Raw genomic sequence first — 288,358 nt, forward strand, 5'->3', positions numbered from 1 at the left:
GATAGAAAGAAAGAGAAGGAGAGAAATAGCGAGAAAGAAAGGGCATAAAAACAGAAAAAGATAGAAAGACGGAGAAAGAAACAGGCACAGAAAAAGAGATAGAAAAAACAGAGCAAGACAGAAAGAGAAAGAGAGAGGAAGCGAGAAATGGAGAGAAAGAAAGAAAGGCAAGAAAGAGAAGTAAAGATAGAAAAAGCGAGAGAGAGAAAGAAAGAAACAGAAATAAACAGACAAAAAAGAGATAGAAGAAGCAGAGAGAAAGAAAGAGAAATAAGGAAGGCCACCAGCTCCCCATTTCCTTCAGGCTTGGCGCCACTAGTGCGAAGCTGCCTTCACTTTATTTATTTATTTATTTATTTATTTATTTATTTATTTATTTATTTATTACATAGCTTGCATCCACAACCGCATTTTATGGCCTATGCCCGCCGTGGTCTAGCTTAGCGGCAATGGCGTTTCGCGGCTATAATGACGCGGTTTCGACTCATGGCCATGGCAGCCGCATTTAGGTGGTGACAAAGTGTGCGCCCGCGTACTTAGAATTAAGTGCACGTTAAAAAACATCGGGTGGTCAAAATGTATCCGGAGTCCCCCACTGCGGCGTGCCTCATAATCATATCGTGGTCCTGGCCCGTAAAACTTCAGTTTTCTTGTTTCTTTTTTTTTTCTTTTTTTTACCTACGCTTCAACGCATGCAGTTGCACCTGTTTATCGAAACGATCAAAAATCCCATGTAATGTGTCATCGGCATTCGTTATCAGATAAAACTTGGGTCGCCGCCTGCACAAAAAGTGTTCACTGTCTTTTCGTTGCAGTGCTTTAGAAGTCACGTTGCAGCCATGGTGGCAAGGTCGAAAATGTGAAAAGTAGCGAAAAAAATCTCGAAAAGTTGTCAACCTTGGCCAGAGGCGTAGCCAAGAAAGGGGCCACATTACGAAGAAACGTTGCATCTGCTTCATTGTGTTACTGTAAGGACGTCTTCACAGTTAAAGCTACTTTCAGTAAATTTTAGAGCACACACGCACACACAAAAGCATTATGGAACGTGTATAAATCACTAAAGGAAACAGCGCTTTGATTAAAATATTATATTACTAGATATTTAAATATCTAGTAACCTCTTCAGTCCCAGTGACCCCAATTGGGACCATTGCTTCGAGCAAGCGTAGCTAATTCTGAAGCAAATAATATTTACCTTCAACTCGAATTTCTCGTGCGGAGAGCATTACTTTACTAAAGTTAATCGAGATGGCCCTCCATGTCAAGCATCTGTGACGCACGGCGGGTTTGAAAATGGCGTTTCCCAGGAAACGTCAACTTCTACGTACTCGCAATTTTTTCTGTGGTTTGTTTTTATCCGGTGTGTGTGACAGCAATACTGAAGGGTCTTCAGTGAAGTTATAACCAATTTTTATGCATAATCTGTGTTGTAAATTGCAGTTAACAGCTGAAGAACTTAGTGAAATAAATTTTAGACAATTAAATTTAATTCGTAAAATTAATTTAATTTCGCCAGTTTTTTTCATTGTTCATCCGAAATAAATTTTTTCCCGGTTTCTTCTACTCTCAAGAGCAAAATAACGATATTTGAAATAAATTGACCTGGAATTTCCTTCTTGGGACTGAAGAGGGTAATACAGTAAAACCTCGGTGATACGATCACGGCTCGTACGAATTTCGGGGTGATACGAATTTTTCTGTGGTCCCGGCCAAGGCCTATTAGCCTGCAATGTATTGGAGTACGGTTGTTGCGAACCGCTTTGCACCCCGCGACGTTTGATACGAACGTACGCTAGCGCACAGTTACGACCAGGTGCTGCCCACACTGTCGCGGGAGATGCGGCACTCACGCGCGGGCGCGGGCATGCGCGCTGCGCGATCATCAACGGTGCGTCGTTGCCTCCGAAACAATGCGCGCGAACCTTAGAGGCCTTCAGGCGCCTTCGCGTTTATATTACAAATTACGTTGACGTCACGCATTTTCTTCCCCGTCGCGTTGACGCGTGCTCGAGGCAGTAGCGTCTTTGTACTGTGTTAACACGTGCCTGCCACGTCGATGCAAGCCATGTCCCCGCAATCAGACGTTCTATGAAACAAGACTGAAACTTGAGCTGCGAGTCCGTCATGAAGTCCCATGAAAGGTGGACGAAGACCCCAAGAGACAAAGCGGACGGTCTTGGCAAAGGAGCTTGGCTTCTATCTATCGTGTACAAAGCGCTTCTTAGGTCACTTTCGCCGCAATACTCTGGTGTCATGCAGAAAAGCGTAGTAATATTAGGAAGGGGCTACTAGCGGTCACGGGGCACAACACATCTGGTCCATTAACATGGGCGTCCGGAGGGGGGTGCAAGGGGGGGCAGCTGCCCCTCCCTGCAATTTCGGATAATATTTTTCTATGCGGTAGCAATGGGCTACACAGCATGATTATATTGAAAATCAGTTCTGCGGAACCCCGCAAGGTGGCGGAAGGGTTGAGAAAGGGAAAATAGACAACCACCCATTTGTAGCGCGAAGCCACAAGGATTAGCACACTCAGGTCCCGGCCTTCTCTATTTCCAACCACTTTCGCACGTTGCACACTATTGATTAATCTTGCAGGTGATGTCACGGCAGTGAAAGCTGTCAGTGCTGGATCTCCCCCCCCCCCCCTCTTGCACCCCCCTGCAATAAGTTCTGCGGACGCCCTTGTCCATTAATTACACACGCGCGCATGCACCGTATATTTACGAGTACAAGTATGATCGTTGAAGTCTAAAAACTTTACTGGCAATCATTCAGATCTGTTCATGATGTCGCTGCGGCCCTGAGAAACACTAAATCAAAACGTATGCCAAGTTTCTTTTGTCGCGTACTAATTTTCCATGTTTTCTGGTGATACGAATTTCGGATGATACGAATATTTTTGGTAACCCCGCGAGATTCGTATCACCGAGGTTTTACTGTATAACAAAAATAAATATAATATAAGTAATATAAGTAATACAAATAAGTGGAATATAATGTAGGTAATATAAGATGTTAAATATCTCGTAGTGTAACCTATTTGTGTGTGGTAATTAACACACACGAAAAAATTATCACAGAATGTAGTTCAGGTTTAGATGAGTTCATTTGAGTAATCATTCCTGGAGGGATACAAATGATGAAGCTGGTATTAAGTTCCTCAGTCGCAGTCCGATCTTCATCCTTAGAATCGACACTGGGAGACCATTAGACCTTCTGTGTCTAAGGCCAGTTTTGGCGAAGGTTGTCACTGAGAAAACTCGCTTGGCCTCTTGAGTTTGATCTTGGCAGGACGAGCAGCGTTATTGCTTCGTCTGCAATTATGTGCCACGGGTTTCTGTCGGACGAATCTTCGTAGTTGTGTATCTTCGTCCAGAAATCTACGACCGGTTCACACGCGGTGATCCCTTCCGCTTGTAGACGCCGTAGGTCCAATTCCAGCTGGAGCTGCCCACATAAAAGCTTTTGGTCCTTCGGACGAAATGAAAGCGCCCGCATTGGATTGACGATGACGGTGGACATGCTTGAAACGATTTGAAATGCCGAGGTTGTTCGGTGGCCTAAATATTTGCTGAAGTTCCTGCATAATATGAGCTAGACATACTACTATTAGGTTTTTACGATATGCGAGGTGTTTCAAAAGCAGCCAAAAAGTACCCAAGTAGCCAAGGCAAAACTTTTCCCGCCAACAGCCTGAAAAGGTAGCCGATTTGGCGCACAGTAGCCAAATCTGGCAACCCTGGTTGCAGGTTAGCATTTTTGATCGAGTGCCATTGATCAGAGCAGCTAGGTGTATTTTACACTGAACGTTTTCTACTATATAATTTTAAAAAATAGCACAAAGGGAGCACCACCATGCTTGTATGCTGTCTGCGAAGGTCACTATTCAAGTCTGATTGACTGATTTAACGATAAACCTTGAATGTATTTCTGTTCACCGAAAAATATGCATTTTTGCGATCAGCCCTCATCGGTATATGTCCGGCTCTAGCTGTATAAAACGAATCCATAACCTTGTGAAGAGCAGTACAGTGCACCATGGCTACTGTCCCATCGCGGTCAGTATTCGGAAGGCAACGAATGAACCTGACTTTGATGCGGATGGGTGAGCAAATAAGTTATGTGCACCGATTTGTGAAAATTTGTACTGGGTAGTATTTGACTTCTTTGTGCCCGCATGCAGAATAAGGCTGCTGTATAGTCTTTCGATGCTGTCGGCTACTCGTAGTTTGAATGTGCTGTCGTGCACGATCTTCCTGCGCCACCTCGCTGCGACTACTCCTTCTTTTATATGGTCGCATCATATACTGGAAGCTCTTTAGCATGCACTCGCCGAGGTGTCGGCGTAGGACGCCGATAAAAATCACGGCCGGCAACCACCGCGCAAGCGCTTATCTCGAAGGTCACGCTTTCGGAGCTTATCTATTAAATTCGCAAGCTCTCTTTGTCAGCGACACCGGGCCCTCGATTGCTCGTCACACAATGCGAGGGCCCACAGACCTCCTAACGGGGTCACAATCGAGAACAGTATGAACGACAACGTGTCTTTCATCCTTCCATGCTGTTAACACGTCCTTAAAGGAGGTAACTAACGAGACTCCTTAGGCTCCCCCGTTTGCGCAACACCCGCTTGAGAACGCGTAGAGATTAACTACATGTTGTGTTAGAAGTCGCTCAAGCGGTACAGTTGTCGGTCGAGCTTGCTAAGTTGGAACAGTATTAACCAACCCACCAACGCCACTAGCGCACATGTGATAGTTATCCATTCTCAAACTTGGAACTAGAGCCGTGCACGGGCCTCATTTTCGAGCCCGAGCCCGGCTAGGACTCGCTGAATGCGTCGAATCCCGCCCGAGCCCGCCCGACCCGACGCTAAAGAGCTGTGAGCCCGCCCGGCGCAGCGTACAAAAACAAAAGCCCGAACCCGGCCCGGGGCAGCCCGACATTATGAAGGTTTCCTGCGGAGACAATTAAGATATCGTTTTCCGATAATGTGGCATTTTATTCAACATATCAAAGCGAAACATAAACGCAGGACAGATTATAAGTTGTCGTGTAAAAATTACAAGCTGTCCAATTATTCGGGCTTCAGTGAAGTGTGCGCTCCAGCATCACATATCCCGCCGAACTGAAGTTCTGTTCGCTGCTAGCACTGGTAGCCGGAATCGCCAATATCTTTTTCGCAAGCATAGCAAGCTTGGAATATTTAGACTGCTTGTTCTTCCAGAAGTTTAGTACCTACCTCATATACAGGACAGGAGGATCATTCCATGGAAAGATAATCACAAAGCCCATCTTGTGTGACTTCACCTTCTCCCTTTGCGTTTAAAGTGGCTAAAGGAAAGGAGAACCGATAAAGGGGGCCCGGGGCGGTCGCGGAGAAGGCACTGCGTGCTGAAAAATAATTCCGGCACAACGTCTATATTTTGGGCTTGATTCGGGCTTTGCACCTGTCTCGGTCCGCCCGATAAAAAACAACGTAGCCCGAGCCCGGGCCGGGCCCGAGATTAGAAGACGTCGGCCTACCCGAGCCCGGCCCGCAGGTCGGGCTTTCGGGCTACCCGGAGCCCTTGCACACCTCTGTTTGGAACCTTTCAGAACGCGTTGCTACGGTTTCAAATACCAAGTGGACTCCGCCGAAGAGAGGCTCTCTGCTATGCCGGTTATGGCTGAGTGGTTTTCACAAAGCCATTTTCGCCGGCAACGTTCTTTGCGACGTCTGCGGTACCGAGGAGACTTTGCAGCACATCTGCGACTGTCCTCGCTACGCTGTGCAGAGACGATCACTCGCAACTGCTCTCGCTCTCCTTGGAAACAGAGAGAGAGGTAAATGAAAGGCAGGGAGGTTAACCAGGTTGTACCCGGTTTGCTACCCTACACGGGGGAAGGGGAGAAAAAGAATATAGGAAGCAAGGAGCAAAGAGAGAACAAGGACGATGTCGCTAGCAACTATTCTCCAGTGTCATCCCGAAAAGTCATCGAAGATTCAAGCAACAAAGGCATTGTTAAAATTTGTAAGCACGACAGACTTGCACGAGCGGCTGTAGACTCGTAATGATGCCGTATACCGCACAAGACTGCTGCTAGCTCTGCTCTGTGACGCTATGTGTGTGTGTGTGTGTGTGTGTTTGGTTGCTCCCCCTCTCTTTCTTTGCTCTTTTACAGCGAAAGCTGTTATGAGATCATTTCACCGGCCGTTTTTGGCGCCGTAGTTGTCCGCCGCCGCCGCCGCCGCCGCCGCCGGTGTCCGTAACCAGTATCGCTCGAAATAAGAAAAAAAACTAAATAAGAAAAAAATTCCAGGATGGAACGAGGTTCGAACCTGGGCCCTCTGCGTGGGAGCCCAGTATTCAAACCTCTGAGCCATGCCGGTGCTTGAAACTGCTTTGCAAGAAGGTCCTATACAGGCTTCATGTCGGGAAGGAACCACATTAGCACATGCAATATAGCCTGGTAGAAGAGTAAAGTAAGCACCAAGCATCGCACAACGCGAATTCTGTAACCAGGCGTCACACAATGCGAATTGCGCAACGAGTAGGTTGTTGAATGCTTCCAACCCATTACAGAGGACTCTGCCCATAATTCTTCATCGTCATCAGGCACAGCATCAACAAAGTGCGCATAATGCCTTACATGGGTTTAGCAGGTACCAACGCTCTACGTAGAATGACGAAAAATGGCACAGTGCCTGTTGCCCTACTTCTCAAAAATTACAATTATTTATAGCGTAGTGGGTTCCTCGCAAGTGCACTTGGATTGGTTGCCAAGGAAGCCCATAAGCGCATGATACACTTCCTCTGGGTCTCAGTAAAATTACAATGATTTATAGCGTAGTGGGTTCCTCGCAAGGGCACTTGTATTGGTTGCCAAGGAAGCCCATAAGCATATGATACATTTCCTCGGGGTCTCAGTAAAGTTCTTCGCTCCCCCCCCCCCCCCGTCTCTTTCCCACGTCAACGTATGTTATACAGCATGACGGGAGAGGGAAATAGCGACCGGGCGTCACCCAATGCAAATTACATAACTGGTGGGCCGTTTAAAGATTCCAACCCATTACAAAGGGCTGAGCCATAATTCTTCATCGTCATCAGTCGTCGCGTGAACAAAGTGCACATAATGCCTTACAGACGTGTAGCTGGTGCCTCACTTCTCCGCAGAATGACGAATAATGGCTTAGTAGGTGCTTCCAAACTTCACAAAAATTGTGATTTATGGCGTAGTGGGTACCTTTCTAGTGTACTTGTATTGTAGCCCCAAGAGAGATTAACGGGCTCTAGAAACGCCGCTCTTCCAGCTTTCGCTGTGACTGTGCTACGGTTTTAGCGCAGGCCTGGCGTTTTTTCAATCTCCCCCATCCCATTCCCCTGTGCAGGGTAGCATACCGGTTGTGCTAAACTGGTTAGCATCCCTCCCTTTCCTCTCTCTCCTCTCTTCCTTCTTTCAGACAGCCTTCCTCTATCAACATCTCATTTATACGCACAACTGCGGAGGCAAACGTACTCCACTGTCTGTGATCCAGCAAATAAAAAAAAAAGCCTATATCAAAATGAGTGTGTTCGCTTTAGCCTTTGGAACTGTAACAGGTCACCGATTGCATACTCGCGTTGTGCAGTTTCCGTGTAGCTGGCTTTCCTCAGCCCCTATCCATCAGCTAATATATGTTCCCAGCTGCGCAATCATGAATGAGACCACATTCCGACAGACGTCATGGATATTGCTGATTTATATTTTGTGAAGTCCATAACATTTGTGCGCATAATTAAAAGCTCTTTGATCTCATTGCTTTTCTTTTCTTCCATTCTCCTCTGTGATGCAGTATCACCGTAGAGGTCAACAACTGTTTTCACTCGTTTTACCGCACTCGCAGCAACGCGGTGCGGTAAAATTTCTTGAATAAATTGCCATTGAGTTTCTGTGGGCGTTGGTCTAACTTTCCAAGAAATTCAAGCCTAAAGACATAGTCCACACAACTCATTCTGTCAGTCAGTAGTTGTGCGCTTCGAATTATCGGTTAATTTGCTCTCGTCATTCTCTCTTCTCGTGTACCAGTTACACTGAAATATCCTTAATACTATCTTCACGGGAATCGGAAAATTAAACGCATCATTCGAGAATACTATTTTCAACGAAATCTCCAAATACCATGCAAATAGGCACACTCGGTGACAAACTCGATCGCAAAGTTTAGCGTGGCTTGGAGTGATAACGCTCCGCATAACACACTATGCCGAGCAATATCACTCAGCGCCACACGAACAACAGCCATTCACCTTTATTGAGCAACATTGAAATAGTTTGACAGTTTGCGATGAACTTCTTTTTTCAATGTCTATAAAACAATTCGTCTGGAAGTTCAACAAAAAGAAGCTGCCGTTGCCCTTTTCAGGTTAGCTTTTAGGATGAGACCCCGACGAGTGACTGTCGCTGCGAGCACAAAATGTACACTGAAGTATAAAGCTGAGAGTTTCATAAATACCAGCGAAATAATGCTTTTGCTGTCGTATTACTTAATATCAGGCGAAAACGCGATCGAATCGACCGTGTGAAAATACATAGCTTCTCCGCAAAGCCTCGTGCCCTTTCCGTCGTAGGCGCCTCTCAGATGTCTGATCACGCAAAATCTCGCTTGCTGTTTTGCGTGGTCAGGCGTCTCGTATATTACTTGGTTTTTCTGCCTGGTTGTGTCGTCTTCATTGAAATTTGTCGTGTGTCTAATCACGTAACAAAAAAAGTGGTAAAAAAATGTGCACCGAAAGGCACCAGCCGTCACTGGGAGCATAGTGCGTGCAAGCGAAACAAAGGGTTTCAAATCGTGCATGTATCTGCGTCTTGATAGCGCTCGCTTGTCAGTGTACTACACTGGATGAGCAAGGGCATACGTACTGCACGTCAGTGTCACCGTATGCATAGGTGACCTAAACTTATCTCAATTAGTTCTTCTAGAGGCAATTATTTTTGTGAATAGGCTTTAGTTTCTTCAACTGCGGGGGTTTTCTTTTCTAAGGCCGCCATCCTAGTTTCCTCTGTCGCTTCGTGTTACTTTCAAGTAGATGCCACTTTTTCCTTTTCATGAACGGCATGTAGTTTCTATGGACAACTCTTCGCATTACGAAGTGAGCTTTTGCAAGGGTATACCCTACGTGAGCAGGTACACGTAGACTATAGGAGGCGTGTACGCTACGCCGGCACGAGCGATGCGCGAAGCGTCGCGAGTACGAACAGAAAAAAAAAAACATTAAAGAGCCGGTGGAAACTCGACGCGGGCGGTGGCGTTTTAATGATTTACACAAGCGCGTACGCACGCGCGCGCGCAGGTCTAGAGCGCGGTAGCCCCCCCCCCCCCTCGCCGACCAAGCGTGAATCCTCGGAGATTCCTCGCCGGCGTGTCGTCACTCGGGCTGTCAGACAGATCGGCAGTTTCTCTTTTTTCCTAGACAGTCTGTTTGCTGCGCTGAGCGCATATCCGCCTTTTGCTGCGCCCACACGGTCCACGCAGAGCTCGCTCTCGTGTGTGCGCACCGTTGAGCCCTGAGCGGAAGACACTCAACGGAGCGTTGTCTGCCGCTACTGCTTGCCCAGGTTCTCACGACGCCGGCAGAGTTTCGCAGCTCCGATTATTTCAAAGTCAAATTCTCCTTCCGGACTCGCATGAAGCCTGGAATATGGAGTAGCATGCGAAGAGTGTACAAGTTCGCGAGTTAACGTAAGCGTGATTTGAACACGAGAGAGAGACAGAAAAAAAAAACAAAAAAAAAAACAATAAAGAGATACGATTGAACTGGACGTCGACATTGTAGCGAAGACGATAACGCTAGCGAATAATCGTCACCAACGCTTGGCTCGGGATCGTCGCTTCGTGCTCGGACGCCGTGGACTGTTCGCGAGCAGTCGTCGACTTAACTGCTCCGAACTCACAGCATGTAAACGTCTGTCGATAGTTTAGACGCCCGCATGTTTTACGGCACATGATTGCGCTTTTCAACTAAACTTAGTGAAACAGGTTAACTGAGCATTCACTGACCGAGGTGCCTCTTAAAAAAGTTCTCACGCGCGTTGGGAAAACACGCCCGAATAATTTGCTTTCAACGCACGAACATTTATGTAGTTTAGGCTAGAAAGGTATAATTTATTAAAGCTTAACTTGAATTCATTTTAACTGCGCTTGTCCTGGGTTTGACTTACGCAGTGAAGCGTCGGAGAATCAAAATCAGTTTCGAGCGCGCTTGTTCCTGCTTTTTTTCATATACTGAACTTATTCTGCGCCTAAAACCCTTTCTGGAAAGTATAATTGCTCAGAGGAAAAAGAGCATTAACGTTTAACAAAGCGCATGTGCGCCGCATTCAGAGTTTCAATATAGACAAGAACGGTCACATCGCCAGATGCTTTCCTTTTCTTTGTTGTTTGGTCCTTTATACCTATTTTATGTGTCTTGATAGTCATGTACCCATTTTGTTCGTCACAAAAACAAAACTAGGTTTAATGAACATATTGATGACGGCATTACAGGAATAATGTGCACAATCAGCTTCTGCCTCGACAAGCCCCCCACCCCTCCCACCCCTTATAAATTATTTATCTTACGATGTATACAGTTTTCGCTCGTAACAGTCCTTTGTATAACCAATAATATTGTCCTGTATTTCGTCTCTGAAATGGCACTCGAATGATTGTCATGAGGATATGCTATGGTGCTTTCCTTTTTTTTTTCTTCCCCTGGGTGTCATATAAATGTAACGACAAAATGTAACTTATAATTCGCTACCACAATCATTGGTAATGCTTCAGGATGACGGTGTTTCTGTTGTCATGGTGACGAAGGATAATCACTACGTGACGGCAGTGGAACATGTCCCGCCTTCGTGTGCACCGTCGAGCAGGCGATGTAGAAACGTGCAAAATTAGGTCATTTCATGAACTTGCTACAGGATCAACAAAATTTTAAAATGAATATGAAAAGATCCCTTTTAACGTTGGGTATCCATAGAGCGACAAAATTTTCTTAGAAAGAGAAAGTGAGACAAACATGCATGGTCAATACATAACTAACCATGATGACGGAAGCTTGCAAGCTGGGCGTGAATGGAGATGAAAAGTATAATAAGGTTATGCTTCCCAAGGTTCCTCGCGAAGCGGATTGCGCACGCCTGCTTGCGAATAATTCTTGAAAAATAAAAGCAAAATATGCCTGGTCCGATTGTAATAATGCGGGCTATATGTAACAAAAATTTAGGCGTTATAAAGCGTAATAAATTGAGTTTTTGCTTTTTTCAGAGGTTTCGAATATAGATAAGCAACATGCACAAAACGCAACACGAAAAAATGCGCAAGAAACCAAGGCGCGGAGTGGTAGAGAAAGAAACGTATCGAATAAACCAATGCAAGAAATATAGGACATCACCACGTTGCTTAATTGGCTGCTTTCGGAGCGCTTATCGCAGGCGGATTGCCGCTGCACAGCAAGCGTTCGCCGGCTCCTTATCACTCGTGTGCAGCGGGACGAAACTGATAAGCACGAGATCCGCAGTATGAGTAGGCGGAAAGCTGTGTTGCAACGGCCTGGCAAACATCCTTCTGTCTTTCAGTACGGCAAAAATCGGTCACTGAACATGTCATCTCTATTGAACTTGAATACGGCGTAAGCATGCTAAGCTTTCATTCTGTGCTGATCACTCAACTTCGGGTGTACAGTTCGTACTCAGCACAAGTTCTAACAGAACCGTGCTCGAGTCAAATTTTTTTTCGTTTCGACAGTTTTCTACTTCCCGATGCCGCTACACGAAGTCACGCTCATCTCGTATCATACGAAAGGGTATGCCTCAATATTATGACATCTCGGTGGCACCATTGTAAAGAGCTTCGACCGTTTGTTTTCTAAGACAAGTTGTACGACAGCCGCAAATCTCTGTTTACACTTCGTCGTGAAATTTCAGATTAATATTTCCACCACACAGAACATCAACAAAGAGTCAAGGTAGTCAAGGCTCGTAAATCGTGTCGCTTTCGGAAGGAACAGCCCGTTGACAGCGTCATAAGGGAAGTTTACTTTGTCCACGAGCAGACCTAGAGAATTTTAGTTTCTCAGCAGAGGCGCGACAGGGACGGGCTTTTCCGGACGGTGTTTCTCCGCATCCCTGTTGCGCCAGCGGCAGTCGGCCCGGCCCCCAGTAACACGAGGGTGGCGCAATTACGGACCAGCGCCAAGACTAGAGCCACGCTAACTGGACTCGGACTCCGGCCGGACCGGGATCGATAGCAGGGGCGCTGCTGGTCTCGGCGGACAAGGCGCCAAAAGTGGCGGAGGCACGCGAACGCGCACCGAAGGCAGCAGTGTCGTGATCGCTGCATCTGGGAGAGGCCAACGTTGGAGGCAACGGCCGCGTACGCACCCGGCACAGAATAGTTAACACTGTCGCCCATCTGAGCGGCTAAAATAAACCGCGCTCGCAGAGCCATTCATAGCAAGTGCTGCGCTGGTAGACGCGCGCGCGCTCAACTCCAGTTCCGCGCGGTGCAAGCGTCACCATCAGATCGAGCCTCCCTCTCTGGGAACGGCGAAAGGCACATTTAAGCACTCTCGTCTTGGGAGGCCCCAGCTTGACCATCGCATCCACAAGCTCCGGTCAAGAGGAGGCATCCCGAGCCACCCAACCGTCCGAACGGCAGAACAGAATGTGTCTTCACTGCAGCGCACCGCCGCGTTCCGTGCAGCACAACTAGCAGCGCGGCGCGGGCGTTGTTCACAGTTGTCTTTCTTTTTTCACTCCTCCCGCGAGCAGCGCTGTGCGGCGCAGCCAAGACAGTCTGCTTCGTAGCATCTCACCTGGAACGGGGCTTCTTTCACTCCGAGCAGCCTTCGGTCATCCGAAAATGACGCCGATGCTGATTCTCAACGAGCTTCTCTGCTTTTTTTAACCGCGAAAACTAGGTCGTTTGTTAGGCAGAGCCCACCCGAGCGATATCCCGCCTCCCGGCGCGCCAGTGGCTGACGATCGTGGGGCCGACGCTTGCTAGCGTCGCCGCTGGATGGCGGCAGGTGTCACACGACACAGTAAAGCCCCTGGTGGCGGCGGGGCGGCGGTCGCCGCTCGCGTCGAGCCGAGCGGGATGTTGTCTGGCGTGGGGTTCGCACCAGTTCGCGCAGCAGGCAGCGTACGAGCACGGCGCAGGGTTTCAGACAGCGTTGGGCTCCAGAAAACAAAAATAAGGAATCGAGAAGCGGAACTTTTGCTGCTTTCGCCGCCGTGTTGAGGTTTAGCTCGGTTTATGTTTCAAGCGTCAAAACGGCGCGCTATTTCGGCGTCCCGCGCACGTGTCCTGTTGCTTTGACTTGATCCTCCTCCTTGCTCGCTCCTCTCGCTCTCCCGCTCTTCTCCAGTGCGCTTCATAAGCCCTGGATGGAGTTCAAAAGTTTTGTAACGAGAAATAAATCTGGCGTACGCTCGCGAATCCCTGATTCAGTATAGCGCTTGGCAAAGGCGCTACAATCAACGCTTATGAGGTCCAATGATGGGTGAATTGTGAGCGTCAAAAGATTGCGGTCAATCTCTTTGCGACTCCGTTGTGAGTTTGTACGAGTAGGTAGATTAACTGAACGCACAGAGTATCAAAGGCGGAGGAGGGGCCCACTTTCTGGATTAAAGATATGTGATAACAATTACAGCATTTGTTTACCACGCGAACTTGCCTGCAAGACATGGCCACGGTTTTGCAGCGACGACCATTTCCCGATTTCGGGGAAGGGGGGCTCAACCACAGCACCACCAGCTCAAAAGAATCTAGATTTCTTTGTCTTTCAGTTTTCCGCAAGGTCCAACGTTATACACGAAGAAGATCCGTGATTTAACCAGACGAATATTCGTTTTTAGGCTGGCGTATTTGTCTTTTACTGTATTTGAAAGGGGCCCATTGCGATCTCTTTCATAACAGTCTATTCTTCGCTACGTTTTTTTTAGAGACACTTTCTGCGTCTATTGTGTATCCTAGGAAAGCGCAGTGTTCTACGACATCTATTACTTCGTTATTTATGTGAAGGCTGTGCTTATATGCTTCACGATGCCCTCTCTCCCTCGAAGATCAGTGCTTTTTAACACGAAAGTGTTTAATGCCGGCTCCAGCGAGACTATACTGACATCATTTTCGTCATGGATGTGACGAAACGCACACGAACAGATGACAAAGAGAAACGGCAGAAATTGTTTTGTTAATTTGGATGACCTGGGAGTCGAACTTACAGCCTCTCGATGCGCGACGATGGGAGTCGGGCGCTTTAACCACTACGCCACGGACGCTCACGCATGAGCCTTTACAAACGCGCCTTATATATTTCACATCTCCCTTTTGCAGTGACGTTGTTGGCGTGGGGCGGTGCCGCCGTCTTGGAAAGGTGAATTGAAGTACTGCATCTGACACTAACGAGCGCCGACAGGACGGGCTTCGGTAGTCTCAGCGCTAGGGCGCATCGATGCCAGCGTTCCTTCGTTCAACGCTGGCATAGAGACGCCCTACTCAGCGCCGCGGAGGCTAGCTCCCCGATTCCCACACCATTTCGTTTCAATAGAGTTTGAGTGAGTACTTTGTTGCAGTGCGACACGCTAGCGGGCAGCGGGACGCCTTCGCGCGTTCACGGCTCAATCTACGAGCTCTGCCTCTCGCGTTCCTGAAGCACTGTGTGGTAGTGTATGCATGAGAAGTGTAGGTTACCCAATTACTGGAGAGCGCACACTTTGCCGTTTCTCTCCTCAAATGACGACGCTTTCCATGAGCGCATATCGAGTACTATGGGATTATGCGCTTGCTGATGCCATCTTTGCGCGGGATTCACCGTACGCTGTGTCCGGGTTTATGTTAACAACTTTAGCTACCACAAAGGTTTAATCTTGATCATTGACGTTATTCGTCGGGGTGAAGATGTGCAACCAGGCGTCAGCGTAGGTGCGTCCACATTAAACGGCGCTATAGCCGTCAAACACCTGCAGACATTGTGCAAGCTCTCGTTTATCAATGTACGTACAACGAACCATTGAACTACTTATGTAAAGGCACGTTTCACTTTCGTGTTATGCCGATTATTAATGAGGGAGGGATCAACCATGTTTTTTTTACAATTTCTTAGCTTCACTAAAAGGTCATATGTGAGCCTATTATAATAATAGTAGTAGTAGTAGTAGTAGTAATAATAATAATAATAATAATAATAATAATAATAATAATATAATAATAATAATAATAATAATAATAATATCTGGGGTTTAACGTCCCAAAACCACGATTGTGATTATGAGAGGCTCCGGAAATTTCGACCATCTGGGGTTCTTTAACGTGCACTTAAATCTAAGTACACGGGCCTCAAACATTTTCGCCTCCATCGAAAATGCAGCCGCCGCGGCCGGGATTCGATCCCGCGACCTTCATGTGTGAGCCTCCACGTTCCGATATCAAAGATGAGTACTTTTTTTTTTCCTCTTGCTTCTTCCTGCAGCCTTTTCGCCGACTCTGGCCGGAACAAACCCGGAAACGGGAATTCAAAATGTACCCGTATATTCGTGTATGCACACTGTTTGCGGCGGCATCAGTTCGCGATACTTGTCTTGGCTGAAACATAGATTTTCCAAATCTTCCATGGAGCAGCGAAATTACGTTTTCCTCGTAAGAAGAAATTACATCAGCTCTGTTCGCATTCGCTTATTTCACGTCCGCGCACGAGTAGAAATTTCCTCGATATAGCCCGACCTGGTTCCTCAAAGTGCAAATGTTAGCGACGTTCATATTGGACAATAAATATGTAGCTACACTATAGGGGCGCACAAGAGCGCCGACTCGTGACTGCAAACATCTTGGGTGATGAATACATGGGCACAGAACAAATCGAAACTATAAGAATTTTTAAAGATGAAAATCGCACAAGCGCTATAGAGTCATTCTAAAAGTGGTAAACCAGTACGTGGCATCAAAACTTAAGGTATTGATTTTCTATTCTGGCTAGATTTAGGTGCCATAGTTTAAGTGCGGAGCACTTTAGGTGGCCGGGTTGTCGCATGCTGTCGTATGCTGTCATCGTATGCTGTCGTAGCTTAGCGTAACTCAGGCAAAACCACGAATAGCACAGCCATCTGTAGCATATTGAGCGCGCGCTCGCGCCAAGGAGAAGTCTTCTTCCTCTTGTTCTTCGAGCGCCTTGATGATGATAAGCGCGGAGCAATTTAGGGGCCCGGCAAAACCACGAATAAAAATAGCAAAAACAGAGGAAGCAAGCGAGAAATAGAAGGAGAGAAAAAGAAAGGGAAGAAAAATAGAAAGAGCAAGAAAGAGAAATCCTAAGAGAAACAGAGAAGGCTGCCCAGCTCCGCACTTCCTTCAGGCTCGGCACCACTAGTGCTAAGCTGCCTTCATTTTTTTTTATTTATCCGTAATCCCGTGTTGCGCACGTAGCTTTCAGCTTCAACGAGATTTCCTATTCCTTATATTGTTTTTTTTCACGAATGCACTTGTAGTTGTGGGTCGCCCGCATGTGTACCTTACTTAATCCTCGTCTGATTTAGTGTTGTTTTGTCCACTATGAAAGTTCTCTGACCAGCTAAAGTTTCCCTGTCACTAGCGAACCTTTCCGACAGATTTCAGAGCAACACTATTCATAAGTAAGCTGTTGGTGCAATTATGCAAAGCGTATATAACGTGTCATGCGAATGTGAGAAACGTTTGCGATTGTATACGCAAATACCGGGTATATCGGCGTCCTTTTATTTCTCCGTGAACTGCACCAAGTCGTTGCTTTTTCTGTACTTATTGCGTAGTAATTATGTAATAATGGCAGTAGACTCTTCGCAACGAAAGTGACAACGCTATACCAACCTCAGTAAAATATTTACCTACCTTGCCTTGTGTATGTTCGTCAGTTGTGCTTTCGCCTCTAAGCAACTTAGTGCAAAGGCGAAGCTGAACCCGCAGGCAACGTTCTTCTGAATGGACATATCTGTACACGCGACACAGGGGCGTAGCCAGGGGAGAGTTGGGGATGGAGGCTCAACCCCCCCCCCCCCCCCCGAAAATTTTCAGTTTTGCTTGCGTATATATACACGCACACATACAAACGCACGCACGAACATACATAAAGCATGGTTGAATCCCCCCCCCCCCCCCCCGAAAAGAATTTCTGGCCACGCCCCTGACGCGACAGTAGTGCTTTTAGCGCTGGTGATTTTATATTTAACGAAGAAGTACATTTATTCACTCGATATCTCTTTTTTCCTCAGGTACAGACATTCTAATGCCCTTGTATTTGTTCTTCGCCCACGCATGCAAACAGGGACCAAGCTGCTGGTTACTCTTGCGTTACTTTTCAGAAGTAGTGTATCTCGGTTCGAAAGTTTCCGTGTCTTTACGCACTTTCTCTCTCTCCAATCATATCGAGAATTGTTCCTTGTCTCTTTGGCGTTTTTGAGCGTCGCAAACGGGAATTCCTGATGGGGAGTGCTGCGATAAATATCGCAGCAAACGTGCCTAGGCAACAGTCTCGCAAATGCGCACTCGCACACACACGCACCCATGCCCGCAAATATGACACAAATATGTTCAACACCACTGCTCATCGGCCGTTTCTTTTCGCGAATTCAGGTCCGTGGATCGACCGGTAGACTTCGACGTTTGCGCTTCCACCAGGGTAAGGCACGTGCACGTGGCTGTACGAGTCGACGTGCGCCTCGTCTTCGTAGGGGCCGTGCGTGTCGTATAGATGCAGGTTCTCCCCACTGGAGGCCAGCTGACTCTTGAGCTTCTTGAGCAGGCTGCAGTTCTTAAGCATCTTGATCTTGCGGAATTTGCGCTGCTTCTTGGACAGGCGCTCGATGACGTACGTGGGCCGGATGACCTCTCTGATGACCTGCACCTGGCGGGCCGGCTCGTGTAGAGGCGCGACCGCGGTAAGTGGTTGCACGAGCGCAGTGGGCACTGGGGCAGCCGCGGGAAGCACGGCTGGTGCAGGTGGTGGTGGTGGCGGCGGCGGAGGGGCCACTTGTACCAGCCTGGTATGATGGTGCAAGACGTAACTGATCTTGGGAGGCAGTTCTTCCAGCTTGGTCGGCACCACGGCTTGTTGCACCAGCCGGGGCTGCAGGGGGACTGTGGTCACTGCGGGCCTCGGCTCCGGCACCACAAACAGCGGCTGCACGGCTGGCGGCGGAGGTGGTGGGGGTGGCGCGGCCACCGCCGGTAGGGCCGCGGGGGGTGGTGCCTGCACTAGCAGCGAACGCGGCGGCTGTGCTGCCACCAGGCCTGACACGAAGAAAGGATGGTGGTGGTGCGTGACCACGGCCGGCGGCGGCGCTAGTCTGGTGGGCACCAGCACCTGCGGCGGTGCCACCAACCGTGGCTGAATCACCGGCTGCACCAGTACCGGTGAGGGCGGCGGTGGTGGTGGTTGTCTGGGCGCTGTCTGGATGACCACCGTCGAGTGGATGGGCGGGGGCAGGGGCCGCGGCTGCACCAGCAGAGGCTGCACCAGAGGCCTCGGGGCCACCAGAGGCGCGGGCAGCACGAACGGCCTGTGCGCTATCGTGGTGTGCACGAATGCCGGCACCGCGTGCAACGTTGGCTGAAGATGATGCTTGAGGGCGAGTAGCTTGTGGCTGCTCGCCCTGGCCACCAGCAGGGCGACCACCAGGCACTCGATAACGCCCTGCAAATAGTACGGATGCGCGCGCACGCTGAGTGAAGGCTTTGGCCGATGAGCAGGACCTGGGAATCGCGGGGGTATTGGGGCGTGCGCCTTGTCGCTGCGAATCTGAATTTCTCTTGTCCCGTTCCAACAACCCATTTTACATTTAGAGCACGGCTTTTTTTCTGTCTCTGCGCTTAACATAATTGTGGATGACGAAACTAAAAGTGTGCTGTCTGAAAACTTGTGCATGTTGCTCCTCGTCTGTTGCGCTGTTCTTACATTCATTAAAAGCGTGTTACACATTTGTTATCACCTAGTTTCTCAGTGTTACCGTAATGAGAGACGAGATATGCCGAGGCGCCGCATCTTCTGCTGGCCTCGCCTATTCGTCCCCACATGCTTCATTATTCCAGATTGCAAATCCTCTCTCCCAATAGCCTCTTGCCACGAGCCGCATCCACTTTTATCCTTTTCCTTGAGCTCCCTCTCCTTTCTCTGTTCTAAATCCCTATATACCACTGCGGTAAAGTGTCCACCAGCGTGAGATAGTTACGTCGGTCTTCTTATTTTGTAGCCCCCCCTCATCTTCCTGCGCTCACACTGTAACAAACGTGAGACACCACAATGCATCGATGTAAAATGAGTTCGAAACAAAAAGATTCTGTCTTTCTTTTTGTGTGCCTGGTTTACAGACAGCTGTGATACGAGAATTGATAGCACGAAATCGCTCCGTGTATTGCTACATTGATCGAGGTTTGGGGCCAGATAGAGGCCCGGAAGCAGCGAATAGAACATGCCAATTATAAACTGTAGAAATACACATGCGCTCGTTCACTTGACGCATTTAGTTTATGTTTAACAGTTTGGTCGTAGCCGCTATGACTGAGAATGCATGACGGTTGGGAGAAGGAGCTATAGTGTTGCCAAACAACGTGCGCTCTTAAAAAGAATTGATAGTTCTGCCTAAGAGGCAAAGCGTTGATATCGATTTCGATGCATTAGACAATCACACATCGTAAGGTTGGTAGATTTTTCTCTACATATTGCAGCAAACATTCCTTTATTAATTATAATTACAAGCACAGACAAGCATGAACATATCTCACTCAGAAACCGCAAAACCAACTGTAACAATACTGGCGTGATGGACAGCGCAAACAGAAGTGAGCAAACGTGTCGCGTAGCTCACTTCGCTTTAACACTTATCCAAAACATTGAGATAACGTCAAGTCCAACATTTAGAAGCACGAAAAGACTGCGTTCGCAAGGCGACTAGCCAGCTCGGCTCGTTGTGCCTTTGCACTCGCCACAGATTTCCTGCGATACAGGCCGCGTGGGCCGCCTTTTCTGGGCGGAGCTCTAGAGGAATAGTGGATTGAGGCTGTAGGAAAAAATGCAAACTTATTCAACCCAAGCACGGCGCAACATCTTAGGTTGAAGAAGGGGAGTTGAACGATAGAGGATGGAGGTACGGCCACCTCCTCGGAACCAGTGACACTGCCGCAGCAGTGGTCGAAGAGCATCCGCCTCCAATGCGGGAGGTACTGGGCTTGATTCGCAGTGCCACCCACCAGTTTTTCTGATGACGGGAGGGGCACCATGACCTCGCGCTCGGTGGTGTAGGTAATCATCTTTCTGATGGAGGGAGAGGTACCACGACCTGGCGCTCGGTAGTGTGGGTACTTATCTTTCTGATGGAGGGAGAGGTACTACAACCTCACGCCACGCTCGGTAGTGTGGGTACTCATCTCGAGAAGGTGACCTCTCCTTTCCACGCTCTTTCATTCCCATTCTATCACAACACTATCACAACACTTCATTGTGCTTCTTTATGAATTGTATAAATAAGCGCCTTAACCTCAAACCACTATCAACAACACGACCGAGAATCAGGTCAGGGTACCTCTCTCCCGTTCGAAAAACTGCTGGGTGCCCGGCGGCACTGGGAATTGCACCCTGCACCTGCTTCATGGGAGGCGGATGCTCAACCACTTCGCCACCGCTGCTGTAGAGCACGAAAAGCCACCGGCAGCACATGCTTACCTGCGCCCCCGCAACGTGCGTTATCGGACTCAGAATCACTGATTAACGGTAGTTGTCAGCCTGCTCTCTCCCTATTTCCTCTGTGTCCTTGCGTATGTATATCCAATAATAATAATAATAATAATAATAATAATAATAATAATAATAATAATAATAATAATAATAATAATAATAATAATAATAATAATGACAGTCTGAGCCTCCAAAACCAGAGTAATGAAAAGTCTTCGTCAGGGCCACTGTTCACCTCTATCGAGTGCTCAGGATGCCTTAATTTTCAGTCCTTCTTTTGATGCATCGAGAGCACTAATTCCTTTCGTGCGTATGTGTATAGACTGAGGCATTAAGTGTGTCACTGTAAGGAAACCGAAGCACATCTAAAGTTGGTCTTTTCAGACCAAACCTTGAATCTTAATCCGGAAAGTCACAAGATACAATGCCTATACAAACTACAAAAAAAAAAAAAAATCCTTCATGTCTCCATATAAATAAAATTTCTACGTCACTTTTCCAGTTTCAACTAGCATTTAGCATGGCGAATACGTCGTTCGCATTATGAACATTCTCGATTGCTCAAAAACTGTGTGCCAGGACACATAGAGTGCATTTTGCGGGGTCATGGTTATTAATTTTCCTGCGAACATAACGGAGCACTAATTACCTGCATGCGATCATGCTGAAGCTGGTAGGCACACAGCCGAAGCCAGTGACTGGTCCTACAAGCCTCATCACGATTTGAAGCTCGCGATTTTCACCGCACTAAAGAGTGAACGATTGGGGGGCTCTTAAAATCAGTTCGTCGTGTCACTCTGTTGGAAGGAGTTATTTCTGCCGTCGACTGTTGTACTGCGCGAGGAAAAGAAAGGAACTAGAGGAATGAGATGCATAAAGACTTTGATTACTCTTTAATTGATCAGGTACGCATGCGCCTAAATACACCCAATATTCAATCAACTACAAAATTCCCGTTAGTATAAAACGAAGGGGACGAGCTAACTATGGAGAAGCGGGCGCTGCCTTCTGAGGCGCGCTCCCGCTGCATGCGGCACCCACCTTGATCAGCATCCCTCAACCACCACGAAGCGCACACAAGCGACACTCTCCTAGCTGAGCCAGCCGCCTCGCCTTATGTAGACTGCGGCCTGGGCTGGGCCCAGCCTCAAAGTTTTTTCAGGGCAAATCGCTCGGCGGAAGAGATCGAAGTCACTCGCGCGATTGACCCATTCGCGACCTCGAAATCCCCCCAGAGACGTTTCCCTCCCGTCTCCGTCATTTTTTTTCTCTTTTAATCCTCGTTATTTTTCCATCGGTCTTTTTTTTTTTCTTTCCCGTATCCTCGAGGCCGCGTATCGCGCGCGAGACCCTAGCGAAAGTAGCGGCGCATTTAAAACTGGTGTGCGGCGGGCGAAGGAGGACGAGCGCTCTGTCGTCGAATACCGTGGCGCCAGCCGACTGTGTCGATGTCAATGACTCGCGGTGTGATGAACGAGGTTGCGTGCCTGCCGACGGTGTATAACCCCCCACGACTTCGTCGCGCGGCGCTTTCAAGTGCCATATATTTTTCGTCGCGTTCGGGTTCGGAGTGACTTATACGCGCGGTAACCTGCGCTGACAAGTGCGGAAAGCGCCGAGGGATCACTTAGCGAAGGAGGATGTCACCTTCCGCAAACCGCGTAACCGGCAGTTACCTCACGTAAACATGCAGAGTCTTGCCTGTATATATATAACAGGCGAGACGTATATACGAGAACGACGGAGAAGTAAACGGGAGACATTGAAGCCGCGAACGAATGGTGACTCTTCTCGGGCTGTAGACGCTTCTGTGCCGCCTGTGACTTGGCGTGGCCTTCACGAATGCATGCCTACCTAATCACCTAATCGTTTTGGATCAGAATGACCAACAATGGTACATGCAGTAATTGTAGCTGCGAGGAAACGGTTGCCCACTTCTGTATGAGTGTCAGCATTTCAGTGCGCCCAGAAAACAGCTTTCGAATGCGTTACACGGAATGGACAATCGCCTTTTGACGGAGGAAAGGGAATTGGGGCACTGGCCGAGTCTGTCCTCAGCACAGAAGGTGTTGAAAGTGTTCTTGCTCTGTTTTACGGAACCCCTGTCTTAATTCTCCTTTCCTTTTTTCTTTATTTTTTTCTGTCTCCTTTCTATTCTCTTTTATTCCCCTTAATCCCTTTCCCCAGCGCAGGACAGCGAGCCGGTCTATAAAAACTGGCTAACCCTCTTTGTCTTTTCCTCTCTTTCCACGTATCTCCTCCTCTCCCTGGACTGTATCTTGTGTAGTGCTTGTAGGGCGACAAAAAAAAAAATTTTTTTAATGCGGAAGTGGTGTTGTGAAGTGTGAACACAGTACAATCAGTGTCGCGAGTGGTGCCTTACAGTTCACTAGCAATCGTCAAAATAATTAATATCCGGGGTTTTACGCTCCAAAACCACGATATGATTACGAGGCACGCCGTAGTGAAGGGCTAAGGAAGTTTCGACCACCGGGGCTTCTTTAACGTGCGCCTAAACCTATGCAAGTATACGCGGGCGTCTAACAGTTCGCCTCCATCGGAATACGGCCACAGCAGCCGGGATCGAACCCGCGGTTTAAATTTCGGCCTGGGTCAGCAGCAGAGCACCGTAACCATTGTACCACCGCGGTGGCTGCAATCGTCAAAACGATCGTGCAGACTTGACCGGCTTTGCTTGAACGGAATTATCATTGCCCCTGTGAGCTCTTCCAGTTGTCTATTAGTTCGCCCTCGATGGTGCTGCGATTCCATAGCCTCCTGGTTAGCTTACATGGTAAAATGAATAAATGCATTGGTTACCAGTTCGGAACCAGGACAAACTTGTCAAATGGATTTTTTTTTTTTTTGCTAGGAAGTTTGTAAAACACATTTTTCTTGACGAAAAGCCACCAGAGCAAGGTTTTGATACAGCAGAATAATTAAAACTGAGATTTACGCAAAATACAAACTCATAAGAACCGTCAGTCGCGCTAAAGTGAGCACACACAGCATGGCTCATTTTGGCCCGTTATATCTCGTGAACAAAGCAAATGGGGACATATGATATTAAAACCGTGTGTTCCTGACATAAGCGCTGTTCGATAAAAAATTTTCATCCAGATTGAGACCGGTGTTTATTTTATTTTATTTTTAAAAATGAACTTTTATGAAAAAACTCGCTTCTTTAACAATTTTTTTTGAGCTGCACGCGGAAAAATTATCTTCCGTATAAATTTTGTAAAGGCTCTTTTCTATATTTGACACTGGTTTCAAGTTTCTGTTTGACATAGGAAAGGCGCCAAAGCGCCTCAAACTTTGCACACTTTTTTTGAGTTCGGCCGTGTTTGCTATTTTTTCACATTTTCTTCCTTTTGAGGACGGTATAAAAAAGGCATAGATGTAATTCACAGTAATGCGTATTAAAACCAGCAAAAGAAAATTTTTCGACACATCATTTATAGTTCGCGTTAAATTCGGCCGTGAAATCCGGAAACATTGCAGTGAGCAAAAACAGGAGGCCCGCGCCGCCACCGTCATATGTCTTTTTCTTTTTTTTTTTTTGGCGCGCTGGAAGCGTTTCTTGGAAATAAAATTTTCGGTTCCGTGCACTTTTAATGTGCCCACATAACATATAAAAGAACCCAAGCAAAATAAAAATATCGTCCGCACAGGCATGTTCGATCTCTCGTGGAATCACCCTGTACTAGATTTTCTTCGCGTCTCTACGCAAGCGGCAGACCCTCTTTTTTTTTTAAATCTCTGTGCACGATATCCAGAACATCCTTTGGAACTCTCTTAATCTACTTCAACGGCGCGATTGCCGTTGTGATGTTGTACCTACGTTATAACTTTATACGTGCTCAAGGTTAAATTTACCTTAATGTGCTCACATTTATGCGGGCATCTAAGGCTGCGTGCAAAATGAATATGTATGCTTTCTTCGGTGTGTATACAGTGACAACACTTGAGAGCTCGAAAATTAATTTGCTGCTTTAGTCTTTTACGTTGCTCGTTCATACTCAGCTCCGCCGTCTCTGTACATGATGATGATGATGATGATGATGATGATGATGATGATCCTGGGATGATTGGCAGGGGGATCGGCCAAGAGTCGGGCGGATCATATAGTCTGAAATTTTTAAGTGCTATTGCGAAGCAAAACTAAAATTTAGCTAGCTCAGCTCCACTGCAGATCGAATTCGTGCACCCGCTGCATGAAATGCACTAAATATCGGAGCTGGACGAGGTAAGCGTGCTCAATATTGGCGCAAAATTTTGACCTTGGTAAATCGTGCAGGGTACGTTGAGCCCGTGAAAATCGTTGTTATAAAGAGCACAAGCCATTAACAGCAGCACGGAAAAATAAACAAGGGCTGCGAAGCAATGGGACACAGACAAGCGCTGTCTTCCAACTAAACATTTTTCACGCACTTGCGCTGTCTCGCTTTTTTGTCATTACTTATAAATCATTTAAGCCAAGGAAAGCATACATATGGGACATTGTTGTTTTTAACTGTACTGCAGTAATTACGACATGAATGTAAATCAATTAAAGTGCACGAAAAAGCATCCCGTTCCGTCGATGGGGCCCGAACCCACAACCTTCGAGCGCGAAGGTTGTGGGTTCGGGCCCCACCGCAATGCAGTGGTGTTAACTTGTAACGAACCTGTTGTATGTCTTCTCTCGCTCTGCTTTTTTTGTTACTTCGTGGATTATTTACTTGCATGTGATAACGAAAACTCTATGTTGTATGTCCGATATATCCGAGGGCCAAGAAGCAGCCGGCGCCACATTTGTGCGCCAACACACTATCATATCAATAAAAAAATAAAGAACACCGGAGTCCTGATATCTGAGGCAGCCTTAATTGGTTCGTCAGCTGCTGCGCGCGCACGAATGTATTGCAGAATCGACGCAATACTCGAGGAGCGCGCGATCAGGCATGACAGGCTGGACATGCTCCAATAGGCGAAGAGCGTTCGAACGCGGACGATGGGAACGCAGGAATGTTGTACGCAGAAAGCCGGCCGTGCATGAAGATATCGACTCACGCTGCGCAGTGCCTCTTTGAGGCTGGAGAGACGCATCGATGTCACTTGCGTTTTGAGCGCGCTCTATGATGAAGCCAGTGGCGTAACCTTGAAGAACTCATGTTGTCGTTTTTTCTTTCTTTATTTTCCTCGTCCTAGCGCATAGGAATCCAATGCTTTTCCTTCGCTATATCCGATGTTTATAAAAAGACCTTTGTTCTTCCTTTAAGATTATAATAAATAAATAGATAAATAGTACGGCCGCCACGGCGTCGCTTTATTCTGAACAACAACAGGCGACACTAAGATTGATCTTATAGGCAAGATTCACAGACATGATACCCACGTTCTTTCTTCTTTTTTTATTAAGGCGATAGCCTTATATTTCTCATGTGAAGATATATATATATATATATATATATATATATATATATATATATATATATAGTTGAAGGAGTGGTTGCCTTTGGTTGCTGTATAACTATAAGTATGAGAGGTGGCACTTCAAGAAAACTTTATTTATTACGTCGACGTTTTCGGTCAGAGCCTGACCTTTCTCAAGACTTGAGAAAAGGTTCTGACCGAAACGTCGACGTAATAAATGAAGTTTTCTTGAAGTGCCACCTCTCATGCTTATATATATATATATATATATATATATATATATATATATATATATATATATATATATATATATATATATAAAAGGTAAGCGCCGTTTCCCAATATTTAAATATTTACTCGTCCAGATAACGATTTATTTTTGCAGCGCCATTTGTTAATTCTTCGCGAAGGCGCTGAAGTTATTGTTCTGGCTTAGCCGCTCAGTAGTCGTCTGCTCGTCGGGGAATACGAACGGCAATGTCTGCGAAAATCGTTGCTCCCGTCTGTTGTGAAGTGCGAGCTGCAATTCGATTTTTGCATGCAAAAGGATCACCAGCTTCTTAAATCTATGGGGAGTTGTGGCTAGTTTATAGACCTAAAATGATGAGTGAAGGAAAAGTCAGAAAATGTTGTAGAGACTTCACAAATGGCCGCACAAATGTGCACGACGAAGAGTAGGGTGGCAGGCCCAGAATCCAGACCAATGAAACTGTTCAACAAGTGGACCGGGAATTGCGATTATATCGACGACTGACAGCTAGTGGTCTGTCGAATGAATTCCCTCTTGTGGGCCGCACTAAAGTTCGCGTGATTGCAACTGAAAAGCTTGGATGTCACAAAGTGTGTGCAAGGTGGGTACCAAAAATGCTTACCGACCAACTCAAAGAGCAAAGAATTCCCAGGCGGCGAGATTCTACGCAGAGGGACTAAAGAAATCGGTGCAGCGGTACGGAAAGTGCTTAGAAGTTAACGGTGGTTATGTAGAAAAGTGAAGTAGGTTTGTACTAAAGTAACCCTGCGAATAAAAACTTTTACAAACAAATATTTAAGTTTTTTGGACCAAACCGTTCTTGCTTTTTCAGTAACCCCAATATATATATATATATATATATATATATATATATATATATATATATATATATATATATATATATATATATCCGCGCTTTCACTTCGTCTTGACTGCGCTCGCGCGACATAAAGTGCATGGTAAAATAGCCACACCGGATGGCGTTCGCCTTAGGCGAACGCATAAGGGGCCCTGTTAACTTGCCCTATAGTTGACCTCCAATGTGCACCGAGCAAGTGAAATGTGACGTGTGAAACAAAAATTACATATATCTGGTTTAGATAAACATTAAAAAAATTATGGCAGCTTCGCACTAATGGTGCCAAACCTGAAGGAAGAGTGGGTGGCCCTCCTTGTTTCTCTTTATTTTTTTTTCTTTATTTCTCTTTCTCTATGTTTCTTGCATCTCGTTTTTGTACCTCTTCCCTTCTATTTCTTTCTTTCTTTCTCTTTCTTTCTCGTCCTGTCTTACTTTCTCCTTTTTCTCCTTTTTTCGTGTGTTTCTATATCTTTCTGTGTCTTTCTATCTTTTTATGTCTTTATTCCCTTTTTTTCTCTATATATTTTTCTCTTTCTCTGTCTTTCCCTCTCTTTATGTCTTTACTCCCTTTATTTCTCTCCATTTTTCTCTTCCTCTTTCTTTCTTTGTCTCTTTATGTCTTTATTCGCTTTGTTCCTCTCTATTTTCCCCCTTCCTCTTTCTTTCTCTGTCTTTCTATCTCTTTATGTCTCTAGTCCCTTTATTTCTCTCTATTTTTCTCTTCATCTTTTTTTTCTACTGTTTTCTCTATCTCTCCTTTTCACTTGTTCGTTTTCATTTGACACTGGCACCTGCTGTACACGGTAGTGGGGCTTGCCCAATTCCTGTGGCGTATATCCACCTGAGGAGTTTTGCACGACGGAGCACAAGTTGGTTGGTTGGTTGGACCTTGTCAACCTGGCGCAACCCACTGTGGGGGATGCACAAGTTACCGATAGCTTAAACAGCTTCATGTAAAGAGAATGAAGAGGGCGCGTGCCGGTTCATGGTGATGATAATAGTCTTTTACGACGGAGCACGAGTTACCGACAGCCTAAAGAGCTTCGCTGTTAAAAGAGGTATATTTTGAAGGTGTATACCCCGCGGTGTTCACGAACAGTGACGTGTTCGTTGAGGTCTGGTGGGGTCTCTATTTTTCTTACTACCGGATAGGGCCCTGACCCCTGCGCAGTTGATGTATATGTACGGACATGAAAAACCAATATTTTTGTGTGAATGTCGCTGTTAAAAAGTCCACTTTGCAAAACACCAAGGAGGTGCACAAAAGCGCCTCCCTGTCACAAGACCGTTAGCACCCTAATGTTGCCCGGGCAGGCCCCTTACTCCAACAATGATTGTGTAATCGGGACAATGCGCCAGCGTTGGTGCGAGTGCTGCCCTTCATATGCTGAACTGCGTCGTGGCGTTGGAGAGCTAGAACCCAACAGGCCAGCTTTGCTCTCTGGTACGTGCTGCTTTTGGGGAACGAGAGCTGTCCTCCACCCCTCTCATCCACCACCCCCCCTCCCCCCCCGTCAGCAGCAATGAGCGTCGTCGTCGTCTCTTTTTCGACGAAGGAGAAAGACGTCGCAGGATTTCGTCGTGTACCTCTCGTGTCACGTGGATCTCGCGCTGTGTTTTCGCTCCGCTGTGCGATAGCAGATGCTCATTGCTCGCTTATTCTTCGAAGCGGACGACCCGTCGACTTCGTGACAGTGGCTGCCAGCACTTCCGTTGACCTGCATGCGTGATTGGGGCGAGCGATCATCCGTCTGCTAGCCACTCGGGTGCCATTCGGCCGCTGCCTCGATTTTCAGGCTGTTGTGCTCAGCGCTTGTAAGCGGAGGCGGAAGCCGCCGCTATAATAGTGAAGAGCGAGTCCTGGAAGGTTGCCGCGCCTCCTCCACCGGCCGTGGGAAACGACGCCGCTCTGGACGTGTACCCGATCGACTACTCAGAGTCGACGCCTTCGCATCTGCCTCCGCGGTCACTCGATGCGGCCACTTGATGCGGCCCGTACCCGTGGCCTGAGCCGCAGCCGACGCACCATGTCTTCGTGGCGCAAGAAGATACGCGTCAAGTGTAACTACTCAAGGTCGACGCCTTCGCATCTGCCTCCGCGGCCACTCGATGCGGCCCGTACCCGAGGCCTGAGCCGCAGCCGATGCACCATGTCATCTTGGCGCAAGAAGATGCGCGTCAAGTGGAACAACTCAAGGTCGACGGCTTCGCATCTGCTTCCGCTGCCACTCGATGCGGCCCGCGCCCGAGGCCTGAGTCACAGCCGACGCGCCATGTCTTCGTGGCGCAAGAAGATGCGCGTCATGTGTGACTACTCAAGGTCGACGCCTTCGCATCTGCCTCCGCTGCCACTTTATGCGGCCCGTGACCGAGGCCTGAGCCGCAGCCGACGCACCATGTCTTCGTGGCGCAAGAAGATGCGCGTCCAGTGTGACTACTCAAGGTCGACGCCTTCGCATCTGCCTCCGCTGCCACTCGATGCGGCCCGCGCCCGAGGCCTGAGTCACAGCCGACGCGCCATGTCTTCGTGGCGCAAGAAGATGCGCGTCATGTGTGACTACTCAAGGTCGACGCCTTCGCATCTGCCTCCGCTGCCACTTTATGCGGCCCGTGACCGAGGCCTGAGCCGCAGCCGACGCTCTATGTATTCGTGGCGCAAGAAGGTGCGCGTCATGTGTGACTACTCAAGGTCGACGCCTTCGCATCTGCCTCCGCTGCCACTCGATGCGGCCCGTGCCCGAGGCCTGAGCCACAGCCGACGCACCATGTCTTCGTGGCGCAAGATACGCGTCAAGTGGAACTTCTCAAGGTCGACGCCTTCGCATCTGCCTCCGCTGCCACTTGATGCGGCCCGTGCCCGAGGCCTGAGCCGCAGCCGACGCACCATGTCTTCGTGGCGCAAGAAGATGCGCGTCAAGGGGAACCGCAACTTGGACGGAGGTCGGTCGCCGAGCAACACCGTCGGTGGCAAGGATCCACCGCAGCTGGGCCTCTTCGAGCGCCGGGGATCTCTGCGCAAGCCCTTAGCCCCGGACGCGACCAAAGAGGAGCCCTTCAAAAGGAGCTGGTCGTTTCGCATCGGCGGCGGCGGCTTCAAAACCAAGGATGTGTCGCCCGGTGGCAACGACAGCAGCGCTTTCCTGCGCATGTTCCGTTTCGGCGAGGACAAGAAGAAAGGCAGCCACCAGGAACCCGGCAGGAGACGCATGTCGGACGCCGCGGTGACCAAGGCGGCGCGCAAGGAGGAACTGTCGCAGTGCCCTGCATGTCAGCGAGTCGCCCGAAGCAAAACGTCACCAGGAGGTCACTCTCGTCATGCGGGCGCACACGTTGCCGCTCTTTCTGGCGGCAGGTCGCTCTCGTCATGCGGGCGCACACGTTGCCGCTCTTTCTGGCGGCTGCCCCCGGTGGCAGCGAATGGCGGCGACACCAACGCTATCAGGGGCCTCATCTATGGCGATCTCAAGGCAGAGGTGAACGGTGACCTTATTAGAATACCGCGTACCAAGTCTTCTAGGAACCACGAGTCGCGCAGTGGCAAGGTCTCCGACGCGGTGCTTCCCCACTTCCTGTCTCCTGGTCACAACCTCTGCGGCGGTGATCCCGAGCGAGAGAACGAGAAGCGGGCACTGAAAAAGCTGCTGTTTAAACGGAACGTGCCCTGCGACGGATGTGTTGAGCGAAAACGCCGACGGAGGCCACTCCGTCGCCTTCGTGTCCGACGGGTCGGAGGCCATGTCCGCCGATTGTGGCCCAACGTCGGCCGATAGCGTGCAGGTAGACTCTGGAGTGGCGAGCGGCGCTGAGAGCAGCAACGAAGGCAAGTTTCTCGTTGCCCATTCGGACACCGAACGCGATAAAGCGCCAAACACAGCTAGCGAACCATGCGAACACGAAATCTCGCTCTCGGAACAAGACGGTGAACCTGCGTCAGACGTCACCGTCGTTGTCGAAGTCAACGAGTGCTACCAGAACGACGGCGACCAGACTGAACAAGTACCCTGCATTGAGAATGATCGAGATGACACACAACCACTTGCGGATACTGAAGACAGATCTCATGTTTGTGCAGAGAGTCACGACGGCGCCTTCGAAATGTGTCCACTCGAGTCAAACGTGGACGCGAATGAACCGGTCGCTAACGAAGACGCCGAGGCGACCGATTTCGAACGAAGCCGACAAAGACACAATTCGGCATCAACCGGTTCGAACTGCGAAGCTCGAATTTGTCGCCGCTGAGGATCGCTAGGCCCGAGCAGCAGCGGCGAACGAGTCGCGAGACTGTCTCTCCCATGGGAGATGCATCTCCGACGTTTCCGACGACTTCCCGGCCGACGAGAAGGCCAGCTTCATCTTCCTCAAGCCAGACCGCGCCGGCGAGTCCATCCTGTAGACTGCGCCAGTAAATTTTGTACGACATGGGGAAATTCGGAGGGTTCTTTTTAGCGAAGGAAGGCTGGGCCCGTTACTTTGCGATGGGAATCGCCGCCAGCTTCATAGAGCAGCTCCAGCAGAAGACGCCGTCAAACCGATGGACGTTTAAGACACAAACTTTATGTACAGGAATATTTACATACAAATGGCAGCAGAATGATGACCCACAGTGGGGCTTCAATGTGGAAAGCGGCATTTACGTGCGCGTGGAGGAAGCATCGTCAGATGCATCCTGTCGCAAGAGCCGCCTCTGTTTGCTAAAAACGGAGATGAACTTGCACCGTGTTATAGCTTGGCATGCCAATTCTGCATCCTGTATTTTCATTCGATTGGTGCTCTGTGACACTGTAGCCCTTACACCATTAAACCTCACTAATTTTCATTCGAACTGCAGTATTCAAAACACACTGTGTATGTGGGTTTTTCGTATAGTTCGGCATCGACAACCGAAAATGCACCAGACAGAAAAAAAAAAAAATCGGCAGATGCCACGCCTTGTTTTGGTTTTGAGCCAAGCGTTAGGAAGTGGATCGAAGTGTTTTTGTAAGCGTAGCAGTAGTGTGCACATCGTGGGCTTAACAGGAACGTCGACTACACTGGCGTTTAAAGGGTAACTTATGGTCTGACGTAACGTCAGAACTCACGTTAGAGCACAGACGTCAGTATTATAGAAACGAAGTCCACGTTAAGGTGCAATGATGTGAATCTCATACTTAACTTTCGTTAGCGTATTCCTCCGAGGTCGAGCAACGTTTGAATATAGCTGGCTGAATCATAGGAATACAAATGTAATGTTTATTAGACTGCTGTAAAAGCGGAATGAGCACTGGAACTGTCATGAAGCCTGTATGATACGAGTAAATATGTAATGTTTATTGCTTTGTTATAAAATTAGATAGCCAGCACTGCAACCGCTATTGACGTTGCACTGACATCACGCCTGTATATCGATGCAAGCCATGAAACAGTCTTTAAACTACGCGCGCCCTCCCAGCGGACAACGGCGCCTTCGCCGCACGCGATCGGATCGCGTGAGATTGTGACCAGGAAAGAGAGGAAGAAGAAGTGAGGAGCCGCTCGATCAAGAGGGAGAACGCTTCTTGTTTTTGACAAGTTAGCCCTCACGCGGCCGTTTCGCTAGATTGATATACACCAAAATTGGTATTGTGCGATGTGACTTTATGAAGAACATGAATAACAGGTGGTAGCACGAAAACCATGACATCCATGACATGTATGTCATGATTTACATGCCACGCTCATGGTGCATTCGCGTCCGTTTCGCTTGCGTGATATACACCAAAATTGGTGTTACGTGACACGACTATATGACGAACATAACTGACACGTGGTAACATGAAAATCATGACATGCAAGTCATGTACGACCTGATTTGCATGCCACGCTCATGATGCGCTAGCGGCAGTTTCGGTAGATTGATATACACCAAATTTGGTATTGCGCGATGTGACTGTATGAAGAACATTAATGACAGTTGGTAAGATGAAAACCATGACATGCATGTCATATATGTCATGATTTACATGCCACGCTCATGGTGCATTCGCGTCCGTTTCGCTTGCGTGATATACACCAAAATTGGTGTTACGCGGCACGACTGTATGACGAACGTAAGTGAGACGTGGTAACATAAAAATCATGACATGCAAGTCATGTACGACCTGATTTACATGCCACGCTCATGCTGCGCTAGCGGCAGTTTCAGTAGATTGATATACACCAAAATTGGTATTGCGCGATGTGACTGTATGAAGAACATGAATGACAGTTGGTAAGATGAAAACCATGACATGCATGTCATGTATGTCATGATTTAATTGCCACGCTCATGATGCATTCGCGGCCGCTTCGTTAGCTCGATGTACACCAAAATTGCTATTGCGCGAAGCGACTGTACGACGACGGTAAATGAGACGTGGTAACATGAAAATTATGACATGCACGACATGATTTACATGTCATGCTCATGACGCACTCGTGCCGTTTCGCTTGCTTGACACACCAAAATTGGTATTGCGCGACGCGCCTGCATGACGAACGTAAATGAGAGGTGGTAACATGGAAATCATGACATGCAGGTTATGTATGTCATGATTACATGCCGCGCTCATTATGCGTCCCCGGCCGTTTCGCTAGCTTGGTATACACCAAAATTGGTATTGCGCGACGCCACTGTATGACGAACGTAAATGAAAGGTGGTAACATGATGATCATGACATGCATGAAATGTACGTCATGATTTACATGCCATGCTCATGGCGCACTCGTGGCCGTTTCGCTAGATTGATATGCGCCAAAATTGGTATTGCGCGATGTGACTGTATGAAGAACATGAATAACAGGTGGTAACATGAAAACTATGACATGCATGCCGTGTATGTCATGACTTACATGCCACGCTCATGGTGCATTCGCAGCCGTTTCGATAGCTTGATATACACCAAAACTGGTATTGCGCGATGTGACTGTGTGATGAACATTAGCGAGAGGTGGTAACATGAAAAACCATAATATTCATGTCATGTATGGCATGATTTACATGCTCTCTTCATGGTGCACTCGCGGCCATTTTGCTCCTTTGATATACACCAAAATTGGTATTGCGCGATGTGACTGTATGACGAACATAAATGAGAGGTCTTAACATGCGAATCATGTTATGCATGTCATGTACGGTATGATTTACATGCCACTGTCATGGTGCGTTTCCGGCCGTTTTTCTTTCTTTATTTTCCTCGTCCTAGCGCATAGGAATCCAGTGCTTTTCCTTCGCTATATCCGATGTTTATAAAAAGACCTTTGTTATTCCTTTAAGATTATAATAAATAAATAGATAAATAGTACGGCTGCCACGGCGTCGCTTTATTCTGAACAACAACACGCGACACTAAGATAGATCTTATAGGCAAGATTCACAGACATGATACCCACGTTCTTTCTTCTGTTTTTATTAAGGCGATAGCCTTATATTTCTCATGTGAATATATATATATATGTATATATATATATATATATATATATATATATATATATATATATATATATATATATAGTTGAAGGAGTGGTTGCCTTTGGTTGCTGTATAACTATAAGTATGAGAGGTGGCACTTCAAGAAAACTTCATTTATTACGTCGACGTTTTCGGTCAGAGTCCGACCTTTCTCGGTCAGAGCCTGACCTTTCTCAAGACTTGAGAAAGGTCACGCTCTGACCGAAACGTCGACGTAGTAAATGAAGTTTTCTTGAAGTGCCACCTCTCATACTTATATATATATATATATATATATATATATATATATATATATATATATATATATATATATATATAAGGTAAGCGCCGTTTCCTAATATTTAAATATTTACTCGTCCATATAAAGATTTATTTTTACAGCGTCATTTGTTAATTCTTCGCGAAGGCGCTGAAGTTATTGTTCTGGCTTAGCCGCTCAGTAGTCGTCTGCTCGTCGGGGAATACGAACGGCAATGTCTGCGAAAATCGTTGCTCCCGTCTGTTGTGAAGTGCGAGCTGCAATTCGATTTTTGCATGCAAAAGGATCATCAGCTTCTTAAATTTATGGGGAGTTGTGGCTAGTTTATAGACCTAAAACGATGAGTGAAGGAAAAGTCAGAAAATGTTGTAGAGACTTCACAAATGGCCGCACAAATGTGCACGACGAAGAGTAGGGTGGCAGGCCCAGAATCCAGACCAATGAAACTGTGCAACAAGTGGACCGGGAATTGCGATTATATCGACGACTGACAGCTAGTGGTCTGTCGAATGAATTTCCTCTTGTGGGCCGCACTAAAATTTCCGTGATTGCAACTGAAAAGCTTGGATGTCACAAAGTGTGTGCAAGGTGGGTACCAAAAATGCTTACCGACCAACTCAAAGAGCAAAGAATTCCCAGGCGGCGAGATTCTACGCAGAGGGACTAAAGAAATCGGTGCAGCGGCACGGAAAGTGCTTAGAAGTTAACGGTGGTTATGTAGAAAAGTGAAGTAGGTTTGTACTAATGTAACCCCGCGAATAAAAACTTTTACAAACAAATATTTAAGTTTTTTGGACCTAACGGTTCTTGCTTTTTCAATAACCGTAGTATATATATATATATATATATATATATATATATATATATATATATATATATATATATAATATATATATCCGCGCTTTCACTTCGTCTTGACTGCGCTCGCGCGATATAAAGTGCATGGTAAAATAGCCACACCGGATAGTTGACCTCCAATGTGCACTGAGCAAGTGAAATGTGACGTGTGAAACAAAAATTACATATATCTGTTTTAGATAAACATTAAAAAAATTATGGCAGCTTCGCACTAATGGTGCCAAACCTGAAGGAAGAGTGGGTGGCCCTCCTTGTTTCTCTTTATTATTTTTTCTTTATTTCTCTTTCTCTATGTTTCTTGCATCTCGTTTTTGTACCTGTTCCCTTCTATTTCTTTCTTTCTTTCTCTTTCTCGCTCTTTCTTTGGCATCTTTGTCTCTCTCTCTTTCTTTCTTTCTTTCTCTTTCTTTCTCGTCCTGTCTTACTTTCTCCTTTTTCTCCTTTTTTCGTGTGTTTCTATATCTTTCTGTCTTTCTCTCTCTTTATGTCTTTACTCCCTTTATTTCTCTCCATTTTTCTCTTCCTCTTTCTTTCTTTGTCTCTTTATGTCTTTATTCGCTTTGTTTCTCTCTATTTTCCCCCTTCCTCTTTCTTTCTCTGTCTTTCTATCTCTTTATGTCTCTAGTCCCTTTATTTCTCTCTATTTTTCTCTTCATCTTTTTTTTCTACTGTTTTCTCTATCTCTCCTTTTCACTTGTTCGTTTTCATTTGACACTGGCACCTGCTGTACACGGTAGTGGGGCTTGCCCAATTCCTGTGGCGTATATCCACCTGAGGAGTTTTGCACGACGGAACACAAGTTGGCTGGTTGGTTGGTTGGACCTTGTCAACCTGGCGCAACCCACTGTGGGGGATGCACAAGTTACCGATAGCTTAAACAGCTTCATGTAAAGAGAATGAAGAGGGCGCGTGCCGGTTCATGGTGATGATAATAGTCTTTTACGACGGAGCACGAGTTACCGACAGCCTAAAGAGCTTCGCTGTTAAAAGAGGTATATTTTGAAGGTGTATACCCCGCGGTGTTCACGAACAGTGACGTGTTCGTTGAGGTCTGGTGGGGTCTCTATTTTTCTTACTACCGGATAGGGCCCCGACCCCTGCACAGTTTATGTATATGTACGGACATGAAAAACCAATATTTTTGTGTGAATGTCGCTGTTAAAAAGTCCACTTCGCAAAACACCAAGGAGGTGCACAAAAGCGCCTCCCTGTCACAAGACCGTTAGCACCCTAATGTTGCCCGGGCAGGCCCCTTACTCCAACAATGATTGTGTAATCGGGACAATGCGCCAGCGTTGGTGCGAGTGCTGCCCTTCATATGCTGAACTGCGTCGTGGTGTTGGAGAGCTAGAACCCAACAGGCCAGCTTTGCTCTCTGGTACGTGCTGCTTTTGGGGAACGAGAGCTGTCCTCCACCCCTCTCATCCACCCCCCCCCCTCCCCCCCGTCAGCAGCAACGAGCGTCGTCGTCGTCTCTTTTTCGACGAAGGAGAAAGACGTCGCAGAATTTCGTCGTGTACCTCTCGTGCCACGTGGATCTCGCGCTGTGTTTTCGCTCCGCTGTGCGATAGCAGATGCTCATTGCTCGCTTATTCTTCGAAGCGGACGACCCGTCGACTTCGTGACAGTGGCTGCCAGCACTTCCGTTGACCTGCATGCCTGATTGGGGCGAGCGATCATCCGTCTGCTAGCCACTCGGGTGCCACTCGGCCGCTGCCTCGATTTTCAGGCTGTTGTGCTCAGCGCTTGTAAGCGGAGGCGGAAGCCGCCGCTATAATAGTGAAGAGCGACTCCTGGAAGGTTGCCGCGCCTCCTCCACCGGCCGTGGGAAACGACGCCGCTCTGGACGTGTACCCGATCGACTACTCAGAGTCGACGCCTTCGCATCTGCCTCCGCGGTCACTCGATGCGGCCACTTGATGCGGCCCGTACCCGTGGCCTGAGCCGCAGCCGACGCACCATGTCTTCGTGGCGCAAGAAGATACGCGTCAAGTGTAACTACTCAAGGTCGACGCCTTCGCATCTGCCTCCGCGGCCACTCGATGCGGCCCGTACCCGAGGCCTGAGCCGCAGCCGATGCACCATGTCATCTTGGCGCAAGAAGATGCGCGTCAAGTGGAACAACTCAAGGTCGACGGCTTCGCATCTGCTTCCGCTGCCACTCGATGCGGCCCGTGCCCGAGGCCTGAGCCGCAGCCGACGCACCATGTCTTCGTGGCGCAAGAAGATGCGCGTCCAGTGTGACTACTCAAGGTCGACGCCTTCGCATCTGCCTCCGCTGCCACTCGATGCGGCCCGCGCCCGAGGCCTGAGTCACAGCCGACGCACCATGTCTTCGTGGCGCAAGAAGATGCGCGTCATGTGTGACTACTCAAGGTCGACGCCTTCGCATCTGCCTCCGCTGCCACTTTATGCGGCCCGTGACCGAGGCCTGAGCCGCAGCCGACGCACCATGTCTTCGTGGCGCAAGAAGATGCGCGTCATGTGTGACTACTCAAGGTCGACGCCTTCGCATCTGCCTCCGCGGCCGCTCGATGCTGCCCGTACCCAAGACCTGAGCCGCAGCCGATGCACCATGTCATCTTGGCGCAAGAAGATGCGCGTCAAGTGGAACAACTCAAGGTCGACTGCTTCGCATCTGCTTCCGCTGCCACTCGATGCGGCCCGTGCCCGAGGCCTGAGCCGCAGCCGACGCACCATGTCTTCGTGGCGCAAGAAGATGCGCGTCCAGTGTGACTACTCAAGGTCGACGCCTTCGCATCTGCCTCCGCTGCCACTCGATGCGGCCCGCGCCCGAGGCCTGAGTCACAGCCGACGCGCCATGTCTTCGTGGCGCAAGAAGATGCGCGTCATGTGTGACTACTCAAGGTCGACGCCTTCGCATCTGCCTCCGCTGCCACTTTATGCGGCCCGTGACCGAGGCCTGAGCCGCAGCCGACGCTCTATGTATTCGTGGCGCAAGAAGGTGCGCGTCATGTGTGACTACTCAAGGTCGACGCCTTCGCATCTGCCTCCGCTGCCACTCGATGCGGCCCGTGCCCGAGGCCTGAGCCACAGCCGACGCACCATGTCTTCGTGGCGCAAGATACGCGTCAAGTGGAACTTCTCAAGGTCGACGCCTTCGCATCTGCCTCCGCTGCCACTTGATGCGGCCCGTGCCCGAGGCCTGAGCCGCAGCCGACGCACCATGTCTTCGTGGCGCAAGAAGATGCGCGTCAAGGGGAACCGCAACTTGGACGGAGGTCGGTCGCCGAGCAACACCGTCGGTGGCAAGGATCCACCGCAGCTGGGCCTCTTCGAGCGCCGGGGATCTCTGCGCAAGCCCTTAGCCCCGGACGCGACCAAAGAGGAGCCCTTCAAAAGGAGCTGGTCGTTTCGCATCGGCGGCGGCGGCTTCAAAACCAAGGATGTGTCGCCCGGTGGCAACGACAGCAGCGCTTTCCTGCGCATGTTCCGTTTCGGCGAGGACAAGAAGAAAGGCAGCCACCAGGAACCCGGCAGGAGACGCATGTCGGACGCCGCGGTGACCAAGGCGGCGCGCAAGGAGGAACTGTCGCAGTGCCCTGCATGTCAGCGAGTCGCCCGAAGCAAAACGTCACCAGGAGGTCACTCTCGTCATGCGGGCGCACACGTTGCCGCTCTTTCTGGCGGCAGGTCGCTCTCGTCATGCGGGCGCACACGTTGCCGCTCTTTCTGGCGGCTGCCCCCGGTGGCAGCGAATGGCGGCGACACCAACGCTATCAGGGGCCTCATCTATGGCGATCTCAAGGCAGAGGTGAACGGTGACCTTATTAGAATACCGCGTACCAAGTCTTCTAGGAACCACGAGTCGCGCAGTGGCAAGGTCTCCGACGCGGTGCTTCCCCACTTCCTGTCTCCTGGTCACAACCTCTGCGGCGGTGATCCCGAGCGAGAGAACGAGAAGCGGGCACTGAAAAAGCTGCTGTTTAAACGGAACGTGCCCTGCGACGGATGTGTTGAGCGAAAACGCCGACGGAGGCCACTCCGTCGCCTTCGTGTCCGACGGGTCGGAGGCCATGTCCGCCGATTGTGGCCCAACGTCGGCCGATAGCGTGCAGGTAGACTCTGGAGTGGCGAGCGGCGCTGAGAGCAGCAACGAAGGCAAGTTTCTCGTTGCCCATTCGGACACCGAACGCGATAAAGCGCCAAACACAGCTAGCGAACCATGCGAACACGAAATCTCGCTCTCGGAACAAGACGGTGAACCTGCGTCAGACGTCACCGTCGTTGTCGAAGTCAACGAGTGCTACCAGAACGACGGCGACCAGACTGAACAAGTACCCTGCATTGAGAATGATCGAGATGACACACAACCACTTGCGGATACTGAAGACAGATCTCATGTTTGTGCAGAGAGTCACGACGGCGCCTTCGAAATGTGTCCACTCGAGTCAAACGTGGACGCGAATGAACCGGTCGCTAACGAAGACGCCGAGGCGACCGATTTCGAACGAAGCCGACAAAGACACAATTCGGCATCAACCGGTTCGAACTGCGAAGCTCGAATTTGTCGCCGCTGAGGATCGCTAGGCCCGAGCAGCAGCGGCGAACGAGTCGCGAGACTGTCTCTCCCATGGGAGATGCATCTCCGACGTTTCCGACGACTTCCCGGCCGACGAGAAGGCCAGCTTCATCTTCCTCAAGCCAGACCGCGCCGGCGAGTCTATCCTGTAGACTGCGCCAGTAAATTTTGTACGACATGGGGAAATTCGGAGGGTTCTTTTTAGCGAAGGAAGGCTGGGCCCGTTACTTTGCGATGGGAATCGCCGCCAGCTTCATAGAGCAGCTCCAGCAGAAGACGCCGTCAAACCGATGGACGTTTAAGACACAAACTTTATGTACAGGAATATTTACATACAAATGGCAGCAGAATGATGACCCACAGTGGGGCTTCAATGTGGAAAGCGGCATTTACGTGCGCGTGGAGGAAGCATCGTCAGATGCATCCTGTCGCAAGAGCCGCCTCTGTTTGCTAAAAACGGAGATGAACTTGCACCGTGTTATAGCTTGGCATGCCGATTCTGCATCCTGTATTTTCATTCGATTGGTGCTCTGTGACACTGTAGCCCTTACACCATTAAACCTCACTAATTTTCATTCGAACTGCAGTATTCAAAACACACTGTGTATGTGGGTTTTTCGTATAGTTCGGCATCGACAACCGAAAATGCACCAGACAGAAAAAAAAAGATCGGCAGATGCCACGCCTTGTTTTGGTTTTGAGCCAAACGTTAGGAGGTGGATCGAAGTGTTTTTGTAAGCGTAGCAGTAGTGTGCACATCGTGGGCTTAACAGGAACGTCGACTACACTGGCGTTTAAAGGGTAACTTATGGTCTGACGTAACGTCAGAACTCACGTTAGAGCACAGACGTCAGTATTATAGAAACGAAGTCCACGTTAAGGTGCAATGATGTGAATGAGCGTATTCCTCCGAGGTCGAGCAACGTTTGAATATAGCTGGCTGAATCATAGGAATACAAATGTAATGTTTATTAGACTGCTGTAAAAGCGGAATCAGCACTGGAACTGTCATGAAGCCTGTATGATACGAGTAAATATGTAATGTATATTGCTTTGTTATAAAATTAGATAGCCAGCACTGCAACCGCTATTGACGTTGCACTGACATCACGCCTGTATATCGATGCAAGCCATGAAACAGTCTTTAAACTACGCGCGCCCTCCCAGCGGACAACGGCGCCTTCGCCGCACGCGATCGGATCGCGTGAGATTGTGACCAGGAAAGAGAGGAAGAAGAAGTGAGGAGCCGCTCGATCAAGAGGGAGAACGCTTCTTGTTTTTGACAAGTTAGCCCTCAATAAATAGTTCTAACAAGACTACCTGAATTGTTCGTTACAATTCTGGTGGAGCTGCTGGGTATGATCTCAAGCCCTGTTCGAGTTAGAGACGGAAGCCCTGAGCCACGCCGACTGGGACCCAACGATCTCACGCCTGTCCACCAGCGCACCAGCCGTCGTCTGCGTGGTGAGCCACCCGAATTTCCTCTTTTGCGGGAGCCTGCTAAGGAACCACCGGCTGTCTGCGGCGGCAATACCGAAATGACATCCCCAGTCGCCGCAACCCACGTCATCGTTGATCAGCCGCGGACGCCCGAGCCTTTCCATGGCGATACGTATGAAGACGCCGAGGATTGGTTTGAAGGATTTGAGCGCGTCGCCGACTACAATGGATGGGCTGAAGACCGCAAGCTGCGCCGCGTTTATTTCGCGTTGCAAGACAGTGCACGAACATGGTTTGAAAACCATGAAGGAGCTTTCCGGTCATGGGACGATTTCCGGCGGGAGCTGCTGACCACGTTCCCGAGCACGGACCGCCGGGAAGAGCTGAGGCCGCTCTGCAAGCGAGAAGCCAGCGGAACAACGAAAGTGTGGCAATGTACGTCGAAGATATGTCCCGCTTGTTTCGCCGCGCTGACCCGAGCATGAGCGAGGACAAAAAGCTTCGGCATCTGATGCGCGGTGTGAAGCAGGATCTCTTTGCCGGTTTGGTGCGGAGCCCTCCACGTACCGTCGCGGAATTCCGCTGCGAGGCGACAACTATGGAAAAGACACTCCATCAGCGAGCAAGGCTCTATAACCGAGAAGTAAACGCCGCATCTGTGGAAGGGGTGTCCGCAGTATTCGGGAACAGCATCGATGTCTTGCGAGAGCTCGTACGATCTGTAGTTCGAGAAGAGCTCCAGAGGCAGCAGCTAAACAGCAACCCAACTACAATCTCCTCGTTGGCAGAAGTGGTTCGCGAAGAAGTTAGGCAAGCAGTCCGTGAGCAGCAGCCCCAAGCACAGCCTCAAGCGTCGTTACCGGTGCAGCCAGCGATCTCGTATGCCGAGGTACTCAGAGGAACACCTGGACGTACCTTCGTCACGGCAAGTACACATCTACCCGAACCTCGGTTCACGCCACCCCCACCTGAGATGAGAGTCCGGAAGGCTGACATATGGCGCACTCCCGATCGAATCCCGCTTTGCTATCACTGCGGCGAAGCTGGCCACCTGTACCGGATGTGCGAATACCGCCGAGCGGGACTTCGGGGTTTCTCCGTAAACGCTCCTTGCCCAAGAAACGGAGAACGCCCTTTTGCGATCCAGGAGTACTTGTCGACGCGTCAAAGCCTTCACACCTCACAACAGCATCAGCCTCGCTCACCACTGAGGTATAGATCACCAAGCCCGCGTCCATCTTCAAGTTCCCCAAGGCGACGTTCCCAAAGCCCGCTTCGGGAAAACTAAAATCGGCGACCTGTGGAGGTAAGGCCGCTCCCGACACAACAGAACCTCCAGCGCTGATTTCGGAATATGACGACGGACACGAGCACGGGTGCAGAAACAGTAACGTTGCTTCCGATTTGTGTGTGCTTATAGACGGCTGTGAAATTACTGCTTTAGTGGACACAGGTGCAGACAATTCAGTTATGAGTAGAGAACTTGCCAGAAAACTGAAAAAAGTGCTTGGACAGGACCGCAAGTGCGAACGGCAGGAGGACACCTGATCGACCCAGCCGGCAAGTGTACTTCTAGAATTGGAATACGTGGCTTCACGTACGTCGCCAGCTTCATTGTCCTGTCGGAATGCTCAAGGGATTTAATTATTGGAATGGACTTTTTGCAGGCGAACGGTGCAGTTATAAATTTACAGGAAGCGTCCGTGTCCTTCTCCACGAAGCGCGCCATTGCGACATTCGAATGTGAAGAGCAATACGACGCGCTCCAGATTGTGGATGACGACGTAACGGTACCCCCAAGATCCAGTGTAGCTGTCACCGTAAGAAGCAACGTATTCAGCGACTATGAAGGTATGGCGGACAGCAACACTAGGCTTCTCCTCGAAAAAGGGATCTGTGTGGCACGAGGTCTTGTTCGGCTGCGTAATGGGTGCACGAATGTCTTTTTGACTAATTTCGGAAACGAGGTGCAGCACATGGCGAAGGGAACCGTCATCGCCCGCCTGAACGATTACGTTGAGATTACAGATTTGGGCTCTTCTGATATGGCACCGCTCAATTCTGACAACGTAAACTGCATGCTCGCATCCATCAGCATCGACACAACCTTATCACCGGACCAGAAGAGGCAAATCGAGAGCCTTGTACGAGAATTCGCCTCCTGTTTCTCAACGTCATCAAAAGTCCAGAGGACATCTATCGCCAAACACCGCATCATAGTTGAGGACTCAGTGAGGCCTATTTGCCAGCACCCCTACCGAGTGTCACCAAGAGAGAGAGAGAGATCATCAGAAGCCAGGTTGAAGAAATGCTTCGAGACGACGTCATACAACCGTCAGCCAGCCCGTGGGCGTCGCCTGTGGTGCTAGTAAAGAAGAAGGACCACACTCTGTGCTTTTGCGTAGATTACAGAAAGTCGAACGTCGTCATGAAGCGGGATGTCTATCCGCTCCCAAGGATCGATGACACTCTTGACAGATTACGGGATGCGAAATTCTTTTCCTCTTTGGACCTCAAGAGTGGATACTGGCAGATAGAGGTGGACGAAAGAGACCGCGAGAAAACAGCGTTCGTCACTCCAGATGGGCTGTACGAGTTCAAGGTACTCCCGTTCGGCCTTTGTTCCGCACCTGCCACGTTTCAGCGGATGATGGACACTGTACTATCCGGGTTAAAATGGCAGACCTGTCTCGTTTATCTCGACGACGTTGTAATCTTTTCAACCACCTTCGATCAGCATGTGGAACGACTGCGAACTGTTCTCAAGGCCATTAGTTCAGCAGGGCTAACGATAAAGCCACAAAAGTGCCATTTTGGTTTCCGCGAACTCCTTTTCCTGGGCCATGTGGTTAGTTCTGAAGGCATCCGCCCTGACCATGAGAAGACTGCAGCAGTAGGCAAGTTCCCAAGACCCACGGGTAAAAAGGCTGTCAGGCGGTTTTTAGGGCTTTGTGCCTATTACAGACGCTTCGTAAAAAATTTTTCCAAGATTGCCGATCCGCTAACACGTCTGACAAAAGAAGATGTGGCTTTCGTCTGGACGAGTGAGCAAGATACTGCATTCCATGAACTACGACAGCGGCTTCAAAACGACCCGGTTCTTGCACACTTTGATGACGAAGCGGAGACAGACATGCACACGGACGCAAATAACTTGGGACTCGGTGCCGTCCTCGTTCAGTGGCAAAACGGAGAGGAGCGAGTGATTGCTTACGCTAGCCGCACTCTTTCGAAGGCGGAAACTAACTATTCGGTGACAGAAAAAGAATGTCTCGCGGTTATTTGGGCCATAGGAAAATTCCGACCATACCTATACGGTAGACCATTTCGAGCAGTGAGCGACCATCACTCTCTGTGCTGGCTCGCGAATCTCAAGGACCCGTCTGGGCGACTTGCAAGATGGAGCCTGAGGCTGCAGGAGTACGACATAACCGTAGTATACAAGTCTGGCCGCAAGCACAGTGACGCTGACTGCTTGTCACGAGCACCTGTCGGATCTGCGCCTGCGGAAGATGCAGATGACTGTCCGTTTCTTGGAGCCGTCACCACATCAGAAATGGCTCAACATCAGCAGTCTGACGATGATTTACTTCTGCTCATCAGGTATCTGCAAGGACACCCTGTCCGTGTTCCACGAGTTTTCACACGGGGATTGTCATCTTATGTGATGAGAAATAACGTCCTGTACAAGAGGAATTTTGAGCACAGCACCGAGAAATTCCTACTTGTCATCCCTTCGAACTTGCGATCGGAAATCTTGGAAGCCTGTCACGATGACCCCTCATCAGGACACCTCGGAGTGAGTCGAACATTTGCTCGCATTCGTGCCAAATACTACTGGCCAAAATTACTGCATTCGGTACAGCATTATGTCAGAACTTGTCGGGATTGCCAACGGCGCAAGGCGCCTCCACTAAAACCGGCCGGCCTCCTTCACCCAAAAGAACCCCCAGAGGCCCCGTTCGAACAAGTAGGAATGGATCTGCTTGGTCCATTTCCGACATCATCATTAGGAAAAAGATGGATTATAGTAGCGACAGATTACTTAACCCGATATGCCGAGACAGCCTCTTTGATCAGGGGGACAGCCATCGAAGTAGCAGAATTCTTCGTCATTTCCATAGTACTACGACATGGTGCCCCTAAAGTTGTTATTACAGACCGAGGAACTGCATTTACAGCCGATTTGACGCAGTCCATAATGAAGCTTACCCACACCTGCCACAGGAAAACGAATGGGCTGACCGAGCGTCTCAACAGAACGCTGACCGATATGTTGTCAATTTACGTAGACTTGGAACACCGTACATGGGACAGGATACTGCCGTATGCCACATTCGCTTATAATACCGCATTGCAAGAGACTACCCAAGTGACGCCCTTCCAGCTTGTTTATGGCCGAACAGTCACCACGCCTCTGGATGCAATGCTGTCCGTAAACGACAATGCTGAACACAAACTCGACATCAGCGATTTTACCCAGAGGGCTGAAGAAGCACGTCAGCTGGCACGACACCGCATTCGACAACAGCAGCGCATCGATGCGGACCGATACAACTTGCGGCGAAGAGAAGTCGAGTATGCACCAGGTGACAGAGTATGGATATGGACTCCCGTACGAACCCCTGGCCTCTCCGAAAAGCTTCTTCGTCGTTATTTCGGTCCTTACCGAGTGCTCCTCCTAATTAGCCCCTTGAGATACGAGGTTACGCCAGAAGGACAAGGGAGTTCATCAAGGTGCCGACGTCACACAGAAACTGTACATGTGGTCAGAATGAAGCCATATTACGACCGGCAGTGAACATTCTCTACTTTGTGCCGAATACCACTATCACCGACGCAGATAACGGCTAACACCGTGTCAACACCCTCGCCGCCATACGCATCGGGACGATGCGTTTGGAGGGGGAATAATGATGCAAGCCATGAAACAGTCTTTAAACTACGCGTGCCCTCCCAGCGGACAACGGCGCCTTCGCCGCACGCGATCGGATCGCGTGAGATTGTGACCAGGAAAGAGAGGAAGAAGAAGTGAGGAGCCGCTCGATCAAGAGGGAGAACGCTTCTTGTTTTTGACAAGTTAGCCCTCAATAAATAGTTCTCACAAGACTACCTGAATTGTTCGTTACAATATGGTCATCTTCCAAAGCAGCTTCAAGACCTGGCGTGGCTATGGTATATGCCTGACTGCCACGCAGAATTCCTGCTCAGCAGTGTTGCGGAGTTGCCATTCCGGAATCGGAATGACTCCGAAATCATTCCACATTTCCGCGACCCCGGAATTGAATGGGAATGGAATCGGGACAACGCTCGGAGGAATGGAATGGGAATGGAATTAAGCGCCTTTTGCACGGAATGGAATGGCAGTGGAATTACGTCTTTTTCCGAAAATAGAGCACGTTTTCGTCTACGCGCTGTTTTTCAAACTTCCAACATTATTAAGTCAGAACCTCGAATTTAACAATTTAACAAGACATTGCATGCCTGCGCACAGGCAAACACAGAAAGTTCTCCTCACCCCATCCATGCTTGCGAGGCGACAAGCGTGAATGATGACGAGCAGTGCGGCCCAGTGTTCCGTATTCGATGCAAAGGCACACGGTGCCCGAGCGGTGCACTGTTCGAACTAATACCAGCAGAGATAGAGGGTTTTGTTCCCCATTAACCAAATCTTAGTTTTCTCCATATTCACGACCGCTCCAGAGGCGTGGCAAAACTGCTTGGTCTTCTTGAACACTACTTTTGTCAGCACAAAAATGAGCTATATCGTCATTTTAGCATTAACACATTTAAGCTTAAACACACTAAAGGCAAATAACAACTTATGTCAAGCTCAATGTATGACAACTTCTAAAACGGCAATATTATCAACAGCAGTGCCCTACTTGCCGAGAAATTAAGCTAGGTGTATCACACGATGAGCGCCACAAGTGGGACATTTTCGAAGTGATCCCAATGACGTATGAGAGTCTGCCTACAATAAATCACTAGTAATGAAACTAGCAGCAATAAAAAAAGAACCTTCCGTGCATCAAAAGACGTAATAAAATGTTGTTTGTTCGTTTCCGTTTGATTCATGGAATAAAGAACCTCTGTGGCGTTGCCATGGGGAACGGCGCGCGTGGTTCAAAGGTTCCGTTTTCGCCGAACTGCGCTTCGCCCAGCGCCCTGCTTCGCTCACGTGGTCGCGTCTCAGAGGTAGTTTCGGGATCGCGTACTGCCGCGTGTGTTTTGCGCGCTCGTGAATGTCGCTCTGACAGAAAGTTCGACAAAATGCCGCATGCATGTGATGTTGCCGAATGCCCGAATGGTGCACAACGCCAGTGCTGCAGCAAAGAAACCGATGATTCTTTTCACTGGGTGCCGCGGAATGAACCCTCTCGCTGAATTGGAGCCCAGCGTCGCGAGCCAATGTCTCGTTGTCAAGTTCTCCGTCCACATCCATTGCGGCGATTGCGGCAAGCTTCGATGGCTTCGATAGCCGTTGTTGCTGCTGTGGGTCCCGCTACATTCGCTCTGCTGCTACTAGTGTCGGCGGCTGCGCAGTAAAGGCGGGCAACGTTGGGCACGGCAGCAGTGACGTATGAAAGTCTGATTTCAGGCGGGTGATTTGAAGTGCGCTAACGCGATGAGAACCACTAAAACGTGATTTTATTTCAAAATAAGCATTTCCTTGGCATAAAACTCAGTTAACGAAATGACTACGAGAGGACCAAAACGAAGGCGGGTAGATATTCATTGCCATAGGGCCTTTCGTTTGCCAAAAATAGTCAGCGCCTTGAAAAGGAAATAAAATGATTCAGAGCACTAGGCTGATTAACATAAGAGGTGTCCCAAATAATGGGGTGTGTTTAGAAATAGTGGTGAATAATTAAGTAGCACTACGAGGTTTCTGGATCGCTATTTCAACAATCAACGTCGACTTAATATTTGCCTTTAGTGTCCCTTTAAACAATATTAAAACATCACCATTCGTTCAAACATGCGGACCATGCAAATACTATAGCTAGCGGGAGAACTACCCCTATGGGAATTAGTATACTGTATGAGATATGTCACCAAGCTACTATCCCTCGACCTTGGTAACGTGTTTTGCGTACTTTTGCAGTTCTTAATGCATTTGATGACATCAGCTATATGGGGCGTTCATTCTTAGCACACTAAAGCTATCAAGATGCCTTTCCTAGGTTGAGGAATTACACGAATGGAATTGAACTGCCCGGTCATTCCCGGAGTGGGAATGGGCTAAGTTTTTTTCATTCAGAGGAATTGAAAAGAATGGAATTGCGGCAAGTTCTAATTCCCCGGAATGGAATTGGAATGGAATGGAGGCGCCCATTTCGCAACACTGCTGCTCAGATCCTGATTTTTGTTCTTTGCATCCGCCGGGTCAACGCTGCCGATATCGGCTTTTGTTAACGCTCTCGCATTTAAGTTACCAATGCCTGTTCTCGCCGTTCCTATAGATATAAATTGTCAATCACCTGTGGCGCATACCCGCATACCGCGGCCCGTGGTATACGGGTATGTGCCACACGTGTCTGGAGGAAAGGGTTTGACGACGTACGCGACGGGATTTTCACGTTATTCATGTCATGACCAGACAGTCATATTCGTCAAATCCTCTTACCCTCCTATACCAGTTTTGGTCTAGTTAAGGATGCAATCACGAGAGCATCCAGACGTGGGCAGCTAGATAGATAGATAGATTCGTAGATAGAAACGCTCAAAGTGCCTTAGTTTCACTAAGAAATGCTCTGCATAAAAAAAAAATTGACAGAAGCCGTAGATAACGTGCCAAGGAAGATATGTAACTCTATGCACCGCACCATGCAAAAGCACCGCGAAAAATTGCCGCGCCACCTGTACGCACCGCCGCAAATCGAGGACGCCGTATACATACCGGACTGATATGTGCCGTATTTCCTTCGCTTTTGTCCGCGTCGCGCTCCGCTATATAGTATATTAAATGCGAAGAACTTCTTAGCGAACCCAATGCACTTTGAGCGTTTCTATCTATCTATCTATCTATCTATCTATCTATCTATCTATCTATCTATCTATCTATCTATCTATCTATCTATCTATCTATCTATCTATCTATCTATCTATCTATCTTACTTAAAGTGACCATATTCCGCAGACTGCAAAACGGTACGGGGGGGGGGGGGGGTCGGAATGACCGAGGGAAGAACATGTCATGTAGCTCAAACAGGAAATTCCACTTTTACAGCGCAGCTGTTTTAGGCGTAGAGTAAGTCCGCTTAGCGTGCGCAAAAATTCGGGCGTGTATGCGCGACAGAAATTAGTCAAGCCCCACTACCAAATACAGCAGGAGCGAGTGAAAGCGAAGACATTAGAGGGAGAGGGCGAAGCGAAAGGTCATGGAGAAGGCTGGGGAAGGAGGTTGGAGCCTGGGGTGGGAGAGAGTAAAGCCTAATAAAACGAGGAGTGCTAAGGACTCGGGAAGAAGGATAGAGGCGAGCGTTAAACTGGCCCTGCAACACTTTTACAAGTAGCTATCGAATGCCTTCACTAAAGGAGTTTATTCCCTCACGAATGGACCGCCGCAAAAATTTTTAGAATCCGTCAAGTACGAGCGGAGTTAGAGATTTGTCGCACGCTGTAATTGCTTTCTCTCTCCTCTCGTCCCGGCGAACGAGCTGAAAGCTAAGCAGGGAGCGATGGCACGGCTGTAAGAAGTTACGTCACGCGCGTGTCATGACTAGAGGCCGGATTTTTAGGCATTAAAAATGCTCGTTTTAGGCGCCAAAAATAGGCGGGCAAAACAACGGTTTAGCCTTCTAAAATCGTAAATGTAGGCACAATAAATTTGACCTAAGTGCAAATAATTTCAAACGAAGACGTGCGCGACCTCTATCTACGACAGGAAAACAAAAATGTCGCTGCTTAAAAGGCGCCAAAAGTTTAACACAGCCGTGCAACTGTGCTTTGTCCCTCGTGGTTCGTAGAACAGGGTCTCCCCCCGTGTCCTGCACGGTGAGTCGAGTGTTCACTGTCGGACCAACACACTCTTGGGTGTCTTTTCGGCAATACTGAGAAGGGCCGAGCAGGAGCAGATAGCCTTTCGCTAAAAGGCCAGAAGGGAGAGATTCCTTCTATTGGCCGGGTCGAATCGCGTAGAGCCAATTTCTCTTCTGTCAGTGAACCACTGGAGTAGCCGGGGGGGGGGGGGGGGGTTGACCCCTTTTCTCCGAAACTTTCCAGTTTTGCATGTATTCAAACGCAGGCTCGAACATACATAAAGTATTAACAAACAAAACAAAAGCCGCGTGCACATGACATTTTCTTTCTTTATTTGCTCTTCACTCTCCTTTCCGCTGACGGCTATATGCGGTCTCGCATTCTCCAATTTCTCGCGTCATATCAGTGCGGCGGCGAATGCTTGCCGGCGTGTCCCGCTTCACTGCTGCTAGCGGTTGTTTCCGGCAGTTGGTTGAACTATAGAGGACATAGGTTGAACCCCATACAGTTCGTACCGTTGATGTTGCGCGGTAACATGAATAACGAGCTGAAACTGCACCCGGGAGCGAAACGTGAGGCTAAATAGTACTCATATAAGCGCCAATTTCGAAAATAGGCATTTATAGGCATTTGTAAGCATTTAGGGACAAACGCCAAAATAGGCATTTAAAGGCACTTATAGACATTTATAGGCATTTATAGCGCAATGAAAGCCCTTCTTAACCTCTAATTCATGCTCATATATCAAAGTGGCGCGATAGGAGCGTAATGAGCTTCGCCACGGTGGTCTAGTGGTTATGGCGCTCGACTGCTGACCCGAAGTTTGAGGCCTGTGTACTTAGATTTAGGTGCACGTTAAAGAACCCCAGGTGGTCGAAATTTCCGGAGCCCTCCACTACCTCTTCTCTCATAATCATATCGTGGTTTTGGGACGTTAAACCCCAGATATTATTATGATTGGGAGCATAAGGAACAAAATAGGCATTTGCCGAGACCAAAACAGGCGGCGGCGGCGCACAGGTCCATACAGGCAAACGCTTTCCTAAGCAGGCATCTAATACAGTTGTAAACACAATGAACATTTTCAGGCCTCCTCGTCATTTCAACTTGGCTTACATTGATAGCGACCTTGGCTTATACATTGATAGCGACCTTTCCTGGAATAGTCATCTTGCCTACGTTTGCAAAAGACTTCGCGCTGTGTCTTGTCTACTATATAATATAAGATACTACATGCCGTTTTCAGTACGTAAAATGATAACACAGGCTTTAGGCTACAGTATACTGCGTTATGGAATAACCATTTACGGGCACTGTGCTGTCCGATGGCATAATAGATTAAACAGAATATTACGTTCGATCTTAAAAAATATTTCTTATGACTTGAACATGAACTCAGAGAGAGACATTTTCAAAGTGCTCTTAATGCCGAACTTCAATGATCTCTTAATTCAAACGGTTGTTTTAAAACATTTCTGGTCCAAAGAATTCCTGGTTCCATATGTCACTTCCCGTTCTCTAAGGCCCAAAGTCCGTTACTGGAGACCGCGGTGTTCCACAAGGTATGGAACTAGAATACGAGCCCATTATGTTCCAACTTATTTCAATGCGCTACCCCCCAGCATTTTCGCATAAAAACAAAATACAAATTAAAGAAACTGCTACGGCGTATCTGTCGATAATTTTAATGCATGTCATGTCTGGTGTTATCTCATATGTACTCATTTGCAAGCATGCTACTGAACAGTCATCTAGTGTGGTACCTTGCTTAAGAAACTTTCGCTGTATTTATGTTTTTTGTTCACTCTCAATTTCTGTAATTGTTATATATTGCTAATAACTGTCGATTGTATGCCCTGTTGCTTCTAATCTAATGTGCACGTTGTTTTTTTGTTTTTTTCCTATCATCGCTCTTATGCCATGTACTACAACCTTGTAACGCCTTCGGTTTGTTTCGCTGTCTGCCAGGCTCTGCCACTCAAGCCACCAATTGGCTTTGGCAGGCCTAGCCACATGTACTGCTTTATTTGAAGAAATAAAGGCATTATTATTATTATTATTATTATTAACTCAAGTTTACAATATTGAAACATTGAAAGTAATCAGACGAAATCTGCGACCCCACCCCACACCTCCTTATATATTTGGGGCAGGAGCCTTGCCCTCTTCCCTCCCTTTACTGCGCACGCCTAAGAGTCGATGTCGATACAATATCGGGCAGTGTTCGATTGTACTGACTTAAATAATAGCTTACATGGTCGCTTTAAGAAATTCAACTTATTGAGAGAACATTAATACCTGACGACGCTTTTTTTCACGTATACACGAGCCCACGCTTATCATATTGACGTGGCATTGGTTGTCTCTGCATCGAATAAACTTCAGTTGTTACAGACGGCATGATGCGAAAAGTCATCACAAAATGATTTATGCGTATCATCAGCCCTATGTTCTTGAAAGGTGAATCATAGGCGACTGCAAATAACTCTCGCGAGCAAATAAGAGCAGCCAATTTGGTCTAATTTGAGGGACATTATAATAGCGGATCCTTGTGACCTTTATATCAACGCCCCAAGACTTGAAGTGTGCCGGAGTTTGAAAAATGCCAACATCATACTAAGCGATAAAAATAGAGGCACGAACAATGTGAATATAGTTAAAAAGCTAGTATTAGCTTGTTTTGGGTATTGTGTAAAATATTCTCCAAGGGATATTTTTCAACGTACATGTCACGTTTGGCATATTTCTCTTTGTTCAAATCTTGCACGCTAGTCGGCAACTTGCCGCCTGTTCCTAAAGTGGAAAGGGTAAGACCATTGCATTCTACCAGTGCTAATATAAGGGGCAGAAACTTGGATGATAACAAAGAAACGAGAATAAGTTAACGACCACGCAGTGTGCGATGGGATGGAAAATGATAGGCGTAACATTATGCGATACGAAGAGAGCAGAATGGATCATAGAACAAACAGGTTCAGCTGATATACTTGATTTGATACAATTAAGAGAAATAACAATAATAATAATTTATGGGGTTTCACATGCCAAAAGCACGGTATGATAATAAGGCATGCCGTAGTGGAGGGCTCCGGAAATTTGGGCCATACTGGTGTTCTTTAAAGTCCACTGACATCGCACAGTAGCCTCCATCGAAATGCGACCACCGCGGCCGTGATCGAACCCGAGTGAATGAATTAAAAGATGACGAGAAGAGAATAGGGGACAGTTGCAACTGTTTCTCATCTAGAGGACATCTCAAGAGCAGTGTACAGGGGTACAGGTACTGAGGTCGTGTAGGAACAACAGAATAGAAAGGAAAGCAGAGAGCCGATAGTAGAACCCGACAAGGTCGACTCATCCAAGCACGTGAGAGAAAACTAAAATAAAGCCTGATGGGAGGCAGAAGCTTGGCAGTGAAGAGAGGGTGGGTGCACGATGGGTGGCTCTGACCCTGTAGTCGTTGCCTATGGCATACATCACCATTTATACGGAGCTACCGTGCAGTGCATAGGCGTGCGCACAGGGGGGCAGGGGGGCGGCCGCCCCCCTATAATCACATAAGAGGGGGGGGGGGGGCATGAAATCTGCCCCATACATCGACCTAGTAGGGTGGGGGGCGCTGCGATGAAGCTTTGCCCCCCCCCCCCTTGATGGGGAACCCTGCGCACGCCTATGGAGCTACGCATATTTATTTCTTGTAGACTTATTTTACTGCATCGCTGTAATAATTGTTTGCACATTAGGGGAAGCCAAGAAGAACTATTTCGCCTTTGGCTATACTTTGGCGAAGTACGCTGGATGGCTTCAAGTTTGCCATGTTGAAAATTTTCGGATGTGTTTTCTTTGTGGTTAAATTCATGCTCAAAATGACTCTTAAAAGCGCAGACATGCTGAAAAAATACGTCTGATAGATGTCTTGATATAAGCCAATAACTATGTAGCTAAGTTCCAAGGAAATTTGCGATACTAAATTTCCTGACATATCTTTTCGGGCGGCATGTAAGGTTGGAGGAGTGGGCCCCTCCTTCAATTTTCATCAGCGCGTTTTTGGTTATCTTTTTGGCGTATCTGTCTCTAATCGTTTCAATCGCGCCAATTCAGAGGAAGTAGTTTTCAAAATGTTTCGGTTTCGGTTTTACTTAATCGTCGAACAACCGCAGACCAGTGAGATTACATCCTGCGTGCGTATTTTTGTCTTATTTGTTTTATCTCGCCCACCCCATGGACAGGAACACGTAAAACGCCACGGTGGCCCATTTTAATGACGACAGCCCCATCAACGTCGATACCAACATGGCGTCCTTCATGTGTGCGTACATGTGGATGTCCGCGTAACATAGGTAACATAGGCTCGCGTGCTTGAGGCAGAGGGTACCTGTAATCTCTGTGTTTCTGCACGTGTGTGCTGTTTGTTTATGTATACGCGATTAGTTGCTCGCAATAATGGCTGCAGTTACATCGCCTGCGCTCTTTCTTGGAAAGTGCGTTTCATCAGCTGTAAAGAAGTCTGTTCGAGTTGTTGTTACCCGGTTCGAGCTAGACACTTTTCTGATGGCGGTAAGCATGCGTCCCTTAAAGGCTGTTTTCGGATTCTGTGTGGTGCTAATGTCTATATCATTAACGTATTTCAGCATTATAAAAAGAGGACAGAGTACGAAGCGTTGGATGCCAACGAGGAGTGTGAACCTGGTGACTGGGTCCTCGTCAAGGTGAGAAGCCGAGACTGATTTGATTTGATTTTCATGCATGTTGCTACGGCTTCTCCCGTTTGGGCGTCTCTAGCAATGTTGAACAAGATACCATTGAAAATTCGTCATATATGTGCAATTCAAGAGGTCACGCAGTGCGTGCGACAACTTCGACGCTGCTTCCGTCGGGTGTTTAACCAGCATATAGTGGGCACGTTAGGCAGGTTGGTGAGGATGCATGACGTAAATTAACGAGCGCATGAAAGACAGGGCAGAAGAAGATGCTGCATGACGGGACAAGCGCTGAACTTCGAATCAAGTTTATTTGCAAGCACACGCAAAGTCTGATCACAGTGTTCCCTCGCAGTCAAAAAAATAAAAAAATCACGACAAGCCGCCGCAAAGTCAATAAAATATGACATTATCTACGTCATCTGCATGATAAAGATCTCTTGCCCCTTTATTTTATGCATCAGTTATTTTGCGCTGAAGAAACTGTTTAAATTGTTCAATTTGCCTGCCGAAATCATTATGGTAAGGTTTAGTCGAGCAAATGCCAACAGTTCGTGTTTTAAAAGGCGTGGTGTATATATATATGCCTTCATGTACCGTATATTTTTCTTTTCTTTTTTTTTCGCTTGTGCAGGAATTACCAGAACGCCTCAGCCTGAGGATTGCCCACAAAGTGGAAAAAATTGTCTACAAGGACGGCAACATGATTGATCCTATAACTGGCCAGAAATGCATTTTCACGGATTTTGTGAAAGATGTTGACAAGGAAAGTGAACTTTTCGGTTTGAGCCCACCATACAAGGCAAAAGCTTTTCCCGATGCTCCGGAAGTGAAAGAAATATCGGATAAATAAGGTGCTGATGGCTCTAGACTTTTGTTCTCGGAGCAGTATTGTAGATACGCCAATAAATTCTGTAGATATGAGAGATGAAGATACTTTACGTGTTTTTTGTTTCTGCACACTACATTTTCAAAAGAGAGTGCTGCTTGAAATGCACGAGTACATTAGCAGTTGTTAGTGCTTCATATTTTCATTCTTCCTGTAAATTCTGGAGTTATGCTGTCGAAAGCTTGCTGGCTCAGTGTGTACAGAAACGTTCCGAACGGTTGCGTACTACCATCTTTATGCTCATGCAGTTCCCCGAGACTATAAAAAAGCTAGCTCATGCTTTGAAGTGACTTGCTGAAGGCTTGATGAAGGAAGGGAATTTTGGAGAGCTCGCTTCTTTGTTTGACACAACCTTAATGAAAGTCGGCAGATAATGACGCCAAGGAAGGTATAGGGGACGTTAATTGTACTGTTTTAAGTGTATTGTAACAATTGTAATATAGATGTGAAGAAAGTAAAGTGGACGAAAAGACAACTTGCCGCTGGCAGGGACCGAACCTGGTGTCAAGTGTTGATTTGGGCCATGTCCTCTAATGCATTGAATAAGGAGGGGAATTGTGTACTCAAGAACTCCCACACAAACCTTTTCAAAATGTTGTACGTATTCAACAAAGATAAGTTTTTTCACAAAACACTGTCATGGATGAAAAGGCAGATATTTGACATCGTGTTATGCTAATTAAAGGGGGCCTTTCTAAGTTGTCATCGCATGATCTTGCTATTGGATTCAGTTACTTCACAAATTTCCTGCCACTGAAATTTCCTACATCCGTCAAGTATAAGTGGAGTTATCACACTAAGTGAGTCATAACTCCACTTATCATTTTGTCCTCGTGAGTGCACTGGAATGCGGCTTCCAAGATTGTCCGCCAGCATGCGCTTGCTAGCTCTGAACTTGGGAGGGCATTGCAAAGAAGAGAGCAAGCGATTTTTGGCTATTTTTAACACAGAACTGTAAGTTCACTGCTGCATACGGTGTTTTAATTGGCTCGCATGTTCACAGGGTCACAAATCGGTGCGAATCTGTTTACAGATTGGCACCGATTTCTGACTATGGTCAAAAGTGCTGCAGACGCCATTAAGAAACTTACCTTAGCGAAAAATTTTGAAGCACAAGCACAAAGGGCAGCATCACACTTTTTACTGCAATAAATTTTCACATTTTGTGTGCTGCACCTAAATTTTGCTGTTTTTCAGAGAAATCCCACAGCCAAATAGCTGTGCCTGTTTGGATGGGCTCGTTACCATGTGCTCCGCACTTGGCTTTCTAGAAATGCAAAGTGGCACCATCTAGAAAAGAAGCAACTTGCCATTGTTCATTGTGTTTATTTTAGACAGTAGCACATGTTCTTAGTTAATGAAAAATTTATCATTTCAATCGTGTTTTTAAATGCAGCAAGATTTGTGTCTGGAGACACACAGCCCTCCATTAGATGGTCAACTTGGTGACGTGCATCTACACACATGCTCTCCATTTAAATTTAAACTATTTTGTTCTTGATCCCTTGGCACTGGACGGTGAAATGTTTTCATAATACATGTGGTCGCGGTGGTTCGACGGTCATATTCTCTCAAAAACATATTTGCCAGACAAATTTCCGTCGCACGCTATGCAGCTCTCCCCTGATGTTTTCACTTGTGGCTATTGGAACAGGTCTGGAAAGGAAGCCACACTTCGTTTCTAGGCTTTAAAATTGAAATAAATTACTTTTAAGGCGTCTGTTCTGTCAAGATTTGTCGCAGCATTTTTTGCAAGCATGCAAAGCTCATGCTGTAGTCGGAATTACCATCCTAATTTTGGTGTCTACACTCGTAAGAGGTTAAATGACAACTGCAGTAATCTCTCGCTTTGGCCTAATTTGTTACGACATATTAGTAATGTATATGTATATATATAAATATATATTGTGAAAAACTTCGTACTACAATATAGGAAAAAAAATATATATTTATTTTATCCTGACAGTTTTCGCTGGCGGTACAGCCTTCTTCGGAGGATGTAATTGAAATGACACAGCCATGGCCCAACCCGCTGCACAAGGGCCGCTCACCCAATTTGTATGTAAATGGATATGTATATATATACATACATACATACCCATGTGTGTATGTATATACATACATACATACATACACACACACACACATACATACAGGGTGTTTCAACTATCACGCAGCATGATTTAAAGGGATACTAAAGAGCAAAACGATTTTTCTCGTCTTAGTAAACTACTCTTCCACTATACCAAAAACACCACGCTTGCTGCAAGGTGACGCTTAGTAAGCGAGAAATCGCGCAAAAAGAAAATGTGGGTGGCGACGCCACCTTGAAGTTTCCGCACCATTCGCCATGACGTCGCATATTTTGACGGCGCCTACTAGGGCCTATGTAGTTCATAAATGGTAAAAATGAAGTACACTGTCCTCTGAGGGAGCCATGTAGTTAACATACCAAGTTAGAGGAAATTTTGTTGAGCCAATGGCTCCAAAACACAAGAAATACACTTTGAAATCTGTGACGTCATGCGTGGAGATTTTGGCGCGAAATTTAAAAATGAAATCTTGTACTTCATTCTCTCCTTTATGAATACACCTATGATGGTGAAATTAACGACATTATAGTTCTCAAAGTACAATTTATCAATCTAAACCGATTCATTGTTTCCCTTTAGTGTCCCTTTAAGAAAGGAGGAATGGTGTTATGCGAAGCAAACCTACTGCATATTGTTCCCAGTACACTGGAGTAGCCGCTACTAGTTTTTTTGTTAATGAAACTTAATTAATTAGTCAATGCAAAACTCTAAGTACTTGCCTAATTATCAAAATGTCAATGAGGCATATGTAGGCATGTTCAAATGACATCTAACTGCTATTTTCAACAACGTAGTAATTGCATGCTCATCTTTTCCGGCTGATAAAGAAAGCCCGCGAAATGTGAAAAATGACGCATGATTACGCTCCCACCTGCAAAAGAAAGCAGCGCCCTCAAAGCTGACTGCAAGCAACCACTTTGCCTGTTCTTAGTTGGCAGAGACAGTGTTCTGCACTTTTAAAAGGGTACAGGCCATGCGTCAACATTATGTGTTGCAATTTCAGGGATTCCTTCTGCTCAATTGTATGCCACTATCATTATCCATATCTCACAGTTGACTATTCTTATTGATAACGTGGCCATAGCACTGTTCCAATCACGGCTGACTCCGCAAGACCAAAGCGGCGCGTATCTTTGGCCGTATAGTAGCATTTAGGGCAAAATACTTTTTTCCTGACTTGCTGCCTCGCAGTGAGCCTGAGGGCGCTGCTTCCTGATGTGCACTGCAGTCCAGTCACTTTTCAGATTTGGTGAGCTTCTCTATCAACCGGAAAAAATGAGCACGCAATTAGTATGTTTTTAAAAATACGGCAGTTAGATTACATTCGAACATGCCTGCATAAGCCTCATTGATATTTTGACAATTACTTGAGTACTTGTCGAGTTACAAATATAATTATTACTAATTAATCAAACCTCAACGAAAAAAATTAGTAGTGGCCAGTCCAGTCTAATGGGAACAATATGGTCTGCATTGCGTAACGGCGATCCTTAAATTGTGCTGCATGATAGCTGAGACACCCTGTGTGTTTGTGTGTGTGTACACACAAACACACACGGTGCCCCAGCTGTATCTAGCCAGCGTTCAAAAATATGCTGATGCACTCTATGATGAGGCGGTGAAATGCATGTTGCTGACTATTGCATGGAGTAAGTCACACAATTTCTTTTCTGCTTAATTGCCTAATTAAGCATGCCTAATTAACTAACTTGTGACACAATGAAGCTGGCCAGAAAAGTCTAATGGCATACCTGCCAAGTTTGGAGAAACGGAATCCGGGAGATCTACTCAACGGGGGGGGGGGGGGGGGGGGGTACTGCGATAGCAATTATATGGACACTGTCAGCGGGATTTTGTGGTCGCCGCTGATCTGTACAGAGTCCAAACCGATAACATCGCTTACGCATCGTCTGTTTCACGTGCGAGTAAAAAAGCGCGCTAGCGCTAGGGACGAACGCGGTTGAAGCAGAGATGAAACGACCCTGCCGTCACCGTCGCACGAAGGGCACATGCGATAACATCGCTCAGCGTGCGAGGCCTGTCGTCGCTTGCTTACCAGTTATTTCGTCGGGCAAGGGACCATAAGGGGCGGCGTTGAGACGGGGATGGTCGCAAGCACTGGCGAACACGCTATCTCGACAGACATCGGTAACGGCTACTTTAAGTGGAGAGCCCAGCACAGTGCTGGGCTCTCCACTTAAAGCAGTAGTAATCGACACAAAATTTTGAAGGCGAGACAACTTGTGGGATAGATTTGTGTGTACACAAACGCATCATCTACGAAATATTAACGGCTGATATAACCTATAACACATTTAGGATCAATTTTTAAATTGCGTGTAGCGCATCTGTACGCGAAACGTCCCACCTCGCGTCACCGTGACGCACGGGGCGCGCAATGCACTGGACGCGCGGGGCAAAACTGGATTTCCGGGAGATTTTCCTATGACCCGTACAACCGGGAGAAACGTTCAAAATCCGGGAGTCTCCCGGGTAATCCGGGAGACTTGGCAGGTATGTAATGGGGAAGTTCTAGATCGGTTCGCAAAATGTCTCATTAGACAGTTTCTAAATTTATGTCTATTATAAGTATTAGTGTTTTTCTGCTTGCTACAGATGCCAGCGAAATGCAAAAGATGCCACATGACATGCCCGCTTGCGCGTCATGATTGCAGTTCTCCCTAACATTCCGCATACAAATGATATGCTTCGCTTGCAACGGTTCATGACAGCGATGAGCAGATGCAGTGGTTATCACTTGTGTTGCCGCTAGCAAAACATGCGTCATCGCACAGCCACTGCCACTGTCCTGTTGAGGCAGCACATCTGGAAATGCTATGGTAGTTTGCATACGGAACGTTAGGTAGCACTGCAATCACGGCGCGCATAGGCGCTCAAGTGGGCATGTCATGTGGAATTTTTTTGTATTTTGCAGGCATCTGTATAAGCAGAAAAACACTAATACTTAATAGATACAAGGTTAGAAACTGTCTAATCGGATGTTTTGCAAACCGATCTACAACCTTTTCATTGGAATGTTTCGCCCTGGTTCATTACTTCAAAAGTAAGATAAAATGTCTAATTAGCGATTAAGACTAAAACAAAATATATTGGTCGACTTTCTCCATGCAATAGGCGTGAACATGCATTTGGTCGCGTCGTCATGTTTTTAAACTCTGGCTAGAGATAGCCGGGGCACCCTGTGTGTGTGTGCGTGCACGCGCATACTGTGAGCCAGGTCTTACCTTGACACTTATTCTAGTGTGTCAGGAAGATGAGTGAACATAATGCTTACAATATTTTTCCCATGCCCGTCGGAAGACATGACAACTGTTGTAATGCGATAGTTCACTGGAGAAGTTTGACGCAAAACAGTGTAGGGGCCCAATAAAATGGGATTGAAACTTTTACAGCGAAAGCTGCTATGAGATCACAACAACGGCCGTTTTTGGCGCCGTGGTTGTCCGGCGCAGCCGCCGGTGTCTGCAATTGCTATCGCGCAAAATAAAAAAGAATATCTAGGATGGAACAGGATTCGAACCTGGGTCCTCTGTGTAGGAGCCCAGTATTCTACCACAGAGCCATGCCGGTGCTTGAAACTCCTTTGCAAGAAGACCCTATACATATAGGCTTCATTTTGGAAAGGAACCCCATTAACATATGTAATGTAGCGTGGTAGAAGAGTAAAATAACATCCAGGTGTCAGACAATACAAATCGCACGAGTGGGTTGTTGAATGCTTCCAACCCATTACAATGGGCTCTGCCATAATTCTTCATCGTCATCAGGCACAGTATCAAAAAAGTGCACATAATGCCTTACAGGTGTTTAGCGGGTACCACAGTTCCCCGCAGAATGACGAAAAATGGCATAGTGGCTGCTTCCCTACTTCACAAAAATTATCATGAATTATAGCATAGGGGGTACCTCGCAGGTGCACTTGTATTGGTTGCCGCCCCCGTGATCCATTTCCTCAGGGTCTCAATAAAGTTCTTTCCCTCTCTCTTTCTCACGTTAATGTATGTTATATAGCGTGGTGGGTGAGTGAAATAACGAACGGGCGTCAAACAATGCGAATTACGTAACTAGTGGGTCATTTAAACCTTCCAACCCATTACAAAGGCCTCAGCCATAATTCTACATTATCATCAGCCGTCGCATCAACAAAGCGCACATAATGCCTTACCGATGTGTAGCCGGCACCTCGCTTCTCCACAGAATGACGAATAACGCCGTAATGGGTACCTTGCTAGGGTACTTGTATTAGTAGCCCCAAGAGAGTTTACAACAGGCTCTAGAAATGCCACTCTTCCAGCTTTCGCTGTGACTGCACTGCGCTTTCCGCACAGGCCTGGCATTTTTTTTGCTTAGCCCAGGAACTCAACTGGGGTCCTGAGCAACACCATCACCAGGACGGAACAAAATTACATGATGGGATTCATCATAGTGACTTTTTCAGTTCTGTTTACCTGCCTGTGTGTTCAGGTGAGCACGTCGACGACACTTGATGAAGCGCAAAGTGAACACTTTGTACACAGATGCCACTAAGCGCATGCTAACAACCAAGAAAGACCTCGAGAAGAGAGTGCAATTGACGGATATGAATGAGGTAGAATGACGAGCAGCCCGGAGTTTGTAGTGCACAAAAGTCACAAACAGCAGAATTACATCCCAGTTGGTGTGGTCAGCATTGATATACACTGATATCAGACAGTGTGCGAGAGAAGTGCTCTGTGAGGTCATTTGTCAGGTTATGATGGTTGGAAGTTGCCTTACAGATGGCGTTTGACACGTGGAGAATGTCAATGAAAAGTTTAAAAGAAATGTCTTGCTGTGGTCGGTCAAGAGGACACATGAGGCATTGAGACTCAAAAGGGTGGCTTCCCCAAGGAGGTGGCAACCTCCGTGGCTGCCTTTAGCACAGCTGTTTTTGCGTACCATGTGAGGTGGTCTATTGCTGCAACTCCCCATTGCGTACCGCTAACTGATATGAGTAGCAGTTTATACACGTTGACACCAATGATGGCAAAAGGAGCTTAAGAACATGAGACAGGTTCGAGCATCCCAGATGGAGGTGAGGTCAGTTGTTGCCGGCACTGGCAGAGCATGCATGAAGGCACATATTTGCTATGCTGGTTGCAAAGCAAGGCCAAAACTAGTGGCCGTGAATGCGATGAGCAGTTGAGTAGTTCGCTGACTTCTTGAACCAGGACATAAACTTAAATTTCATTGCTGCCTTCTTGTCACATCACCATGTCCATTCAATTGTTGGTTTAATCGCCTCCTTCACAAGCAAAGGTATCTAAAAGATCCGATGAAATCAGCTGTCGTTCTGCCAAGAGCAAGCTTCAGGTTACACTAATGTGTTTTATTGGCAGCAGCTTATATATGTATGCATATTCAAGATTTGGCTGACTAGCGGCAGTGGCATGTTCCCACTCTCAGCAAGCTTGCGTGCATGATTGCAGAGCACATATGCAGAGGAAAGCTTGTGTTGCTGTAAAGTTGGCAATTAAATTCGCACAGTATGACAATGAAGCGAACTTGGGCGTGTTGGTTGTAAGTCAGCGCTGTGCGTGTTCCCTTCCTGTGTCCCCTGTGTTTACTCGCGCTGTATGGTTCTTCATTATGACAATGGACCACCTGTTGTTCAAACTCTTTTCTCTTATAGGGTCTTTCATAATTGTTTTGTAGACTGCTGCGCTACTAATAGATCAACGTATGGTAACAAAAGTAAAAAAAAAGAAGAAGAAAAAGAAACGGCCAATTACTGAACGTAGTATTGCTAGCAGTGTAAGCTAAACTTACGTTACGCACCCTGCATTAACTTGGCAACTTTTATTTTCAGTTTCCTCACTGCAAAAGTTCACATCAGACATGTAACATAAATGCAAAACAAATGACCATCGCAAAATTTACTCCACAAGTAGCCATGAGGCAGGAAACCAATGGGTGGCAATTTTGACATGACAGTGCGTTGCACTTGAATGTTTGCATGCCATTTGCATTCTTTCATATAGGCTTACCAATGCTGAAGAATATAAAGCGTGCATTGTTGTAAGGGTACGAATGTGGCCATTGCAACGACTGCACAAAGCAACTTGCTTGTTCTAGGATTGCCTGGCGTGTGTATATGGGGTTAACTGGCTTCGAAGATATTGATGTAGAGACGGATTGAAGGGTGTGTACCATTTAGCACATGGGGGTGGTGGGGAAGATGTAGGTTATGCAACGATTGTGCAAGTGATGAGCCTGAAGTACAAAATGTGAGGTAATGACTCGGGGTTTCCACGAGCCTTGCCACATTTTTGGTGTAAATATTCTGAATGGCAGCAGAGAGAGCTAAGAGTTACGTGATTTTTTCTACACCTGGTGCAAGCAGCAAAGCTTCTCCCAGGTTTCAGATCAAAAGTAACTTTGCTGCAGCCAGTGCCCATGCTTTTCCTTATGAGGTTGGTTTGTTGGTGCATGTACTAACAATGGTGTGGCTGCGTTGGGCAATAGCTAAGATTTGCGAATTTTAAGCTTACTCCTATGTGCGGAATAAAAAGTGGGCAGCTACTGTGAAACAGAACGGTCATGTTGCCCACACTTTCTATATGCAAGAGAGAAACATAGAGGCACGCAAGAGAGTATGTCCAGTAAAAGCAAAGCACTTTTCTAACTTCAGTGATCAACAGTGCCTCCTGCTCTATGACAGTATCACCCTTTCAAAGCTTACTTTTGCACTTCTCTCCTAGATTAAAATGATGCACATCATACTGTCTTGCTTGGTTGGAGAGTTCAAGGAAAGATGTGCAAACTGCATGTGCAACCAATTGGAGTGAACAACATATCTTGTCACATATATATATATATATATATATATATATATATATACCGGGTGTCCCAGCTATCTTTAGCCAAGGGTTAAAAAATACAATATTAGAGGCAGGCGAATGAAACCAGTTGCAAATTGCTGACAGTCACCTTGCGCACTACAGACAATTCTTTGTTTGGTAATTAACTAATTTGTTAATTAGGTTTATTGAATTAAATTGCTAAATATTGACTGTAGGAAAGAAATGCGGCTTGCAACGTTCGAGAGCGTCTTCAGAAATTCCAATTTCATTATTTGCGATAAAGAAAGTTTCACATATAGCATTTTTTCCAAGCTGCAAGGAAAGCCCGCGAAATACAAAAACAACCACGTGACTAGCGCATTCGCCCGCAGCGAGAATGCTGCCCTCAGCCATGGTTTGAGCGAATGAAACCAGCTGCGGCTGCGACACGGCAGCTCCGTTGCAGCGGTATAGGCTGATAAGTTGACGGTGGTTTCTTGGCCCGCGCTCGCTACAACTTGCACCGTCACGCGCGCCAACTGGCTGACGCGGGCCAAAAAAACCACCGTGGACTTATCGGCCTACCGCTGCAACGGAGCCGGCGAGTTACGGCCGCAGCTGATTTCGTTCTCTCATACCATGCTGAGGGCAGCATTCTCGCGGCGGGCGAATGCGCTAGTCACGTGGTTCTTGTTGTATTTCGCGGGCTTTCTTTGCAGCTTGGAAAAAATGGTATACGTGAGACTTTCTGTATCACAAATAATAGAATTGGGGTTTCTGAAGATGCTCTCGAACGTTGCAAGCCGCATTTCTTGCCTACAGACAATATCTAGCAATTTAATTAAATAATCCTAATTAACAAATTAGTTAATTACCAAACAAAGAATTGTCTGTAGTGCGCAAGGTGACTGTCAGCAATTTGCAACTGATTTGATTCGCCTGCCTCTAATATTGTATTTTTTAACCCTTGGCTAAAGATAGCTGGGACACCCGGTATATATATATATGGCGTGGTCAATGAAGAATGTACATTTCAGGCGGGATCGAAATTTTAAATATTAATGCGACAGCGTTAAAGAGCTCATTCCGCAGAAATTCTGGCGTCGGTGGTGGTGAGTGAAAAATCAGGGTTGTCCATGAGTGAAAAGTCGAGAAAGATGCAAATAAAATAAATGATAAAAATCTTTGGTTTGAGTGAGAATCGAACCCAGGCCTTCTGTGTGGCAAGCAGGTGCTCTATCTACCACAGAGCCACACCATTGCTTGAAATTGCTACGGAAAAAAATCTAGATGAATGTCATGTGTAGTGGGAGGAGTCTCCTTAACACATGTGATATTGCATGGCAGAAGCGTAGAATCTTTCCACTACTGACGGTGCTCCACTACTGACCCGCTGGTCGCACGATCGAATCCCGGCCACGGCAGCCGCATTTACGATGGAGGCAAAAATGCTTGAGGCCCATGTACTAAGATTTAAGTACACGTTAAAGAACCCCAGGTTGTCGAAATTTCTGGAGCCCTCCACTACGGCGACTCTCATAATCATGTTGTGGTTTTGGGACATTAAACCCCAACAATTATTATTAAACATGTTAACTGTGCAACGAGCAGCTGTTTTAAAGGCCCACCCATTACAAAGCGATCAGACATATCTAATCACCACCATCAGCAAAAGCACCAACAAAATGAGCAGCTGCTGCGTAGGTTCACATGTTGCTTAAGGACGCATAGTGGGCCCTTCGCTGACTCACAGAAGGATGAATTATGGCGTAGTGGGCACCTCGCAACTGTACTTGCAGTAAGCATTTTAGGGTAGCTTGAAACGGCCAATGTTTCATGCACAGACATTCGTTTCCTTGCGGCATGGTTGAGGCATCCACCAAGAACTGAAGACAGGCTAGCAATTGATGCGTATGGGGCCCGATTATGCTATCGCATCCTATACTTTAAGGTGAAGCTCATGCGTCCTCCAAGTTTTTCTAGTGTCAGTGTAGTCATGACTGTAGGGACACAGCCACAGTCCATATTAAGTGAAGAGCAAATGCAAACATACACTTGTAATGCAGTGCAGGGTTCCATTATAGAAGATGCACAAAAAAGAATTGGCAAAATATGTGAGCCCATACTTTTTTCATCTGTGGTTATCATGATAAAATCACTAAAGTACTTCTAGGCATAGGATTATATTTACAAATGGCACTGTCAGCTGAGTCAGCATTCAAGCACAGGAAAATGCTGCTCGGTTTATTTTATTTGTCGCCTATCTTATGGGCTGCAGCTGTGTGGTATTCAGCTATATTCAGCATAATGTAGGTAATTATCGCACAGTGAGGTTTTATTCAAAGCAGCGCATGTCTTCAAATACAGTTGGCTGAACTTCGAAGGTGTAGAACATTAAAGCAGTTCAAGAACAACATTTCAAAAGCTGACAAAACAAACGGTTTTTGTTAAGTTAGATTGTGTTCACATACACGGAAAAGTAGGCTAGCTGTCATCAGGCTCCAGGTTGATGTTGTTTCCAAACTTGTTGTATAGCTGAGACTTCAGTTCAGCCATGATGCCCTTAATGATGCGAGTCTCCTCTTCAAGAACTTTGCTCCGTGCTTTGTTCTGCTCCTTTGCTCGTTCAATCATTTGTTGGGTTTCCTCGGAGTCCAGGCTGACAAATACGTCTCCCAGCTGATATGTGATTCTCGCTAAGGAACTTTAATGCACATAAGTTCAAGAAAATTTGCAAATACTTAAGTATTTCTTTTTTGTATTTCAGAAATAGCATATCAAAGTACGTTCTAAGCTATGCCGTAGACACTTACCAGTTATGAAGCCCGCAGAAACAGTACTGCATGCAAACACACAGCTCGCAACTCTTGCTCTGTCGAGCACTTACACACAAACTGCTGTCGGAACAAACCATCAAGACAGGCTTGGAAACGTAAGCAGCGTAAGTGCCGTGGGTTCATTTTCTTAATTAGGCACTGCCAAGCACTGTCCAAAATATCGGGAACAGGCAGAAAGTGCTAGGCTGGAGCTTTCTCTGGGAAAGTTTGTTGAACGGACTGTCAATTACGAGAAATGAAGTTTATGTTTTGTAATCCGACAGTCATCGCAGTGGAAGCCTGCAAATCCAGAAAAAGAAATAGCTAGGTGTGCTACAATAAGGTGATAAAGGAGCTGGGCATTTTCCACACAAGAATGTTGCATGCACAATGGTGAGCAAAAAAACTGCCTGCACTCCTGCTCTCTGAAAACTACCGTTCAACAAATCATCCTGTGAGCACTTTCCATGTGATGTCGTTTTCTCTCAATTAACCGTTCTGTGAGATATGAAGGCTGCCCAACTTATCTATGCCAAAAGAAAACATTATGACTCACTTCTTGTGATTCTACAACAAGCTTGCTGCTGTACAGAATGACAGCAATCATTGAGAAAGAAACTGAAGAACACATGCAATGAAGAAAAGTCTGGTGCACATTTTTGGCCTCGTCTCATAGAAACGTAAAGGGACCGCTAGTGAAGCAGTTTTGGAGAAGGCAATGAAAAAGCTCCTGTTTTTCAATGTTCCAACACAAAAATAAACTGTGCAGCACAGCCCACAACAGTTCTTCTCTGCCAGGCACCACATTTGTGTTCCAACCACAAGAAACAAATCACCACGTCCTTTTTTGGTGTGACAAATTTTTGAGCCATCTTTTCTCACACAGCGGTGACTAAAGAAACAGCTACGCCACATGGCAATTCTTTTTTTTTTTAATGGGAGCACATAAATTTTTACTCAACCTCATTATTACTATTTTCACTTTTACAGTGCAACTAACTGCTGCTCCACAAAGACGTGTCAATATGGCTAATTTATTGCCAACAAGAACCACCATAATATTTTAGCATTGTATACACATAAATTCAACAAAAATTTCAGAAAGATTAAAGACATCACACACACAAAGAAAAGGTTACACTCGTTTACGCTCTTCCAGCGCTCCTTCGAAGCTTTACAAATAACTGTCTAAAAGAATTTTAAATTAAATTCCACTGCTTGCATTAAAAGGGCCAACAATTGGGCTATTACTTCTAAACATCATCAGCAAAAACCAGCATATTTTGTGGAGCAAGAAAACCAAAAATACTGAGGCAGCAAGCACCAAACAAGTGACAAATGTAGTTAAGGATATGGTATGTGGGCATCATCTTCAGCCATCATAATTTCATCTGCAGCATCTTCTAAGTTGCGCAACTCCTTCTGCATGAGTGAAAAAAGACAAGTGGTAAATGTTCACAATATATTTGTAGCCTGCAATACAGAAAGTGAGACATTTCTGATTTGCCAAACGCAGGAGGCTGCCACAAATAATGCACGAGTTAATTGTCTTCCAGGCTATCCAAAGTGCTAATTTCAATGAGCACATAGCCATCATAGGCAAGACAGCAGTGTAAGTGTGACACCATGGAGCTGGCACACATAAATATAATGAATGTACTGACGCCCATTCATGCTACATTCCGACATTTTGTTCGGTCAATTTCACTGAAAAGCTCTCCGGCAAGCAAGACGATAACGAGACTAACGTCTCTTCAAATATCATTAAAAATTTCTGTTTATGGCACTATCACTTAACCACACTGTCATGGGAAGCTGTATTCAGCAGACCATGAAATTCAAGATTGCCAGTGCAGCTACATAGCAATGCTTCCAGCAAATCCCAAATGTGGAAGATTTGTGCAGTCCCTGCTGTCACAATCTTCCCTTAAACCTAGCATAACACAAAGTAACTGAAGGTTTCTAGACATCCAGTTTTCTTCAGTGTTTATCTTTAGTGTCCCATTAAGTTGTCCTGCACTGTGCACAATCACTAATCCAGGAACCCTTGTTCTGCAGTGAAGTGCTACACTTTTTTTTTCTCAAAAACATGAAGGTGCATCAACAAACGTTTTGCACCAAAATGCAAAATGTGGTGCGCAGCAATAGTGCTATCACCTTTGGTGCAGGTTGAAGAAAGTGTCCATCCCCACTGCATAGCACATACAGTCACGTACAAATGAAATATGAACAAGAAATTTGAAGGCAGAATAGGTTTTGCGAGTGTCAGCTTGAGATCACTGTCTTGGACTGCAGACAGTGTGGTTGCCAAAGATGGTTTAAAGCCTCAAACTAAGCATGCAAACTGAAATCATGCTGAAATTAAGCGTACTGGTGGAAACATGAACCAAAGAATGCGTTTTAACTAACCCTAACTTGTTCGTATTTCACATGTCTATGACTGTACAGTCTCAAAGCCCCATTTGTGATGATATATTACATACACTTTAAGTTCAGCCAAAAGCATGAGATGCATTTTCATGCATGTTTTTAAGAGTTTCCTAGTAAATGGCATCACTGAAAGTGGCATACAGCAAGGCAAGTGAGAGACCTTGGATATTTTCATAGTGTTTGAGGCATATTATCAATGGGCAGGACAGAAGGGCTGAGCCATAGTGAGTGTGTGTCTCGAGATGCTGTTTGGTCTGTTCATCTTACTTTGTGCAATCGTAACATAATGTAATCGGGCGGGCTTCACTGCAGACAAGTGAGCTCGCCACTGTCCCCCAAGGCCAGTTCGAAAGCACTCGCATACGAAGAAGCTTGGACTCTCACATTCACCATACTAGTATATTCAGCACACTCGCACCACAATGAATTTCACTTTGAAATACAAAGCTAGCAACGAAAAAAAAAAAAAAAAAGTGTGCTCTCAACTTTACTCTTCAACAGCTCCTTGTGTTATCTGACATAACATACACACACGTGCAAGACCATGCATACAATCTGGAAGAAGTGCGGAGCATCGCGGGAACTCAAACCACTTTCAGGCGTGCATGAAAAACAAGAAGTGCTGGACGAGCTGGTCTCAACATCAGTCTTTTTTTTTTGCAAGTATTTGCTTGACAAGCTCAGGTCGGTAATGCGCTAATGGTGTTGCATGTTCCCAGGCTGATAATGCAAGGGCAATGATGCAGCCATACCTCTAGATGTTTCATCTCTTCTGTTGCATCTTCAAGCCTGGCATTTTGCCTGGCAAAATTGTTGATCATCTCCTGGTCTTCAGTCGTGACTTGTACATCGCCCTCCTGAAAACGAAGCTCATTAATTTGCTTCTCGTGCCTTAGTCACACAAAACATATGATCGCGGTATGCCTATTTGCAGCTACAGCTGCAGGTCACATCATGCAATCGGAAATGCAAGCTAACATTCTAAAATTTGCGGCCCACAATTCGCTCGGCACAACGACAGCAGTGAAATCCGGCACGCCGACTTGGAACGAACGTCCGTCCAGCAGATCCACTGCATGATCATATGTTCGACTGGTAGATTTCACTAAAATATGCCTTGAATGTATCAGTTTCATTCACGATTTTGATTAAACCGAGCGGCCTGGAAGCCTCTGTTTGATTCTTTTTTTTTCTTTTCCGAATGGCTGCATCTTGGAGAGAGTGGGCGGGTATGACACATGTGCCGGTACTGCGCGCTGATAAATGAAAACGTTAGTATTTTAAATTTTTATGACGAGGGATAGTGTGCGAGAGTTGGGAGGGGGGTGGTGGAGCTTGGGCTTTTTTCAACCGAAGCTGTGCACGCGATAAAAAAGAAACGAATGATGCATCAGCCACACCCGGCAACTACAGTATCGAGATGACCTGCACACAATCCCACGCGAAACAAGGCCACATTACAAGTTTTAACGCATGAATACGGTTAGTGAATGTACGTTGGAAATTAGACACTGCTGTGATCTCTAGTTTGGCTTAGACGAAAGTTATAGCGGTGTCACACGGTCTTTTGGTCGCGATCGTGCCTGATCCGGATCGAATTTCTTTATCGCGATTGGAACCTTTACGCAAGCTGCAGAAAGGAGCCGATCCCGGTTGAAAAATTTGATCCCGATCGGGCTTAATCGCGATCAGCAGTGCACCATGTGACACCGGTATTACTAAAAATTGAACAAATGTCAGAGTAGTTGGTGCACGCGGATCAGTTTTTGTTCCTCGACGCCCATGAACAAAACTGTAGCCACAAACGCAACGAGAACAGCCAATTAGAAATGCCTAAACATTTTCCCTGCGTGAGTGACCCTCGGGCACCATAATAACGGCATTAGTTGCAAAATTGCTACTCTTCTCAACTCACAGCCTGCTTCCTCAACGACGCGGCCATCTTGAAACACTTTTTTTGTGGGCGCCGCCTAGATTAGGTTGATTTTTAGAATGTGAACTGAGTAATAATTTAACAAGGCGCATGTAATTATGCGGTAAGTTAATAGAAGTGATAACTAAGGAAATAGTTTTCTTGAAACGTTCGTTATACTGATGAGAAGTTCTTAAAAACTTCGACAGATGACGCCAGCAACGCGCGCGTTTTGTGCGTGTCTCATTTTTTTGATGCCCGCATTACTTGTGTAAAAATTATTGGTAAAGGAGAAAGCGTAACTAAAGTTGCAGTTTATTATGGTTATGTTCGTTTTCAATTAGTATTGAACTAACGTGGCAGAACGAAAGGTTTTCTTTTCAGTTCTTCGTTACTTTATGTTTAGCGTTTGCCCTATCTGGCAGCGGATGGATACAGATTTCAGTAAATCTCTACGCCGCAGTTTCGGCACATAAGTTTGTCATGGGTTTACAGCTACTTGTGGCACAAAAGTCTGTGTTTGAAGCTTGTGTTCGTATTGTTCAAGCAAGAAACACAACGACGATACATTGCGGACTATTTTTGGGCACGTAGGAAACGCGTCTCTGTGCATGAAGCTTTTGTTGTGACGTCATACCCGGCGGTGTTCCGCTGGTTGCGCTCGTATGCGGCCGACGGAGAGACGCAACGAAGAAGAATGGTGAAAGTTAGTGCCCTGCCTTTTGGCAGGTGTGCATGTGGAAGCATGTAAGCTTGCAGTGCTCCGTTTTGTTTATAGCAGCTGTGTGGCGGCGGTATCCACCGAGATCACAACTTCCTCATTTTTTTGTCGTGGCGGACGAGTAAAGTGGCCAACGGACGAGCGAGGCAACAATGTACGACGACGAGCTGGCGAGCGACGCGACTCGGATACTGCAAGATCTGAGTCTCTTCGAAGTGCCGTCCAGGGACCATTTGACGGCGGCGACGCCGAAGCGTACGGACACTTCGGCTGGCGAGGACTTCGAGAAGAAGCGAGAAATATACGCTAATCTGAACAGTAAGTCTTACCCGGACTTTGCACTGGCGGCCGATCACGACTATGGACGCATTCTCTCTCGGGCGGCTACCTCTGCGGGCAGCTACGCTTCGGCGGACGTGCTTGGTAGCCCCCGACGGTATCTTCCCTCCAGCAGGCGTGCTTTGGGTGCAATCGAGAGCCTAGCCGACGGCAAAGACCTCCAGGTATACGCCAGGATTGACCGCGCTAGCGTAATTACCGCCTCTAAGTTCGCGACGCCCAAAGCACCTTGCACCGAAGCAGCTAGCGGAGTGCCGCCGCCCGACTATGCACGGTGGGCTGCTTGCAAAACACGATTGCCGGATAGCGCTCATTCAAGTCCGCGCAGCAGTGTCAGTTCGTCGAGCCGCGACTCTCAGCACTCGAACAGTTCCGCCGGCGCTGCGCCCATCTACGAGAACGTGGCGGCCCTGCAGAGCCCGCGGTCGTCGCTCAGTTCTCAGGACTCGAAGCCACCGAGCCCGCGGGCCAGCCACTGCGAACCGCCGCCGTATCCACACGCAAAACCCCCTCCCGAATATCCCATCTACGCCAACCTGGATGGTTCGTCGCTGCAGCGCAACGGACTGGTCAGGCCGTGTGCTCAGAAGCCGTCATCGTACGCATCGAGCGTGCGATATTCGACGACCGGCAGCAGCAACAGCCTGTCTTGCTCGTACCCGATCGGCAGGCAGCAGCAGCAGCAGGTTCTTCGCAGCCAGCCGTGCGATGCTGGACTCGCAGCGCGCAGCCCCCAGTCCGCCTGTCCGCAAGTGCCGCCGCAGGCGCTCCCGCCGCCGCCCCCTTACCCGGGCTACAAGCCCAACACGCTCAACACCAAGACGCTGCTGCCGTACAACGTGACCCCTCCGCGGCCCAAGGGTCCCACGGAGGCCGAGAAGAAGATCGAGGCCCTCATGCGCCAGATCGAAGACGAGCTCGAGCAAAACCCGCCGGAGGGAGAGTTCTTCGGTGAGTGGCCCTTTCATTTCACCGCATGGACGGCGCGTGCCTACTGACTTCAGGACCTCGGTTGTCATTGGGCATGCCATCCACCGAGGCAGCAGACAATGTGCTTGTTTGCCAGCACATCGTCTTCTGTTTTTGTGCTGTTCATACGTAAGCCTACTTCTCCCATCACATACACAAATTTTTCTCTGATAAAAAAAAAATTGACCCTTTCCATAAATTACAAAGTTAATCTTGCTGACTATGCTTTCTTTAGAAAGGCATTTACCCCCCTCAGCACACTTGTGAGAGGCTTTCTCACATTTCTCTCCAAATGAATTGACGTTACCTGCATGGAGTTAATGCTGGGGAATTCTTTAGCTTTTATGCTTTTGAGTATTCTTCACCGGCAGGTGTTCATGAAACACTACTTGAAATGCCAGTCGTGCATTATAGGGTACTCACACTGCACTTGCTGCAAATAGGCAGTTTGCAGGAATGTTCTGGCACAGCTGTTGTGGCTTGGCTTTTTATTATTACCTGCACATTGCTGTCTATTCTGAAAGACTTGGGGTGCTTCATTCAAACGGATGTCTAATTATGAGAGGTCTGCACTACTTACTTGCACTAGTCATGTTCTAGCTAATCCATTTTTTCTTGATTCATGAGCATACACCTAATAAAAATTGTATAGTTCAATGCACATTTTCCTTTACGACATTACCGATGCTTTGTCGATGTAAATTGCAGTTCTGGCAAGATTTGTTTATGCAGCGGTTACCCATTACAGACTGTCAGTTAAGTCTCGGATGCACATTCAGTTCACAAAAACTGCTACACTTCTAACCTGTTTTTCTCGTAAAACTACTATAAAAATAAGCAGCATTGTGATGCAGTCAAAGCCAGTACTATCTGCTTCTGTGATTGTTGTAACGAAGGTGAGGTACGAGTAATTCGATACGATTCAAGCCTGGCATTTAACACTCAGCGGATTCAAAACAGCACCTCACACGCATAGCACACTCTATTGGGAGGCTGTGATAAGTTTAAGCTTAGCGTGCATGCTTACATGAACTGCAAGATGCAATAAACGAGAAGAGGCGAAGGATTTTCCATCATGCAGGCTGCCTGCTTCACACCAATGCTCCAGTTCACACGGCGGGTGTTGCGAAGGCTGAAGTGAAGGGCTATGGTGTCGAGGAGATAGCTCACCCGCCCTATGGCCCAGACCTGCTACCCAATGACTACTGCCTATTTTCAAAGCCAAAGAAAATCTTTGAGGCAGAAAAATATGCTGCTGGTGATGAAGTGAAGAATGCAGTCAGCAGACATTTTAAAGATAAAAGTCTAGGCTATTTTTTGAAGGGCATACAAATTTTAGTTCAGAGGTGTGAAAAATGCATCGAAGTAAAGGGAGATTATATTGAAAATTGACGGTGGTTCGTTTCTATCACATTGAAAAGCCGGTAATGCCTTAAACTTGTGGAATTACCCTCGTACATACCTCTGCACAGTAGGTTAAACTTTATTACAAAACACCCAACTATATATTTTCTTTTGTGCCATAATATTTATAGCAAATGCTTCACACTCGGGGAAACAAGGATGAGAAGTACTTACGTTGCATTGCTGGTGTTTCGCCTGGCAGACTGAGCAAGTGAATAGCTTTTGTTTTTTCCTCCTATTTGTTTCGGTATAAATTCACCTTTTTTAATGAGTTGCAACACTGCTTTCTGTGCTAGCAGAATTTATCATTCGGCATACTTGTTGCAATTGCCTAAGTGTATGCATGAAACATTTACAAAAATACTCACTTTTATTGGTGCTTAAATGAGTGTATGCATCATCTTGCTGTGAATATAGTTTATTATGCTCACACTCATTCTGAAATGATGGGAACTACATTTTTACATGATCTTCAGTGGCTTGTATAACTACCAGCTTATTCAATTAGAAGTATACCAGGCAGGAGGTGATTTATTTAACACCTTACCAGCACATCAGAAAGTACACAAAGTAGCGTGACCACCCGTCCCACAACTCGTGGGACTGTCCCGCAATGTGGGATATTGTCCGGCGTCCCTAAGAAGATGCGAATATCTTTAAAAATGTCCATCATTTCACATTTCATTATTAATATTCGGCAGCACCGTGCGTTCAGCTGAATCTGTTCACCCTGTTTGAGGATGCGTTAGCTGCAAGCACTCCAAGCATCCGAAAAAGTCTGCTAGCCTCATGGTTCACGGCGGCAATGATTGCTTGTGGCTTCAATAATGTATGACAAGTGGTGTCGAGTAGCTCCCAGGCTCTTAATCAGTAACGTGTGAAAACTAAGCCTCAGCTGTTTAGTGAGGGACTATTTTTTGATTTGACATACTTTTATGTAGATATTAATAACTGCTTCTTCTTAGTGCTTCTCATATTACAGTGATGTATAAAATTGATTTGTTTACGCATATATGTATTTGAACTTTAACTGGTATCAGTTACTCTATTTCCCTGCTTCAGAGATGACAAAATGTTGCAAGAGAACATTACTCACCAGAATTTAAAAAATAAATTATTGCATTTAATTTTCTCCTCATGCTGTGTCAATACTCCCCCCCTCCCCCTTGAGTCATTGTGTCCTGCATGCTAGTAGGATGGTGGTCACCCTAACACATAAGGAAGATGCTTGCAGGGCTGCAAGCCCCTCTGTGTGTGTGTGTGCGTGCGTGTGTGTGTGTGTGTGTGTGTGTGTGTGTGTGTGTGTGTGTGTGTGTGTGTGTGTGTGTGTGTGTGTGTGTGTGTGTGTGTGTGTATATATATATATATATATATATATATATATATATATATATATATATATATATATATACACACACACAAGGGCATCCGCAGAACTTATTGCAGGGGGGTGCAGGGGGGGGGGAGATCCAGCACTGACAGCTTTCACTGCCGCGACATGACGTACAAGATTAATAGGTAGTGTGCAACGTGCAAAATTGGTTGGAAATAGAGAAGGCCGGGACCTGAGTGCGCTAATCAAGCTGTGTAGCTCATTGCTACCGCATAGAAACATATTATCCGAAATTCCAGGGAGGAGCAGCTGCCCCCCCTTGCACCCCCCTCCGGACGCCCATGTATATATATATATATATATAGACACACACACACACATGGAGCAGAAGTCAGTGTACAGTTATTTCCAATCCTGTACAGTTAGTGAATATAATTAGCGAAATTAGTTTTGTGACACTTCCTTAGTTTGTTGATAAACAGACAGGAATATTGTCTGTGGACACTTAAATTGCAGTTGTTGTAGGCTGCATTGAGTTGCGAGAGTGATTGTGTCATTAGATGCTGCTGGCACGTTTTTGTAGTGGACGGCCATCCTCTCTTGTTCCAAAGTTTCACTGCACATCTGCATTACACATTCGCTAGCATTGGCATTTTAAAGTATCACAGTTGTGGCATAAAAGTAACCCGAAACTTGTGTAGTAAGAGGCGATGTCTGCTTTGCACTGGTGAAAAAGATAGCAAGTATGTATAATCTTTGTAATGTGAGGGAATTGAAATTAGACTTGGTTTGTGATTTATGGTGTATGTCAGGCACATGTATGACATTTCTTTGTCTAATCCCGTCTCTACGTACTTCGGCATCCACTCGGCACCTTTACTTTTTAATATACATATAGTTACAAATAGATACAAATGTATTCCACCATGAGTACACTGAATGCTTATCTAATGTTGTTTATGAAATTCCGTTACCATGTGGCCGGTCGTATATTGGTCAAACCGGTCGCTGCTTGAATGGTTTGACAATGACGAGGGTGAATAAAAACAGTAAATAAATAAAGCATTGCATTAGAAACATGGATGGACATTTTTTTTTATCTTTAGCGGCTCTCCCGCCGCCATCTTGAATTTCGGACCGAGCAAGCGCCTCCCCTCCAAATCTGGTCAGATTATCCTTCACTGCGGGGGGGGGGGGGGGGGGGGGGGGGGGACGTGCGGCGGCGCTTGCTCGGCATTTTACGGTACTAAAAGTGGCGACTTAAAATTTCGAGAAAGCTCCGAGCACTGCGTCCAGCGATATGGACTGGCTGCATCCATCGCATGTGACGGAACTCTGTGTGCTTGTTGACGCCGTGCGCTCACACTCGCACCGCTCGCACGCCTGCCGGGAAATCGGTGGATGGCCGATAACGGCCCGGCCTTGGGGGGCGAAATTCCGTGGCGGCATGTTTGCAATTCTTTCCACATTGCATATTGGCGTCATGTCGCCTGTTCGGAATCGTTTTGCGCCCCAAACGGCATTGTTTCACTCGTTGCACTGGAATGCGCAAACGCCACGCGGATCGGTTTAATTTACCAGCTTTCAGGATGTGTTGGCCCGTCTGAAAAGGAAACGCAATTTTCATTGCATGACGCAACGCAGAAGTCTCAGTAACCGACACGCGTGCCTTTCCTTGTGCTTATAGTGCTTATAATTTAGTAGAGAGTTTCGGTACTGGGTACCCAAGCTCTTGCGTTCTTTTGTACTTTCGGTCGTCTGGCGAACAAAAGAACGCAGGGAAAGTACAAAATAATTCAAGGGGCTCCTGGCGCTTAGGGTCCCCGGCGCTAAAATTTCTTATAGCGTTTTAGTGTCGGGAACCCCAAGCGACTTGCGTACGACTTCCATTCCTTCTCCTTGGGTGCGCCTGTGATTACAAAGGAACGCAAGAGCGTGCGTACGCAAGCGGCTTGTGGTATCCGGCACTAAAACTCTCTAATGTCTGCTGAAACCCGCTTTTAGCCGAGCCGAGGTTTATCCCTCGGCTGTGTCCTTCGTATCGGGCAGCGTAACAGGTAGAAGCCGAATAAGGCCTAAAGATGCACTGCAGGACAGAGCGCAGGACCTAGCGCTCTGGCCTGTGCCCTTATTCCGTGTCGCCAGGGGCGTAGCCAGAAATTTTTTTCGGGGGGTTTCAACCACACTTTATGTATGTTCGTGCGTGCGTTTGCATGTGTGCGTGCATATATACGCAAGCAAAACTGAAAAATTTCGGGGGGGGTTTGAACCCCCCCAACCCCCCCCTTGGCTACGCCCCTGCGTGTCGCGGTGACCATATAATCAGATATGATCAGATGTACCAACCTGCCGTAATGAACATGCGGCGCGACCTCTGCTAACAAAATGGAACTTGACTGGCCGTCCATGACGTCTTTGGCAGGGATGAACTTGCGAACTGTTTCGTTGCCTTGACAGCGTTCCTCGAACTGTGGCGTGAGTGTCTGAACCAAGAACCGCGCATTTGATGGTCTTGTTGTATGCCTCTCTGGTTAACACAGTGACAGGAAACCGTACAAATTGGCATATTTTCGTATACTCTAACTTTTTCGAAGAAATTGAGCGAGTAGCTCGAGATGTTCGACGCGAGTTCTTTCAGCACCTTTTTGTGTGTGATGTGTGCAGGGGCGTAGTCACATATTTTTTTTTTTTGGGGGGGGGGGGGTGATGTTCGTTTGTGTGTTGATACGTGTGCGTGTATATACACATATTCAAAATGTGGAAATTTCTGGGCGGAGATGAACAACACCCCCCTCTCTCTGATACGCCACTGGATGTGCGTGCGTGCGTGCGTGCGTGCGTGCGTGTGTGTGTGTGTGTGTGTGTGTGTGTGTGTGTGTGTGTGTGTGTGTGTGTGTGTGTGTGTGTGTGTGTGTGCACTCTAAGACAAAATCGAGTATTTGGGGAGTATTTCTGCCACACAACAATAATCGTCATCTGGCTTGGTCGCGTTTCCTTTCTTGAAAACCCAGCTCTCGTCACTTTCCTGTCAAGAATGCTATGTCACGCTGATAACGCGCGCGCCGTTCGTGACCGGAAAGTGCCGCGACCGCGGTGATAATGCGAGGAAAGCACGCGAGGTGGATAACGATTGTTGTTGTGTGGCAGAAACACTCCCAAAATACTCGATTTTGTCTTAGTGTGTGTGTGTGTGTGTGTGTGTGTGTGTGTGGTGTGTGTGTGTGTGTGTGTACCGTAAAATCCCGAGCAGGGGCCCCTACCCGAGTATACGCCCCCCCTCCTTTTTTCGATAGATTAAAATATGCGCCAATGACAAAGCAAGCGTCGCCCCATGCTCCCGCCTTGTTTACTGTTTCATTCACTGTTTTGGAAACAGCGAATGCATGCGTACTCAATAAAACATATCATTAGAAGCACGCGTGTGCGTTTTTTTATTCTTAGGGGCTATTCCGCCGCCATCTTGAATTTTGATCCGCAACGGAGCAAGCCCCCCCCCCCCCCCCCCCAATCTCCAAATCTTGTCGGATCTTCTCTTTCACTGTAAGGGGGGGGGGGGGGGGGCTCGCTCGGGGTTTCACGGTGTTCACTCACCACGTGCGTCCCATGATTCGCGCATTTGCCTCCTAACGTTTGTCCGTCCTCGTGGAGGAAGGTTTACGTCGTTATGGGCGTTGGCCATGTTTGAGGTCCGTGCTATAGTATTCGCGGCGAGATCGACCTATAGGTGGCAGCACCGTCACCCCGCTAGTGTGGATACTGGTTTCGTGTGGTGTGTGTAGAAGTGCACGGGGCTTCTGTTTTCACGTCGTGATTTTGTGTTCCGTACCCGCAGAAAGCTCTTCGTTATCGATGGTGAGGTTTTGTTCGGTGCCACAATGCCGCTCATACTGCACAGAGCCAGGGATAAGCTTCCATTTTTATCCCACCGACGCGGAACGTCGCCGACTGTGGCTCGTTAGGTTTCGACGGCAAGACGCCTTCCAAGTACGCGATGGTGTGCAGCAAGCACTTCGACGACGGTGCATTCAAGCGTTCGCAGACGAGAAAGAATGGTGAGCAGTCAGCGATAACTTCGCTAATGTGTGCATGTATATGCTTGTTGCTGCTGTGCACTACGAGCGCGAAGACGGTCGCAGTAAGCGAACGCTCGGGGAAGCTTCCCTGTGCTTTGATTTTCGTACACTTCCGCAGGAAAATTAAGCGTGAATCAATCGAGAAAGAAGAAAATTAATTCATGGAATTTATCCTTTGTCATTCATGTACCGTCTGCGCTGTGAATGCAAAGTTTGTTCGCGCTCGGCTATGAGTCTGTTTAAACGAAAGTCCCTGAGCCCTTTTGTAGTGCGCGCATGTTCCATTGTGTTTACACGGCCGCGAGAACAGTTCTCAGTGTTCCGCAGGGCAAGTACGTGCACCGAAACGTGGCAAGTGTGTATGCATGATCTGGTGCATAGTAAAGGGTATCGTTTTATATGAGCCCTCACTCGCCACGTAAGCGATGAAAATGCGCGAGCGAGTTTATCGCCACTGCTGATCTTGATGAATATATTTTTCTCGCTCGCATTGAGGCCTGAAGCACTAATTCCGACACCGAACTTGCCAAAGCGCAAATTTGACAGGCATAAGCTGCCTGTCTTTATATACATTTCGCCACAAGTTATAATTGCGCAAGGCAACTCAGTTTTGCGATTTCCGTGTCATACCATTTTCTGTTCTGTTTAGGGGACAATTTAAGTACCGAAGTGTCAGACGTGACTTGACAGATATATTTCTCTGCAGTGAGACCAGGACTGTACACAACTAAAGCTCGTCGCGTAACCCATAAACGACAATCCCGAAGTTATACACCTAACCACAACGTGCAAGTGCGTGAGAGCCTTTTTTTTTTTTAACCACCGAGCCGCTAAAAGGCTATATTCACATGAGATTTAATACTTCTCATCTTTAGGACAACGTCGAGTGCACTTTGCAATGCGCTTGAACCACAGAGCGGAACCTACACTGATATGACTCTCGTGAACGGACGGTACGACGACCGCGCACAGCACTCTCGACAAGTGCACTCACTGATCTTATTACAGTACATATACAGCCGATCAAGGCCAAATGCTTCTTTACATCTTGTTAGGCATACGTACGAGCGGTTAAAGTTGCACCAACGCAACGCAACGGAACAAACCGCCTTTTGGGGCCCTGCATGACGTACGCGCACATGCAAATACAACGCGGCTAGCAGACGACGCATGGAGCAATCCACACTAGGCGCGCTTCAGCCAGTAGCCGCCAGGGGTGCGCGCAGGTTGACAGTGACGTCTAACGGGCAGCAACCAAGCGCTTTTCATTGTATCACTATTCATGGCGCGTGTTCCACGCGTCATGCGTTTCACGTCATACGACCGTTACCTATGCGTGCGGCGCAAGAAGGCGCCAGTACTTCGAGAGGTTTGAAGACGTCGACCCCTGAGCGATTACGGCGATACCAATGTGGTTTGCTACTTGAGACTGTTGCCGCGTGACGTAACCGACAAGGATTACCTCCAGTCTATCACGAGATTCGCGACGTGAGAAGAGGCGCGCAAGGATTCATCTAGTGAGTGTGCGCACTGACTATGCATATATCAAACAGCTGCCACATCATCCTAGGTATATCGGTCTGCGTGAAGTATTGTTGAGGCTTGCGTGAGTGCGGGGTTATTTTGCATGCAACCATTTCCTCGCAAGGATGACCGTCGGCCATCTGTTTTGTCGCGTTCCCAGTGTCTGTCTGTTATGCACGGACAACCGAGGCAAACACTGCTGCTTCGACATACACATTCGACTCGCCGTCAGTCGCGCCACTCGGGGAAATTTGGTCACATCCACGGTTGCCTAACGCAATCCTTGTAAAAAAAAGTCGATAGGTGTTGTAAAACACGCCACTTTCGTTTCAGCGGGCGGGAGATTTCACCGAGAGCGTGTAATCTGTAGAGATGCACAGGCAGTCTACTCGTTCTGTGCCATTCTGCTTCGCTTGGGGCAGTGATATCTTTCAGTCTTTTGCATTGGTTCGGGACGACTTTCGAAGAGAAGCTGACTTTAGCAACACCTTTGCCACCGGACTTCTCCGTAGTTCGTTATACCAAAACACCACGCAGTTCACCGTTGTAAATCACCGCTGCGCTGCTTTCCGGACCACACACAACGCAACGAAACACCTTAGCAACGGCCGCACGGCCTCTCCACGATGCCAGGGTAAGGTGCGCAACGACGCTTGCGGCACCTGGGAGCGCTGCCAGTTTACAACCGTCTTTATCCTTACAGACTTTAGCATGCGTAATTCGCGGGAACAGTGTACAGCCGTGTTCAAGGAAGCAGTCTCAGAAAATCTGTAAATGAAAGCCTCGATGTAGGCAAATAAGAAAGCCCAGCTTCAATGCGTTCGTAAGCCACGGCCTACGGAGACCGCTTTCGTTGTCTCGTACCGTGTTTGGGAAGAAGCTTCGACGAAGGGTGAGGAGTGAGGCTGACGAAGACAGCGGCCAAGGGGCTGAGATCCCGACATCAGGAACTGTTAAAGGGACACTAAAGGCAAATAACAATTTATGTCAGAGTGAAAGCCCAATGTATGACAACTTCTAAAACGGCAATATTATCAACAGCAGTGCCCTACTTACCGAAAAATTAAGCTAAATGTATCACATGATGAGCGCCACGAGTGGGACATTTTCGAAGTGATCCCGATGACGTAGGGAAGTCGGCCTACAATAAATCACTAGTAATCAAACTAGCAGCAGTAAAAAAAGAACATTCCGAGCATCAAAAGACGTAATAAAATGCTGTTTGTTCGTTTCCGCTTGATTCATGGAAAACAAAACCTCCGTGGCGTTGCCATGGGGAACGGCGTGCGTGGTTCAAAGGTTCCGTTTTCGCCGAGCTGTGCCTCGCCCGTCTCAGTGGTAGTTTCGGGATCGCGTACTGCCGTGCGTGTTTTGCGCGCTCGTGAAAGTCGCTCTGACAGGAAGTTCGACAAAATGCCGCATGCGTGTGATATTGCCGGATGCCCGAATGGTGCACAACGCCAGCGCTGCAGCAAGGAAACCGGTGTGTCTTTTCACTGGGTGCCGCGGAATGAACCCTTACGCTTGAAGTGGCTTAGTGTCATGCCATTGCGCCAGTGTGCTAAACAGTCAAAACCTCTGCGTGTGTGCTCGCTGCACTTTCGTACTGAGGATTACGAGACCAACCGCAACTTGGTGACGGCTTTGAATCTGCCCATCTGAGCAAGTCTTTGCCGCAGCGCCGTTGTTGCTACTGTGGGTCCCGCTACTTCCGCTCGGCTGCTACTAGTGTCGGCGGCCGCGCAGTAAAAGCGGGCAACGTTGGGCACGGCAGCAGTGACGTATGAGAGTCGTATTTTCAGGCGGGAGATTTGAAGCGCGCTAACGCGATGCGGACCACTAAAAACGTGATTTTATTTCAAAATAAGCACTTCCTTGGCACAAAAGCAGCGCTACGAGGTTTCTGGACCGCTATTTCAACAATCAACGTCGACTTAATATTTGCCTTTAGTGTCCCTTTAAGCTCGTGAAGACAGCAGAAAACGAGCATGTGAGGATGTGAGTAGTAGTTATTGAGGTGTTATTTGTCGGGGATAACATTTCTGATGCCTAGAGAGGGCTTCGAACTTTGTGCACGGAAGTGAAACTGTGTCGCGCTAAGTAATTTTTACGCAATTAGTGCTTTGAGTTATTACTACGAAACATGTTGTGTTTATTAATCTGGAGGTGCCGGTCTTCCATGACTATGATTGTTTATTCATTTTTGTTTCAATTCGCATTACTTTTGGCCATGACGAAATATCGCAAAATTCTGCATGATTAACGTTTTTTTTTTTTTTTTTTAGAAAAAGCACGCATATTTTCGTGAAAAATATATTCACGTTGCAGGCTTTATAAATTTACATACCGAACGCTAAAAATACTGCGGGAAGGAATAAAGCAGAAACGTTGTGACGAAGTTCGGAAAAATAGCGTTTTGACCCATATTGCTGCTTCACATTCGCCATGTAGCGGTCCGAGTAAAGGTAGGACCTGTGCATCGCTATGTAGTATACTTTGTTGGTAATATATGCAGGAAGAGTGAAAACAGTAATTTTTGTTTTAAGCGAGAGAAAAAAACCAGCTGAACAACCATAAGATTGTGCGAAGTCTCACTTTGCTTCGCCTTCACTGCGTAGCACGCCAGCGAAGGTTTCCTGCGGGCTCCTTTTCGCAGCGACTAATGCAAGTCATACAACTCCTTGTCACTGATTTATGTAATGTTGACTTAAGTAAATATCATAGTCATGGAACACCGGCGCCTTCAGATTATTAAGAAGAATGTTTCGTAGTAATGCCTCAAAGCAGTAATTCTGCATTTTTTTTTTTTTGTGCGACACAGTTTCAGTTCCTTGCGTAAAGTTTGAAGCGCCCTCTATAATGGCATCCCAATTTTTTTTTCCTGAAAAATACCGCCTCAATAACTACTTATCACATCCACATATACTAGCATGTTTTTTTTTTTTTTTTTCAGCGTGATTAGAGATGTTCGAAAAACCACCGGGACCACTTGATATGTAATAGTCACTTTTCTTTGGTCTATAAAAATTTGTGCATGCTGTATAGTGGACGAGCCCTTGAGGATCTTGAATCAAGCATTAGAACGGGTCCGCAGCCCTTTGGTTGGATTTGAACACCCCATGCTAACAGCGGAGCATAAATGCTGCCGATAACATGGCACGATCTCGATTGCTATCCTTTAGCGGCTGAGGCATCTGAGCCGACGAGCGCTTGGCAGTGGTTGCCCCAAAGCGATGGTGACAAAGAAATGTATCCGCGCGCCTTGTGAATAATGATAATAATAAATCCCTGAATTAGAACACCGCGCACTGTGAGCCTCTTCTGCGTCTCTAGTTACTTCCGCGTTCATTTGTAATATGATGTCGATGTTAATTGAAGTATACGACCAAAACGCGGCCTCGCACGCACGTGCGTCTTTTTATGTGAAATTGGCGCGATGAAAGCACCTACCCGAAATCATGCATATTGTTTTGCATTCCAAGTGCCACAATGTGACCAATGAGAGGCGCCGTAGTGGGGTGCAATGGGTTAATTCTGACCATTTTGGTTTCCACCTGTACTCTAAAGTGCCTCGGTACGATTGCATGCATCGAGGTACCTGTAACTTCCATTATATCACTGCGCCAGAAGCGTCGTATACGGGTGCATACGAAGTTATTTTCCTTTGAGCTGCATCCTGGAGCCTTGGCTTGGATCATGTCGAATGCCACAATAGGAGAAGGCTGTTCGTTCTTGAAGAAGTGGTTATTTGACAGCCACTTCGATCTATATATCGAAGGAAAATCATTTAATTCGCGTCCTCGGATTCATAACGGTGAATTTGCGTGCGGCTAACGTCCGTGAGGATCAGCGTTAGCACTCCGTCAGCGAAACTGCTGTCGGCTGCGTGCACCATGTCTCTGGTGTATGAAAAATATTTCCCAACTAGCTCGTTCTTTATACTCCGGGCCTCAATTCACGCGTTAAGTCGAGTGTCCCATTCGCGAATGGCAACGAAACTTCGTGATAGCTGACCTTTGGATAAAACGCACTGCAGCCTTAGGTAAAAAGCCCGGCTTGTCCGCTCCGATCGCGTGCAGGCAATGAGCCAGCAAGCGTTAGCTGGGCGCGCGTTTTCTTTGTTCCTTGCATCCCGAAGCGCGCGTAAGACAGCTCGTCTGGACAGCTGAATGACGCTGGCAGTAAGGTCGCGGCGCAGCTCCCTTCCGTTATTCTGTAGTCATTGTGGCGCAAGGGGCGTGCACCAGCCCGCGAAGCCATGGCCGTCCGCTAGGGCTCCTTTTGGAGTCGCTGCGATTGTTTTTCGTCGCGGTCTCTTGTCGCTCACTTGCTGTGCGTGCCACAGCGGTGCCCCTTCTCATTCGCCCGCGCCCTCGTTGCCCGCGTGCTCTCGTAGAGAGACAACAACGGCTTTCCTCGAAGAGATCGCTGAAAGCGGGCATGTGAAGTGACTCGGCTTTCGTTTCCTTGTGTGCGCCAACCTGTTCTGGGCGTTAATTTTCACAAGTAGGAGCGGGCTTTGCGTTGTTCATTGACAATTACTCTGCGCGGACTAAAGCAATCTTATGGGAGGGAAAGCAATAGAAACTTCCCAGTATCCAGCAGCCATTTTATTTTCGTAACTTGGTTACTGCGAGCGGTATTTATGAGTCCACTCTAAAGATGCTCCCACTTGATCTCGAGATCCCTCCTCCGCGATATTCTCCGCGGGTTCCAATGCCACCTGAAGTACTCTTCGGAGCCCCTCGACAACCGCAGCGTCGTGCAGAATGCGTATACTGTCCACAACGCTGTTCATTGTCAGGAGGAAAAGACGCCTGCTCATAAAGCCCTACGGGGCGGCTGTTAATTAGTTCGTCTTTAATTATAGCGGAATGCTGTTGCTTCCTCTTCCCTCCTCCTCTTGTACGGAACAACGCCGGCGGATGAACGGAAGAGCGGAGCACGCCTGCGTTTCAGCGCAGTAGACCCCACCCGCTTCCCCTTCTTGCGTTATAAGGAAGCTGCACGAGTCATGGTTTATGACATGAAGCTAGCGAATAAAAGCACTCGGTGTTTGTGAGCAACCGTTGCCAGCAGAGACGTAGCTTTCCTATTTTACAGAAGAAAGGGGGGGGGGGGGTCACATGCGCACTGCCGGCGTCTGTATGCATTATCTGCTCGCTTTGAGAAAAGAGGACGCGTTGTAGTGATTAGAAGGCTGGGTTTTGAGGCTGTAGGTCGTGTGTTCGAACCAGGCATGGTTGCTCGGATATCTGACATACATAGAGTATATAGCCAAAGGAACTTGTAGATTCTTTTTGTTATGCTTAATTTCATTGTTACGTGGCCGTGATTGAACGAACATGTAACGAACCAACAGGGTCGACCTATCAATCCAAGCTCTTTACTGTTGTTCGTAGATTGAAAGTATTACTACTACTAATAATAATAGTAATAATAACGAGAAGCCGGGATTGGGAGCGAGGCTGGAGGCGGGGGGGGGGGGGGGGGGGGGACAGAAAGGGATCAAAGCTGGAATGCCTCCATTTTTGTAACTGAGTACATACGCTCAAGCCTTTTTGGTTTTTAAACATTTGTGAAGAGGCGCCGCTATGACGGAAGTAGCGCGGATGTGCCCCCTCTCTATACTGAGTTATCCTTAGTTTTCTATGAGTTAACAGTGCCCCACCCAATCAAAAATTCGAGCAGAGATATATTCTTCCGCGTCCAGCCCGGTTCTCTCCTCCTTTCAACAGTACTAGAAGAATGCATTCATGGTCGAGAATCTAGTAATCGTGTTGCGGTTTACTCCTGCCGCTTACGGACTGAGAAAATCTAGTTGAGAGTTCCGTTAGTTCATACGGTCGTGCTTCTAAAAAGACAGCGTGTGCCCACTGGGCTTATAATAAATGTTAGCCTTGAAGATCGGTTTTCGCATTTAGTTGCTCAGATGTTGTACCGGAGCACAGTGGCGTAGCCAGGGGGGGGGGGGGGGGGGGCACACCGGGCCCGTGCCCCCCCCCCCCGTTTTTTTTTTTTTTGCTATTGCATACTGAGCCCAAAATGACACTTGACCACATCTGCCTGCCCGGCCCCCACTACAAATCGAGGAGGTGCCCCCCCCCCCCCCCCCCCCGAAAAAAATTTCTGCCTACGCCCCTGCCGGAGCATAGCGGGGAGCTTGCTACACCGTCCATCTATATCCTTCGTGGTTTTCAGGAGAAAAAAAGAAAGCCTTTTCACGCTAGTCAACCTCGTGCTCATTTTTGTGATGGTTTCCATGGTCTTGGAGAATGAAACAATTACTTCATTTGTGTAATGCGCTCTAGTTTACGATTTGTGGAAGCCAACGGTCTGAAAAGATCATCCATGGCAACCCAGAAAAGCGGGAAACGTTTACGGCATCGCTGTTTTCTTCTGCGAAAGCATACGTTATGGGTGCAAGGTTGCGCTTATATATGTGTTGAAGGGTACTGCATGCTCTTATCGGGCCGGAATGCAGCTTTAGCAACATCGTCAACGCTGTAGCGAGATGGGAATAAAAAGGAGCTCAACGTGTCGATTCAATCTGCAGACGGCAGTGTCGTCTTGCAGGCGAAAAGGGAGTCCACGATGTGTGTTTCGCTTCCGTGGCCTCGCGAGGGGGCGAAGTAGGCGACGTCACCTCTTGGCAGAGCGATCGGCCACTTTATTTCCCTCGTTTACCGACGAGCGTGGTATTCGCTGGAGTCCTAGCTCAGAACAGTTCGCGATCAAGCTCCTCTCAAAGAGGAATGCTTGCCTTCTTCCCTAGTTTGTCAGGGTAAAGGTCATGTTGCAGACGCACTACACTGCGGAACGTCTGTCTATAAGCAGAGCTGGCAAGGCAGTAACTTTTCTCAGTGCTACTGCCGGTCGCCGCTGTCGTACTAAATACGGCCCGATTCCAGGTTGTAAAATCCAATGGTCCGTAGCGCCTCAACGTGCCGTTCAACAAGGATGTGTTCGCGGTGTAGTACTGGTCATTCGGTCTACCTACCCTGTGCCAACATAACGGCGGTTGCAATTGTGTTTGCACTGTTGCTCGTTTCGGAGTTCGCTCTTCCCGGACAGCGCATGCGATACGCCTCGTCAAGCAGTCCGATTCGTTGAGCAAGTTGCGTCCTTCGAGAGCTCACATGCCGGGCATGCATTTTCGATTGCATTCCTTTATTGAGTGCCCGTCGGAGCACCGACCCTGTTCGGAAGTGCGGGAAGGCCCGGCACGCACCGTCTGTCGTGCTCGCTGATGAGCGACGGCACCTGTCACATACCGACCGCGAGATTTACGGCTGAATTTGCTCTTCCGTTTGGAAATTTTGCAACGGGATGTGCGCACTTTTTGCATGCCGGTGAAAATAGTGTGGGACAGTTGTAATTATCAGACTTTCTTTTTTTTCTCACTAGGCAGCAGCGTGTACTGGCTGCTGTGCAGCCACGTAGCTAGGATATTTTTCCGGGGGGGGGGGGGGGGGGGGCAAGGCCTAATTGTTCGAAAGAAAGTCTTTCCATGGCAAAAACAAAAAAAAAAGTTGCCTGGGAATATAGAAGGCTGGAAAAATTTCGGGGAGGGGGGGGGGCGCCCCCCCCCCCCCCCTTGCCTACGTGCCTGCTGCTGTGCATGATCGAACACCTCATGGAGGGTGGTGGTTGAGGCACGAGACTTAGAACCTAAAAGCAAACGAGGTGCAGGGACGAAAACTGACAAGTTCGCAGAATAAGCGGTTGCTTACTCACACGTGTGCGTGTTCTTTAAGGGATTAACCCTCGTTTCCTCCAATAAATGCGTTCACCAAAGGGATTGACGGTGCGTTTTTCACGATGTGTCGGTGCCGTATTGTAACGTGTTTTCATTTACTTGCATTCCGTTTGACTATGAACTAAACAAGCAAATGGATCGAGGGGCCATTTTCTTGTTTTAAAGGAACACTAAAGTGAAACAGTGAATATGTTTAGATTGATCAATTGTACTGTGATGTGTGTTAACGTTACACATTGACGACCATCGTAGGTTCATTAATGGAGAAGGAAATCGAGACGAAAGCTTCACGCCCAAATCTTTCCACGTGACGTCACGGATTTCAAAGTGTATTTTTCGTATTTTTGAGACATTGGCTCAACGAAATTCCCTGTAACTTGGTATGATAAGCCTCTGGACCCCTCAGAAGACAATGCACTTCATTCTTACCGATTAGGAACTACGTAGGCGCCCTATCAGACGCCGTAAAAATCTATGATGTCACGGTAATTGGTGCTGAAATTTGAGTGTGGCGTCGCCACCCGCATTTTCTTTTTGCGCGTTTTTTCGCTTATCAAGCGTTTTCTCGCGGCAAGCGGGGTGATTTTGGAATTGTTAAAGAGTAATTTCCCAATATTGTCACGTGGTCGTGACGTCGAAGAAGGCAGCAGTCAGCACGTCCGAGATGAAACTCTTTATTTGTCCGAACTTGTGGCCGAGAAACTGAAAGCAATACACTGATAGCGGCGAACAGAGCTTCGACCGTCGATCAACTGACAAGCGGTCAAGTGCGTCGGCTTTTATACAGGTGCTATCGAACTTTCCAGCGATGTCGCTGGTGGCGGCGTTATCTCTCGATAAAGCTGGAACATTCGCGTGCGGCGCGAAATCTTAACAAAACGATCTACTACAATCGAGAAGCTTCTCGAACACTGCTTCGCGGACAGCCTCGAGCGTTGATAACCGTCCTTGCTGGTCAAACCCAAAAAACAAGAAGTGGGCGTGGCATTGCCCGCCTCTGAAAAAAGCATCGTCCCGATGCTTGTGAAAGAACAAAGAAGAGAAAAGAAGAAAAAAAAAAACAAGTGCATACATAAATAACTTACAATAACAAAGGTAAAAGTAGAGTCCCTAGGTATGCCCTAGGTTCGCTAACGTGCAAAAAATGGCTTAAGGCGCACGACATGGACGACTTCAGGTCGTGCGCGTCGTCGCTGGGAGTTCGTAATGCCGTCCGGGATGACCTCGTAGTCAAGATCGCCGAGACGTCGAAGAACCTTGTATGGTCCGAAGTATCGCCGAAGGAGTTTTTCGCTAAGCCCACGTCGGCGTATCGGCGTCCAGACCCAGACACGGTCGCCGGGCTGGTATTCCACGAAGCGTCGTCGAAGATTGTAGCGACGGCTGTCGATGTGCTGCTGGGTCTTGATGCGCAGGCGGGCGAGCTGTCTAGCTTCTTCGGCACGTTGTAATTAAGCGGCGGCGTCGAGGTTTTCTTCGTCGGTGACGTTCGGTAGCATGGCGTCGAGCGTCGTCGCCGGGCTCCTTCCGTAGACCAACTTGTACGGCGTCATCTGCATCGTTTCTTGGACGGCCGTGTTGTAAGCGAAGGTCACGCACGGAAGGATGGCGTCCCACGTCTTGTGCTCAACGTCGACGTACATGGCCAGCATGTCGGCGATGGTCTTATTTGGACGCTCGGCGAGGCCATTGGTCTGCGGTTGGTAGGCAGTGGTGCGGCGGTGGCTCGTCTCGCTGTATTTTAAGATCGCCTGAGTTAGGTCCGCAGTAAAGGCGGTACCTCTGTCTGATGAGGACCTCTGGGGCGCCATGACGCAAGACGATGTCCTCCACGAAGAACTTGGCTACCTCGGCGGCACTGCCTTTGGGCAAGGCCTTTGTCTCGGCGTAGCGGGTGGGTAGTCAGTTGCTACGACGATCCACTTGTTGCCGGAAGTCGACGTCGGGAACGGCCCCAGTAGGTCCATCCCGATTTGCTGGAACGGCCGGTGAGGTGGTTCGATTGGCTGCAGAAGTCCCGCGGGCCTGATTGGCTGCAGAAGTCCCGCGGGCCTAGTCGGCGGTGTCTTCCGTCGCTGGCAATCTCGGCAAGTCCTAACGTAGTGGGCGACGTCGGCAGCAAGGCGTGGCCAGTAGTACTTTTCCTGTATTCTGGCGAGCGTGCGGGAAACACCGAGGTGCCCAGCCGTCGGGACCTGCAGGACCTCTGGTCGCAATGATGAGGGCACGACAAGAAGGTAGTCGGTTCGAAGTGGCGAAAAGTTCTTCATGAGAACGCCGTTCCGTAAGAAAAACGACGGCAGTGCTCGCTTGAATACCTTCGGAACAACGGCGGTTTCGCACTCGAGGAACTCCATAAGGCCCCCCAGTTCCGCGTCGGCTCGTTGCCTTTCGGCGAAGTCGTCGGCACTTATAGTTCCGAGGAAGCAGTCGTCGTCGTCCTCTTGCGGCGGCGCGTCGACGGGGGCTCGGGACAGACAGTCGGCGTCAGGCAGTGGCGACTCGCTCGTACGTCTCCAGCCAGCTCTCCGGGTCTTCAAACGACGATCCACGGAAAGTCGGTGGCTCCCTTGGCTGTTGCATCACTACCGTTGTAGGTGGCAGGGGGTCTGTCATCGTCTCGGCGGTCGATGTGACGGTCTTCGGCTGCCTGGCGTTTTCGGGAAGGAGCCCGTACTCTGGTTGTAGTCCCTTCTGCCGGCGGCTGGTTCGAGGATCCGGGTTGTCCTTAGAGTCGTCTTCTTCGCGGCTTGGGCTTGGGTCAGCGCTCCGCGGTGGCGTCCGGATCATGAAGCAGCACCTCCACCAGATGTCACGTGGTCGTGACCTCGAAGAAGGCAGCAGTCAGCACGTCCGAGATGAAACTCTTTATTTGGTCGAACTTGTGGCCGAGAAACTGAAAGCAATACACTGATAGCGGCGAACAGAGCTTCGACCGTCGATCATCTGACAAGCGGTCAAGTGCGTCGGCTTTTATACAGGTGCTATCGAACTTTCCAGCGATATCGCTGGTGGCGGCGTTATCTCTCGATAAAGCTGGAACATTCGCGTGCGGCACGAAATCTTAACAAAACGATCTACTACAATCGAGAAGCTTCTCGAACACTGCTTCGCGGACAGCCTCGAGCGTTGATAACCGTCCTTGCTGGTCAAACCCAAAAAACAAGAAGTGGGCGTGGCAATATGATAAAGAGCTTTTCTCTCTCTAGTGTCCCTTTAGACACCATATGAAGCCAAGGAAAGCACAATTTGTAGTTTTAATTGAAGTGTAGAAAGTATGAGATAAAGGGAAAATGAATTAAAGCGGGCGAAAAAAGGACAATGAATTAAAGCGGGCGAAAAAAGGACGGGTGTTTAAAATTCATTCGCGAGCGAGGGCCCTGTCAATACATATAAATAAATGCACGTTCTTGTGCTTGTTGGGCCGTGCCCTCCATGAATCGCGCAATTCGCTGTCTGGCCGCACGAGCGTCAAGTAGAGTGCCTCGATCCCCTCCTCGCCCGGGTACTCTATAGCGTCAAGCTGCATATAGGCACTGCGCCGTACTCCCTATTGGGCTGCAGAAATTAGGTGCCTTTTTCCTTCTCCTTTCGAACCACTACCACCACCACCATGCCGCCTACTTCTCTGTCAAAGATAACTTTGAAGAACTTTGAAGATAGCTTTGGTAAAACTTTGTTCGCAACAGAAAATTATGAGTTCTCGAACCACTCGCCGTATCAAGCCTTTCTTTTGTCTTTTTTCGGGCATCATTATCTGATAGTGACCAACACACATCAGTTATGCGGCGCGACCCTTATCAGTGTAGTGGTTGCCTCCGTCAAAGTTAGAATAATTCATCGTCTTTCTTGTGGGTATTAAGGGGGATTAAATCAGTGGACAGATTGGCATTAATTCCTCCGTCAGAACTCCCCTTTGTGATGTTCGTGCGTGCGTTTGTGTGCGCGCATACCACCCGCCACTGAGCGGTTGGTAGAAAGAACGCGAATTCTTGCGGGCGGCCATCGCCGTGCAAGGAATCGCGCGACCCTCCGTCCGTAGGGATCGTTCCAGCGGCCGATGTGTAGCAGTTTCCTCGCGTTGGCGGCGGGCGTTTCTCTGGTAGCGCTGGAGCAGGTCTAGCGAGTTTCACTCGTCGTACCAGAGTGGCTCCCTCTGCCGCGCCGCCGCTCTTTGTTTCTCCGCGAAACGACGACGGATTGTAGCGAGAACTGACGAGGAGCCCGGCCGAGCGCAATCGTGACTTCCGCATTGTAGGACGCTCTGCTTTCAGCAGCGGTGGAGGATGCGTCGAATCGAATTGGCGCGGTTTCGCGTTCCACAGAGCGCTCCTTTTGGTCTCTGTACACCGCAGCATGGACACTTCGGTGCGCCTGTCGAAACTACGCGGCACTGGCACGCAGCCCGTTGCGACCAGGAATCGAGCTCGTGTGGGACTCGCGATGAGTGGCAAAAATGTCCCCGAACGCCAGCGAGGCCTGATTACGTGCGCTTTCAGATCTGTCCTTATGTCGTTCACGGAGCTAGAAGGAGTGGGGTATTTTTATTTTAATTAGCGGCGTGTAAGGGGTCGTCGAGAGATCGTCGGTGGGTTTGCCTTCGACTGCTGAATTTCCTGCGGATACATAACTTGCAACTACGTCACACCGCGGAACTCTGGGATACGATTTCGTGGCATGCGCCGCCATTACCGAGCACATAGCAGCAGACGACACCGACTCAAGCTGTGCGGCTCTCGCATTTCCTGTCAACGCTGCACATCGCAACGGCGATTTGTGCGATATTTGGCTGCTGCACGAGAAGTGTTAATCAATAATAATAGTAAAAAAAGACCAGGCGCGGGGACGTACTGTTTGCCAAACGCGATCACAAACCCGTGCGACCGCACGAAAGAGCTGTCCGAGAAGCGGAGCACAGGGCTTATGCGCGCGTAAACAGGAAGGACCTCAGACGTTGCACAACGTTTGTGTGTGCGGGTGTCACTTCATAACAGGCAAGTTATGCTTCCAAATCTCCTCACCTCTTCACCGAGTGTATCACCACGGAGTTATGCGCGAGGTCAATTTTTGTCGAAACGTGAAGCACCGAATTGAACACAGCGATCGCGCCTTGGTTTTCGGGACGCCCTCTTAGCTCTTCGTTGAAACGAACCCCGACTGGGCGCCAAACATGTTATTGGGTCATGGTTTTATGCAGCAACCAGCGACGAAATCTGTGCAGTTTGAGCGCCGCAAAATGCAGGCGGAGAAGAGCGCCGCTGTAGGTGACTGGTGCGAAGTTGTTTCAACCATTACGTGCGACACCACTGACGACACTGCAGGCTGCATAATGTCCTGACTGATTCTCGTTCGTCATACGCGCAAGGCAAACGATCAAAACACGCGCACTAAGCTGAACGATCCGCGCACGAACGTAAACACAGCGCGGTCACTGAGACTTATGTGCTCGGTGATGGCGGACGGAAGACCGGAAGTGACGTCACTTGCAAGTTATGTAAAGAGCCCTCCATGCTTGTCTCTCAAAAAGACTTGCAAAAAAACAAGAAAAACAAACAAAAACGTATCCTGCAAACACACATCGGTCTACAAGTGGCTCGTGGACGCTTGCGATGGCATCCGTGCGCTCAGAAAAGGCGTAGTATTACTGAATTCGCCGCACCGGCCAGGTGCGGACCGTGAACGCATGCGCACGAATACGTACACACAGCGCTCAGTTGGCGTTGGCTGCACCTGTGAGCCGTGGTGTCGAGTTTGTCCTTCGTCAGCGAACTACCGAGACTAAAGTCCGTAGACATAACAACACGGCGTCGGTTGCGGTGGCGCGGCGCACTTTGCTCAGCCTGCTGCAGCTCCTCAGCGCTGTCGCTTTCCTTTTTCGCAAAGCAGTGCGTCCCCGTCTTGCGCCTGCTTCCACGCTGAACTGGATGCGACAGCGCGAGCATTTCTGCGTCTCGGGTTAAGCGTGGCGTCGTTTTGTGTCATCGCTGCGACGTGCCACTGCTGCGGGCACGTAGCTAGCGCGGCGCTTTGATAACAGAGGCCTTCCTGAGTAGTGCATGGGTCGCTCCACTCTTCGAAAGTTCTTTGAACGGCCTATCTCTCCGGCGACACGTAGTGCAGCCTTGTCGTGATCGCGCGTGCCCCCCTTTCTTTTTTTTTTCTTTTTTTTTACCCTCTATTCCCTTCCCATGCTCAGAGGCGCAGGTCGATGGCCAGCTTAAGCTAGGCATTGCTGCAGCTACTCCCTCATTGGGAACCCAAGCTCAAGTTTGTGCACGGCGCTCGCGCGGCCGAGCACTACGTTACTGGGGGTAGACGCTGACGGCGAAGGCGGTTTGTCGCCCGATTTGGCAGCGGCGACGGCAAGGACACTTGCGCGCATGCGCTCCTAATTCGTCCCGGAGCACTGCTAGTCAGCAATGCTTATACCCTTGTTACACAGACAGCCTAAACCTCGGTTAGTGTAACCGCGGTTCGCTTATGTTACACGGTATGCGAAACCGCGGTTATGCCGCTAACCGCGGTTGTACCAAACCGAGCTTGGCGACCTCGGTTTGGCAGTTAACCGAGAAAATGGCGGCCTCCATGGAGGACGTGTGCACGCCGGCGAGCTTTCGTGAAAAACGAATTGGACTGCAAGAACCACGGAAAGCCTGATTAGGCTTTGGGAAAACAATTTGTATCAGCTGCGGAGCACCTCAAGGAATGCGAAAGTGGACGCGGCAAAAACAGCCGAGTGGAATGCCGGACTGCCGCCAGACGCAGAGCCATTCACGCCAAAGCAAGTCCGCTTTAACCGAGGACGCTTGTGCGCTGTGTAACATCGGCGAACCGCGGTTGGTGCTAATCGTGGTTCAACGCGGTGAACCGTGGTTGGTCGTAACTGCGGTTAGCTTGCCTGTGTAACAAGGGTATTACATTGTGACGCACCACAGATGCAATTCGAGAGCTCTGCGCGTGCGCGGAAGCGGCAGTGTTGTGGCGAAAGACGCGCCCTGGATAGCGCCGCTCAACGTTGCTTTGGAAGCCTATGGCTTACGATTATTCTCAAATAGTAGCACCGAGGAATGTTGCCGATAAGGTGCCGTTTGCGAACTTTAGGGCGGGGGGCGATTGAAAAATTCTGGCGCGTTTGGAGCAAGCGTCGGGTCGCTTTCACCGGAGTATCAAAGGGCTCCGCTTCCACGCGCAACTTTAACCGGCCACCTCTCATAACAGCTCCGCTAAAACCAGTGTGTAAATCAGCCATTAAGCGGATCGTATGGTCTTCGAGAACGCTTGCGCGTTGGTGCGCATTTAAAACTTGGGGAGTCCCAGGCTGAACGCGTCCAGCAACGTTGCGTTGCTCCGTTTTTTCGCACAGCCTGCTGGTTGCCATTGCAAGAGGTCTTGCCACATGCGTAATTTATCGCAGTAACAAAGACAGCAGCAAGAGGCGGACGGAAGCGTATGGGTGGCCTGCACTTCCTCGGCCATGCCGCCGTTTTGCGCTGCCGTTATCCTCATTCGCCATCCCCGCAGGCGTCCAGAGCAACGGCTTTTCATTACGCTCCCCGAGCGGCATTCAAACGCTGCCGGTCACGCTTGCCGACGAGTATGACCAACCGGCCCTTGCATCTACGTAATACCGGACGGCGGTCGCACAGCACCGACGTCCGGTAATGCGGGACAACTGTACAGCCTCGCCGGGGCCAAATAGCGCGCGTCCGAGCTGTCGCGGACGCGCCGACGCCGCCGTGGCGGATTTGGGTCACGGACTCTCGCCGGGGGCTTCTGCCGTCGACTCCTCTCTCGCCGGGCGCGCGACCCGTCGCCGAAGAAAGGGAAAATCGCGCGACCCCCCCCCCCCCCTCCTCCCCCCACCCCGCAGACTCAGGAATTCCTCTGCCGCGCGGAATGTCTTGTGTGGCGTTGCTGTTACTTAGTTTGCCAGGTAGCTTATTTCTCCCCCCGCCTTCGCCGCAGTGCGTCTTTGCTGGAAGTGCGTTTTCTCTGGGTGCCGCGTTCCTTGTCGTCGACGTCCTATACGCTTGCGCAACCGTGTTCCGAAGCGCAAACGAGGAAATGGAAAGGCCTCGGCGGCGGGCGCTTCCATCGCCGCCGCGTCTAGCGAAGCCGTGTTTTTGTGTCGCCGTTGTCTTTTCCGGCAGACAGCTCATTGAGGCCCGGAGAGACAAACGACGCGCGCCTTCGAGCCGCTGCCACGCAAAGGACAAGCACTGCAAGTTGTTCCCGGAACTCGCCGCCGGTGTTTACCTTGCAGACCGCGGCTCGTTATCGAAACTTGTGTGGCCGGCTATCTCCGCACCACCACTCAGTAGCGTCGTGCCGCTGTCGCAGTAATCTGGAGCGTCTTTTGTTATCGCCCCTCGTGGTCGACCCATCGAGTAGAGTCGCTCCCAGTGGGGGAACGCGTCGTGACACGTTTTGCATTCCGCGGATGCTCTTTTTTTTCTTCCCTCCATAGCTGACCCACGGCACTTGTGATGTTGGACATTTTTTCACAAAGTGGAGCTGCCCCTGTTGCAGCCGCGTAATAATTTTCTGTCGTTTAGGTGTAAACACGTGCGCAATGATGTGTTATGGTCCCTCACTTTGACGAAGTGAGCTTTGGTAGTGCTGGAAAGCTGACTTGCAATCGTCCATGTGTCTGTACAAAAAAAAAAAAAAATAGCACGTTTCGTCATGAGGTCAGCGGATGAATAATGTCAGGGTAGAGCATATTTACTCTGCTGAAATGTCAGCCGAGAAGTTGGGGACGGATGCAAGCGCGTTCTGTGTTGCAGCAATAGGGCACTCGCCTGTCGTGAGATACGGCTGTGCTAGCTGCGTCTTCCGCTCCACTTCCTTCCTTGCTCGTTTGACGTCACTGTTCTTCGTGTGAGATACGCAAGACGTGTTTGTCGCGTTTTAACGAGCTTCAGTGCGAAAGCACCCTTGTTCAGATATTTGCTTACACGCCAAACCGAACAGCTCTTAACCACTCCTAGGACCTCCAAACTTGGTATCTCTAATAAAGAATGTTGCTTTGGAATGCAGATCCCTGCGTGTGTTCGCCTTAGGACTTCGTGGTGAAGCAGCGCAATGAAACACGGCAGGAAGCACGCGGGACAAACGCTTAGGAACCGAGACATGGCAGGCCTGACATCGCTGAGTTACAACCATATTAGGAGGGCGAGTTTCTTGAGAGATTGTGGCTGAGACAGCGGTTCGCACAAGTTTTGCTTTACTGTTTGGCTTAAGTGGGTACGAACGATTACATACAGTAGAATGCTCAGCGAGGAATCGAGTGGTTACGCATGGTATGGACAACGTTGTGTGGAGACGCACTCGCGTACCTGGGAGAAATCTGAGATTCGATCGGTCTCTGGGACTTGACCCATCCCATAGTCGCCCGTCTATCACTGAAAGAAACGTCTGCCGATGGTCCTCCGTGTTCTGGTGACCGTTCCGCCGTGAACCACCGGGTGACGGAATGTGCTGCCCTTATCGCGTACCATCCCGCACGAGCGTCAGTGGCGGCCGTGTTTCGTGTCTCAACCCTCCTGCCCTTTCCTCGGTCATCCGAGTGTGCGCCTCCACAGACAGGTTCGAAGCCGTTCGCGTGGGTGTGCGGCATCAGCTGCCACTTTAAAGCCTCAAGCCGCTTCATGAATGCGCACTCCGTACCGCACAAGTACCGCATCCCTTATCGCGCACGCCGTGGGCGGACGGTGTCGCCGCCGTTGCTGCCCACGGCCCGGCCTCGCCCTGCGTCTCGCGGCCGTCGCTCCTTACCGCGGGCTCGTATACGGCCACGACCGCATGCCGACCTGTTCGGTACCTGCTCACTGCGTCTGTGCTTCTTCGTAATGTAATGTTCTGCCGCGAGGTCGAGCTCTCACTCTTTCATGACAGGAAAATTTACGCGCCGCCGCTGACCCCTGCTGCAGTTGCGTCTGGAATAACCTGATGTTGTCTGTTCGAGCTCTGTGACGATGACGCTTTTGCTAATTCACAAGCAGGCGCGGGGTTTGCACGGCCCACCAAGACAGACCGGAGCGTTGACTCCTGCGTGGTCGCATTCCCGATCAATTACTTTCGCCGGCGAAGGCGGCAGGCAGCACCCTGATTCGTGTACTCCATCCGCTAGAGAGTGTCACCGTGCCAACAACGAGATAACACTCACTACGAGTAGTTTGAGCCAATGCTCGTCGCTTCTTTGAGCAGTTACTCTGCACCTTATGTAAGGGAGTATCCTCAGGTGTGATCAGTAAATAATGCAGACCCAGATTACGCACTGATGCCATTGTGTCGATCTGAACTGTTCACACTCGCGGACACAACAGCTGTAACTGTTTGCGACGATAAAACGTTTACATCCTTATAGTATACGTAAGTGCATCGCATGAACTGCCCTTGCTTGTTTCATTATTATTATTATTATTATTATTATTATTATTATTATTATTATTATTATTATTATTATTATTATTATTATTATTATTATTATTTGCATTGAATCTTCTTCTTCTGTGATTATTGAGGGAAAGGAAAAAGGCACCTAATTTCTGTCTGCTTTCAGGCGACACGGCGCAGTGCCTTGTAGGGGTGGGGCTAAGGAGGGAATGAAAGAAAAGTAGGAAAAAAATAGAGAAGTGATAGGGCCATCCATCCAACGAAGAGAGAAGAGGACAGGAAAGATGGGGGAGACGATCACGGGAGTTCAGGGACGGGGCCACGAAACACAGCCAGAGGCACGGTGCACAACATCGACGAAGCGGCGGAGGCCCCGGCGATGAGCGGCGCACGGCATAGCGGGCGAGGCGACCGTCACGGGGCGCCGATCAGCGAGAGGTACGAGGAGTAATCCAGGACATCACGGCCGGCACGTCCGTCTTGCTTGAAATCCAGCGAGCGAATCCTCTTGCATTGAATCGCTTTTTCAATAGCACTTTGTGCACATTTGAGAGCGTCATCCCCCTAGAGGAGAAGCGTACAGAAGTTACTACATATCCTAATTGTTCCGTTCGTTTGCTAAGCAGCTCGTTAAAGGGACAATAAAGGCAAATATTAAGTCGACATTGATTGTTGAATTAGCGTTCCAGAAGCCTCGTAGTGCTTGTTTCGTGCCAAGGAAATGCTTATTGTGAAAGTAAATCACGTTTTAGTGGTCCGCATGGCGATAGCGCACTTCAAATCACCCGCCTGAACGGGCCTTCTGACGTTGCAGTTGCCGTGCCCAACGTTGCCCGCCTTTACTGCCCGGTCGCCCACGCTACGGTTTCTTGTGCAACAGCGGTCATCAACCTTGCCAAGACGCAGCCGCGGGCCACTCCGAAACTGTATAGTTCACTGTAACGGAGCTCAGCTTGGCCAGCAGCAGCAGCAGAAGAGTATCGACAGTGCAAAAATAGCGAGAGCCAAGCACACGCGGCAGTACGCGATACCGAAACTACCACTGAGACGCGCAGCTCGGCGAAAACGGAACTTTTGAGCCCTTCGCGCCGTTCCCCATGTCAACGCCAAGGGGTTCTTTTTTCCATGAAGCAAACAGAAACGAACGTGCAGCATTTTATTACGTCTTGTGATGCACGGGGGTTATTTTTTTTAGCACAACTCGGGATCATTTCCTAAATATCCCACTCGTGGCGCACGTCGTGTCCTACATTTACCTTAATTTCTCGATTGCTAGATCACTGCTGTGGATACTATTGACGTTTTAAACGTTTTCACACATTGACCTTTCACTCTGACAAATTATTTGCCTTTAGTGTCCCTTTAAAGTGCTTGCCATTGCGAAGTCACGTTAGCGCTCTAGCTACGGTAAAAACTATCCCGTGGTGGAAATGAATACTGCTTTTTGTGTATGTGTTTGCCGAATTAAAGCCACTGCACACGTCTCCAGTTGTCGAAAGTGCACTCGGCGGTCGTTGTAGGGCTGAGATAATTGTTATTTCACACCCTACACATTCAACGTTTCATGCATAGATATACTGTATTAAAAATAAGAAGAAAATAGTGAATGTGGTTGTCAGACGGCGATGTATAGAGAACACCATGCGCGTGTCAGATCTGTATAAATGGTCATCTGATTGTCGTTTGCTCGAAGTTAGTTCACTCTATAGGTCATTCAGACAGTTAACTGCGGCTAGTGAGAGCCAATGCGTGCTGATACTTTTCTCGCGTTCTTGGCATCGTTCACTTCGCTCATGTGTATTTTTGTATGCACGTGATTGGTCGCTATCTTCGCTAAGCCCTGTGCTAGCGATACCTCTTCGTTTATAACTCGGACAACGACGATGTACTCTTTCTTTGATTATATGTTCGAAAAGTACGGTTACAGAAAACGCTTCTAAAAGAAGAAGAGTGTAGGCAGAGTAGCATATAGATGTGTACTGATCTTCGTGAACCTGATGTATGTGTGTTTTTCTTTTTTTTTTCGTGTATTGCTGTAGAAACTGGCCAGTCATAAGGCTGGTTAGTTGTAACTGGCCAGTTATGGTGTTGAAAGAGTCCCAAGGACGCCCTGCTTTATTCCATCATGTGTGAGCACCTCACACTGTGCGAATACGATGAACAATGCTGTTTTCATATGACGCAGTGCTTTTGAGTGATGACCGTGCCTTTCACTGACAGGTATCTCCGAGCTTGCGTAGAGTCACAGTTTGCTTTCTAGTTTGACAGCAGGCGTTGTTGGTACGACGACAGTTGGCAGTAGGACTAGACGAGGGGCAAGGAACAACAGAATGACACGTCCTGTCGCTGTGGAGCACCTTGTCTGTCGTCGTGTCCTTCGTCGAGGTTTTGGTCAAGGTGTGGCGCCAACCAGCTCATTTATGTATTTCCAACGTGGCCGGCAGTTCTTTTTTTTTTTTTTTTTTTTGCACAGGGTGGCACGTTGTAGTTGTTGAAGCAACAATCTCGAATGAGGCTGGCCTGAACACTGATAGAATATAGAAGGTGTGGGGCCACTGCTGCGCTTTCGTCACTTCGTCCTCCCAGTTGACAACGTTTCACGCGATATGTAAGTAAAGTAAATAAATACGAAGTAGCTGTTGCCGTGCCATGGGCGCCCAATGCCGTGGCGCGTGTGCTCGTGAAGCGTGTTTCCCTAGCGGAAGAGAGAAAACGGGGTGTGCGGGCGGAATGCCTCTTGGAGCGTCGTGTTTGCATTTCCCGGCAGCAGCTCGCGGTTCTTCGGGCACGCTCGCGTTATTTGTCTGGCACACTGCTCCCCTGGGCGTGCCATCTTTGTTTTGACGTCGTACCGTCTCCACGGCGGGCATCCGTGGCGGACGTTTATTTCTGGCCTGCCGGGAGGCGGCGTCGTTGGGCGGGCGTCTGGGGCCCTGGCTGAGGTTCGGGCCTCCAGAGTAGAGAGACGCGAGCAGGCTCGAGGCTGGCGGAGCCCGCGGTACACGGCCCAGCGCGTCGGCGGCGGGCGACGTCCTCCGGCGTGTGCCCGCCATTCTGGTTATGGATGCTGTTGCTGCCGAAGCCGGCGATGCCCCGGTCGTCACTCCGTTGGCCGAAGCGGTGGTCGTGGCGCCAGGTAAAGGAAAACCCGTCTTCGGCTGAACCGCTGCCGCCGTGTGTTCTCGCCGCAACGTTCGTCGCCTTGTTCCCAGGCGTTGCTCGCCATTGTTCGCTGGTCGAAGCGTCGGCAGCGCCGTGTTCGAGAGCCGGTGGCGGCAGATTGCAGTTGGCAGGCGTTTGCACTGCTGCTTCGTCGATTTTGCTACGCTGCCCACGTACTTTATTTTTTTTTTCAGAACGTCGGGAGCATCCGTACTCTGGCGCCTTTCTTAGGGGGGCCCTTTTACTACGCGTGCACGTGTGCATGATGACTTTCTTTGTTTTAGTGGTCAGAAACCGTATGAATGCTGTGTCCCGTAAGCTCATATGTCGCTGCTTACATCTGTCAGCTTTTGGCCACTAGAAGTTGCACCGAGCATGTGTTTTTATTAGGCTTCGTGATGCCATTTTCTCGTGAAACGCTGTCGCATCGGTTGTCTTAAGAGTTGCGATTCCTGTTTTCTTGTTTTGAAAAGTATGCCTGAAATAGCGGCACGAAATAGCAGCGCTGGAAACGCTGCTGATGAATTAGCTCACTGTTGTCGGCATTGGTCGCCATTGCCGCTGCTGCATGCTACGAATGTGAAACTGCAGGCGTGTGCTTTCCGACTGCGTGGGCCGCTAGCTGTCGTTCGCTTCGAATTTTGATTTTCTCCGTGGGTCCCTTCGAAACGCAATCCCGAGCTCGCATGTCACGACGTGATCGTGCCTGCGCCTTCCACGACACAGAGCGATGAGGATCACAGCGTGGTTCTGCGTGTAAATTTAAGCCGGGGATTCCTGCGACTGGAGTGGCGGCGGCGGACGGTTTGTGCGACGACCTTCGCGGGCACGTTGTCGGGAGCCACCGCGAAGCGTTCGCCTGGCTGCAGTGCCCGTGTCGCATGCCGAGCACTCGCGTCCTGGCTTTCAGCCATATGCGCTGTAGCCGCCGCGGGAACGGCGGTCGCGTTGCCTGTCTGCCTTTACGTTTCATTATCCTCCCGCTCGTTTGTACATGTGCAGTTCGCGCTTGTCATGGAGCTTGTATACCTCACTTGACGAAATGCCTTTTGGCTCTTTTCTTTTATACCAGTTTGCTCGCTTGTTTTCGATTGCGTGCGTGTTTGTCACCCTGGGTTGCTTTGTTGACGTTTTATTTCTCATTATTCCCCCTCCCTTTCTCATTTCGTTTGTTCACGAATCACTTTGTGAATGAAGGCACGGTAGGTTTTCAAACCACTGTTTCATCTCTCGCTTCATTAATCACCCTGTCGCTACTTAGGATCCGCTCCTCTTTGTGCTGTATCGTTTTCTTTTCATATTTCGCCAAGTAAGGATATTGAACAGCTCAACAGTGAGCGTACACCGTGTTTTTGCTTGCTGAAGCCAACGTAGTCGTCAGTGCCTTTGTCGTAGTAGCAGCGGACACCGGATCGCAACTTGCAGGTGTGTGCCATTGGGAAGACCACACTGGTGGCACACAGCTGTAGGTGAATGCGGACATATATGAAATCTGATCTCTGCGCCGGTCGCCGTGCTTTTCCGGTACTCGTATCGCAGACTGAGCTCGTGAACAGGAGTAATGAAAAACGGGCTTCACGGTGGTGTTAGGTGTTTATGTTTGGGGTAATTGCAGGCGCCTAGTTAAGAAATTTTCCGCTCAGACCTTGTCGTTGGGTCGCTGGAAACGCTGGGCTCACTAGTGAACACTTGCTTGGGTGCTGCGAATGGGTGCGTTTATTTAATCCGTATCCTGTAGCATCCGGTAATCCAACAGAGGACGCGATCGGTAAAAGGGGGATGAGAGTGAGAGAGAGAGAGAGAAAGCATGTTTTCTACAGTCACACCCGCATATAACAAATTGTTGCTGTGTATATATATATATGCGATCCCTTCAGATTCAAAATATCGGGGTTCGACTTATCTGCTATGTTTTTAGACAGCGTAGCTACGTCATTAGTAGCACAGATCAAATTGTAGCATCTCGTTGCTCAAAGTTCAGAAATAAGGTACATCAAATAAGTTTGAAAACTTATTTTTTATATACATCAGTGCAGGGGCAAAGAAAGCAAGATAAACGAGCGCAGTGGACCGTGCGTGAGGAAGGGATGTCGTCTGTCCGCTGTTTATCACGTCCTGTCCACGGCGTTGTTTTTCTCGTCATTGTAAAAGAAGCGTCGTTGCAGTGCCTTGTTTGTCGTCGCGGCTCTGATACGTGCGCGGCTCGAAGGCAATTTTTTTTTTCCGCTTGGTTAAAAAGTCATTAGAGAGTTTTATTGCTGGGTTCCCGCGGGCTTGGGGGCGCGCGGGCCCTTGCGCTCTTTTGTATTCTCCGTGGATGCGGCTGGGAGTACAAAGGAACGCAAGAGCGTGCGTACGCAGGTGGCTTGGGGTCCCCAGCACTAAAACTCTCTATTATCAACTATGGTCGCTGAAATTGAAGCATGGCTCTTACATGTAACATATGCCAAACACTAAAGAAACCGCGTACTTGTTGGAGTGACGGATTTGTGGGCATCTTTAGAAATTGCCCCCGAATAACGCTTGTTTTTCATTTCATGTTTACTTTAAAGGCCAATGGCGGCATTACGCATATGTTTATTATACATTAGTTGGAAATCGCGGAGTGTAAGTACAGTATTAGATACTGCACACATGCAAAATATGCGCCCTTGTGGATGCCTGAACCGGGGGGGGGGGGGGGGGGGGAGCACCACGCCCACTTCACTTGCCCGTGTGCTCCCATGCGTGCAAGTATTTTGCCGCACACTGAATTGTCGGGAGTGTTTTGGGGAGGCGTACAAATATTTTCCTTTCGTCTGAGACAAACTTCTTTATAAGTGGGGACAGAGCATCGAGATGCTGATGCCTTAAAATAAGATTCGTTGAGTCGCTCTTGATGTCGGCGTCGGTGGTACGGTGGCTTTTCTAAGATTGCTTTAGTATAACGTTACCGCCGCTGTACCGATACCGTTAGCGCCATTTTGAGGTTCCATCTACGCGTCCAATGTAAATTTAGCACGCGCTCGTAGTTCGCGGTAACGCACTATTAAAATTTAAACCCTTATCCTCTTAATTTCCGTGCTGCACTTCTCAAAACGAAATTCAAACGAAACTAATGAAGTCGTTCATTAGTGCTTGAATTCGTTTTTAAAGTGAAGCTTTATTTACTTCTGCCCTCCACTTTGCGGGTTGTCTTGCCAAGTAGACAGCTTGGATCTCTGGGTCCGGCTTCGTTTCGGGGCATCGTTCCCTTCAGCAGTGACACGATGCCCTTGCAACCCTCGAAGAATAGTGCTCTCGGCACGTCGTATCACCGATTACGAACGCTAGTATTTTTGACGATGCTCAACGTAATAGAAAGTGTGCGATTGTGTCAAGTCTTAAACGTAGGTCGCCTCCCTAATGGGAACAGTTGCGCGGTTGCGTTATACATGGTCACTCAGTTCGCATCACATTTCTTCTGAAATTCAAGACAGCGCGGCGAGACGAAGATAGATAAAAGACAAGCGCTTCTTCCTACCTTATCGGTCTTGCTGCGTTATCTCGCAGTTCGGAAGTCATGCAACACCAACGAGTCTGGCGCCGCACACTGCTGCATTTCTCGGGCTTCTTGTTCTCCCTCTTTTTTAGCGAACATTCCCGTCATTAACGCACGCACATGTATGGAGGAAAACTTCGCTTAACACCGATTCTCACATAATCGTTGCATCCGTCGATGTGTAGCCCTTTATTATTTGTTCATTGCGAACAGTGTGGCTTCTCCGCGCATTCTTGTTTCCTGCATCACATCAGGCTGAATGTGACGTCTTAAGGTTTGCTATTTCCCTGTATTTATTAAAGCTGTTGCACGTGCAGCCTTTCTGCGACTTGTAACGGTAAGAGGCGCGCAAACTGAGTCGGCAAAGCTGCCTTCAGAATTTGTGCCATTACCGGAAGCCGCAAAAATTGACATCGTTTTGAGAAGTAATCATTTGTGAATCGGCGCTTGCGTCGTCGTCCACCGTTTTCAGAGGAGTTCCGAACGATTGTTACAACGTGAAGTCCCCTAACGAATTCCAATGTATGCTTAAATGCGCGGTTTCACATTCTAATAGCATACTTTCATTTAACCTTGTGCTTCTTTCGAATGGGTCTGCAGTAATGGCGAGGAATGGTTCATCACGTATTGTAGGCCTGCAAGCAACAGATGGCCGCTGATGTGCGTCGTGCGTTTTGAACCTCGCTGCCACGTGTTCAGGAGGAGTGCAGGAGAAAACATCTCCCCGGAGAAGGCTGTCGCTGCCTGTTTCCGTGTCTCCCTTTTGAAACCGTGGCTCCCAGCCTGTCCGGTGCCGGCGACGGCCGGGTGCCGTGGAGCGTTCCTCTGGGCGGAGTGGTGTGTCCATCGCGGAGGGGAAGGCGCGACCGCCGTCGTCTCCCCGGACCGCCCGGGGTCAGCCACCTCGGCGAGGAGGGAGAGGGCGCCACTGGCCAGCACGCATGCGCGGCCGCCCCGCGCGCTTGTCTTCTGGCCACCTATCCGGCCCCGGCAGTGTACGATTCAAACGTGCGCTCGTGATCTTGGCCCTTGGTGGGCAGCTAGCGCAAAGGGGGTGGGGATGAGCTTGAATCGCGGGCAAGGAGGAACCCCTCTCTGCGCGGCAACAACGCCGCGGGCTCCGAGCAACAGACAAAAAGCATCTCCCCCCCCCCCTCCCCATATTTTGATGGCATTCATCCTTACCCTCACCGCGGCCAAGTGAAAAGTCGCTTGGAAGAAAACAACACGCCAACGCTTAAAGAGCACCAACCCCTGACGGAGTGTGACGAGGATTAAGCGCAAAACAACGAGCTCATTAAAGGCCCCGGAATGCCGTGAGGGGCTCACTTCACAGCATGTGGAACGCTGAGTGAATCGCGAGATATGCTTCATTGTGTAGTATTCTGGGTACTGCTGCCCCCCTGACTGGGGTTTAAGCGCGTAGCGAAATTTAACGTGTTGGTGCGTGCTCACGTTTGTCGCTGCTACGGATGCGTTCGTTTCGGCTGACTTTGTTCCGGCGCGGCATTCCTCTGCGTGCGGGGTGCAGTGACACTGCTTGCGCCGTCGAGCCTGCGTTACTCGCGTTGCATGCATTCCCGGGGGGCGTTATGCGGCCGCCGCGAAACACGTGCGTCGAGCATTCCGTTTCTCCCTTGCCCCGCTTCTACTGAACAGGAGGACTTGGTGTGACGATGGCTCCCGCCCCCGCAAAGTATAATTTTACATCGGATGCTCGGCGATGGCTTTTACCCTCATAAGACGGAGCGGCGCACCTTTTGTCGGCCACTCGCTTGCGCTGTCGCTTTGTCGTCAGCCCGCTGTCATTCGTCACGCATGCCTTCGTTCGTGCGGCCCGACTCTCAAAAAATGTATTTCACTAAGAACATGCAGCCCCCTTGCGCATGTAGCACGCTGGGGCCGGACTAGTTGCGAGCACTGAAAACGGTCAACCTGGGCTAAACCATTTTTTTCCCCTTTAAGAGTCAGACCGTCAAGTCGTGTTGAGTTTTTGATCTCTACGTCGTAGCTCGACCCACTGGCGTAAAAATCGACTCGGATACACTGACGGGAGTTATAGAAATGTCGGCTGTCGCTTCGCTCACCCGTCCATCCTTCCATCGCGCGTGCACCTTCTTTTTCTTTCTGCACTCGAAGGAGTCACCCATTGCTGTCGACCTTTGGCCGTTGTCTGCGCGACCTCGTTTGATGGGCCCCGCGATCGTCCTAATCGTGCCCCGTTTCACAGTGGTGATGTCGGCATGCGCTGGCGCACGGGGCGCCGTGAAGCTCCGTCCATTGTTCGCTGCCGAGTGCCACTTGTGTTGGCTCTGCGCGCCGGACGGTTCCTTCGTCCCAACCATAAGCTATAAAACCAGTGGCGCGCTTTGTGCGCGAACTGAAGCAAAATATAGGATACCTTCCATATTCAGCTCGGCAGCCTCAAACTTAGCTACGCAGCTGAGATAACCAAAGTGTATTTTTCTTTACTTTAATCCGTGGGATAATTTTCTTCCTGAACTACGCAAAAAGCTGGAAGTTGTGTAGTCGTTGGTGTTTCTCTTCTCGACAAGGGGTGCCTGCTACCGTGTTTTCACATCCGGCACTGTGTAGTGCATAGCTTACCTTGTTTTACGTGCGGTTTCGTAAGGCTGTAGTTTGCATTTAGAAGTAGACGTCGGAAAACGCGTCTGATGGGTAGTCGTATCGCCATTTGTTACCATCTGCGAGACATTTCGCGTTGGTTGCGCGATATAACTTGACATAGGTTACGTTTGCCTTATTCATTTAACTTCCCTTCGTCAACTACGTGTTCTCCACGTCGACCACAAGAACAGCCTCCATTGAAACAACGTCCAAGTTTCGTACTTGTATTCTGTGACTCGTTTCGTGGAACGTTAGCACAGCGGCAACAAAAGTCTCCGTTTCCCACCGGCGTCAACCGAAGTGGTGTCAACGTGTCGTACTTTCGCAGTGCGGGAAAACAGCATTCAACAGATCGACAAGATTAGTGCACGACAAATAGCTCAAAAGTTGCGTGAACTTAGCAGAGAAGAGAATTACCTGGTCGCATCACCCTTGAAACGGGCGTAAAACAAAAGTTTCGCGAATACACTTTTTAAACCCCATATAATATACCGAAGCGGTAGTCATTACACGGTTTTATTTTTCACTAAACATGTCATTAGTTCAGTCTTTGTGTCAGGTAGGGTTTCATTCGAACGAAAGCCATCATATATGGATGATGTAATATGTTTGCTGTAGCCGTGAAGTCGTGTTTGCAAAATTCATGGCCCATAGGCTGTGCACCATCAAGAAGGAATGAAAGGGCGCGAGCAACGGGGACATCGGCTCATTTTGCGTTCTATCGTTGCTCTTGTTTTGTCTGTCCCGCAGCGCGCATGCTTATCTCTGCGTTCGCAGTCGAGTGACATCACTTCCGGACTAACGTCCGCTTATGCTGCTGGCGATGTAAATAGCCTGACCGCGATTCGCGTATAGCCCGCAGCGCTGGAGAATATGCCGACCCTATGCAGCTGCAGTGAAACAGCCGCTGTAGTACGTGGCATTAATTCGCTTGCGCGGTTCGCATTTGTTCAGGGACAGCCGCCGACATCTAGACATCATAAATGGTCGCATTGTAAAATCGTCTCGTGTTTTCTAGAGCGCATTGCACGATGACTCAGCGTACACACCCGGCGCCTTCTTCGTAAGCGTGCACTGAAACGGGAACGAGTCAGCGTTTACAATGCTATTCCGTGTGGCCGAATTCGCCGTTGCGTATGCATTTCGGTTGGTGTAATCTTGGACGTTGTATGCGCGTGTTCAAGCTCGCGGGAGGTTGCGGTGGTCTAGGCGAACTCCGGCGCTGGGTGGCGTTGACATTCGACGTGGAGGCCGGCTGTGTGCGTTCTGTCACGATGGTAGAGGCGACGTCACGAGCGCGTACTTTGAGCCTCGTTTGTTCGCGTCTTTCGCTTGACCAGCAGCCGTGCAAGCGTCGGAGGTCAACGTCTGCCATCGTGGCTGCAATATGGAAAGCGGCCTCGCGCTGCGGCCTGCTCACGCCCATTGTTCCATTGCGTGGCGGAGAGAGTGCGCAGTATAGAGACCCCCGCCGCTTTGGCAGGAAGCCGGACATTCGCGCGCGCGCTGTGACCAAAGGCGGGCAGAAACGCGGCAACTGTCGCTGACTGCCCCAGCGGTGGCGTGAGAAAGGATTCTCCCACACCTCCATTTCCTCCGCCCGGTTTTCCGCGGAGCTACACTTTATACCATGGCATCCTCGACCGTTAGTTGTCGATGCTGCCGCCGAGTCGCTGCCGTCTTTTCTGTCACGCGTAAGCACAGCGCGACACGCTTACGGAAATGCCTGCGATGGGAGCCACCGGCCGGGGGGCGGGGAGTTTGTTCGATGCCCTAGTTTTCGTCTTTCTCTGTTTTTAACCACCGTAGCGTACTTTCCGCGGTACGGTGGATCGCAGTGTACTACGGGAGGAAATTGCCCTCGGCTTTGTTGGCACTCCGCAGCGGTTTTTTTTCTTTTTTTTTTTTTTTTCAAAATGCTTTTGCATTCTGGAAGCTTAAAGGGGAACTCCGGATCGAGGTGTGCCAGCCTTTCGAAGCTTGACAGTGACGATGTCAGTGATATTTTGAACGCGGAAGAATCGCCGTTTTTGTTTTGACCCGCCGCCGCGCTAAGTGAGGTAGGAAAGTCGTAGGATACAGACGTCACAAACACGGGGTGGCCTTTTAAAATTCAATTTCAGAAAAACGAATTGACTTGTATCCGTATCGCTTGGCACATATCATCATAGCACCGAAAATAGCGTAATTGAACATCTTATTGAGATCAGTGAACATGAAAAAATCGTCATTTCCTCTTTATGAAAGCGGGAAGAGGAACGTAAAGCAGGTGTTGCGGCTCCAGGACGACTCGTCTTTTTTTTTTCTTTTTTTTTTCGGCAATGTTGATCTTTGTATCTGGGAAGCACTCAACTCACGGAGACGTACTTTGCTCGGTGTGGAAAAAGCACGCCATGTTTTCGCGAAAGCCCCAAAAGATCGGGAGGACCTTTGCTTGGACTTTCCTTCTTTTGCGCCCCTCGCGCGTCTGTGTACTGCCAGCAGCGCAGAGTGTTTCGTGTGCTCGGGCATATCGGCCCCAGGGGCGAATCCTTGACATTGCTGTATTTAAAACTGCTTTCTCAGCTGATAAAAGCCGGCAGCTGCCCCCTTTCCGGCGGTCGCTTTCTCCCGCCGGGCGCCAGCTGCGAAGGCGCGCGCGCTTCCTCGGCGGGCGAGGGCGTCCGGGGTTCGGGCAGACGCGGAAGAGGCCAGGTATGCGGCCTTGGACGGCGGCGCATTCTCGGCTGCAGCTGGCCCCCGCTGCGTGGCCCCTCCGCGCGCCGCCGGGGGTGCAGCTGCTGCCCCTCCGGCCGGTCGGACGTCCCGGACCGTCGTCCGGCAGAACCGGGGGGAATCCTTTCGCGCACAGTGTGTCCCCCTGCCCACGTGCACACTGCAGCACCCATTTCACGCGAGCTTACATCGAGACGAGTAGCGGTCGCTGCGGCTCAAGGCTGCTGCCAACTTCGACACGTCGTGGCCGGAAAAACACGACAGCACTAAGCAACCGTGTAGCGCATAGCAGGCCTGTGCAGCAGGCGTCGTTTGCGACAGCGCGATTGTACGCTACGGTCTGGAATGAAAAACACCGCGGTTCTGATTGCGCGTTAACGGTGGTGCCATTTGGCTCTGTGGATCGTGGTGTGCGGACGAGACCTCCTCTTTATTTTTATTGTTTTAGCCTACGTGCGCTCCCGGCTGTATGTTTGTATGTTTATTTTCTTTAGACGGTCGGCTTCCCTCACCCGATGTGTCGGCACCAATGAGAGGGGCTGTTCCTCTGTAGCGTAGGTCATCGCAGAATGCAGAACGCTGTAGCTAGCGCTTGTAGCGATATTTTGGATTCCTATCTGCAGTGTTTGACAGCGCAGTCGGCGATACGCTGCCCGCAGCTTGTTTTGTGGGCGCGTAATCTTCCTCCTTGTCGTTCCTTCGTCCGTTTTAGATGAAGAGAAATCCGAAAACGAGCATGTTTCACCACTTCAGTGCATTATATGGTTGCGTCTTAAAAAACATCGAGTCCTTCGATCCATTCCCTCTCGTTCATTTCAAAGCGAGGGTCTGGACCCCAGCAACTTTCATGCCTTTAGGTAGAATGCGAGGGTTTATTTGGTCAGCTGCCAGCTCTTAAAACGAGATTACGTGCCCCTGTTTTTTCTTGCGTTTTTTTTTTTTTTTGTTTGCGTGTGTGTGTGTCTCAGTAGCGCGTCGCAGTCACTAGTCACGTGCTACATGACGCCATCCAGCAAAAATAAGGTTCCACATTCGCTGCCGTGACAGCTAGCGGTGCTGGCTGAATCACGGCTAGGTCAGCTAGTATACCCCCCAGGTATTCGATAATTGCGCCACTAGCGCCAATTTGTCCCCTGGTGTTTGGTAGGCCAAACTGTGAAACTAAAAAACAATACAAAAAATTGCTGATGCTGCTATGGCAACGCCTTTGTTGATGAGAGATGAGGAAACGCCGAGCTGCTTGTCGTCTGCTATGCGCTCGACGAGCGCACGCCTGCCTTGTGAGCCGCAAACGGAAACCAACACCGCTTGCATTTTTTTTTTTTCAGGTTGTACTGCTGCTGCGTATATTGTTTTCGACAGCTTGCTAATTTCTCGGACTCTCAGGACGTGCACAAAACATTTGTTTGGAAATATTTCTAAGTTGAATGCGCGCGAGCCAGCAAGCCTTGAAGTTTGACAATTTTTTTTTTTTTTTTGAGCAAGAAAAAGGAGTCGTCGGAAAATGTGGTTTATTCACTGTTTTTATTAGCAGCGTATTGCAAACGATAAAACTCAATACATGCCACAATAGCACAGAGCTGTGCATCTCGTACAGTAAATACAAATGTTGGCATTCTGCATCGGTTACACAAACATAAGAGAATTCTTTACACAATTCGTCGTATATAAATGATAGCTGCAGGAGTCACAACGTTCATTGGCTGTACACAATACAATTCTCCAGAAACGACGGCTCATAGTAACACGTTCGTGAATAATGAACTGATCACCCAGTGCAGATGACCAGCACATTGAGCCCAGCACTACCAGCTCCTCTTTTCTTTTTCTATGAAAGTTGCTAGTCGAAACAACCGTCTATAGCAAGCGAATTTCCTACATAACTCCGCTTGTGCTAATGTACCGTTACATACTGAGTAAATTCTATTTACATTTTAACACTTTGACTTTATCTCTCGATACAACGCGTAAAGCCTTGTTCAAAGCTGTAGCATTACTAACAGGGCTTTATATTACAGAATTCTACACCAGTATATTGCACTTATTCCTCGCAATTTGTAATGCACATATCTATCACAATTTAGGCATGAGTATCACCAATCCTACAACATCAAACAAAAAAATGTCACCCTGCAGACAGAGTTTTCCATCGAGAAGTAGTAAGTGCATGAAGAAGTATAGGCAAGTGTCGATGGTTAATCATCAATGGAAATTGAGCTAGGACAGAGTGATGCACAAAGGTATTACGGAACGCGCACCTTGGGGACATGGAGAAATGTTCACAAAAGTAATTCAGATTGACTGCATTTAATGAATCAGCCTGGGTGCATAGCTCAGAACGGGTCTATTCTGGCCGGTTTTCAAGACATATGCTCTAATATGCCTGAATCATATAAAGTATACTTCCTTTTATAGAGCTCCTAAGCCCAGCTTCGTGCGTCATGTTGGAAACATACACTGTAAGCAAAAAAGAGCCGAGATGGGAGTAAATGGACTTGTCCTCTAGCGCACGCCCCGATGGGGGTTTTATATACTCCGTCCAGGGGAGTAAAAAATTTACCCCCCTTAAGGACGGAGGTTTTGGATGGACTGAGGGGAGTATTTGTTTACATCCATAGGGGAGCATTTCCAGGTAAGTGTGGGAGTAAATTTTTATAACCATCGAAAAAAAAATGCTTTTCGCTGTCGCACCTTGCGCTAGAGAATCTTTAATTAAATTAGCATCGAAACACGTAAACTCGATCACACGTACACAAACATGCACACAACATTCGCAAAGTAATACAACTTGACTCACACTGACAACCGCTCGCCATCCACGCTTCACAACCATACTTTGGTCACCGAGTATATATAGGCACCACATCTTGACCTCCAATGTAGCTCAGATGGGACACTTCTTTTCCGTGTAATTAAGCAACAAACGTTCATGGCGTACGTGTAAATTTGCGGTGGGCTTATAGATACCACTGAGGCACACCTACCTTTTACTATAAACCCGCCTATAATTCAACGCCTTTTTAATTAGCGAATTTTGATTATCAGCTGGCACTCTGTCGCATGGGAGGTATCCGCCTTAGCAGTACTGTGCGTGAGTCTGTAAAATGCACATAATCGTACACGAACCACGAGCGGCCGTGCCCGAACGCTTCAGCGGCACACATTCACGAGCAACACCGGCGAAGAAACGCGTCGCCCCGCCGGTATACCGCGTTGTGGCCGACGGCGTCGCTAGGCCTCTCCCAGGAGTACGGCACGGCTATACGATGAACGACAGCTCGCGATCAGAAAATGCTTGCTGCTGTACAGTTTTCGTCGCCGTTATTTTACACACACACTGCCGCCATCCGAGTCCGCTTTCCGCGTTAGGCTACGGAGCGATGCACTTACAACGAACGAGACGGCTCGTAGTCGCGGTTCCTGTTGCTCGCAGTGCATCGGCGGCCGCATGTTGGTTCAATCTGTCTCGTATCGGCGCTCGCCTTCTCGCTAGACGTTTGACAGCGGTGGTTGCATGGCGCAAAAGAGACAATTTAAACTTATTCATTCCAGCAGCTTTTATTTTCTGTGAAACATATTCTTTGCTTCACCGGCGGTCGGTGCGAGCTCGTAGAACTCACCACGGCAACCGGTGTGGCGGTGCGAGATCGCTACGCCGCCGGCTTGGTACCGACGACGTAGCGAAGCCTTCTTACCGCTTAGAAGTTGCAGCCGGTGAAACATCGGTTCGGTGCCACTCCGAGAAGCAAGCGTTGCCGGTGGTCGGGGCGAGCGCGTCGCCGGCGCAGCTCTCACACCGGCCGCCGGCCGGCTTGATGCCGACAACGTAGCGAAGCCTACTTCTTACTGCTTCGAAGTTGTAGCCGCGGGTGAAACTCCAGAAACAACCCGCTGACGATCGCAGCAGCTTACTTTTGTTACCGGTGAAATTATTCTTCGCACTTCTTCGTAACTCGGCACGCTGAAGCGAGGTATCCGTGGCGTGTCAAAGGCTTGCACTCGTGTGCATGGGCATTGCCGCTTTACGGGAGAATAAACACGGGACAGCCAGCTCGATGTGTTCGCGGTTCAGTGGAGAAAATAGTCCTACACACCAACCGGCCGTTGCAAATCCTCGCTGCACTGATAGTTTCGTTGTCTGTCGACAAATGCTCACACGGCGACCCACACAAGGCAGTGGAGCTTCACACCGGTGTGCTAAACAGATGCCCGTACACACACGCACATTCACACACGTCACGGCCAAAAATTGTTTTTAAAACTCCCATAGGGAGTTTCTAACCACGTGATCTAAAACTCCGTGGGGAGTTTAACAAGGTCATGTCGTTCATAAACTCCCTCATTAAGCAAGGGGCGTTTTACGACGACATGTGCCGACTTCACTCCGCTACCACGGAGTAAATGATTGGGGCATGGGGGTTTTAGGGGCTCATATGCTGGAAAAGCTCCCATCTCGGCTAATTTTTGTTTACAGTGTAGGACAAATCTGAGCTGTACTATTACTTTAGTAATTGGCTGAAGGTAATTTGTCATTTGATTTTCGAAGACGCCTTAACAAACCAGTGAAAGCCCCTCAAGTTTGCTGGTACACTTGCTTGTGGCACAGCGTGCTTTCTTGACTTACTAAAATATTTCCGGCTTTTCGAGAAGGAGCTTCTTCCTCCTCATTTAAAATGAAAGTATTCATGGCAAGAATGCCGAGTAGTATTAGTACTTGTGCAACTTCGCCGCATCAAGTTCGAGGTCTCAAAATTCGCGTATCGCAGCAGTGAGCGCAACCACGTGAGCTATGAATATCTGCATAAAGACCTTGCACGCCCAGACATCGATATGCGGTAAAGTGTCTTGTAAAGATAGCCTACTCAGGAGACTGCCCAAAGAACCGCTGAACTTACAAAAATAATAAGCTCTTAGTAAGACAATTTTTCCTAATTTTGAAGCTTCTGAAGCTTTCTTTTTGAAGCGGACTTTCTCTCACGCCGTTCTTTGAGGGCCCGATTTATGTCATTTATGTGCAGCATAAGCCGTGCATAGCAAAACTGCCGCAGAAGGTCCAAGCGGCACTTTTCAGAGCAAAATATTTCTTTGGGCAGACTGCTGTTTAGCTTATCTTTCAGCACAGTAGTTACGCTGCACATATGCGCGACCACGCCTATGTGTTCCACAAAACATTTCTCCGTGTCCTTCACTGCCTCGAAAAAAACAACAGGAGGCAGCGTCGAATTGGCAAAAAGACCGCCTTCCTTACCATGAGACTGAAGCATGGCTAAGGTTTGGTGGGAACCTGAGAATGCCGGATCACCACTCCTTAGGAATGGCTCACAGGTGCAATCTGCTGGCCTATTCTCAAGAAATCGCTGCGCGATGCCGCCCGCAAAGCAGTACAAGGCATTCTCCTCCGTGATGTCAAGGAGGTCTTCACCCGAGGTCTCGCTTGGGAAAAGCGTTTCTGTTACCACAGCCTGCTGAGTTTGAGGCTCACCTAAGGACAACCGTGCAAGTAGGTGCGAATCGACAACTTCGCAATTCCCGCGCGACGACAGGTTTGACAGTTTCCCAACGAAAACGTGCAGCGATAAATTGAAACACATTTGGATGTTCATTGCAGCCATGCTTCTGCCTCAAAGTGCCGAATAGATTCTCCAGCGAGTCTTGCTGCAGTCAGGAGGCAAGTTAACATTTTTATGAAGGTCTTCCCACAGCATAAGGACAGCCTGTATGGTGACTAGCCAGCCACGGATGGTGTGCGGCTGCCTAGGGCTGTCAAATCTCCAGCACGATATCCATTTGATTGCCTCTTGTAAAAACGCCAGGTGCTCTGAGGTGGCACTTAGAGCATAATTCATTTTGCCAGGAGTACTGGCAGTGGCAGTTTTGCTATTGAGGCAATGAAATAGCTTGTCCATCTGTTCTATGAAATCTGCAGTAGATTTGGCAGTCGCAGGTAGCTTGCCAAGAGCAATCATGACTGACATAGCTACTGACACGGACTCGCTCAGGACTTGCGCCGCGAACTTCACCTTCATGCTGTTGAAGGGCCTCCTGTAGATATGATCCAATGTTAATTTTCTCGCCAGTTTTACTCTAAGTGGGTCAGAGCACTCGTACAGTTCACAAATGTAGCTCCAGTCCACAATTTCGGTGCCAATGAAAAGCTTGTGAGGGGCTCGAAGGTTATTTCTTGTGCACTTCAATAAGTGTGGAGTGTCGAAGAAGAAATAAACTTTGTGTCCGTTCACTTCAAAATACGGATTTTGCGGTGTGACTGCCAATTCATCGAATAATTTAATATTACTTGACCCCTGATCGCACACCACTGCTTTGACATACAGCTCGCATTCTGCAAGCTGCGCTATTAAGGCCAGTAGCAGTCTCTGGATCTTTTCCGCACGCAGAGCAGTTTTGGCAACAGCGAACGCCACTGGCATCACCCACGATCGCGAGATTCCAGAAAGGAGCGCTACAAACGCTACATTTGCCACCGCTGTTCTCTCTGAGCCATCATCTGAAAATCCAATGACTACGTCATGTTTTGTGTCATACTGTAAATATGGTCTCACTGACATTTCGTCAAATGCAATTATGCATGCCCGATCTTCTACTGGCCAACTTTTTGCTGCATCTTTAAGAATGTCCAATACATTAGAAATAATTCCGGGTGTAATTGGAATTTCAGATAACCACCTTCGAAGGGACCTCGGCGATGGCAAAGCCAACACTTTAGCAGTTGGCGGTATGAACTTGGCCCATGAAAATACATATTCAAGGCGAATTCCTTCACCTCTCGAGACCACCTCCTTCCCTTCCTCTTGCGACAATGGAGTGCCACTTGGCTACCCAAGAGTTGGTATAACTCAGGGCTCATATGAAGCTTTAGCTTCTCTAGTGCTTCCCGTGTAGAAATTTTTCGGCGGCTTTTTATCCTAGCTGACTTCCGATACCTTTGCGCATCAATCTTTAGTCGCTTGATGACGGCTGCGGTCTTTGGTGAATACACCTTTCTCTTTGGGCCTCGGTGAGATGGTGTGGAAGCTGTAAAGAGAAATGCATACAATATAACTTGTCTCTGGGTCAGCATAGGTACACAAAGCGAGCACAGCGTCCTCTCTATAAGCAAGTGTAAGGTACTTTGGTAGCCCCGCCACGGTGGTCTAGTGGTTATGGCGCTCGACTGCTGACCCGAAGGTCGCGGGATCGAATCCCGGCTGCGGCGGCTGCATTTCGATGAAGGCGAAAATGATTGAGGCTCGTGTGCTTAGATTTAGGTGCACGTTAAAGAACCCCAGGTGGTCGAAATTTCCGGAGCCCTTCACTACGGCGTCTCTCATAATCATATCTTGGTTTTGGGACGTTAAACCCTAGATATTATTATTAAGGTACTTTGGTAAAGGGGATTTCGTTGGCGACAGATGAAGACTAAAGATCATCGCTCCATAATATTGATGCATATATAATAAAAGTCTTTGACATACATAATTCCTAATTTGTGAGCGGTTCAGGTACCTCTAAGAATTTTACGCTTAATTAGATAGATAGTTGTGGTTATCAAAACCAGTGTTCATATTAACAGCGCTTCATGATATGGCATCTTACATGAATGATAGCATGAGATGTTAAGCGTTGGCAGATATCATATTTTCATTCGTTGTTTGCTCGGACTTCTCTTCATATATTCGAGCTATGACATGTGGAACATGTAATGTCGTTGCAAATCAGTTAAGGGCGAGACAGACGGTACGATTTTCCATGCGATCCGACGGCCGACGCGGCGGCGGGGGAGAGGGAATGGTGGATGTACGATGCTATGAAAGGTCACCATTCCGGTTTCCCCTCCGCCGTGTCGTACGTCGAATCGCATGAAAAATCGTACCGTCTGTCTCGCCCTTTATGCGGAATCCCGCAAGGTGGCAAAATAGTTAAGAAGAAAGAGAGAATAGACAACCACATGATTGTGGCACGAAACTGCAACTAAGAAGCTTTCTTTCTGAGAAATCCGTATGAGATTCCTTTGGGCTGTGTGCCACAATCGAGTGTTTGTCTATTTTCCATTTTTACCATGTAATGTCGTTGCATACAACACTCTATAAAAAAAAAGGTCGAGTAAAAAGGGCGTCTTTTTTTCCCACAATAATAATCGTCATCCGGCATGCTCGAGTTTCCTTTCTTGAAAACTCTGTGCTGCCCACCTTCCTATCAAGAATGTTATGTCACGCTGATAGCACGCGTACCGTTCGTGACCAGGAGGTGCCGTGCGCGCGGGATAATGCGAGGAAAGGAACGCAAGATAGATGACAATTATCGTTGTCGGACAAAACAACGACATTTTTACTCGACTTTTTCTTAGAGTGAACTTTGTCACGCAAATAATTTCCTAATATTCCTCGTTAAAAAAGAAGGACCCACTGTGCTCAGTTAAAAAGATTGAAATGACCAAACAATATTAACACGTAAACAAGCAAGCGTTAGCAAAACGTGTGTTCTTACTTGGTTTATCCTGGCCAGATGTTTCCGGGCACGGCGCACACTCATCCGCACGTCCACACGTGGAAAGGCCAGATGTCCAGGCATTGGGGATTCGGGGTGAACCGGGGTCTGGCTGCAATCTATAAACAGAAATAACGTCGAGCGCAGGGCATTTATATCTGTTGACACAACTATCTATGGTTCGGGGCCACAGCACACAAACAACCATTAAAGCGCCCCTTCCTTAATGCCCAAAATCAACAAGCCGGCCTGTGCATACCTGCAATCTGGGCGGTGCTCTTTTGGCGAGGGTGTTCTTGAGCCGCAGCAGCTGTGGCTTCTGCCAGGGAGGGTGCTTGAAGATAGGGATTGTACATTAAGGGGGTAGCATGAATTACAATGTAAAGGACACACCTTGAACTCATGCGTAAATATGGAACGTTAATTATGCATCAGGCGATAAGGTGCACGAAAACGAATTACAAAAGCACACGTATTCGCCACCGCTAATAAATTGTTTTTATTACCTTCGTCGATCGGGGATCCCACTTCCACTGTAACAGTGGGAACAGCCGTCCACAAGAGCCGTGTTTTGGCAGGATTTGCGAAGGCACTTTCGGCGAAGTGGTCCGAGCAGAGGCGGTAGCCATTGTACATTTGCTCCTGTGTAAGTCCCTCGAGGTCTGCCCTTTTGATGTAATTCCGCCATACGTCACACCTAGAAAATGAAGCAAATGACAACATGTATATCAATAAACAACATGTAAAAGCGACACAAATATAGAGAGTGCGAAAAAGGGCGAAAACAATGTTTCACAGGTTCAAAAGCGAAGCGCTGCTCAGCCTCAGCGCAGGTAACGCGAACTTCTTGTAACACGGAATGCAAGCAGTCACTGCTACGTAAATAAATTTGGGGGTTCTTTCTTAAACATTGAAATGTGGTAATATCACTAGAAGCAACTGGTCGTCGGAATGCTCTAAAGCCAAACCAGTTCGTCGAAGAAGCACATTCCGCAAACATACTTTGCAAAATTTCTTCTCGAAGAAAAGAATATTACGAGTTACCGCTTACAAAACCGATACTGAAGCGAAATTTCCCTTCTGCGCGTCAGCTGGCATCAATCGGCTCACGAGAAACTGTCCACAAGTAGCTTTACATGCTTACAACATTACTGACAAATGCGCAGTGCCAAAAAAAAAAAAAAAAGGAGGTTCACTGTAAAGCAACAACAGAAATTCTTCGGTTCGCCCTGTAGCTGTTTTGATAAGGATAGCGCTTGATTCTTCGTACCGAACAAAAAGTGCATGTGCTTACCTGTCGTCCGCTGGGAAGCGGAAAAATTTCGCTGCGCTATTTCTTCCAGAGTTTTTGCACCACAATGCAGCGCAGCACGCCTTGTGTCCTTTTCCTACTTTCCTCGACATTTTGAGCGCGTTCACACTCACAAACGCCGAAAATTTTACCTTCAAGGCATTCTCAAAAATTTCACACGTGCACAGTGAAAACGGCAGGAGCAGACGAACGGAATGTCATCAGAAGAGATAAGAGCGAAAGCGCCGCCCGTCGGCGCAACGAACGCAGCGTCTGGATAAATATATAGGTTGTTAAAAAAAGAAAATAGCCAAGAACACATTTTATTTCTACACATAATTGCATAGCTTTACATTATTGATGCGTAGGTTGGAAAGAAAAGGCCACACATACAAAAGTTGCTGAATTTTTGCTTCCTACCAAAACAATGGCGGACGCTTAATTTTGAATACCGAAACTAGTCGAAGTGTCCGGCCCCCGGCTGAATCTCCCGTTGTTGAACATATGAAAATACTTAAGTGGACCAGAGAACGGCCGCTGCTGGTAGTGCATCGCACGCGTAAATGCAAAAGTTGTGGCTTCAGTCACCACTGGCGGCAAGGTGTTTTTAGAGCGATGGATCTACTCCTCCAGGTACAAACGCAGAAAACACCCTGTTCCGCGAATCTGACCTTCACGCTCAGCCAAGGTCACTTCAGCGTCTCTGAGTTGCGTCAGCGCTGCAAAAAATTCTTTCCACATTGCCCGCGAGATACCGCAAAGTTTTCGCCGATAGGTTCGCGCCGACATTTCTCCAGCGTATTAGCGCGTTGAACACGTGCTTCGTTCCACGCGCATCGCGTGTCGTCGCAACGCCGCCCAAAGAGCCTCGGCAAAACGTTGGTCGCACCGAAGAAAAATCACGCACGCAGCGTGTCCGCTAGCAGGAACAACGTGCAGCTGCACGTGAGACATTATGGGTTTGCAGTTTGTACGTATACTTTTTTACGTTACCGTGTTGCCGGATTAGCTGTATTCACACGACGGACGAAATCGCGATTCGAGCCTGCGGATTGCCTACTAAGTACGTCACCATACGTAAGCCGTTCCCGCTTCGGTCCGCGCGGAGTGATTCGTGAAACGACGGAGGCCCAAATCGCAGTTGGGATCCTCGGGGAGCAATGCCGAAATCTTCGCTTGTAGCATGAATTCTCGCCTGTCGTGTGAATTCTGGCTGCGGAGAGATCCGAATCACGTTACATGTCACGTGACTGATTCCGCCCGCGATCACGTCCGTCGTGTGAATACAACTATACCGGATGGAATCTGCGCATGCGCGGGCCTTTACGGGAACATACGCTACTCACATTTGTGACCATAACTCGCGTATTCACATTTGTTCGTGGCTACTCGCGATATCCGCTTTTCGGAGACTCCAGCCGCCGAGTCAAAATAATAAGCCGACGTACGAACGCCAGTTACGACCACGTCGTTTGATCTGGATTACCGAAGCTAGAGTGACCTAGAATACTGAAACCGTAAACGTGAGAGGCCTGAAGCCCCTGAGAGGGCGGTTAGGTGGTGCCATCCAGCGGGGCCGAGATGTACCAGGCAAGCACATAATTGTTCTTGTAGAAACGTGGTGCATTCTACCTCTGGTGTAAATGTCTTGCAGCGGCGTGATTACAAATGAGTTGCCTTTTAAATCCGTTTTCCCTCAAAAACACGAGGTGAAAACAAACGTGTCCATGACTGTGGTTGCACGAAGCGTCACAAGATGTCGGCACCATCGTTCGGTAACCCGGTATTCCTACACCCCTTTGCGTATACCGGGATGCCGTACACGTTAAAAACCTCTATTGCGATTTTGTCGCAGTGGTGATTGAATCTTATCCAAATTAAATATAGTTTGAATGCAGTTATTAGGGACTTATAGCTTGTACATATACTTTACCTTACCGTGTTACCGGATATCGGACGGAATCTGCGCATGCGCGAACCTTTACGGGGCGTAAACGTTTACGGAACGTAAACTACTCGCCGGATAGGCTTTACGTTTACGGCCCTATCTCGCAAATCCACCTTCGTTCGTGGCTACTCGCGGTATCCGCTTTGCGGAGACTCAAGCCGCCGAGTCAAAATAAGCCGAAGTGCGAGCGTCACTTACGATCACCTTGTGTCAGCCGGATTACCGAGGCTAGAGCGACCTAGAATACCGAATCCGTAAACGTGAGAGGCCTAAAGCCCCTGACATGCAGGGCTGGGCAAAGATACTTTCAAATTGTATCGCGATACGATACAAGATACTCAGGCCAGAAGTATTTGAGATGCAGATACAAGATACCACAACGCCGATTGTATCCGATACGATACATTCCAATTGTATCTTAAGATACTTCGATACATTCGGAAACTTGTTATTATACCGGGTGTCCCAGCTATCTTTAGCCAAGGGTTAAAAAATACAATATTAGAGGCAGGCGAGTAAAATCAGTTGCAAATTGCTGACAGCCACCTTGCGCGCTACAGACAATTTTTTGTTTTGTAATTAACTAATTTGTTAATTAGGATGATTTAACTAATTTGCTAAATATTGACTTTAGGCAAGAAATCCTGCTTGAAAAGTTCGAGAGCGTCCTCAAAAACCCCAATTGCATTATTTGCGATAAAGAAAGTCTCACGTATACCATTTTTTCCAAGCTGTAAAGAAAGCCCGCGAAATACAAAAAGAACCACGTGACTAGCGCGCTCGCGCGCCGCGAGAATGCTGCCCTCAGCCGAGGTTTGAGCGAACGAAATCACCTGCGGCCGAGACTCGCCGGCTCCGTTGCAGTGGTAGGCCTATAAGTGGGCGGTGGTTTCTTGGCCCGTTGCCAGCCAGCTGCGCGCGTGACGGTGCAAGTTGTAGTGAGCGCGGGCCAAGAAACCACCTTTAACTTATCGGCCTACCGCTGCAACGGAGACGCCGAGTCGCGGCCGCAGCTGATTTCGTTCGCTCAAACCACGGCTGAGGGCAGCATCCTCGCGGCGCGCGAGCGCGCTAGTCACGTGGTTCTTTTTGTATTTCGCGGGCTTTCTTTGCAGCTTGGAAAAAATGGTATACGTGAGACTTTCTTTATCGCAAATGATGCGATTGGGGTTTCTGAAGACGCTCTCGAACTTCGCAAGCAGCATTTCTTGCCTAAAGTCAATATCTAGCAATTTAGTTAAATCGTCCTAATTAATAAATTAGTTAATTACAAAACAAAAAAATGTCCTAGTGCGCAAGGTGGCTGTCAGCAATTTGCAAGTCATTTCACTCGCCTGCCTCTAATATTGTATTTTTTAACCCTTGGCTAAAGATAGCTGGGACACCCTGTATATACAGGGTGACCCAGCTATCACGCAGCACGATCTAAAAAAAGAGGAACGGCGTTACGCAAATCAAACTTACAGCATATTGTTCCTAGTACACTAGAGTAGCCACTGCTATTTTTTTCGTTAATGGGGTTTAGTTAATTAGTCATAATTATATTTCTAACTCGACAAGTACTCGCCTAATTGTCAAAATTTCAATGAGGCGTATGTAGGCATGTTCAAATGGCATCTAACTGCACTACTTTCAACAATGCACTAATTGCGCGCTCATTTTTTTCCGGCTGATAAAGAAATCCCGTTAAATATGAAAAATAACACGTGACTACGCTCCCACCCGCAAAGGAAACCAGCGCCCTCAAATAAGCTTACTGCAAACAACCGCTTTGCCTGTTGCCTGTTGCGAAAGACAGCGTTCCGCATTTTGGCAAGGGTACAGGTCGGGCGCCAGCGATATGCGTGCAATTTCGCTGGGATTCAATCCGTTCGATGGTACGCCGCAATCATCCATATCTCACGGCCGACTATTCTCATTGATAACGCGGCAGGTGTTCTGATTACGGCCTGACTCTGTAAAACCAAGCGGTGCGTTTCTAGGCCGGGGAGTGACAGATAGGGCGATGCGTTTTTTTTTCTTTCTGCATTTTTTCCTTGATGCTGTCTACCTCATAGGGAGCCTGTTTGAGGGCGCTTGTTCCCGACGCGCGCAACACTCTAGTCACGTGTCACTTTTCATATTTCGCGGGCTTTCTTGATCAAGCGGAAAAAATGAGCGCGCAATTAGCACGTTGTTGAAAGTAGCGCAGTTAGATGCCATTTGAACATGCCTACATACGCCTCATTGACATTTTGACAATTAGGCGAGTACTTGTCGAGTTAGAAATATAATTATGACTAATTAATTAAACCTCATTAACGAAAAAAATAGCAGTGGCTACTCTAGTGTACTAGGAACAATATGCTGTAGGTTTGATTCGTGTAACGGCGTTCCTCTTTTTTTAAATCGTGCTGCGTGATAGCTGGGACACCCTGTACATCTGTATATACGGTAATGTAGCACTAAACGCCGATGCAGAAAATGTTCGCTTGAAAGTTTAATAACTGCGACCAATTTTGTTTCATTTGAATTAAATGTCTGTTAGTATCTCCAATTCGTATTTCTTGCTGAAGGTATATTACTTTTGTTCCGAAACAACTTATTGGGGTTGCTTTAGCTGCTTACCGTGACAGCTCTTTGTACACTTCGCTAAAAACGGTTTTTGCTTGACGCTTTTGTAATTGGGTGGAGTCTATGCTCTGCTTGCTGACCAGCTAGCGGGCTGCCATCTTCAATAAGATGCCTCGGCACAATGGTGCAAATACAGTTAAGTTCTACCTTGCCCGTAAAGGTATGACGGTTTTCGCAATACCCGATCACCGGACAGATGTACAGTGAGAACGCGGGTAGCGACATTCTTTGCGACGCATCTTGTTTACGTAGATGACATAAAACTGCAATTACTTTTATATTCTACTTATCTGCTGCCTTAAAGCGTTCGTTAGCGACGTACTCAGTAATGCGCGATTTTATGAGGGGACATCTGCAGCCCAGAAAACATGTCAGACGTGTTCTATAGTTGCATGAAGTGCCGGAGGACACCGCCGCTATTCACACTTTATTGCCACTTATGTTCTCGTTACCTGGTGATTAGTAACAGTAAAAATATTCAGAGAAGACTAAGAAAGAAAAACAAATATACCTAAGTAAAGTAAAACGCGGTTCTTTGTCAAACACAGAGAATAAGTATCGGAACACGATACAGGCGGCACTCCTAAGAGCTAATCATAATTGTTGAATTTAACGTGCCACAGAACCACTATATAATGACAGACGCCATAGTGGAGGGCATCGAATTGCTGCCGCCGCGACCTACGGGTTAGCAGTTAAGCACCACCGGCGCACCAGAGGCGGCTAACCCCTAATAGCCATGACAATTAGGCATTTAGGGCAAGACCACAGAAAATTCAGTGCCTATGTAAAATAGCGTAAACCGACTCGTTGAGACGCTCATTAGAAAAACGTAGCATTTTGTATAACAATGTTTCTCCAATTCCTTTGCTAACATCTTTCAGATGGCTCCTATAATAACTTACGTTATCGTGAAAAAATTTCCCTATTTTACTAAGCAGTAAGCAGAAGTTTTGTTACTGTATGCTCCAAGCACGCGCAGATTATTATACATATGTTCTCGTCGCCTTGACATAACAGTAAACTTGAGTAGAATATAGGTCTGTAAACAGCAGCAGAAATAATGCAGACAGCTAAAAGTAAGAATAAGGAAGAGAGCTTACGTTGCCAGCACATTAAAGACATATTGCCGTAAGAGACCAGAAAAAAAGCAATGCAAAGAGATAGGGGACGCATGCGATGAAAAAGCACAGCTTAGAAAGAACTTAATTGTGCTAACAATCCAATTATGATTTTGAAAACGCATTGAATAAAAGACAAGGAGACGTACGCCAAGATAGCTTCTGTTAAGTGAATCCAGCATCGGTACCGGTGGTGCTATAGCTGTTAGAGTCTTATTTGCATATAAGTCAGTCTCATTGCATCTAAGTCAAACTTGCATCGACGAAGTCGTTCAAATCGCCGATGTGTGAAAGCCACGAGACGCAAAGCAACCCCTTTTCTTGCATTCTTCAGACTTCGTAACGACGCACAACGCAAGATAAACTTCGATTACGACACTACAGCGGCATCACAATTTGTGCAAAAGACACCGCACGCATTGGCGTACGCGGCACAGGATAGTAGCTATGAGCCAAGCGTCATAGCACTGACACAATTAAAAAGAAAAAAAAAAAGAAACCCTGAAAACAAAATGTCGTCTGGGCGTATATGTTCGCGCGTTTGTCAGGACGACGCGAGCGCCACCACGTGATTCTGTCCCTCAATAGAGACGCTCAGAGCTCATCACCTGCCCTTGCCGGAAAACTCTGACGGAAAGATAAAATAATGTCATTGTCTTTAGTTTTAATCTGGTGGCTTAGTGGGAGCAGTATCAGCTTCAGAAGCGGAGTTCAACCAACGTTTATTGTTTCGCACCGCGGTGTTGCGATCGCAGTATCTTGTATCTTAAGATACACGATACAATCTTCAATGTATCGGAAATACAGATACTGATACAAATCTTGCGAGACGTATCGCGATACAGATACAATATACCCAAAGAGTATCTAAGATAGTATCGAAGATACATGTATCTTCGATACTGCCCAGCACTGCTGACATGCTGGATAGGTGGCGCCATCTAGCGGGGCCTAGGTGAACCAGGAAAGCACAAAATTGTTATTGCATAAACATCGGGCATTCTACTTCCAGTGTAAATGCCTTGCAGCGGCATAATTACGAATGAGTTGCCCTTTTAATCATTTTTCCCTCAAAAACACTGAGCGAAAACAAACGTGTCCATGACTGTTGTTGCACGAAGCGTCACAAGATGTCGACACCATTGTCCGGTAACCCGGTATTGCTACACCCCTTTGCGTGTACCGGGATATTGCACACGCTAAAAAACTCTATTATGATTTTGCCGCAGCGGTAATTCAATATTATCTAAAATAAATGTAGTTTATATGCAGTTATCACCATTTAGTGCTTTGCGCAAACGTAAAGGTATACGTTTGCGTACGTACGTAAACGTTTACATATGGCGAGCTAAAACTTTTCTAAAACATGCGTTCCGGTAACACGGTAAACGCAATCCGGTATTCCGGTAGCACGGTGACGTAAAAAAAGTATACGTGCAAGCTAAAAGCCTTTATTTTGGTCAAACTGCGCGGTGGGACGGGATACGGAGAAAGAAGTGAGACAAACTGCGCTTGTTTGTCTCACTTCTTTCTTCGTTTCCCGTCCCATAGCGCAGTTTAACCAAAACGAATACTTACCAACTTGCCCAACTTTCCACACTGCTTACGTGAGACATGCTGCAGCTCAACGCCGGAACCTTGTCGACAGGATCCCACAGTTCGGCAGCACAAAGTCTCGTCCTTGCTTATTAAATCTGTGCAGACCAATGATCTCGTCCTTTGCCAAAGCAAAGCAAGCAAAACCAGGCTATCGCTCGACAAACATTGTTTCACCGCGTTCAACCACGGCAGATTTTTTCGGCCACTTTCATGTCCCTTTATTTCATAGTTGCTTCATTATCTGTTGTCTTCATATAGTTGTGTCTAATAACAGCAACAAACAAACGGGGCCCATCGATCCATTCCCCTTCTTTCGTTCAGTGTAGCGCGCTTTGTATAGACCACATTTTTCATTCCTTGTACGTGGCGGCCATTTTCGGTGGCCGGGAGCTGCGGGTCGGGTTGAACGAACGGCCCGTACTTGTCGTATGCTTACCGCAAGTGTCCCCTCGCCATCAGCTGTGACGTAACCAAACCACGCAGTCACTGTGCTGGCCGCGCCGGCAGGTGATAACTGGGATCAGTATTATATATGCTTGCTCTAAACGCGGGTTCGAAAGCAAAAGTGTCTGGGCCCGTATTCACGGAAGCGTACGAGGGGCGTTCAATAAAGATTTCCCCTGACTGACTTCCATTTATTGGAGGATGCTGAAACTGGGCATGCGTAATGACATAAGTCACTGTAGGTCACGTGCCAATTTGCAACTCTAAACTAATAACGGTCTTTTTTTTACATGTGCTGAAGTGGTGTGAGGGGTGATAATGGATGCAGTGGAATACAGAGCAGCCGTCAAGTTCCCGTACTTGAAAGGCCGCACTCCAAGGGAGACGTTCGATGAGATAAAAGAAGTTTATGGGGAGGATTCCCCATCATATGATGTAGTGAATAACTGGCATCACCAAATCAAATACGGTCTGATTTCCGTGGAAGCGGCTCCGATTGCAGGGCGACCCCACTACGCTGTCGATGAACACACCATCCAGCAAGTGGAGACCGCCATTTTGGAAAATCGCCGCGTTAGCGTTCGAGACCTAGCCCAATGTGTCAAGATTAGTGTGGGGTCCATGGAAAAAATCATTCAGGACCACCTTCATATGCGTAAGGTATCCGATCGCTGGGTTCGCCGGCTGCTCACACCTTTCCAAAAGCAGGAACGAGTCGAATGCTTCCAGGCTCTTTTGACCATGTGCCATGGAAACTAGCAGGACTTTTTCAACAGACTGATTACACAGGATGAATGCTGGGTCCATCACTATGATCCGGAGACTAAAGTCCAGTCGATGCAATGGAAGCACTTGGACTCACCGCCTCCAAAGAAGGCACGCACCCAGCCCTTGGCGGGCAAGGTCATGCTCACAGTCTTTTGGGACCAGCACGGTGTTGTCTTGGTGGATTTCCTAGCAAATGGTGCCACGAATACTGGGGCATACTATGCTTCACTGCTGCAGAAATTGCGAGAGACCATCAAAAACAAGAGACGTGGCATGCTCACCAAAGGCGTCCGCCTTCTGCGAGACAATACCCCAGTTCACAACTGACATGTTGCCCAGACGGAAGCACGCCCCTGCGGCTTTGAAATTCTACCGCATTCCCCTTATTCACCCGACCTCGCACCATCGGACTTCCACCTCGTGCCAACATTGAAGTCATATTTGAAGAGCATGCATTTTCCAGATGATGAGACTCTGATTTCTGATGTCACAACGTGGCTTTTGCAGCAATCTGTCGACTCCTACAAGCGAGGTGTTTATAGTTGCATAAAAAGATGGGGGAAGTATGTGCCCCTGGGTGTCACCTATGTAGAGAAGGACTAATAAATCTGCAAAGTTTCGTTGCTCTCCTTCCCCAGGAAGTGGGTCAGGGGAAATCTTTATTGAACGCCCCTCGTATTACGCTGAAAATGTTCGTAAGAAAATATTTTGGCCAGTCTTGACGATGGACGCGGGGTAGCCTATTTGCACCTAAATAGCTCGGAGTGATGACCTGAGCAGAGACGTCACATGTGATACCACGGTCGTACAATATGAGTGAAAGGAAGGTTCTGCCTGGCGTTGCATAAGCACCGCTGTTCTGCCAGTGTCAGTGGTTGGCCCTTGTCCCCGGGGGGCCAGTAACGATACGCCGGTTCTCACTGTTTTGCCAGCATCACTACTGCCAGGGTCGACAGCGACGTGTCGCTCTACCAATGACGCCACGCGGGACGTTGCTCCTCAGATCACGTGACCACGAACTGTTGTGGTGCAAATAGGTGCTCCCGATGGACATCTATCATTCAAGAAACCGGCGGGCCAATGGGAAAGAACGCTTAGTAAGAGAAGTTTTGTGAATTCGGCCCCTATAGATTATGCTGAACGGCTATAGAATTATCCGCGCGGAATATATATATATATATATATATATATATATATATATATATATATATATATATATATATATATATATTTTTTTTTTTTTTTTGATGACTGAACAACCTTTGAGGACGAGATGCTTCGGTGATGTTAGTGGTATCATTTTCGAAGAGCTGTCACGTAGCTCTAAGGAATATTGGTCGCAATACCTGTGGTGAAAAGCTGACATCGGTGTTCTTAGTGGGAATCGAAAAGCATGGGAAAAGCACAATTCCAAATGTTGTTGCAGTTCATTTAAAAGCCAAGCTAATATGGTCAGCGTCCTGTTATTTTTTTTTAAATCGAGCCTTTCAGTTTCAACGCAGCTTCGCGAAAGATTTTCGATGCGTCCAGTACAATGAAAGGTATATGTGATGTACACGCTGCACTAGCTCTTAGATTTGTCTGCGGCATTTGATGATGTTTCATGTCACGTGACTTGTGCGCTCAGTTCGTTTACAACCTGCGACCACAAGATCGGCGGAGAGTTATTTCTACTACTTTTACCGGTCTCTTCAATCGTGTTCATTTTCAAATAACACGACCTCATGGTTTGCCTCGCCCTATTAAACCCTTGTTAAGAACTAACCTTATCTCTATAACACACTAACTTTGCAGCCACATTTAACGCCCGCAAGTGCTTTTTTTTCCCTACTAACACTACATTTATTGGTTGCAACAGTTTGCTAGCAAGTTTTGCAGTCTCCGCTACCGTTCATTCGTTTGTAAAAGATATGCATGTCATATTCTCTTTTCTTCAGGAAAGAACTGGTATGACCTATTCTTGTTTTATATTGTTTTGATTGGTCATAAATATAAAGTGTCTTGTTCATGTATCCACCCCTGCTTGGTTCTTTATGAACCTGCAGTATGCAAAAAGGAAGTACGTGGCGTTTTTTTTTTTTTAAAGAACACATTTAATTGAAGACGGTCAGAGTGTCAAAAATAAAATATTAATGAAAGGCGGAAACATGCTTGGAGATTCAGTATGATGCATGGGCGCCATACTGTAGCACGAGTGCAGTACAAATTTACCCGGAATTGGAACTCGTGTTCGAAAAGCGTAATGAGTGCACTTGCGCTCGTTGAAATTATCAAATATAATCTCAACACTCAAATGTAAATAGAACGCGACACAATAGGTTTCGTCCGTTTCCATGTGTGGCACCTTCTAACTTGAAAGAACGCGAGCTTGGGCATGTTGGTAATCCATCTTAACACCTATAGCGCACAGAAGGGACATGAACACAAAGACACAACGTGGACGCGTCCACGTTGTATCTTTGTGTTCCTGTCCCTTTTGTGCGATAGAGGTGTTAAGACATTCTGACTGTATGTCAGCGTATAAACTCCCCATCAGCTCTCGTCGTGCAAGCACTGCATCCGCTGGTGCGACTCAAACAGTGCCGTCTATGTAGCGGACGAGCTGCTATCAGGTGCTTTCAGCGTGGGTTTACCGTAGGGCAGCTGTAGCGCGTGTGGAGCAGCAAAGCACCGAAGCAGCAGCGTCAACAGCTGATCGAGGCGCGTCGCAGCTGGCAGCCGTCACGCTCTTCAGTTGCGGCGGAGGTGTGGTGGCTCGGATTCTCAGCGCCGCAACCGTGAGAAGGTGTATGACCCGCTGAGGACGAATGATCGGTCGGTGTGCTGCGTGCATTCTCTTGCGCAAGGCTGCGAGCGCGACGAGGCTCCCCGTTACCGGCGGTTAGAGCTCTGCGACGTGTCCGGGCGTAGCCGCGCTTGTCAAGACGCCAACTGGGCCTGTTGCTCTGTTTGTGAGCTCCCGATCGTGCGTCGCGTCAATTCCGTTGTGACACTTCGCATCGACTACAGATACGTAGAGCTCTGCGCCCTACGCCGCAGTCTCTGGTTCTCGGCCAGAGATTTCTATGTCCTTAATATCAGGCCTTTAAAATCATGTATTTAAAAGGGTACTGACAGAAAAATTTTGGCCTCGCGTTTTTTTGCTGCAATGTGTTGCTGGGGGCCTGTTAATCATAACACGGCACATCGTTTGCTGCAGCGCGCGACAGATAATTAATTACAGGCTCCTCATTACCGACCAGTGTCAGTTTCGGTTTCAAAAACGACAAGCCTCCGGGTGCAACTATCACCACCTAGCGGCTGCAGCGCTCGATCACGTCAGCACACAGAAGTGTGACGCACTTCCGCGCTGTTCGCGTCGTCTCCTCGCATTCGCACGCTTGCCGCACGTGCTGCGCGATGTCGTCGCCATCATCGTCCTCGTTGTCGTCATCCTCCTCATCGTCGTCTCTTGGCGACAATTTTCTTGAGACATCAACAGCGCAGCGGTGAGCGTGTCAAAACAGAAATGGCGGCTACGCCGTCATCATAACTTGTTGTACCGGCTACAACGGTTACGTAGGGGAAGTAGGAGGGTCACCTCGGGTCACCTCCGAGGGTGTCAATGCAACAGGTGCGGCCTATAATGCTGGATCGCGCACGTGAACTTCAATATTCATATAAAATACCTTGCAAGTTTTATTCGCTGTCGATATTTTGCAGGTGGTTGCAGTATCTCAGTAACCTACGATTCGCTGATGACATTGCATTGATGAGTAACGCGGGAGACGAATTACAGCTCATGATTACTGAACTGGATACGGAAAGTAGAAGAGTAGGTCTGAAAATTAATATGCATAAAACTAAAGTAATGTGGAACAATCTTGGCAGAGAACAGCGCTTTGCGATAGGTGGCGAGACACTGGAAGTTGTAAAGGAGTACGTCTACTTAGGACAGGTAGTAACCGCGGAGCCGAACCATGAGAGTGAAATAACTAGAAGAATAAGGATGGGTTGGGGCTCATTCGGCAAGCATTATCAAATCATGAATGGTAATCTACCACTATCCCTCAAGAGGAAGGTATATAACTGCTGCATCTTACCGGTACTTACCTACGGAGCAGAAACCTGGAGACTTACAAAGAGGGTTCAACTTAAATTGAGGACGACGCAACGAGCGATGGAAAGGAAAATGATAGGTGTAACCTTAAGAGACAGGAAGAGAGCAGAGTGGGTCAGGGAACAAACGGGGGTTAAGGACATCATAGTTGAAATCAAGAAGAAGAAATGGATATGGGCCGGGCACGTAGCACGTCGGCAGGATAACCGGTGGTCATTAAGGGTAACTGACTGGATTCCAAGAGATGGCAAACGCGTGAGGGGGAGACAGAAAATTAGGTGGGTAGATGAGATTAAGAAGTTTGCAGGTATAACGTGGCAGCAGAAAGCACAGGACCGGGTTGATTGGCGGAACATGGGAGAGGCCTTTGCCCTGCAGTGGGTGTAGACAGGCTGATGATGATGATGACACGCACGTACACGGAAATCGATCCAGCAGGCTATCTCGGCAGCGAAATTTTGTGTCAGTACCCCTTTAATATATTTAATGTTGCCTATTGCGAATCCCATCTGTCGTGAGTAATTAACGCCATTGGTTCTCCTCGGCGCTGTGTCGTAGGCATACAGATTGTGGGAGCTGCGCGGCAGTACATGGACTATATTCTGTTACGGTGAGAGATGTTTATTTTACAAGGCGGGATGATGGATGGTCGCGGAAGGCTTAGCCCAGAATCCAACTCCACTTCTTCCTTCTTCTCTTTCACCCTTCGTCGAAAGTCCAGTATCAGTTCCCCCGTTGCAGACGATGCCCACCGGGCGAGTCAATCAGTGTCGCGCGTGATATGGCTTCAAACGGGCGACATGCACGACGTCATTTCTTCTGGAGCGACGGCCGGTTGATGTGAGCCGTGAGACGACATACGTAACGTCGCTAAGGCGCGACAAAACGACGAAGGGACCTGTGTAGCGGGCCAGAAACTTTTGATACAAGCCACGCTTGCGGTATGGTGTCCACAGCCACACCATATCTCCTTCACTGTACGAGACATGTCGATGTCGCTTATAGTAGCGGGCCTTCGAACGGTCTTGGGATGCGAAAGTCCGGAGACGTGCGATGCGCCTTGCTTCCTCTGCGTGACAGAGGGTCTCTGCAAGAGGTGGCGTTTCCTGATCCGAAAACGGGAGAATGGTGTCAAGAGTAGTGCGTGGCGGGCGAATGTAGAGAAGGTAAAACGGGCTAAAGCCGGTGGTCTCATGCAGCGCAGTGTTGTAAGCGTAAGTCATAAAAGGTAAAATAGCGTCCCAGTTCTTGTGCTTGGAGTCAACGTACATAGCAAGCATGTTAACGAGCGTCCTGTTGACGCGCTCAGTCAGTCCGTTGGTCTGAGGATGGTACGAAGTGGCGTGACGAAACTGGGAAGCAGACCGGCGGAGGATCTCTTCTATGACGTCGGCGACGAACTGACGGCCACGGTCACTGATAATCGCGCGAGGCGACCCATGCCGGAGGATGATGTAGCGTAGCACACTCTAAGCCAAAAGAGAGCAACGGGGGTATAGGGGTTCCTCCTTTGAGGGAGCAAGTGCTTTGCCACTCCCATTACTCTCCTAAAAGGAGCAACGGCAAGGGGACGAACCGTTGCTCTCCTTGAGGACCAACTGTTACTCCTTTCTGATGCTCCTCAAGGGAGCAACGGATGCTCCTTCCCGTTACTCCTTAGTTTCTTCTTGGGCCGAAAAAAAATTCGTTTTTGATTGACTTCTAGAGCACATTGAGGTTTATACACATATTTGTTTGGATGTACAAATGATACACAGACATCTCGTTCAGAAAGAAATTTCAGAAAATTTGCAACAAACACACAGGATTCGAACTCGCGAGCACTTAATCACCATGCGCGCACGCTAACCACTGCGCCACCAAACGCTACGGCGCCCTTTGAAAGGAAACGGGGTTATGTAGGTACCGACGGATCGTTGCGCGTTCTGACATGTTAGTGAAATGAGTATAGGCGTGCAGAACCAGTGGTGATGTTCGAAAGAGAATAGAAGGTAACAATGTATACATCTGAAAACGTCAAGGCAATGAGTCTCTCGCGAAAACACAGGCTTTGCCGTGCTCCCTTTGCGCTAGCTAAAAGGCCAGTTTTTTTCTTTTTTGCCCGGAGGTGTGTTTTCTTCTTCTTTATTATCATTGTTATTATTAATATCAATATTAATAATATTAATTTTTGCGGAATAGTCGCCTCTTCTTTGAAAAGACAACACCGCCCGAGCTGATAACGTCCGTTTGCTCTGAGATTAAACACAAATTCAAACTACCGGACCCGATTGCGATAACTGTCCTCCCGTCAAAATCACCCAGTGACAAGGTAGAGATGAGGGGGTAGGGGAAGCAGCGGCGTTAGCTCGCTGTCAGTCTCGTTGTCAGCATAAAACCGCAAATGTAAAGTCTATCAACTGTGTACTTCTCTCAACCGCTCTTTTGTCGCGAAGTATACACGGAGTCTCGCGAAGCTTCGCATTTTATTGCCACACTCTCAGGCTACATATTTATGCCAAATGTTATACGCAAACACGCCATTTGACTTGCGACGACAACAGCTTCAGGTGCTGGCGTTCTAGTGCAACCATGCCTTTTATTAGGCGCTTTCTGCTTGCTTTTAGCTTTACGTTACCGTGTTACGAGTTGCCGGAACGAATCTGCGCATACGCGGGCCTTTACGGAACGTGAACTACTCTCCGGATTGGCTTTACGTTTACGGACCTATCTTGAAAATCCACATTCGTTCGCGGCTACTCGCGATACCCGCTTTGCCGAGGCTCCAGCCGCCGAGTAAAAATAAGCCGAAGTGCGAGTGGTAATTGCGATCACTTTGTTTCAGCGGCTAGAGTCACTAGAGTGACCTAGAATTAGAATACCGAAGCGGTAAAAACGTGAGAGGCCTTGACATAAATACCCCGACAGGCTGGATAGGTGACGCCATCTAGCGGGAACAAGATGAAGCAGGCAAGCAAAAAATTGTTATTTCAGAAACGTCGTGCGTTCCACTTCTGGTATAAATGCCTTGCCGCGGCATTATTACGAATGAGTTACCTTTTCAATCATTTTTTCCTCTAAAACACTAGGTGAAAACAAACGTGTCCACGGCTATGGTTGCACGAAGCGTCACAAGATGGCGACACCATCGTCGCATAACCCGGTATTCTTCGCTAGAAACCCCTCGAGATATTTCTGCAGCGGTTATACAATCTTATATAAATTAAATATAATTTAAATGCCGTTATCATCAACGTTTCATGGTTTATTCAAACGTAAAGGTATCCGTTTACGTACGGGGAGGTAAAACCTTTCTAAAACATGTGTTGCGGTAACACGGTAACATTAAAAAGTTTACGTACAAGCCAAATGTCCCTATTAGCGTGCGTATCTCTCTGTTCAGTTTACAAAAACTAGTTTCCTTATGCCAGCCCGCAAGAAAATGGGGCCCATGCATCGACCGATACAGGGTGCGTCCTGCAGGAGAGCAGCGGTTGCGCGCCGAGAGAAACTGTTGCCGTTCGTCCTTCTGTTGCTCCCTTCCAACCTAACCCTAAACGCTTACTCCCCCAACTTGAGCCATGTCAGCCATCTTGTTCCAGTTGGTCTTTTTGGGGAGTAACAGTTGGTCTTTAGGACTAAAACCGGCAGTTACTCTCGCTTTTTCCATTTTTGGCTTAGAGTGCATGAAGTCCGAAACGTGATCGGCCGTTGCGGCAGAGATGGCTGCGGTTTCAGCATAACGAGTGAGGTGGTCAACACAGATTATAATCCAGCGGTTCCCAGTGATCGATCGCGGAAAAGGGCCCATCAAGTCAATACCGACGACCTCAAAGGGGAAACATGGGGAGGCGGTATGGGATGGAGAAGTCCCGGCGGCGCACTAGTTGGACGTTTGTATCGTTGGCAATGCTCACAACTCGCGACGTATTTAGCTGTATCTTGACGCATGCGTGGCCAGTAAAAACGTTCCAGTGTGCGGCGATAGGTCCTGGCAAATCCCATATGTCCGGATGTTGGGTCGTCGTGCATAGCTCGCAGCACGTTGGGTCGCAAAGCCTTTGGGACAACCAAAAGTAGGCGGGCCCCCTGTGCAGCAAAATTTCGCTTGTAAAGAATGTCATCCCGTATAACGAAAGGGGACTGATGCGGCTTATTGGTGGCAGATGAGAGAAAAGGAGCCAGACTATGGTCTTTGCGTTGTTCAGCATGGAAGGTGGCCAAATTTGGAAACGGCGAATCAAGAGCTGCCAGACAGTCGTCTAAATTGTCGGCGTCACATTCAGTCGTGGGAAGGGGAAGTCGCGACAGGCAGTCAGCGTCCGCGTGACGGCGGCCACTCTTGAAGCACACATCAAAGTCATATTCTTGCAAACGTAGGGCCCAACGTCCAAGACGGCCGGAAGGATCACGGAGACCAGTGAGCCAACAGAGTGAGTGGTGGTCTGTGACGATAGCGAATCGGCGGCCATAGATGTACGGGCGAAACTTGTGCACGGCAAAGACGACCGCCAGGCATTCTTGCTCTGTAACGGTGTAATTGCGCTCAGCTTTACTCAAACAACGGCTTGCGTAGGCAATGACATGTTCGACAGCTCCGTGACGCTGAATTAAGACTGCGCCGATACCAATTCCACTGGCGTCACTGTGCACCTCAGTTGGGGCTGATGCGCCAAAATGGCGAAGTATAGGCCCGGAAGTGAGTAGAAACTTCAGCTGAGAAAACGATGACTCGCATTCTTTCGTCCACTGGTAAGGCACGGCTATAAATTGAAATAACAAGCTCAATAGTCTAAATACGTTGGGCTTTGTGTAAACATAAGGAAGTTCTATACGCTTGAAAAAAAAGTTGCAGATCCCGTAATGTCAATAAAGGACGCCGTTTATTTTCATTTTCTGTCGTCCTCGTGTTATATACGTCCGTTGGAAAACGTCAATAAAGAAAGCAGCGCGCAAACGACCGGAACTATACGAGTGAATTCCATCGTCCAAGGTCATTGCTTGCGCACGGAGGGCTGCTGTACTTTTATATAAATGTGTGTGAGAAAGCACGCACGTGTGACGGATGTTATTTGTTGTTGTTTTACCCGCGTGCTCGTGTGAGTGCCGCCTCGACGTGCTTTAACGCCGAAATAGAGGGGGGGGGGGTATTGTTGTCAACTGCGGCGGTTTAGTTTATTTAATCGTTCTATTTTTCGATTTCTTTCTACGTGTAAGAAAGAGTACGGCTTTCGTCAACCTCGTGTGACGTGAAAGCGTGACGCGACTTGCGTAGTTTTGTGCGCGCAGGCAAGACAGTAGTTTGTCACTCAATGTCGCCGTAAACGGAGAAGATGCAAAACAGATGACCACCGTATTACGGTACGGAATAGTACAGAAATGTGTCAGGCGCTAAAAATGATATACTCTAGGTTTAACGTTTACCGTACGGTGGTCGGCAGGGCTATTTAGATAAAAAGGGAAGATATTAAAAATCTCGGATGGGGGGGGGGTGGTATCTTCATATAAATTTCTCAACCGTATAGCCGCGCAATGGAAATAAGCAGGGAAATTTCGGACGTTCCTATGTCTGTTACTTCGCTTCGTGCGAAAAAAAAAAAAAGATCCCTGTCACGCTTGCTCAACTTGGCAGATTTGACGGTGCACCTTCGCGTGCTTAGGGCGGTCGTTTCGTCCTTGGAAAAGTTACCGATGTTAGTGTATTGCTTGCTTAAGAAGCCAATGTAAGGTAATATTCGTTTATTGAGAAAATAACAAAACTGGCCCACCTATGGGAAACGCTGCGGAATGGGCATATATAATAATAATGTCTGGGGTTTTACGGCCCAAAGCCACGATATGATTACGAGGCACGCCGTAGTGGAAGGCTCCAGAAATTTCGACCATCTGCTGCCCTTTAACGTGCGCTGACATCGCACAACAAGGGCCTCTAGCATTTCGCCTCCACCAAAATGCGACCGCCGCGGGAAATGGTGTACGTACGTCGTGAGGAGCCGGTGCGCGAATATCAATGAAGCTTGCGGCTACCTACATAGTATATTTGAACCTATGCGCGCAAGTCAATAATGCCCTGCAGCGGCGGATAAACTCTGCGGTAGTCCCAACGCGATTCCTTGTATAATTGCTACTCTTGTCATTAAGGTTTTCTTTCTCATACTTTCTTTCTCAGCGATTAATTGCGTGCGTTGCATTCTTTCGTTGTTGTTTTGCCGATTAACTGCTTATGCGTAGCGCTTCCCGATAGTACGTTTGCTGCAGGTGGCTACCTTCCCTGCGGCATTAAAAAAAAAAAAAATCTTCGCCGCTTCTCGGGCTGGGCTTTGGTTTAACTCGTGCGTTGATGCTTCTCACGTCCACCTCTGAAGAAGTGTTCGCGAGAGCTCGAATGGCTTCCTGGTACGACAGCGGCCGTTACTTTTATTATTATTGTTTTCTTCTATACGCGCAGGACGCGCTCAAGGCCGACGCTGGTTAGGAAGCGTGACGTTCCTCTGCCAGTATACTAGTATATGCGCTTCACCGCGGCATGTGACACGCAGCGCGCGGAGGTTCTCCACCGTCGTATCGGCGGCCTTACTAACGTTTATAGTATCTATAAACGTTGATCCTTACGGCCCTGAGCTGCCGTTTTCGGTTGCTGTCGGAACTCTCCAAATTTGTTGGGCGTGGTCCTTCGGCCGTCCAGCTGCTACGTCGCGTGCTTTGCCCGCTTAGATATCGCGGTATGAATGCAACGGAATGAGAGGCAGCACGGGAACGTGAGAAGGATATGCGTACATTGATATTCTACGCATGCGTGATGCTGCTTGGTGCAGTGGCGGACCTAAGATGGTTGGCAGTATGAATATTTCTTGCGTCTGAATGCGGTGGAGTGGCGCTCTACAATGGACGGTGCTCTTATTGTTGTTGTTGTTGACTGTGTGAGACATAACTGTCGCTAGGGGGTCGCAGGCTAAAACACAGACAGGAAGGAAAACAGTCACGACGACAGCACGGGCGATGTTTGTTTTTCTTCGTGCGTGTTTTGGTGTGTGGCCTTTTAGCGATAATTACGTCTCGCAGCAAGTAGCAACTAGGCCAAGAACAAGTAGTTCTTGCGAAACTAGACAGTGCTTCCGGTGCTGGCACCTGCGATGATACTACACGTATGCTTGCGAGTTGTGTTTTCATGTTTGCAGTGTTATTGTTTATCCTTTTAACGTATCGGTCCCCGCGGTAGCTCGTAGTTCGTGCTAAATATGCCTACCTTTACATCCTTATTAAAGTAACGAAAAAAAAAAAGACAGAGGTCTTGCGCATACATATAGACGCGAAGCACAGCGCCACATGTCATGCAAACATGAACAAATCTCTTGAGGGACAGAAGTGCAAAGAATTAGGCTAAAGTACGCCTATTTAGCCTGTTATTTCAACCACTCGATTGTTTTAAAGCTGTTCGAACAAAATAACACTTTAGATATTAAAGAAATGCGCGTACTCATAACGTGTTTTTATGCGCTGGAAGTTACGTAGTGAAATGAATTGTTGCAAATGGAAAATGCTGTGTAACCCGACCTCCTCCATATAAATGTTGGGAGGCTAGCACTCTATACCTACCATTGGACATAAGGAACAGTAAAAAGAGTCTGCAACGTACTTTGTTATCGAATCCGAGCCACATAAGAAAATTCGTGTTTTAGCACGCGATACATGCCCATGGTTCCAATTGTGACTGAACAATCGGAGCGCCAGATTTCGTTCTAGTAATTTTAGTATAACATTCTAAATGCGACGGAGCAAACGGTGCGATAGGTTATGTGACCACGTGCTGTGTCTTTGTAGTCAAGTTAATGGCGAAAAAATGGTTCAGATATATGTAAGGAGCCATCGAAGAGCGCACGAAAAGCCGTTGCTCGTTCTTTTAGCGTAACGTTTCAATGAGTTCTGATCACCCGTAACTCTTAATGTGAAATAATTGTACTCGAGTGCCGACCGTATTTTCTCTTCAGTCATTTGAGGCAAAGTGTTCCACGACCATTCCACGACATCGGCGAGTTGAAAGTGGCGGCGAAGAAGCAAGCACGAATGGTTGCCAGAAATAGTTTTCGAAAGCTTACCCGGCATTTAATTGCAGTTAAGAGTTGCATGCTGTGGTTTGGAAGAAAGCTGTTTTAGTTGTCGATAAAACTGTGTTTATTTTTTTCGTTGCTGACTGCACAGTAACTGTGAACCGCGAAGGAAGTTCATATGACGTGGCGCAATATCGTGTGTTCACGGCTATATGTATACTGGTATATGGGCTTCTCAGTGAGCTCACTTATGGCGTAATGATGCCTCGGTTAGTGGCAGGTGTGAACCGAGGAAACACTGAGAGCAACCCGAGCGGACACTCAGGGGCGGTGTCGTACACGGTCCTTCGCAATCCCGCTGCGAACCTAACGACAGCACGCATGCATGACGTCATTTGGTTTTTGTCGGGGCTACCCGAGTGCGCCTCCTTCTTGCGCAGCTGCCGACCTATTCGTCATCCTGATATATATATATATTATATATATATATATATATATATATATATATATATATATATATATATATATAATATGAATCCCCCCCCCCCCCCCCCGAAAAGATTTCTGGCTACGCTACTGCTGCCGTGGTAGCTTAGAAGATAAGGCACCGCGCGAGGACGCGGGTTTGTTTCCCAACCACGGCGGCCGCATTTTTTGAAGGCGAAATGCAAGAATACCCGTGAACTTGGTTTTAGGAGCACGTTAAAGAACTCCGGGTTGTCAAAATTAATCCGGATAGCTCGACTTCGGCGTGCCTCATAATCATATGGTGGTTTTGGCAAGTGAAACCCGAGAAATTATTGTCACTGTGGAAACAAATTATGGTTTTCGTAAAGCAGAGCCAAGCTGCCGCTGCGCGTGCGCGGTTGGCTCCTGACAGGTTCGTAACGCTCGCTGTCGAGCAGCGGTAACGGCTTGCTCAAACGGTAGGTCCCACCTAGTGTTTATACGCCGTTGCGTTGTGTTACGCGTTGCTTCACTCTGAAGTCAGAGGGGATTACGTTCGTCGCATCGCGAAATTCTTGCCATGGCAGACCTCGTAACTTGTTTCCGTCTTCACAGCAAGGGTGACCGCTGGGCACGGCAAGGACCTTGCGGCTGGCACGAACGTCCAGACTGTGTTAATTTCGCTGGGAATACCGCTGAAGTTCCTTTAAGACCTACGTGTATTTGTTGTAAAGGGATTTCCCGCTTTCATGAATTGCAAAAAATAAAAGTAAGGGCACCACTGCATACAAACGAGCCCAAGTGCTCACCGTCCTTGTTAGCGACCACTCGTATCTCTTGACGCACCCGCAGCTCCTTGATCTTTTTCCCTACCGCTGTTCGTAAACACATCGTTCATATGGAACCGCTTGCGCCTTTACTACTGATTGCCACTGTTTACGGCTACTTGAGGCATCCGATGTGTGCTTGCGACGATGTTTGGTTGTAAGGACACTGACGTCGGATCCGTAGATGGTCGTCATGAATGTAGCCAGGATTTTATGGCGAATGGCGTCCGGCTTCCTTATATATGTGCGTTTGTGTTTCTGTGTGTGCGTAAAGTTTTGAAGAAACATAACCGCATGATTCCCCCCCCCCCCCCCTCGCTTCGTCTATGGCCTATGATGCTTGTGTATGATGCATGCGAATGCTGCTCCAAAGCGTTGTGCGTTTCGTGAGACATCTCTTTCGCAGCTTGCCGCGTTGTCAGTTCACGTCTTTGATGGGAGGAGCATTTCGCAAGGCTTCGTCGTCTTCGGCACGAGGAGCTTCCTCTGAGACCGGTCAGTACACGGAGGCCAATTAGCAAACTGGTCTTGCGAGACTGCCTTGGTCTTGCGCGTTCAGTTAAGGGTAGTCGAGTGTAGCAGTGAGATAATTTAGGCATTAGGAGTGTGTGGCGTTTGAAATGGCGGCTCTTCAGCAAGCTATATTAAAATAGTATACAGCGACACGATGCGTGCTCTATGCGTGCAGCTTTGGACTACGAAGCTATGGCCTCTTACTCTCTTCTGTGTTGCTCTTCAAACCCGCGCATCATTTCGAAACGGAAGTCGTGGGATCTACGAGTCGTGTGGATTGGTTAGTGTATAAGTTAGCCGCTCCATCATTAAGTCACTAGGCCAACTGATTGGCGTCACAGGCCTCGCCACGGTGGTCTTGTGGTTATGGTGCTCGAATGCTGACCCGCAGGTCGCGGGATCGAATCGCGGCTGCGGCGGCCACATTTTCGATGGATGCGAAAATTCTTGAGACCCGTGTGCTTAGATTTAGGTGCATGATAAAGAACCCCAGGTGTTCGATAAACAATTATTGTTATTATTTGTTGGCGTCACAGTCTTTACGCTTCTTCGTTTGCTTTAGCACAGTCGTAGCCAGGAGGAGGAGGAGGAAGGAAAGGCAGGAAGGTTAACCAGAAGCGCGTCCGGTTTGCTATCCTGCGCTGGGGGAAGGGGATTGAAGGATGAAAAGACAGAGAGATAGAAAGAAGGGAACATACAAAAAAGATACACGTGAGCTTAAACTACATTGCTGCGTTCGATAGTACTAGACGCAAGACCCCAGGCGTATCACGTTCCACTTTAAATCGTTGAGTACTGAGGACTTGCAAGTACTGGACATAGAACATCCAGTACCTGTTGTACGGACTCAACGTATGGCGATTTCAGCCTGCCGACGAACACGCGAAGTGTATCTAACAGTGATTGAAGCACTATGAGGATTGATTTGTCTTCTTCTGGCAACTTGTCAGTCGGAGATTCAGGGTTCACTCTTGCAGATGTGCACTGTGAATCTTCATGTCGCTGCGACTTCGGCAACGGAGGCCAAGCTGCGCGCGCCCCGCGCATTGCCTGTGGTGATGCAGGCCGGCGGCGAGACGCCGAACGAAAGCGTGCGAAGCGAGCCGAGCACCCCGAAGCCGATCTGGCGCGGGGACGCGCGATGCGCGAGCGAGCACGGGCCCGCTCGTGAGGGTGGGGTGGTGGGATGTCCAACACTATATATATATATATATATATATATATATATATATATATATATATATATATATATATATATATATATATATATATATATATATGTGTGTGTGTGTGTGTGTGTGTGTGTGTGTGTGCGCTACATCGACGCCATGCCCCAGTCGCCCTCCAGCCTTGGTCGGAGGCACCCCTGCGCGGCCTCGGCGGAAGCGCACTGCCTGTCGGCGCGCTGGATTTGCAGATACAAACCGAAGCCGGGAACAAGTTCCTTGCCGCCGTTCCTGTCTTCGAGGACTTGCACGCTGACATGGTTTTGGGAGCTGACTACCTCATGTCTGGTGAAGTTCAGCTCATCATAGATGGCGGCCGAGTAAAGCTCCGCTCCTTCACTCCGAGCTTTTTCTCGGCCCCAAGTTCCCAAGTTGAAATACCGCAGCCACAGATGTCCATCAGCGACAGCACCCTCAGTGACCAGCTGCTGGCACATCTGCCGACCCCACGGCAGTCATTGGCCGAGTGTGTCGCGAGTGCTTCCCTCAAGAACCCCATAACTACCGACCCACTGTCTGCCGCGGATGGGAGCTGTGAGACGTACAAGCTCGATGGTGCAGCTCGGGCCCCCACTACCATGCCCTCCCTCCGTAACCAAGACCGTCAAAAAGACTGTACGGATGGTGTACCTGTGCCCTACAGCACCTTCACAGCAAGCTTCGCGCAAGGCCCCGCGGCAGATACAGACACCGACACAGGCCACAAGGTGGGCTTCGCGGTCGAGAACTCAATCGTCTCGTCGTGACCCACCTCACTACGTTCCTTACCCGAGTCCATGACCGCCTCCAAGCCACAAAAATCGATTATGGGGGTCCCAAGCTCATCATCACTTGGGCACGTGGAGGCGCCGGTTTATTTTGCGACGACGCCAGTTCTACCTCAGCAAACAAAATACGAAGGACAAGGCACCCCTCCCATGTTTATCCACCATCGAGAGGACTGCGCTGGCGCTCCTGGTCCAACGCAGACGAAGCGGCACCAGCAGGTGCCAGCTTCTGTCGTGTCTGAGACGCTACCGGTGAAGGAACTCGAAGAGCGTATAACAACCATCACCGCTCACGCGACCAATCAAGCTGGCGTAATAATAGACCTGCCAATATCGCCCAAGTTTACCGGTGGTTTGCATGCTGACCTCCGCTTTCCTGAAAAAGGTAGCCCTGCGACATTCGACATACCGGCAGACATAAACTCGGCCTCACAGCTAAAGCCTGCCGAGGATTTCACAGTTGCTGAGGTCATCTTTCCTAATCCTGTGGTTTCGCAGCCGGCCACCATACAGTCTCAAGGACCTCCTACAATGCGTTCAGAACTGCGACAAGACAGTCGTCGCAGGCACCTTCGACCCTCTCTGAAGGGTCGCAGGCACCTTCGGCCCTCAATGAAAGTTCAGTGCAGCCCGCTAGCGCTACCTCCTGCAGAACACAACGCCAGGTCGCAGCGTGGCCGAGACCTGCAGCCACAACGAGACAGCCAATGTCGCCCACCAGAGTGTTCGGCAGCCCAGCAAGGCAGGTTGGGGCGGCCACCCAGACACAGCCAATCCCGCCCGCCTGAGACGTTTACGATTACGGTGCGACGACCATCACGACATAGCCAATGGCGTCCACCTGAACCATCAGCGCCTGACTTCCAGAGCAAGTCACAGCGAGGCCGTGACCGGCCTCCGCGAGGCAGCCAATTCCGCCCGCCAGAGGCATCAGTATACTACGGATGGTGGCCCAGGACCTCTGAATGTTTCCATCTGCGAGGAGAGGACCACCGCCATAAAGGGGCGATTTTTGGCAGGACTCCATGCTCGCAGCGTGGCCGAGTGTAGTGAAGAAGAGCGACGCTCGGGCACGGGCGCATGCTAGGCTAGAGAAGCAGAGGAAGGCGAAGACAGATGATAGAACAGCCGGCCCAGGAACGGGTGCTGTCTCTGTGTCTCGTTCGTTACAATATATATATATATATATATATATATATATATATATATATATATATATATATATATATGTGTGTGTGTGTGTGTGTGTGTGTGTGTGTGTGTGTGTGTGTGTGTGTGTGTGTGTGTGTGTGTGTGTGTGTGTGAAAGAAAACTAGTCACAGTGAAAAACATAGCATTTATTCTGAGAAAAACATGACAACATAAATGTTATGTTTTAAGTGCGAATGCACTTTATAAGCGACCCTGTGTCCGCCGTCCCATAGCAACGGCGCGAGCAGAGGAGAGGAGCGTCTGTAGCAACGGCGCAGCGACGTCACGCCCCACGTCACTGCGCGCGCTCCGCCCTCCGCTCCGTGGCTGCGCGCGCCCCGCGCATTGCCTGTGGTGATGCAGGCCGGCGGCGAGACGCCGAACGAAAGCGTGCGAAGCGAGCCGAGCACCCCGAAGCCGATCTGGCGCGGGGACGCGCGATGCGCGAGCGAGCACGGGCCCTCGAATTCGATTGGCCGGACGCGCGCTTCAAGCGAGACTTCCTGGACCGCAGCTTCGGATATAGCTGCGCGGTGTGCGATCGACTGTGGTTCGACAACAACCTGAGCCCCATCTCGGGCGTGCGCAACGCCGCCAACAAGTTGAACGCGTTGCGGGTTCTTTGGAACGAGTTCGGAAGACAGATCATCATCATCAGTGAAAGTGCTTTGCACTTAAAAACGGCCAGACCTCCGTGGGTCGGCTGGCGCGTGCTCTCTCGCTGCCGTCTCCTTCGCTCGGCTCTGCAGTTTAGTCGTGCGCGCCGCCTCATAGCATCAGCCCGTGCTTCGCACTTCCTCATACTCCCCTTCGGGGAAATGCGGGGTTTTTTTTTTTCACTGTGACTAGTTTTCTTTCATATAATTAAACCAATAGCCAGGAACATTCTTTCGAAACCATATATATATATATATATTATAACAAGTATGGTGGGCTAAAAATGGAAAACTTGGTCATTTCTTGGCCGTTCATTCCTAGTGGGCTCCCCCGTAGGGTGATGCGTGAACACGAGCTCATCACGTGTCATCGCAATGAAAGTGTCATTCTGAAGCTGCTTGTTTGTCGTTAGAGTGACAGTGCAAGCATCTAGTAGTTTCCGATCCTCGCATTGTTGCATGGCATAGAGTTTCCTGCCACGGTAATCGCCGCTTTAATCGCTGTGATTTCCGTGGCTGCATGAGATCATTATACCGGTGTCACACGGTCACTTTTAGATCGCGATCGGGCTTGATGCGGGTCGAATTTCTTGGTCGTGATTGGCGCATTTACGCAAGCTGCAGAAGGGAGCCAGTCACTGTTGAGAAATTCAATCTCGATCGGGCTTAATCGCGATCGCCATTGCACCGCGTGACACCGGTATTATTTTTCTCGCTGGTAGACTCGCTTGAAGCTTCGAATAGATAATGCTGCGCGTTGTACGGAATATTAAACGCCCCCCGTGGTGAGCCCGAATCGAGTGGTCTCTTCGTGGGCAAGGAGGAGGGGGCCTCTCGGATCGTTGTGATCTTGTTCGACCGCCGGAAATCGCTCGTTTGGGCGTTTTCCAACTTTGCCGCGAGGTCGGCCGCTGGATGTGGGCGCAGTCGCATGTCGCCGAGCCACAATAGCGAGCGCCGTTCTCTCCGCTGGCGCCTTTCGACGACATCCAGACGGGAGTGGAGAATAAAAGAGGGGGGGGGGGTCTCTCTTTTTTTTTTTTTTTGCTAATAGAAGAACAGGAGCCGAATGGCTGGCGCAGCACTGTTGTGCATGCTCCGTGTAGGCGAAAGGGTGAGCTGGCAGCCCAACCGGCGCAGGTTACGAAGCGCTTACGGTGCACAGAATCCCGTTCCCACCCTATTCGCTGTAACTTTAGATTCATTTCCGTCGCCTCCGTTGTGAACGGGTTTGCCATTCCCAGAACGTAGATATTTTTGCCTGGGGCATTTTGTCTTTGTACTTTTGCCTTAGTTTCTTTAATATTCGCCGACAAGCCTCTCGTAAACGGGTGAGGTGAGTGTTCACATAAGAAAACTAATGCTATCCGCGCACGCACGCACGCACGTATATATATATATATATATATATATCCTGTTCATTCATGCCTGAAGCGCGGCGAATTCGAACTCATGCACTGCTGCGTGCCTGTAGGCGTGAGCCGGCGCCAAAGGAACATGCCGCAGCGGTGGGGCGCCGTTCTGTTCAGTTGTTCTGTTCACAAGAGGCTGCTGCTCGTCGGGAGCTCCGAGGATTGTGGCTCCGGAGCCCTTCTTGCTTGGCTGGCGGTGTGCATTACCGTGCGCGGGGCCGTCACACGCGAATGGGTTCTTCAGCCGCGGCTTGTTAGCCCAAGGGGGAAGAATACTCGGCTCTGCCGTGGGTGTGTGTGTGTACGCGCGCGCGCTTCTGAAGAAACAGGTAGGCGAGCCGATCGCCTTGGGTCGCTGTGGCGGCAGCGGTGGTGGTGGTGGTTGGTTTGTGTACGCGCCTGCAGCCAGGGACACTGACTCATACGGCTGCTTGAGTCACGCACTGTGCATGTGTGTGCTCTGGCGATCTTCCTCCTCGCGTTTCGGTTTTTTTGTACGTTGTTGAAGTACAGCGCTATTTAGCTTTTTTTTTTCTTTCCTTCTTTACTTTCCCGCATTATTGTCGGTGGCGCGACTTCTGGTGCGCCCATAGAAGCGCGCGCGGCAACGCCACGCGAGTGATAACGGGAGTGCCGCGCCCCAGCGTTGGCGACAACTATATATTTATATCGAACAAGGGAGGAGCGCGGTGATGCTTGCTTGGGAATTGCCGCATGCGTCAGTACTGTGTTGTTTTGTTTGGCTTTGTTTGCGCGCGCTCAGGAAACGTAGCCTATGTTTTCAGATTTGCGATTCGGACGAATAAAAATTGCTTAAAAGGCTCAGCATTCATGTTTCGACGCAGAAAGCTGGGCTGCTTTAACTTTTTCTTTTTTTTTCATTGTTGCTGTGCTTGTGCATTTGCTGCAATCTGTGCGGTCTACAGAAGTGGTATTCCGAACGTAATTTGCGAGGTTTGGAATATATTTGGACGGTTGAAGTATTCACCTAAACTATACTTTAAGAGCTTGATTGCGAAAAGAGCATCTGAAGATCACTTTTCAATTTTTTTTTAAGTTTCTTTCCATAATTACTGTGTACTTGCTGTAACTTCAAAGTACTTTCCGGTATTTTTGTAGCTGTGACGCAGTAAAAGTTTTGGAAGTTGTCAAGTTCAATCTCGTAATGCAGCCTGTTTTTAAAAATTAGTGATTAACCAGGTGCGCTTATAATCCACGACGTCGCGGCAGGTTGGTACGGGTGCGTTAAACAAACCCGCAGTATTTCTTCTTAGCGGCCTTTCAAAGAGCATCCAAGCAGACGACGCGTGCGCCAAGTGGTTAGCGGATGTGACGTAAGTCTTAGCACGTCGCCTCCTCGCCGCGCCTTCGCCATACGTCGCTTTCCGCAGAGCGGTATCGGCTGCGTTTGTTTTGGTTCCTGTCTCACAACTTTTGCTGGCTTTTCATGACGCATCCGCTCCTACTTCACGCGTAAAATGTTTCATGGATGTGCGCTACTTGCTTGTCGTCCTGCTATATGCACTCTTTTCGAGGCAGCTGTTATCTATATTTGGAAGTCACGTGCTCATTTTAAAAAATCGCCATTTTCAGTACCTAATTACAGTCGCGATTTTTGTCGTCGTCGTCGTCGTTGTTGTTGTTGTTGTTGTCGTCGTCGTCGTCGTCGTCGTCGTCGTCGTCGCCGCCGCCGCCGCCGCCGCCGCCGCCGCCGCCGTTGTTGTTGTTACGCTTAGAAGGGCAGCAGCAGCTTGCATGCTGCGTTGTTATGTGATGATTACACGGTGCCTGGATCATTAACCTAGTTTACTCATGACATTTGAGGCATACTGTATATTAGCGAAGTGTAAGCGTCAGTTCTGAAGAAAGGTCATTTTCAGCTTGCACTTACTGTGTAATAGTATGCGCAGTTTCGCTCGCTCGCCCTCGCTCTGTACTGGATTTGTTATATCTATAAGAAAAAGCACATTTCCATAGATGAAAATAATACAAACTCAGCATTTCTGTAAATGTCTGTAGTTTCCATATATCACACACCAGTTGCCTACACACTGTAGCCTGTCAAGTCGAGAATGCAGTAAAAAATAGAGCAAACCATGCTGGGAATGCAGTCACAATGAAATCCTGCCATATTGTTACATTCATTGCTGCAGCCTGATTGCACTTTTTTCACAACCTGAGCAGTGACCAGTCAAGTAGTGATGTATCTCAAGACGGAAATAGCATTGATATCAAAACTAAGACAGAACAGCTGTCCACATCACTTGACAAAGTAAAAGCTCAAACTTAATTGCACTTGCATTGCTGACTTGAAATTACCATTTTCATTCATTTTCTATTAGAACACTTTTCACATATAAGGTGGTGCAAATAATTAGTGTGGTTTTGGTCCAATAGGTCCAAAGTGAGGTAATGTTCTCTCAAAGCTTGAAACACGAGCATCAGCTCTGTTATTTTGCTCATCTTTGTCAGACTGTTTCATCTTTCTGTCACTTTAAATACAGTTTGTAAGCCAACACATTGTAAGCTTAGCAGTAAGTTTACCCACCCCATTGGATTTTCTACAAATTTTCATTGGTTCTCTTTTCTCTCTCTAATGCTTCCCAGTAGACTTATTGGCATCTTCTGCTCTCTCTTTCTTCTTATTCTTTGAGATTCCTTTCTCGTCCTTTCCCTAATTCTTCTTACTGCCTCCCTCTTGACACAGGCAGGTATATTGCTCCTTTCGGAGGCAATCTCCAGCTTGTGTGTGAGCCATATTGTTTCTGTTTTTCACTTACAGTAAAAATAATTATCTTCATTCTTTTCAGGTATCTGCCATACATGTGGTGAAAAGGTGACGGGTGCTGGCCAGGCCTGTCAAGCAATGGGCAACCTCTACCACACCAACTGCTTCATTTGCTGTTCATGTGGTAAGGAAGCTGTTTCACAGAGCATTGTATCCCAGTACTGGCACTAGTGATGCAGAACTATTGGTAGATCGACTATCGATAGCATCGATAGTTTTTTTTTTTTTAACTATCAATAGTCTACAGAAGCTATCAATAGTATTACTGATAGTGTAATCGAAAGTACCATCGGTGGTATTACTACCAATAATGCTATCGACAGTGCTGTGAATAATTATGCTGTGGTTGGCCCTCGATATTGCCAAGCATTTGCGATAGCCTATACTATCAGCAATACTCAGTTCGTTTAAATTATGAGCAATTTTTTTACAAAAGAAATAAATTATTTACACAGTTAGAATGCCGCAATATGTCCATCAATAAATTCATATTCAAATGTAACCAGTTACACCTTACAATTAACAAACTGAGTTCTTGATATTCTTGTTTTGAAATCTAAAATTGCAATAAAAATTTGAAGCCTCGCAGTTCGGCCACATGTAACGGCTTCCTTTCCACTACTGCTGGTCAGTTTACATTAATTATCTAGTGTCAGCCAAGCATTCTATTGAAAGAACACAAGCATGTCAACTTTCTTGCTCTTCAGCCTGCTCCACCATATATACCATGCACTCTAGGAATTGATTTTATGCCGCAATGAGTTCACGCAGTTGATTTTATGGTGTCGATAGTACTGTTGAATTTACTATTGATAGCACGATCAATAGTTCTTTTTTTCCATCGATAGTTCGATAGTGACTTAACTATCGATAGTATCAATAGTGCCATCGACAGTTCTGCATTACTAACTGGCACGCTTGACTTATAATGAGAAAATACTGTGACAGCGACGTCCTTGTTGTCCCTTGTTTTAAGTTCTGCTGCTTAAACCAATGTTACTGTAACTTTGGCATTGCTTGCAATGTCTAATACACATTGCAATGTCTAATACACAGATTTACACTTTCAATGTCTAATACACAGATTCCACTGAAAGTGTGGAATGCATGTGCGCTACATGCTATGTGCCACATAGTGTGACACAAGAGCAGGTTTCATTCAAAGATTCCTTACACATTTCTTAATTGTCTCACTTTGTTCAATTGGGGGGTGCTTATATGTATGTATAGGTGGGAGAGGTTGTATTTCCGTATGTATTGCTCGTCATAAGCCAAGAGCTCACACTGTTCCTTGAGTGCTTCCCAGCTTTAAGCACTGTTCTCGTGTAAAAATGTAATGTATTTCTGTCTGGCGGTACGAGATAATGCTTCAAATTAAAGATGTATTAGATATAATATTTCGTAAAATATGCATGCCCTTACATTAGAAACATTAGAAATGTGGTACAAATCTTTTATGTATATCATTCATTCTGTTGGACAGTCTGCACATGTGCACTGCTAAACAGTGCAACTGAGCTTTGTGTACATTTTTTTTATTTTCTAGTAATTAGTATTAAATATTCACGTGTACTCTGCCAGTCAGTACCCTCCAATGGATAACTTTTACTGGCCAGATTCATGTGAGGGCCACACTTTTTTTTATTTTTCTTCAATTTTGACAAGGTGTACTCTTACATGGGACAAGGCCATTTGGTCTAAATTTTCCATTTGCAATAATCCTGCGTGATTTCACACGACCACAGAATCAAATGCTCTCCCTTTCACACTGCATCTATGCATTCACAGAGGCCTTGCAATTGACCACTCATCTTTGCTATCAGTGCCACTGCTGCTTACATGCAATTCACCAGCACTCTTGTGGACTAAATTATCTTCAATGCCAGGTATCAGAGATCGCGGCTTTTAACTAGGTGGTAACAACAGTCACATAGAATTGGGCAACTGGAATATTTTCCTACATTGAATTACATGAATTGGAATTTGTTTTTCTTGATTGTTGTTCTCAGTGCATTTTTTTTTTTCCACATTTTGGGCTGCTGAGTTGGGCGTGCAGCTCTTATGCGAGTCTATATGGTATTTCTTTCACTCCATGACATCATAATAGGAGCAACAACACTGGTTTCAGTGCTCTCTTTCTTCCTTTTTTTTCTTTTTTTCTTTTTCGCTTAAAATTATCTTTGGACTTCCATGAGAAAATCAGGATGGGATAAAAAACAACTTCTCTAATGTGGTGAGGAAGCCACTTAAGTTTATCTTAGCAAATATTAGACTTGTTGAAAATTTTTGCTTTGTTCGAATTTCCCTAGCAAGAGAACACTGCCTTATAAATGCAGCTGCATTGTGTGGATTTGACTTTTATGTTCATTTACTAACTTAATGTTTCTAAGCAGAGGTTGAAATCTTTATTTGCAGGGCGTGCTCTGAGAGGCAAGGCATTCTATAATGTACATGGCAAGGTATACTGTGAAGAAGACTACCTGGTGTGTATCTTTTTTTTCTTGTCCATTATAACTTTGTTAATTGTGGGAATCTGCGTGGCCACAATTCTGAGGAATGGATTGCTGAGCAAATTTTTTCAGCTTTTCTGGTAGCCCCCTCATGGTTATCAACTACTGTTACTGCTTAAGTATGCATGAAACTTTCATAAGAGCATTGAAAGCGTTCTGAAAACTATGTGATTTGCAGTACCTGATCTGTGCATGCGTTTCAGTATGTAATGTTGCATGTGTACTCAACACACATTCTGCTTTCACATATACAGTAGAATCTTGTTTAACGAAAATCCTGCAAACAGATGTACAGAGTGTCATTTGGTCGGTTTCGCACTTTGGTTATACAAGACAACATTCATTAATTGGAACCAAAATTTTCTTGACTCTCTATCAGTGGTGTAAATCCAGTTAAGTCACAAGGGGGGACATACTTCTTGCCATAGTGGCCATTTTGTTTTTATTTATATAAATATTAAAGTCATGCTTTGAAATAAAATTTTTAAAAGCGAGCATGGGTTCCCAGCTCATGTAATTGCATTGTTCTATTGAGTATTCTCCGAAAGCGGTCAAGCGGCAGTTGCTATTTCAATAGTCTCACATAGCTGAAGGGTATTGAATACAGGCCTACACACACTACAAAATAAAAAGGCATTAACAAAAAAGTTGATTGCACTATACTTAACTCTCAAGCAATTCAAATATATGGCGCTTGAAAACAAGGGGGGTCAGGACCCCCCTGACCCCCCCTTCCCCTCTTGATTTATGCCGTAGCCCTCTTTAAATGGAATCACTGAAGCAAGTTCTAAAGAATTTTTTTTTTTTTCAGAAAGAGGTAGGATCTGAAGATATGTTTTGCAGCATCTGCTTTCTCTACCAAAAGCCACCTTTAACGGCAATCGAAAAGACTCAAACCAAAACTGGATAGTCTTGTAGTACAGTGAAACCTCTGTGATACAAATCTCACAGGACCACCAAAAATATTCGTATCATCCGAAATTCGTATCACCAGAAAGCATGAAAAATTTGCATGCGACAAAAGAAAGCTGGCGTACATTTTCATTTATTGTTTTTCAGGGTCGCAGCAACATCTGGAAGAACCCTGAATGATTGTCAGTGAAGTTTTTAGATGTCTGCAATCATACGAGCACTCGTAAATATACGGCCAGTACACACGTATTTAATTAATGAACCAGGTGCGATGTGACCCGCGAAAGCAGTAGCCGCTTCCAAATTTTAGTATGCATTTTTGTATGCGGTCATCCTCCCATAAAGTGGACGGGAGGATGACCGCCGCCGTAGCTCATTGGTAGAGCATCGGACACGTTATTCGAAGGTCGCAGGTTCGGTCCCTGCCGGCGGCAAGTTATCTTTTCGTCCACTTTACTTTCTTCACATTTATATTCTAAATACTACAGATAACACCCCCTATACTTTCCTTGGCGTTATTGTCTGTTAGTTCTCATTAGTATGCATTTTTGCATCACACCGAAGTACTGCAGCGAAAGTAAAAAAACAAGCGCTTTGACGCGATAGATCAAGGCCACAAAATTACAGAACCACGGTCCTGTGTTATGATTTTGTTATCACGGTGATGTTGAGGATGTTTTTTGGGAGATTTACGGCCGTGCCCGCACAAGTGCGACCTCAACCGTTGCGCATGTTGACGTTGTGAGGCCTGACTCCTTCGCCAAGACCGTCCTCGCCTTCTTTCGGTCCTCGTCCACCTTCCATAGGATGTCTGATGCACGAGGCAGGCACGAGGCAGGCATACAACGACAGCAACCCGCGTCGGCGCGTTAGAAAAAAAAAGCATGGCGCTAATGTCCTCTGTAATCAAAACGCGAAGGCACACGCAGGCACATAACAGCTTCAAAGATTCGTGCACACAATCTCGGAGGCCGTGACGCGTCTCTTATTATGACCGTAAGAAAAGTGTTTTTCTTCACCGTGATTCCGACGATTTGGTGGTGCGACGCGCATGCCCACGCTTGCGTTCCGGCACTTGCACGTGCTTGGCACGTCTTCCGCGACCGCGCAGACAGCACCTGTTCATACCTGGGCGGTAGCGTACGTTCGTATCAAACGTCGCTGGGTGAAAATCGGTTCGCAACAAACGTACTCCATTACATTGCAGGCCAATGGGCCCTGGCCGGGACCAACGAAAAGTTCGTATCACCTCGAAATTCGTATGAGCTGTGATCGTATCACCGAGGTTTCACTGTAAATAGCATGCACAGGCCTGTATGGCTTCGTGGCACCGCCACTCACCCCCATAGGTCAAAATAAGGAGAGCCGAAATTTTCGATAGCTTGCAGTGAACCATTCTGTAATTTGGACTTGCCTTGCACGATCATCTGTTAATCAGCCATCAACTTAAGCAGTAAGAGCTATGTTTTATACTTTGTCGGTGCCTTGTTGAAATAGAAACTATTGAAGCCTGGTAAAAATCTAGCCACTACATTTACTTCGTTGTTTTTAGTATACCTTAACAGCGTTAAGAGGGTGAATGACATGTAGTGCTGCACCCTTTGTACATCTTTCTTGATAAATGGAGCTCCTCTGTACCTGAATATATTTTTCTGGTCTCCTGGGGCTCTGTCCAAGACTCTGCTGTATTAGGAATCTGCAAAAACATTCTTTTCAGGCATGCAATAATGGGAAACCTTATTTCCCAAATGGTTCTTTTACAGTTTTTTTTTTTCATGCATTTCAAGGCCCCATAATTTTGTTGCTCTGAGGCACTATATAATACATCTTGTACATGATTACTTTCGCACATCTGTTGAAGTGAGGTCCTTGCTTCAAACATACATTGTCTTCATACAGCTGTATGATTCCACCTGTTGCATTAACATTGTGCTTGATCCTGCATGAGCGTCAATAAATGGTCCTGTGCATACCATAGAATTTTCTGTAAAAACTGAAAAACAGCTGCTGTGCACACGAGTCTAGCATGCTGGTGTTTTTGCCGCACAACATGGCAGCAGTTGTCTTAGTGTTGTGTTGCAGACTGCAATTGACCTCTGAAAGCACCTTATCGTGACCTCATAAGCGCAATAAGCCAAACACTTAGCTGAAGAACTATATATGAATATAGTATTTTACATTAGTCTGATGCAGTGCACACTTACATTGATTAAAATGAATTTCACTCATTGCTGAAAGCTTGGCTGTTTATGTTCCACTCAGTAAAACTTAAATTTCTTTGTTCCCTTGCCTCTTTTACAGTACTCTGGCTTTCAACAGACTGCAGAGAAATGTGCTGTTTGTGGACACTTGATTATGGAAATGGTAAGGACGCTATTGAGCATGTACCAGCAGGAATAAAGCTTTAACTTGGAAGAAGAATGCATGTCTTTTGTTTGATAAGCTGTTGTATGAAAGGGTCGAGCTCTTTTTCTCTGAAATTTCTGTTAAAAGCATTGGTATTCCGTTATACATAAATGTGAAATTTTGTTGCAGATTCTGCAAGCAATGGGAAAGTCTTACCATCCTGGCTGTTTTCGCTGTTGCATATGCAATGAATGCTTGGACGGGGTTCCGTTCACAATTGACATGGACAACAAGATATATTGTGTCAACGATTACCACAAGTCAGTTTCCACGTTCTTTTTAGCTGTGTTCTTCGGCATTTTATGGCATCTTTTAGCAGTGCAACTGGTTTGGCTAATAGCTTTTGCATTGAAATGTTTGAAGCTCACGCTAGTTGGTATTCTACAGTATAGTTGGTTTTGTGCTACACCACTCCTCATACTATTTCATAATTTGTGCAAACATTTACTAGGCATTACAAACATTTACTAGGCATGCAGAAACAAAGAGACATGAAAAGTCCTCATGTATTCTTGTTTCTGTTCACACGAAATGATCTTGTCTAAGGAATTAAATGGAAAGTGGGCTTTAGCTACTGCTGTGAAAGTATGCACTTTTCTAAAAATATTAAGTTGTTTTGTCACATCGCATTTATAAAACTGTCGCTTGAATAAGTAAGTCTTACTGGCCATGGAAGAGCATTGTTTTACTACTTTGTTCTCCAAAGCTTCTGTAATCGATCTTGGTGCCGTATCATTTTAGCAGTGATTCATGCTTGTACTATTTTATTCTATAACTCTGAGTACTGTGAGCCATCATACATACACAAATAGTAGTACCGGCTCTGGTATGTGATTTCTGCAAAAAGAAACTTCATGTTAGCACCAGCTTCACTCAAAAGAAAGCCTGATCACTGTAGAAAGCCAATTTCACTGAAAGCCTGTGCCTGATCACCGTATTCAGTATTATCATACATAGTATCAGTTTTCATAGGGCCATATTCCAGAATATTAGTGATTTAAAGTTATATGAGGTGCTTGTAGGTATGGATGTTATGTCGCTTGTATTTTTTTCTTTCTTTAAATACAGAAGACTCTTTGGACAGTGTTACACTTGCATATTGGCAGACTATGAACACAGAGACAAGAGCACATGGTGCCTTTAAAAGCATGTATAGCTGATACACCCATGTAGAGGCACACATTACTGTAATTCATAATGATGATAAGAGTGCTGCATTTCTTTCCATATAAGCTGTATGACAGCAGATAGCAAACAATGGGCTTCAGAGACAGTGTGAAAGAATGAAGCCACTGCAGCAGTATTCAATAAAGTACATCAATAAAGAACTAGATATATATATAACAGTATGCTTCCTAAAGCTTTTGTAAAGTGGCACAGAAACTATTATAATAACAGCTAGGAAATGTTACTTATTTTTGGACATTGTTGCCATGAGTATACGAGGAAATTGTTTCACCACATGCAGTTAGGGACCCTACGATATTATGTAGTACGTAGATCATTTGCCTTTATCTGCAGCTTTAGAGGTCCCTGCATTTCTTTTCCTTCCCAACATAAGCAATGATATTACGGCAGACATGATGACCCACAAACTTCAGCAATTGGAAGATTGTTTCATGACCCAGAATTAGTCTCTTGGGAAAGCTCGCAAACACATGCACACCCTCTCTTCCAGAGATATGTAATGAGTAAGCAGCAGTTGTTAATCCCACTTGTCCTGTCACTGCTTCTTTGACTTTACTCTTGATTTATTTTACTCTTGGACAGCTTTGTGCAGTGCAAACCTCGAAGTGTTACCATTAGAACACTGCAGGAAAATGAAAAGGTCTCTTAGATAGGCAGCTCGTTGCTGTTGCCATTGTGCCATCTGATAGGAACCAACAAGTTGACAGGCAGAGGAGAAAGTAAACTTTTCACTTCTTGTATCTTTACACATAGGTTAATTTCAAACGTTTGTTACAAATATGCCCCCTCAAAGACATTCGTTTAAAGAGCCAGTAAACAGGCTCCTACTTTTTTTACACCTCCCAAACAAGCTCGTCAGTTCGTGCAGAAGGCCGCAGCGATCACGTTTTGCGAATATCACAGTGCTGCGTGCAACTCAGGTGCTCCATTTCAGTAAACAGTTGACGTGCTCTTTTCCAGTCCTCTTTGCCAGCGAAGTGACGTAATGTTAGCCATGGGAAACTTTATGCAGCGCCGAGTCGATTTGTTCTCTGCACTACAAAACGGCGCCTTGGCCTTGCTGTAATGCAGTTTTGGCCGTGCAGTTGTCGCGTGCATTTACCTCGCCAGTGCTTCGCCTCCTTCGCACCGCAGTTCCTCACTGCACCGCTCTCACATGAGTGACACATGGAGGAAGCCTTACTCGGTTGTTGGGTGCGCACTGATGACATATGTCTTGTTACGTTACCGAAATGGACGTAGTCACGACAACGGGCTACGCCTAACCCTCTTCGCAGCGGAAAAGGGTGGGAAGGATGAGCGAGAAATTGGAACCAGCCGAAGCGGGTTGTTCTGTATTCTCTAACTTCCTTATTACAGCACTTATTCACATAATTCTTGTGGCAGCATGTTCACATTGTAAAAGTATGCAGTTATCCCTTCATCACAAATTTTGGACCGCAGGGTTGTTTACTGGCCCTTTAAGCATGTTGCTCAGGTTTCAAGAAAAGACGTCTTAAAAACGAGCTGTTGCAAACTTGTGATGATTGTCACTTAGGTGACATGTACGTATGTATTCACTCCTGCAGTACCTATTTCTATGGTTTAACTTCTTTTCATTTTTCCAGAATGTTTGCACCGAAGTGTGCGGCTTGTGGGAAGGCAATTACACCTGTGGAGGTGAGCTGTTCATTTGCTATTTGCCTTAAAGCACTATTTTCACTCGTGATATTATTCATTTCTACAGGGAACAGATGAAACTGTTCGGGTTGTTTCGATGGACAAGGATTTTCATGTGGACTGCTATGTTTGTGAGGTAATGTAAATTTTTATGGACATTTTACTCCATCTCCGTTTATGTTCATGTAACATTTAAAAATGCTTGTGCTATAGTTTGCATGAGGAGAAAGGGCAAGCTTCAGTATTATTTTTCTGCTAATAAAGCATACTCTTCAGGCCTCTCACTTCTAGTGGTGCCTCCGAACTTTCTCAAATGCAAATTTGAATGCAATGGTGGCACTCGTAGGTGTGCACAAGGTTCTTCGTTAGGGGGCCAAGGTTCACCGCAGTCCACCCCCTGTTACACAAATGAAAATGAAGCGATGACGTGCTGCTCACAATGGTCTGCCTTTGGTCGCCGAATTTCTGGGGTTAAAGGTGGGAAGTACACAGTTCTTGGAATGCAACATCAGAGGTGCTTGGTCGCCATTATCAAAATCCTGGATGGCCATATCTCCCCCCTGTGCACATGCCTATGATGGCACTTATTGCATGCTGTAGGAGTTGAGCCTTCTCTATGTAACTACTAGGTCATCAGACCGCTTATTAAAGTGACAAATTTTTATGCGTTGGTGGCATCATGCGTTCTCATTGCCCCTCTCTATAGCAGTGAACTTAAATCGAGTTATCAAATGTTCTGATTGACGTAATGAGCTTTTGCATGAATGACCCTGCCTGGTTTTGTGTTCTTACATTTCATACAGGCTAATAGGTATTATTTTTTTCAGAGCTAGCTATAGGAAAGAACTCTGTTTAAAAATCGTACAAGTGGTGCTGAAGCTATGATATTTGTGTGATTGGCACTAAAGTTATTAATAAGACATCATTGTTCTTTGCGAAGCTTGCTGCTGTTGAAGAGCTGCGTGTGGTGTTTCAGGCCCCACCGTGGTGGTCTGGTGGTTATGGTGCTTAGCTGCTGACCCGAAGGTCACGGAATCGAATCCCGGCCGCGGTGGCCGCATTTCAATGGAGGCGGGATACTGGAGGCCCATGTACTTAGTTTAGGTGCACTTTAAAGAGCCCCAGGTGGTTGAAATTTCCGGAGCCCTCCACTACGACGTCCCTCATAATCATATCGTGGTTTTGGGGCATAAAACCCCAACGATTATTATTATTATCTTTGCGGTCAGAAAGAAGGTTGGATACTTCCCACTCCAAAATAGATATACTGTTTTGTCATGTGTCTCCCTGTGTGAACACCCTTCCAGTAGATGTCCCCCTGGTCTAAAAGCTTTTGAAGTTGCCATAAGACAGCACTGCCTTCGGAATCAGTCCAAGTCATTGAAAGAAAATATTGTCAAGGGCTTAGCCAGAATGTTTTTCCTTATTATTATTGCGGGTGAGAGGTGGGAGGGTTCCGATTTCCCATTTATGTATGTTTGTGGCTGTTTGTATGTGTGCACGTATATATGTGCGTGCGCAGACACATACACCCTTTCTGGCTACGCCAACACACGGAACATTTCTTTGCAGGAGTATAAACAATCATTCATTGTGCCATCATACTAACACCACTATTGTCTTCTTGCTGCTTTTGTGGCCCACATGCTGGCGTTATACAAACAACTGTGTTAAAGAGCCTGTGTCGTAGGTATTTCGGTGTCGGCGTCGGCACTGTTGTCCATGAACGAAAAATCGTTATGGATGCAAATAATAAAAATCATGGGCTGGCTTGAATCGAACCCAAGCCTTCTGCGTGGCAATGAGGTGTTCTACCACAGAGCCGTGCTAGTGGAAACTGTTTCGGAAAAAAGCCCTATACAGGCATCACGAAGTGCAAAGAGTTGTGTTTACACATGCATTATTGCGTGGCAGAAGCATAGAATTGCACCATGGTGCCATGCCATGTGAATTGTGCAACGAGTGGGTGGTTTAAAGGCCCACCCATTACAAATTGCTCAGGCATAATTAATCATCAGGAGCAGCAATAGCACCAACAAAGTGTGCAGCTGCATAGGTGCACATATTGCCTTACGGACGTGCAGTGGGTACTTTGCTAATTTGCAAAGGGATGAATTACGGCATAGTTGGCACTTTGCAACTGTACTTGCATCTTGCATGCAAAAAGAATGTTATGTGGACAGGCGTTCCTTTCCTTGCGGCATGGTAAAGGTGTCTACTGAGCAGTGAAGCCTGGCAAGCGAATGACAAGTCTATGCGGACGGCGCTTGTTCACACCATCGGGTTCTACTCTTTGAGGCAAAGCTCTAGCATCCTCCAAGTTTTTGGTCTATCTAGTAATACCTTTCGGAATCCCAAACACTGCAGGATAGCTGGCGCTCAGTGAAATACCTAGCATAAAATTGATTTCCATAGTGCATGGAATCTGCATAGTGAACTACTTTATTTCGCACCTTTGTTTGGTCCTTTGTAGATTTTGAAGTCTACATAATTTGACGTGCAAGATCACACTGTAGTGCTTATTTACTGCTCAAATATTCCCTAGTTGCATTCTAAGTGTAGTGTTGTTTACTGGCATTTCAGGAGTGCAGCCTGCAGCTGACAGATGAGCGGGATAAGCGTTGCTACCCACTGGACGGCCACTTGCTGTGCCAGGGTTGTCATGTGCGGAGGCTGCAGGCACAGGGCTCTGCTGCTCGAGGGGAGCCACCACCTCAGGTGAATAGCTAACGTGGAGTCCCAGATGAAGTCATTAACCTGTAAGACGTGCAAAATACAAACCTTGTGCCTCTTAAAACCACCACCAGCAGGTCAAAGGTTTAAGGTCACTTAATGCCAGTTCTGCCATCACAACTTTTTGACATTTCAGTATCATCTGACACATGTCCCAAGATTGTGGCACCAGAGAAACTGTCATATCTCAGTCTGATGGAAATGAAACTTTATTTCTTAAATAAGAAATAGCATGTTTAGTTTGATGCAGAAAGTCTTGAAAGGATTGCGTGAGTGAATGCACAGTAGCGAAATGCCTTGAAGGAGCACTGACATCAAATTTACGCATGTCAACATTTTTGCATCAACCAGTAGTTATCGACCCTCTAGTTATGATTCGTGATTAAAAAAAATGCAGCGAAGGTACGAAAAATTATCTGTTATATTGATTATTGTGATCAGTACCTAGCATGATTCAAAATGGGTGGCAAGCCCGCCAATTTGTAGCGCTGGCAGCCCTGCCTCGCGGTCACCTCCAGACCATGCCCAATTGACCATGGCCACAGAAGGAAGTGACGTGAGGTTCAGCTGACATTTAGCCTGCTAGGCGCACACGTGCGGTCATGTCGTTGTCACCAGCATCGCCATCAGCAGCATCGACAAGTTATGAAGACAATGTTCCTGAATTGGGAATCGATGCGATTCTTCGCAAATCATATTCGCTTTGACCCTTCGCAAGGCAGCAATTCAGAAACTGATGCCGTTCCAAGCAGCGACGAGAAGGCGCCCGGGGACGCACACTTGGGCTACACTCGCTGGTAGATCGCAATTAGTAGCTGTAATAGATAATTTTAGCATTAGGAGTTTGCGGAATATCGAGTTATCAGATGATGATATGCACATCTGGTGACGCTTTGCACAACCACAATGATAGATACGTACGTTTCTTTGTTTTTGCTGATTGTCCGTGACAAAAAGGGTTTAACAAAGCAACACATTCAGAATTACATTGCTGCCGCGAATGTACACACAGATGTAGAATACGCTAGGTTTGTACAATAACAATTCTATGCTTGTCAGGTTCTTCTTTGCACCGCTAGATGGCGCCACCTATCTGGCCCTTCACGTTTACGGCTACGGTAATCCGGTATCAGCAGACGACAAATCACTCGAAGCGGCATGAGGATCAGGCATGAGGAGTGACGACAGCCACATGGCATGACAGGGTTTCCAGGCGTCGGCGTCGGCGCCACGCTAAGAACACTCAGATTGCAGCCGTCATTGTTACTAGCGCACCGTCACTCAAGATGGTATGTGCCACACCGAACACATCACAGTAATGCCGATGTCACAGGATGCTGAATGCCCCGTGGAGCTTTCGTACGCTGTTTGCCCTCAAAATAAAATAACTTCCAGGTGATGGACGTCATTAAAATATGGTCAAAAATACTTATGCATACCGAGCAATCGAATGAAGGGCACATCTCGAGCTTGAAGTTTTATGTCAGTGCCCCTTTAAGCCCAGTAAATCCACAGTGATGTCTCATAAATATGTATGCCTTACCTGCTGCCAAGTAACCTTTATTTTTCACTAGTTTTGAACCATGTGTCAATATCTACTGTGCACAAGCAGCCTTGTGCCCATTGCTCAGCTTTTATATGTGCTCTTTTTCTTTTTATAACTCCATCGATGAGTTTTTTTCTTTTTCATTTTTTCAATTGTACGATTTTCGACACTCCTTAAACTTGACATCCTGAATAAAAAATACACCCCCTACAGTAACTATAGTAACTTTATCTTTTACATGCAACAAACCTCATCAAGTTCAGTGCAAAATTTGCTGAGAATAATGATTTCTCCATTGCCATGTATTTAGATGGAAGCCCCCAGCTGAAACTTCCTCTTAAAATGTCATCTGGCAGTCCCTAGAGAGCTCTGTTACCAGGTTTGGGCATTTAAACAGACAAACATATCGAATAAGACTGTCCGAAGAGTACTATGCCGGTGTATGCTCCGGAAACATCTCAAAATTTAAACAAAAGCCATTGCTTTCGTCTTGTAAGAAGAGAGACTCTCCACGACAGCAAGGTGCCACTGGTGCTGCTTCAGCAGCTTAGAAAGTGTAAGCATCAACGCAAAAGGCTGACAGATTTTCATGAATGCGCATTATAAAAGCACCAAGCAGCAAGAAGGTAGAGGAAACAAGAATGAGACAGGGGTCATGACATCTCTTATATGGTACTGTGCACACACACGAAACACTGGACGAGAGAATAAGGATGCAGCATTCTCGTCCCGTGTCTCGTGTTTGCACTGAGTACCATAATGAATGATTTGTTCCAACTTGCCCAACTCGCAACTTTGTCGACTCATGACATCTCTTGGGTGCCCAGTTCCACTATGGGAGCAAGTGGGGAAGGAATGTCCCTTCTGCCACAGATGGCATCTCCTCATTATTAACATGCTTCTGTGCATTACACTGCTATGTTGCAGTGAAGCTTACAAGAGCAAATCAGTCATTATGGAGTGCAAACAAGACCATTGATGTACAACCCATCCGTACTTTGAAACACACAACTTGCTCATTTTTTCTCCGTGGGATGTACTAACTCCCTTTATATTTAATGCCTCGTTTCATGGCATTGGCCAGAACAGTGCCGTTTCATAGACATGAATATGAGAAGTTCCTCCTCAAAACAAGCAAGTTACAGAAACCAAAAGTGGTTTAAATTTGACGGTAATGTGAAGCATATCTAAATTTCTTTCAGTTTAAAAGAACTTCCATTCAGAATTGGTCAATTACCAGTTGAAAAGCTCACTAAAAAAATTAGTTTTGAAGAAACAAGCGAGTGAAATCGTGGACCTGCTTGAATCAAAGCAAGCCAGATCCACTTTTAAACTATGCACATGCTCCGTGAACACCTTGTAACCAGGACAACCAGCATAGCCACCTCCAGTGCTCCTGTTGTGGCTTAATGGCAGCTTTTGTCATCCTACAAAGGACGGTACGAAGGAATAAACATTTGTCTGGTTAATTATCTCGCACTGCATTTCCTTCCGCCCCACCTTCCATCTAGCTCGATGCCGTGCCTGCATATGTGCTGCAACAATTTGCATGATGCTTCACCTACTTTATAGTGCACTATCAGAATTCAGCATTGTGCTTAGGCATTCCAAGTTACATTACCAGTGAAGGCCTCTGCATTTTTTGACATTACCAGTGAAGGCCTCGCATTTTTTTTGTGGTCATGAATAACCTGTTGGCTGAAATTTCCACTATTGTGTGCTAAGGCTTAAAGAACTGAACTGTGGTCACAAAATTATCCAGAGCCTTTTGCTTGGCAGATCTTATAGCCCCTGTATTATCTTCAAAATTTAATTTAATCATATAAACAACTCGGCATCATTTTCATTGGTTACAATAGATAAGGAGGTGGTTTAGGAGTTAAACTAAAAACAATACCCAAGTATGCAAGTTTGATATGGAAAAACAGAGAGAGAGAGAGAGAGAAAGCGCTTTAATTGCACCTGTCAGAGAGTATCGGTGATAGAACTTGTGACTACTTCAGCACACAATGGTGGCATGTTGTCATTATTTAGGCACTTTTACCGTTAATGTCATTGTAAATAAAAAAAAAATGATGGGTGCTAGAGTTTAAGGTACAGCTGTAGAGATGGTGATGGATACAGACCTTTCTAGTCTGAATGTTTTTGGTCAACTGTAAAAACATAAACAACTTTTTTATCACGTACATCTGTGCACAGAGATGTTAATGCATGATGAGACTCGTATTAGGTTGTCTTGTACATAACGCCACTTACAATACAAGACTTGTTTTCATAATATTGCCTTTTAGCAACGCAGCAGTTCTGCTACCATCCACTCAACTGGAAAACTTCTGCATGTTGTGAAAAATTAGTCAGATGTTTGTAAATGTCCAATCATTCAACAGTTCTCTTCCCCCAAAAATTGTTCATTGGTCCAGGACTTGACAATAATCTTGCGCCCGGCTCAGTCACAGCTGTTATTGGTTTGTACCGGTCACCGTTGGCACCTATGTTTGTCCACTCCTGCGGATACAGAACGGTGCAAGAACCGCAACTGTGATGCCAACATTGTCGCCTGTTCTCAAAACCAAGTGACCACACATGGAGTATTTGTGCCCACACCTGGTTTTTCTCTTTAGCTTAACAGTCTATATCAGTGCAGAATGCATATAATGTGAGGGTTGAGTCCCTTTGGCATCACTTTATCTCAATTGACATCTTTTGGAGGTGATGACACCCACAGAAGTGGCCCTTGCAAATCTCTTGGCAGCAGAGACTTTTCCTGCAGCCAGGCATGTTCTTCTCCTCATCATAACACTTTGAACAGAGGGAATGCAGAGAAACGGCGTATTGTGAGCTGTTTGGCTGCTCTTCAAGTTGAATACGAGCTGTTGTTGTAGCATCACTTCCATTGACGGCGTTTGGACCTCACATGTTGGCTACTCATGTACCCACTCATTCTCAAGACCACAGAGCACCGTTTACGTCAGCTCGGTGGTTTACGTTTGTGACATTCAGATGTAAACAGCCAGAGGCCCATTGTTCGTGTATTGCTTTGGCCTTGATATTGCTGTCAATTTTGTTCTCCTCTTGCTAGTGATATGGAAAAATTCTTGACTGTTATTTTTGAACTGGGAAGTACTATGCATGCAGTACATGCCCTTTGCTATGCTTAATACTTTTGAATAATGCAAATATATTTTATATACAGATAAACCTCGATATAACGAGCTTCAATACAGTTACAACTCAATCTAACAAAACCCCGATTTTGTGAAGTTCCTGATCTCATGAAGAAATTTTACGTTCCCCGGCAGATGTCCATAGGGTTGAATGTTGTCATCAACCCCAATTAACGAACTTGGCCACCAAACCTGAAATAATGAAATTTTTCCTGAAGTAGCTGTGTAAAAAAAAGCGGTGTTTTCCTTCTAATTTTGGCACAGATGGGTTTTTCTTCAAGCATCTGCCCTAATGCTGTTGCATCACAGCGTCTAAGCGCCCTAGCTTTATTTTGACAAGGCTGCACATCGCACCCATGCACGGAACAACAGACCCGATAGACGGTAGCGCTCTTCTGACCAAATGGCACCAAGGGCAGCGGTGGTCGCTTTTGTAATGCCTCAGTTTGTGCAACAGATAGCACTGATCATCTCCTCACAACTTTCTCGCTCAACCTGCTCGAACAACCACTGCATTCATTCACCGTGCCTCTGCATTTCGGTAGCCTGTCATAGCTTCACTAGTCCGTCTGCCTGGCCTCCATCGCCTCAACATGGAGCCCCCCATGTCCAGGCAACATGAGAGGCCCCATGTTCGCACTGCCCTTGGGCTGGCCTCACGGTTTTTTCATATGCTCAGGCGTGGGTTCTCGGCAAAAACAATGCCGTGGTAGTTTTTTAGGTGTCCCTACGTTATAATTTTAGATATTGAAGAACCGAAAAATCCCTTTCTCGATGTTTCGAACTTCCAGACTCAAATAATTCTAGCGTGGTCATCACTTCATTAAATTGAGTCTCAGCTGTATAATGAAATTCTTAATATACTGAAGGAAAGAAGATTACTTTTAAGGGCTCGTTTTTCTTTGTTAGACATAATATTAATGAGAACTAACAGACAGTAATGCCAAGGAAAGTATAGGGGATGTCATTTGTAATAATTGGGATATAAATGTGAAGAAAGTAAAGTGGACGAAAAGATAACTTACCACCGGCAGGGACCGAACCTGCGACCTTCGAATAATGCGTCTGATGCTCTCGGACGCGTTATTCGAAAGTCGCAGGTTCGGTCCCTGCCGGTGGCAACTTATCTTTTCGTCCGCTTTACTTTCTTCAGATTTATATCCCAATTATTACAAATAACATCTCCTATATTTTCCTTGGCATTACTGTCTGTTAGTTCACATTAATATTAATATACTGAAGTATTTCACCTTTCAGAACTTCATATCCATAGAACACCATGTATTTTGGACCTTAAAGTAACGAAGCGTGTTTATCTGTAATTTCAATATGAAGAAATGTCAGTGCTGCCACAGAGGAAGGCTGAGACTATAAATTGGAAGTTCTTCTGTGGTTACTGGTCATATGGTTGAGTGATTCTGGTTGTCACCTTGCTTTTATGTGATTTTAGACAGCAGCTCTTTTGTTTTTGTGGCGTGTGACGGTTATCGACGTTGCACGTTCATTGAAGCGAGTGGAAAGCAAGTGGTTTGTTTCAGTGAACACGATAGCGTTGGCATCACACAACTCCAGGCAACACCCAATGTTTGATTAAAAGTCGCAGCGGCAGAACAGGCATAGCTCCACTTATTCCATTTTGCCACAGTGCGTTTGGCTTGCGTTTCTTTCGGGTTCACACATGACATTTGGCCACTGTGAAGAGGTCTTTGCCAATGCAGCATCAAGCCGCGAGAAAATATTTTTCATGATAAAAAATTAGTTTTTTGTACTGCTGTATTGTTCAATCATTCTCCCGGCACTTTCCATGCAAAAAAGAAGCCTTTTGCAACTATACTTTGCTTGAAAAGGCCGAATTTCAATTTAGCGAAGTTTCAGTATAACAAAGCAAATTGAGATTTTATCAACTTGGTTATATTGAGGTTTAACTGTATATAAAATGTATTGCTCATTTCAATTGATAATGCTTCTTTAACCAGCGATGCCAGTTTGTGAAGCTTTTTTTTTTTTATGGTGAATGAACTCTATGCGTTTTATTGGAGCCCTTGAGAATATGCACTTATGTTCTGAAGTTTGAGTTGTAAGCAGAAGTATGATAAGAATGATTGTTAAACTTGAATGACGCTTTCTCGTTTGTTTCTATTATTTTCTTTTAGGGGGCACAAGCACAGATTGTATGGAATGGAGCACAGCTACATTAGGCCTTGGTATATTTCTCTCTCAGGTAAGCAGTCATAGTAGCTCTTTTATTCTTTATGCACATACTACAGTGAAATCTCGGTATAACGAACTTCAGGGGACCGCGGAAAAATGTTCGTTATTCTGAAAGGTCGTTATAGTGAAAGCCCAAAGATTTACCATAACAATAGAATTTCAGTAACGCAAACGTCCTACCTTTGCAACGGTACGTCCTTGAACTCGTTTCTCACAACAATGCACACGTGAACGTCAGACAAGGCACGTTTATTTGAAATAGTCCGTGATCGTTTTTTTGACGGGTGCAGCACAAACTCTGCGTCACGAACGATTCTAGACCGTCCGCATTTTTATCCGCCGCTTCGGTCGCTGTTCCGCTTTTTTCTATGAATATGCGGAGTTTCCTCAAGTAGTCCAACGCATCTGTGGCCGACACGGACTCGTCGCGATCTTCGGGTGCTACCGTGACATCGTCGTCCATGTCATCGCTGCAATCCTTTAAGGCCCAACTGCATGCACGCGAGTTTTGAGCGACGGCCGACAGGATTTGCTGTCGCGGAGGGCCATCCATCGCCGTCGCTTGTCGCAGGGGTGCAATCGCGAAACGATGCTATTTGCGATTCCACACGGCTGGCTGATCGCGCTGATAACGCGGACGGACCGTCGTTCTGACCACTGGCCAAGCGCGAAAAGCACGAAAGGCATTGGAATCTGAAATAGAATCGTTCCGCGATAGCATCCCAGGTTTCTGGAAAGCCAGAAAACACCGCTTGTCGCCCGGAAGTGAGCATAACGATATCCAACAACATGGCAGCATCTCTGACCCTTGCTTCGGTTGCAATTTGCTCGTGATGCTTCCAATCGGCGCGTACTTCAAGGAATGCAAGTTATAAACTACCTTATTTACAGCCCCATCTCACGCGGAGAGCGAGGCAGCGGCCGTATTTTGTCGTTATTTATGATCGACGGTTCGTTTTGATGTTTCGGTGGTAGCTTGCTGCAGTGGTGGTAGCTTGCTGCAATGTCAACATCGTCGTCGTGTGAGGTAGCCCTTCTCCCTGCGAAGCAACGACGTGAGGCGCTGCGGCTTTTCTTAAACGTTCTATGACTGCAAGAGGAAACGTTGTCGAATTGCGCCTCGTGGACTAACCCCAACATAACGCAGTTTGCAAAGTGCGACGTAGCGTAGGCAGCGTACGCTTCCGGGCGCCCCATGGGATCACAGCAGATACTACTGCCGCGGTTAAACATAAGATTGCGAAAAAAGGAAGTCCCGAAACGCTTTTATGGCATCTTTATCTCAAACAAGACAATAATAAATTTGGCATGTTGTCATTCATCTACTCTCTAATTCTTTTTCGTAATTTGCCTGCGTGAGCGCAATAGTTTTCAATCGAGCAGCGCGACGGAGCCCGTTTGTCGCAGTCGCCTTCGCTCGAAAGTCGCGTGCTATGCATGCGGTTGGGCCTTTACAAAACCTGATGCGTTGTCGCCTCCGCAACGAAGGGGGAAAAAAAAAAAGTTCTCCGCCCGCGTCTTTCTCACTGATCTCCACTCAGTGGTCTTTCTCCTCCCGTGCCATCTCAGGTTTTAGCGGGAGGGCGTCCGCTCTTCGCGCTGCGTCGTCTGCTACCTTACAGCTCCGACTGCCATGACCGATACACTGAAATCTAAGAATCCTCGCATTTCGGGATATAAGTTCGTAGTACTGAGGCGTTGTTAAGATTACACGGGAATTAAATAACGATCGTTATTCTGAAATGTTCGTTAATCTGAAGTTCGTAGTAGTGAAATATTTTTACATTGAAACTATAAGCAGTCGGCACGGGATTTCTTAAAAGTTCGTTAATTTGAAATGTTCGTTAATGTGGTGTTCGTTGTAACGAGATTTGACTGTATACTACTTGTTGCAGTTTTCAATACATATCTTTGAATCCATAAAACAGAACATTATTTCTATTATAAGTCTAGTAGCTTTGGTGGTAAAGCAGTTATTACTGGCTAGGTAAGCTTAGAGTGCTGATTAGATTTCTACAAAGTAAATGGTAAACGTAGTTTTGCCTGTGTTCACTGTAGGCTATTACTTAGTACTTTCTTACTTCATGTTGTTACCTAATACGTCTTAGAAAAATTGGTTATAGCTATGATTTTTATATCTGCAGTGTATGCCAGGTGTTGCATTAATATTCAGGGTGATCAGCAACCATTGGAATGGTTTCTGATCACCCTAGAATCTTGTTCTTCACAATAAGTCTGAGTGCGCACCGTCTACAGCATTGACATGAATATAAATCCGTGGTGAGTGACATCTGTAGCATCCCCACAGATGTCTTGCTCTTAAAGGGCCCCTCACTAGGTCACAGAAATTTTAGTCAAGAAATTTTAGTTAGACACTGGAAGTTGTTGTGTGCTCAGTTAAGAGCATTATGCCACAAGAATTTTTCAAATCAGTTCATTACGAGCTGAGAAAAGCAATATCTTGAAGCTGCGCAAAACCATCATGCGAGAACGCGAGCTTGAAGCCACTCGCCCCGTGTAGCCTTCGCAGGCCAAATCCCTTTCCTGCCCTCTTCGGCATCGGAGCCAGAGGATCACATGACGCATACGCATGAACACGTCATGCACACGCAAGGTCACGTGCACATGACTTGCCCGAGCCAGCCCGGGCCTTCGAGCACGCAAGCGGTGTTGTCGTTTTCTGTCGGCATTCTCTGTGGTCTACTGCCAGTTTCTGCGGGATGGATCTCTCGGTGCGCGCACGTTTGGAGAGGCTGGCATGGATCATGGATCCTTACTGTGACAGACCGCGTCGCATTGCTGGAACTGCTGTCAGAGACAGTGCACCGAAAACGTCTCAAGCGTTGTTAGAGCTTGTGCTTGCACGACGCAGGAATGGGGAGAACACGAATGCATGCAAAACAGAAGCATATTAGTCTCGCATCTCGCTGTGACTCAAAGTAAAAAAATAATAAAAAATATGCACACATTCCGCTTGCGTGTTTTATTATTTCTCTCAACTTTCATTCATCGATTCAAGCAGCAGACTACACAAATTACACATGTCGCCTCGAATAATTCTCGCAGTGTCACGTGCTGCTGTGGGCAACGTCAGAGATCCAATGTCTATGTAGAAGAGCCACGTCAAAGCACAGATAACTGCGTAGGGCCATTCCTTGTTGTGCGTCATCCCCTCCATCTTGGGGCACGCGCCCACGAGACAAAGGGCAGGCGGCGTTCAGCTTGAAATTTGACCTATTTCCGTGATGCATAGCGTTGAAATTTTTGGCAGACATGATCGTGAACGTGCAGCGTATGCATTGCACTCATCAGCTCAAAATGCTCAAACCTGGTGAGGGGCCCTTTAAAATTTATCGCAGACAAAGAAAAGCAAGTAATGCATGTAAACCTAGTATGAAAGTATTACTAAACTGCAAAATGCGAAATTTAAGCCCAAAGGAGCCATTAGAAGTGTTGTCTGTTTGTTGGTACATTTAGTGTTTCTTTGCCACTTGGTATGTTGCTAGTATATTGTCATTATGTCAAATTGTTCATTGTTAAACTCTGTACAATTGCTGTGGTATGTTGTTTCGAGGTTTGTAATTACTACATTCAAGAAGAAATTTCAATTGATCAAAAACCCTCGCCCAGCTGCTGTTTGCATTAATCAGTTTAAGAGAATCAAAGTCGTTACAGTCTGCTTCATTCCCCCTCCTGGCATACTTGTGAATACAAGCAGTGCACAAAGGTACTTAACTGTAATGTAGGCCTCTATATGTGTAATGCAAGCTCGTGAAATGTCACGGGCAGCGGTCGCTCCAGCAGCAACTGTGAACTTTTATTTTAAGGGTGCGGTTGCGGTCACCATCGCTGGCGCGCATGCTATCTCGCTATCTCGGCAGCCATCATCAGACAACTCGTATAACCCTTCTATGTGCTGAGCTCTCAACGCTCACGCAGAGACTGTGCTGTCCGTGGAGCAGCCGTATTTTCTTACACCATCGTTTTGTAGAGTTGCGTGAGATTGTATCCAAAAGCGTTAGCTGCCAGCCTCACTTCGTATCACATTATAATTTGTTGCTACTGCATTCATTGCTTCACCCTTGTGGTGAAACTGTGACCTTTTTGTGCTTGTAAAAATTTATTGCAATCTCTTACTCACGAAATCACAATTTCTACTGTTCTAATTAATCTTCTTTATTGGTGTAACCTGAAAGTCTACCTCCACCCTTACTATTTATTTCAGGGCTGGTCCTTAAGAGGAACAAAGAAAAACAAAAAAACACAAGAGTTGCCTGAAGATGGAGGGCACCCTTTTTTTTGCAGCAAGCAGTGCCAATTCAACATTCAACTCTTCGAGAAACGTTTTTATACATATATATATATATATATAATGTATATGCATAGCACTTCTTCTTTTTTTTATCTCAGTGAATGAAAGGTTTGTTGGAGAGACTCGCAAGGACACCTTGTTTAAATGACCAGTGTGCTGGTTGCCAGCAGCAGAGGGATGCATACATGTGCTAGGTGGCATGGCTGGAGCATGTACATAGCACTTGCACATAAAGAACAGTGGGCATGGTGCATAAAATGGTATACTGTAATATGCTGGGGGTCCAAAGTGACAGCAGCCACTGTCACGCCTGCAGCCCATTTTTTCTGTCTTCTTCTTCTTCTCCGGTGTACTTTTTCTTTCTTTTTTTTTTTTATCCCAAGAAAGGAGCTCTAGAGCACACACAATTCACTGGCCTACAGGCAATATTTTCTGCACACCTGAAGTATCTGGCTGGGTGAATGATAATCAAGTCACATGCAGTTCAGAGCAACTTGAATGCAGCTGCTAGAGTGTGAATATTGTGTTGTCTGTACTTACCTTTTATATTGCATATGCAGTGACTGTCACTTCACTGCCAAAATTTAGATAGCCGTTTTTGTAGCACTTCTGGAAAGTGCATTATTATCTTGGAGATCTTGCGGTCACCTTCCAGTACTTTGGACATCAAACTTTCTTAGATGAGTCTTTTCTTTCTTAGCACTTTTAGCAAGCATTACCTGCGTTCAGCGCTTGTTAGAAGCGCTTGCATGCATTAGGAGTGCCGGTGTGCACTTAAAACCGCGAGGAATTCAGCAGACTGTACTACTGGCTCCCTAGGCAAAAACTGCGAAGACAACAACCTGTAGTGATGATGAAGACGTTTCCTGGCCCCTAGGTAAAGTTTATAAACAAGATTGTTAGCGCCAGTGATAGTGTTGTCGCATATGTGCCGCTCACTGACAATGACGTGTAGTTATTGTAAAGCCGTATTGAAGTAGTCGGGCGGATGACGGTCTACTTCAAGTAATAAAAAAAGGATTTGGATTCATTCATTTTGCTGTTGTTTGTGAATTAAACCGTTCAGATAATATGATCAAAACTTGCTTCTCCATGGTGTCGAATTGATGACAGTAGACTGAGAAATTTAATCAATTCTTACATCCTGCTCCTTATTTTTTATCTTTCTAGATGTGTGTATGCAGGCTTCATAAAGGGGGGAGGGGGTGCTTTTAATCTCCTTTGGCAGCTGTGCTCAAGTTACACACACAACATTTGTTTGTTCATACAGTTACACTTTGTAGTTTTAAGGGACTTTATAAAGCAGCTTTTCATTCGTTATGGTACTGCTCGTCAGCCTGTGCAAGACAGGGTAAATTGGAGGTCATTGAGAGAGGCCTTTGTCCTGCAGTGGACATAGATGATTATGTTTTTTTATATATATTCTTCCTAAGGGGGCCCTGAAACACCTCTCCAAGTGACCATGCAATGACCTCATTAGTGGAGTATGCTGCCTTTCGAATCTTCTAATCCTTCAAGTATAAGTAGATGTAGAGGTTGCTATTGGACCAAGGCACTGCTTTCTCATTTGGTGTCCCTCAGCAAGCTGGAATCTGCACAGGAAGGATGGCAAGGCCGTATCCAAAAGTTCCATTGATGCCTGCCTTGGCCATGGGCATTTTCTCCTTTCTTTCTTTTGAAAGTGCAGACATTTATACTTTTCCGTCATTCAACTCAAAATTAGCAATGATAGTATTACTGAGAATGCACTTGCAATAAAAAAAATCCACCATTACCAATTGGGCCTTTCTGTTCCCATTTTCTCCATTGCTGCTGATGGTGTTGCTAAGGGGCAAGCAAGCAAGCAATTTTGTACTGTTTATGACAGGATATAGTAAATTCCCTGCCACACACAGTGCAGTAATATTTGGTTCACATGTCAGCCCTTGATGATGATGATCGCGAAATTTACACTCAAAATTTACGCAGCCACAAAATTTGCACACAGCAGAAAAAAGGCCGCCAAGCCAATTGAATGTAGTACCTCTGGGTTTCTGTACGACATGGTATGCAGCCTGCCTATCCAGATTTCCTCTGCCTTATCAAGCCTTCTGGCTGTTTTGGTAATGTGTGTCGATATAGGTTAGGATGTTGTAGTATTTCTGTGTACAATGTTTGGGATGTTGGCTGTTCGTAAACAGTAGGGGCATCTTTAAGAAAAAGGGAGAGCTGGGGAAGAAATGTTTGGGCTTGTCCACCTCCTACTGTCCCTTGGTGTCCTGGGGGGACCCATAGCAGTTGTTTCCATGCTGCCTTCTTTTTGGATTGTATGAGGATTTCATTGGCAAGGGGTGCTCTTTGGCCTTTCATGTCGTTTCTATGCACTCCTTGGGAATCTGTAAGGATGAAAATTGAGTTGGAGTGCACAGCAGCGAAGGCAACAGCTGCCTTTTCCGTGGTTAGTGTATCTTCATCGCACAGCGAGATGCTGTCCACCACATGATTTTAATGTACCACTGCCACAGTATGGACGCTATATACCTGACTTGCAACTTCCACAAAGAATGCCCCATCTGTTTGCGAATAGTGGTCATTTCTGGATTTTGACCATGCAGATCTTCTGGCATGATGGTGTTTGGAATGCATGTTTCATGCATCCAGAACACCATCACTTTGATAACTTGTTGAAAACGTGTTTCAAGGTCCTTTTAGCTGCTTTCATCAAGCATGCGAAGCCTATAATAGCTACATTTTTCGTTAAATTGTGTTGCAGGAGCACATGCAATGGCTTTGTACTCGCAGACATCCACGTGCATTTCACTTATCCTGCCAGCATTTTTTTTTATTCTCTTTATTGTACAACTTTCAACAATTATTTCAATGAGCAGCTTGTCATCCGTCATCATATTTTTATTACGTTTTGTATGCGCATGCAGTTGCTTGTGCTCTGATTTATATTGGTAAACTGTCTCATGCAAGAGAAGGGAAATTTGTAGAGGTGGATGTTACAATAAAAGCAACTGTGCTCTGTCTTATGCATTCTTGGTGCCAACCTGCAGTCTGCTAATGTCTGAATTTATAATGTGCCATTAGAATACTCTATGGCTTAAAATTTATGAACAAGTTGTGCAGAAATGCCATTGGCCTTTGATGAAGCATTCTTAGTGTTTCGACACAGCAACTTTTTTAAGCATTCCATGCAACTTAAGTGTGTAGAAAAACCAGTGTAACGCTTAAAAAAGTTACATTCTATAGAAGGCTGTCATCTGCTTCCACTAGATACTAGTTTCTTGTCTTACACGATCTACAACAGTTTAAATGTGATGTATCTTGATCAAAATAAGGGCCTGCAGATTATTGCACATTCGCAAAACTACATCATGCACCTTACTATCTCATTTTCACTTGAATTGCCTTGTGGTCTAAGATTGCTACACTTGGAGACACTATTATGTTGTGTAGGAACCAAGTTTTTCTATTTTGGGCATACACATATAAAAACTTGGCCACATTTCATCTGTGCGCTTGTTTTATGTTTAGCATGTGTAGTTTGTGGGAATGATTTTTTTTGTTGCTATCTTTGATAGATGTAGAAGTTACTGGAGGTTTGTGTTTAGAAAAGTGCTTGCTTTGGTTGTCTTGTGGGGATTGCATCACTTTGTTGTGCCCGGAATCCCGTGTTTAAGTGTGTGTGACCTTTCGGCTGATGTTGATGCACTTAGTGCACTCATCAACGGTATGGTAGGAGTTGCAGTAATATGGCTGTTTACATTTCATGCTAACCATGCCACATGTGTAGTTTGCCACTTCAAATTTTTCTGTGAATTGTCTGACAGTGCAAGTGCCTGAAGGTCTTGCAATTGCACACTGCTAGTGAATTGGCCGCACCAACATTAAAAGCTAAGCATGTCAACTTCAGACTTTTTGAAATACGTAGTCTTTTATGAGCAATCACAGCATTGCAGATGTGGGGTTTTACTTCTCAGCACAATGTGGTACTTTTATTTAAGAGCATACATAGCATAATGGCGTGGACAGTATCCAAAGTGATATCCCATTAGTACACTTGGTTTTGCCTTTCTGCAAATGTTATTCATTCTGCTGATCATTGTTTTGATGGCCAAAAAAATATACTATACATCTTAGCTAGGGTGAACTTCTGACCTAGTACGTTAAATATATATTCTCATTGTTTAGCGCAGAAACGTATGAAAAAAGAAAGGATGCACACAAGCACTAAACGGCGCTTTTGTTTGTTCGTGTTTGTCCCAATCTTCATAAGTTTCTGCGCTAGCCACTGAGAATATAAGTACATGTTGGAGGGCTGTGTTCTCCGTAAATTTGGCAGTCACTGTAAAGTTGGCATTCATATCTTTGCATGTGAATCTTACTGTATAAGTGCTGTGGCAATTAGCTTCATAGTAGGAGTGCAGTGACAGATTGGCAATTTTTTCTGTGCATCTATATTTATATATATGACTACGAGTCGTAGTTTTTTCCTGCGTGGAAAACAGAGCCTTAAAACAAAATGTGCTGCGTTTTCAAGCTGTCTAGTTTGGGAACAGAAGTTTTATCTTGTCATATTTGTTAGCTATAATGTGGACACCTCTGTCCTAAAAAAAAGCACCATAAAGATGGAATTGTGCTTCATCAGACAGCTGGAAGCACTTCCACATTGTACAATTTGTAGAAGTATCACGTTGTTTTGCACTTTTTCCTGTACAGATGAATACAAATGGACCATATTTTTTCTTGTGCAAATAAGTGGTGATATAAAGGTTTTTTTTTTTCATTTGTACAGTTCATTGACAATAAACTTTTGCTAATTGTCTGGCTTCTGTCATGTGCACTGCATCTACAGTTTCACAGTAATTGAACACTTTTTTTTTGGTCCTCATAAAGAGCTATTGCTGTGCAATTTGTTTGTTCAGATTCTGAGGAAACACCTTGAACTGCTTCCTGCCACATCTATTCACATGAGCAGGCACACAGATGTAGTGACACACATTAATAGAATTTAGGCCTTTAGAGATCTCATTGTAAGTTAATGTAAACAAATGAATTTACAGTAGTTCGTCTCATGGAAGTAAAGCATACAAAAAACTTGCTCTGGTTGCATGCATAAGATCCATATGCAAAATGTCTGCAGGCAATTATTCATATTAAATAATAGTATCCACAGTGCCAAAATGAAGTAATAACTAGAGCTGTGCGAATAGCAAAATTTTGGGTGCGAAGCGAATACAGATATTGAAGTGTGAGTGCGAATCGAATATTTTTCTAATATTTCGAGAATATTTTTCGAATAATTCGAAGCGAAATTGCAGAAAAAATAAGTTAGAGAGGATTCCTAAGCATATCCTTATGAGATAGCAACATGAAAGTGTTTCTTTTCGCTAGGTTGATGAAGCACTGGCGGGGTGGTGTTTCATAGTTGTCTTATCAAGAATGAGGCAATGTAGACGCCGAATTGCATTTATGTACATGATTTGGTGCAACCAAAGTGTTGCCGACAACACTTTACACGTGAAAGGCAGAGATGCCATTTCCTCAGTTTCTCCTCCTCTTTCAACTTCTGTGGAAGCCCAACTGATGTGGCGGACAAGGGTGAGCTCCCTTTAAGTCCGGAGTACCAAAACTGCCTCGTAGATGTCTATATATGAGAACATCTGAAATTTTGGATGCTAAGAAGCTTCGGCTTCCAATTTTTCGGACTTCCTGCTCAAATTTTAGGTCCAAAACAGTATTAATTGAGCCCGCACCTCTGCCACATCTTTCATCTCCATGTTGGAACCAGCGTTTTCTTGAGCGAGTACATTTGCGATCGTAGCAGGGCTTGAAAGGCAGCTTTGCCGCAATACCGGGGTGTAATGAGGTGAAGCATATTGAAAATCTAGGGACCACTTTCAATCTGACGACTGTCTTTTGGCAAAATCCGACCATGACGGAGCTTGAAAGGCAGCTTTGCCGCAATGCGAGAGTGGAATGAGGTGAAGCATATTGAAAATTTTAAGGGGTCATTTTCAATCGGACGTTGACTGTATTTGTTTTTGGGAAGTTCGAATAGTAAAATTCCAGTGCGAATCGAATCGAATAGCAAACACTATTCGAAAAATATTCAAAATTTCGAATATTCGCACACCCCTAGTAATAACCATAAATGCAGAATTAGGTGAGTAATGGCTTACAATAAAGAAACGTGCGAAATGCGCCAATTATTTGCTGGGTGCAGGATGAATACAGCAACTACAATGTCATGTACTACATATATAGATTTAAGGGTTAGTCATCGCAAACTATATTTTCAAAAAATTGGAACAGAGCATTTTTAAATTATATGCCATGAGGTGATTAAATGATAATTCAGAACAGTAGCGCTAAGAAGCACATGGACGGTGACAGATCTAGACTGGATACAGCGCTAACTAACAACTCGGTGTTTATTGCACATGATCGCACGACACTGCACGAAGGAAAAAGCTGTTTTGCGCTAGTGTTCTGAATTATGCACTACCAACTAGCCCATCAGTCTGTCCTGGTGATTAAATCGTCATAGGCAATGTGGTCCAGATGGAAAAGATAACTTTGTTTTCTATGAATAATGTTGTTGTAGGTACTGTAGTAAGTCATCGTGCTCAGATAAGCTAGTTGTACATTTGCGAGATGCTTTGAAACTTGGGCGACGTTGCAATGTCTTTGCCACACAGATGGTAAATGAGCACCGTAACTTAAAAGACTATTCACAGGAGAAAAAAAGAATCGCAAGATTGTAATAGATGGGTAGTTTTGGATTCCCAAGCTCCCTTAATGTGATAATATCAAGAGGTGCTGCAATTAATGTAAATGATTCAGATGGGTCCACATATGTAGTGCCTACTAGACCAAACAATTGGAGGGATAACGTTATAAATCGGGAGTATTTATGTGGTTTTACTTGCCAAAACTACCATATGATATCAGGCAGTTCGTAGTCTGCGACTCCAGATTATTTTTGACCACCTAGAGTTCTTTAATGTGCATATAAATCTAAGTAAACAGACTCTGGAGCGTAAATAACTGGAAAGTATTGTCGAGGATTAGTACATAGATTCTGAAAAGGCATTTTGCTGGAAGTACTTTAGTGTGTTCATCATATTTCACCTGAGTGTTTGAAATGTTGCCTGGAAATTAAACACTAGCTTGTCTGCCACCTCTAAATCTATATACAATGTATGACTGAAAAAAAAAGTGTGGCGTATAATAAAGCTTGTTTTCATAGATTTGCTGGTTTATATGAAATCAGGTGTGCACGATTACCATTGTCATAGGAATATAGAAGGGGTAGAGGACCTAGGAAACAACCTTGTGGAACTCCTTAGTCAACCAGTCAGAATGTTAGAAGCCTGCACAGTGTCGAGCCTGATTAAGGTTGTCACAAATAAGATTTGTATGGGGCCAGAAGCGATCAAGGAACTTATTTTCAAAAGGGATTATGATTATTCACATCCAATGTTGCTGTCTGATCACTAGTACACATCTACTGCGGTAGCTTAGTGGATAAGGTGTTTCACTGCTAGGATGCGGGTTCGATTCTCGGCCACAGCAGCGTCATTTCAATAAGGGTGAAATGCAAAATGCTGGTGTATTTGGTTATACCTACACGTTAAAGAATCCTAGATGGTCAAAATTAATCCGGACTACCTCACTGTGGTATTCATTCAACATGCAAAACCCAACACTTTTTTTTTAAGTACAGCTCGAGCATTAAAGCCAGCAACAGAATTAGCAAATTTGATTATGTCCAGATTCCTCAAGTGAAATAACAGTCTTGCTGAAAAGTTCCAAAATGCACAAAACCCTTGTGCAACATAGCACCAGCCTTATTTAGCTAAAATAACCCTATGCAAAATTATCCTCAGCCTGCACCCTGCCTGGGAACTTTTGTGAACATCTATGAGCTGCGGAGCACTGTACAACAGACTCAAGATTTTTTGTGAAGTGAGAGTAATTACACTCAGCACGCATGTGTGCAAGCTGTAATGTGTGCAAGCTGTAATGGTGTAGTACTACAATGTCGGCTTGCATAAGTCTTTCATTGCAAGGCATGCTGTGACAAGTTAAAGCCATATTAGAGCACACATTTCAGTGGAGATCTCAGCTGTGCGTGTAGAATCTGTTCCGATGTTCCTTTACATGATGGGCTGGAATTTTGTTCCATCCACTCTAAGCTGGTAAATAGAAGCATAACAAATATGTACTTTGACAAAACATTGAAGAAGTCATGACTGCATCTAGTAAAGTTTTCAGTAACAGGCTTCCTTCCCAAGGGAAGATGGCCATCCTAGCCACTTACTGGTATCAGTAGCAGAAGAGCAGCTCAAGAAAGTTTCTTCAAAAGTGGGTCACCCTGAAAGTGAAAACTGCAATGCTTCTAATAAGAAAGACATCGCTATGATCCCCTATGTCGGGGGTCTCAAACGCGCGGCCCGCAGGCCGCATGTGGATAGCGGCCCGGCTTGCACATGACTGTGTTCGTCTATTTTTTTTTTAATAAGTATGTTCATGAATTACACAGCCATGACCGGTCTCAAGCATTTTTTTCGTGAGGCACCCCATGCATTCACCATGTGCAAAAACATAATCGTGATACAAAAACTCGATATTTTAGAATAGGTGTCCAGATTTTATTCATTCTGCAGATCAGTGTTGGAAGATTTCATCCCAATTCTTGCGATCTGTGCAACATACATCAAAAGCATATCTGCGATCATTTTGTTGAGGCGCTCGGTTAACCCAATGGTTTGTGGGTGGCAGGCAGTTGCTATTCGGTGTGTGGTACCGCTCAGCTGCGATATGTTTTTGAAATCCCGAGGTCAAATCCCCTTCAGAAATGACCCATATACGAGATATGGGAAAGGCCACCTTTCAAACTGTAACAACCTTAGCTGACATTTTGTCCAAATTGCACCTCCCCCCCCCCCCCCCCGTCCCCGCTTCTACCTTCCTCACGGTACTAACCCATGTGGGACTAAAGTTTGTGACTGCTGCCCACTAGCTGAGGCAAGTTCATCAGCTCTCATGTTCATCAACTCTCACATGACCTCAAAAAGGTGGCACTTGGTGATAGCGTAATGATTGTCTTTAGAAAGGCTTTATGAGAAGACAGGTCTGGCAAGAGCAGTAAAAGCAGTGTGTGCAGTAAAGCGTTGGAAAATGCTTGTAGATTGCAGAATGTTGGTAATTAACAGTATTCTATTGTCCTGTCAGAAATACATCATCCAGACCTGTGGGTGTTTTTAACGGCAGTTAGGAGAACACTGCAACAAGGTGGAGAAAGTGCCACTAGACAGCTTTCTTGTACTTCATTCTTCAATATGCAATTGGCATTGATATTCTAGAAATATATCAAGGTGGAGGTTACCTATTTAATAATGTAGAGAATGAGTATATTGATGCATGTGGTGAATCATGCATAAGCAAGTCATCAATGATGTTTCCTAAAGAGCTACATTTTCATCCACCCTTTCTGCTCTTTTTCTTTCTCCTTTGTTGCAAACTAACTTCTTGATTATTAAAAATAGTGTTGTTCACAACAATAAATACACTATTTCGGGCAAAATTTCTTTCTTGCATAAGAATAAGGACAAAGGAAAAGCCCAAGCTCATTTCACTCCATATTTGTTCTCTCAAACTATTTAAAGACATGTTTCCTTAACAGCTGTGTGCTTTACAATTTCAGTGAGATTAGGTATATGAATTTGATGTATATACACCTACAAATAAATATGATCCATTCATTAGCCTCAGGCACGCATCATGGGACCATATACAAGAAATCTGCAACCTCTTAAATGGCCTTCAGCAAGGCATCTCTTGGTACCGTTGCGGTAAAGAGCTGCTCGGAAGGACTATGCTCATTTAAAGTGCATGGCAAGCACAATGGAAGCATGCAAGACATGCACATGCTGTTTGTATGGTGCACCATAATAGTACTAAAGTGGCAAAACAGACAACACAAGGCAGACAAGATGGCAGTGATCCAATCTGCCATGCCTTCCCTTGCCTTTTATTGCACTTTAATAGCATTATGGAACCATACAATCTCACCAAAATTTTCGTTGTTGCAGCATTAATGAACATCAGCTTCTTCCAATAACTTCACAGGCAGTCAAGAAATTGAAAGGCAATGTCACGTAATGCTCAGCTTTTGGTTCGCTGAAAATGACCTATGCAAACTGTAGCCCCCGTGTTTACACTATTTTTACAGTACGAAATACTAGTTGGCTTTTAGACCAATATTTTAGTGAGCACTAGCTGATCAAGAATGTGTTCGTAATGTTTGGTGAACGATCTGTTTGCAGTGTTAAGAAGGGTGGGCGAAATGAACCTGCAGCCTTCCACAATTGTATCCCTTATAACTAGCCCCTACAAGTCTTCTTTGCTTTGGTGATGCAGGAATTTAATAAATTAACATTGTTACTTCTCTTGGAAACGGCATTAATCCTCTTGTTCAGCATTCAGAGGGGAAAGAGCAATAGTGACGCCATATTGGCAAACTTAAAGAAAAGGCTGTGGAAAATGCATATACAGCATGTGGACCACAAGTTTATATTTTTCTACACTTACGTTGTTGCATTTCCACAAAGTAAATCAAGTCGATTGCAAGAAAAGGAGCACCAGGTAATTCAAATCACATTTTATTCAACTAAGCACAGCTGTTTAACAAGAACATCGTAAACCTACAAATATCTGCGCCCGTAAATTAAGACATGGCCCTTCACTGCCATTCAGTTATAAACGTTACGTCGAGGCAGATGGGGGAGTTTCACAGTAATTGTGGAAGTAACCACTAATGGCCACTCAGTACCTGAATCCCCAAACACCATTGCGCCGCAGCCATCGCACAAGCATCGGTGTTGTCGATAAAGTAATGCCCATGCGCACGGGGGTAAACAGTTTGTGCACAGCATATGCAAGTACTAGTGTACCACTTCCACCAGCCACTTTCGAATTCACCCACTGGGAGTCCATGCTGAAACCAAGCTTCTCTGCAACTGTTGTCATGTCTACACCACTGAAAAGGATAGAGTACCAACATTATTAGGTATGCCAGAGCTAGAACAACTGCAATGTAGCGACATGAGCATTCTTGTGTGATAACTAGAAACTCAATTATAAGAGAATTTTTTTTTTCGCACGTCAAGGTCGCACACTTTTGGTAGAATTGATTTATTTCGAAAATACCTACGGATACTTCTTTACACAGCAGCTGCAACCATCGGCAGACGTTGTTGCTATGGCAACGCACCCTGCAATGCGAACTTTTAAATAAGCACTCGCACTGTGAACGTTACTGGAGCTCCTGATGACTTCTCCCTATTTGTATGACACTGCTAAGGGGTGCTAAGAGTTCAGCTAGTACTGCAAACAACCCCTCTTTTCCCTTTCCAAAAAGCCTTCCGGAAAAATCCCAGGCTACGTCACTAAAGTGTACTACCAACGGTACATTACCTCGAAACAAGCAGGTAACAGATGCCGAAGGATGTGACTGACAGCACGACGTGAAACGCCACCATTGCGCTACCGTACTCCTTGATTGCATGTTTCCACTTCTCTTTTCTCGACACCGGAGGAGGCGTATTGCCAGCATCACCTTGAGACACTGCAAAGAAAAGTACGGTGAAGTGACGATGAATAAGAGTTTTAATGCTTCAAAAACTGCGAGCGAGTCTTACAACTTACGAGTGGGACACCTGTGCAGTGCCGACAGGGCGCTGTAGAACGGCGCCGGTGCGCGTAATAACAGAGGTTTTCCGACACGATTCACACCCGGTGATGTGTGTTTAAGAGCACTGAAAGGACAGCTTGTGCGTAGAGTTCGAAAGAAAGCTGTCAACACTCGTGGTTGTACACAAAACGTCAGAGACAGCATATCAAACCTATTTGCGAACTAGCGGCCGTCGCAAACATAACATTATCATCGCGCGCTTGTGGCTTTCCTTGCGTTGGATTACATTGGATCGCCCCCGAATACTAGCCACCGAAGTAGAGGGTAACCAGAAACTTCATGGCTTGAGATCGTTAATAAATTAAAAAAAAACTATGTTTTCATCGTTATTCTGTAAAAAAAATTTAAGCTAATGGCAAGTTAGATAATGATATTAAACCGCATTGCAGTTAGGCCTAGGAAGCGCTCCGTTGCATGGGCTCCGTTGTACTCGAGAGTTTCGGTTTTTTTTTTGGTTTTTTTGCGTCACATTTATGACGGAAAGGTATATGTGTGGGCATTCTGTCGCGTATTTGTCAGCGTGACTTCACGCATAATATTTAGGAGACTACGCTTCGCGCCTGATTTACAAGTGAATTTTTTTATTCATTGATTTATGGGCTAAGTCCGCTCTTCGCTGGCACTGTCAAATTTTACTAAACGTTGTAGAAGCGTTCTGTTCTTCACTCCAAAAATATAAATATAAAATTATGTGCTATAAATCCACTGGTTCTAGATACACTGATACGTTTTGTTTCTCTTTTTTGCGAGCTTGTGTGCCTTGCGGCTTCATTCGTGCATGTAACTTTGCAACTGTGCAAACAGTTTCCCACCTGCATGGAAATAAATAAAATTATATTCGAAAGCATGTATCAGGCGCGTCGCGTCGCGGCAGTACCTTCTTGTGAAAACCGGCAAGTCATTTCACTTACACCAACGGATCACGTTATATATAGCTTTGCGAGTGATGTTTTGTGCTTATCCCTTTGACGCCGTTCGCAAGAAAACTGTGATATCCACCTTATCTTTCTCTGCGCATCATGAAACCCAGGGGCAGCCACTGCGGCGCGTCTTCTTGCAGACAGGCAAAAGAATTTGGCGTGGGAAAAAAAACAAAAAAAAACAACAGATACACGCCACACATCGCACGTAGAGAATAAGTGGTCTACTTGTGTATTTCCGACGACGTGCCGTTTTTCGTGATTCTGCTTCGACGCGCCTTGATTAAAATTTCGTCACTTCCTTGTCTCGGGTAGTTGCCTTACGTAACAGAGCGGCTGCGTATCCTGCGCACCGGGCGCGGTCAGTTTCGATCAACGTTTCTAGAACTAGTTCTATCAACATTTCTAGAACAAGTTCTATAAACGTTGCAATGGTTTCGATATCGTCATTAAAATTCGATGATGAATATCTCAAATTACATGTAGCATTTGCGATTTCTAAAAAATAGGTATGCCATAAATGTGACGCCCTACGACTTTTCCATGTAAACAACTGCCCCAAAGCCAATAATTAAAAATATAATTAACGAGCTTTTCTTAATGAATCACTTCGGGTGTCACTTTACCTGCGGCAAAGTATTTCTGCCTCGACGTAGAGTTCGTGTACGAAGACGGCACGAGCCTTACTGTCATTGGTCTTTTAAAAACCTTCAACATAGAGAACAGCCTGTGTTGGTTCTACCCTATCTATTTTTTATTTTTTTACACCTCATTTTTACACGCGTTGAGATGTAGCTATATATGGCGTTACGCTGTTGAGATCGACGTTGTGGCAGTGATAATTAATCTGCATGGTCCATGCCGAGTGAAGTGCAATTACTATCGGCCCATCCAAGTCGGCGCGCCGACTATGCTCTATTTCTGTAATAAAAACTTTTGTTGATAGTGAGCGCTTGTCCTGGTCAATTCCTTGTCCCGTGTTCTTTATTGCGCTATGATTGCTGATGAACGATGAACAACCAACACGCTCAAACGTTCTCCCTTCCGACTATGAAGACTGTTAAAGTTGGCTGATCCCGGACACTGCGGCTCGCTTGGCGGGCTTGTAAGAAATGATAATTGTTATGCAGAATGTAGTCCGCCGAGCGCACGAGCGAGGAATCGTTCGTGCGCTCGGCGAGTATTCGATCGGTCTTGCGCGGATACCACAGCTGTTTGTCTTGCAATGCGTGAGTGTCGCACTGTGCCACATCCTGGGTTGTCACTTGTCAACCCACGTTTGTTGACGATCTGCCTCGGGTACCTTTTCTGCGCCGTGTCGGAGAGTCGATGAACCCGGCCGCAACGTCTTTGTGCGCTACGGAGCGTACGTCGTGTGTTTTCCTGACCGCGTTCGTAGGGTAAGCATTGTGCAAACCCGTCTCCACAATCTTCACCTGCGCTTTTCAGCTGCAGTCTAAGAGTAGAGTAGATATCTGTACCTGTGGCACACCGCGCATTGGAGGAGCCCTTCCCCTCCCCGGCTACGGGCGTGTGGGAAGGGCTCCTGAATTTTTTTATCATGCAGTCGCTTCTATTCACCAAGAAAAAAAATCTAAAAATGATCGCGTATCACGTACATATTGTCGTGATCATGTAAATATTGTCTTTGGGAGCCTTTTTGTTAGAACATTGTCTCAATTAAGGACTGTGCAGCTGTTGGAAAACTTTCATTGAGTAGAGACAGTTATGTTGCTAAATTCGTAAATCGCCATATTAAATGTCGGCGTGAGCCATTATTGGAGCATAACAACAACGAAGACTCACAGGCCCGTTCCTTACGACGCGATGGCTAAAGCCACCCGGTGTGGCTCTATTACCGTGAACTTTACATCGACCTCCAACGTTCACTAATTAACTACAACTAATTAAAGGATAATAATGTAACTTTCACTAATTCACTCACTACTAACTTAATGTGCTTTGATTGTCATCAATATAATTAAATTTCGCTAATTAGCGCTCACTAATTTAACATTATCTAATTAACGTTCCATAACTTTCACTAATTAACTTACTGCTCACTTATCGCCAAGTATACACGTCATGCTTTCACTCGCTTTTGCGTGGCTTTCGCTCCCACAGACATCAGTAAGACGAGTCGTGCGAACGCCTCCGCGGAAGCTCTCCACGTGACGTCTGCTGTGCCAGGGGATCGTCTTCTTATCTTCTCCTTTATCGCCTCGGTTTCACGCTTTCGCAGAAACTACATGACATTCACGCGGACGCCGCTTGTTGATATTTCTAGTCACGCGGACGCCGCAAAGACGCCCGAGAGAGAGAGTGTGTGTGTGTGTGTGTGTGTGTGTGTGTGTGTGTGTGTGTGTGTGTGTGTGTGTGTGTGTGTGTGTGTGCGCGCGCGCGCGCGCGCGCGTGCGCGTGCGCGTGCTTGCGTGCGTGCTTTTTTGTACTACCCGCCGGCTATTCCCCACGTGACCCTTCTCGTGAGACGTATAAGGCTATCGCTTTAGTAAGGACGACCGCTACATCCATCTGAACCTTATTGTGCCTAACCACGGAAATAAGTAGTTACAAACCGGTCCACAAACATTAGGCAACAGACTGATATTTTATCGTGGGCGTCTAGATATATAGTATACCGATGGAATGAACCATGCGTATAACAAGGACTCTCGTATAACTGAAGACGGTGTATAAGTAATGATGTATGCGTAGATGAACTTTGAAATTTTGATCGCATGCAACGACTGGTTTGCTTTTTGCGCCTCCCATGATACACGATCCCCTACCCTCCCCTGGCAAAATGGCAGACCTACGTCTGTTCTGTGGTGCGGAGATTTTCGCTGAAATGCAGAGGCGCTCGTTGGACAGGGTCTACGCGATACTCGCCGCGGTAGACCGGTGGCTGTATGGTTGTTGTACTGCCGAGCTGATGTCGCGGGCTCGATTCCTGCCACGACCATAGGCCTGCGCAGATTTCCTCATTAAGGGGGGGGGGGGGGGGTATCGCAGCCTCCCCTCCTCCCGTTGGTCGAGTCCAAAAGAAAACATGCTTCACAATGGATGCAAGAATGCAAATGAAGAGGTGACGTGCTTCTCACGATGGCCTGCTTTTGGGCCCTTGCTTTCCGGGAGTGAAGATGGGAAGTAATTAAACAATTCTTGGAATGCAACATCAGGGGCCTGCGGTCGCCATTATCGTCAGAAACCTGCGCGGCCATAACCCTGTTCTTTAAACCATGTAGGGAAAAAAAAGAAAAAAAAAACAACTAGGAGGGAGCGTCGAGTGAAAATGTTTTAAGCCCAGCCATAAAAAATGAAACGGGAGCATGCTGGGAATTGTGACCAGCGTATGGAGAACGAGGGGGGAGCGGCGTCAGAGTAGGTTGGCTTGGGGACGCTAGGCGCGCGCGCTTGTCAATTTTTGTTTTTTGTTCATGAGGCCACCAAAAAAGGAAATGAAACAGGAGCATCATGGGAAATGTGACACGAACGCGAGGAGCAAGCGGCTTCAGAGAAAGATGGTTCATGGACGCTAGGCGTGCTCCCTCCTATAGACGTCAGACTCTGCCCAGGCGGCGCTGCGAAAAACACCGCCACCAGCGCCCTCATCGTAGCCCTGGCACTAACTGGGTAGTGCAAAGAGAGCCGCCCGCAAGCGAATGTGCATAGGTCGCAATATAACCCTCCTCTTTCGTTGGTGTCGAGGCGCGGTTTCCTGAAAATCAAGGACCTGGAAAGCTTCTCCCGCCAATCCACGCTTCAGAAACAAAGGAAGCTGATCAAAGCGAACTGCGAGTACAATGCAAAATAAGTTTTAGTTATTCCCGCGCGCTGCCACTCGCAAGTACAAGCGAGCATCACACGACACCGAGTTCGAGGCAAGCCTTCCGACATCCGTTCTCTAGAGCCTAAATGCGTTAAAATCGTGTATATACGTATGCCACAGCGATAAAGTACCTACATACACGATCAATTTACTTAGCTATGCATCTTACGATCAGTGGTACAAAACTCGGTTCATCAGGGGCGTATGGCTTCGGCGATTTTCGCCTTTTCAGTTGCATTCTCCCTTAATTCATCTCTCGCTTCCTGTGCATTGGAATGTTTTATTACGCATCCTCAAATGGTCTCTTGATGGTCGTCTTCCGTTTGTATGTACTGCAAATGGGGATACGTGCGTGTCCACTTTCGCGGGGTACAACCAAAGGCAAAACCGTGGCCTCCGAGATAGCTACGGCAACCGCGGAGGACACGGGCGAAACAAACCTGAATGGGGTCACGACCAACATTCTGCGATTTACTTGTATGACGCACGTGGTGTCAGCTAGTTAGAACCAGAACTCTGAGCCTTCAAAACGTACATACGTCCGCGATGCTGTGTTGTGACGACCAACTCGTCGCGGTGTGCGTATCACGCGTCTCCAGTCTGCCTCTAGCTGCTCACTTCGTGTTACACGACAAGCACAGAAGTGAGCGCCTCTGCTGAGCTTCATAGTCAAGGTTACCACGGTTTTGCATCAGGGCTACGCAAAACAACAGCAGAGCCACACATTCATGCCACCGGCTATGGAGAACGCGGGTACTTCGCTCACCCAACACGCTCGCAACGGCCCGTATCCAGCGCTCTCGCCTTTCTTCTTCGTACGACAACTATGGAAATCGGTAAAACTGAACGTTGTTATTCAGTCTTTTACGTCCGTGGCAATTCACAACGCAACAGTGCGTCTTTTGCGGAGTTTCTTCGTAGCGTGCGGAGGGCTCTCGTCTGCTGCTGTTTTCGCCGTCTTTCAGGCGAGTGATCCAACAAGCACTTCACGACGGCTCGGTGGCGCGTCCGACTAGCGGAGAGCAATTCACAGCTCTCGTTCTGAGTGCTAAATACGCAAACACACGCGATATTAAGCTCAATCGTTGTTTCGCACTCGCTAGTTGCACCTGGTCCCATAGCAAACTGTGCGAGAGAGTCGGTCTATGCACTACTCAATACTTATCCGACAGGTGGCGCCACACATCTTGGAAACTCCAGAGTCTGACGTCTATATATATTTTCCTCCATGCTTAAAACTATTAAAACAATGACGGACAGGTCCGACACAAGAGCGCAGGCGCGTATGTCACTGTTTCGAAGCCGGGTGCAGAGAGCGCAAGCGCAGAAGGGACGGATGACGCAGCTAACCGTCACAATTTCCTTCACTGAACAATAAATAATGTAAAGCTGCTCTGCGGTGAAAAACAGGTAATATATACACCGCCCAATTCTCTGCATGTTCTCCGTAGTGGGTTGTACAGTCCACTTGGAAACAACAAACTCGGCACATGATATCGCCATAGTAAGGCGAAAAAGAAGAATGCCTCGAACGTCGTAATCACCGTAAGTACCCGCCTTATACACACATATACAGTGCAAGTGTCGTGTCATATATACGTACAGTAAGTACGCTTCTCGCCGTATGTGGACAGTACTTCACGGCACAAGGATTGTCACGTTTGTGTTCCGCGGAAGAAAGGTTCTTAATTATGTCGTCTGCACAAAACAACCGCGTCCATTCCAATCAAACCTTGTGCAAAAGCTGTCAGTCATCGATTGAAGTAACATGCAGTGCCAAATCAAACCCTGTTTGAGAAAGGGGGCTTGCGTCCTGTCGATTCTATAATTGTTCAGGAGGTTCATAACGAATCGCTATTGTAGCATTGTGCTGTGATGGGGTGGATGGACTCATTGTTATTCTAAGAATTTACATGCATATACAGTTAGCCCGCTTATTACCGCGGACTTCATTAAAATGTCAAATACGCGCGGCAATGAAGAACAGGCAGAACCTGTGGCGTAGTGGTTAGAACATCGGGCTTCAAAAATGGGGGGCCCAGAGTTCAAATCCCGCTGTGGGAATATTTCAAACATTTTCGTTTATGTGTATGCGTTGTACATATGCGCTGCGCTGATGTCAGTAGCGCGCGCGCGCGCGCGCGCGCGCGCGTGTGTGTGTGTGTGTGTGTGTGTGTGTGTGTGTGTGTGTGTGTGTGTGCGTGCGTGCGTGCGCGTGCAACGGCACCCGCGGTTAAATACTCGGTTGGTCGGTCCAAACGGCTGGAAGGTATACCTAAGGAAATGCTATACGAATTAAAAAAAAATTACGCCTTGAAATTGCGAAGTACACCGTATTTAGAGGGCTTAAATTAGATTACTTTTAACCGCCTGCGCCTACAGAGTTCTTTAATGTGCACCAAATTAAAAGTACCACAAGCGCTTTTGTATTCCACCAGCATCGAAATGTGGCCGGTAGTCGAACCCGCGTTCTCGTGTTCAACAGAACGCCACAGCGACTGAGCCATGCATTGAGCCGCTGTGGCGATATAGAAGGCGAAAAAAAAAAGAAGTTTGAAAGCACACGAACGCCAAGAAAGTAATATTAGTAGGAAGAAAGAAATAAAACTGGGCTGGTAGAAAACACCCTTCTTTCGCGGTGTCGGCCATATAAGTTTCCATGTACGATTGTCATATATGACGATCGAAAGATTGTATCTCGCTTAGGCAAATCAGAACGAATATTGCTAGTTATATTGCTAGTTAGAAATCAGCTTCATTTACGGTGAATGGGGAAAATTAACTGACCAGCGAGCGTACATGACTGCAAACTGCTGTGTGAAATGATTGTCCATGAACATAGAATGTGCTGTTTGTGAATGAGTTTGTCGCAGATGAGGGCCGCCAGTGGTCGTTGTCTTCCGGACCGGTAATAATGACATCCACCGGCGCGTATTCCGCATCGGTCCAATACGTAAACGCAGAGGATCTTCTTGACGAGCTCGCGACAAGGTCAAACGTCGTGGCGCTCGCGCATGTTGTACGCATACAGTGCGAAGAAACACAATATACAAGCGGTCGAGCAAGTCGCGAGGGCTGACAGAATCGCGAGCGGCGGCGGCGGCGCGCGACGGCAGTTTCGCGGGAGAACCTGCCGGAAGAGCGTGCGCCACCCCATGGCGCCGGTGACAGCCTTGGTCACGGAGCTCTACATGAGCGCGTGCAAGTGGTACGACCGTATCATCAACTTCAACACCACCGTGAGTTGCCCTGCCAAGTGGTTCTCTTGAACACGTGGTACACAGCCTACATGCCAGAACGACACTGTCTTCTGCTCAGTATAGGGCCGTGGCTCATCCACTTGTATATGATCACAGTCTGTCTGTCTTTTTAAAAGCTATCCAGAGAGGGATGTACCCTTTTGGATACAGACATTTTGCGTGATCCGAACATAGGCGTGCGCAGGTTTTCTCCTTAGGAGGGCAAGGTTTCATAAAATGAAAACGAAGCGATGACGTGCCTCTCACCATGGCCTGCTTTCGGTCCCTGGCTTTCCAGGAGTAAAGATGGGAAATAAACAGTTCTTGGAATGCAACATTGGGCGCATTCGGCCGCCATTATCGTCAAAAACCTGCGTGGCCGTAGCCCTGCTCCTTAGGCAATGACGGTGACAGGCCCGACTGAGTAACGCTATAGGGCCGAATTTGCGACCCCTCCCCCCCCCCCCCCTAGCTCCCGTGCGCACGCATATGGATCCAAAAACGCACAGTTCGACGGGCGTTTCCAGCGGTACCGGAATCGTTTGAGAAGCAGGGGTCAACGCCTGCTTGGTTCCGCACTGTGACTGTCCTGCCCACCGCAGTGTTGTAACGGGCTCCCTATTTCTCATCTATATATTTTTCTGGGTCAAATAGCTTTAATAAAACGATAGGCAGGCGTACCGGATATCGACTCTACTCTCCGCGCAAGGCTGACGTGCAGAATTTAAGGCTACGCGAGGATACGTGGTTCAGCTTCCTGTGACAACGCGCGTTGCATGGTCACTTCTTCAGACACGTCATGCGAAGCGTTATTCACAAAACGATTTTTATAGTCTACTAAAACGCTTCCTACGTCCCAGGCACGATTGATTGCAGTTTCGCTACTTTCAATCTGACATCTTTCTCGAGTCAATCATTAAAAAAAAAGAAAAAAAAACGGAGCTACGGTGATATTTAATCCAGGTCAACGTACGCTAGCCAGAGGTTCCAGGCACGATTCGTGATGGCGTACAGCCGCGCTGTAAACTATCACGCCCTGGGAATGTCAGTGTGCGTGTACATCCTGCCAAATCATATTCTGTTACTGCGTTGGCACTCGCCTGTATATGTTGCCGTTGCGCACGAGTCTTCAACAAACACGTAGCTGCGAGGATTTTTAAAGCAGTGCCGTATAACTGAGTTACGCGCGTTTCACGATTCAAAAACGGCCTCGCTCGCTTCGCTTCTTTCCTTCGCTATATGCTCAATGTTTTATTTTATTAAAATATTTTCAATGACGATGCGACTTTCGGTGCTATTTACGTTGATTTACTACCTCCTCTTGCACAAGCGATCCCGCGCTGGAGGCCACCACCTAACTCTCTGACTGAAAAAAAAGAATCTTACAAACATCAGCAGTAAAGCTTAACAGTAGTCAAGTAAATCGCGCGAATGACGACCCAGAGCTGGTACTCGCAATTTAAAGAAATATTCGTCGTCCGCCCCATAGCTATAACATGTCGTTGGTTATAAGTTGTGCGCACATCTCCGTGCGACCACCGCGTATGCAAATGTAAATTGCCCAAAGTGGTGAAGCAGCGACGGACCGTGACTTCTTTCGCCATTTACGTGCTCCGAAAAGCTTCGCGGTCTGGTGCACATTTCGCGATACCCAATCGCGAATGACGTCAGCGGGAACTCGCGCAGTGCAGCCTCTCACGCTCAATACTTGTATGATATTTTTTAACTGAATGGCGTGTACACGCTTAGGTGCGTGGCAGTCGTCAGGACGCCAGCGAACCAAGAAAGCGAAGATGATCAACGCCGAGATCTGGTATTAATACGTAGCAGGAACGAGGAAAACTACCGAAGTGATGCAGATGTTTGTTGGGAGTGCAGATGAAGGCATCTGTTTATGTGTTCGGGGGCTTGTTTACGTTCTGCTTCGAGTACGGCTCATTTTAATCAGTCCCGCGGCCGTGAAAGACGGCTCGCCGTGCGCACGCAAACGACGCACGAAAGTGCGTCGTTTCCTTTGCGGAACGCGCGCTCTCGAATAAAGAATGGCATTATATGCCGCGTTGGCCCAATGCTTTATATCTCAAATAACCGTTGGTGTACAAGCTTCGTGCGTACGATTTGACTACCGTTATTCGTGGTTATCTTGAGAAGCAAAAGAAAGAAAGAAAGAAGAAAGAAAGAAAGAAAGAAAGAAAGAAAGAAAGAAAGAAAGAAAGCTTGGAATTAGAAACTTTGCCACACTTTTTTCCTTTTTTCTCTCAAAGCGCTGATTTTGTTTAGTCGGCCCTCTGCTTTCTGTCATGCGGCATTTTCCAAAAATGCCTGCATTTATAGGCAGATCATACATTTAGTAGACACTTCTGCGCGCATGCGCAAGTGTCTTACAGTTTGTCATCTTTAAACGGCTTTTCTCATTAAGATAATAAGATTTATGCGTTATAAAGCCTTCAAAATAGCCCTTGGAAATGTCTTCCACGCAGTAAAGCAATAAAATGCAGCCCGTAGCTGAAGAAATGTAAGGTAAGCTGCATATAGACGCTTTTTCATAGGACACATGGGCGGCGCCATCTTGGGCTGTTAAGCGAATGTTTTCTTATTTTTTGATGTCGTGACGTGAAATTAACAAGTTCATGAAGCGTCGAATGCACCAACCCAACCGTATTCATGTGTATATGCGTCTACAGTAGCATTGTTCGTTTAGTTGCTAAAGATGCAAAACCAGTATGGTGGTACCGAAACCCGTTCGTAAAATAGTCTATAGTTGAGGGATCTGGCTTATTTTTGACCACCGAAGGTGGTGTAAAGTGCACAAAGCAACGGCATCCGAGGCTTTTATTGCGGTCGAGGCTATTGCGGTCGATGCATTGCCGAGGCTTTTATTGAGGCTTTTATCGCAACACAGGCCGAGCCACGCGTTAAACAGTCCCAGGTGTTCAAAATTCACCCGGAGCCCTCAACTACACTCCCTGTCAGGTCCCACGTAAAGTGCTAGATGCAGCCATGAAATCAACCATTTTTCGTCTATAGTATACGCCCTTCACCATGTAGACCATGAGTTTTTTTTTTTTTTTTTAGGGGGGGGGGGGGGGGGGGGGCGTTAAGCTCCACCAATAAACCGTGGCCATCGTTGTCATCGAACGCACCGAAATCGGCCCATGTAGGAGTGTTTTTTTTTTTCTTTTTTTTTCTGGGGTTTAACGTCCAAAAACCACGATATGATTATGAGGGACGCCGTAGTAAATTTCGACCACCTGGGGTTCTTTAACGTGCACCTAATCTAAGTACACGGGCCTCAAACATTTATGTAGGATTGTGTGTGTGCCAACTGAACGCTTCGGTTGAACACTTCCGTTCAGTAAATGTCTTACTTGGCAACACAGTGGTAGAAACCGCAGTAGACCAGGTGGCTTGAGAAATAGTGCGTTCAAGTGGAGTCAGCAAAACTTCTTTGCAGACTAGTTGGTTCATACTTGTAAACTTCTTCTTTCCTGCTGGTTGCGCAGTAAGGGCGAGTTTACAAGTGGAGTCAAGCAACTGTTCAAGAACAAAAAATCCCCCCGGCGCAGTCTGCTGAAAAAAATTTCGGCACATCGCACGCATTGGGGGAATCAATTTTATGCGAAGCGGTCAGCGAGTAGGTGCTTATGCCGTATTTTGAGCCAAGTCTTACGATGTGGATCGATGTCTTTATGTAATTTTAGTGGTTGTGTGCATATCGTGGGCTTACCAGGAACGTTGGCTACCTTGGCGTCCAAAGGGTATCTCAGAGATTTACGTAACGCCGGCACTCACGTTACAGCATAGACGTCACTTTTATCGAAACTAAGTGAAAGCGCGTTCGTTGGCGTATCCTTGCTGGGATTAGTAACGCTAGAATATATATTTTAGCAGATTCGAGGTGAGAGCCAGTTGGTGATGGAGCATACTTGGTGAAACTTAAGCGCAATGGACGGGACAAAAGAAGGAGCACACAGGTCGAAGCGCTGTCTTTTGTCCCGTCCATTGCGCTTAAGTTTCACCTAGAATATATACTTTGTTGAGGCATAGGAGCACATATCCCTAGGAGCAATATCCCCCCAAAGCGTTTGTGTGCTACATTAAAATCGCCAACTATAACAAACGTTATGTCGTTGTCTTGTTTAAACCACGCAGTGTCTTATAAAGTTTACAATATCTATTTTTGCTGTACTGCGTTAATATAGAATGTGAATCACCTGTGGCGCATACCCTTGTACCGTGGGCCGCGGTATGCAGGTATGCGCCACAGGTGACTTTGGGAAAGACAGCGCATGGCTTCCACTTCCAATGATATTTTAAAGATAGATAGATAGATAGATAGATAGATAGATAGATAGATAGATAGATAGATAGATAGATAGATAGATAGATAGATAGATAGATAGATAGATAGATAGATAGATAGATAGATAGATAGATAGATAGATAGATAGATAGATAGATAGATAGATAGATAGATAGATAGATAGATAGATAGATAGATAGATAGATAGATAGATAGATAGATAGATAGATTCGTTTGCATCGCATTTAAAGCGACCGACAACTGCCCAGAATATGAAATGAGTTGACTCCACTGATGTAGATTATCCGTCTCACTGACTCAAACCAACCCTGTTTTTTTCGCGAGAGATGGATTTATATTTTTATTTCTTAATTGAAAGTCGCGAAAAATGACCTGTGGCGCCTCTGGCGGCAAAAACATGAATGATCCGATGAAGACGGCCACGTGACCGTTGATTGCTGTACGCAGTCGACGATTTTTTTTTTTGTTAGTATTGAAATATTGCTCGTTTCTTTATATTAAAAGGTATTACTCCATAATAATGTACATATAGGCCGGCGTTAGTAGTGTGCATTAAAGTGGCGCTGCCTTCGCGTGACGTAATGATCCCATGCTCGTCAGCGCGTCTTGAGCAACTATTCAGCGTGCTCATGCAACCGTGCACGCAATTTCCTGGTCACTAAGATTTTGGAGCGACATAGTTTTGACCTACACTTCGTCTCAGAAATGACGCGCGCTGCTACTCGGTGCGGCCGTGCATATATGCACAGTTACCTTTTCGATTACTTGGTTTGGCTCGTGTATCGAGAGAGTAACGACGCCGGGACAAGCCATCCATGACACAGGCGCAGGCAACCTTGGGCGCAAGCGCACACAACGCTGTACAAATACCGGGACGGTGTATAAAGCCACACATCTCATTGTAACAGCTTGCTATTTTCAAAAATGGTTGGAAAGCTCAAAATAAAGGTGGTTAAGCATAGTTGCAGTAATTCCTGCGAAAGCAGAACAACGACAGCTTTCACAAGGGCTAGCGGCATCGCTATCAATTCTCAGAGTTGCTGGAGCAAGCCTCCATGCGTGTTTGGAGCCTTTCAGATCGAAAAATACTGCTTATAAAATAACTACGTGCTTTTCGCATAAACCACTGCAGCTACAAACGCTACGAAGGGTGAGCTTCCTGTCGCGCCGTAAAAAACTGTGTCGAGAAAAATCAGTTGTCGGTCCCTTTAAAAATCTTGTTCGTGTTTTTCACAACCACTTCGTGAATAGCATGAACACTACTTGTATATTCGGACGGTCATAACTGAAATCACATTGGCTTTGGCAACACGGTACAGAACCCTCGCTCGCATGATGCAGCCTATGTATAGTGCTCAAACAGGTAGTGATTTTTTGTTTACTTTTCATATCAACGTTACTAGAACATGTTTCATATAGCGACAGCTGCAGCAATTCATCTGACAGCAGTTACTAACTTCGCCGGCTTGGCCAGTTCACTGCACTATGTCCGCTATATATTTTCCTTTCACATGTGCCGAAAATATATAGCAGCACGTTAAACTCACTGCGGTGCGCCAAACTGGTGCACTCTTTGACCGTTATAGTGATGTAATTTTTCCCGAGTTACTTTTCTTTGAACACTACAGTAATTTCGTTGTCCTCTTGTTGCACGCCAAATCCCCCCCCCCCCCCCAAAAAAAAAAAAAAGAACATCGTCCTTTCTTTATCAGCATGTATACTATGCCTCATTAACAATGGTCTTGAGAATCTCGCCAAAGTCAGTCCAGTTCCTAAGAGCGTCAATTTTTATGCGTATGGTATAAGTCTTTTTCGTTTCGTCTCTCGGTTGCCTATTACCTGAACTCGACTCTGTATGGGAGCCCATGGAGGGCGCCAAGATGGAAACTGCGTCGAGTGGCGATGCCGGGAATTGTCGACTCTGAAATAAACACGGAGATGAAAAAAGCATGGACGTTGAGTATGTAGTTTGCCAGAGCCATGTAGCAAAGATAAAAATGATGTTGGTAAAGGGACAGCAGACAAATGATGTTACCGAAATAAAATGTTACGGAACTCATATTGTTAAGTAAGCATACACCGAGGGGTAGATGAAAGAATGGGTTTATTCTGAGCTGATTATTTCAGCACATGCAGCCTGATACTATACGGTATGTGGACGAGTCTGTTTCTTCATTTGTTTCATGCCCACCGTCGTATAGGTGCAAGTTTTATCTCTCTGTCTTTCTTTTCTCTCTCTTTCTCTCTCAAACGGCTTCTTCGGGCCCGATGATACATTCCCAGCTTACATGCAAGAAACGCGCTGCTTGTCTCCGAAACTGAGCATGTGCAACGACAAAGAAAGAAAGAAAGAAAGAAAGAAAGAAAGAAAGAAAGAAAGAAAGAAAGAAAGAAAGAAAGAAAGAAAGAAAGAAAGAAAGAAAGAAAGAAAGAAAGAAAGAAAGAAAGAAAGAAAGAAAGATTCCTACATAACTATTTCGGTTCTATTCCAGGTTCCATGCAAGAACCCACCAAGATATTTAGATTTTGCGCTGTAAACTCCTTGTCCACAAACATTTCTCTTGCGCAACGCTGACAAAATCGGGTCAGTTATGGAACATTTATGGCAAGGCCCGCTAGACAAACGCAATGGTGTAACGAGCAGTTGCATTACTAAACAATCAGCCCAATTTGTAGAAAGCTATATGGGCTTATTGCAATGCCTTCCTTGCACGGCAGTATCACCATCACTTGCGCGGCTGGCTTCTTCTGATTTGTGCCGATCTCTATGTGCAGATAGTTCGCATAGACCCTGTCTTTTTTTTTAACCAATCCTCTACGAAGTGCCACACACAAGCGTCTGTGCGCTCAGCGAAGAATTTTAACCGGTCAGAATTAATTACAGCGCCCTCCATTGCGCCATGCCGTTCCCTATATAGTGTACAACTAATATGAAAAATTAGTTGTTGCTGTGGGCAGCGTTTTGCAAAAGTTACGTTGTTTTTATAGCACCGTTCAGCAATCGTGTAGGCTGCCGCATACGCTTCAAACGCAGGATGGGAGAAATCAGCCTAATAATGCGCGAGCAATTTTTTTTTTCATGTAACAGTATAGTTGCTAGATACTTGAAAACTCACTTAAAACGAACTATGACATATCACTTTCAGCCATCATGACTAAGCACGCCGGATGACAGAGGGTGCCACTCCCACTTGACTTGCAGCTGACAGACATTAAAACAGATGTCCCGCTACAGATTTAATTGCCGCCTTGCGTGTACACTTTTCGCTAACGTAGCTCTTTTTCAATGCGCTAGTTTTAGAACAGTGGAGCAATGCGCAGCGTTTCACGCAGAGTTATGACAGTAAACTAAAGTAACGTTGTGCATAAAATTTGTAGGGGATGGTCTCATCTAAACGGAGCCGAACGTTTGGTGCTATGAAGAACAGTAATGCTTTGGTGAGGAATGGGTTATTGTGTTATCCGAGCTCCAGCAATCACTGCTTTGTCATTCACCAAGCGATACGATGTAAATCGATGTCCTCCTTTCCGGAATATTTGAAAAATCCTCCGAGTTTCAAGAAAAGAGAAAAAGATTGTGCAAAAAAGATAAACACAGGCGATGAATGTATACAGGATGTGTGAGCGGCATACCGCAGCGTGATAATCTGAGATGTTTAGGCGTAGTAAAAACAAAACGAACAATCAAAAAAGATAACTCCCTACAGATATACGCTTTCGAAATCGCACAGACCATACGGAGCCGCACAGAGCAAAATTCTGTGCATTCTAGAACAGCCCTCTTGAAAGTATCTATAAGCCAGCAGTGGTTTTTATTATTACGGGTATACTCACCGATGCCTTCCGGAGCTCCCTCATGCCACATTATTTTGTCTGTTGGAAATTGTAATTCTGATGACACCGCTATTCTTAATGGCAGTTTCCCTGGTTGCAACATTCATTCTGATGACATTCGAGGACAAAGTATGAATTGTGGTAGCGCGAGTCTGCGCGTGGCCTGAATAAAACATATTCGAATATCTGTTCTCAAAGCGTTCAGAATTTTAATGTACATTTATTCAGAGAGCGATTAACTAACGAACTGTTGTGGTAGCTTAGAAGTTGTCGCACTGCTAAGCTCGAGGACGCGGGTTCGATTTCCGGCCACGGCGGCCGCGTTTCGATGGGGGCGCGATGCACGGACACCCGTCTACTTAGATTTGGGCGCACGTCAGAGGACCCCAGGTGGTCAGAATTAATCCGGAGGCCCCAACTACGACATGCCTCATAATTATATCGTGGTTTTGGCACGTGAAACCCCATAAATTATTGTTATTTCTATTGGCAATTAAATGATTAAATGACGTTCTTCTGACACCAAAATAAGTTCGACCTGGAAGTTTCCTAGTGGCCGTGCTACCGAGTTACGAAATGAATCACGAATTAGCGAATACCATCCTACTGGCATCGCACGTGCATAATACCGTATTTCCGCATGACGTCACAGCTCGAAGCGCGCGGGCCTTCCGCTATCTGGGAGGAGTTTGTTCGCCTTCATAGATATGCGAACGCTGAGGCGAGGCGCGACTCGAGCTCCTGTGCACAGCAAAATAATGCCTCGTGACCGTACAGCTAGCAGTTTGCAAGAGGTTTCGAGTGGCCCACGGCGGCCGCGCCATGCTGGCTAGCTTCTCTTGCATTTAATTACGTGCTGAACGCCTTTCTTAAAAACCACGTAAAATTGAAATTATATTTCGGCATAACTGCCACACTCAATGCCTTTAAGCATAATATGAAGCTCCTGCTATAATATACGCGTGTACGGTTAACTTTGTCGTCTAACGGGATATGCAGGCTTCACGAAAAATTACGTGCCCCCGGGAAAAGAAAAAGAAAAAAAAGAGCAGACAGCAACAACAGCAAAAATATAGTCCAAAAATATACATTTGTCTATATTCTAGCTCGGTCAAAGCCAAATGGGCGCACACACATGAGTGCTCCGCTTAGTTGACCCAAGTTGTAGCATGCATAAGATAAGTAGAAGCTCACTTTTGACGTCTATACAATTCTATAGACGCGCGTCATCCCTCATACGTTGCTTGCTTCAGCTCGATAACACACGAAATCAAAGCCGCCGCGATCCTGCGCTCTTCCTGTGCATTATGCACATTGCGTGTTAACATTCTTATCGACGACTTTTATGTCATTCGGTTACTGCCACAAATGTAGGTGAAGCGACCGCTGTCATAGTTGTGTGCAACGTGGACTAAGCCTGGGAGGCGCGTATCGTTCGCACACCGCCTACGGAGCCAGATGGCTGTGCGCGAGATGACAGAGCTGCATGTGTACGCACCTTCCGACCTTCTGCTCTCGAGCCGTCTGCATGCAGCTGTTTGTGCGAAGAGCGCGCCAGCCAGCTCGGTCGATGTCAGCTTCTTGACGGTTTTGTTTGGCGCTCAGCACGCGCGCGGTCCCACGCCGTTCGCATGCACGGCGAACAAAAGAGCCGAGGTTGCAGGTCGGAACAATCTAATCGCGCGCCCTCCACCGCTCAGCGCGATCTCCACTTGCACCGATAATATAACAGACGGCCCACAGGAAGATACTATAGAGTCGCGCGACCGAGCTATATGCTCAAGCGTCAGCGGCAGAGTGTACACCGCAGCTGTTCTGGCGTACTTCTCTCGCACTCCGCCGAAACAATGTCCCTCCGGGTCGTTACGAGTGGTGACGTATACCGATAACATACTTTAAATATGAATCCGGAGCAAGACAATTATTTGTTGCATCACTACCGCGCGTTTTTTAAAACTATGCAGCGTACTTTCAAAAGGTCTCAAAGCACCTTCTATAGTTGTACTGCTGTTCCCCAACAAACGATGTAACATATGCGTATAAATAAAGATAATTTTCGCGCTATAGATTGTATGGTAATTTCGTCCGCGTGCTTAGATTTAGGTGCTCCTTAAAGAACCTCAGGTGGTCGAAATTTCCGAAGCCCTCCACTACGACGTCTCATACTCATATCGTGCTTTTGGGACGTAAAACCCCAACCAACAATAATTATTATGGTAATTTCGTGCGAAACAAAAGTTCAGCTGCGTGACATCGCATTTTCTCTCGCATGGCAATAGTCATCTGAATCATCCTCCTCTGATTTTTCCCAATGAAACTCAAACGTCAGCAATCGGTCGGATGGCTAGAGAGGGCGCAAATAATCTCGGCTTGTTTATTCGTCGAACATCCAAAGTATGCTTGTCACATATGCGCATCCTTTTTATACAGCTTGAAAATTCCGAGGTGAATCATTTTGCCTGACACGGCGTGTGGGGTATTGTATACTGCAATAATAATATCTGGGGTTTAACGTCCCAAAACCACGATATGATTATGAGGGACGCCGTAGTGGAGGGCTCCGGAAATTTCGACCACCTGGGGTTCTTTAACGTGCACCTAAAGTACACGGGCCCCAAACCTTTTCGCCTCCATCGAAAATGCAGCTGCCGCGGCCGGGATTCGATCCCGCGACCTTCGGGTCAGCAGTCGAGCGCCATAACCACTATACCACCGTGGCGGGGCGTATTGTATACTATAAGCCGGTTGCTTTGCTTGCAAGCTTGAACCATGGGCACTGCTTTTTCGTTAACCAGCAGCGCGCGCGCACATATTCTGATGTCGGTGTTCACCGTGGAATAGGACTTTGACTAACAGCATGTATGTTCACGATAGAGTGACCGTATGCCATAACGTCCCGCCGATGAAAAAGGAAAAAAAAAAAAAAAACATAAAGAAACTTGCAAGTGTTGGAAGTCTTTTGTGACATTTAATTAAACTTGTCTCACTGGCGTTCGTATACTCACGGTAGTTATAAAAAAAGATGCAAAAAAATTAAAAAAACACAAGACCAATGCGCTTGTCCCGTACCTTTCCTTGTTAACTTTTCTTTTTTCGCGCAGCCTTTTTCTTTCAAATATGCATAACACACTAGGCCAACGGCGAGTTATACAAGACCACCTTTTATCAATGCGCATGCCTGTGGGTTCCAAGCTTTGCCCAGAAGTTTGAGCAAATGTTTAGGTATACGCAACGTCCTCGGCCCAAATGGTTGCGGTAACGTGTGCTTATAATGTCGTTGTAGCAACGTTATAGTAAAGTAGTGACTTGTCGTTATAGCTACCGTCCATATGGCTCCAAACATTGTCAGTTCTTGTCCGTGCTGGTGTTTGTCTCACTCTGTTCTTCGAACACCGACGGAAGGACAAATGGCGACACAAGGCGCTTGCGTCATCCTTTGTTCTTCGTCTGTCCGTGTTCGGCCTGTATGCGCTACTCTTCACGAAAATCATGTTCACCCACGTTTCTACTGTGTCGAAATCGTGCGTATAATTTTCGAGGTAAATTATGTAAAGTTTTAGCGCAGATCCTTCGGAAGCCGCATAACGCCAAAGTAATAAAAAAGTAAACATATGTAACAATGAAACATATATAGTAAATATTGTAATGGAATTTTTTGAAGTAATTATTATGCCGGGCACAAGCATAACTCCGAGTGTTCACACAAAAAATTAAAATTGCGTTTTAGTACGCAGGTAAAATTACGACGCCTTGTCACGGATGCAGCAAGCGACCTGATCGGCGACTCATATGGTTCCCCAGAATGGGGAGCGGCTCAGGGGCAGTAAGTAATACTGGCAAGCATACATTGGACTTCTCAGTGCCGTAACTTCCTGCGTATTTCTCGCTCTCGCTCTCTTGATGGGGATAGCGATTGAACTCAGATTCGAGGCCCGTTCGCGCCGTCGTTCCTAAATGCGTGCAGTTCTGTGTGCGGCGGCGCATGCGCATGCAACCCGCACGCCCCATGCGTCAGAGGTCACGTGATCCGCTACCGGTGCGAATATGGACGAAATAAAAATTAGGACGGATCATTGCTAGCTCACTGCATCGATTGCGCAACACGACTGAAGTAAAACAAGTATCGGCCCAACAGCGCCCGTTAGTGCAGGAACGTACGCTCTCTTTTATAGGTGTCACGTATAGGGGAAAAAAAAAACAAAAGCAAAGGAGTGGCATCGCGGAGAGTTTGCTTGCAAAGGCTGACCGACTGCGCGAGTATATAATGCGTGCGAGGCCAACGACAGCGACAAGAAGTGTTATATGACGACGCCTTTTACCAGTGTTGGATGTGACGCGATCTACCGAGTCTCCTGGGAGGGACTTGACTCCTGGGCACGACACAGCGACGTGGTAAAGGGAGCGGCGAAACTGAACGTTCGTTTCTATGTAGTTGTACCTTCAGGGGCTTTAGTTGTACCGACTGTTCAGGTGTCAAGTTCCTTCAAGGTTTCGGAGCTTATTCACAGCAATCCAGATGACAACCTTCGCAGTTCTGGCAGTTAAACGAGTATGAGAGCACTAGCTTTGGCACTATATAGTGAGCTACCTGCAGGATCGATGACATTCGGCAGCGGATACCTCGCCTCGGTCACTTTGAGAACATTTATTTAGCCAGATCCGCATTTTCCGCTTGATCGCCTGCTACAGTGGCCAAGGTATGAACAATAACCACCATTATCGTCATGCACTTCTGTTGCTTAATTTGAGCTCTAAAATCACCTAGAAACTAACTGCAATTGACTTTTTTTTTGTATTTCACACTAAATTCTTACAAACTGAAACGAAATGCCACTGAAGCAAAAAGCCGTCTTACCAGCAGCTTGACAAGCTTTTCAACCTTGATTGTATTCGGTAGTGGACAATCTTTTTTTTTTTTTTTGCACACTTTTTGCAAAAATGCTGACAGTCGCCTTCACAGACGAACTTTACGTCTAGGCGGCAGTAGTGGCTATGGTGCTCGACTGCTGACCCGCAGGTCGCGGGATCGAATCCCGGCCGCGGCGGCCGCATTTTCGATGGAGGCGAAAATGCTTGAGGCCCGTGTACTTTATACACGTTAAAGAACCCCATGTGGTCGAAATTTCCGGAGCCCTCCACTACGGCGTCTCTCATAATCATATCGTGATTTTGGGACGTTAAACCCCGAGAATTATTTAGTCGAGAGTTCGACGAAAGGTTCGTCTGGTCAGGTAACATGGTGAGGATGAAGATGCGGTCACTGATCAAGTCAAGGTGAAAACACAGGGACGTTTCGGGACCCGTATGGGTCCCTTGATCACACTCAAGGAACCCGTACGGGTTCCGAAATGTATCTGTGTTTTCACCTTGACTTGGTCAGTGACCGCATCTTCATCCTCCGCAATAATTATTACGTCGAGGCGGCAATACGTTGCCGCTACTAAAGCTACATTGAAATGACTGATTGCCAAGAACTTGTTGATCATTTTGGTAGTTATTCATATGGGAAAGTTCGAGGGATTCACAATATATGGCGTGCCTATATTTTAGAGATCATGAAAATCGTGCATAATTTGAGACATGCATCATCCAATTTAAATGGCGATATATAAAGCGAGTGCGCCGGGCGCGCAGGAAAAGCGGTTGCTTTGTTACGCAAGACGAGAACTTCCCGTGACGAAGAAGTGACGAAGTTTGACTGAAGGCGCGTTGTGAAAAGAGGCTGGAAAAGGCACTTGAATCAGCGGATCGCTTTACCTTTGCGTGAGATGTTTCGTGCTTAACTTTTTCGCGCTGTGCGCAATTCCACCTTTTCTTTCACTGCGTATACAGCGGGACACTAAAGCTGCTTATACTTGCAGATGGTGCATGAGGCCGAAGAGTGTTTTTGCGCCTTCTTATTATAGTTTAAGAAAGAAACCGATAAGCACCGCATATCACACGCATTGGATGAGCGGTTCACTCGTGTATTTCAGACGCCTTGCCGCTCTTCTTGACAAGATTCTGCTGCGGCGTTCCTCCATTCAAATTTCGACACTTTCTCGTCGCGGGAACTTCCGGTCTGACGTAACAGAGCGGCCGCCTTTCCTGTGCGCCCGGCGCGCTCGTTTAAGGTATCCCAATTTAAGTTGGATCATGAATATCTCAAATTAGATACAATTTTTTTTAACGCCATCGCGTTAGAGAGCTCGTTTCGCAGAAATTCCGGTGTCGGCGTCGTTGGCTGTGAGCGAAAAATCAGCGTTGTCCGGCGAGCGAAAATTCGAGATGGATGCAAACAAATAAATAATAAAAGATCTTCGGTTCGAGTGAGAATCGAACCCAAGGCTTCTGTGCGGCATGCAGGTGCTCTACCTCGGAGCAGCGCCAGTGCTTCAAACTGCTGCGCAAAAAGAAGTGCTATAAGAATGTCATGTAGTGGGCGGAGTCTCCTTAACGCATGTAATATTAGCAGCGAAGCTGTTTAAGCCGGCCGTAACGTCGGCCCTGCCGCAAAACTATAATTATAAACAGGTATACATGCCACAGAATTTGAGCAAATCGCACTACTCACCGCTACGGCGTGGCCTTGTATAGTGTAGTGTAGCAAGGGGGTTGGAAAGGGAAGTGCGCATGAGGTGGAAAAGAGAAGGGGAGAGAGTAAAGATTGCGAGTGCAAATCAGCGCAACCGGCAGGAGGAGACAGAAGAGAGGACACAGAGCGCTCTGTGTCCTCTCTTCTGTCCCCTCCTGCCGGTTGCGCTGATTTGCACGCATAATCATGTTGTACCAACGCGCCTAATCCTACAGTCTTCTGAGAACGTAAACCGTATAGCACAGAAAGAATGAGAAAGAGCGAAATAGAGAGAAATAAATGCAGAAAGAAAAAGAAAGAGACACAGCGAGAACATCAACGAAAGAGAGGGAAAGAAGTAGAGAGAGAGAAAAAAAAAAGATAGAAAGAAAGAGAAAAATTCTTCACGAAGCGAGATTCGAACCCGCCTACCCGCGATCCGAAGGCGAGCGTCCTAAGCACTAGGCTATCCAGGCACGCTAGCAGAGCATGCGACCTAGAGAGTCATGGGGCGTTCTGAGAAAGTGCGTACTCCTGAGGAGGAAGCCGCGCATCACGAGCGGCGACAGGCCCGATCTTCGCTGTGCCAAACTTTGCGTGCAAACATTAATTTTTTTTTCGTGGCAAAATCATCAAATCGCACCAGGTGTCGAAACACGTGAATTGCGTTGCGAGTGGGGGGTTTAAAGCTGCCCACCCGTTACATAGTGTGCAGCGGAGCAGGTGCGCGTGGTCCCTTAAGGGGTATTCAGACGGGGGAGGAATGCTCGGGGGAGACGGGGGGGTTGCGGATCACGTGACCACGACGTCACGGATTAGCGAGTGGGCGTGACCCCCCCGCGCCTCCTCGGAGGAGACGGGGACGTTTTCCCCGAAAGGACAAACAATCCCCCGGCGGTGGGGGATGTGGCGGAATTTCTGGCTCTTGTTTGGCCACATTGTTGCACTTGCTCCTGCAGAGAGCGGCAGTGGGTGTCCAGTCTGCAGTTGGGGTCATCTGTAGCTGGGGTCATCGTCGTCAGCAGCTGGTGATACGGGCGGTACAAGCCACAGGAGTAGTCTGGTAACACTGGTCTCCCCCTCCGTTCGCCCCGTCCGTGTGAGTGGGGGGCATTTGTGGCGACTTCTCCTCGCGAGTTGACGTCACTAGGCTCCGCCTTTACCCCCCGAGCATTTCTCCCCCGTCTGAATACCCCTTTAGGGACGAGTGCTGAGTACTTCGCCAATTTGCAAAATAATTATGGCGTAGTGGGCACTTAGCAACTGCACATCCATTAGACATTCTAGGGTTAGTTTGACACGGCCGATGTTACGCGCACAAACGTTCCTGAATAAAATATTAGTCCCTTTCTTTTAGCATGGCTGAAGGCGATGCGCACGGGGCCCGATTACGCTATCGCGTTCTACTGTTGAAGGCGAAGCTCAAGCGTCATCCAAGTTTTTATTTCTAAAAAATGGGCATGCTATATATTGCGACGCCCTACAGCTTTCGCATACGAACAACTGCCCTCAATGTGATAGCAGAAAGTTAACGGGTTTTTGTTATTCGTCTTTTCAATGTAACTTTAGCTGCTTATTGTCTGAATCTGAAATAATATTGTCTTAAAAGACACACACACACACACACACACACACACACACACACACACACACACACACACACACACACACACACACACACACACACACACACACACACACACACACACACACACACACACACACACGCGCCAAGATAGCAGTACACACTGCAATTCACAGAAGCCATGACGTAAATCCAACAACTCATATACAGCACATATCACGTTAACAGACTAGCAGAAAAATTAAAGGAACACTAAAGAGGAACAATGAATTGGTTTAGATCGATAAATTGTGCTCTGAGAAGTCTAATGTCGTTAATTTCGCCATCATAGGTTTATTAATAGAGGAGAAAATAAAGTTCAAAGTTTCATTTTTAAATTTCGCGCCGTAACCTCGCCGCGTGACGTCACGGATTTCAAAGTGTATTTATCGTATTTTGGCGCCATTGGCTCAACAAAATCACCCCAAACTTGGTATGTTAAGTCTATGGCCTCCTCAGAGGACAATGTACTTCATTTTTACCGATTAGGAACATGCGTGGTCCCTAGTAGGCGTCGTCAAAACATGTGACGTCACGGCGAATGGTGCGGAAACTTCTAGGTGGCGTCGCCACCCACATTTTGTTTTTGCGCGTTTTCTCGCTTACTAAGCGTCTTCTCGCAACAAGCGTGGTGTTTTCGGCACCGTGAAAGAGTACTTTACTAATATGAGAAAAAAATCGTTTTGCTCTTTAGTGTCCCTTTAAATTTAATATGAAAAGAGAGGGCAGTCTTTATGCAAACCTATAGTCAGTGTGTATAAAATGCCCCCAGTTTTAGCCGTGACGTCAGACGTTGTACTTATGTATACATTAAAAAAAAAAGAGAGAGAAAACAGCAAGAAACACAGTATACGGCGAATCGAAGTAAACGATAGTTCACAATTTCTTAGTCGATGTGAAATACCGGATCCGCTCAAGGTTTTTGTGGCCTTATAAGTGGGTGAGCCCAGTTTTACACGAAAGCCCTTTCCCCCCAGAGTTTCACGTTGGGATTCTGTTGAGCTTCTTATGCACCGTGATTGCAATGGTCCATTGCCACAGATTCAGCCATCCACAGGGACCCTGTACGAGCCGGACGTGCCATTTGAGAAGGCCACTTTCGGCATGGGCTGCTTCTGGAAATCCGAATCCTTGTACGGTTGCGTCAAGGGAGTGTTGCGGACCACCGCTGCCTACGCCGGAGGCACCAAGAAGGACCCCACGTATCGCTCACTGTAAGTTCATTGCATTTGCTGTGGGGCTCATATACCAGGTTATACGCAGGCTGACAGAGCTACTCCGGATAGCATGGCTGTGCCAGTGGCGGCCAGGCGAAACTACTTCCATTTATCACGATTGCCCACGCTATGCGTCCATCCCGCACTGCATGTAATTACACGACAAAATGAATACGTTCGAACCTCGAATATCGCAGGCACCGTTTTAATAGGGCATAGAGTTAAATAGTGTCACCCGAGAGCAATGCAATACAATTCACCCGAGAGCAATGCTTGTTATTCGAGTTTTCACTTCTAGTTGGTGAACTCGTTCACGAGGCACATGATCTCTAAATGAATGCATTCATCACTGCAAGATCAACTGTTTCTTTGCGAGCAACAATTTAACCTAATTTTCGGTATTTCCGGAAACACCTTCTATAAGGTCTAGATTGAGAGAGCCGTGCGATCGTGGCGCTCCCGTTCCAGGCCAGCGCAACGTATAGGCTGAAAGGCCGGATTAAATAGCGAATGATGTTTGTAGCATTATAACAGTATACTGCGGCTGTCTACACATTCTTTGGCGTTGATTGCACGTCTGCAGCTACGCACATATGCTACGCTGCCGATTATTTGTGCGAATTTGACTGGACGCGCTGCCGCCCTTGTGGTGCACACGGTTTCTACTATACTGTGATCAGCAGTGTGTCTCACTGTTGTCTGCAAAAATGCAGGAGTCCCGGGGAAGATGAAGACGACGAGTAAGTGTTTAATTTAAGCACTTTCTGGTTCCAGCCTCCAAATTCAAATAGTTTGCAATTAATCATAAATGTATCATTTACGGATATACGGGCTGAAGACTACGAGTGGTATCGGATAAATAAATAAAAAAGAAGAATAGCATATCAAACGCAATTGGAACCTTCGTTGTGGGCAAAGCTTTCTTCGATCAATCCGTTTATATGCAATGAAGAGACTCGAGTCTCTCATCATGGGGACAGGGGCGGCGCCAGTGGGGGGTTTGGGGGGGCTCCAGCCCCCCCAAAATTTCCGCCTGCCCCCCCTTTGCCCCCCCAAGAGCAAGCATAGTCAAAATACAATGCATATGTTCCCAGCCTCTCAGCCCCCCTGAAGGAACCCACTTGTCGTGGGTGCCCCTCCAGTAAAAAAATCCTGGCGCCGCCCCTGCATGGGGATCATGATGTACCCGACTGTGCACCCGACTGTACTTTATTTCCAACTGATTGTGCTTATACGCGAACGAAAGCAGACATGGCCTTATAATATGTGACGTGGAAGCAGCGAAGAGTTGCAGAATGCGACGTTGTGCGAGTGCACGTTAAGGAATAAAAGTGAGTGAAGGCAGGGACGTAGCCAGGGGGGGGGGGGGGTTGGGGGTTCAAACCCCCCCCGAAATTTTTCAGTTTTGCTTGCGTATATATACACGCGCACATACAAACGCACGCACGAACATACATAAAGTGTGGTTGAACCCCCCCCGAAAAAAATTTCTGGCTACGGCCCTGAGTGAAGGTGTGTTCTAGAGAAGTATGAAGCACAGTGATGCATGTTTAGCGCGTCAGCATTTTTCTGATGAACGTGATTGATCAACCAACCGCACTGCCCACACGATCGTGATGGCATCTATCCGGCGAGATGTCCGTTGTATACGTCGTCTCCAGCAAATGTTCGCGATTTCCCTATATATACTCTGCTGGACCACCTACAACGACTGCGCCCAACACGGAGAAAGAGGCAGTCTAAGGGAACACCAAAGTGAAACACTAAATAAATTTTAACTGATAACTGATAATATCGCGATCATATGTTCATTACTACAAGAGAAAACAAAGGGCAAAGTTCTTTTTTGTTTGTTTGTTTGATTCGCGCCGAAACTTTAGAGCTGGTAAGACATCAGTGTGACGTTACGAATTTCAAAATATTTTCGTATTTTGGCCACTTTGGCTCAGTAGTTCATCCCAGAAGTTGTCATGTTAAGTACCTCTCTGGCTCACACTCGCAACCCATTTTAGCCGATAAAAAATTGAGACGTTAAACTCCATGGTTTATTATTTTATTTTCTAATCGTCACGTGAAAGTCCGTCGGTTGGTTGGTCACGCTTTCCAACACGCCCATGGACCGTGGAAGCTTTGACGCCCGCACTTGTGCACTGTTTACAGGTCTGACTACACCGAGGTGGTGCGCATCGAGTACGACCCTAGGGAGACGAGCTTCAAAGAGCTGCTCAAGCTCTTTTGGCCGAACCACGATCCGACCCGCGAATACGTCAGCAGGGAGTACATGTCCATCATCTTCTGCCATAACGACGCCCAGGAGACCGAGGCGAAACGGTCGCTGGAGGAGAACCGGAAGAACTTCCGCGCACCCATAGTCACCAAGATCCTCAAGCTGGAACAGTACCACCTGGCTGAGCAGTGAGCATATACTTGAAGCTTTCCTGTCAAGCATCCGCTACAGTGGATTTAACGGTACCGATGGTGACTGCCGTGTATTTCATATTTTGAGCCATGCATGCGTCGTCAAAAGTACAAGCTCCATTGAGTACTTTACAGCAAACCAGCAGTAACGATTAAAACAAGTTTGTTACCTTGTAATGCGTTCATCACGAAGTTTCATCCACGTAGCAGATACATTTTAAGGGAGAGAAGCCTTCTCTTGGTGGGGGCATTTTAATAACAAATGGCCCTTCAAGGAAAAAGAAAAGTGATAACAAGTTGTTGTTTTGTTATTAAAAAAAAAAACAGCACTGAATTCTGGAATTTCTAAGTGCCAAAAACACGATTTGGCATACAGGCAAGGCATAGCGCACAGGTCTGCGAATCAACTGTTAAAGTTTGCAGTTATATAACGTGCAGCTAGATCTAAGTACATGAGCGTTTTTTCACCTCGCCCTCGTCTAAATGCGGCCGTAGAAGCCGGGATGAAATGCGCAGCGTTAAATTCAGCAGCGTCACATCCGGCTTCTTCTTCGTTTCTATCCTGGAATAGAAATGCGCTTTGTATTTACCCTTTTTTTTTCTTTTTTCTTTTTCCTTTTTTTGTTCGTCAATGTTCAATGTCTAACAGAAGTGGTTTCGTAAAAAATTATTGTAAAAATCTGGCTCAAGCAACCTTTATTTTTACAGATGGAAAATATACGCACCAACTGACATGTTTAAAGGGCACTGCAGAGGCAAGCCTGTGGTGCGTAGATCGCGCGTTGACGATCGTGTCTGCAAATATCACCACCGACGTACGCCGTCAAAGCTGTGGTGCGCATCGAGTACGACCCAGGGAGACGAGCTCTCACGCTCCTCTTCTTGGGGGAACTCCACAGTGGCGGTAAATCGGGCTTGTTGGTTGTTCAGGATCGTAAAATAACAGCGCAAAAACAACGGACGAACACACAGCTAGAGATCGACAAACGAGCGCTGTTTGTCTCTGTGTGTTCGTCCTTTGTTTTTGCGCTGTTCTTTTATGTCCTTGGAGGAGCTACCTGGCACGCCGGCACGATGACGTCATGCATGAGCGTCGGCAGGGGGTGCAAACGGGTCACACCGGCACTTGTCCCCAACCCAAGCTACACCAGCTCTCCCTCCCTCCCACAGCCGCAATGCAGTACGGTTTTGCACCTTTCCCTCCAAACAATATCCTGCCGACGCCCATTACGTTATGTGCAGTGAAGCACTCAGTCCGCGCATGGAGGAAGGAAAACTTTCTTCCTCTATGCTTCCGCGTCACACGTACGGCGTCTTCGGCTCCATACGCGTGACGATGCAGATGAAAACTCTGGGATTCCTCTAAAACGCAGATCACATAGAAAACCACGGTTAGAGTAAAATAGGGGGCCAGGCGTCGCTTTGGCGAGTCACAAACGAGCATGTGGGTCCTCGGTTCCGATATGGGCAAGATAAGAATTTAGCTTACGGGTGATAGTCTCGCCTTAGATCATCACCACGTTGCTTGCAGGGTGACTAATCTCCTCGCAAGACTTTTCATACGTTTCTATCTCGGCCATACTAATCCATCGAAAAAAATAACTTGGTGTATCATTCCAGCGTATGATCGAAACCTCCGACGGGGCCCGGTGAGCACTGCGCATAACCTGTACGGTGCGAGGTACAAAAGCTAGTATTGATCATGTTCACATTGAAACAGCGTCAAACTTCGCCAGTGTGACGACGCAACCAATGTGCTCTCGCTAATGCCTCGCAAAGGTAGAATACAAGAACTGTGCCGGGATATTGGCGACGATTCTATTACAATTCCCTTTTTTTTTTTCGGCTTTTATCGTGATTGACCCACGTTCTTGCCGGGATCAGCCGGCCGTAAGTCGCGACTCGGGTGATGATAATAAATAGAAAAACCGTCACACCGGCTCTTGAGCGTTCAATAGCTTAAATTATTGCCGGACACTATAAGGGTACACGAGTAATGCGCGGTTTTACACCTCCTCTGTCGATGTCTCCTTTTGGCCCTACTGGGCCGCGAGCCAAGTTCGCGGCTTTAGAATAGTGTAGGGCATGCAATAAACGCTAAGTTCTGGAGTATGCCTCACGGGGAGGGGTAAGCAACGAGATTGCTTCGCCGCATTGTAGTCTCTTGTATCCTGCAGGCACCACCAGAAGTACAGACTCCAGCGGCAAACTGCGCTGTACAAGAGCCTCCTCCAGTCCGGCATGAAGGACGTGACTCGGAGCCACGTGGCGACGCGACTCAACGGCTACGTGGCCGGCTTTGGCACCATGGCCGCATTCGATGCTGAATGCAACCAGCTGGGCCTCTCCTCTGATCAGATCAACGCCGTTCGCGCCCTCATCCGAAAAGGCAGATCTCGCTGAGAGTCCTGCGCGGCACACAACAATGCCGCCTCCATTGCTGCTCTCACTACACATGAGCAGTGCCCGCAAAAGGAGCCCGGCTGCACAATGGATGGTTTTACTCCTGATAGCTAAAAAGTTTACATATGCTTAAGGATTCTCAATTAAATTACCACCAATCAGACAAGGACACATTTTGTTTATTATTAATTGCGTTCTGTCTCTGGCTGTAAGGCATCTGCAGGCTCTCCGCCTGCCAGCGCCACTTATTTTGTGGCTTGACTGAAAACATCTTAGTTCCGGCTTGTGCAGCTCTGCAGATAAACTGGCTCGAACCAGTTTGAGCTGAATCGTTATTCTTAATTTTTGTACGCGTAAAAAAAAAAAAGGCGATGAAAACGCAACTTTTTGTGCTTAATAAAGAGACACTCCAACACTTTCCGAACACGCTAAGGAAACATTGGCGATCTCACGAACATATGCGAGTCGAACATTACTCCGCCGCATGCAACAGGGAGCCCACAAATTTCGCATAAATGGTTGTTCGCTCTCTGAGGTGGTATCCGAGGCCCCCTGTACTATTTTGCCACTGTCCGCGCTTCACAGACCACACGCCAGCACTACAGTCATTCGGCTGGAGCGGTGAGTTCTTGCAGCGGAAGCTCACTCACGCATATGCACCTATTCAGTCATCTAGTAAACTGAGCAATCGCGCTTGTTATTATGTCCATAGGCGCGCGCACGAGTGAGTGCCCCCCCGTGCCCTCATACGGCGTCCCTCATAATCATATCGTGGCTTTGGGACGTTAAACCCCAACTATTAATATTAAGAGTGGCGCCCGTGCTCCTGCGAGGTCGTATCACGCCGAGCCGTCAGGCGTAATACTTGTCGGAGGCCCACGCGTACGGACATTTACGCGAGCGGCAATGCCCGCCGAGACGTGCTTGCGACTCCCCTTTCGTGTCTTCGTACGCGCGCTGAAGCCCTTTTGCTCCTCCGCCGGAACGACGTTGTTCGGTGTTTGGGGAGCCGCCAAAGGCAATAAAGTGTTTCTGTTGTTGTAGAAGGAACTACTGTGTGTTTTGCCGCGCAGCTCTCGGCGCCTTTGCAGGCGAAAGCGCGCGCGGAACGGCGCAGGCGACGGCCGGACGCGGCCCTGGGCAGGTAAAGACGATGACGACTGCATCTGCCCCATCGAACTTGTGTATGTCCCGGCCCATTTGGGGAATCCGGGGAACGAGGCCGCCCACCATGCACCAAGGTCGAGAATTTACCACCGAGCGGCCTCTGAACCGGAGAACCCGAATCGGGAACCGTTCACCTCTAACAACGATATCACCACCTACTACTGAATCTCGAGATAAACTAGACCCCCCACCCCAAGCTGACCAAGCGGCAGATCACCTGGCGCCGACTCCAAACGCATTCCTTACCCTCCCTGCACGTTCACTCCCAGATACACGCTGGCCTGATTAGCCCCCATTGTTCATTATGAGGAGAAAAGTTGGAGGACGTTTAAGCTTCGCCTTTAAGAGTGGAACACAATAGTTATTCGGACTACGACTTGCAAAAAAAAAAAAAAAAAGGCGAATGTTGCACTAAGCCGCGCAAGGCTTGAAACAGCGAAACTGGACGAAATCTGAAGACTAATCTGGTTGCTTCTAGGTTGTTTCTAGGCCTTAGCTAGGTGATGCAGGTTGTTTCTAGGTCGTTGCTGGGCTTTAGCTAGGTGATGCTAGGTTGTTCATACGTTGATTCTCAGCGCATAGAGGTTTGAGTTAAACCACAGACAGTCACAGACACGACACGGATGTCCAAACTCCAAAGACAGAACCTCGCGCTGAAACCCAGTGTTCGCACCTTAGATCTGCGGGCTGATTATTCTATAGCTGTAGCTAGGCGGAACTTGGTTGTAGCTAGGTTGTCGGTAGAGTGGGCCAGCAGCTTGTCGAGTCCACTCTTTAGCTTGACTTGTTTCCGTATGATGATGATGGTGATGATGCTCCTGGGATGATTGGCACCTACCCACTCAGGGGGATCGGCCAAGAGTCGGGCGGATCATATAGTCAGAAATTTTTAAGTGCTAATAGACGTTAGAGTATCAATTAGAATGAAGGTTGTTTTTTTTTTTAATGAATTCCGGTTTTAGATTAGACCGTGTTGCATAACCTCCCAAATGGCCAAAATGATTATGTCATTATGACAATTCAAAATTTATTAGCGGTTGATGTGTCGAATAAGACGATTTGATTCGCATATGAATTTCTCGGTAGCATTGCATATATTCCCGTCCGAGTGCCCCAGCACAGAAGCCCCAAATGACAACAGTATAGTTGAAGTAACTGGCAGACCAAGGTGCCGCATTACAATACCCGTTTGATGGCGATAGTTTTCTTCTTCATCTTCAGTGGACCAGTGGTGAGTAGTGGGATTTACCCTATTTCTGTGGCACATACCCGTTTATGATGACGATACCCGCATACCCGTTTGATGACGATAGTTTTCTTCATTTTTAGCGGAGCAGTGGTGAGTAGTGGGATTTACCAAATTTCTGTGGCACATACCCGTTTATGATGACGATACCCGCATACCCGTTTGATGACGATAGTTTTCTTCATTTTTAGCGGAGCAGTGGTGAGTAGTGGGATTTACCAAATTTCTGTGGCACATACCCGTTTATGATGACGATACCCGCATACCCGTTTGATGACGATAGTTTTCTTCATTTTTAGCGTAGCAGTGGCGAGTAGTGGGATTTACCAAATTTCTGTGGCACATACCCGTTTATGATGACGATGCCCGCATACCCGTTTCATGACGATAGTTTTCTTCATTTTTAGCGGAGCAGTGGTGAGTAGTGGGATTTACCAAATTTCTGTGGCACATACCCGTTTATGATGACGATACCCGCATACCCGTTTGATGACGATAGTTTTCTTCATTTTTAGCGGAACAGTGATGAGTAGTGGGATTTACCCTATTTCTGTGGCACATACCCGTTTATGATGATGGATAGTTTACGTGTAGACCGCATGCCACGTACAGTCGGCCAAATCTTTAACTATCGTGTGCGAGCGCCGGCTTTTTTGTGCGTCAGCGCCGTAGGACGGAGCCAAGTTGCAAACAGGGCGAGAGTAAGCGCAAAAAAAAAAAAAGTGCATCTGCGTCGCCAGATCACGGCCGGACTGGAAAGACGCGCGTGGCCAGATAACAAATGAACGATCCACATTTGTCTGCTTATCTCATGCGCGCGGGCGTGTGACGTCTTTTCTCGGTCGCTAGCTGATCTTCGGAATATAAGATACGAGCAAGACGCGCTGCCTGTTCGTCTGAACTGAGTTAATGCAGGGTGACGGTTCCCGCGAAGGAACAGATAAGGAGACGATGGGCCCAGCCGGCCCAGCTGAGCGCGCTTCGTGGGCATGCCTTTACTCTCGCCCTGTTTGCAACTTGGCTCCATCGTACGGCGCTGACACACAAAAAAGTTGGCGCTCGCGCACGATAGCTAAAGATTTGGCCGACTGTACCTGTAAGCCGCACAAATTACGGCTAACAGCTTCGGTGTCAAAAAAAAAATGTTGGAGGACGCTTGAGCTTCGCCTCAAGAATTGAACGCGGTATAGCGTAAGCGGACCCCGTTCATATATCGCTTTCTTAATACGTAGCCTCACTTCGGTTCTCGGGGGACCGCGAGAAGCGAACCATGCCGCAAGGAAAGGAACGTCTGTGCGCGTAACTTCAAACTATCCTACAATGCCGACTGCAAGTACAGTTGCGAAGTGCCCATACGCCACAATTCTTCCTTTTGCGAATCAGCGAAGTACCCACTATGCGTCCGTAAGGTAACACGCGAGCCTACGCAGCTGCTCCCTTTGTTGATGCTTTTGCTGCTGATGATGAGTAAATATGTCTGAGCACTTTGTAATGGGTGGGCCTTTAGATCCCTCACTCGTTCGTTTCTGCCACACAACATAATGCGGTCCTCGCATTACATCAGTGGCGTAGCCAGGGGGTGGCACACCGTGCCCGTGCCCCCCCCCCCCCCCCCCCCGCCTCCGAAATTTTGTTTGCCATGGCATACAGAGCCCAAAATGACACTCGACAACATCGGCCTGCCCGGCCCCCACTCCAGATCGAGGAGGTGCCCCCCCCCCCCTCCCGAAAAAAATTTCTGTCTACGCCCCTGCATTACATAACATTCTTATAAGGCTTTTTTTCGGAAGCATTTCCAACTAATGGCATAACTATGTGGTAGAACACCTGTTTGCCACGTAAAAGGCCTGGGTTCAATTACCACTCGAGCCAAATTTTTTTAAATATTTGCATGTATCTCGAATTTTCGCTCCCAACCAACGACGCCTACACCGACACCGGAATTTCTGCGAAACCAGCTCTTTAACGCTATCTCGTTTATATATAATGCCCTGAAACATCTGCACGATATCATCAGCGCCATGGCTGAGCTACAGTGGGATACAGCTACAGCGCCATGGCTGAGCTACAGGCTACAGTGAATCACCCCCGCCGCTGGTGGTATATGCACAGACCATGTTGGGTTCGATTCCGGCTCCAGGCCCGACTATTTTCTTTACATCCATCGGGGTTTTTCGCTCACGGACAACGCCGATTTTTTTCGTTCACGCACCAACATCGCCGACGACAATGCATTTCCTGCGACACGGGCTCGTTCACGTCCCTCTCACATATATTATCTGGGACTGCAGGTGCACATGCATATTCCCTCGAGCGCTTATAGATGACGCTATGGGAAAAAAAAAAGAAAAAAAAAAGCCGACTGCTGTTACTGCCACGTTCCGTTAAAAAAAAATCCCCGCAGAACCTCCTTTGGGCCTCTTGTCTACGTGATGCGTAAACGACGAGTTTTACTGTATAGGACAGGGGTCTCAAACATGCGGCCCGCCGACCTTTCCGTAGCGGCCCGCGGCCTGCACATGTCAGTCTTCGTCCCATATATTTTTGATGACTGTGACCGTTTGTGACATTGCTAAACGGTGCTCGCATTATTTTCTCGCCTATTTTCATGCTTTGTTCGGGCTACACAAACGTGACTGATCTTAAGCAATCCTTTTTTTTTTTTTTCGTGAGGCACCCCAAGCGATCAACTTGTGTTGAAACATAAACGCGGACCAAAAAGCTATACTTCAGAATCGGTGTCCAGACTTTAGTCATTGTGGTTATCGGTAACGGCATGTTTCTCGACTCCTGACGTCAAATCCCCTTGAGGAATGACAGATATATGAGATATGGGAAATGCCTACTTTTCAAATGGCATCGTTAGCTGACATGTTGTTCGAAATGGCAAAGAAATGCACCCACATTCAATTATATCAAAACTGGATGAATACTTATAAAATCGAGAAATACAAGATTTACAAAGGCTGTAGGCTTACCCCTTTGCTCAGAAATGCACCCACAATCATTTTTATTAAAACAGGGTGAAACTTTCCAAAATCGAGGAATACAAGATTCCCAAAGGCGCTTACCTTTGTGAAAAGAAATGAATCCACAATCAATTTTATTAAAACTGGACGAAACTTTCAAAAATCGAGAAATACAAGATTTCCAAAGGTTTACTACAGGAATTGCCTTTTGCTCAGAAATTCACCCACACACAATTTTACTAAAACTGGACGAACCCTTCAAAAATCGATATACAAGATTTCCAAAGGCTATATATAGGCTTGCCTTTTGCTCGAAAATGCACCCACAATTAATTTTATTAAAATTCGATGAAACTTTCAAAAATCGAGAAATACAAGAATTCCAATTGCTTTTCTTGCTTAGAAATGTGCCCTTATCATTAAAACTGGATGAAAGTTTCAAACATCGAGAAATACAACCTTTCCAAAGGCCTTTTTGGTCATGAATGCACCCACAATCAATTTTATTAAAACTGGATGAAAGCTTCAAACATCGAGAATAACGAGATTTGCAATGGCTGTATAGGCTTACCTTTATGCTCAGAAATGCACCCACAATCAACCGTAATCAATATCTGGGGTTTAACGTCCCAAAACCACCATATGATTATGAGAGACACCGTAGTGGAGGGCTCCGGAAATTTTGATCACCTGGGGTTCTTTAACGTGCACCTAAATCTAAGTACACGGGCCTCAAACATTTTCGCCTCCATCCACAATCAACCGTATTAAAACTGGATGAATATTTCAAACATCGAGAAATACAAAATTTCCAAAGGCCTTTTTTGCTTAGAAATGCACCCTCATCATTAAAACTGGATGAAAGTTTTAAACATCGAGAAATACAAGCTTTCTTTCCAAAGGCCTTTTTGGTCAAAAATGCACCCACAATAAATTTTTTTCCTGGGGTGGGAAGGAGGCGGTGCTTGACCCTTTGGGGGCGGAGATGACAACTTGTTGATTGGACTGTGATATACTCAATCGTTTTCTCCAACAGGCAGGGGCGTAGCCAGAAATTTTTTTTTTTTTTGGGGGGGGGGGGTTCAACCATACTTTATGTATGTTCGTGCGTGCGTTTGTATGTGTGCGTGCCTATATACGCAAGCAAAACTGAAAAATTTCGGGGGGGGGGGGGTTGAACCCCCCCAACCCCCCCCCCCCCCCTTGGCTACGCCCCTGCCAACAGGGAATCTGCCGGGAAGAACAAGGCTTTATAACGCGAGCGTCGAGACGCTCCAGAAACACGCTACCAAATAGTCATGTAAATAAACGTTGTTGTAATCGTGAAGCTCCGGCTCCTGAGCTCATGACTCCTCCCAGAGGCCTGGCTGGTTCCGGTCTTATGGGCAACCCCCGATCGCATCAGTGCCCACAAGACGGAGCGCCTTGGCCTGGTGTACCTCTCTCCTCAGAAAAACCGGTGGGTGGCCGTAAAGCCCCTCCATGCGTTTTCCGCCGCGATGGAGGGGCTTTAGGTGCCCGGTGGCACTGGGAATCGAACCCAGTACATCCCAGTACCTCCCGCTTGTGATGCCCTAACCATTCCACCTTGACATAGAAACGGAACACACGCTGGCACACCAGGTGTTGCATGAGGGGATAGGGGAATAAAGTTAGTACTGACAAATTCTTTGGAGAGGGGCCCGCAAGCCTGTGCTATCCGGCCGTGGCGAACCCGGAACGGGCAGACTTCGGAGCCCAACTACTCGCCACCAAGCAGCACGCCCTCCTTCCCAGTGGTGTCGATGATTACCTGCACTGGGTCCTGTCTCACGAGGGAATCCAGGGAAATGAGCAGGCAGGCGCACTGGAAAAAGAAGCGAATCACACTACCAGCCTGGCTGGCAGACAGGGGGATCCTCTCCAGGAAGAAGTGCTAACTCCTCCTCCGTCTGCGCATCGGCTGCTCCTGGTCTGCGACCTGGCACCATCGACTTGGCAGGGCCCCAGGGGCGTAGCCAAGGGGGGGGTTGGGGGGGTTCAAACCCCCCCCCCCCCGACATTTTTCAGTTTTGCTTGCGTATATATACACGTACACATACAAACGCACGCACGAACATACATAAAGTATGGTTGAACCCCCCCCGAAAAAAATTTCTGGCTACGCCCCTGCAGGGCCCCGTCACCTGCATGCACTGCCTGCGGGGCAGACGAAACATGCGAACACGCCCTGTGCGTATGCCCCGCGCTTCAACCTCAACAAGCCGCCTCGCTCCGTCGCCAGCTTCTATCCGCGGGCCACACGGAGGGACCTGTTTCCTACCGACAGCCACACCCAAATATTCAATGGCCTGGACAACCTGCTGAGGTTGCCCGCCACGTCCTGAACTATGGACGCCACTCTCCTCTTCTAATATTTCCTTCCCCATTCCCCTACAGGCGCCGAGCCGCGCTCCCAACTTGGGCTTCCTCACCTGCTCCTCCTGCTATCCGCGCGTTCCTTGTCCGTGCAACAACTCGCTTGCTTCCCAACTTCTCTGTAATCGCCTCTATAGTGAATGAATTCGAAAGGAAAAACGTTGGCGGAAGCGAGTTCCGAACAAAGCGAGTACGTTCTACGCTCAGAAGCAGCGTCTTGCCGACCGGGCTCAACCACTGCTTCCCAGACAGCAAGCCTGTGCACTCTGCTTTACATCATGCATGCTACTTGGACCAAATATTTGACGTCGCCGCTTTCGTCATGCTGGGCTTGGCAATGGAAATTTCGGTACAAGTAGCATGATGTGATAAAGCAAAGTGCGCAAACCTAGCTGTTACGTAAAAGAAAGAGGCGTTTCTTCAGGAAGGGGAAATATGGTACCATCTTCTGCGGCCCTTGCAGAAGCGCGGCTCAAGCGCTTTCAACTGCATCATTTATGCAAGCTCTCGTGCTTGTGTGGTGGCTGAGGCATTACTTGCAATGCCCCGGAATTCAATCAGCCATTTTCGCTAAAGTGACCATATTCCGCAAACTCCAAATCGGGACGGGGGTTTGCGGATTGACGGAAGGAAGAACGTCATATAGCTCAAATCGAAAATCCCATTTTAATAGCGGAGCTGTTTTAGGTTTGGAGCGAGTCCGCGTGGTGTACGCAAAAACTCGGGCGTGTACGCGGCACAGGAATTTGGCGAGTCCCACTATAAAGTACAGCAGGGGCGAGGGAAAGCGACGACATTAGAGAGAGCGCGGAGCGAGGAATAGTGACGGAGAGCGGTGGGGAAGAAGGTTAGAGCCTGGTGTGGGAGAGAGTAAGGCCTAGTGAAATAAAGTGCTGAGGCAAGGAGGAGGGAAGGTGGAGGGAGGCGTGCGATAAGCGAAAACTAAGCTCGACGAAGTGGAGAGGAGGAATGAAAGGATGAGGAGATCGGAAGTGGAGAGGGGGAGAAGAATGCAACAAAATGCAACAAAATTTCGAGGCAGGATTAGAACCCGCCACGGTCCGAAGGCGAGCGTCGCCACCACTCGTCTAACCATATGACTGCGTTGCTATGGGCGAGAGAACGAGAAAAAAGACAGAGAAAAAGAGAAAGGAAGATCGAAAGAAAAAAACACGAGAGAGAGATAGAGAAAAAAGAAAAAAGCACAACATAGCCATAGTAGAGAATAGCAAAGGGGTGTGGTGGCCGGGCTAGCTGACCACGAGTGTGAGCCGGCTTTTGGCCGAAAGCGGGACAAAACCCCAACCCGCAAGCAGGTTGGTGGGACAGCAGGACCCCAGCCCCGAAACCGGGACATCCCGCCTAAATCAGGACGTCTGGCCACTTTAATCTTTGCCTATTATATATGACCTAAAAATTTTTTTTTCGTCCTGTGCCATATGCTTCCTGGAGCATAGTAAAAGCGCATATGCGCCATTTTATAGGCGACAATTACATAAAATAGCAAAGTGCTTGGAGGTGAGATACGTTGCAGTGGTGGAGCCAACATTTCTAGAACGAAGTAGTTCTAGAAACGTTGGCTGGAGCTACAAGAAGTGCCATCGTTACCCATTCAGCCCATATTCATAGTGAAACAAGCTTCGAAAGACCATTTGTACACGTTCAAAAGAAATCCAAGCACTAAAATTGTAAACTTTTTTTTTTATGTCACTGAATTTTTTTATCAAACAGTGCTCAAGGCAACTACTAAAACTCAATTCCAGCTTCTGCTTCATGCAATGACGAGATTAAAAAAACCTCGCTCCAGTTGCGTCATGTGTCAATTTCTTGCATCAAATTTTTTTGGTGGGTAAAAGAGAGAGGACAGGACAGAGAGATGAAGACTAGAGCACTATCTTGTCTCCTCTCTTTACAGCAAAGCTATGCATGACTAGTCTTCCATGCATTTTTCGTGTGCGTCAACAGAAACGTCTGCGCTCCAATCATGTGCGAAGCTAGTTTCCTCCGGCTCCCCGAGCAGGCGGTAGTCATCCGCGCTGGAGCACAATAAAATAAATGGAACAAGCAGCTGCCGAGCCACACATTACATTTACGTTGTGCAGTTGCTATGGCAAGGCCAAGTAGAGTTAAATCTCCCGAATAGTGATGTGCTTACAGGTAAAGACGAAGGGAAGAGCAAAGGGAATGCAAACACCAATGAAGACCGTGCACGAAGTGCTAAATGAGTTCGTACCGTTGTTAAAAACTGTGTGCCACCTATACGTTGTGCGCTAAACAGCTTTGCTGGTCATCCACCTTCACAGAGTGGAAAGGCTAAAATTCATTTGTTTTTGCACCAGAAATTATGTGGCAGTAGAAGTGCACCAATTGGCCCAACTGTTTCTTCAGTTACACTTCAGTAGCCTTGTCTTAGTCTGCCTAGTCTATCATTTAAGTTTTTTATGCAAGCTTGATGCATCTCAGGCTCTCAGCGCAGCAGCCGTGGTGATCCAGTGGACAGATAAAAAACACTCGAGTGCTCCAACTTCAGCAGAGCACACAGCCTGGAGAAAATTTATTTAAAAATATGTACTGATACAATACAGCACAGAAAAAAAGCAAATATGTACTAAAAAGCATGTATCTCCAGATAAAGAACAAAACTTTTTTTGCCATGCCAAAAATAAAACACTTCCAAAAAGCTCTAAATAAATTCACAGCTGGAACCTCTACTACACGTGACCTGGGTATCAGTGTGCATTATGAAATGGCGATGGAACATTCTCCTGCAAAGAGGAGCGTCAACCTTTCTTTGACAATAATCTAACCACAAGGGCTTTTTTTGCTACCGCAGTTTCATGCATCGAAGGTACAGGTGCACAAGATCATCTATTTTCCCGACAGGTACTTTAGGCCTTTCATGCCTTTCATGCAGAAGCTGTCAAGAAACCATGCAGTCCTCAGTCCACAACATACAGCATTCTCCACATGTGCAACAATTAGCTGACATCCATGATGATACCCTAGTAAGACAGTCTCTCACTCTCCATAGCACCAGTTTCAAGGCATACTTTCTTTTTCTGTCATACACAGAGCCAAAACAACGCTTCAGTCTTCCAATGACAGCCAGAACACAATAGCAAAGAATAAACAAACCACACCAAACATCACTGACTATAGTACCAAATTTCTGGACCCAAAGTGCCGCGGTCATGTCATCAAAACTAGATACAATCTCAGAAATGTGACTGAGTACAATATGGCTATTCAATGCATGTAAAATGACTTGCTCTTAGTGCCACACAGCAGTATTTAAAAACAATAAAATTCATACATTTTGTCAACTGGAGAGGTATATATCTATGTTAACAACTGGCCTTATGAGATGTTCTTGGTTAACAAGCAGTCAGACAAGTTACAATATTCTTAATCGTGTTTCAACAATGCTGCCTAGGAACAACCTCTAGCTAGCAAGTTATAAGGCCTGTTTAAAGTCGATAAAAGTATTGAGAAGGGCCCACAGACAACAGGAACGGAATTCTTTTTACTTTTCTCTGAAGAAGCATTCTCCCCAAAATCAGTCTACTAGCTTGCTTGTTTCTTGGTACCGGAAAGTTAAGCCTGAAGAATTAGATAGTCCCTTTGTTACATCCCATCCCATTTTTAATGACTGGGCCATGATACACTAAAGTTAATGCGATTTCAGCAGAATCTGGCCCCGTCCAAACAACGCATGTAACTACGCCACTATTTACTGGTTTGCATTGCGTTAAGCTAGAATACATTATAGCACTTGGTCAAAGGAAGCAAAATATAACATGTCACATCCATGCCTGTACTACAAAGTCGGGAAAAATTCAGTGCTTTTATTTCCCATTCAACAATCAGTCCAAAAATTAATAGCAAAGCAAATTTTACATAGGAAAAGGCAGTACATGTCACAAAACAAACACACATTCAATCTGGGGCCTCTGCGAGAACTAAAAAATGCCCACCACAGAGCTACCTTACCACTGCTTAAAAAGGCAAATGTTATTATGTACACAATTGCAGCACACACAAAGAAAAATGACAAGAAAAGAAGTGTCAAAATTCTTCCAGCTTTCAGACCTGGATGAAGGGGCTATTGGAGGAATATACCAGAGCATAAGGTGCAGCCACTTTCAAAAGGCTTTCAATGCCTTGTCATTGACACCATGATTACTCAAACTTCACGCAGGCTCTTCAATATGAGACACCCTCATGGTGAGGTAATAAAGGGAGCGCAGCAGGAACAGGAGGAATGCAATCAGGCCACCTGAAAATGCAGATTAAAAAAAAAAGGGAAAGACACCAATTTGTTTAGTGCTACTCGATAATATACAAAATACAATTCAATAACAAAGGCAGGAACTTACCAAGCCTCTTAAGAGTTGAAAATACCAGTAATAGATCACTCTTAGATCACGAAGGAAAATATGAAAACATATAAATCATGCAGTTCCAAAAAATCTTCATAAAGAGTTTCATATAAAAATGAATTGCACTCTACAATATCATAGATATGAAAATTTCAGTGATAAGAATGGTGCAGTATCATGTTTCAGCATAACATTTAAAAAATTCCACAGATATGCCTAGTGCACTATCAAGGTGTGTTTGCTACCACAGGGTTGCTGCTCAATGCAGATTCCACAGCCAACTGATTCACTTGGCACAGCTAAAGAGGGTGGGAGGGAGGTGGCCCCCACCTTGCATGTGAATATACGTACACACACACATACAATGCACGTACATACATACATAAAGTATGGTTTAACCCCTCTCCCCCCCCCCCCCCCAAAATTTCTGGCTATAATACTGAACTGATTGTATGTCAATGCAAACTAGCTTATGTTGCATGAATTCAATCTGCAAATTCTCATGCATACACTTTCTTAATTCTGCGTTGTGAACAAACATACACAAGTGCGTACATGCCTGAATGTCACTCACGCATTGTTTTACATGCTGCTTCTCAAGTGAGTCAAGCCTTTGTGAGTACCTTCCAGTGCTTTAGCCAAAGATGGCTACTGGAGCACTGAAAATGCAGCAGAGGTACATCTGCCATGCTTCGTCTGAGAAAATTTCCACGTTTCACAAGTTTTTAAGCAAAGTCCAAGTACCACAATATGGAATGTAGCTAATATCTGCTAAGCTTTAATTTCTGCATATCCTCATAGCTGGCAAATCAGTTTTGCGAAACCCTCAAGGTGGAGCAAGGGTTGTGAAAGGGAAAATTGCCATCCGCCCCACTTGTAGCAAAAACCTACTACGAAATCCATACGGAATTCTCAGAAAAGAAAGCTTCTTAGTCAACAACAACAAAAAAACTTTTCTGCACCTTGCAGGATTCCACACAAATGCTTTACAGTGTTCAGTGTCTATGTGCTTCGAGTTATTACGTAGACCTCGCACTATCAATTGCCTGCACACCTTGGCTAGGTCAATTGATAGAGCAACCGCCCTGGAAACACGTTCCCGGGTTTGAACCCCAGACCAGGATGAAGGTTTTGTCAACTAAGAAGCTTTTACTTCCGAGAAATCCATATGAACCTAGGGCCGTATTCGGAAACGTTCCTCACCTAGGACCATTTCCTTGCCTTACATGAGCAGCCCTTCACGACTTCTTAACTTAAGGAGCTTCTTGAAGGAGCCAGCATATTCAAAAAGCTTCCTTCAACCTTTCTTTCTAAAGGGCCATCTTAGTAAGGTAAGGTGCGTGTTTCACAAATCTGGGTTCGAGGGTAGCTGCAAAATATTAACTAAACACTCGCTTTCAAGCAAGAACATATACACTGCTATTTTGCAAGATAGGTGCACAGCCTTCTCCACTTAAGTAATTTTCTCTTGTTGCGACAGGCAAAAAGCATGTTCTGGCAACTATGGTGACGATCTTTCTTGCGAGAGGTTTTTGAGAACATGCCTCTTCTGTTTCTGTACACTTCTGCGTTGTCCCCTCCACTGATGATCATGTCTGCATTGATGCAGTGAGTGATGACTCGGAAAGTTGGGAAGCGAATACAATCGGGGGGGCCAATCGCTTTAACAGCTGCACTGTAGTGACGGAACCATGGCAGAGCAGCAGTTATCCTACCGTATTTACTCGAATCTAGGCCGGCCCCCGATTCTAATCCGACCCCCGAAATTCGCAAGGCCAGAAAAAAAAAAACTCAATCATTGTACTCGAATCTACACTCGCATCTAAGCCGACCCCCCACTTTCGCACATCGTTTTTTCGAAAAAAACATCGGCTTATATTCGAATAAATACGGTACTTGAGGAAAACAGGCGTGGCGCGGAACGGACGGGGACAAAAGTAAATCGTAAGGAGGGTTTCCAGCCAAATGCACTGACAAGGACAGAGGAAGAAAGACGACACAATGCTGGTGTGTTGTCTGCACGTCGTACAAAAGTAAAGGCACGAACCGACGTACACGGGCACCTGTGTATGTCGGTTCGTGTTTTCACTTTGTCCCCACCCTTTTAGCACCACACCTATTTACCTCAAGTAACGAATCAACTAGCTTAGCAACATGCCCTGTTGAGTTATCATACACATGCGGTAGTTACGCAAGAAGGGGAATTGTTCGAAAGACATGTGCGGTGGTTAAACACTCTCACCGTTCGGCTTTGGTTGAACAGCGGGCGAACACGGAGTGCGTGATTCGGTGGTAGTGTATCGCCTCCGTTCGAATCCCGCTTTTGTCTACACGTTTTTCAAATAGTATTTTTTTATGTATTGCTTCAAAATTAATGTTACTCTTTGAAGGAGCAGTAATTTTTCTTTTTAAGAGGGAATCATGCTGATGTCAGAAGCGGGAGAACTGCTGACACTGGCGAAACTTGAAGTTCCAAATTGGCACCATGAACAACACCGCTTCCTAGGTGCTCTTGCTCACAGACAGCTATGACACATTCACGAGGTCACTAACAACACCTCGCATCGTGCCGGTTGTATAGAATCGGAGGAGCTTTAACAGGAGGAATGTGGTAGGACATTCAGCTCAATGGTGCTAAAACATTTGGAATATATACCCAGTAAGGAGAAATATGTCTTGGATGAAGACATGGGACTTGTAACCAGCCGTACTACCAGGGAATTTTGCAAAGTCCTCGCCAATGCAAGCACAGGTAAATCACCAAATAAAGATTACTGTAGGTTCTGCACCAATGTTGCATAATAAAAATGGGCAATGCATCACTGTGACCATTACGAATTATGACCACAGCGACAGTATAGACACTGTAGCAGCAGCATAACCTAGCATGGCTTGGCTCAGACTGCCACGTGCACCATGAATCCGACAGCTCGTGTGATGCCCCTTTCAAAAGTGGTATAGCTACTAGTGCTCAACGAGATAGCTTTGTTTCTGAAATATAGAGCATACCCTTTAGTGCACGGCAGATAAAGATTTACCATATTTTGGGGAAATGTAGCCGGATGTACCAGGGATCACGTTTTGGCACAGTTCAGCAGAATCGGTGCAGTGGTAGTGTCATAAATTTAGTGCTAGCTAAAACTGCAGTTCAGGAAGGTTATTTTTTCTTCAAGTTCATGCTGAGTTTAAAATCCTGATTCGAGCAGAGCTAAAGATCCAATGACTGCAACTGCACCATAAACAATAAGCCGTTATAAATGCCTGCAGCGGTTCACACACTAATATGGCTCCGCAGGAAAGTTGAACTTCCTAACTTCATATACAGTCAGCCTTCCCTCCAAGGGCCATAATTTAGCGGCGATATCCTTTCCTATGCCATTCCTTTTTACGCTTTCCACTTCTCAGTGATCAGAGTGACGCAGCGTCAGCATTATCAAAGGGATCTGCCAGCCGAGAATGATGGACGACTAGGGTGGCATAGAATGGAGTGCAAGGCACTCCTACAAAAACACTGCTATAGCATGCACTCTTCAAATTAACTAGTGAATTATGCCCTACCTTTCTTTATTATGGGCTGTGCCCCTAAAAGTTATGTGCTCATGCACATAATGTTTGCAGATATCAAACATTATGCATGAATTCACTTGAACATTTGTGACAAGCCAGACAAATGCATAAACATCAATATATAAATTACACCATACAAGAAAAAACAGTACCAAATGTATTATCAAAGCACGACAAATAACTAAGCTGGAATTGACATTGTGTGCAACAGGCGAGGAACAAAGAAAAGGAGAGCAGGAGACTACTCACAAGCATAGACAACGTAAATACCCTTCTTTTCAACAGCATACTGGTATGTCCCAAGCTGAGAAAAACAAAGAAAAAACAAATTTAAATCCCACCCTCAAAACTTCAATAAGGAAAAGCACTGTACTTGCACTATAATATGTTGAAAACAGTTCTTCAGGCACACAGAATAAACAAAGGAGAATAATGTGCACTAGTTATCAATGTAATGATATTCAAGAAAGAGAGGCCCTGCTAGGAAATGAAGCCACACCCCTTTGTTGAAGTGCAAATACACAGTGTGTCACATTAGGCATTATCAAACGCATTCCTAGAATACAAATGCCCACTGCATTTCTGGAGTGAAATTATCCGCACGAATCAATTTTGTCTATTCAACATGCTTGTGCGACAATATGTGAAATCACTATCAATGTACTCAATGTGCTACTATATATTAAAGATACTACAGCGGGACTTTTAACAGCACTGTTCACTAGCCTAGTCATCAAGCAGGAACTCTTAATTTCGGTTAAGCTTAAATTCATGGAAGCTTCACAAGAAAAATAGTGGAACACTTACTGTGATTCCAAGTGTGATGGCTAAGATAACCAGAGCCAAGATAAGCGACAAAATTCCTCTTGTGCGGGCGAACTGCGGCCCTACAGATGATCTATCCACAAGAAACAGCATATCAAAAGCAGGCACCATGCAAACTGATTGCGGCACAATTTTACTTTTAAAGGGACCGACAACCAACTTTTGTGGTACCCGTTTTCTTGAGTGCAATGGGTAGCTTACCGGTCAGAGCTTCTAATCACGGAGTGGTAACGCGGAGAACGCCGTAAAACATTTGTAATCAGAGTTTTTCGATCTGCAGCGATTATGCAGTCTTAATATAACATGCTGCAAACAGTGAGAGGTGAGCGCGATAGCGATTATACGCCAGCAGTGGTGACAAGTTATGCCCTAAGTATGAAAAGGCAATGTTACGTTTGCAAAGCCTGCGGTGCCGCGACTACTGCTTTCTAGCCTATTAAATTATTTTACAATAGTTATAGCGTTTTTCTGGGGCTTCTTATAGAAGTACTTTGGCCGTAAACAGGTCGCTTTATCACATTTTAGTCAAGCCAAGCCGAGCTAAGCCTTCGAAAACGAAACAAGTGGTAAAATACACCAGCAGTGCTGTTCATGAAGTGGTAGCAATCCTCCACAGAACAGTAAGTAGATGGCATTTTGCGAGCAGCAGCGCAAACTCGCGTGCTACTCTCCAAAAGTCCGATACGACGAGAGCAGACGAGAGTCGAGCTACGCGGGAAACGCCGCCGGACGCCGCGCGCATGCGCCGCAGCCTCCGTTTCACTGGAAGCCACGAAAGCAGCGCCGCATCTCATGCTTTACTTCTTTTACCTTAGAAACAAACGGGAATTGACAATAACATACATATTCAAATTTTCAGCCCTCGTTGTGGTGCGTGTAAAAGCATTAGACTACGTACAACAAAGTGCTTAAGACTGCATACGTCTGGTTCATGGCGCTTGCGCTAGGCTGCTCGACATACCGGTTTTTGTTACTTTTAAACGCGATTTAAAAATATAAATCCTACTCAGATCGCGAAAAGTGTTCTGGAATCTGTCACTATAATTCACGGCCTTTTCACTTCCACCAGGATCTAATCACCCGTTCTGGCCAGTTGTCGGTCCCTTTAAACATGTAAGACAAACTTGCTGCTGTCATGCATTTACTTGACAGACCATTGGGCCAGTTAAATCTAGAATGTATGACTGAATCATAGATTGTGTTTGTCACATAGACTGCGTTTTATAAAGCAAAGCACCTTGCTCTATTAAACATGTGTGTTCTAATAATAATAATAATAATATCTGGGGTTTAACGTCCCAAAACCACGATATGATTATGAGAGACGCCGTAGTGGAGGGCTCCGGAAATTTCGACCACCTGGGGTTCTTTAACGTGAAACATGTGTGTCCTACAATGTCAATAAGATGGCCAGCTGTGCTAGCAAAATGATTTTTTCGGGGATAGGTTGACTTATAAGAGAAAATAGAAGTGCAGAAAAAGAAGCAGTTCAGATGACTTTCCCATTTATGCACTTGAAGCTCACTATATACATGGTGTAATATACATCAATTCAACATTTTGTCCTCTTCCTAAAAAGTATGCTTCCGTAGAAGACCATGCACTATAATTCCATCATTTTGCATAACTACGTATTGCAGTTTTGATCTGCTGAAGCTTTCCTGCAGTGCATATATACATAGGCAGTGTGCATGTGGGCAGTGCAGAAGCAGCAGTCAATATGTACTGCTGCACTGTTGACAAACACAACATCTTGCTGTCGCCTGTGTTGGGTGTGTTTATGGGCTAAGACTTGCAGCGTTCGAGAACGTGCATGCTTCTGTGAGCCAACAGTCACAGCCGGACCTAGGGGTGTCATGATCAAATTTCATGGCTGATGAAAGGCAACTGTGACTTAGTTTGCAACAAAAGTTAAGCTTACAGTCTTGAATCTTTGTCATTATCAAGGCTTGCTTAGAGTAACAGAAATGTTTAAAAAATTACGGCGCATTGAAAAATACAAGGTAACACAAGTCTCAAGATCATGAAATACTATGCACTGACTTTCCTGCACCGAATAGTTTCCACTGCAATAATTTTATATATACAACAGCACCCGATTCTGCACACATTATTTTTTTTTTTTTACTGGCGCTGTCATACGCTTGCCAAAAAAGGAACGAAAAACTTAAGACATACACTTTTCTGCAGTGAGGGCATCGAGACAGAGCATTGTTCAGTGTGTTGAACTGTAAAGAAAGGAAAAACAATGAAAGCAGCAAGAAATGAGAAAGCAGGCACAGGCTCACATAAAACAAGTGTAGTAAAATACATAGACAAACCAACAGTTATCGAGTCATCACCAAAGCCAGAGTTCCTTGTTAAAGGCCTCTGCTAAAGCAAACTTTACAAAGCAAAGAAGAGCACAAAGAAATCACTCTCAGATTACAAGTTTTAAACCAATACTGATGCATTATATAAAATAGAATGAGTGTGTTTATGTTCCATGACTTTTTCTTTACATTAGTGAAACTCGGATGAGTGAAGGAATGTTTGTTGACTAAACACATGCGTTGCAAACCATAAGATGCCCTTTAGAACTTTTTGTTAAAATCTTTGATAAATTTTGATGAAACTTGCTGAGCTCATGTATATTTGTGTACTGGTTTCAACTGTGCAATTATATTGCTAGCGTAATGTGTCGTTTTCAAAATATCAAACATTTCCTGTGCCTCTTTGGGAGCAATAGTTTTCCTAAACAGAGAGAATTACAACTTAAATCAGCATATCACAATAATCTTGAATGAAAACTGCACGTAATAAAACAAGGAGGGATATTCTAAACCAATCTGAACAAAAGTTATGGCATATTGAACATATGTGAGCGAAATACCAGCTTGACATTGACTCCCTAGCGAATGTTGAACATACCATAACATTTGTTCAAATGAACTTATAACACCCCTTCTAGTTTACATTGCATACAGTTCTCATTTCAGATTTTTGTGGTATGCTGATTTACTCTATAATCATCTCAGTTTAGGAAAAAATTTTGCTCCCAAAAAGCCACATGAAGTGTTGCTACCTTAAAAACTACATATTGTACTAGAAAAATAATTGCACATTTGAAATAAGCACATAGACATATATAAACTCAAGTTTCAACAAAATTGATCAAGAATTTAAACAAACTTTGAACAGCAGTGTCCCCCCTTAAACTGCAAGCTTCATACATTCCTTTGAAAATTTCTTAGCTTCTATTATGTCATATACAAGTTGCATACAGAGTGCACATGGATATCATGTTGCGAAGGATGCGATTAAAATGTTCAGTAAGCCTGTTTGCATTTAGTTGGAAGGGCTTCAAGAATACTTCGAAGGGTAGCGCTAGCGGACACGGACCAGAGGAAGACACACAGATGGAAGCGCTTCCGTCTGTGTGTCCACGTGTCTTCCTTTAGTCCGTGTCCACTAGCACTACCCTTCGAAGTATGAATTTCCAACTCGTCCAAGAAACAGCACTCCTAAGGCTTCAAGAACCTCAGAAAAAACTAATAAACAAGGCATGCATGTGTAAAAAAAAAAACGGCAATTATTTTCAGGATGGTTTACAGCTTACAAATGAAGCGTATTCTATGGTTGAAAACACAGAAAATCACAAGCCAGAGCTTGAAACTTGTGGCAATACAGAAATTGCTAGGGAATATAAAACCAAGGCCTGACAGCAACATCATAAAATATCAGTTGGTACATGCAAAGCAATATGCAAAGCAAAAGTAAATTCAAATGCAGCTAAGGAAAAGATTATGCCAACAGGGAAAACATATGATAAAGACCTGCAGCATCAACAAGGCGTAGACTTGTTCGAATTTGAGGCAAACAACATCACTTCGACATATCACTGCAACAATGCGCACGCTTACACAAGGCTATAAGAGCCATCCTGCTTTTCCTCGTACTGAGAAGTCTGCACTCCACTTGGTCACGGGTAATTAGTAATTGGTAACTGACAGTTTGTAATTACTTTGAGCATTGAGGGCCCAAGGAAAATTAGGTGATCCAATGCATAGTTTTCTGAATATACACCTTAATGAAAGTATCAAATAATGTTTTATCTTAAAAATTTCTGCTGGGATAGTTTAAAATTATGCAATTACAGAGGTAAAAAGCAGCAGAAGGTAATTACATGCTCACTTCATTTACGTGTGTACACTTTCATGCACTGCATCACTGATTAGCAGTACGTCTTGAAGGCATACACAACACACTTGGCAATGCACCTTCGGCAAACACCAGTTCACATCATTCAGACCAGTATTTGAGTAGCACTATAGTTCTTTTCTTCATTCTTTTTTTAACATGTTGCACCTAATGTCCCTAATAAAAATGGCATGCTGAGTGAAGAACTATATGGATAAAGAACATTACCACTTGCAGCTATTGGGCTTTTTTTTCCTGTGGACATTATAAAGATGAAAACGATAGTTCATTTTTGGTTATGTAAAAGGGAAAAATGAATGTGGATTACGGAAAATGGACTCTCAGCATTTTCCTGAAATTGCTATCTAAGAGAGGAATGAAATACTCAAAACAAAACAAAGGAGAGGAAACGCCACTGCTTTCTGTATGTGTGCATTTCCACAATGGCACCACCATGTCAGGGTCAGAAAACCTTGCAAATGAAGCTGCCCTTTTCTCGGACAACAAACTGTCAGCTTCTTGCTCTGAGCTTAGGTGTTATCTGATCTTGGCTCATAGTCTGAGATAGAAGAGCCACTGTCACTCCAAGCAACAGCTACATGTCTTTCATGTGCAGCCATTTCAATACAATCACGAGGTGACGCTAGGGAAAGGAGTGCTTTTGTTTATTTCAACTCTCATCTGCAAAGCAAGGAGAGTGACAGATAAAAGAATGAGCAACAGATGAAAAAGATAAGACAGGGGGCAGAGGCCACCCTGGAGAAAGCATACTGATGGAGCTTGCCACACAACATTTCAAAAGTATGACACAGGCCCACTCACCAAAAAAGTTTGCTGGCAATGAACGCAGGATACTCGACAAAGTCCAGGCACAGAGGCAGGAGGAATGTTGGTCGTACTGGGAGCCAAGTTGATGATTCGATGGCTGTAATGAGGAATTACAAGCTAAAAGTTTACTTTGGACTTTCAGAGACCTGACACCACTTGTTACATCTATGGCAACTTTAATGCAACAATATTTTTTAAATATCAACCATATTTCAAAAGTAACAAAATGGTCATAAAACGTAAAAGAGGAATACCGACCACAAAAAAGTTTTAAAAAGACAGATTGTGAGCAAGGGTCCAGTCAGGGAAGCCAAAACGTCTCTATCTCTCTCTTTTTTTTTTGGTCAGTATTCCTCTTTTACTTTTGATGAGGTTACTTCCCGGCCAGACAGGCTTCCATCAAAACCTCGACTTCATTAACACAATGGTATAGTGATTTTCAACACATTCTGATTGCCCTATTATGAGAGGTGAGGAGTGCCTTAGAAGGCCATAAAATTTGTCGGAAACACAAATTTAGGCCACAAGCCAGCAACCATTTCATTCAATGGTCACTGATGTGTAGTGTGAAGCATGTCTTACTGCCTTCAATGGAGCCCTTATTTTAAGAAAACAAGTTTTCTTGGTTCAATGCAGCAGAGACAGTGCAATTTGAAATGCCATGTTCTTTGGCATCATCAACGACCCCCGACCTGCGGTGCCTTCTAATGATAAAATTGTGAAACTTGCATGCCAGCTTCATGGATGACTGGTGCCCGTTCCAACACCTAAGCTATTCTTCTCCCATGGCCTTTTCTACAGTGTATACACAACTGAACCCTTTACTGGACAGTTGTGTTTACAAAACATTCCAAAAAATTGCAATTACACAAAAGGAAAGTCTGTTTGAAGCTGCCTGTACACGTTGCTGCATTTCCGGAACATTGCTGCAAAAAAGGCAACATCTTGTGCTGCCATCAGTGCTCATCCCGTGCAACTATTCCAAAAACATCCACAGCAGACGTAGCATGTGCCAGCGTGCAGCGATACAGGTTAAGTTTAAGTGCACTGTCAAAGTGCATTGCCTAATGTAATAAAGCGCAGGAAAATTTGTTAAGCTCTGCTACACATCCTCCTGATTGTGTAGATCCCAAAAAAACATTGTCATGTAGTAATAGTTTGTTCCTGGCAACCGAACGTTGCTATGTTGCGCAAATGGAACAACGTGTACATGGGGTTTATTCTCCTCAGAAATGGAAACGGGCCCTAAACGCTTCTATGGCAGAGTAATTCCTTCAGATTCTGATAAAAATGACAGCGACCTTCCGGGATTGACGATGACCGCGAGTGTAAATCCATTTTGATTCAACATGTGTGCAGCCTGTTTTTATGTCGTATGTCCAAATTTTTGCATAGAAGTTTGGTGTATTCGTGCGCTACCATGTCGCTTCGTCACGGGTGTACCCTTACGGTCGATTCCACGAAAGATCGAAAAAGGGTGTATATTTGATGTTTCCGATTTTCCTGATAATTTTGTATGTTGTGCACATATGATTGCACAGCACGAAATCGCAGTTCGTTTTCAAAGAAAAATTTTTTTCAACACAGCAAAATTCGACAAGTGTCGCCGGTTGACGACGACCATTTTACGAAGAATGCGTTTTCGTAACTTTGGAACCATGCTGGCAGCCACTGAAGCTATATATTACAAATATCTTTCTTTTTGGCGGAAGTAGAAGTAAAGAGGAAATAGCTCTTATCATTTCATGGAATTCTGAGTAAATTATGTATTTTTAAAAATTCACGAAAAACGCTGCGTTTCTGAAAATCAGTCAAATTTGGGACGCTATGGCTACTTCTGTGAACATCTTAGCTTGTTCATATTTGCAGTATGAATAGGCCTTTATGTGAATAATGAACCTCTGCATTTGTATTTCTCTAATAATTTTCAAAGTACTAAATTTTCATGCTCGAAACACCAAAAAGAGAAAAGTGCTCCTCCATTCAAAAATCTATAATAAAAAAAACCCAATCTCAATTTTGTTCAAAGTCCCCCAAAATGTTCTCAAAGGACTGCAGAATGATATTATGAAAAAACATGTTGCATCATTTTTATTAGAAGAAAAACAGAAAATGTCAAACATTGTGTTTCCAGAGCGTGGTGGCCACTGCGCAAAGGACATCTCTAGTAGCAAGAAAATACAGTAACACGTCTTTTTTTCTTCTCTGAGCTTCGCTAAACAGCAGTAATGATCTATTGTTGAAAAGTGGGAACTGTTTTGTAAAGAAAAAAAACGCCAGGCCTGCGCTAAAACCGCAGCACAGTCACAGCGAAAGCTGGAAGAGCGGCGTTTCTAGAGCCCGTTAAGCTCTCTTGGGGCTACAATACAAGTACACTAGAAAGGTACCCACTACGCCATAAATCACAATTTTTGTGAAGTTTGGAAGCACCTACTAAGCCATTATTCGTCATTCTGCGCAGAAGCGAGGCACCAGCTACACGTCTGTAAGGCATTATGTGCACTTTGTTCACGCGACGACTGATGACGATGAAGAATTATGGCTCAGCCCTTTGTAATGGGTTGGAATCTTTAAAACGGCCCACCAGTTATGTAATTTGCATTGGGTGACGCCCGGTCGCTATTTCCCTCTCCCGTCATGCTGTATAACATACGTTGACGTGGGAAAGAGACGGGTGGGGGGGGGGCGAAGAACTTTACTGAGACCCCGAGGAAATGGATCATACGCTTATGGGCTTCCTTGGCAACCAATACAAGTGCCCTTGCGAGGAACCCACTACGCTATAAAAATTGTAATTTTTGAGAAGTAGGCCAGCAGGCACTCTGCCATTTTTTGTCATTCTACGGAGAGCGTTGGTACCTGCTAAACCCATGTAAGGCATTATGCACACTTTGTTGATGCTGTGCCTGATGATGAAGAATTATGGCAGGGTCCTTTGTAATGGGTTGGAAGCATTCAACAACCTGCTCGTTGCGCAATTCGCATTGTGTGACGCCTGGTTACAGAATTCGCGTTGTGCTACGCTTGGTGCTTATTTTACTCTTCTAGCACGCTATATTGCATATGCTAATGTGGTTCCTTCCCTACATGAAGCCTGTATAGGACCTTTTAGCAAAGCAGTTTCAAGCACCGGTATGGCTCAGAGGTTGAATACTGGGCTCCCACGCAGAGGACCCAGGTTCGAACCTCGTTCCATCCTGGAATTTTTTTCTTATTTAGTTTTTTTTCTTATTTCGAGCGATACTGGTTACGGACACCGGCGGCGGCGGCGGCGGCGGACAACTACGGCGCCAAAAACGGCCGGTGAAATGATCTCATAACAGCTTTCGCTGTAAAAAACATCGTTCCAATTAAATGCATTTGCGACACCACTTACATTCCTCGTCGACGGGCAGCACGGACATTTTCATTCCTCTGGATAATTTTTTTTTTAGTAAATGCGCTTATATAAAAGTAACGAAGCTAAACGCGAAATATGTGTAGCTGAGTCGATCATGCATTGTAAGAATGTGAGAAATCGCAAATGGCGGCAGTGGTGAACGGCGAGTACCGCAGTGCAACCTAAGCACAGCAGCCACACATTCTTTGCCAGGTTTTGTCGCTATGCACGAGAAAAAGCTGGGGTGTTGATTGCGTTGGTTACACGATACATTTTTCACCGCTCGTCGCTCTCTCGCCCGGTCTCTGGATCCGCACCGTGCGCATCGTGTGGCGGATCGAGTGGCCCGCGCTACACGCCTTCGTGTAAACGGAGTAGCATGCGTTAGGCGGACAGGTGCAAAGGGCGGCGCGATGGACGCCCGCCTGAGCAGACGACAGCAACGAGTACGGCTGTGCCAGTCAGCCAAACACCACCTGAGATAGAAGTTAAGCATCCAAATTGTGCTTCACTTTGATGCGATCACTATCCTACGCTCTGAAGGTGGCTATGGGTAGGGGTTATAGCCATGGCCGAGATTTTGTACGGACTGCCTCATGGTGCACAAAAAGAAAATTCCGCTGCAGCAGAATTTTCGTTACGTAGAAGATATCGGATCGAGACTCTTTTGCGGAGGGTCATGAAGCAGGATGCGCGCTCAATTCAAGAGGGAAACCAGATCTGCCAGCACTCCTTCAAGAGAAAGAAGGATATGCAAAACAAAGCAGATGCAATGCAAACAAAACGTGTTTTGTTCGTGGCCAGAACTGCTGCCACCAATCTTCACGTAATCGATTCTTTTTAAACTCTGCATTGATCACATAAGGTTTGACAACGTACACATTTGGGCCAACAAAAACCACACCTCTTGGCGACCGCTCTCCAGAAATTCATTTCCATTCATGAAGAGACCTTGGCTTTTATACCAATCTCTCAATTCTGGCACAGCACATCATCATGAGAGACGCATGGAGGGAATGCGCTCTTTAGCACTCAAGATATGAATTATACTCAACTGAAATAGATGAAAGAAAAGGAGGCTACAACTGAAAGTGCATACTGTGGACTGAGGGATGTCTAACACTGGCGTGAAGTCGCAAACCACGCGAATGCATTTAATTGTAACGGTCTTTTTCTTTACAAAACAGTTCCCAATTTCCGACCATAGATCATTACTGTTGTTTAGCGAAGCTCAGAAAAGAAAAAAGACGTGTTACTGTATTTTCTTGTTACTAGAGATGTCCTTTGCGCAGTGGCCACCACGCTCTGGAAACACAATGTTTGACATTTTCTGCTTTTGTTGTAATAAAAATGATGCAACATGTTTTTTCATAATATCATTCTGCAGTCCTTTGAGAACATTTTGGAGGACTTTGAACAAAATTGAGATTGGGTTTTTTTTATTATAGATTTTTGAATGGAGGAGCACTTTTCTCTTTTTGGTGTTTCGAGCATGAAAATTTACTACTTTGAAAATTATTAGAGAAATACAAATGCAGAGGTTCATTATTCACATAAAGGCCTATTCATACTGCAAATATGAACAAGCTAAGATGTTCACAGAAGTAGCCATAGCGTCCCAAATTTGACTGATTTTCAAAAACGCAGCGTTTTTCGTGAATTTTTAAAAATACATAATTTACTCAGAATTCCATGAAATGATAAGAGCTATTTCCTCTTTACTTCTACTTCCGCCAAAAAAAAATATATTTGTAATATATAGCTTCAGTGGCTGCCAGCATGGTTCCGAAGTTACGAAAACGCATTCTTCGTAAAATGGTCGTTGTCAACCGGCGACACTTGTCGAATTTTGCTGTGTTGAAAAAAATTTTTATTTGAAAACGAACTGCGATTTCGTGCTGTGCAATCATATGTGCACAACATACAAAATTATCAGGAAAATCGGAAACATCAAATATACACCCTTTTTCGATCTTTCGTGGAATCGACCTTACGTCTTTGCTTCTATGTTCCAAATTTTGGGACATACCGCTAGAGCACTGTGCGTCGTGGTGGTGTTTTATTACACGTTCCACTCTGCACTCAGTTCCGAGCGTCCCCGTCTCTCGTGACCTCGCAATCCTCTTCCTCTTTGTTCCTTGACCGAGCCCGGAACATGTAATAAATCTAGTTCTGCGTGCTCTAAAATTACACAGGCTTTGTTTAGTCTGCGGCTGCATTTAGCTCTATTTTGCCACAAATTTTATTAACTTTGTTGCGATCTGTTTCCTCTGCCCGAGGTCCTCCGAGCCATAATACAACGGGCTCGACACATCACCAGAATAATCCTAGGGACCCTGGACACTAGGGGTTCCTCCCATGCACCTTGCTCAATTCCAATATTAATAATAAAGATGTTTTACTCTCTCTCCTTCAAGTGTTCAACCTGATGTGGAAAGGTGCTGCAACATAGAAAGGGCTGCTCGGAAATCTCCATGACGTACTGCTAGAAGTGTGGAAACGAGCTTTGTTCAACAAGCAAGAGCAATTGCTTTCTTTTGTACCACACTACAACCTGAATGCACCCACTCATTGTTATGTGCAAATAAATATTTGAGTTCGAATCGCACTCAGTATCTTTCCCCTTCAGCGTGTTCTTTACTTGCTCGTTGTTGCGAATTTGCAACATACCCTTTTCCTGCTTATACAAACTGCAAAAATCCACAAAAGTTATTTTCGATGGTAGTACAGCTATTGCTATGCTTCTGTGCTACTTCTTGAATAATGTTATGATGAAACAAAAAGTTGTGCAGTAAAGGTTAATATGGCAAATTATTTTAGACCGCAGCTCTTAGTTGCCCGTTCCTGCGTTGAATGCCGGTGTTGGCCTTGGTGTAACCAGCATGCAGCATGAGGCACCCGCACTGGAGCAAGCCATACATCAAAGGCAGTCAAGAAAGATGACAGTGACCGCTAGACTACTTTCAGTTTTCGTGCGTTGAGCATCGGCCTTGGCGTAACCGGCAGAATGAATGATGGAAAAAAAAGAGAGAGAGCAGAGTGCAGTAGAGGAGAAAAGATGGTGATAGCGAAGAACGTACAAGGAGGAAACGGGAGGAGAGTATGGTGAAAGGATGAGGATGCTTGACCAGCTATGCTTTGTAGGCAGGTTGGCATAATTATGCTAACCTGTCTACAAAGAGAAGCGGGATTAGTACATTAATAGATCATGAGAAGACTAGTGGATGTTCATCAACTTTACATCCTCTGTTTCAGTCTCTGTGCAAACACTCCCTGAACTCCTTGTTCAGTCTCTGTTTTCACACAGAGGCTTTCACATTTTTGGAGCCACTGCTTTAACTAGCATGGGCGGGAATATTCGTGTCACCAAGCCAGCATAATCTTTTCGGAGGAGTCTAACTTACAAGAGTTGGAAACCAGGAGCTAGGCACCTATTTCGTAGGTCTCACTTTTTACTATAATATTTTTTTTTGCTTGAAGTACATGATATATTAGAAATTACATGTTCTCTTTTTCATTGTTGTTTCTGTAAATGCAATGCTTCTTTCAAACTCCATATAAAGATTTCCAGACTCCTTGTGTAAGTATTCTTCCTATATTTTACTCAAAACACCAACAATGACTACAATATTGTACATCACAGTGTATACACTGCCATTAAAATGTCTTGAAATAAAATGATAAAACAAAACCATTGAAAATGGGCAACTTTCTCTAAGTAAGGAATGAGGGACACTTTATTCCTTGGAGTTCCAGTAACTTCTTCTGTGACTCTCTTGGTAAGCAGTACCATTAAATGTTCGGTAACAACGAATTGCTATTGTAAGTGTCCTTAAAGGGACCCTAAAGTGAACCATTAAGTCAGTTTAGACAAAGAAATCATTGTATCAGAACTCTATTGCCATTAAGTTTGCAATCATAGGTTAATTATTAGAAGAAGAAATGAAGGTCAAAGTTTAATTTTTGAATTTTGTGCCAAAACTTCAGCGTGTGAACATCACCGTGACGTCACAATCTTCAAAGTCTTTTTGCACATCTTGGCCACATTGGTGCAACGACATTTTATGAAACTTTGTATGCTAAGACTCTGAATCCCTTAGAAGACAATTGCAAACAATTTTTACCGATAAATGGTTATGTAGGCAATAGCACACAGCGTCAAAATCTATGACGTCGCAGCTAGTTGTTGTGGAAACTTTAAAGCGGCACTGCGACCGCTACTTTAATTTTGTGCGTTTTCTCGCTTATCAAGTGTCTTCTCGCGGTAAGAGTGGTGCTTTCGATATTGTGAAATTCTAATTGATTAAATACAAGAAAAATCGCTTTCCTCTTCAGTGTCTATTTAAGGGACTTTGACTGCATTCAGAGGCTCAAACACTACGCCAAATGTAGACATGACATTTCACAATCCGCCTTTTCCATGTTCCTGAGTTGCCCTCTGGCGTTTTGGTGGAGTTTTGGTAGGGGCCGGGGCAACCGGTATCACCAGAAGGAAAGGCTCGGAGATCAAAGGACGTTTTGAGACTTTTCCGCTAGGGGAAGGGTGCACGTGCCGTGGAAACGTGAAAGAGGTGGATTAAAGTGACTGACAATACAAGCATCTTGCTGTGACGTAGGCAGACAGCAATATTTTGTATAATAAACTTGTTCTTCAGTAAGCACCCATAAAATAAGGACTTTTGTATGAGGACCAGCATCACTTATTATGAGACTAGTTAAAATGGCGGTCAGCTTGACTGATATCGCAAAGAACTCCACAACAACAATTGTGTTTGTCCTTTAAAAAAAAAGGATGATTACTATAACTGGGCCAGCACTATATTTGGGTTAGTTGGCAGGGATCCATAACTTCGGATACCGCAGCTGGGACAGAATATGAACAAAGCTTTGTGTATTGTACTTTGTCATCTGTCTCACCCGCACTATCCAAAGTTATCAGCAAATACTTGTATTTAGAAATTATGCGTGCTCACAGGCTGGCATTCATGGTACCTCCTAAACCCCTAGGATAAGTCAGGCAAGCAGGAAAAAAACAGTGACTCACCAATTGGCCCTCGGACAGCCTATCCTTTGTGATGTTACATTGCAGATCAGTAAGCAGTTACATGGGCAACGCACATACTTTTTGCCATGAGGTGCATGGCGGATCGGCTAAAACACAGAAATGAGAAAAAAGAATTACTTCTCTATAACCCTATAACTTAGGAAGAGCATGTTCCCCTTCGCAACCAGTCAGTTTCAGTTCATCATAGAACAAGTGCGTTATAGATAATATGAATTACTAGATTCAGTGCAGAAAGCAGCAGCAAAAAAAATGATCCACTTTAGAAAAATTTTCTATAGTACTCCCTACCAACAAAGAGTGCAAAGCTTAGGCTAGACTTGATTTCTATTTATAAGTATTTATACCAGGCCATCAGAGTGCACTTTTCCTGGGCGGTTAAATTTGAATACAATGGACACACGCTGCCACTTGCTATCCTCAGTACCTCTCAGCAGGTGTCCACAGGCACACACCACATTCCAGCAGGCTCAAAGGCAATGCTTAGGAAATGCTCATTAGAAAAATCTACACATCACACAGTTGCATGCCTATAGGCGGTTTCAAGACTGCGATAGTAGCAGCACGTGTTGTACCCTAAGAAACTTCCGGTTCTTCATTTATCACTCTCTAACACAGAAGTGGAAAGCGTGTTTTTAAGTTATGTCAGAGTAAGCCAAAGACCCTTTTTCCGCCTTCAGATAAAAGGAAGGTGCATAAGTTAAGGACTAATTCTTATAATGTTGGGTATAGATTAGAAGCATCTTTATTTGAAATATTTGGCTAGGCACAGGGTGAAAAGTGTTGAAAATCTGCGGGCTACCCGCCAAGGCTTTGTTCCCCGCCAATGCTACGTCAGTGCACGAAACCGGAAGCCGTCCAGGGTCTGTGTTTGTAAACAGTGAAACCGTCTATAGAAATCACAAGCCAAGATAGACCCAAAAGCATTGTGGGTTTGAGATGCGATGTGGAAATTAACCTTGTTAGATGACTGACCTCCATGAAATTTCAAAGAATGCTACCTTACAAAACAAAACCTTATGATCACACGGAAAGTTCGGAGAGTAAGCTTTAAGAAGAGTGTGATAATTGTCTTCAATGGAACACTAAAATCATCCACTAGGTCAAGGTTACTGTTCTAAGCTTCTCTGGAATTTTTTGGCAAAAAAAAGAAAGAAAGGTTATTAGCGCAATGAAGGCCGAACAAACTATCCTGATTGATCAACACTAGCCATAGCGCATGTGAAACTGGTGTTTTACTGATATTCAGAACAATCCACCACAAATGCACACTAAAGCAAGGCTAACACAGCTCTTATACACTGCATAAGCAGTGATTCATTCAAAGACTTTATATATATATATATATATATATATATATATATATATATATATATATATATAATGTAAGACTACTTGCCGAAAACTTGACAGATGAACAAAAGCTGTTTCCATAACATGTGTTAGCATTAAACACACTGCTAGAGATGCATGACCACTCAAAACGCAAGCAATGTGAAGTGGCCGTCAGTCACATAACCAACCGGGCTCCTTACCGTAGCCTCATTACAGCGAGAACACTTGACCACATGTTGGTCTCGTCGATTGGTGATGTCAATGACATAGCCGCAGACTCTGCATGGAACAATATTCCCCTGGGTGGCGTACTGAGGACTGTAGGGTGGTGGCAGTTCATCTTCAAGAAGCAAAAGCAAAAATCATGATCAACATGAAATTCTACTCTGTTTAGTCAACAACAAGCACTGCAATTTCATATAGGATTAAAGCAAAATTTAGCGGTAACTCATCAAATCCAAAATTATTGCTTTACAATATTTAAAAGTATCACATTGAATATCTTTAATACCCATTAATACCTAACTACACTAATACTATACTATTTAATACCCAACTATTCTGGATTGTTTCGGTTTCTGGGGTGTGTAGGAGTATGCAAGTGGCATAATGAAATATGTCATATAAGAAAATCGCTAGACCATGAGCATATCGGTATTACAGTGTGAAGAAATAAGGCATAAAAAAGTTATAAAGAAGATAAAAATATTCCCATTTGTTAACATGCAAATATTAAAAGCCATTGTGCATTTAAAAATTTTTCTTCTCCAGGTACATGGATGGATACATCCTGTTAGCCCATTCTGCTGGAAATACTTCTGTTATTGCTGTGGGACAGAAGGACTATATTCTGTCAATAAGCCAGTGAAACAGTAATGTATTGTTACTTAAAGAGTACTCTGCAGTTGCCTAAAGAATCCTGTTCCCTAAGTTTCTCATTTTTATTTGCACCAAAATTTGAACTAACTTAGATATTTGTACCTGTATATAGCAGCAATTTCTTCAGCTTGATTTAAAACCACCGTTATCATCCGTCCTTCATGGCTGGCTTATTCAATTGATAACACGGCAGTGCTGTGACCACTGACAAAGTGCAACAGGAAATGTTACTGTTTCTCTTACTGTCACAATTTCACAAGTTAGGATTATTTTTTTGCACGTCTAGAATTTCCAAGTTGTAAAGCTCAAAGTCCCATTACAGAGGTTTACAGGAAGCTTAAGGCTTGAAGTGATGAGTAGGGGCCAAACAAGGTAAGCAGCTTGAGCTAATGTCTTGACAAAAGTACCTGCAGTCGATATGCTTACTCAAGCGACATTTTCCTTGTTTGACCATTTCTGCTCAGTCACGTTGCCCTTTATAGGGCCCTTCACCAGGTCTGGCCATTTTGAACTGACAAGCGCAATGCTTACACTGTGTACTCAAGATTGTGTCTGCCAAGAGTTACACTGCTACGTGCCGTGGAAAAAACTCAAGTTTCAAACTGAACGTCGTCTGCTCTTATGTAAGTAAGGAGCTGTGCCGTGCACCAATGAGAGCCTCCATGCTTTCCCTGTCCTCCACTCCGTGCAGCAGGCAAAGAGGACATGGAGGCACACTAGCACGCATAGACTGCAGAGAAAGGAGGAGGGTGCATCTCGCCCATGCATCATGGCATATGCATGACACGGTGATGCGCGTGCATCATGTGATTTTCCAACTCTGGTAAGAGAGAGCGCAGAGGAGGAGTTTGGTTTGCGTAAGCTAGACAGGGCCAGTGGAAGGGGTGCAAAGCTCGCCTCCTCACATCATGGTTGCACACTGCTTCAAAATATTTTTATCTCTGCTTGTAATGAACCAATATGAAAAATTCTTGCGGTAGAATGCTCTCATTGGGCACATAACTTCCAGTGCATAACTAAAATTTGCTGTGTGTCCAAGTGAGGGGCCCTTTAAGCAAAACTGCATGCACTGGGTGATACATATCAATTCTATTATTTTACTGCAGCTTTTTTGCGAAAATTTCACAGCTCGAAGAAAATAACGAAGAGATCACATCAAGGCTTCCAGTAAGAAAGTCCTGGAAGTGGTTCAGTTACAGCAGACAGGGACCTCTACTAGCAAAATTATCCCTCTAGGCAGAAAACCTGCTGCAAAGTCCACACTACAGTAAAATACCCCTTGAAACAAACGTCATTTAATCAAGCTATTCTTAAAATGCCATTGAACCTAATGTAAATGCTCTTCAGTTTAATGAAATTCAATGCAGGGCACACTTAAGTTCCACAAATATATTTTATGACACTATCCTATGTCTCAAAGGTCATACTGATCACTTCAACAAGCACTTTTCGTGGCATATTTTTACACTGAGAACTGCGCTTCATTAGCATGTGACAAATAATGGGTCACATGTTAGCTCTGAACTGGATTCACTACCTAGATAATCTCATAGCCAACTGAAACCATAACCAAAGCTGCAGCTTTAGCCCTGCAACCATTACAATCACAAAGAAAAAGCATTCACGTGCCGATTAATCTTGAGCGCCAAACGAAAGTGCCTGTGTCTAGATGAAAAACTGCATGTTTTCCATACGCTGGATTCCAAGCCACGTCAGGTCATCATCGCGAAGGCATTTGGGATCCCAGCACTATCACTGTCTATGATTAAGACACTGGGCCAAGCAATTGTGGCCGCATCAAAAAATGACTCTCAGGTTAAGACATGTGCCACGTTGACCACAAAAAAGATTGAGCGAGTGTACTACCCCACAAAGAAGAATAGGAAGAGATTTTATTTGCCGGGGTTTTACGTGTCAAAACCACGATGTAATATGAGGCACGCCGTAGTGGGGGACTGCGGATGAATTTCAACCACCTGGGGTTCTTTGACGTGCAACTAAATCTAAGCACACGGGTGGTTTTTGCATTTCGCCCCCATCGAAATGTGGCCACTGAGATTGGGAATCAAACCTGCGCCTTCAAGCATAGCAACGCGACACCTTACGTGTTATGCTACCACGGTGGGTAGTAATAGGAAGAGAGAGACTCAAGCCTTGAAGAGGAAACACTTAGAGCAGTAAATGATTGCTGCATTCTACTGAAGGTGCTAAATAGTGGAAATCCACTTGCAAGTGAGCAGAGCGACAAACAAATAAGTTGAACTATCATTTGAACACCTGATGTTTCCTTTAGCTTGTGACAACAAGCTGCAACAATTTCATTTGAGTGAACTTTCACTTTAACAAACCTTTTTTCGAGGTTCCTTGAAGTTTTCCAAGTGAAGTTTCCCTGTACCACATTTACTACATGCACTAAATACAGCATCAAACAAAAAAAAAGGCAAACAAATGAAAAACATTACGCGACACAGGTATCAGCTTACTCTCATTTGTTCCCAATCATGACTTACAGTGGCATAGTCAACAATTTTTTTCAAGAGAGGTGGGCTGTAATTCCTCCCAATGATAAATAATATGTATCCATCATGATAACCAAACGTGTATGAATGAGTCATGAATGAGTCAATAAATAACACGAAGTGTAGATGCACGTACAAAAAAAAAAAACATTTAGTTTTATGCTTTGGCCGAGGACCGACCTTTTTGAAGAGCCCTCCCCGTAACATTTCAGTAATTGGGAAGGCTAAGACTCATAAGGAAAGAGATTACAGAAGTTTTTACATCTATAAATTTGGTCTGGATAAGTATGTGAGTGTGCCATCTGTGTTCTTGACAAGCAAAGAGATCCAGTTTCTCCATAAAGACTGGCGTCTGTAGTTAGACAGGTTGTCTTCAAGCGACCTGCCATGCTGTGACGCATGCTCCGTTCCGTCCATCTGGTTGCCATTTTCTCAGAAATAAAGTGACTTGTTAGTTGAGCATGCTTCCCGTTTCTTTGTCTGCTTCTTGCCTCAAGATTTTTTTCGCTGGTTCTTTACCTTTGCTGGCATATCCTTACCAAACCTCCTGAAAATGGCCAGTCCCTGGCCAAAACGCCAAATAAGATGTTTCTTTTTTCTTTTCTACCGTTATCTATTTCACCAACACTGAATAACACCGGTGCCTGGAAGTTGCTAGAGCTGTTCGTTTCTACCTAGCAAGGATTGCCTTGCGCACTGCATCACACCAACATGATACATCTATGCCAAACACTGCCCAAAGAGTCCAAGTGCAACTCTAAACTACGCTACAGCATCAATGCGTTGCTTTGGGCAAAAGAGCCCATTCTGTTATCATATCATAAATATAAGAAAAAAACAATAAAGTAGCCAGCGTAATGGTTACAATGCATACGATAAGCAACAACCTGAGTTTGTCACATTACGCATATTTACCAAGGCAAAGCAACTCCTTTCTAGTAAAAACAACCTATGATTCAAGACATGCCCAGTCAAACCTGACATACACTCACATTAAATCTTTTCTGTACATGTCTTCACACAGTGATTATCATGCCAAATATACGCTTTCACATACTATGTTGTCTCATTCATGTTCATGCATAAAAAGTGAGTTACTACAACTTTAGTCGGAGTGTACACACTATGGTTGCTAAATCAGCGATCACCACGATTGGGCTTGTACACACAAGGTGCTTCCACATTTCTGCAAGCAAGATGAAACAATGCAGGCTGTCACTTACTTCTCCATGCTCGAGGTTTGCTCTCCATGCACGAAGAGACTGAAATGGTGGATTGCAATTTTTCATTGCTCAATCCACCATTTCATGACTAGAGATGCAAAATCTCAAGCAATATTGAGCACAAAAAAAAACATCTTTGTTGGTTTTCCATTTTTAAAAAGTAGAGGGGAAAAACTAAGTATTATTCAAACATACTCTACACTGGAGTATTTAAGGATATTGTCTGTTGCTATACTTTTCATTTACCTTCAACTTTATTTGTGTCAATCCTCTTGTTCTAAAGAACAAGTTTTTCCTGTTATATTGCTGTTGCTTATAATCTTTGACAGGAGGTCCCCCTACAGACTGGCACTATGGGACCTCCTACTGTATATTTATCTGTATGCTGCTTTTTTTTTGCTAAGAGATCAATAAACAATAAGCCAGTGTTATTATGTACGAGTACTTGCACAATGCTCACTTCTTACCTCAGCCTGACCATTCATACACAGAAAATGGATAGGCATTATTTGGGAAAGGGCAAATAATCTTGTGAATCCCCTAAAGTCGTCATGATGGCCAATGACTTGCAAGAATATGGGGCGAAGATTATTGGAAACAAAGAAGACAATTTATGCCCACAGTCTTGTGACCACACACTGTAGCTGTTTTCTACAATGAAACTAGAAGCTTAGAATGTGACGTGCTTATTTGGTCTGGGCCGGTTGGCAACTTATGAAAAATATTATGCGCTTACCGCTGCTTCTTTGCCCCTCCCATAGTGCAAGAACATCTCCTTTTCACCATTTCATATAAAAGGCCCCGTGAAAAACCATCTTAGTTTACGCCGATGGCAGTCCGAAAACTTATGCAGGCAAGCGGACTGATATTGCAGACCATAAACAGACAAGACATAAAGCGCAGATATGGGTGGCACGGACTCCTATGTATTCAGTGTGACTTCTTGATGTGGAGGTGTACACCATATCAAGGTCACTGGCACAGCATACAGCATACTGTCATTACTGAAGCACAACCTCTGGCCAAATGTGACATGTTGGTCCACTGAAGTCACTCAAAATTAACTGTGTCTCTGGTCCCTCATATCATCACTTGCTCCACAGTAGATAGCGACAAGCATATAATAATGTGTTTGGACAACTTGAAAGCTCTTTCCACTTTAAAGGGGCCCTGCAACACTTTTTCGACATGGTCAGTAAACGCTGCCGATCGGTAGTCGAGGCTCCCGAGAACACGCGAGGCAAACATTATAGTGCAGCAAGCGGCCTGGGATTTACAATAAATTTTCAAAGTCGGCTAAAAACCACTTCCTCTTCTCTCGGCAAATGATGCTATTTACTCAAAATCACTGCGTCATTGACTCAAGTTCCACGCCATTGGCCGATTTGAACATGGCGTGCTCGGTAGTTACTGCGGCCGCTGTGGGAGGCAGCCACTTGACCGTGCGTGTGCACATTAGCACTGAAAGTGAAAGTACACCGCGCGTTCGAAGAAAAAAAGAAGTGCTCAAGGTCACGAGGCGCACGTGACGTACCTTCTTCCCCCGTGCCACCCCTCCCCGCTTAGCTTCCAGCGCTTTCGTCGGGACGAGAGAAGAGAGAAAGCAATTACAGCGTGCGACAAACATTTGTAACTCCGCTCAAAAATTTTTGCACCAGTCGATTCGTGAGGCAAGAAGCTCCTTTAGTGAAGCCATTCCATGGCTACTTGGGAAAGTGTTGCAGGGCCCCTTTAATGGTGCTGAAAAAAAGAAGCTTAAAGGAAAGGTGTGGTTTTTTTCTTCAATCTTTCCTTTTCTTTTTTCTCTTGTTGGTGTTGACCTCTAGATTCACACAAGCTTCCCTTCACATCACAATGACAGCCACGACCAATGTTGTCCATTTGTCAGAAAAAAAAATGCCAGAAATGTTGTCTATTGTACAGAAAAAACTGGCATCGCTGTGCTCTGTTTTACAGTTTACCATACACCTTGCATACTGGTGTCGCCAGCAGAGTTATCCTGTTCATTTTGACCAACGATCATATCCAACGACAATTCTATCCAACCTGATATGAACATTGGTAGCCATGTGTGCCTGTGCCACACTTTTTGCCCATTTGCTCTTTGCGCAACAACAAAGACGTTTCGTGTGTTTGCATGTTGGAAAAGGGGTACGCCCACATGACAACGGTCATGGTGATTGTTCATGGTATTGCATTTCAAATGGCATGATGAAAAATAGTCGCCTAGCCAACAGGACCTGATCAGAGAGATAGAAAAAAGGCAAAGAAATGGCAGGAAGCTTAACCAGGTTTTTTACCCTCCCTATCATAACTACATGCGTGTGAAGCAATACACGGAACAGTAAAATACGGAGAAACACAAGTAAACCAGACACTTGCATATACATGCATGTGTTTTCCCTGCTTTGTCTTGTTCCATGAACTGGTTCACACAGACGTAATGATAATTAGTCACCAACACGCCCAACTGTCGACCTAGCTGAACTTGCCATCCTACACTGTTTCGCCAGCGATCACCATTCTCTGGTGACATTGTGCGTTCAATGGAAACGTCCCCTACAAAACTTCCTGTTTGCCTTGTTTTAGCGTGGTTTTAGCCTGCGTTGCTGGCCGCAGCTGCTTGTGTTTTGATGTTTTCTGCGGGTAGAATTATTCCGATGATGCGCTCGCGACTCGGGCACTTATGTGTAGTGTCAGGATGCAGTCTGCGATCCGCAACTAATTTGCTGTCGCAAGTCAAAACGTTCCGTTTCATGACAAATGAAGGCAGAAAAAGCGCCTGGATGGCAGCGCTCAGGCGACAAAAACTGGATTCCCACAAAGAGCGTGTAGATTTGTTCTGCCCACTTCATCAAAGGCAAGTAATGTTCAACGCATACTTAGACGATGCTCAGACGTCAGTCCAAGGTCCCCAATTACAAGAAACACGTTGGACGCCGTCGTCTTCCACCCATGACATATAGCTGCACTGACGCCTGAAGTGGATAGCAAAATGACAGGAGACAGGTTTTTAGCTCCAGTCGAAAAGCTGAATTGCACAACTTCCCTATCTGGCGTATCAGGCAACTCCTCATCACTGCAGTTTCTGCTTGTACCTCCCCCGTGCGACATCATTGGACCCCTTCATATAGTCCCTAGACATCGCTCCAAGCACATCTGAAGGAATGCACCAGAAATAATAGAGCAACAAACTCAAACACACCAGGCAAATGCCGCTGGGACCGTTGAAAAAGTATTACTGGAAATGGCGCACCGGAAGTCTTCTTGGGCAGACCGTTCAGCTCATGCCAGTTTGTTTGCCAACAGTGAAACCGTCTACACAGGGAAGGGGGTTTCCTTAGAGCTATCACAGTGTAGCCCGACATCCACTGCTCCTTGTTCTTTTCTTTCTTCATTAAAATCTATGTCACTATAATTTACAGTTAAGTGAATATTTTTTTCATATCTGTATGTACATTAAGCATTTTTTTACTTATTTTGAGTGCTGACCAGATATTGCTTCAGTCTACATTGAATCCTCGGCACTTACCAAGATGAACACCCCTAAACCCGCTGCCCCCTCAAAACTGCCACTGTCCCGGAACTCGCTTTCACATTAGGGAGTTTTCGAATAGGGGCCCCAAAGCCCTTTGCGTGTTTGCTTTGGGTCAAGCAGGAGCTACGAGTTTTCTAATAGGGTCTGCAGCGCTTTATACACTCCCCCTATTCTAGGTCACTCTAGCCTTGGCTAAGAGCCGTCGCTTCAATGGGTGCTGCCGTTTGTTTGACGCAAAGCTTTTGGGGCAGACATAAGGGCTCCCGCTAAATTTGAGAAATGGCGTCCCCAATGCAAAACCCAAATGCTGTTTGGGTCTCGCACATGCACAGTGGCCTCGATGCTATTTCTTTGGGTCCCCCATTCGAAAACTCCTTGTTATCTTTACCCAATTACAAAGTCTCAACTTTCACAGCCTGCCTCCTGAAAAATTTTTGTAGTGACAGCAGGCGGGTGTCGTCAGAAAACTTTGTGGAAGGGGGGGGGGGGTGTGAAACTTTAAAGATATAGTCATAATGGTACTGAATCGATCATATGTGGGTGTAAAATACAACACGTCCTAGAGCGAAAAAGGTACGCATGTACGAGTAGAACCAAGAGCTAGCATCGAAGTACAGCTCTCGTCAGTTTCATGTCAGACAATGAGGCTACTTGATATAAGGGCCAGGGTATCTGGTTTCGTAACATAGACGAAAAGCGATTTCCTCAAATGCGGTTACACTGACCTTGTGAGATGACGTATATTTTCCGTACATCTTTATTAAAACGATACACCTCTCAACTTTCCCAGTACGCACCGTTTACAGAGTGACATGACCGACCCAGGCCACAATCTAGTACTTCCTTGCAGCGGAACCGGCTGACAATTGATGTAAATGCTTAAGCAAAAGAAAAATAACCGCACGTCACTGCGTGTTCGACGCGAAACATGCTTTGCAGGCTCTATTCGGCGCTACAACGATAAATGTGACTAACGTTTTTAGATTGCTGTGACGTTCTATGCTGAACTGCTGGTAGAAAGTTCGTTATACACACTGAACGCTCAGTCTCGCCTGACCGGAGGCATTGGTCATACACAGCTGAGTCAATGTGAGAACTACGATATCGATGGTGTAAAGAAAATAAGGTCTTCGTAGTCGATAGCTCCTACGAACACAGTTTGCAACAGTCGTACAAACCTCATCAAACATATCGACAACGTCTCGTTACTGCGAAACGGACAAACATCTGCGAAAAGCAATGCCCAAAGGCTGTGCGAAATAAGAACGTCGATGGGTGGCGACAGTGTTGGTAAGCCACTCTTGATTATTATGCTTATTCGTCTCCTCAGATATGTACAGAGTACAATTTCTGATTGACTAGCTTTACATACCCCTGGCTTGGACGTTGTAGCTCGGAAACGATGAATCAGACTGCTCCTGCAGTAGCGGCGTTCGCTCAGCTGAATCGTCCCTCAGATCCATTTTGCAAAGACAACAAACATGTGACACACAAATTTCAGCGAGGAGGTGAGGAAGTGCACCCCTAGGCTGCTGTAGGCTGGCTGCAGCGTTGGGCGAGCGGCTGCAACCCAAGGACGATGATACCAGGTGGCGCCCGGTACTTTATGGGTGCCAAAGTGGAAGTGCTAACGAGACGAAGTGCTAAGTAAGAGATGATTGTGTACAAATCAATAAAAATAAAATTTTACATTAGCGAAAACACATTTGACCCATTGGTTCTTGGCTACGAACCACTGCCGCATTTCTTTTTATTCTACATGAAGAAATGTTGGAAAAAAAACCAAAGAAACGCCAGGAGTGGGCAACATTGCGCTCCTCTTCTGCTTATGGCTTATCTGCGAAAGGCGGCGGGGCGCTTGGTGCATGGTGCATGCTAGGTACTCTTCGCTACCATTACCGAGCGTTTGCAATAAGCGATGTGTTTCTCTTCAACTTCAACTTCAAGATGCACACAACTGCTGAAAAATGAACCCTACAGCTGAGTCCCACTAGCTGCTTCAATCACTGTTTATTGCATCAGATTAACCTCAGCACGAGCTCGCCATGCACGCTTTCATACTGGCTGGCTCTCAGCTGCTTCGTCAAGTGAGGACCCGTAAGCATCTGTTGCTTCGGTTTTTCTCTTCGAAGAACGGCGGCGTCCTTTCGAACAGTAGCACTATCCGTCGAGTCTGCGTACCTCCGGTGAAACCACTTGCGTCTGTCGTACTCTGCCGAACCTGCTCAAGTGCTCGGCGTGTAGACAGCGGTGAGCTTAGGAGACTGCTGCGGCAAGCAAGACCCGAACGATTTCGCCTCGGTGCTGCAGTTTTGTTGCTTTTTGTGTCTAGCTCCGTTATGATTGCTTTCCCATTTTGCATCGGCAAAGTGATCGACGTGATCTACACTTCATCTGACAACGAAGAACTTCGCGCCAACCTCAACTGGATTTGCAAGGTCCTGACTGGTGTTGTTGTGGTCGGTGGTCTTGCAAATTTTGGCCGAGTATACCTCATGAACACTTCAGCCCAACGAATAATCAACTCTCTCCGCAAGCAAGCTCACGCCTCGCTGATGCAGCAGGAAGTAGCCTTTTTTGATCGAAACCGAACAGGCGATCTCATCACTAGACTTTCAAGCGACACTGCACTGGTTGGGATGTCCCTAACACAAAACATATCCGATGGTCTGCGCTCTGCTGTTGCAGTGTTTGGTGGTGTGGGTATGATGCTGTATACCTCGCCACAGTTGTCACTGGTTGGTTTGAGTGTTGTGCCGCCGGTTGCCGTCATTTCATTCGCGTTTGCTCGTAGACTGAGGCAAGTGGCAGCAGACGTGCAGACGCGGCTCGCCGAGTCTAGTGCCATTGCCGAGGAACAGCTGTCACACATCAGAACTGTGCGCGCTTTCACCAAAGAACGTTTTGAGATGAATAGATACGCTGCAGGGCTTTCTAGCTTGTTGGACAAGGTTAATACTGAAACAAGGTTGCGGGCAGTCTTTTTTGGCTGCACTGGGGCCACGGGAAACATGATTGTATTGGCTGTCCTCTATTACGGGGGCATTCTCATGTCTGATGGCAGACTCACTGTAGGAAACCTATCTTCGTTTTTGCTGTATGCAGCTTATGTCGGTGTTTCCATTGGTGGCCTTGGAGGCTTCTTCACTGAAGCAACCAAAGCATTGGGTGCTTCAAAAAAGGTATGGGAAATTGCTGATCGTGTTCCAACCCTACCAAATTGTGGTGGACTAGCTCTGTCCAACCTCCAAGGGCAGGTAGAGTTTCACAATGTCACATTTGCCTACCCCTCCAGACCAGAGGTTGAAGTTCTGAAAAAGCTCAACCTTTCTGTGCCTGCAGGATCTGTTTTGGCCATTGTAGGCCCTAGTGGGCAGGGAAAATCTACACTGGCTTCCCTACTTCTCCGGCTTTACGACCCTAGTTCAGGTACTGTCACACTGGATGGAATTGATATTAGGGAACTGGACCCCCACTTTCTCAGAGTGCATGTGGGAATTGTAAGCCAAGAACCTACACTTTTTGCTACGTCCATTTCGAAAACATTCTTTATGGTGCAAAGAATATGGAGGAAAGCTCAAAAGAGGATGTAATCAAGGCTGCAACTGAGGCCAATGCACTTGAGTTCATAGAAGGCCTTCCTGATGGCTTTAATACAATGGTAGGCGAGCGAGGAATCTTGTTATCGGGAGGTCAAAAGCAGCGTATCGCTATTGCTCGAGCTATTCTACGGGACCCGTGTGTGTTGATTCTGGATGAAGCAACTAGCTCGTTGGATGCTGTTAGTGAACGAGCTGTGCAAGAGGCATTGAAAAAGCTAATGGTTGGACGCACTGTGCTCACTATTGCTCACAGGCTTTCTACAATTCGCAGGGCAGATAAAATTGCAGTGTTGAAGGCAGGTACTGTTGTTGAGCATGGAACTTATGAGCAGCTGATGGGCATTACTGATGGGCTGTTTCGGAGGCTTGTGGAACATCAGCTACATGATGAGAGAACAGCCGGGTGAATGTTAACATTAGTGTTGCTTAATTGCTGTGATATTATTGTAATGAAGTGACAAAATACAAAGCACTAAATTCTGGCTGCAATGCAACTTCACAAAAGTGCAGCAGATGCTTTTAGTGTATCTTGTGCACAATGCAAGATTGTATTAAAAAAGCTCACCATTTAAAAGAGAGCTTAGCTGATCAGGTAATATTTACACTACCATAAAAATTCTGTTTTTAGCTATGCTGTAGTAATGCAATAAAACTATTTTATATGCTGGAGGAGTTGCAGTGCTTCCATGATTTGACAAGCCATGGTTCACATATGAAAATTGTTGAGTGAATAAGACAGGCCACCAATACAGGACTGCATTCGATGGCGGCAAAATACAAAAACACCTGTGTACTTAGATCTAGGCACATTTCAAAGAACCCCAGGCGGTTAAAATTAATATAGAGCCCCCCACTACACCCTGCCTGTTAATCATATAATAGTTTTTGCACGTAGAAACCAAAAATTAAATTTCTCAACCAATGCAGATGAGCTGGCATGATGTGCTTACCGTAGCAAAATTATAACATACACCTTTACCAGAGGAAATGCTCTTTATGCTAAAATATCTGATAATGACATGTAGCTGTTGGTAATTGCAATGATAGCAACTGTTCTGGGGCATATACAGTAGAGATCCCTCATGTGGCCCATGGAGCCCTTGCATTTTTCCTTTTGGACCACACATCTCGAGGGACACTGAAAAGCAACACTTAATCACTCTAGACTGGTAAAGCATTCTTTGGAACTCTTACCTGCATTTATAGGCTGAAAAATTTATTGCTACAACAGGAACTGGAAACAAAGCACCATTATTAAATTTTGCATACAATATCAATGTTGTGTCATGAATTTCAAAATATTTATGTGCTTCTGGAAGCTCTGAAAATTTTTTATGTTGACTCTTCAAATCCTTTAGGATACAATCAAATAATTTGTGAATGTATAGATAGTTAGTATGAAACAGACAATGCCAGAACTCAAATCTTTGTTAGTTTTACCATCAGAAGTTTATTATTGGAAGAGGAATGAAGGTCAAAATTTCGTATTTTGAATTCTGTTCTGGAGGAGCCAAGAATGAGGAACAAACAAACATCAGCACCTGAAGGTCTGTGCAACATCATGGATTTTTCTTTGGGCCACGTTGGCTCAATAAAATTTCATAAAACTAGCACTATTAACTCTCTGGCTCCCTTAGAACACAATGTAATGAATTTTTCAGTGCAAGCTATTATGAGCTCACAACAACAGCCGATTTTGGTGGCATAGTTGTCCGCCGCAGCTATCACACACATTGACAAAAAGAAAACAGGGTTCAAAGTAGATTTGAACCCAGGTTTTCTGTGCGGCAAGCAAGTGTTCTACCACAGAGCCACACCAGTGCTTGCAACCTTTTTGAGAAAAGGGCCTATACGAGTGTCATGCATGGCAAGGGAACTAGTTATCAGATGTAATACTGCATGGCAGAAGTGTAGAACAGCACAAAGTATCATGCCATGTGAATTGCGTAATGAGTGGGTGGTTTAAAGCTTCCCACCCATTACAAAGGGCTCGGCCATAATAATTCTTGATTGTCCTCATCATCATTCACTACAGCAACAACAAAGTGCCTTAGAAACACACGTAGTGGGCGCTTCACTACTTCGAAAAGTATGACGATTTATTCCGTAGTGGACATCTTGCAACTGTACTTGCGGTAGGTGCCCTAAGAGAGCTTACAACGGCCTCTATGAAGGCCTCTTCTCCAGCTTACCCTGTGGCTGTATGGCGCATTCTGCGCAGGCCTGGCATTTTTTATTGAAGAATTACTTTGACCCTAATGTCACCTCCCTGTGAAAGATCCAATTTCACTCAATAAAGTTGTCTCTATGCTTCTATGGCATCCAGACGCTGTCAAAATCTACCATAAAATCCCGAGCAAGCGCCCCTACCCAAGCAAGTGCCCCCCTCCTCTTTTTGGGGAGATTTGAAATATGCGCCAATGACCCCCCCTCCCTTCCTGCCAATTTCACTGTCTCATTCACTGTTTTTATTCGCCGGGCAAGGGCAAATAAAAACAGTGAATGCATGCGTATTCAATAAAGCATTTCATTAGAAGCATGGGTGTGCATTCTTTATTCTTAGCAGCTCTTCTGCTGCCACCTTGAATTTTGATCCACAACCATGCAAGCCACCCCCCCCCCCCTTTCAAATCTTACTATGTCACCATACCGAGTTGGTGCATGAAGCTCAAAGCAGTGTTGCCACCTGTATTTTCTTTTTGTTAATCTTCTTGCTTACCAAATTCTTGTAGCTGCATGTTCATATTGTACAACCACACAGTTACCTCTTCATCACAAATTTTTTTGGTGTGTCGAAGTTCTCAAACAGGAGCTTACCCCTTTCACTGCCAATCCCGAGATAACTCGGGCGACGACATACGCACAAGCCTTGCCAATCCCGAGTATACTTGTTTTGCCTCTTTATGTCACTCCCTGCCGCTTGCGAGACAACTCTTGTGAAAAAAAAATAATGAGGGTGTGCTCCCCTGGTATGGAGAGAATATATAAGCAACTCTAACTTGTAGTGAAATTTTTAACAACAAATGGAGCGCGTGCTTGCACATCAGCATTGGCTCGTGTCTCTTTGCCAGAGTCTCACCAGCGCAACCATGGAGAGTCAGCGTGCCATGTGTGCGCGCTATTTAACAGAATAAATTCAGGAGCTCTTGACTAATTTTGACTTGCAATAAAATAGATAATTAGTGTCTCAGCGACTCTGAATTATTGGGTAATTATTTATTAATTTGCATTTACTCTAAATTAGTTATTTCAATAATTCATTCATTGTTTTTAATGCTGCATGCTACCTTTATTTTGATGACATAATCCTTCATAAAGAGGTTGACATGTCCTTAACAGCATCCTACTGCATTGCTATCAGAAAATTTACACATAACGTGCAGAAAAAAAAACCCGGCATGGGGTGTGCAGCAGTGCCAAAAAAACCCGGCAGTGAAAGGGTTAAACATGCACTACCTCGGACCGGACATTTCATCAAATGAAGTGTGCAAATGAACACTGGCCACTTCATTCACCGTGCATCCCTTGAATTCACGTCATGTAAAGGTTTTCTTTTGCCGAGTGTACTTGAGTTGTTGAATTTAAAATTCTAGGCTGTGCAATCTGTTCAATGAAGTTGCCAGTATATTGAAAGATTCTGAAGGTTCCAAGCTAGTGCTTCATTTTAAAGGCTTCATTTTAACGAATTTCTGGATATGACAAGGTAAACCTAAAAAGATCTCTAGCCAGTACTAGAACATAGTGACTATATGCTTACCATGAATTTCAGATAAAACAGAGGCATTTTCGTGTCATATACCTTGTGAAACAAGGTTGGAATGTGGGCTCAATCACATGTTCACTTCCTTGCAAGTGTGTGAATAACTAAGAAGCATGAAAGGGGAGTGGGAAAGACTGGGATTATGCAGATATTCTGGTTGTACCTCATTCATGGGTGATGAGTAATGGCAGTGCTTTTCAAAGCTTTATTAAAAGAGCCACGCATTTGTGAGAAAATGGTCCTCACAATTTATTCACAGAGCATCAATTACAGTCTCTGGTATCAATTATTCATATTGGCTGCAAGGTTTAACATGTAACATGCTGGCAGTTTTCAGATTTATTCTCAATTAAATCAGTGCACTACTGGCTTACACTTTGAGAGAAAAAATTTCATACTGGGTTTATGCAAAAAAAAAAGTTCTGGAAATGTTTAGGCAACATTTGTGACACCCCTGCCGCTATCATCTTGCTCTGCTCAGTGAGAAAGAAAAGGAAATGCTCTTCATTCTGGCACAGGTTGAAATGCGTGAAGAGAAAACTGAGCCACGCAATGGTGTAACGTAAGGACTCCACCAATTTCTGTAGCAAAGCAACTGCTGCTTCTGCTTGGGCAGCATCCTTAGGTTTGCGCTCTTAGATAAATCCTCGAATTGTGCGTCCTAAGATTGAAACAGTAAATACAAGCAACATGCCAAATTGTATGCTTTAGATGCAGTAACTAGATTTACAGAAATTTGTATCTGTCAAAGGAAGAATGCACATTCTACAGTAGACCCCTCTCTGTAAAAGCAAAAGCTGCTATTACTTTTTGCTACTAGAGGTTTATCTGGCCGTTACAGACACAGCAAACCACCTTAGATAAGTTTTGTTAGAAAGCCTATGCTTTTAGTCTTTTGGAGCATGAGGCATGTTTGCTACCTATTTTAGTCTTTTGGAGCATGAGGCATGTTTGCTAAATTTTTTTTTCCGCATAATCTAAATGCTAATCGACTCATTTCTACATTAAGTTGAGGCAGGATAAACCAAATGTCCTTAAGTTGAAAATAATTGTGAAGTTACTCTTATCAGATCTGTACTGACTTGTATATTTGTGTCAAAGCAGGATAAATCACATGTCCTTAAGTTGAAAATAATTGTGAAGTTACTCTTATCAGATCTGTACTGACTTGTATATTTGTGCCAAAGCTTAAACAAGCACAATTAGCACGAAGTTACCCGTTTTGCTACTGTTGGCCTTGTTAGTGCGACTATGGCCTGTGTTGCACAGAAATGGAATCTCAAGCCAACAATAGTACTCCGTGCAAGTCACATATGCACTTTCACAATTCTGCAATTGGAGGACGCAATGCTGTTACCAGCCTCGTTCTGGGCAATGCAGTACCCATAAAAATGAATGTCTGTATGTGTGTATTAGAGTTTTGCTGTTATGCATACGATAGAAAATGGTACACCTGCACGTATCATGGTAATGTATGTTTCTGCAATGCAGATCAAATATGGCTTTCCAAAAAAAAAAAAAAGGCCAGGGGGGGGGGTGTCAGATGTTGCACCACAAACACCGTACGCATGAAGCCACACTGCATGAACCATAGCTACACAAGTAACCACAGGTATATGTGGGGCAGGTAGTCAACATTCACCAATATTGATTATTATGCGAGCATTGTTGAATCGCTGCTCAACATCTGCCAAACATTTAAATTGGATATTTGAATATACTTTGCTGTGCTGTAATTCCACAGAATAAGCACACAGATACCACACATTTTGTACTCAAGTGCTGCACTTTCGCTGAAACTTTTCATGCATCCACTCATCTAAAAGCACCTTCACCGAGTCATATGTCAGCATATAGTACTAGCACCATTGTCTCAAAGCAAATGAGTGCAGCCTTAATGAGTTTTGCTAGCGAATGACAGCATCTCTGACGTTAAATGAGCCTTATTTCAAAACTTTGATGTTAGGTTAAAGTCTTCATCAAATACTTTTCTTTGTATTGTGCACAATTGTATCACAACTTCTACTTCAATTAATTTCTGGGGTTTTACATGCCAAAATCACGATACAATTATGAGACATGCTGCGTGGAGGGCTCTGATAATTTCAACCACCAAGGGTTCTTTAATGCGCACCTACATCTAAGTACACAGGCCTCTAGCATTTCGCCTCCATCAAAATGCGACTGCAGTGGCGACTTCTCCTTTAGTGACCAAGTGGATAGTATGTACGAAAGAAAGGGCATTGTTCGAGGGGCTCGTTTCTTTGTGTGACACAACCCAATGAAACCAACAGACACTTAAGCCAAGGAAAGCATAGGGGACATTATTAGGTTTTTTAAACTGTAGTTTACTTACGACAAATTGAAATGAATTAAAGTGGACAAAAAACACCCCTTCTTTCGGTGGGGTGTGCACACGTGGGGTCAGGGGGGGTGGCCACCTCACCCCCCCCAATCATCTGACGGGGGCCGCCAAGTCTGCCCCATACCTTTACTTAGACCTGTATCGTCATAATGCTTAAAGTGCAAGTTCACCAAGGTGGCAATCTAGGCACATTTGTAGTCCATATATTTAAGAGTGGTAAAAGCACTGTGTGTGCATGTGTGTGCCTTATTTCTGTCATTGTTTCTAGGGTGCTTTTACCGTTCTTAAAAATAATGTGCAATGTTATGGCCATGCATGACCATTTTCACGATAATGGTGGCTGAGGATCAGCGATGATGCATTCCAAGATCTATTTACTCCCCATTTTTACCCCCGGAAGGTCAGGGAACAAAGGCAGGCCATTGAGGGAAGCATGTCATTGCTTCGTTTTCATTTTTTCATCTGTTGCAAAGCTTAAGCTTAAGCACAAGTTCGAAAGAAAACAAATTGTTTTCTTTCGAATTACACGTCCGATGCTCTACCAGCTAAGCCATGATGGAGAGCACTCCCCCGTCCACTTTGTTGGATATTTCTGCACATTTAATCCCTGGGAGTGTTAGACGCCGCCACTTATAGCCAAGGCTGCGAGTGTAGAACACTCTTTTTTGCCAGAGGGAGGGTACAGAATAGATAGGGGAGTAGGTAATGTAAAATTAGTATAGGTTGAAGTAAGATACAGAAGTAAATTTTATGTTTCATTTTCAAGTTGCACAGGCAAGACACAATGCTTAAATAGGCATTCATAATTGTATGTTGCACATTCATCATAAATCCAACATAGCTAGCTATCTATTAAAGGGGTCATGAAGCACCCCTTGGGCTGGTTGAAAAAACGCATCCTGCGGAAAGCTGACACGGCTATGAACTGCTCTGCCAAATATTACAGTCGTGCGCGCCGCGTAATGGCCACAAGCGGATCGCGAAGTTGCCGTTTCCCCAGGCACCCTCTTTTCAAACAGAGGCCGGTTCTCACTCTCGTCGGTGGGCGGGGCATCTGTCCGTTTACGTCGCAAGAGACATAGCATGCTTATTGGCCGATAGCCGACGTAAATCGAGAGCGGCGTTCGGATCAGATGCGCTTCTTGCCGCGGGGTGCCGCCACTTGCCGGCGCCGCACTCCTCAGTACACGGCAGCCGCAATCGCGCAAGCGAATCACAGCGGGAGAGCGATCGCGTTTCATGACACGCGCCGACTTAACTTCTTTCCCCCATGCCATCCCTCCCTGTCTAGCTTCCAGTGCGCTCGTCGGCACGAGAAAAAAGAGAAAGCGCTGGGAGCGTGCGCCAAACCCCCGTAACTCCGCTCATTCTTGACGGATTCGAGAAATTTTTGCGGCAATCGATTCGGGAGGCAGTACACTCCGATACTGAGGTCATTAGATCATTACTTGGAAAAGTGGTTCATGGCCCCTTTAATGGTTATTCTTAGTGCACACTACGAGGGTGGTCTGAAAAGTTCTTGGCCTCAATAAGAATCACCCGAGATAGAACTTGCAGCACTCATGTGCATGTTCATGCAAGTCTCCGCAAGTCTGAGATGATACGCCATCTAGTGCCAATTAGCAGTTTGGCTTTGACAGTCTATCACAGTGGGTTTAGCACCGTAAGGCACAGAGAAGCTTGAGTACCGTGTGGTGATCAAGTTCTTTGTAAAAGAAGGTTGATCTCCGAATGAAATTCACCAAAGGTTTGTTAAAGTTTACCAGCAAGATTCACCTTCATACTCCACAGTCAAGAAATGGGCTGCTGAGTTTAAGCGGGGAAGAGAGAGCATTGAAGAGGATCCGCGCGAAGGGCGCCCAAAAAGTACAACTCCTGAATTGATTGACCGTGTGCACGATATGGTTTTGGAAGACAGGAGAGTGAAGTTGCGTGAAATTGCCGAGGCTGTTGGCATCTCAGTGGAACGTGTAGGTCACATTTTGCATAATGCACTACACATGAACAAGCTCTGTGCAAGATGGGTGCCGCGCATCCTTACTCCTGAGCAAAAACGGAACCACGTGACGATGTCACAGCATGCTTTGGAGCTGTATAACAAAAATCCAGCGGACTTTTGGCGCAGATTTATAACAATGATGAAACTTGGATTCACCATTACACACCGGAATCTAAACAACAATCAAAGCAGTGGACTGAAGCCGGGTCCTCTACACCAAAGAAAGCCAAGTCAGTTCCCTACGCAGGAAAGGTGATGGCCTCTGTTTTTTCGGACGCTAAAGGCATTCTGCTTGTGGATTATCTTGAAAAGGGCAAAACCATAACTGGGGAGTATTATTCTGACCTTTTAACTCAATTGGATCAGAAAATTCGTGAGAAAAGGCCAGGTTTGCAGAAGAAGAAAATCATCCTTCATCAAGACAATGCACCGGTGCACAAAGGGTATCTTGCAATGGCTAAATTGCACGATTTGAAGTACGAATTGTTGGAGTACCCATCCCCATTCTTCCTGACTTGGCCCCGTCGGACTACCACCTGTTCCCAAAGCTCGAAATCTTTCTTGGTGTGCAACGTTTCTCATCAAATGAAGAAGCGATTGCTGCTGTGGATGAGTACTTTTCAGAACTTCCACAAAGTCATTTTAAGGACTGAATCCTGGCAATGGAACATCGATGGACCAAGTGTGTAGAGTTGAGAGGAGACTATGTTGAAAAATAAAAATTATTTTGAAGGTCCAAAACGCTTTTTTCTACATCAGGCCGAGAACTTTTCAGACCACCCTAGCTCGTACATATGTCTCCATTTATATCTTTCAATAAATTTAAATTTTCGCTGGCTGTTCCACATATATCAGTGGTTACTTGGTCATGGTGACACTAGCACTGTTGTGCATAGCACTGTGAGATGGCAAAAACAAAAGCGCAGGCTCTTGAGAAAAAAAGGACAGAACTGAAAAATGCAACACGAGATACTTGTGACGTACTCTCTGGAGTGACCCGAAGCAATTCCAATGAAACGAGATCTTAATTTACTAGGTTATTGAGTTTTATTTTGTGAAGTCTTGCTTTAAGAAATTTTCAGAGAGGTTATGCACATCAGGCAGCTCTGCGAGTGTCACATGAAGGCGAAGAAACTGCACAATAAAGCCCGCTGCTGCGCCATCTGTTTACCTGGCGTATCACCGGTACTCCTGCTCAATACGTTCCATTTGGTCCCCCAAAGATACTGAGGAACATGCAAGTGAGAACAAACTACAGGCTTGTGTCTGCTCCCGGCAGCTTCATCTCATCAGCCTCTGCAGAGTTAATGAGATCGTGACTGCACTCCCACGAACATAGGACACATTTTAGCACACGATTACCATGCAATGGCATGAGCATTCAGATTTTATTTTATCCATGCTAAAAGAAAAACAGATAAAATAAAAAAAGAAATGCAGAACGACTGCCTCGTGAGATCTGTGGGCTTACTAGCAACCGCAACAGCTGAAGCGTTATGTTCATAAGTCCACCAAACCCAGGTGTTCTAGGTTGGGATACATTACCAGTGTCCCAAGGAAATAAAGGCAAGGGGTGGGGGAGAGAGGTGGTATTTGTTACAATTTGGAAAGAACACTTTCCAATGCGGCGTTAAAGGTAACTGTGACATTTTCTTTAGACACAAAATAAGTTAACTTGATACGTACAACAGTTAATGTCTGTTGGGATACCTTTTTCTGTTTTGTTGTGATTAGCATAGTAAGTGCAGTGTTGCATATGCTAAAAAAACGTGTGAATCATGCTGATGTGTATGACAGGTTTTGATGAGAAAATGTGCTCTGCATGTTGCACCACAAAACTGAAGGCCAGACATTTGCAGGATGGCGATGTTGCTTTGGTTATATAAATTCTGTAGCTCAAGTAGTGCACTTGTGACTACATAAAATGACAGCATTTTAGTCACGCTTGAAATTCAGTCACCTACTGCTTGAATTTCTATTGATATTACCTCATCCTGAATGTGGACTACAGGAGTGACAAAACACAGGAACATTAATTTAACAATGTCCACAATTTCACAATGTTCTCAGCTGCATGTACAGCTAAGTTAAATCTAGACACCACTGTGCTCACTTTAGCCCGTTAGCTTAAACAAAAATTTTTATCTGCACGGTTTCATCCAAATACTAGAAGGGCAGTTCTTGTTCTAAAGAAAGGGACTTACAAAATTTTTTAAGATGTAAAGGTGGTCTAGATGAACCTACACTCACAACTATACTGTTTGCGCCACAGCTGTGGATATAATAATCAGCACCTGAAAAAAAATTATTTTCCCCTACATGGTGCTGGCTGCAAGCATGTCACTCCCACTGCTGAATGTCACAGCTAGTACCACACTGAACTGTGTACAGCTCCAGGCAGACTCAAACACTATAAAAATGACGCTATAAGTTTGTATCACAGTATTCCTTGAAGCTATGCAGTACTTTAACACTGCTGATCAGCTTAAAGGTATAACAATTTGACCAGGAAAGTGTTTCAGCAATATACAAGTGATCTACAATTGTCATAATGTAATGCAACTACATCCTACATGTTGAGCAGGTCATACGAACACTAGATACGAGAAGCTTCAGAGCAATTACAATCCTCAGTGAAGTCAGCCAGTGTAGATTCAAGTAAATGGCAAATACTTTTCCTTCCACAGAGAACAAATTCAATTGCCAAGTGCAAAGCACCAAATAGGGAATGATACACTTTATATAATTCTCAACATGACCCACTGTGCAGGTATGCATGCATGTGATACATGCACACATGCATACATGCACACACACAAACAACAAAAACTGCTTTAGCTACCAGGGGCAGCCCAACAAACTCTATAATATTGATGTCATACATGCGTACTTATACTCATTCAGCATATATTCTTGTGAAACTACAATAGAAAATGAGCACTGGTTTGTAAGTGGCACTGTCAGCAGATTGCCTTTTGTATGCACCCATGCAACACATTTATGTAGGCGCAGTACAACTTGCAACTTTGCCTATGATAACTGTACAGGATCTTGCAGTGAACAATGAATATGCACAGTGCAGCTATATGTTGCAGGACTACAAGACCAGTGATGTGTACAAGAACGCACATTCGTAAACGCCTTCCAAAAAGGATGTTTTTCGAGTTTAGCAAATTGCAAAATCTATCTGTGTATAGAAATCAATATGGATGAAAAATAAATAAACATAGAAATGATAACAAACAACAAGTGAAGTGGGGTAATCTTGTCTATCACGGTGGTATCTCAGAACCATTGTGATCCAATTTTTATCAGACCTGCGTCATAGTGAGAGCATAAACCTGAACTAAAAACAGTATTACAAGGATCACAAATGGTACATGCACCTATTCTATAGTATTTCAAATATGTTTCTAATAAAAGAGTAACAAAAGTCACGCTGTGCTATTTAACTGAAATGGCAACCACAAGAGTGAAAAAACGAATTCATCAGTGGCCTACACAGCAACACTGCTGAAAAACAGCAGTAAACATACTAGATAGATAAAAAATAAAGACTAGTTCCTACATTGGTCAGAAACCATTTTGTACCATGATTGGGCTGCAACGCCTGGCAGGGCAGAGCTGCCCCATGGTAAATGGCCCATTAACATGGTCACACGCAACAACATGCAGCGACATGCGAGCCATCCTTGCTATAGAGCCCAGCTCACAGGGATTTTTGTAGCTTTTGAGGCCTTGTTCCCATACCTTCTGTAGGCCAGAGAGGCTTAGGTGCCACCCACATTCCTCCAAATGTGCGCCGTCACAGCTAGTGCACCTCCCTGGAGGAATCGTACAAAGTTGTCCCCAACAAGAGGCCCAAGAGCATAGATGCCTTTGAGAGCCTCAGTTTCGTGAGTGTATGGGTGAATTTGAATTGGGTTAGCCCTGCAGTCTACAGGCAGCCCAGCTACCAGGCCTAACTGTGTACCTGCCAAAGGCAGAAAGTCAAGGTTTGGGTGGGATCCAATGAGCACCAGCACATGGGAGACATCTCGAATTTCTGAGTGCGAATCTAATTCTATTCGACCGTCACGGTGGATGCAGCGCACCTGGCAATGGGCATATGCTTTGTAGCCCGGGTAATGCTCAGCCGAGGACATCATCTGGTGTACCTTATGGTACTCTGGATACATAGACCGTGGCAGCTGGTTAAACACCAGCTCAGGATCATCCACCCTTTTTGCGAAACACATGACAAACATCAACACCATGGAAACGCGCTGCAATCACAGCATCTGCAGCTGACAACCCACTTCCTACAACAGCTAATTTCTTGATGGAACTCTTGGTGTCACGCAAAAGAACTTCCAGCTGGCCCAAATCATGAGACACAAAAGGCAAGTCCTCTCCTGGAACATCAAGTCGCCTTGGTGCATCGTAATGGCCAGCTGCTAGCACAACATGCGGTGTCACATAGCAGAAAGTGGCCCCAGTCTGTTTGTCTACACCCCTGACTTCCCACAGGCGGCCCCCTTTAGGGTCATCTTCAGATTTACAAGGCCGCACAGACTGCACGGAGGCAAAGTTCCGAAAGTAATGCTGTAGATGCTTGAGGTTCACATAGTCCCGGTAGTACTGGGCCACTCGCTGCACTGACACACGGTTTTGGCAGTTGGGGGAGCCTTGTGGAGGCAGTGGCTTTGACGAGTCCCACTCCTTGAAGGTCAGGTCCGGCAGCTCCATCCAAGAGCCAAGGCTTATGGTGAGGATGCCACCATCCATCCTCTGCGTAGAAGTAAAAGCCAGAACTGAAAAAAATTCTCTGTCATAGACAAAGAAATATGTGGCAATGCCAGCACATTCAAAACAAGCTCCTGTCTCAAATAACATAAGTGAAGACTGCCTATGGCCACCGCTGTTGGCTCAACATTCCTAAATATTAGTGCCCGTTATTAAATACTCACAAAATCACACACATAATATGTGAAGGTTGTGGGTCCAGCCCGTACCAGTGGCAACTTGTTTTTTCGTCGACGTTAATTTCCCTTTACGGAATAGTTCCTGCACTTAAACTAAAAACTGCATATAGTACTAATGCTCCCCATGCTTTTCTTGGCTTTATTATCTGCTAGCTTCATATGGACTGTGTCTAACAATAACTGAACCCTTGATCCAGTCCCCTTCTTTCGTTCGTTTCACAGCAAGAGTCTCGATCCCAGTAGGCGTGATGCTGTTAGGTAGAATGCGAGGTATAGGTCAGCTGCCAGCTCATAAAGGTCACGCGCTATGTGATGCCATTTGGCAAAACGGACTTTCTCCTTCCACTGTCGTGGCTATGAGTGGCACTGGCTAACACTCCCAGTTTTGGGGATTCAGAAATACCCAAGAAAGTGGACGAAAGAATGACCACCACCGTAGCACAACTGGCAATGCATCACACACACATAATTCAAAGGTTCCCCAGCAAGCAAATGTTATTGAATATATGCAATTCTTTCTTTTTTGCTTTAATAAGTACAGCAACAGCAGCTATTATCAACACTACTGTGAAATTGTTTCAACCAGAAGTCTATTGCTAGAAGATGGCACTGACTTAGTTCACTTACACATTATGAAAGCAAAATTATGACTTGAGAGTGACAGAGAAATATAGAAAACTCCAAGATAGAAAAAGTCACTCAGCCACAAAATGTGACATCACATTTTGATACCTCTCAGCAATAACTACAAGAATTTGGAGGAATGCTTAGACTAAAATGTCTAGTGTATCGGAAAGTAAGAAATCGTTATCTGTTACTGTGTAGAATAACAGGTATTGAATGAGCTAAACTGCTAGTCTGTCAGCCTTGAAAATTTAAACACATGAAATCATGCACAAACATTGCTTATTAGAGAAGTCATATGCGTTATTTAACCCCTTAAGTGCTTATGACGACCTGTGCTCGTCATGGCTCTTCAGCAATGTTTCAAGAGGCTTTTGATGAGCCCACATCGTCAAATGGTATTTTCCTATTTAAAACAGGGATGGCAGCACGGGTTCCGTGATTGGCGCTTTTATTGAATGAGAGTTTGCACACTAAACAGAAAAATGCACCTTTTGCATTTCCCACGCGTTATAAACGAACATGATGCAGTGCCGCGCTTTGAACACTACCACAAGGATGGTAGCCTCATCTAGTTTGTATTGAACTGTCGAGGAATAGTACATTTTGTCCACAGGAAGTGAAATGGAACCCTTACGTTCTGGAGTTGCAGAAATTTCTTTCGGAATACCCATCAAATGACCCAGGTACGGGGTATTACCAGGCCCACAGATTTTGATGTAGGGATTGTTTTACCGAAAATAACGAAAACGGGTGTTTTTCAAGGCCTTCAGCAAGTGGGCACCCATGAAAAAAAATTCCTGGCTACGTGGGCCTGGGTATTACATGACGATGCGAAATATGACGAATAAAGCATTTTTATCTGCCGTTAAATGTTTTCGCAAGTATTTTTCTGTTTTGAACATGTTACTGAAGCATTTCACGTCATCCAAAAATTTGGCAATTCTTTAGTGTTATATGTCCTAGTTCGTTAATGAGGCTGACAGGAACCCCATGTAAACCCAGGGCAGTGTGCTTTGGAATTATTCCTTCGGCCTTACCTGCCAACTGCCTCCTGGTGGACCACTGCCAATGACAACGTGGTCCAGTGCTTTGGATGGATTGTGAACCCAACTCAGAGCGGAAGGCTCGTCAGAGCCAAGATCAGCATCGGGATGGCACAAGGTGTCCAAGAGCAATGACACTGGGTTGCACGAGCGTCCCTCGAGGCCTGAGCTCAACAATGAGAGGTCCTGAATTGCAGAATGACAGAACAACAGTGGGCAGAATTTGATGAAACAAATGCAAGACAAGGACAAACAGCAAATCATCTGAATATCTGCAGTCTTAAAGCTCCGAGGCTTTCTTTTCTGTCTGCAATATTGAAATACATATTGGCACTTCCTTTGTATTTCTCTTTCTTTTCATATAAATAATATGAAAGAGATAGAAATTTCATGCTCACTAATCACGAAGCATACTTTACGCAACCTTTACGAAACTTCGTAATATTGCTTGTGGCAAGATTTATTCTGCTGAAACTCGCTTTTTTTTCACATGGTGCCATTTAGTTGGAGTCACCCTACAACAATTATTTATTTATTTATTTATTTATTTATTATTGATTGGGTTTGTTCACAATAAACATTTTACAAAAAATTTACTGTAGTAAAACGTCTAAATGCCTAGTACGAGACACAATGGGTTTAATTCAAGTAGGAGTAGAAAAACGAGGACATCGAATACTGAAACGATAAGTCTAAGTAAAATATTACATAGAATTCTAAAGTAAACTACATAAGGAAATAACAGAAAAGCTTTCAAGAATGTGCTAACTTACAGAAGCAACTCATCTCATTCATGTCTGATGTTTTCTCAGGTGAGCCGCATGGTAACATACTGGGACCATTACTCTTTCTTGTATTTATTAACGACCTGCTGCTCAATGAATCTCCCAGCATTAGAGTGTTTGCTAATACATTATGTATAATAATCATGGGGCACTATTGCTCCAACTGGTCCCGAAATAACTTTTTACAATGCTGAAAAATATTATGGGTATGAAAGGGCATCACTTCATGGTACTCCTTCCATAAATCTACCACAGCAATCACAAATAATTTTACATTGAGGTATTCTACTGCAGTGCAAAATACCATTGTATAATTAGAAATAAGTTTTCATCAGATTGAAATATCATATTCAAATATAAATGTAAACAGTTCATTATCTGAACCCAGGGTATCCAGCATTTTTTTCATCAACACCTCCCACAAGAAAGGAGAGGACACTGTCAGTGTGGCCAAGAGTGGAATGCATTTCCATAGTTTCCAGTAAAATAAAAACATTTTGTAAAGAAACACAAACCAGAACCTCAAAAAGGTTCTGCATAAAAGTAGAACCGCATGCTGCGGAGACGACAGTAATGATCAGTATGCTGTGTAGATATGTTCAGTGGGCATGCTCACTATTCTTACCTGTTCAACAAGGGAAAGACTTCGATTATCTTCAAGTCTTGCATGTAGGTACGGGTTTGGGTGACAGGCACCAGGTGCGTAGTATGGCCAATTACCAGCCAGGAAGTACGACATGGTGATGCCCGATGGCCCATTGCCTGAGCAGAGCAGAACAGACCAATATCATGTGCACCGAATATATGCAATAAAAGCCATACTGCTAAAAATCATTGTTGCGCAATGCCTTCAAGAAACTCCCTTTGTGATGCAACTAGGACAGTAATAAGAGACCCAAATAAAAAGAATACCTAGCACATAAATTTAACAACCACCAGCTACTGATATGTTATTAAGTACTCACTTGCATTAATCCATCAACTTATACACGACGCCTTCTATTCTCAAAGTCCTGCATTACCAGCCCCTCAATTGCCTAGATGGAAACATCATTACATTCTACAATGCAGCCCACTCTCCCAACCTTGAACTGCGCAAAACTGATGACTAGCAAAGTTACCAATTAATAAAATTGTGCACTTGAAGTTAAATGCTCACAAACTTCATTTCTTAATATATTTGTGCCATATGAGGAACTGTATCAAAGCATGTGTATGAGGAGGTTTATAAAAACATCACAATGTAGGGCCACAACAGAATGAGTCCACTCAGCCAGTTGTTCACCACATATTGTGATGCTTTTATACATGTGCATTGACTGTGTTGCTGACCAGACTTACATTTGTCAGTCCGAGCAGTTTATATGAAGTCTATGGCGCTGATCATCTCTCATTGACACACTCTACAACAGTTGCCTTTTTTATTGGCTAGATGATGAGTGTTGCTCTCCACCACATATCTTGTGATGCTTTTACACATATGTACATATATACAGGGTGTTTCAAGAAATGTGTCCAACCTTCTCAAAAAATCAGGAAAATGCGATATTTGACTGCTGCCTTCAGAATTGGTTTTTCTGTAGTGGCAGGAATTTTAGGATGGTTAAAGAAATTATTTGAGCCTGTAATTAAAAAAGTTAAATTAATTAACTTTTTAATTAGTGGTGTTAGGTGGTTGTGTCAAATGGGAGAATTGAAGTTCTTCATGTCAGAAACACAACCCAACTTTGAGATTTCGAGAAAGTGGCATCTAGTAATAATTACAAAGTAATGAAATTCAACCAAATTCAATGGCGATACCTAAACAGAAACATGAAAGAACGCAACTGCCATATTCTTCTGAGACGTCCAAAATGAGTTAATGACTTTTTCTGCAGCGCTAGGCATCTTAAGATGGTTAGAGACATGACTTGAGGCAGTAATTAAGAAAGCTAAATTAATTAACTTTTTAATTAGTGCAGTTAGGTGACTGTTTCAAATTGGGGAATTGAAGTTCTTCGTGCCAGAAACCCATCCCAACATTGAGGTTTTGAAAAAGCGGCATCTAGTAATAATAACGAAGTAATGAAATTCAACCGAATTCGATGGCTTTCGCTGTTGAAATCCGTTGCATTTGGTTGAATTTCATTACACCACAACAATTACTAGAGGACGCTTTTTCGAAATCTCAAAGCGCGGATGGGTTCCTCGCATGAAGAACTTCAATTCTCCCATTTGACATAATCACCGAACTCCACTAATTAAAAAGTTAATTAATGTAACTTTCTTAATTACTGTCCTAAATGATGTCATTAACTACCTTAAGATTCCTGCCGCTACAGAAAAAGCAATTCTGAAAGCCCCGAGCAAATATCGCATCTTCCTGATTTTTTGAGAAGGTTGGACACATTTCTTGAAACACCCTGTATATTGGCTCTGTTACTGACCAGACTTACATTTGTCAGTGCAAGCAGTTTATGAAGTCTATGGCACTGATTATCTCTCATTGACACACTCTACAATAGGGGCCTTTTTCATTTGCTAGATGATGAGTGCTGTAATGAACCCATGGACCAAACATTAATCTCTCAGCGCTTGTTTGTCTACTTCCTTTCGTTTTTGTCCTGTGCGCACTGAAATCATCTCATATTGAATCTCCCAGTCTGCAGCAGCAAACCTACAATGTTTCTCCAGAGATTGTTGGTTTATACTTTCCTGTGGCTTCATTACCCAAGCTAGATATAGTCCTCACTGCCTTCTTCTACCCTGGCACCATGCATGCTGACAACAGACTAACACAAAAGCAAACATTTGGGCAAGTTGATATGGATCCACAATGGAAAATACAACATGAGCGAACAAAAGTAGATAAATACAAAGTTGCACTTTTTAATTTCCATCACTGCTACTGACAGCTACTGCAGGAACTTCATGGTATGTCGCCGCATGCCTTTTGTATCCTGGCTCACAAAGGTGCTGCTCATGGTAATAATGGCTTTTTTTAGCTTCATAAGTGCAATTTAGCAATCTAACTTAGCTAACTATTTTTATTGAGTGCCCTGTAAAGTGACGATGGATTAGTAAATTGCCCTTCTACAATACCGCAAAGCCACTCTTACAGGGGCAGTGCCGGGATTTTTTTTACTGGGGAGGGGCACCCCCGACAACCGAGTTCCTTTGGGAATGCAGGGAGGTGGGGAACTTATGTCTTGTGCTTTAAAAATGCTTGCTCTTGGGGGGGGGGGGGGGGAAGGAGGGAGGGCAGGCAAAAATTTTGGGCAGGCTGCTGCCCCCTCCCCCATTCCCCCCTTTGGCATAGCCCCTGAACTTTTACTGTGCATGCATGTAAATGAAGGCTGTGACACAAAAATGAAAGACGACCGGGCCACCTTGAGGTTCCCACACCAGCTCGTCATGGTTTCACGAATGACGGCGTCTGCTACTCTGCTCCGTCCTGGTGAAATTTTGCATCAGCAAAGATGGGCTACATTTGATTCTGAAAGCACCATATGTACACTAACCTACCCAGTTTCTGAAGAAGAACATTTGCTGGGCCTCAACAACCCCCCGCCCTCCTCGCCCTTTCAAGGAAAACACTACGGCCCATTCACGATGGTCGTACGCGCGTTGAGCCCCCTTGTGGCATTCCTCTTGCAGTGGCTCAGTAGCGGCGGCAACCCTTCGTTGCCGCGTTGCGGAGTTTTCGGCTCTCCGCAGGCGAATTGCCTCAGCTTCGCGAGCTCACAAAGCTGCGTCTTCGGCACGGCAACGTCTATGCGCGCGGGTCTGTACGTTGATTAGCGAGATCACGTTTGGTAAGGAAAGCGCGAGAGTCTATATGATTGACTAGAGAGATTACGTCAATATCGTGAAACCGGCGCTAGATTTTCAAATGCGCGCGCTTCCACCTGATTGGGCAAAGCGAGGCCACGTGATCTACCAGCTCAGCCAATGGCGTTTCAGCGGATGCCTCGTGATGTTGTGAATCCGTCACTATGTTTGGAATGCGCGCGCTTACACCGCTTACACCTCATTGGTAAAAGCGAGATCAACTGACCTGCCGGCACAGACAATGGACCCGCCAGGAGTTTTCTGCGGACAACTACAACAACTACTATAATACGGCTACTACTACAACTCCAACTACGGCACAGGCTAACCTAAAGGGGCCGTGCAACACTTTTCCAGGTAATCAACGAATGACTTCATTAAAGAAGTTTATGGCTGAATAAAAGTCTATTACTACTACTATTGCCTCACGAATCGACTGCCGCAAAAAAATGTTTAGAATCCGTCAAGTACGAGCGGTTACAGGGATTTGTCGCACGCTTTAAACGCTTCCTCTCTCCTTTCGTACCAGCGAGCGGGCTGAAAGCTACGCGTGGGGGGGGGGGGGGGGTGACAAGGGGGCAAGAACCTACGTCCGTCCGTCAGCGCGCATGGCCTCAAGCACTTTCTTTTCTTTCTTTGTCTTCGAACGCACGGTTTAGTGTGATCGCGAGCGATCGCGCAGGCTCGTCGGGGCATCCCGCGGCGGCCGCGGTAACTATGCAGCTCGCGATGCTAGGTTAATGGCCGTGGACTTTGGGTTTATGGTGCGGTCATTTGGGTTTATGGCACCATTTGTCGAGAGAATAGCGAGCGATTTCTAGCTCACTGAGAATCAATTGTAAAATCCAGGCCGCGTGCTGCGCTATAACGTTTGGCTCACACGTTCTCAGGAGCCTCGACTATGGATCGGCAGCGTTTTCTGACCATGGTCAAAAAGCGTTGCAGGGCCCCTTAAGCTTCGCTGTAAGAATTCGTGAAGTCACACATTAAACTGTGTTTATATAAAGAATACCTAGTCGCTAACGTCGCGTGGATGGCGTCACCACTTGCAACAGTTCCCCCCCGTATAAAGTCACAGTTACTTTACCCCCGTATTGCTTCGAGCGCACTCTCGGCGGCGCACTGTTCAAGCATGCCTGAAGCCGTCACCGGCGAGTTTTGTGCCCAAGTAAGAACGAGAACACTCGAACGGCGCACACCATGGTGAGTGTTATCTACTTCAGTGTGAGCCAACTGTCACGCTACATTGCGCACGAGCGTGCCGTGAATTTTTTTCGGGACATGTGTGACACTGAGTTTCGATATATTTAGCATATCCCGTGTAAATGAAAAAAGAAAACGAAAAAGATGAGTAATTACACAAAATTATCATATCTATTTTTATACGAACTTCGCTACACCGCTGCGCAAGACGGCACACCAAGAAACGAAACACATGAGCACACACACTAAACTGCTTCCAGTGTTGCGCACATTTGGAACTACTACGCTTGCGAACGACGCCAAACACGAAACACGCGCGAAAGAGAGGAGACCACAAGACTGTTCGATACACTAAAAGCTTATTGATTAGACGAGCGCGCAGAGCAAATGCTGGATTTAAAGCAGTCAACATACGATGGCACGCTTCAGTAAAATGGCCCCCACGAAAAGCAACAAAACTAACAATCCTTCCTGCCGCATATCAGACATCAGCCCTAAATACCTTGCAGATAAAGTAACAAAATGAATGCTGATACAACATCCTGTCCGGCTCTTTAGTCTCTTTTTCAACCGACCCGAAACAAAACAAAAAAAGTTTTCCCAACAATGGTTCGCAACCGCGCGCAGTGTCTGCATTCCAAATATCGTTCCTATTTTTGTTCTTTTTATAGTGCCCTTTTGCTGATGTCTGTCTTCAGTTGATTACTACAATCGGTAGGAAATTATTGCTTACTATCTACACTTCAGCTAGTGCATGCGCCTGTGGATGTATCTTGCCGTCTCCTCTCTTTCCTTCGTGCAGCTTACATCCAAGTAATGCAAACCAACTATCCAGACACTACTATTTCATCATATGAACTAGCAAAGCTGTATATCCTATCTCTTCCGACAACGTAAAAAAAAACTACAGCACAGACCATAGCTGCATTACCAAAAGCGAAATACACGTGAAGGACATACACGTCAAGTGCGACAGGGGCGTAGCCAGAAAATTTTTTCGGGGGGGAGGGGGGGTTCAACCATACTTTATGTATGTTCGTGCGTGCGTTTGTATGTGCGCGTGTATATATACGCAAGCAAAACTGAAAAATTTCGGGGGGGAGGGGGTTTGAACACCCCCCCACCTGCCTACGCCCCTGAAGTGCGATGTACAGAAGCATATCAGTTAATGGGGAGCTGGCGGTTCACATCAGTTTGTGCTAGAGCTACAGCATTCATAACTGCAAACATAACTGCAACACGCAAACAGCACTAAACGAAAAAGACGACCCAATTAATTCACTCCCCCCTCTGGCGCTGCGAACTATAAAATAAAATAAAGATATGTGCATAAATGTGGTGACCACGGCGTTATAACAACACGGCGCGCCTCTGTATGTCGATGGCCTCACTAAACGTTTCCAGCGTTGTAGCTCGTCCATAATTGTCGCAGCCTCACATGCACACGTGATTAAACTTCTGTATATACTGCCCGATGTGTCAAACAGATTTTCTTTCGTTTTCGTTCTGTTCTTGTTGTGCACCGTCGAGTCACTGGCGACTCCTGCTGAAACCATAATTACATCACTGCATCACTGAGCCTGTTCCAATTACTCCCGAACAGGAATTTGTCCCCCCCCCCCCCCACACACACACAGAAGGCGCGCGCACTTCCATAACGCGCCTGCCACAGTTTACGGTACAATGACCCACAGTGGTCAAAAGCGACCGCCCTGCTACGAAGCGCTTCATGATTTATTTCAGCGGCTGGTGTCCATATGCCTGTCACCCGACATGACACGTTGAAAACCAAACCGCACTAACGGTGCTGCGACTTCTAAAAGGTAGCACGCACGTGTACTACATTTACAAGTGAGGTATAGCTTGGCGGCGGAGAACTTGTTCTTCACCTAGTTGGTGTGTGCTTGAAAGCATATTTGCCGGTAAAAGGACGCAGACAGAAGAAGACGAGGACGACGAGCCCGCCCGTGTCGTCGCCTTCTGTCCGCGTCCTTTTGCGGCAAATGTGCTTTCAAATATCTTGGCACGCTAGTACAATCAATGCACAAGCGCACTCTTATAATGGTTTGGAAAGCGATCTGCTCGCTTGTCCTCGCTTGATTGGCCAGAATCGCGCTCGCATCGATTCCGACAAATCAAGCAACGGCAAGATAACGGCTGGCCCTGCGAAGAGTCCCCAGTAGCTCTATCGAAGGTGGCCAACTTACAGAAAGGGCCGTTATTGTTGCTTGTTTAGTTTCGGAGTTGGGGTGGGTGGGGTACGGGTGGGGGTAATCGTAGGGCTCGGGCCGAAATAGTTGGTTGATTTGTGGGGTCTGACGTACCCAAAGCGACTCAGGATACACATTAGAGACGCTGTAGTGGAGGGATATGGATAATTTAGACCACCTCGGTTCTTTAACGTGCACTGAAATGACATAGTAGACGGGCCTCTAGCATTCGGCCTCCATCGAAATGCAACCGCCGCGGCCGGGATTGCACCCGCGTCCATAGGTCGGCAAAAAAAAAAATGTGCAGCTCTCTCAGATTCACTCATGAAATATATTTTGCCCTTAGGGCTCATTCGGATTCAGACTCACCAAAATTTTCCTCAACCGGCCTCACGCAGACTCAGACTCACGGCTCGATCTGAGTCAGAGTGAGTCTGAGTGAGTTTGCCGCCCTATGCCCGCGTCATTCGGGTAAGACCACTAGGCCCCCGCGGCGACTCAAATTTGGCACAAAAATAAGAAAAGACGGTGACTACTTACCAATAACAACAACCTCCTTGTAGACGGCCATATCTACACGTACGCCTTGAATTTCCTAAAATGAAAGAAATATGAGCAGTTACGAACGGGCTCGCGGCACAGCATGCACGCACGCATTTGATAAGCACGAGTTGTACCAACACGTGATTACGTAAGACGTGGATTTGAATTTTGACTTAGCACTTGTCGATGTGCTCAACAGAAACCGTTTGTTTGGTCAAGCCTATTATTAGGCCTCAGCGTTCTCGGTTTTAAAGATACTTTATCAATCAATCAATCAATCAATCAATCAATCAATCAATCAATCAATCAATCAATCAATCAATCAATCAATCAATCAATCAATCAATCAATGAAACTTTATTTTTGTGAACAGATAAAAGTATAAGGCGAGAAAAATCTTTTCATTTATTTTGCACACAGAATATCACAAAAAAGCAAACCGGCTCCTTTCGGCGAGTATATTTCAAAAGTTCTTGCCTGTTTTATTGGTAACATATCGGCGAAACGCAATCGTCGAATCAATTGCGACCTATAATTGCGTGCATCTCATTTCTAAATGCGTGGAGGCCGATTTCGATCGCCACCTATTTTTCGAGCTTATCAGCCGAGACTGCTTTCGACGCGGGTCGCGTATAAAAAAAAAAAAAAAGTTTTATCTTGCGAAATGGAATGGGCAGACATTCATCATCCGCACATTCTCGGCGTGACCGGCAGGTAGTCACCAGGGTGCGAATTCATAGCTGCAACCGAACGTCCGGCTCATGCACTGAAAATCATGCGCGTGTGATGCGCAAAGAAATACTGACAAATGACTTCTGAAAGGAAAATCTAGAAAAGATTATCACGTACGCAAACGAAACGTAGCCGCATCTTCGCTTATTAATACGTAAGAATAATAAGGCTAGCTACCCGGAAAACCTGTCTGTCACAGAAACCGTGGACCCATCCCGGAACTTACAGGGGTTTGGCATTTTAACGAAAGCGTGCACAGATACGCAAGCAAGATGCATGCAGCGAGTCACGTCAACTAGCGTTACGCAACGACAAAAATATTTTAATGTCAGTTTAATGTTTGCAGCAAAAACAAAAAAAAAAGTACGCAAAGTCTCATAATGCTTGCAAGATATATGCCACAACTTGCGTGTGAGTTCGCGCACATTTTTTTTTAAATTGAAATTTGACCAATCCCACTTTTTTACTTGTGTAAGCAGTGTCAAGGCATTGAAAAATGACAACCGAAAAAATGGGAGATTGAGAGGTTGGTGAACATCTGTGGAAGACTTTTGAAGAAGGATGAAAAGAAAATCGTCAGTGACAACTTACTATAGGTTTTTTTGTTTTAGGCTGCATATTTTAATAAAAATCCTGTGACAGTCAGGCTCCTGTCGTTTTCGCACGAGAACTCTGCATCGAGAGGGAAATATTTTGCCGTAGCTAAAAATGACATCGAAGTGACCAACTTAACAAAAAAATCGTTTACTGACCTTATAATAACTGAATTTAGGGCAGTTGCTTATATTAAGAAGTTGTAGCCCGGGACAATTTATGGCAATACCGATTTTTTAGAAATCACAAAAGTTGATACTCATCATCAAGTCTTTATGGCGATATCAAAACTGACAGCTCCCGGCGCGCAGGAAACGCTGCCACTCTAGCTGTTACGTCAGAACGAAACTTCCCGTGACACGGAAGTGACGATATTTGAATGCAGGCGCGTCGCAGGAGATTGGTGGACGCGGCCGTATTTTGCCGCGGAAAGCGGTAAGTCATCTCACTTGCACCAGCGGATTTAACTTTGCGTGTGATGTTTTGTGCTTATCTGTTTCATTCGGGCTATGCGCGAGAAAACTGCGATGTCCAGCATAAAACTCAGGGGCAGCCACTGCGGACCTTCTTGCAGACAGGTGGAAAAAAAAAGAAAAAAAAGCTCTTTCGCCTGTCTGCAAAAAGAAGCTCCGCAGTGGCTGACCCTGAGATTTCCGTTTGTAGACTATTTTACGGATGGGTTTCGGTGCCGCCATATATGGGCTGTTAACTCTGTCATTTTGTATCTTTAACAACTAAACGAACAGTGCTCCGGTAGACGCATACGCATGAAAACAGTTGGTTTGGTAGACTCGACGTTTCGTGATCTTTTTAATTTCATTTCACGACATGAAAAATAACAAAACATTCGCCTAAGAGCCCAAGATGGCGGCGCGCATGTGTCGAATGTGAAATCGTTTAGAGTTTAAGAAAGAAACAATTAAGCACGGCACATCGCACGCAAAAAAATAAATAAAAACGAGCGCTCTATGTGTATTTCAGACTATTTTTTCGTGCCCAGGCTGTGCTTCGACGCGCCTTGATTCAATTTTCGTCACTTCCTTGTCCTGGAAAGTTCCGGTCTGACGTAACAGAGTGGTTTCGTTTTCTGCGCGCCGGGCTCTGTTATATCGCCATTTAAAGTTCGATGACGTATATTTCAAATTACGTGCACGTTTTGTGATTTCTTAAAAAAAAAGGGGGGGGGGGGTATGCCATAAATGGTCACGTGCTTCAGCTTCCTAATATAAACAAACGGCCGAAAGTCAATAGTTAAAAGGTTCATTAACAAGTTTTGTTAGTTAGACACTTCAATTTCACTTTAGCTGTGGCAAAGTATTTCATCCTCGACGTAGAGTGAATTCGTCCGCAAAAACGACAGGAGCCTGACTGTCACAGGATCCTTATGAAAAATTTTGCGAGGCGCTTTAACCGACTTAAACGTCGTAAACACTAAGGGACAGCGGAGCTGAGAGGAAACCTCAGCGATAGAGTGCAAAGTAATGCAAAGCTAGGACGTCATCACTAACGTCACACCACATTCGTTCGGCGCTGTTGGACATTGCTTTCTTCCACGCCCGACTCCGCTGCTCCTCATCTCCGCTCATCCCTCCAACTCTCCGCTTGACCTATGTGGTGTTGGCTTGGCCACCTCCACTCTCCCTCCTTCTCACCTCACCCTCACTTCCCTTTCCCACCCCGTTGCCAGGCTGTGCTATGCGTTACCCTCTCCCATCCTCCTTTCCTTCCTCCTCGCGTCCCTCTCCCACCCTCTCGCTATACTATACTATACATGGATATATGCTATGCTACGAGCTGCTTGGCACATACCCGCTAGGGTAGCTATAGACAGCTTCTTCATTTTAGTGGACCGGAGGTGAGCAGTGGAGCCTGCCCAGTTTCTGTGGCGCATACCGCTTCGCTACGCTGAGAACACGGACAAGACAAATCAAGCCCGGCTATAACAGCCCCTCTGTAAAATCTGTATTGTTTAAAAAAACGCCCTGTATAATCCTGCTCTCTCTCTCAATGCCATCCCGAGATTCGCGGTCAACGTTAGTTTGTAGTCATGATGCTGAACAGCGCAAATGACAAGGAACGCTTGAAAAGAAAACGGGACAGATCATTATCAAATTTTAATGGCTATATGAGAGCGCCCGGCGCGCAAAACCGTTCCAATCATTTGCGCTGTTACTTCACATATATTTCAATGTCTGCCAATATTTGCTGGCACCTAAACGGCAGTCAGCAGTTCGGGGCAGGGAAGGAAAATAAGAAGAGAGGCTACGAAGAGATAGAAAGGAAACTTACAGAAAACGTGATATGCGCACAACCTGATCAGACAAGAATTCCCATACTCTTGCGCACGACGATAAGTGAACAGTGATGATTTATAGAGACCGGATTTTAGGCAAATGCCTATTTTGTTCCTTGCGTTCCTATAGCCCGCTTTTGATATATGAGCATGAATTAGAGGTTAAGAAGGGTTTTCATAATGTTTTATAGTGCCCATAAATGCCTGTTTTAGGCGTTTGTGCCAAAATGCTTATTTTCGAAACATGCGCCGATATTTATTTATTTATTTATGAGTACCTTACAGCGCCCTCGTGGGGCATTGTGTAAGGGGGGCAATACAGCATGTACAAAAAAGATATAAATATACATAGGTGAAATACAGATTATTACAGAT

The 288,358-nt window shown here is 46.2% G+C and overlaps 9 protein-coding genes across 14 annotated transcripts in view; 4 read left to right on the plus strand and 5 right to left on the minus strand.

Annotated features, from left to right (window-relative positions):
• Positions 1-17,524: 17,524 nt before the first annotated feature.
• LOC119377523 (uncharacterized) lies at positions 17,525-21,853 on the minus strand. The gene is made up of 2 exons (XM_037646960.2): positions 21,753-21,853; positions 17,525-18,674 (listed from the first exon to the last, which is right to left on the minus strand). The coding sequence occupies exons 1-2, from the start codon at positions 21,762-21,764 to the stop codon at positions 17,586-17,588; spliced, it is 1,101 nt and encodes a 366-aa protein (XP_037502888.1). The 5' UTR covers positions 21,765-21,853; the 3' UTR covers positions 17,525-17,585.
• Positions 21,854-55,080: 33,227 nt separating this feature from the next.
• LOC119377551 (28S ribosomal protein S17, mitochondrial) lies at positions 55,081-56,355 on the plus strand. The gene is made up of 3 exons (XM_037646967.2): positions 55,081-55,343; positions 55,418-55,495; positions 56,121-56,355. The coding sequence occupies exons 1-3, from the start codon at positions 55,230-55,232 to the stop codon at positions 56,337-56,339; spliced, it is 411 nt and encodes a 136-aa protein (XP_037502895.1). The 5' UTR covers positions 55,081-55,229; the 3' UTR covers positions 56,340-56,355.
• An 11,374-nt stretch (positions 56,356-67,729) lies between these two features.
• Positions 67,730-72,566, minus strand: LOC119377562 (prefoldin subunit 4). Its single transcript, XM_049411310.1, has 4 exons — positions 72,451-72,566; positions 71,288-71,392; positions 69,455-69,527; positions 67,730-67,970 (listed from the first exon to the last, which is right to left on the minus strand). Exons 1-4 carry the CDS (start codon positions 72,475-72,477, stop codon positions 67,774-67,776), a joined length of 402 nt encoding a protein of 133 aa, XP_049267267.1. The 5' UTR covers positions 72,478-72,566; the 3' UTR covers positions 67,730-67,773.
• Positions 72,567-73,092: 526 nt separating this feature from the next.
• Positions 73,093-180,664, plus strand: LOC119377573 (Wilms tumor protein 1-interacting protein homolog). Of its 2 annotated transcripts, none has more exons than XM_037646977.2 (10): positions 73,093-74,458; positions 153,236-153,337; positions 155,629-155,696; positions 158,937-158,999; positions 159,171-159,301; positions 161,837-161,888; positions 161,956-162,024; positions 164,472-164,606; positions 171,485-171,552; positions 175,768-180,664. In XM_037646977.2, exons 1-9 carry the CDS (start codon positions 73,321-73,323, stop codon positions 171,527-171,529), a joined length of 1,803 nt encoding a protein of 600 aa, XP_037502905.1. In that variant the 5' UTR covers positions 73,093-73,320; the 3' UTR covers positions 171,530-171,552; positions 175,768-180,664. The 2 variants fall into 2 exon arrangements, with proteins under 2 accessions (XP_037502905.1, XP_037502910.1); XM_037646982.2 differs by having other exon boundaries at positions 171,485-171,546; positions 175,764-180,664.
• Positions 180,665-186,492: 5,828 nt separating this feature from the next.
• On the minus strand, positions 186,493-205,487 carry LOC119377617 (protein FAM210B, mitochondrial). Of its 4 annotated transcripts, none has more exons than XM_037647010.2 (4): positions 205,245-205,487; positions 201,752-201,833; positions 187,324-187,474; positions 186,493-186,886 (listed from the first exon to the last, which is right to left on the minus strand). In XM_037647010.2, the coding sequence occupies exons 2-4, from the start codon at positions 201,777-201,779 to the stop codon at positions 186,673-186,675; spliced, it is 393 nt and encodes a 130-aa protein (XP_037502938.1). In that variant the 5' UTR covers positions 201,780-201,833; positions 205,245-205,487; the 3' UTR covers positions 186,493-186,672. The 4 variants fall into 4 exon arrangements, with proteins under 4 accessions (XP_037502938.1, XP_037502944.1, XP_037502934.1 ...); XM_037647016.2 differs by lacking the exon at positions 205,245-205,487 and adding an exon at positions 204,941-205,059; XM_037647006.2 differs by lacking the exon at positions 205,245-205,487 and adding an exon at positions 203,747-203,785.
• LOC119377596 (peptide methionine sulfoxide reductase) lies at positions 195,450-218,172 on the plus strand. Of its 2 annotated transcripts, XM_049411311.1 has the most exons (5): positions 195,463-195,588; positions 207,474-207,569; positions 212,965-213,137; positions 215,301-215,555; positions 217,736-218,172. In XM_049411311.1, exons 1-5 carry the CDS (start codon positions 195,505-195,507, stop codon positions 217,959-217,961), a joined length of 834 nt encoding a protein of 277 aa, XP_049267268.1. In that variant the 5' UTR covers positions 195,463-195,504; the 3' UTR covers positions 217,962-218,172. The 2 variants fall into 2 exon arrangements, with proteins under 2 accessions (XP_037502911.1, XP_049267268.1); XM_037646983.2 differs by lacking the exon at positions 207,474-207,569 and having other exon boundaries at positions 195,450-195,588; positions 217,736-218,149.
• A 10,087-nt stretch (positions 218,173-228,259) lies between these two features.
• On the minus strand, positions 228,260-259,033 carry LOC119377643 (type I phosphatidylinositol 4,5-bisphosphate 4-phosphatase-B). Its single transcript, XM_037647023.2, has 8 exons — positions 258,826-259,033; positions 249,495-249,634; positions 247,942-248,048; positions 239,513-239,615; positions 236,690-236,739; positions 234,494-234,584; positions 233,936-233,990; positions 228,260-230,016 (listed from the first exon to the last, which is right to left on the minus strand). Exons 1-8 carry the CDS (start codon positions 258,914-258,916, stop codon positions 229,931-229,933), a joined length of 723 nt encoding a protein of 240 aa, XP_037502951.1. The 5' UTR covers positions 258,917-259,033; the 3' UTR covers positions 228,260-229,930.
• A 259-nt stretch (positions 259,034-259,292) lies between these two features.
• LOC119377653 (ATP-binding cassette sub-family B member 10, mitochondrial-like) lies at positions 259,293-261,724 on the plus strand. Its single transcript, XM_037647032.2, is given in 2 exon segments — positions 259,293-260,987; positions 260,990-261,724. Coding segments are annotated over 2 exon segments (1,962 nt in total). The 5' UTR covers positions 259,293-259,498; the 3' UTR covers positions 261,463-261,724.
• An 8,824-nt stretch (positions 261,725-270,548) lies between these two features.
• The window catches only part of LOC119377667 (oxidative stress-induced growth inhibitor 2-like), a 106,586-nt gene continuing 88,776 nt past the window's right edge, over positions 270,549-288,358 (minus strand). The window contains 5 exon segments of the mRNA XM_049411326.1: positions 270,549-273,399; positions 273,401-273,949; positions 275,808-275,999; positions 277,224-277,360; positions 284,362-284,416. Coding sequence (XP_049267283.1) covers positions 272,950-273,399; positions 273,401-273,949; positions 275,808-275,999; positions 277,224-277,360; positions 284,362-284,416 — 1,383 coding nt within the window. The 3' untranslated portion in view covers positions 270,549-272,949.

The sequence above is a fragment of the Rhipicephalus sanguineus genome, chromosome 1 (genome assembly GCF_013339695.2).
Source record: "Rhipicephalus sanguineus isolate Rsan-2018 chromosome 1, BIME_Rsan_1.4, whole genome shotgun sequence".
NCBI classification, from domain to species: Eukaryota; Metazoa; Arthropoda; class Arachnida; order Ixodida; family Ixodidae; genus Rhipicephalus; species Rhipicephalus sanguineus.

What these genes read in the sequence shown, in the direction of transcription:
- LOC119377551 (XM_037646967.2), top strand. Translation starts at nt 55,230, where the DNA reads ATGGCTGCAGTTACATCGCCTGCGCTCTTTCTTGGAAAGTGCGTTTCA. An exon ending in TAGACACTTTTCTGATGGCG is followed by an intron (nt 55,344 to 55,417) that starts GTAAGCATGCGT and finishes AACGTATTTCAG; the next exon opens with CATTATAAAAAGAGGACAGA. An exon ending in GTGACTGGGTCCTCGTCAAG is followed by an intron (nt 55,496 to 56,120) that starts GTGAGAAGCCGA and finishes TCGCTTGTGCAG; the next exon opens with GAATTACCAGAACGCCTCAG.
- LOC119377562 (XM_049411310.1), bottom strand. Translation starts at nt 72,477, where the DNA reads ATGGCCGCGTCGTTGAGGAAGCAGGCT. An exon ending in CGTCGTTGAGGAAGCAGGCT is followed by an intron (nt 71,393 to 72,450) that starts GTGAGTTGAGAA and finishes CTTCGTTTTCAG; the next exon opens with GAGGGCGATGTACAAGTCAC. An exon ending in AAGAGATGAAACATCTAGAG is followed by an intron (nt 69,528 to 71,287) that starts GTATGGCTGCAT and finishes TCACTCATGCAG; the next exon opens with AAGGAGTTGCGCAACTTAGA.
- LOC119377573 (XM_037646977.2), top strand. Translation starts at nt 73,321, where the DNA reads ATGTACGACGACGAGCTGGCGAGCGACGCGACTCGGATACTGCAAGAT. An exon ending in GCCGGAGGGAGAGTTCTTCG is followed by an intron (nt 74,459 to 153,235) that starts GTGAGTGGCCCT and finishes CATTCTTTTCAG; the next exon opens with GTATCTGCCATACATGTGGT. An exon ending in CTTCATTTGCTGTTCATGTG is followed by an intron (nt 153,338 to 155,628) that starts GTAAGGAAGCTG and finishes CTTTATTTGCAG; the next exon opens with GGCGTGCTCTGAGAGGCAAG.
- LOC119377617 (XM_037646998.2), bottom strand. Translation starts at nt 187,744, where the DNA reads ATGCTGTCTCTGACGTTTTGTGTACAACCACGAGTGTTGACAGCTTTC. An exon ending in ACTGCACAGGTGTCCCACTC is followed by an intron (nt 187,475 to 187,554) that starts GTAAGTTGTAAG and finishes TTTTCTTTGCAG; the next exon opens with TGTCTCAAGGTGATGCTGGC. An exon ending in TGTTACCTGCTTGTTTCGAG is followed by an intron (nt 186,887 to 187,323) that starts GTAATGTACCGT and finishes TATCCTTTTCAG; the next exon opens with TGGTGTAGACATGACAACAG.
- LOC119377596 (XM_049411311.1), top strand. Translation starts at nt 195,505, where the DNA reads ATGGCGCCGGTGACAGCCTTGGTCACGGAGCTCTACATGAGCGCGTGC. An exon ending in TCATCAACTTCAACACCACC is followed by an intron (nt 195,589 to 207,473) that starts GTGAGTTGCCCT and finishes ATTGCGTTTTAG; the next exon opens with TACGCAGGTAAAATTACGAC. An exon ending in CAGTACCACCTGGCTGAGCA is followed by an intron (nt 215,556 to 217,735) that starts GTGAGCATATAC and finishes TGTATCCTGCAG; the next exon opens with GCACCACCAGAAGTACAGAC.
- LOC119377643 (XM_037647023.2), bottom strand. Translation starts at nt 258,916, where the DNA reads ATGGATCTGAGGGACGATTCAGCTGAGCGAACGCCGCTACTGCAGGAG. An exon ending in CTCGCTGTAATGAGGCTACG is followed by an intron (nt 248,049 to 249,494) that starts GTAAGGAGCCCG and finishes TCTGTGTTTTAG; the next exon opens with CCGATCCGCCATGCACCTCA. An exon ending in TATTTACGTTGTCTATGCTT is followed by an intron (nt 230,017 to 233,935) that starts GTGAGTAGTCTC and finishes CTGCATTTTCAG; the next exon opens with GTGGCCTGATTGCATTCCTC.